The 211539-nt window shown below is 41.1% G+C and overlaps 6 protein-coding genes and 1 long non-coding RNA gene across 9 annotated transcripts; 3 read left to right on the top strand and 4 right to left on the bottom strand.

Annotated features, from left to right (window-relative positions):
- Positions 1-19509: 19509 nt before the first annotated feature.
- LOC124258766 (beta-1,4-galactosyltransferase 4-like) lies at positions 19510-34650 on the bottom strand. Its single transcript, XM_046692862.1, has 5 exons — positions 34471-34650; positions 33629-33754; positions 30067-30171; positions 21642-21776; positions 19510-21357 (listed from the first exon to the last, which is right to left on the bottom strand). The coding sequence occupies exons 1-5, from the start codon at positions 34620-34622 to the stop codon at positions 21333-21335; spliced, it is 543 nt and encodes a 180-aa protein (XP_046548818.1). The 5' UTR covers positions 34623-34650; the 3' UTR covers positions 19510-21332.
- Positions 34651-77465: 42815 nt separating this feature from the next.
- On the bottom strand, positions 77466-104895 carry LOC124258726 (clathrin heavy chain 2-like). Its single transcript, XM_046692810.1, is given in 10 exon segments — positions 77466-77903; positions 80423-80596; positions 80983-81099; positions 82133-82297; positions 83256-83374; positions 84235-84387; positions 85863-85965; positions 88016-88087; positions 88089-88133; positions 104757-104895. Coding segments are annotated over 10 exon segments (1113 nt in total). The 5' UTR covers positions 104814-104895; the 3' UTR covers positions 77466-77795.
- A 2144-nt stretch (positions 104896-107039) lies between these two features.
- Positions 107040-121565, top strand: LOC124258712 (ribosome maturation protein SBDS-like). The gene is made up of 6 exons (XM_046692791.1): positions 107040-107303; positions 108358-108487; positions 109066-109266; positions 110746-110830; positions 120605-120690; positions 121267-121565. The coding sequence occupies exons 1-6, from the start codon at positions 107173-107175 to the stop codon at positions 121393-121395; spliced, it is 762 nt and encodes a 253-aa protein (XP_046548747.1). The 5' UTR covers positions 107040-107172; the 3' UTR covers positions 121396-121565.
- Positions 121566-122748: 1183 nt separating this feature from the next.
- On the bottom strand, positions 122749-124115 carry LOC124258722. Its single transcript, XR_006893662.1, has 2 exons — positions 123687-124115; positions 122749-123136 (listed from the first exon to the last, which is right to left on the bottom strand). It is a non-coding gene; the product is annotated as an uncharacterized LOC124258722 (long non-coding RNA).
- Positions 124116-127739: 3624 nt separating this feature from the next.
- LOC124258703 (mevalonate kinase-like) lies at positions 127740-133638 on the bottom strand. The gene is made up of 8 exons (XM_046692781.1): positions 133433-133638; positions 132716-133011; positions 131578-131825; positions 130948-130993; positions 130244-130334; positions 129799-129915; positions 128537-128690; positions 127740-128098 (listed from the first exon to the last, which is right to left on the bottom strand). The coding sequence occupies exons 1-8, from the start codon at positions 133502-133504 to the stop codon at positions 127959-127961; spliced, it is 1164 nt and encodes a 387-aa protein (XP_046548737.1). The 5' UTR covers positions 133505-133638; the 3' UTR covers positions 127740-127958.
- A 443-nt stretch (positions 133639-134081) lies between these two features.
- Positions 134082-142424, top strand: LOC124258682 (corrinoid adenosyltransferase-like). 3 transcript variants are annotated; one of them, XM_046692765.1, is made up of 9 exons: positions 134082-134231; positions 135253-135308; positions 135584-135677; positions 136393-136450; positions 139013-139085; positions 139937-140034; positions 140329-140393; positions 141097-141156; positions 141370-142424. In XM_046692765.1, the coding sequence occupies exons 1-9, from the start codon at positions 134161-134163 to the stop codon at positions 141476-141478; spliced, it is 684 nt and encodes a 227-aa protein (XP_046548721.1). In that variant the 5' UTR covers positions 134082-134160; the 3' UTR covers positions 141479-142424. The 3 variants fall into 3 exon arrangements, with proteins under 3 accessions (XP_046548721.1, XP_046548725.1, XP_046548713.1); XM_046692769.1 differs by lacking the exon at positions 134082-134231 and adding an exon at positions 134336-134668; XM_046692757.1 differs by lacking the exon at positions 134082-134231 and adding an exon at positions 134711-134896.
- Positions 142425-148914: 6490 nt separating this feature from the next.
- On the top strand, positions 148915-168552 carry LOC124258755 (liprin-alpha-like). Its single transcript, XM_046692840.1, has 6 exons — positions 148915-150006; positions 160782-160923; positions 161950-161970; positions 162317-162426; positions 165969-166100; positions 167144-168552. The coding sequence occupies exons 1-6, from the start codon at positions 149872-149874 to the stop codon at positions 168101-168103; spliced, it is 1500 nt and encodes a 499-aa protein (XP_046548796.1). The 5' UTR covers positions 148915-149871; the 3' UTR covers positions 168104-168552.
- The last annotated feature ends 42987 nt before the right edge of the window (positions 168553-211539 follow it).

The raw sequence follows: 211539 nt of genomic DNA, 5'->3' as shown, positions 1-211539 counted from the left end.
TTTATTACCGAAGTCTTTTAATTGCGGAAATTACGCGATAATCTACTTTCCAACAAAGGCAGGCTCCCCTAGTCATCGTTGTATTAAGAACGCGGTTTTCTAGATAACGTGACGTCATAACATTAAAACCATGATGTCATGTCACCATGACAAAGTGATATTTCACCCGGTGCATATCGCATGAAAGTCAAATTATCCCCGATATAGTTTGCCCTCGTATGTTATAAGCATTGTTATGACTATCTCTTTGAGGTTAATGCCAATTCGTTGAATTCCTTTGTTGCATTTTTGAGCGGTGAAACTAAATAAAATGATTTCTTTGGTCTAACGGCAATAATTAAGGTGTCAACTTCTACTGTATACCTTTACAGAAAAGAAGTTTTGACTTTACTTTGATAACGAGCATCTCTGATCGATTCTCAGCTAAATGTGATGCAATTCAATATCATTTCTACATTTTATTTTATACGCATCAATCAAATACAAATGAGTAGACAAATTGACTGCTATGTGACAAGGAATAACCAGGCGCCAGCGATTTATGATATCCTGCAGCAAATGTAACTTAAAATCCCTCTCATAAAAATACAATAATATGTAGTAATATGATGAAGAAAATAACACGAACGCTGATCGAGAAGTGGTTGTAACTGGTGGCCTCCCGCTTCTGGGTCTGTCTCTAGTTGTGCCAGTATTCTGGAATCGCTGACGCAGCCTTAGAATGGTGAGGCGATGACGCCCGAATGCAGCAGCCACTTTCCCGATCAGTCGACCCAGTTCCGCAGCATTCCAATGGCCCTCTCCCGCTCTTCTGCTGTTAATCTCGGCATTGTAGTGAATGTATGGTGTGAAATGATAAATCTAGGGGCCTTATATACCTGCGTTTCCAACAGTTTTCACGTGCATTTCATGCAAGGTGAAGTTACAATGGGTACGTTTTGGCGTTATGCTTCCTTATACAAGGACAGAAATAGGCAAAAATTTACAGTATCTAAGGGAAAAAATTAGTCTTTTCTCGCTTGACGACTCTTCCTAAAACAGTCGAAAGTCATGATGATCCAAAAAATTAAACCTCAAGTGGTTGGAATGTGTTTTTAAGGAGTCAAAAATGCAATTTCAGCATTGGGTCCCTATTTACGGTAAACAACCATTCTTTCATATCCAAACCCCAACTTTATCACTCTTTGTGAATGTGTATGCATTATCATCATAAACAATATCATTTGGACCCATTTTTAACTGTTTTTTACACTTTTGATTTGAATTTTTACATGATTGAAAATAGGACAGCGGACCCCACCTCAACAAACATGTCGATATCCTAATTATCAATGACTTCCTCAGTCTGATGTTTTGACTCAATAGAGTTACATGATTGGTTGTTAAAACATACCAAACCAAAGTCTTCTATCTATATAACATTTTAGGATATTCTAATGTTCAGATGTGTAACATTTCTTTTGGCGTTCAGTTTATGTTAAAGAATTGTCAAAATTTATTAAATGTATCAATAGAAGTTTAGATATAAATACATGTGTTGTACACAGGTTGGAATAGCCCTAAATCCGCCATTTTGATTTTATGACGTCATCATCGAACACCTGGCTGACCTCATTTCACAGGGGTGTCAATGACCACGCGCCCCGTGGGAAACACATCATAGCATCACACCATGACATCACGCCATTATGTTGGACCAATCAGCATTCAGCCAACTCACTCCGGTGTGACTCACCCTGAGGGGTCAATGACCGCGCGCTCCCGTGGGAATCACATCGATCATAGCATCACACCATGACATCATGCCATTAATTTGCACCAATCAGCGCATAGCACCTACGGAACTCACTTGACCACTGACCACAAACTAGTTTCATCCGGTTTCAGTTTTAACTATAAAAACCCTTAATTCAACATCATTCATCGCGCCGACTGCACTTTGAGGTGACTTCGACCAACGAAACCATTTGAGCTCTTGAGTGTCTTCAACAAGTTCAACAAACGAAAGGTATGTTTATATACTTTTATATCTACACTAGATGTTTAAAACACAGTAAACCTTGGTTGAAGCGTGGAGATAAAACCATATCTTAGGTTCTCGCTCACAGTAGGATCCCTTGAGTATGCCTCGGTGTAATCATATATTACACGTATTGTGGATGCATCATATGTACATTAAAGTTTTCATGTGTCATCCAATCTAAACTTTTTTGGTGGAACAAATAATCGTGCTTACATACCTTTCATAGTCCATGAATAAAACACATAATGATATCCGATGGTAGTGAAAAATCCCATATGTTTGTGATTGTTTGAAATCAACCATCAGTTCGTATCGGGAGTTCAATGTCACAAAACATAGCTTTTCCCCACACGTGCCTGACACTACCCATGCAAATGGAATTTCAGTCTGTTTAGGCAGGGAGACTCTATAAGAGAGAGTAGAGTATCCCTGGTTTAGGGTAGACTTGCACAAGTCTCTAAGCTAATAATGAATCCTTTAAACGATAATTTCTATTAAATAAAATAGAATTATATTCCTCTAATAGACTGGGGTAGACTGTCTGCGCTTATCTTGACTAGTTTATTTAAAGGATAGAATTACTATACAGCAGCGGGTTTAACCTTTAGCATCGCCTTGGAGCAAAGCTAGTGGCGGTCTCCCGCTTACTGCTCCCAGCCGTTAAAACATTGTTGACCCACATTGCGTGTGTGGCACTATACTGTGGCGGGGGCAGGGGAAAGCGTTTGTCGACTGTTAGCCTGGCAACATTTCTCGCGCGTGATCGAGTGTGTTTTTTCGCGAGTGTCAACAACCTGATATGATGGAATTGTGAATTACTCCCTATTCTCAAATTAAAAATAGTATGATTTTGCATTGAATGAATGCATCATGATAACACAGTACTTGAAACATACAAACAAAACGTTATATGCTCGTTAGAATCAACAGTAGCTAGGGCATGTCAGCTTTGAAACGTGCGTTCTCGTCATGGGATTTGTACGTGGGCTTGATAAGTGTTTAGGCGTCTATAGTTAAATGCTGGTAATAATGACGTTAGAATATGTTTTATAACAGTTCATTTGGTTGCAACTGAGAACGATGTAAATGTCTCATGGCCACCACCGTCTCTTTTGTGAGACTTTTCATACTGTATTATCAAGTGTGTGTTTTTTCACAGAATGGAACAAGAAATCTTAAACCAGTGCCTCCCCCATATCAAAACTGTAGATGAGTTGCTCCAGTTTGCAAATTACTATAATGTAAAACACCTACCCATCGTTCAACAACGTTTGTTCACTTTGCAATTTGAAGAATTGTGTCAAAATTTAAATTTGGAAGCGGATTGTCCCAGCATGCCTGATACAGATGTCACAGATATAGTGACTGACCCCCCCTCGTAGAAAACGTTCAAATTCCCCCATTCCTGGCCCATCTAGTAAACAACCTCGACTGGACAGTCTTTTCACACAGGATTTACACATCAAATATGAGGACTATTTAGATTTTGACTTTGGTGATACCATGTTTAATCAAGTCGGACTAGGTGAAGATGAGAGTCGTCCCTATGAGTTTAGTCTAAGGAAACAGCGTACATTTGTCATTCTGAGACATGTGGAAAATGTATTAAAAAGTCACCATCATTTGGCTTTGGATGATTCCTTTGATATCGATATAGGTATGATTGATATGCCTAAAGGAGGAATGAATCATAAAATCACAAATGTTCAAGAAAGTGTTAAACTCAAACATAGTATTGTAAAAATCAACAATGCAGATCACCTATGTATGGCAAGAGCTCTCTCTGTGTGTTTTGCTAAAGCTCATCAAGTATCTAAGGCTGAATGGCAGGATCTCATCAATTCTCATCCTTTTAGATCAGTGTGAGTGCCGGTTTCTGATAATGTCTACCAATGACAAGAAGAATACGCATATGACACATCTCGCCTTAGAACATAAGAAATGTCCACCCACACTGTACAAAAACATGAAAGATTCCAAAATAAACCAACAAACCCTCTTTGCCAATCTTCTCTGTGACAAAGCAGGTGTGTCCAAGGACAGAATGGCGGGTGTGACAGATATACCCAAATTGGAAGCTGTCTTGGGTTGTCAAATATTAGTGATCAATGCATCACTGGGAAATAAATTCATCACCAAAGGGATGAAAGATGACAGAAAGCAGTTGTTTCTGTATTTAGTGGATAACCATTTTCATGCTATCCCCAACATTTCTGGCTTTTTCAGCCAAAGTTATTTTTGTCACCATTGTCGCACCCCCTTCCAAAACAAACATGAACATACATGTGACAATTACTGTAGGGTGTGTAAGAGGAAATCGTGTCAGACCAAGGACACTGCAAGAATCTGTCCTGATTGTCACATGCAGTGCCGATCGGAAGCGTGTTTTATCACTCATAAGGAGCCTAAAAAGTCCAAGAAAGGGGACCTCCCCTCAGAGTGTCAGACCTACTGGCGTTGCCCTCAGTGTTTTAAAGTGCTGAATATTTGGCAAAACAAAGATGATCAACATGATTGTGACACTTGCATGTGCCAGCCTTGTGGTAAGAGGGTGCCCATGGATCATAATTGTTATCACGAGCCATTACCTGTAGATGACAAACCCCAAGTCAAGAAATTCATCATGTTTGACTTTGAATGTTCCCAAGATGAAGTGTCTACTTGTGCAGAAGGTTATCTACCGTCCCCCTTGTTCCGCCTGTGGACCTGAAGAAGAGGATTGTACGCATCATACCATGTGTGACAACTGTCACCAATCTTGGTGTGGGCGTCAGGAACATAAACCTAACTTTGTCATAGCTCAGTCTGTCTGTGACATTTGTAGAGATCACCCATTCTCACCTAAAGCCACATGTTTTTCTTGTGGTGATCGTTGCGATGTATGCAACAAATGGCATAAGAAATTCAATTGTTTCAAGATGCCTCCATGTCCAGACACTTGTGGTCATCGAGAGGTCAAGTTCAAAGGCAAGAACACAGCTACATTATTCTGTAAATGGCTTTTCACAAAAACTTTTCGGTGTTTGCCCACAATTTCAAGGGTTATGATGGCTATTTCCTGTTGGACTATCTGATAGAGAATAGTATCCTCCCTGACAACATGGTGTACAATGGGTCTAAACTCATGTATATGCATATTCCCCGGGGTTTGAACATTCGACTGTTGGACAGTTTGTCTTTCTTCAACACTAAACTGGTCAATCTTCCCAAGATGTTTCATCTGGAAGAGTTGAAGAAAGGCTATTTCCCCCATTACTTCAACACCTCTGTCAACCAACAGTATGTAGGGCCTTATCCTGATGCTTCATTCTATGGGATCAACAACATGTCTACACAAGACAGAAGTCACTTCCTAACTTGGTATTCGAAACCAAAGGACAACATCTTTCACTTTACTCAAGAAATGGAGGAGTATTGTCGGTCAGACGTCCAAATCTTGAGGGAAGCTCTCATGACTTTCCGACAATTATCATTGTCTGTTACAACAAAGACATATCTTGTAAAGGACCCTAAAACTCAGCAAATCACTCAAAAGAAAGAACCTGGCATCGATCCAACAGATTACATTACCATTGCCAGTGTGTGTCATGGGGTATTCAAACACAAGTTCTTGACAGCATACACTCATGTCAAACTTCTTTGGCAAGGGACAGTCACTCCATGGCTCCCCATCAAAGAGCATGAAAATCAACACTGGGTGGAAGTCAAACCTGGGTCCTGGCTAACCCTTCAAGCAATACAAGAAGCAGGGGGGTGTGGTTCATGAAAAAGAGACCCTTCCCAGTCCCATTGCCAAGGTCCCTGGAGATGGATACACCAAAGACCAATACAGTCTGATTTCCATACAATGGCTGGAATGGTTGATTCACTCTCAACACAAACACATTCAACATGCGTTGAATGAAGGTGAATATCAGATCCCAGGGGACCAAGTATAAGGTGGATGGGTACTGTCGTAACAGCAACATTATCTACCAGTTTGACGGGTGCCTCTATCATGGTTGTCCTACATGCTATCCTCATGACCGGGACAAAACAGTTCTGCCTCACACCAAGCAGTCTGTCAGTGAGTTGTATGCCTTAACCATGAAGAGAAATGCAACCATCAAACAGAAGGGTTACGAGTTAGTGACCCTCTGGGAACATGAGTTCAGGCAACAACTTAAAACCAAACCTGAATTGAAAGCATTTATGTCCACCATCGATCTCCAGGAACGATTAGATCCCAGAGATTCATTTTTCGGTGGTCGGACTAATGCTTCCAAGTTGTTTTATGAAACTGAAGAGAAGGAAAACATTTTGTACATGGATTTTACATCCTTGTATCCATGGGTCAACAAGTATGGTCAGTATCCCGTTGGGCACCCTCAAATCATTACCAGAGATTTCAAATCTCTAGAGCAGTACTTTGGCATTGCCAAAGTCAAGATCTTACCCCCACGTGGACTGTATCATCCAGTCTTGCCCTTTAGATCGAATGGGAAACTCAAATTTGCATTGTGTCAAACTTGTGCTAATTCAGAGCAACAAACACCATGTCAGCACACGGATGTAGAACGTGGTTTCATTGGAACATGGTGCATTCCAGAGTTAATCAAAGCTCTGGAGAAAGGCTATGAACTTCAAAAGGTGTATGAAGTTTATCACTGGGCAGAAACCACCCAGTATGACAAAACGACCCAATCGGGTGGTTTGTTTGCCAGTTACATCAACACCTTCCTGAAAATCAAGCAAGAATCTTCAGGTGGGCCTGCATGGTGTCAGTCAGAAGCAGATAAACAACAATACATTCACAAATATTTGGAGAATGAAGGCATTCAGTTAGACTATGACAACATTGAGAAAAATCCTGGTTTGAGAGCCTTGTCAAAACTAATGTTGAATTCATTCTGGGGTAAATATGCTCAAAGACCCAATATGAGACAGACAAAATTTGTATTTGCATCTAAACTGGAGGAATTTTATCAATTTTTGACAGATCCCAAAAAGACCCTACACGATTTTCATATTCTCAATGACAATGTAGCCCAATTTCAGTGGACCCATGACACTGAATTTATCCCTCAGAGTGAGACTACTAACATCTTCATTGCCACTTTTACCACCTGTTATGCAAGACTTAAACTGTACAGTGTGTTGGACATGCTACAAGAACGTGTCTTGTATTATGACACTGACTCTGTCCTCTTTGTCTCTAGGCCTGGTGATGTCAATCCACCCTTGGGGATTATTTGGGGGAACTCACCGATGAATTGGAAGGAGACCCCATTGTGATGTTTTGTTCAGGGGGACCCAAAAATTATGCCTACAAAACACAATCTGGCAAAGAATGTTGCAAAGTCAGAGGGTTTACACTAAATTATACCAACTCACAATTAATCAACGTTGATTCTGTCAAAGCCATGGTGCTTTCTCACAACAGAAATCAATCTGTGGACATTACCAACCCTTCGAAAATTACCAGAGACAAATATTCGGCAAAGATATACAACAGAAAAGAAACCAAAACGTATAGAATGGTATACACAAAACGGGTCATTCAGCCTAATTTAGATACTGTACCTTATGGGTTTTGAGGTCAGCTGAGTAACTCATTTCCTGTTTAGTCATGGACGCATGAAGGCCATGTATATCTAGTCACACAGGGAGCCACATAGAGAGCCACAGGCAGCCACATAGGCAGCCACAGGCAGCCATAGGATCCATAGGGAGCCATTTGGGAGCCATAGGCAGCCACATAGGCAGCCACAGGGAGCCATTTGGGAGCCATAGGGAGCCATTTGGGAGCCATAGGCAGCCACAGGCAGCCATAGGCAGCCACAGGCAGCCATAGGGAGCCACACTATAAATAGGATTAGTTTCATACGTGAAATGCATTCAGTAAGATGGGTAGGTTAAGGAAAGACTGTCCCGTACCTGTTTGTTCTGCTCGACATTTACTAAGACTTCCCTTACATCTATCCAAAGTTCACAAATTAGATACTCCAGGGAAGAGGCACTGGCTAAAGAAGAAGACAGAGCACATGACTGAAGTTCAAACCACTACACCCAAGTCAGCTATTACATGGAGTCCAGAAAGTGTGGTTGATCCGACTAAACCTTGGTGGGAAACACAAAGTTTAACACCCTTCGAACCCTGCTCCAGTATTTGCGTATCTGGACCAAGAGGGGCAGGAAAGACTCATTGGGTGTATACATTTTTAAAGAACATCAAGGGTATGTATGTGAAGGACCCACCCAAGAAAATCTTGTACTGTTATGGTGTTTACCAATCCCTGTTTGACGACATGGAAAGAACAGTGCCAAACCTTGTGTTTCAACAGGGATTACCCACAGAATCAGACATTGAACAGTTTTCCTCTGATGGTCAACATGGACTCATTATCCTGGACGATCTTTTACATCAAGTGTTAAGTTCTAAAGACATGGAACTGTTATTTACACAAGGTTGTCATCATAGATGCCTTAGTGTTATATTTATTACTCAGAACTTGTATGGTCAAGGCAAGTCAGCACGAACTATTGCCCTGAACACGTGGTACTTGGTGTTGTTCAAGAATGTGCGCGATATCTCACAGATGATGACCCTTGGAAAACAGTTATTTCCTGGACGTGCAGGGGTTCTCGTGGAAGCATATACAGATGCTATGAAGCAGCCTTATGGCTATCTGGTGTTGGATATGTCTCCACGTGCAGAAGATAAACTGAGACTCAGAACCAGAATTTTGCCAGGGGAAGATCCCGTTGTGTATGTACCAAAAGTATAAATACCGCAGACTTTGTTTGCTATGTTCATTCAGCGAGTCACCAGTGATCAAGACTGTTGTACCTATAAATTGTGGTGAACATTGAAAGAAACACCATTATGTCAAAGACAGTCAGACAGAACAGATATTTCTTGCGCTTTTTGCATGAGAGTACATCCCCTGTTGAAAAGAAGTTGCTGTTGCAAAGTGTCACTGATGAACAGTTAAAAACATTGACAGAGATTATTTATAATCTGTTACATTCAGATGTTCCTCTGTCAAAGCATAATTTGAACGCACTGAGAAAACACAGAAAAGTGCTTCGTTTCCTTGGTAATAAAACCATAGCTAAGGCACAGAAAAAACAATTACTGTCAAAAAATGTAGCTGTCATTAGTTTAGTGTTGAAGTTTGTTGGGCCTTTATTGAAGACTTTGTAATGGAGCATATCCAAAAACAGGTACTCGTTCCAATGGATAAATACAAGCGACTCTTGAAAAATCATGCGAGTCCACTGAATGGTGGTGCAATGGATACTTCATCAGATGTCAATGACAGTCATTTGAATCAGCCTAACACCATTGATGATGAATCAGAACCCATGGATACAGACTTGATTCTGAGTGTGCTCCCTAAACCTTACAGACAGAGAGGTGCTGCTCTATTGAGACATATTCAGAGTGATCCTGAACAAAGACTCCTGTCATGGAATCGGAAAGGTGTACTCATCTACAAGGGTCAAGTCATTCAAGGGAGTCATATTGCAGACTTACTCAAAGACTCCCAGTATCTGTATAAGCGATTACAACCCAAGGGAATGACTGAATTCTATCAGGCCTTAAAAGAAATAAATATTCCTCAAGGACTTATAGGCAACAGACAACGTCTGGAAGTGGACATGAATTCCAAAACACCGGAAATGACACTGAAGCCTAAGCCTCCGGGAATACCAGCTCAACAGAGGAAAAAAAAGACTTTTAAATGGATTACATTGTAAATGTATGTATGTGCTTGTAAAGTACATTATGGTTTGCTCCTAACCTAAAGTTCTACTGATGTGAACGGAGCTATTAAACAAATGAAATTGTATATCTTGTTGTTTGTTTGTTTTCATAACAGAACACAGTGCCATACCTCCCAACCGTCCTTCTCCGATAGGGGACTTCTGTGGGCTAGCTAAATTTCAGTGTTTTTTTTATGTTTATTGCTAAGTACATTACCTCATCACTATGAACATGAAACATAGTTAACCATCACTAAATCTAGATAGTATGGACAGTTTTACACACATGCATTAAAATACTTAGATGTATAGTCATACATCATGGCATCATTGACCATTGTATTTGAAGTGAAACTGCTTTGAATGTCATACAACACATGTCCTCTACACTTCATCATAATGTAGTAAACACAATACAGTCCACAAGTAGAGCTGTCTCTACTTTGAAGTACTTTGTTATTGTATTGATAACACGACACGTTTTTACATAAAAAGTCTTGAAATTCTCTTCAATAGTAACTGGGTTTTTCTCCAAAGCTGTCAAAGAATTCTCCATAATTTGGTGAATGCATCCAAATAGCAATCCAATGCTGACCTCGTTGTGTTGAATCTTGTGTATTGACGATAAAACCTCGAGGGTAGGAGATGATTTTCGTTGGAAGTTGGTCTGCTGCACCTATTTTAATATTAAACTGTTTTGTGATTGCATCCGCATCAAGGGCACACATCAGTTGGTGCGTATTCATGGTGCAGAGTACAATATATTTCTCGCGTTATCCACGCTTAGCATGAGGTTATCCTCGGAATAGAGAATTAGATTCGTTGTCTCAGGTAATGCCGTGTTACACTGAAGGTGTAGTCTTACGCTTCCTCTTTTTATCAGATCCAAGTAGTCTTCTTTCAAATGATAGGGTTCTAGACAAAACTGATACAGGGCATATCCACCCTTGTAGTCCTGTCTGCTGATGTTCAACCCTCTGGATACTCTTCCTTTAAACAAAGTATTATAAGCTGCAATGTACTGATTGTCAGTTACTCGTAGGGGTTCACCCGGCAGTGATTCTCCATCGACATAAAGAACAATAGAACTGAGATTGTACATTTGAAAATTAAAGGGGATTTGGTGTAACTTCCATTGACGGCTTCTGCAGATACCAACGCTACTACGATTTTGTTGGGGACCTTGTTTTGAAACAAATTATCCACTGTGTAGTTCAGCTGTCCTTGGGTAAAGATACAGTTTTATGTCACTTTTGGTGAAGGGATACTTCGCAGTGTGATGAGCGAGAACTTTGGCATGACTGGTGGTGATGGCTGAGCTGGGTCGAATCTTACACATACTCAAATAGATATCTTCTATTTTCACCTTGTAACTGGGTGAGTCTTCTCCAGACATGAGATTAAATGCAGCTGGGGTGCGGAACATTCGTATTTGTAAATCCACGCCATTAATCAAGTAGCGTTTTGAGTCCATCAAATCTTCATAGAGAGGTCCACACATATCCACGGTTCCATGTTCAGAGTATACATATCTTTGAAACAGACCCTTGTTGGTTGAATTAGGAGTGGTTTCATCCAATTCATTGCAATAGAGTTGGGACTGTAGTAGAGATTGTTTCACTGATGTGGTGTCATTGAGAAGAACCTTGATATAACTCTTGTAAGGATATAGATTGGTCGAACTCGTAATGAGTTTTCCATTGAGAGACAAATCCACTTGAGAGAACAGACTTTGAAGCCATAGATTGACTGGTGCTGTTTTTTCATCTGTTGTAATGTCTGTTCCATCTGCTTTGAGTATCTTGGCCTGTACGTGTAATTGAGTTCTCCTCAAGTCGATGTAATCTACCCCTTGTCCTGAGATGTTAAATTCAATGGGACTGGAATCGGTAGTAATTTGAGACGAAGGTCTATAGGTCATATAATATTGTTTATCCACCGATGTATAGGTAGGAGGTACAGAGAAGAGATCAAATTCATCAGCGTTAGCTTCAACGGATACATTTGCAGTGTATGAAGCCATTATTTCTTCCTTTTGGCGGGTGTATTCAAGTTATCTCCAGAACCACCTTTTTGAGATGTGTACAGCTTGCGCTTCTGGGAGGAACTGTTTTTTCCAGTCTTAGTTACCGCTTTTATAGGTTTCTTCTGCATCTGAATAAGAGCCTTGGCCTGTTCGACCACTTGTTGAGTAGGGGTAACAAAATTAATCTTAGGTTGCTCTGAAGTTTCTTTTGGTTTATCTTTCTTCCACTCTGGGTCATACAGTTCCAAATATCGATCGACAGACATCATGGCAGATTTTTCTCCTCCACGCATTATAGAATGATAAGGATCTCCTTTCCCTTCAGCCCTGAGCATGTAAAAGCGGGTCCATTTATCGGCATCGGGTACGAAGAGTTTGTAATGTGGATTATTCATGATGAAAACCAAAACGGGAGCGGCTTGAGATGAAGTGTCACTGTCACTGGTCCACGGATAAATGAAGCTGGATTGCCCTCATGGTCTTTTATATAGATATCCACAGTCTGAATATCTCTGAGATTCATAGGGACATACTGACACTGAGAAAATGAAAAAGAACGTTCTTTTCGGTTTCCCGTGAGACATAAATGTCTGAGTAAAAGGTTGTTTAGTTTCTCCAACATATGATGAATCCCACAAATGAGGAATAGACATATAGGTCACGATGTTCCAATTTGTCCCAGGACAATATAGATATTTCTGTTAGTCCTATCCTCCACCTTTGGTCAAGATGTAATGGTTCATTCAAACCCACTCTAAAGTTAAAAGGTTTGTTGTTGGGATAGAGGTGTTCACTATCTGTACTTCTAATCGTAATGTATTTATCCATGTTTAAATTTAATCTTGGGGTTTGGGAGGAGATATCCCAAACTAGAACTGAGAAGTGCGGTCCAAAGGTTGGAGTTTCCTCGGTCTAAGGACAAATTGACAATACACGTAATCACTACGATGTAAATAATGATGATTTGAGAGAAAAAAACTGTTTCTGTTTTGGCTACTTTTCGACCTAGTAATGTCCAACTTTCACCAGACCCACTGAGTGAGAGAGGTTGTGCCTCTATGGTGTCTTCCATACCAAAATGAGTCCATCTCTGGTTTCATGTCTATTTATACCTTCTCATAATCCTTTACACTGACCTCAGGGATCCAACTATTGTACTTTTTCGGCCAATGAAGCCATTTCACTAAGACTTCTTTTTGTTTATTTCTGGTCCTCTTTTTGACAATGTCTTGAATTCTATACACCTGATCAGGGTTTTCTACCACTGCTTGGAGCTCTGATGAATAAAAGCACCTTCGATGGGATCGCCACCCCAATCTTTCAGCTTGTACATGTCATTGTCTTGTGACCAGTATCTTCTTCTTACTGTAAAGATTTCGCCAGACCATTTCTCTTGATACTCTCTGTCAAACGTTCTCTTCAGATGACTCACTCTGACATTATCACCCACCTTGAGGGTGAACTTCTTTTTACTCTGTTTCATTTTTGAGGGTTTAATCAAATACTGAGAGAGTCTCACTTCATTTTCAATTTTTCTCAGTCACACTCGCAGGAGACTGTCCTAACATTCTGTGTTTGGTATGGTTGTAACTCTTGACTACATCTGGTAAGATATCCACATATCTGTATTTAAAGTGTTTCAACATGTATCGGTACAGTCTCATTTTAATGGTTTTAATCACTCTCTCAGCATAAGGAGCCTTGGTTTCATTCAGTGTAAATAGTTGGGTTATCTTGTGTTTTTTCAAAAAGGCTTTTACCCACCGATTCTTAAATTCTGAACCCATGTCAGATTGAAAAAGTTTAGGTTTTCGGGTGTTGGTTTTCCATAAGTTGGTCAATGCTTTCACTGCTTCTTGACCCTTTGTAGACATGAGTGGAAGTACCCACAAATAACGTGAAAATAGATCTATGATGACTAAGAGGTATTTGACCCCATCATTGTATTTTGCTAGTGAAACCATGTCCATGAGATCGGACTGCCAATGACTGTCTAAACCTTCCACCACATAGTGCCCTCTTGGAAACGTTCTTCTGACTTGATGAGTCATAGTATAGTTCTCCTGACCTTTGAGCCATTTCTTGATTCGATGTAAACCAATTATAAACTGACCCTCTGCTTTCACGGCATCGTACAATTTCTTGGGTCCAACATAACTACCAGGATGTTCTGGATCATAATAGATCCTATTCCAGTAGTCTTCCCAAGGTGCCATCTTAAACACAACTGTACATGACTCACATGCATCATGCTATTTAAGCAAAACCCAAGACAAAAGTACAATGCAATATTTTATTCACAAAAGACAATATTCACAACATCAACTTTTCACGGACGTGCATTAACGTTTTTCCCAACTTGTTTTCCCCCGGCCATTTCCAGGGTTTGTCAATATCAGGATGGGATACATCAATTCCTATTCCCCATCTTTTATCAAACGGCTAGCTTCAGCTAACGGCTTAGGGTAGGATTGAATCAATACGTGTTTCAAATCATTGTTCTGGGAAAATTTAGCCATTACAGCCTTAGTCATCATATTAAGACAGACAGTGTCCCACGCTTTCTGGGTGAAGCCTTTCACACATCTCCCAAGATGCTTTTGCTTTGCTGGCGAAGTCTCTTGGAAAATACATGTTGCCCTGTCCAAATCTCCAAAGTACAATGCTTTAGAGTACATGTAACGCTGTTCCACACAATTAAATGTAACACCATCCAAAATAAACACAGCTGGATAAAAGTTGCTGAATGGTGACTTGTAACCATAGAAGAATAGTCAGTTACTCCAACATTCATAGTCATTAGGGTTGCAGAAGGAACCCATGCTTGTCGTAAGAGGCGACTAAGGGCATGTGAGTAACCTATGTGTCACATGATGTCAAATAAGTGTCATAAACATAAGATGGGTTTTTATGTTTGCAATTTGAGAGTAAAGTTTTAACATGTTGAGTAAAAGTTTTACAGGAGAACATATATTTCTTATTCAGTAATATATATATGACAAATGCTAAATCATTTCATGGCTGTACAATCAAATTTTTCTCAAATTGTCCCTCACTATTACACTATGTACTCATGATTACAGTCTGACCTTTAAACAGTGGAGAGCTGACCGTATGTGACCACGCTGAAAATTATCACCAACCATGTACACATGATTACAGTCTGACCTTTAACCTGCAATAAAACAATTTCTGGTCTACTTGAACCGGCGAGCACAGGAAGTCACACACAGGAAGCTAAACACATCAACCCTCCCAGGTCCGCACCAACTATCACCTACTTGAACATAATTTGTACACGCATAATTGATACAAATGACAGCATTAAATACTTAAAAATGGTGGTCAGTTTTAATGACTGGATGCTGCTGGTGCTTTTAACAAACATAACACCTTACACTATTTCATCCAATCACGGCTGTCACATGTCTCTTCAGTGACGGCTCAGCGAGCAAGCGATTCTGCTATGCCGAATTGCTTAGCGTTTTGTATTAATGCCTATAGACTGCGCCCAATTCACGCCTCTACGGACCCACGTGAATTTTAACAGCCACAACCGTTTACTGTTGACAGATATGGAAACATTCGGTGTTGTTCCTTGTGTGACAGCGTATTTTAAACTTTGATGCGCTGCGCTGATATTTTGACCTTATAAATCGCAGCTAAATTCCCCCTCATTGTGTGATATTAATTCTACGTTGAACGACGCGTATGCTTAGTCTGTCTCATAGTCCCTGAACCACATTATTTTCCCTACTGCCACATACCCTCTCTGCAGTGCTAAAACCCTAAATAAAACAAGTGTGGATTTCCTCAGGTTCTGAATCTCTGGTGTCCTTAGGGCTCCTTTTCAATTTTACTATCAAAAAATTATATATATATAAGCATTAACTTGTCGTGTGAACACTCGAGTCGGGCAAACTCATACCACTCATAAGATAATTGAATAATAATCACTTAGGTCAACCTGAAGGTGACACACACACCGGAAAGGGGACTCCCGAGGGAGGGTGGGTCACACAAAGGTCATACCTATGTTGCATCATAAAAAGAAAATGGAGGATCTGAGCCAGAACCCACGGTCATTGACACCCCTGTTAAATGAGGTCAGCCAGGTGTTCGATGATGACGTCATTTTAGGACTATTTCAACCCCCTTACAACATACATGTAATTAAATGTTTGTATCATTCTCTAATGACACCTTTGTATATATGAATATGTATGTACATGTATATTGTATTGTACATTATCCTGCCTCAATTATATCTCTCCGATGCCATCTTGGTGTATATGTGTATATATCGTTTTTCCACTTCACTCATGTACCACCGTTTGTGGAAGTTGAGAAAATAAAAAACCTTCGAACCTTTACCAGTCACAAGACGGGCCCAAACCATTCGTGTATAGGTACAGCGGTTTTCGTCCCAACTCACCATATATCACGTATAATGGTGTGGATTTCTTTAAAGGTAGACGTTTTCTAAGAAAGAGTAGATGTACATTTTTCTATCATATTAAGGTTTTCATGACCCAATATTTCACAACCATACAATATAACTGGTACTACCATAACATCGAAAAGATGTAATTGACGTTTTAAAGATAAGTTATTTTCTAGACCCTTTCTTCATACGAAGTACACTGCTTTGATGGATTGTTCAACAAGCGATTTGCGTGCTGTTATAAACCTATTTAATTTATGAAACATTACTCCTAGATATTTATACTTATCTACAAATTCTAGACTTGACCCACTCAAAATGAATAATTGTTGAGTGCCTCGCTTAGTTCCATCAATAACTATCAGTTTAGTTTTATCAAATTGATATTTACTTTAAGTTTCCATGTGGTACAGTAATTACTAAAGCTATCTAACATAAGCTGCATATCTTTAGGACAGTTAGATACAATGTGATCCTGAGTGGATTGTCCTAAGGATCTTGCTTATGGCGTGCCCCAGGATCGGTTCTTGGACCTCTACTTTTCACTGTTTATACTTCTCCTCTAGGTGATATCGTCAGATCCTTCAACCTTGGACTGCATTTATATGCTGACGACACTCAAATTTACATATCATTCAAACCCTTACTTTCCTCATCAGCTGTGTCTTCATTTCTCACCATTGAAGAGTGTGTCAGCTGCATCAAAAACTGGATGTCGTCACACTACCTCAAACTGAATGATGATAAAACTGAACTCATAGTTTTCCACCCTAAGCGTCTCCAACCCAGTATCTCTCTTCCTAAATTCAGCATCGGTCAGTGTGAGATTCAGCCAAACCATGAGGTGCGAAACTTGGGAGTTATTTTTGATTCCTCACTGTCCATGGAGCCACACATTAATAACATCTGTAGAAGGGCGTACTACCACATTCGCAACATCGGCATGATTCGACGATACCTGGACGTCAAGACTACAGCATCTCTTATTCAGGCATATGTAACATCTCATCTTGACTACTGTAATGCGCTTCTTGTGGGTCTCCCAAATTATCTTATACACAAGCTTCAGAAGGTGCAGAATACTGCAGCCAGAGTGGTCTCTCAGTCAAAGAAATCAGACCACATTACTCCCGTTCTTCACTCACTTCATTGGCTTCCCGTCCACTACCGCATAAAATATAAAACTCTACTCCTTGTTTTCAAAAGTATATGTGGTCTAACTCCTCAGTACCTCTGTGATCTGTTCCACCGTTATACTCCTGTACGTTCCCTCCGATCAAATGACCAGTGTCTTTTGACAATTCCTGTGACTAAAGTACTGTCGGAAATAGAAAAAAACTGTTTTTAGGCTGTTACTCTGTATCCCTAAAATATACACAACTGCAAATAGCATATGTCGAAATAACCCACTTCGGCCTAACTTGGCGTTCAGTGGGATGCGTAATAGGACATCCAGAAAAGCATGTGTACTCGTAAAATCGGGCAAAACTTAGAAAAATTACGAATAGCTGCTGAAAACAATAGATCAGACTATAGATGACAATTAGGTCGCTCAGCCAGGTATGACGACGGACCGTCGACTCACCTGGCATGAAATGCATGTGCTGCCTGCAGGCACAAGGGGGCATCTCAAAGATATTTTGTGCTTTTTCATGTGTGCTGACTATGTCTCACCTATTGCTTGCCCTAAAGGATTATCTTATCTTAGCTGATACTCTATCCCCTAGCCCGACCCCAACGATCGTCTGCGACACCCCTCTAGGTTTTGCTTTTGAGATGAACCCTCCTATCTGTTTCTTTTTATAGTGACAGTGACACTCCGTCGAAGCTACATCCTTAACAGTTTCAGCATGAAAGTTATTATTTTTTACGCCAGCTATCGTTTATAATGAAGCTACGTCTAATTTCAATTGGGCATTTAAAAAGTGTCCTTTGTAATACAATATCGTCGCACACTAATTTGCATAAAGCCATGGTCTGTTCCAAATAAATCGTTTTGGACTTAGAAAAAAATCGCATTGCTCATTTCTGCACTAATCTCTCCTCAGTAAAGTCCTTTTTCTACGTTTCCTATGTCCCTACCACTGAGACTGTGGTTAGGTCGAACTTAGTTTAACAGATATTTGACACTTGCACATATCAACTACATAAATTGTAGAGATAAATGAGAAAATACAGTTTTTTCTATTTCCGACACTACTTTAGGACAAAACATATGGTGACAGGTCACTCGAGACGACTGGCCCTCATCTCTGGAACAACCTCACCTCAGAACACAACCAGATTTAGCTGTTTTTAAATCAAATCTAAAGACGCGTCTCTTTGCTGAAGCACTTTAACTCTATGTGATATCTAGACCATCTTAGAGCCAAAGGGCCTTTGAGCGGTTTACGGATATTGGCCCTATACAAGTATTTGTATGTATGTATGTATGTATGTACACGAGACACCACGCCAACGCCCAGTGTCAATCTTGTCGCCAATTGACGCCTCAACATGCATGGACTGGTTGACATGTTATCCACCTGCCGTATAACCTTTGACCGTTTCAAATGGGTCATCACGATTGTGATAAGAGTTCCTTAATCACACACGTCCACAAATGTAAACGCATTTACTTTCCTTGCTAATATCGATCTGCTAAAAAAACAAAATAAACATTATCACTCCTGTGATCACAATTACCACTGTTTGTTTTTTTACTGCTCTTTATCTGTACTTGGATCCCTCCTGCCACGTCCTGTATTTTCAAAAGTTTCTGATAATAGTACAGCGACCTCTTATCACCCCTATTGTTGGTTTCACTTATGTCGTTTATGAAAAACATATTTCTTACGTGATGGCGGTTAACGTGATAATCCATGAAACAGGTATTCACAAACATTGCAATAATCCGGCTCCTCTCTCGTAAATGTTTACGTTTGCAATATACCCTTATATTTCTTTAAATGGTTTCACTCTTTGGATTGTAGCCCGAACACCTTATGACTTATCTATACTGAACTTCCTGTCAACTCTACCACGGGGGGCCTACAGGTACAATGGAAAGGTGAACATATTTTTCTATTTGACCGGGTTCGATTCCCAACATCTGTACAAGAAGTTAAGTTCGTTCCTGAACCAATCCGAGTCATCTTCCCGAAAGACTGTCATTCGTATACGGCCATGAGCCTCTTTTTGGTTCACCGTGCAATTGACAATATTTGAAGTGTTAACAGACATTAAATATGTTATGGAATATTCAGAGTGATGACGTGGATAAATAAATTAAGACTAAACTAAAAGTTTAATAATTTGATCATATCATGATATCGTCCATCTCATGTCTCACACTTTCAACTGTGTGGTCACATCGTCACACGTCACATATTTCAGTGTGACACTGTGTGTTCATATCGTAGCCTTCACTTCTCGACGTGACACTGTTCATATCATATCCTTCACTTCTCGACGTGACACTGTGTTCATATCGTATCCTTCACTTCTCGGTGTGACACTGTGTGTTCACATCATATCCTTCACTTCTCGGTGTGACACTGTTTGTTCATATCATATCCTTCACTTCTTGGTGTGACACTGTTCATATCGTATCCTTCACTTCTCGGTGTGACAGTGTTTGTGCATATCATATCCTTTACTTCTTGGTGTGACACTGTGTGTCCACATCATATCCTTCACTTCTCGGTGTGACACTGTTTGTTCATATCATATCCTTCACTTCTCGATGTGACACTGTTCATATCATATCCTTCACTTCTTGGTGTGACACTGTGTGTCCACATCATATCCTTCACTTCTCGGTGTGACACTGTTCATATCATATCCTTCACTTCTCGATGTGACACTGTTCATATCATATCCTTCACTTCTCGGTGTGACACTGTGTTCATATCATATCCTTCACTTCTCGGTGTGACATTGTTCATATCATATCCTTCACTTCTCGGTGTGACACTGTGTTCATATCATATCCTTCACTTCTCGGCGTGACACTGTTCATATCGTATCCTTCACTTTTCGATGTGACACAATGAGGTCACATAATATCCTTCACTTCTCGAGTGTGACAATGTTTATTCATATCGTATGCTTCACTTCGCGAGTGTGACACAATGAGGTCACACCATATCCTTCACTTCTAGGTGTGACACTGTGTTCATATCATATCCTTCACTTCTCGGTGTGACACTGTGTTCATATCATATCCTTCACTTCTCGGTGTGACATTGTTCATATCATATCCTTCACTTCTCGGTGCGACACTGTGTTCATATCATATCCTTCACTTCTCGGTGTGACACTGTTCATATCATATCCTTCACTTCTCGGTGTGACACTGTGTTCATATCATATCCTTCACTTCTCGGTGTGACATTGTTCATATCATATCCTTCACTTCTCGGTTTGACACTGTTCATATCAGGGGCGGTGGGGTAGCCTAATGGTTAAAGCGTTGGCTCGTCACGCCGCAGACCCGGGTTCGAATCCCCACATGGGCACAATGTGTTAAGCCCATTTCTGGTGTCCCCCGCCGTGATGTTGCTGGAATATTGCTAAAAGCGGCGTAAAACCAAAACTCAGTCAGTCAGTCAGTCAGTGTTCATATCATATCCTTCACTTCTCGGTGTGACATTGTTCATATCATATCCTTCACTTCTCGGTGTGACACTGTGTTCATATCATATCCTTCACTTCTCGGTGTGACATTGTTCATATCATATCCTTCACTTCTCGGTGTGACACTGTGTTCATATCATATCCTTCACTTCTCGGCGTGACACTGTTCATATCGGATCCTTCACTTCTCGATGTGACACAATGAGGTAACATAATATCCTTCACTTCTCGAGTGTGACAATGTTTATTCATATCGTATGCTTCACTTCGCGAGTGTGACACAATGAGGTCACACCATATCCTTCACTTCTCAGGGTGACACTATGGGGGTCACATAGTGCACCTCACTTCTCGGTGTGACACGATGAGATCACGTCATATGCGTCACTTCTCGGTGTGACACTATCTGGTCACATCGTATTCTTCGTGTCTGTTACTGTGCACTGTTGCTCGCGGAACGATGTTCGGCTTTTCTACGTAAAGAAAGCTATATGTTGGCTGAAAAACAACAACATCCAACATTATAAAACTTCAAAATTATATCACGCCTACCCCTGTTATCATCCCTGAACATTATAAACTGTATAGAGACTGACAGAGAGTGACATGGAGTCAGTGAGGGCCATTTTGTTCCTGTCTGACGAGATACTGACAGATATTGGACTACTCACTTACACTCAGGACAACAGGACTAGTGTTTACACGAGCCACAAAAGGCCACCATTGTTCCATTCTGATTGTGTATTAGCAGAAATATTTTGGCTTAAGATTGTGTCCTTTACCTGTAATATTTCTCATTTATGTCAGCATAAATCCATGTGTAGAACTGCCTGGTCTCTTGTTTTACATTTCTGTACGACAAAGACCGCAATCCCTCTGACTGCATCCGTTCCTCGGCCGTAAACAGCAATTGGTACCTGGAGGACAAGGGGAGATTATTAACGGGTATCACCATGACAACGCCGCCCAGTTAATGGAAAAAACACGAATAACGCGATGGAAGCATTATGGGTCAGTCACCATTGGGTTATGGTCAGCTTCACATAATAACTAACGTCAGCGTCTACAGGACTCCGGTAAGCGTCATCAGTTTAAGTTTTACGTCACCTACTATGCACAGGGCTACAATCGTAATCCACTTAGTTAACGTCAGCTACTACAGGGCTGTTGTCAGCGTCATCCGTTTAGGTAACGTCACCTACTATGTACAGGGCTGTTGTCAGCGTCATCCGTTTAGGTAACGTCACCTACTATGTACAGGGCTGTTGTCAGCGTCATCCGTTTAGTTAACGTCACCTACTATGTACAGGGCTGTTGTCAGCGTCATCCGTTTAGGTAACGTCAACTATGTACAGGGCTCACGTCATCCGTTTAGTTAATGTATGTACAGGGCTGTTGTCAGCGTCATCCGTTTAGGTAACGTCACCTACTATGTACAGGGCTGTTGTCAGCGTCATCCGTTTAGGTAACGTCACCTACTATGTACAGGGCTGTTGTCAGCGTCATCCGTTTAGGTAACGTCACCTACTATGTACAGGGCTGTTGTCAGCGTCATCCGTTTAGTTAACGTCACCTACTATGTACAGGGCTGTTGTCAGCGTCATCCGTTTAGGTAACGTTTTTAATGCACCTACTATGTACAGGGCTGAACATATGGCTGTTTAGTTAACGTCATCCCCTACAGTATATCAGCGTCACCTGGTATTGCTGACACTGTTTCCCTTGTCAGCGTATCCGTACCTGGTAACGTCACCTACTGTTTCCACAGTATATAGTACCTGGTATTGCTGACACTGTTTCCCTACAGTATATAGTACCTGGTATTGCCAACACTGTTTCCCTACAGTCTATAGTACCTGGTATTGCTGGCACTGTTTCCCTACAGTCTATAGTCCCTGGTATTGCTGACACTGTTTCCCTACAGGTATATCAGCGTCACCTGGTATTGCTGACACTGTTTCCTACAGTCTATAGTACCTGGTATTGCTGACACTGTTTCCCTACAGTATATAGCACCCGGTATTGCTGACACTGTTTCCCTACACTCTATAGTACCTAGTATTGCTGACACTGTTTCCCTACAGTATATGGTACCTGGTATTGCTGACACTGTTTCCCCTGCAGTCTATAGTACCTGGTTTTGCTGACACTGTTTCCCTACAGTCTATAGTACCTGGTGTTGCTGATACTGTTTCCCTACAGTATATAGTACCTGGTATTGCCAACACTGTTTCCCTACAATCTATGGCACCTGGTATTGCTGACACTGTTTCCCTGCAGTCTTTAGTGTCTGGTATTGCTGACACTGTTTCCCTACAATATATAGTACCTGGTATTGCTGACACTGTTTCCCTACAGTATATATAACCTGGTATTGTAGACACTGTTTCCCTGCAGTCTATAGTACCTGGTATTGCTGACACTGTTTCCTTACTGTATATAGTACCTGGTATTCCTGACACTGTTTCCCTACAGTATATAGTACCTGGTATTGCTGGCACTGATTCCCTACAGTCTAGAGTACCTGGTATTGCTGACACTGTTTCCCTACAATCTATGGCACCTGGTATTGCTGACACTGTTTCCCTGCAGTCTTTAGTGTCTGGTATTGCTGACACTGTTTCCCTACAATATATAGTACCTGGTATTGCTGACACTGTTTCCCTACAGTATATATAACCTGGTATTGTAGACACTGTTTCCCTGCAGTCTATAGTACCTGGTATTGCTGACACTGTTTCCTTACTTTATATAATACCTGGTATTCCCGACACTGTTTCCCTACAGTATATAGTACCTGGTATTGCTGGCACTGATTCCCTACAGTCTAGAGTACCTGGTATTGCTGACACTGTTTCCCTACAGTATATAGTACCTGGTATTGCTGACACTGTTTCCCTACAGTGTATAGTACCTGGTATTGCTGACACAGTTTCCCTACAGTATATAGAACCTGGTATTGCCGACACTGATTCCCTGCAGTCTATAGTACCTGGTACTGCTGACACTGTTTCCATACAATATATAGTACCTGGTATTGCTGACACTGTTTCCCTACAGTATATAGTACCTGGTATTGCCAACACTGTTTCCCTACAGTCTATAGTACCTGGTATTGCTGACACTGTTTCCCTACAGTCTATGGCACCTGGTATTGCTGACACTTGTTCCCTGCAGTCTATAGTACCTGGTATTGCTGACACTGTTTCCCTACAGTCTATAGTACCTGGTATTGCTGACACTGTTTCCCTACAGTATATAGAACCTGGTATTGCTGACACTGTTTCCCTGCAGTCTATAGTAGCTGGTATTGCTGACACTGTTTCCCTACAGTATATAATACCTGGTATTGCTGACACTGTTTCCCTACAGTATATAGTACCTGGTATTGCTGACACTGTTTCCATACAATATATAGTACCTGGTATTGCTGACACTGTTTCCCTACAGTATATAGAACCTGGTATTGCCGACACTGTTTCCCTACAGTCTATAGTACCTGGTATTGCTGACACTGTTTCCCTACAATATATAGTACCTGGTATTGCTGACACTGTTTCCCTACAGTATATAGAACCTGGTATTGCCGACACTGTTTCCCTACAGTCTATAGTACCTGGTATTGCTGACACTGTTTCCCTACAGTATATAGTACCTGGTATTGCTGACACTGTTTCCCTACAGTATATAGTACCTGGTATTGCCGACACTGATTCCCTGCAGTCTATAGTACCTGGTATTGCTGACACTGTTTCCCTACAGTATATAGTACCTGGTATTGCTGACACTGTTTCCCTACAGTATATAGTACCTGGTATTGCCAACACTGTTTCCCTACAGTCTATAGTACCTGGTATTGCTGACACTGTTTCCCTACAGTCTATGGCACCTGGTATTGCTGACACTGTTTCCTGCAGTCTATAGTAGCTGGTTTGACACTGTTGCCATACAATATATAGTACCTGGTATTGCTGACACTGTTTCCCTACAGTATATAGAACCTGGTATTGCTGACACTGTTTCCCTACAGTCTATAGTACCTGGTATTGCTGACACTGTTTCCCTACAGTCTATAGTACCTGGTATTGCTGACACTGTTTCCCTACAGTATATAATACCTGGTATTGCTGACACTGTTTCCCTACAGTATATAGTACCTGGTATTGCTGACACTGTTTCCCTACAGTATATAGTACCTGGTATTGCTGACACTGTTTCCCTACAGTCTATAGTACCTGGTATTGCTGACACTGTTTCCCTACAGTCTATAGTACCTGGTATTGCTGACACTGTTTCCCTACAGTCTATAGTACCTGGTATTGCTGACACTGTTTCCCTACAGTCTATAGTACCTGGTATTGCTGACACTGTTTCCCTACAGTATATAGTACCTGGTATTGCTGACACTGTTTCCCTACAGTATATAGTACCTGGTATTGCTGACACTGTTTCCCTACAGTCTATAGTACCTGGTATTGCTGACACTGTTTCCCTACAGTATATAGTACCTGGTATTCATGGCACTGTTTCCCTACAGTCTATAATACCTGGTATTGCCGACACTGTTTCCCTACAGTCTATAGTACCTGGTATTGCTGACACTGTTTCCCTACAGTATATAGTACCTGGTATTGCTGACACTGTTTCCCTACAGTCTATAGTACCTGGTATTGCCTACACTGTTTCCCTACAGTCTATAGTACCTGGTATTGCTGACACTGTTTCCCTACAGTATATAGTACCTGGTATTGCTGACACTGTTTCCCTACAGTCTATGGCACCTGGTATTGTTGACACTGTTTCCCTGCAGTCTATAGTACCTGGTATTGCTGACACTGTTTCCCTGCAATATATAGTACCTGGTATTGCTGACACTGTTTCCCTACAGTATATAGTACCTGGTATTGCTGACACTGTTTCCCTTCAGTCTATATAGTACCTGGTATTGCTGACACTGTTTCCTACAGTCTATAATTACCTGGTATTGCTGACACTGTTTCCCTACAGTCTATAGTACCTGGTATTGCTGACACTGTTTCCCTACAGTATATAGTACCTGGTATTGCTGACACTGTTTCCCTACAGTATATAGTACCTGGTATTGCCGACACTGTTTCCCTACAGTCTATAGTACCTGGTATTGCCAACACTGTTTCCCTACTGTCTATAGTACCTGGTATTGCTGACACTGTTTCCCTACAGTATTTGGTACCTGGTATTGCTGACACTGTTTCCCCTGCAGTCTATAGTACCTGGTATTGCCTACACTGTTTCCCTACAGTCTATAGTACCTGGTATTGCTGACACTGTTTCCCTACAGTCTATGGCACCTGGTATTGTTGACACTGTTTCCCTGCAGTCTATAGTACCTGGTATTGCTGACACTGTTTCCCTGCAATATATAGTACCTGGTATTGCTGACACTGTTTCCCTACAGTATATAGAACCTGGTATTGCTGACACTGTTTCCCTTCAGTCTATAGTACCTGGTATTGCTGACACTGTTTCCCTACAGTATATAGTACCTGGTATTGCTGACACTGTTTCCCTACAGTATATAATACCTGGTATTGCTGACACTGTTTCCCTACAGTCTATAGTACCTGGTATTGCTTACACTGTTTCCCTGCAGTAAATAGTACCTGGTATTGCTGACACTGTTTCCTACAGTATATATACCTGGTATTGCCAACACTGTTTCCCTACTGTCTATAGTACCTGGTATTGCTGACACTGTTTCCCTACAGTATATGGTACCTGGTATTGCTGACACTGTTTCCCCTGCAGTCTATAGTACCTGGTATTGCTGACACTGTTTCCCTACAGTCTATAGTACCTGGTATTGCTGACACTGTTTCCCTACAGTCTATGGCACCTGGTATTGTTGACACTGTTTCCCTGCAGTCTATAGTACCTGGTATTGCTGACACTGTTTCCCTGCAATATATAGTACCTGGTATTGCTGACACTGTTTCCCTACAGTATATAGTACCTGGTATTGCTGACACTGTTTCCTTCAGTCTATAGTACCTGGTTTTGCTGACACCGTTTCCTACAGTATATAGTGGTATTTGCTGGCCTGGTATTCATGGTGCACTGTTTCCCTACAGTCTATAATACCTGGTATTGCTGACACTGTTTCCCTACAGTATATAGTACCTGGTATTGCTGACACTGTTTCCTACAGTCTATAGTACCTGGTATTGCTGACACTGTTTCCTCACAGTATTTGTATTGCTGACACTGTTTCCCTGCATTCTATGGTACTTGGTATTGCTGACACTGTTTCCTACAGTCTATAGTACCTGGTATTGCTGACACTGTTTCCCTACAGTATATAGTACCTGGTATTGCTTGACACTGTTTCCCTACAGTCTATAGTACCTGGTATTGCTGACACTGTTTCCTGCAGTATATAGTACCTGGTATTGCTGACACTGTTTCCCTGTCAATATATATTGTTGTACCTGGTATTTCTGACACTGTTTCCTACAGTCTATAATACCTGGTATTGCTGACACTGTTTCCTTACAGTATATAGTAACTGGTATTGCTGACACTGTTTCCTATAGTGTATAGTACCTGGTATTGCTGACACTGTTTCCCTACAGTCTATAATACCTGGTATTGCTGACACTGTTTCCCTACAGTATATAGTACCTGGTATTGCTGACACTGTTTCCCTACAGTCTATAATACCTGGTATTGCTGACACTGTTTCCCTACAGTATATAGTACCTGGTATTGCTGACACTGTTTCCCTACAGTCTATAGTACCTGGTATTGCCTACACTGTTTCCTGCAGTACATCTATAGGTACCTGGTATTGCTGACACTGTTTCCCTACAGTATATAGTACCTGGTATTGCTGACACTGTTTCCCTACAGTCTATAATACCTGGTATTGCTGACACTGTTTCCCTACAGTCTATAATACCTGGTATTGCTGACACTGTTTCCCTACAGTATATAGTACCTGGTATTGCTGACACTGTTTCCCTTACTGTCTATATATACCTGGTATTGCTGACACTGTTTCCTACAGTCTATAGTACCTGGTATTGCTGACACTGTTTCCCTACAGTCTATAACCTGGTACCTGGTACTGCTGACCTGTTTCCTACAGTCTATAGTACCTGGTATTGCTGACACTGTTTCCCTACAGTCTATAGTACCTGGTATTGCTGACACTGTTTCCCTACAGTATATAGTACCTGGTATTGCTGACACTGTTTCCCTACAGTATATAGAACCTGGTATTGCTGACACTGTTTCCCTTCAGTCTATAGTACCTGGTATTGCTGACACTGTTTCCCTACAGTATATAGTACCTGGTATTGCCGACACTGTTTCCCTACAGTATATAATACCTGGTATTGCTGACACTGTTTCCCTACAGTCTATAGTACCTGGTATTGGTTACACTGTTTCCCTGCAGTAAATAGTACCTGGTATTGCTGACACTGTTTCCCTACAGTATATAGTACCTGGTATTGCCAACACTGTTTCCCTACTGTCTATAGTACCTGGTATTGCTGACACTGTTTCCCTACAGTATTTGGTACCTGGTATTGCTGACACTGTTTCCCCTGCAGTCTATAGTACCTGGTATTGCCTACACTGTTTCCCTACAGTCTATAGTACCTGGTATTGCTGACACTGTTTCCCTACAGTCTATGGCACCTGGTATTGTTGACACTGTTTCCCTGCAGTCTATAGTACCTGGGATTGCTGACACTGTTTCCCTGCAATATATAGTACCTGGTATTGCTGACACTGTTTCCCTACAGTATATTGTACCTGGTATTGCCGACACTGTTTCCCTTCAGTCTATAGCACCTGGTTTTGCTGACACCGTTTCCCTACAGTATATAGTACCTGGTAGTCATGGCACTGTTTCCCTACAGTCTATAATACCTGGTATTGCCGACATTGTTTCCCTACAGTATATAGTACCTGGTATTGCCAACACTGTTTCCCTACAGTCTATAGTACCTGGTATTGCTGACACTGTTTCCCTACAGTATATGGTACCTGGTATTGCTGACACTGTTTCCCCTGCATTCTATAGTACCTGGTATTGCTGACACTGTTTCCCTACAGTCTATAGTACCTGGTATTGCTGACACTGTTTCCCTACAGTATATAGTACCTGGTATTGCTGACACTGTTTCCCTACAGTCTATAATACCTGGTATTGCTGACACTGTTTCCCTGCAGTATATAGTACCTGGTATTGCTGACACTGTTTCCCTACAGTATATAGTACCTGGTATTGCTGACACTGTTTCCCTACAGTCTATAATACCTGGTACTGCTGCCACTGTTTCCTTACAGTCTATAGTACCTGGTATTGCTGACACTGTTTCCCTACAGTCTATAGTACCTGGTATTGCTGACACTGTTTCCCTACAGTCTATAATACCTGGTACTGCTGACACTGTTTCCCTACAGTATATAGTACCTGGTATTGCTGACACTGTTTCCTTACAGTCTATAATACCTGGTATTGCTGACACTGTTTCCCTACAGTATATAGTACCTGGTATTGCTGACACTGTTTCCCTACAGTCTATAATACCTGGTATTGCTGACACTGTTTCCCTACAGTCTATAGTACCTGGTATTGCTGACACTGTTTCCCTACAGTATATAGTACCTGGTATTGCTGACACTGTTTCCCTACTGTCTATAATGCCTGGTACTGCTGCTGACACTGTTTCCCTACAGTCTATAATACCTGATATTGCTGACACTGTTTCCCTACAGTATATAGTACCTGGTATTGCTGACACTGTTTCCCTACTGTCTATAATACCTGGTACTGCTGACACCGTTTCCCTACAGTCTATAGTACCTGGTATTGCTGACACTGTTTCCCTACAGTCTATAATACCTGGTACTGCTGACACTGTTTACTTACAGTCTATAGTACCTGGTATTGCTGACACTGTTTCCCTACAGTCTATAGTACCTGGTATTGCTGACACTGTTTCCCTACAGTATATAGTACTTGGTATTGCTGACACTGTTTCCCTACAGTCTATAATACCTGGTATTGCTGACACTGTTTCCCTACAGTATATAATACCTGGTATTTCGCACACTTTTTCCTTTAGTCTATAATACCTGGTATTGCTGACACTGTTTCCCTACAGTCTATAGTACCTGGTATTGCTGACACTGTTTCCCTACAGTCGATAGTACCTGGTATTGCTGATACTGTTTCCCCTGTCTTCGGTGTGGTACACAGCCTTGTATCTCCCTATCTTGGGGGAGTAACGGGATATCCTGTATCCCTTATAAGCCAGTCTAGAACAGAAAGGAGTGGAAGCATAAGGTTGACAATTGCATGGGTGGATCATTTGGGTGACTCTGGTATGGGCTGATTTTAAGATGATTGTAAATTCAAATTAATTTTGAAAGCATCACCCATCGCATTGCTTTCTAAACAACTTCAGAAAAAAGAGGAAAATATATGGATGTTCTATATGGTCGACTAGAGTTTGTGTGTACCACATGCTCGAATGTGGTTTGTGTGTACTATATGGTCGACTAGTGTCTGTCTGTGTACTATATGGTCGACTAGTGTGTGTGTGTACTATATGGTCGACTAGTGTCTGTGTGTACTATATGGTCGACTAGTGTGTGTGTGTACTATATGGTCGACTAGTGTCTGTGTGTACTATATGGTCGACTAGTGTGTGTGTGTACTATATGGTCGACTAGTGTGTGTGTGTACTATATGGTCGACTAGTGTGTCTGTGTGTACTATATGGTCGACTAGTGTCTGTGTGTACTATATGGTCGACTAGTGTGTGTGTGTACTATATGGTCGACTAGTGTGTGTGTGTACTATATGGTCGACTAGTGTGTGTGTGTACTATATGGTCGACTAGTGTGTGTGTGTACTATATGGTCGACTAGTGTTTGTGTGTACTATATGGTCGACTAGTGTTTGTGTGTGTACTATATGGTCGACTAGTGTTTGTGTGTACTATATGGTCGACTAGTGTGTGTGTGTACTATATGGTCGACTAGTGTTTGTGTGTACTATATGGTCGACTATGGTCGACTAGTTTGTGTGCACTATATTCGACTAGTGTGTGTGTGTACTATATGGTCGACTAGTGTAGTGTTTGTGTGTACTATATGGTCGACTAGTGTCTGTGTGTACTATATGGTCGACTAGTGTTTGTGTGTACTATATGGTCGACTAGTGTTTGTGTGTACTATATGGTCGACTAGTGTGTGTGTGTGTATTAGTGTGTACTATATGGTCGACTAGTGTTTGTGTGTACGGTCGACTAGTGTGTGTGTGTACTATATGGTCGACTAGTGTGTGTACTATATGGTCGACTAGTGTTTGTTATGTACTATATGGTCGACTAGTGTTTGTGTGTACTATATGGTCGACTAGTGTTTGTGTGTACTATATGGTCGACTAGTGTTTGTGTGTACTATATGGTCGACTAGTGTGTGTGTGTACTATATGGTCGACTAGTGTTTGTGTGTACTATATGGTCGACTAGTGTTTGTGTGTACTATATGGTCGACTAGTGTTTGTGTGTACTATATGGTCGACTAGTGTGTGTGTACCATATGGTCGACTGTGTACTATATGGTCGACTAGTGTGTGTGTGTGTACTATATGGTCGACTAGTGTTTGTGTGTACTATATGGTCGACTAGTGTTTGTGTGTACTATATGGTCGACTAGTGTGTGTGTGTGTACTATATGGTCGACTAGTGTTTGTGTGTACTATATGGTCGACTAGTGTGTGTGTGTACTATATGGTCGACTAGTGTGTGTGTGTGTACTATATGGTCGACTAGTGTGTGTGTGTACTATATGGTCGACTAGTGTTTGTGTGTACCTATATGGTCGACTAGTGTTTGTGTGTGTACTATATATGGTCGACTAGTGTCGTGTGTGTGTACTATATGGTCGACTAGTGTTGTGTGTGTACTATATGGTCGACTAGTGTGTGTGTGTGTACTATATGGTCGACTAGTGTTTGTGTGTACTATATGGTCGACTAGTGTGTGTGTGTACTATATGGTCGACTAGTGTTTGTGTGTGTACTATATGGTCGACTAGTGTTTGTGTGTACTATATGGTCGACTAGTGTGTGTGTGTACTATATGGTCGACTAGTGTGTGTGTGTGTACTATATGGTCGACTAGTGTGTCTGTGTGTACTATATGGTCGACTAGTGTGTGTGTGTACTATATGGTCGACTAGTGTGTTTGTGTGTACTATATGGTCGACTAGTGTTTGTGTGTACTATATGGTCGGCTAGTGTGTGTGTGTGTACTATATGGTCGACTAGTGTTTGTGTGTACTATATGGTCGACTAGTGTGTGTGTGTACTATATGGTCGACTAGTGTCTGTGTGCACTATATGGTCGACTAGTGTTTGTGTGTACTATATGGTCGACTAGTGTTTGTGTGTACTATATGGTCGACTAGTGTGTGTGTGTGTACTATATGGTCGACTAGTTTGTGTGTGTACTATATGGTCGACTAGTGTGTGTGTGTACTATATGGTCGACTAGTGTTTGTGTGTACTATATGGTCGACTAGTGTTTGTGTGTACTATATTGTCGACTAGTGTTTGTGTGTACTATATAGTCGACTAGTGTCTGTGTGTACTATATGGTCGACTAGTGTTTGTGTGTACTATATGGTCGACTAGTGTTTGTGTGTACTATATGGTCGACTAGTGTGTGTGTGTGTACTATATGGTCGACTAGAGTTTGTGTGTACTATTTGGTCTACTAGAATTTGTGTGTACTATATGGTCGACTAGTGTCTGTGTGTACTATATGGTCCACTAGTGTGTGTGTGTACCAAATGGTCGACTAGTGTGTGTGTGTACTATATGGTCGACTAGTGTGTCTGTGTGTACTATATGGCGACTAGTGTGTGTGTGTGTACTATATGGTCGACTAGTGTGTGTGTGTACTATATTGTCGACTAGTGTTTGTGTGTACTATATGGTCGGCTAGTGTGTGTGTGTGTACTATATGGTCGACTAGTGTTTGTGTGTACTATATGGTCGACTAGTGTTTGTGTGTACTATATGGTCGACTAGTGTTTGTGTGTACTATATGGTCGACTAGTGTGTGTGTGTACTATATGGTCGACTAGTGTGTGTGTGTACTATATGGTCGACTAGTGTTTGTGTGTACTATATGGTCGACTAGTGCTTGTGTGTACTATATTGTCGACTAGTGTTTGTGTGTACTATATAGTCGACTAGTGTTTGTGTGTACTATATGGTCGACTAGTGTTTGTGTGTACTATATGGTCGACTAGTGTTTGTGTGTACTATATGGTCGACTAGTGTGTGTGTGTGTACTATATGGTCGACTAGAGTTTGTGTGTACTATTTGGTCGACTAGAATTTGTGTGTACTATATGGTCGACTAGTGTCTGTGTGTACTATATGGTCCACTAGTGTGTGTGTGTACCAAATGGTCGACTAGTGTGTGTGTGTACTATATGGTCGACTAGTGTTTGTGTGTATTATATGCTCGAATGGTGTTTTTGTATACTGTATGCTCGATTGTGTTTTTTGTGTACTTTATGCTCGTATGTGGTTTGTGTGTACTATATATATTCGTCAGGTGTTTGTGTGTACTATTTGTTCGACTGGGGTTTGCGTGTACTATTTGTGTGAATACTATTCATGTATTTGACGATCATGGGTAATTACAAACTACTCTATTCCGACATCATTGATGGGTGGGATGCCATACCATACCTGCACAACAAGTCGTCGTCTTCTCCGCCCCAGCCGAAGTACAGGTTTGAGTGTCCGTTGATGTCCAAGTAAATATCCTTCGACAGCGCCATGACACCACCAGCATAAGCATGAAATCCGCCACCACTGAAAGACAGAGTATGACAGCACCCTTATAGTCTTCAACGTTTACGGGAAAGACAGTTAGGCACAGAGAAGATGGCCAATAACTGTGCCGCCGATCTAGGTAGTCCGTTTCTGGATGGACTTCAGTCGGAATTCAGCCCCGACTGGAAAGATCGACACAAGAGAATTTGGTCAGACATTTAACTAAAGATTCGGGTTTATGGTTGATCTGATGTTGTTCAATAACCGTCTAACAGACAATTCACTTCCACTGATTTACCAGTCTCAGGAAGAAATAAAGGACGCCATTGCAACCTTCTTGTATGCTTCATATTGAGATCTAGTAATGGAGATTGAAAGTGACACTAAAACTCTCAAGGACAGCATGAGAAGAGGGAAGATTTGATCTTTCCGAAAGATAACCTTCTCTTTAGGTCAAGCAGCATATTCCAACAGTTTTAGTTTTTGGTGTATACCTTTCACAATTTTTGAAGTACTGTAGACCCTGCTCTTTCTACGCTGATTTCAAATAACGTCATACGGTTCTTGCGTCTGGCGTGACACACATCTAGGGATCGTTACAGTGGTGACCTACTTGTCATACTTGCTGTTAGACACAGCCATGTGTCTGGGCGTGGCGCCACACATGGGAACCTTACATTGGTGACCTACTTGTTATGTTTGCTGTTAGACACAGCCATGTGTCTGGGCGTGGGAACGTTACCATGGTGACCTACTTGTCATATTTGCTGTTAGACACAGCCATGTGTCTTGGCGTGGAACCACATCGGTAGAGATTGTGATCCGTCACCGGCAAGAGATCCACATCGTGGAAGATAAAGCATGTGAAGTTGTTCGTCTTGAGAGCTTCCAAAAAGCCAATGTTCATTAGGAGGGCTCTGTTAAACGTAACGTTGGGCACCTACAACAGAATGGTACAACAGACATGTGAACTGATATATATCTTTGGAGTGTGATAGTCATGTACGGCTACAGCTGAATACCATAAATGATATTTATATATCAGAGTGAGTGAGTGAGTTTTAGTTTTACGCCGCTTTTAGCGATATTCCAGCGATATCACGGTAGGGGACACCAGAAATAGGCTTCACACATTGTACCCATGTTGGGAATCGAACCCGGGCCTTTGGCGTGACAAGCTAACGCTTTAACCACTAGGCTACCCCACCGCCCCTTTTATATAAACTGGCGTTCAAATGAAAGTACACAGGCAAAGATTTAGTCAAATAGCACAAAATTAACAATTTTTAAAAGATAATTTCATGTGTTTATTGAGGCACATGGTCAAACAGAACTCCTCACAATAAAATGAAACTTTAAGCGTGAACATTATTGACTTAAGGTACTGTCAAACATGCACGGGGTCCAAATGACACATTTCATTATTGCAGATGAAAAGTTCAATGTTGATTACCAGACACCCAAATGTCACAAAAACAGGTATCACATTCAGTATCTTGTATGACCTCCACGGGCATCAATGCAAGCCTGTACTCGCCTGATGACGTCATTTGGAATTCTTGCCCATTCCTCATGGAGAGCATTTTCAAGCTGTCGTACATTAACGGGCTGCTGTTGCCGAAGTCGGAGTTGTCTTCCGAGATGGTCCCATAGAAGTTCAATCGGGTTGAGATCAGGTGAGATCAGGTGAACGAGCGGGCCATGGCAATACATCAATATTATGGTGCTGGAGAAAGTCCTGGCTGTGTGGGGTCTGGCGTTATCATGCTGGAAAGGCAGTACATGATGAAAGGCAGTACAACAGGTCGCAACACCTCATCACAGTATCGCTGGGCATTCAGATTGCCATGAATTATCACTAAACGTGTCTTCTGATCACCACAAATTGCTCCCCAGACCATAACACCACCACCACCAAAGGGGTGAACATCTTGTATACAGTTTGGTGCCAACCGTTCTCCCCGACGCCGATACACCCTAATTCTACCGTCAGCATGAAACAGATTGAATCTGCTCTCATCACTGAAGAGGACACCTACCCAGTTACGACGTTGCAACCGATGCACAGTCCTTGTCCACTGTAAACGGTTCCTACGATGTAGAGGTGTCAAGGACATGCCACGGAAAGGTCGATAGGCCCGGATACCAGCAGCACGGAGTCGCCTCATCACTGTGTACCTGCTGATGCGGTGACCTAATGCTGTCGCTGCTGACGACGTTGCAGTCAACGTTCGATTGCGTAAATGGATTATCCGCCGGTGCTGGTCATCTTGTGGTGTCGTGACTCTCGGACGTCCAGTTCGGGGTCGGTCAGCTGTCTGGCCTGTCTGTTGAACACGTCTGAACAGTCTTATTATGGTTTGTCTTGTTCACTGGAAGGACCTTGCAATATGACTGTTGGACGCCCCCATCTGTGACATACCAATGGCTCTCTCTCTTTGCGCTGGTGTAAGTCTAGGCATTTTCTTCATGTTTGTATTGTCATCTGCCATATCAGCATTGGGATGAATGTCTTTTATACCCGTTTACAAGTTGATTGCATGTGCAAGAGGGAATAATCACAATTTCCACAAATCTACACATATGGCTGCATTTTGAACATTTTACCCCTATAGTTGCGTTTGTGAGATCTATTTTCAGTGCAAATCTTGATGAATTGAAACGAGCTTCATGTATGGTGAACGAAAGTTTAGGTGTGTACTTTCTTTTGAACGTCAGTTTATAACAACTATACGACATCAGAATTGTATTTGAATGTTAATGAGCAAGAACATAACTGCCCTGCATGTGAGTGAATGAGTGAGTGCGTGAGCATGGTTATACGCCGCTTTTAGCAATATTCTAACGAAGGGGTCACCAGAAATGGGCTCGACACTCTAACTATGTGAGGAATCGAACCTGCATAAATGCTTTAACCACTAGACAAGGCAACCGCCCCCTGGCGTGGGATTATACAACAGAAGATCATCCATGAGGCAACTACGTCTGAATATTGGCTACCATGACACTGTAGAATATGATATGGTAGATATTTTGACAGCTACAGTGTTGGATAGTTCGCATGGCATTGCCAGGTTGTGAAGAGACTTGTTTATTTGTGGTGGTATGCTATGAGCATAAAAAGGGTTATCTCCCTTGGACCGCCATTCATTGGTTTCACATTAATTTTCGACTCGCTGTGCGCATGCGTAGAGCGTGTAAAAATATCCACTGGTCAACTTCCGGTTTGGTCGTATTAACGATAGTGTAAACACACTCTAAATAAAAGCTCTATGAAGATTAATTACGTGTGACAACTGTTCATAGTTGAGTACATACATCAATTTGCCTATGCTTTTCAATAATTGATGTCCTATTTTGGTGGCAACTGCATCAGAGATGTGTTTTTTTAGTTGTGAGAAGGGGATGTGCAAGAAGGACGGTGGACGGGTGGTGGTGAGATGTGTTTATACAAGAGCTTGTTAACAAACGTAAAGCTATTTATTTAACTAAGCCCGGTCCCTTGCATTCATAAATGAATTGAGATCAGTTAAATTCGACATAAAACCATATATCTGTTTTGATTTTTGCTTTCTTTAGAGTGTGTTTACACTATCGGTAAAGCATACGACCAAACCGGAAGTTGTTCAGTGGATAGTTTTTACACGCTCTGCGCATGCGCACAGCGTCGAAAAATAATGTGAAACCAACGAATGCGCTTTAGAAAATCACAAAAACAGCTGCTGGCTGACGACGAAAAAACACACCGTGACTTTGACTGTGACTGTGAGTGAAATTAACGTAAATAAGCGCATCACCGTGTCAATATGTCCGTATTATATTTCTTGTGTATCAGCCACCAAAAATAAACTATTTTTAAAAATAAGGTTTTTCTTTGTGATTAACACACAGGGGCTTGTATTGCTGAAAATAATGCGTCCTGGGTCCTACAAGCGTACACTGATATCCATATACATATAAAGAAACAGAGTGCAAGTTGGTTTAATGAGAGAATACAAACTGCTAATAAGATGTTAGAGGAATTAGGAGCTCTTCTGAATTCTTTGTCAGTTATAAGCGAACAACAACATGAACCAAGCTGTGAGGGTGAGAGGTCTATTCCAAGTAGGTCAAACAAATCAAGCCTGCAGTTTAAGGCTGAGCAAGCAAAGATGAAAGCATTTTATATTCAAGAAACTACAAGGTTAACTACTCAAATTACTGAGCTTGTAGCAAATCATCTCAAACTAATGGCTGATGTGCAAGCAAAACATGTAAAACAGGAGACATTACATGCTCAAGAAATGGCTAATCTTGAGGCAAAAATGAGACAGGATTTCATGGCAGAAAATGATGATTTTTAAGTAAAGGCAGAAGTTCCCAGACAGGTTAAGCAGGAATTAGTTCAAAATTGGTTGGATAATAAGTTTGGACCTGAAGTGAGAGACAATACACATGCACCAAATATTAGGGATCATGCACAGGAACAAGTGAGAGGTTGTGAGCTAAGATCACAGGTAAAACACAACACACAAAAATCACAAACAAGACAGCTTAACCCAAATGCCCAGTGTTTTGTGTATGAGCAATCTCAACATATGAACCGACAGTACAGGGTGGAGGGAGGCTAATGACCCATGGGTCGATAGGCTAACCCCAGGATTGGAAACTATCTTAGACAATGGATGTGTGAATACAGATAGTGCTTTAGCTCAGGCACTAGTGAAAATTGAAAGTGAACATGATCTCCCTAAAATCAACTTTCAGTGGTAAAGCAGTGGAATGGCTGCTCTTCATTGAGCAATTTTATGCACCGGTGCATTTACGTCCAGGCATAAATTATGTTCGTCGTATGGATCTTTTGCAATCACATTTGGAAGGTGATGCGAAGCACTTGGTATCAGGACTAAGTTACTCAGGTCGCAATTATGCACTAGCATTGCAAGAACTGAAGAACGCATTTGGTCACCGCATCAAGGTCAAAAGGGCCTTGTGGAGCGAATCACCTGTGATCGGTTGTGTATAGCAATGATCTGTCAGCACTCCGAAAGTTCTCTGTGTCATTACGTGACTGTATCACTGATCTCGAGCAGTTCAACTATTCGTCAGACTTGAACAGTTCAGACCTTTTGATTAAAGTTGCAAGGCGTCTTCCTATTGATAAAGTGTCGCGTTGGAACGAATTTGTGAAAAATGTAACCAGAAATCGAGAACCAAATTTGTATGACCTATTGCAATGGCTCAGGGACAGAGTGGACACCGACTTTAACCCCTTTGCTTTTTCGGTCTCCAGTGAGAAAACGCGTGGAAGATGGGCAGGACATACCCCTTCTAAAGAACCGTCAAGGGAAACTATGGTTTACAATACGAAGATTGATGTCGTACCAGGAAAGCAACCACCCAATTGGCAATCATCTCTATTTGAAAGTAGGCAGTACCACAGCAGCTTATTACCGTGTGACAACACGGTTGGAACCTGCAAGATCACATCAAACGAGCAAAGCTCCAAGCAGAAAATGCCATGTCCCATGTGTAAGGAACCACACTACTTTTATCATTGCCCGACCTTTCTAAACAAGTCTGTGAGTGATAGACGCTTGATTATTGCAGGTATCAAGCTTTGTTCTAACTGTCTGAAACCTTTGCATCAGGCTGAGAAATGCTTCTCTACCATGACTTGTCATGAAGACGGATGTGGCAGAAAACATCATTCGATACTACATGAAACAAGATTTACACCAGCTCAAACCATCACAAAGAGGATGCAGACATCTAGAGATGCGGTGTATTTCCAGATAGTGCCTATTCAAGCTCAGGGGCCAAACGGAAGAGTGATGAAGACGTATGCGTTGCTAGACTCTGCAAGTGATACCACATTGATTCATGAACAACTTGTTCATGACCTTGGTCTTCAAGGGGACCGACGAGCACTAAAGGTAACAACGATCAATTGTACCACAACAGAGCCATCTATGAAGGTTTCTTTGGATATCAAATCAGCTCTTGATCCAGAGGCTCCGATCATACATGTTAAAGAAGCATGGTCGGTCGGATCCGATGCTTTTGATTGCCAGCCACAATTTCCGGATAAGAGAAACTGCACATTTTGCCAGTCAAACCTGAACAGATTCAAATGTTGATCGCCATGGACATACTGAAGGCACAGTTACAGTTGGAAGTTATCGAAGGTGAGAAAACTCAACCTATCGCAGATCGCACTGTACTAGGGTGGTCCTTAATGGGAGTATCAGCAAGTGACTTCAGTCATAATGAGCGGGTCCAGGTAAGAATCAAGTTTACAGTTGCACGCGGTGAACAAATGCATCAAGAAATTGAACAGTTCTGGAAGACAGAGTCTTTTGGCGTTGTCTATGACAAAGGGCACCCATCATCAATTGAGGACCGGAGAGCCGAAGAGATATTGAAGTCAAGTACTAGTTTTGTTGATGGACATTATCAAGTCGGCATGTTGAGGAAGGATGGGAATGTCGTCCTACCTGATAACAAGATTGCTGCAGGAAAGCGCGTCAAGTCTTTAGCTAAAAAACTTGTGAACAACAAAGACTTTGAAACTCTTTACAATTCCACATTCTCAAAGGCCAGGCGAGAAAACTTACCCAAGAAGAAGTGTCCAGTGTGTCACCGCGCACATGGTACTTACAGCATCATGGAGTGACAAACCCAAATAAGCAGCGAAAACTCATGTGTCTCCTATCAAGCCATCATTAACAATTCAAAGATTGGAACTCCAAGGAGCAGTTCTTGCGGTGCGGCTATGGTCAACGCTCAATAAGGAGCTGCACATGAAGGTTGACAGAAGTGTATTCTGGACAGACTCCAATACGGTGTTGCAATATCTCCATAACGAATCAAAACGCTTTAAACCCTTTGTAGCAAACAGAGTTGCAGAGATTCTTGACACAAGCAGCTGTGACCAATGGTACCACGTACCGGGTAAGGATAATCCGGCGGACTTTTGTACACGTGGGCTTGCAGCTAGCTGTCTATAACAGGAACACTCATGGTTCGGCGGCCCAGAATTTCTTTGGGGATTTCAGAGTACTTGGCCGACAGTCAAGGTACACAACACAAATCTTGATGACGATCCAGAAGTCAAAAGCAAACATTGAGTCAGAGATTGAAGTCGTGACTGTCTTCCATATTGAACCCAACCAACTTTTCTAAATGGAAAACTCTTGTGAAGCGAACCGCATGGATCCTTCGAGCAGTTCTGAACTTTCTTTCCAATTTGAAACACAGGAACATTGTTGCAAATCACAAGGAAACACTTACTGCTAGTGAGTATCATGAAGCAGAACTTAACTGGATGGGAGAAGCACAAAGAGACTCTTTTTGATCTGAACTAGCTTGCCTCGAATCAGGCCAAGAGGTTCCTATCAAAAGCAAGTTATTACCCCTCTCTCCAGTGTTTGATGACAGAGACATCAGGGTGGGTGGACGACTTAGCAAAGCGGACATTCCAGTAGAAGCGAAGTACCAGATCTTGCTGCCTGATGATCATCCAGTGACTTATCTACTCATGGAGGAGCAGCACATTAAGACTGCTCATGGTGGACAGGAACACATGATAGCATGTATAAGACAGCTATACTGGCCTTTGAAGGTGAGGAAATTGGCCAAGCGTGCCATCAATACTTGTCTTCAATGTCGTAGGGAACGTGTGAAACCAACAGTCACAAAGATGGTGGACCTACCAGCCTGTCGAGTCAGTGCATGCGAGGGAGTCCTCTGCCATACAGGGATTGATTACTTTGGACCCTTGAATGTGAAAGTACGCAGAAGTACAATCAAACGATGGGGATGTCAATTTACCTGCCTCTGTACTCGGGCAGTACACATCGAACTTGCTGATTCACTTTCTACTGATGATTTCATATTGGCACTTAAGAAGCTTCATAGCACGACGGGGCAATCCTAAGCATTTCTACAGCGATAATGGCACCAACTTCCATGGTGCTAAGAATGAACTCACCCAGTGCCTTCAAAACCTAAGACAAACTAACATTGCTAACTACCTTGTTCCTCGGAAAATTGAGTGGCATTTCAACCCGCCTTTGAGCCCCCACTTCGGTGGTGCGTGCGGGAAAGGTTAAACGTAAAACACAACTTTGCAGATTCTGATACCTTTCGATATGGACTTACCGAAACAAATCATCAAAAATGCAAATTCAACTTATAAAGTTGGAAAATAACGCGATGAAAAAAACCGCGCGAAATCGTAGTTCAAACGAGTCACTAACTTTCCCCAGCGCTTGGGGGAATTGAAGTGGTTTCAACAGCTGGGCTGCGCTCATAGCACATGCGCAGTGAAATAGGTTCGCGGAAGCTTGGAAGCGGGGTGTCCGGTGAATACTCGGTGAAGGCTTTGGTGTGAGCTATTTTTCTAATGTTTTGTTGATATTTGTGAAGAGACCCATTCTCCCTTTGACCGCCATGCGCTTTGAAAATCACAAAGAAAACAGCTGCTGGCTGATGACGAAGAAACACACCGTGACTTTGACTTTGACCTATTTACCACGATTGCAGAACACTATGATAGACCTACTTGATTTCTGACATAGCTAATTTACCACGATCGCAGAACACTATGATAGACCTACTTGATTTCTGACATAGCTAATTACCACGATCGCAGAACACTATGATAGACCTACTTGATTTCTGACATAGCTATTTACCACGATCGCAGAACACTATGATAGACCTACATGATTTCTGACATAGCTAATTTACCACGATCGCAGAACACTATGATAGACCTACTTGATTTCTGACATAGCTAATTACCACGATCGCAGAACACTATGATAGACCTACTTGATTTCTGACATATCTATTTACCACGATCGCAGAACACTATGATAGACCTACTTGATTTTTGACATAGCTATTAACCGGGGTCTTTGGAGTCTTGGCCAAACCTACTTAATTACTGACACATATAGTGACCACTCCTGACTCTAAGACATAACACTTTCTTTTACTGGTGGCATAATGGGAAACCGATGAGATGGCGGCTTTATTGCAGTTAATTAGCACTTGCTGTTAATTATAAGCTTGACACACTGTTTAAACACAATCCATCTATGGCATATATGGACACACGCTATCATATTGCAATATGTTAGTCATATATCAACTTGCAATGAAATAATTTTCGTATGCCAAATGAGAAATATTAAGGAACAAACGAATGACCTTTCCTAGCTGTGGTAAAGATGTTTATGTTTATGCCAAATAAATGAAGTAAAAGTTTTTCATGAGCATAAAGGTCTGTTTAATGTTACATATGCAATATCCATTGCCTGGTATAGGTTACGATGGTTTAATATTCTGATATATTTATGAAATCGACAAAATTAAATACGTCCTATGGTGTAAATCCAGTGCATGACCTACTGCAGAACTTGTAAGACTATTTACTAATGTCCAGGACCCGTGAAGGTCCGGGTTAGAATTGGTCTTCAGTAACCCATGCTTGTCGTAAAAGGCGACTAACGGGATCGGATGGTCAGGTTCACTGACTTGGTTGACACATGTCATCGTATTCAAATTGCGTAGATCAATGAACATGCTGTTGATTACTGGATTGTCTGTTCCAGACTTGATTATTTACAGACTGCCACCATATAGCTGGAATATTGCTGAGTGCGGCGTTAAACAACAACCAAACCAATATACTATTATTCACTGCTTATGTGTAAAGACTATTGTTCATTGTATTTGTCTGCTTCCTACACCCTTCCAAAACACCCACGTACTTTCAAACCATACCTTTACAATACTGCTTATGTGTAAAGACTATTGTTCATTGTATTTGTCTGCTTCCTACACCCTTCCAAAACACCCACGTACTTTCAAACCATACCTTTAAACCCATTTTTCATTGTATTTGTCACCCACGTACTTTCAAACCATTTTTGTAAAGACTTTGTTCCTTTACAATACTGCTTTCCAAAACACCCAGACTTTACAATACTGCTTTATGTGTAAAGACTATTGTTCATTTTTTCATTGTTTCAAAACCATGTCTGTGCTTCCTACACCCTTCCAAAAACACCCACGTACTTTCAAACCATACCTTTACAATACTGCTTATGTGTAAAGATCTTATGTGTAAAGACTATTGTTCATTGTATTTGTCTGCTTCCTACTTCCTACCCCTTCCAAAACACCCACGTACTTTCAAACCATACCTTTACAATACTGCTTATGTGTAAGAGACTATTGTTCATTGTATTTGTCTGCTTCCTACACCCTTCCAAAACACCCACGTATTGTATTTTCAAACCATACCTTTACAATACTGCTTATGTGTAAAGACTATTGTTCATTGTATTTGTCTGCTTCCTACACCCTTCCAAAACACCCACGTACTTTCAAACCATACCTTTACAATACTGCTTATGTGTAAAGACTATTGTTCATTGTATTTGTCTGCTTCCTACACCCTTCCAAAACACACCACGTACTTTCAAACCATACCTTTACAATACTGCTTATGTGTAAAGACTATTGTTCATTGTATTTGTCTGCTTCCTACACCCTTCCAAAACACCCACGTACTTTCAAACCATACCTTTACAATACTGCTTATGTGTAAAGACTATTGTTCATTGTATTTGTCTGCTTCCTTATCTTCACCATACCTTTACTCCATACCTTTATGTGTGTAAAGACTATTGTTCATTGTATTTGTCTGCTTCCTACACCCTACTTCCAAAACACCCATGCTGTATGTGTGTTCATTGTGTTGTCTTCCTTCTTTCCTCTGTGTCCACTGCTTGTGTAAGACTGTGTTCGTGTGTTTGTCTGTTTCCGTGCTGTGTGTGTGTGTTCATTATGTTGTCTGTGCTGTGCTGTGTGTGTGTTCATTGTGTTGTCTGTGTGTGTCATTGTGTTGTCTGTGTCTCCATTCGTTGTGTTGTCTGTGTGATTGTGTGCTGTCTGTGTGTTTGTCTGTGTCCATGTGTTTGTCATTGTGTTGTCTGTGTCTGTGTGTGTGTGTGTTCATTGTGTTGTCTCCATGTGTGATTCGTGTGTTGTCTGCCTCCATGTCTGTGTGTGATTGTGTTGTCTGTGCTGTCTGTGTCATTGTGTTTGTCTGTGCTGTCTGTGATTCGTGTGTTGTCTGTGTGTGTGATTGTGTTGTCTGTCCATGTGCTTGTGTGGGTGTGTGTTGTCTGTGTCCTCTGTGTGTGTGTTCGTGTGTTGTCTGTGTGTGTGTTCATTGTGTCTGCTTCTTTGTGTGTGTGTGATTCATTGTGATTTGTCTGCTATTCTGTGTTCATTGTGTTTGTCTCTATTCCGTGCCTCCATGTGTGTGTGTGTTCGTGTGTTGTCTGTCTCTGTGTGTGTGTGTGTTTGTCCTTCACCTTCGTGCTGATTCGTTGTCAGTGCTTGTGGGACTGATTCGATTGTGTTGTCTGTTCCTGCCTTCAAAACCATACCTTGCTTACAATCACTGCTTATGTGTAAAGCATCCATTGTTCGTTGTGTTTGTCTGCTTCCTACACCCTTCCAAAGACACCCAATGTGCTTTTCAAGACCATGCCTTTTACAATGCTGTGTGTTATGTAAGGACTATTGTTCGTTGTGTTTGTCTGCTTCCCTGCACCTCTTCCAGACACCCACGAACTTTCAAAACGATACCTTTACAATGCTGTGTGTGTAAAGACTATTGTTCGTTGTGTTTGTCTGCTTCCTACACCCTTCAAAACACCCACGTGCTTTCAAGACCATGCCTTTACAATGCTGCTTGTGTGTAAAGGACTGATTGTTCATTGTGTTTGTCTGTTTCCTACACCCTTCCAAAGACACCCACGTGCTTTCAAATACATGTTACAATCACTGTATGTGTAAGGACTGATTGTTCGTTGTGTTGTCTGCTTCCTACACCTTCAAAACACCCACGTGCTTTCAAACCATGCCTTTACAATGCTGTTATGTTAAAGACTATTGTTCATTGTGTTTGTCTGGCTTCCTACACCCTTCCAAAAACACCCACGTGCTTTCAAGACCATTGCAGCTGCAATCACTGCTGTGTGTGGGACTATTGTTCGTTGTTTGTCTGCTTCCTGCACCATTCCAAGACACCCACGTCTTTCAAGACCATGCGGCTACAATACTGCTTGTTATGTAAGGACTATTGTTCATTGTATTTGTCTGTCCTAGCACCATATCCAAGACCCACGTGCTTTTCAGACCATGCCCAGCTACAATGCTGTGTGTGGGACTGATTGTTCGATTGTGTTTGATCTGCTTCCTGCCCTATTCCAAATTAGCCTATCGCATTGCTCAAGACCATATCCTGTTATTCCATGCTTTGTGTACTTCCTTCCATAGTTCAAGGTGTATTTGTTCTACGTTTCCACACCATTCCAAGAGACACCAACGTACTTTCCAGATTCCATACCTTTGTCTTAATATTCCATTATGTTGTCCTTCCCCTTCCATTCCACCATTTTATTTGTCTCTTTCCCATTCCTTTCCATTACTTTATCATACTACCTTACTACTATCCTTATTCATTATTCTCTATACCTTGTCCACCTTCCACTCCTTTATCCTTTCTAATACTTATATTTTCACTGTGTTCATTATTTGTCTACTTCCTTTCACATTACTAAACCATACCATTTCCAATACTACTTATGTTATGTGTGTTCCATTATTTGTCACTTCTACACCCCTTCCTTCTTACCATTCCCTACCTTTAATACTCTTTATGTGTGTAAAAGACCATTATTCATTGTCCTTTACTACCTTCCTTCCCATTCCATTCCTTCTTCTTATGTGTGTTCCATTATATTTCACTTCTACCCCTTCCACGTACTTTTACCTTTCTATTCTTATGTGTAAGACTATTGTTCATTGTATTTGTCTGTCCTTCCTACCATTTTCCTTCTTTACAATTTATGTATGTGTGACTGTGTGTTCATTATGTTTACCATACCTTCTGTCCATACCTTTAATACTGCTTTATGTGTTCATTGTTTGTCTGCTTTCCTTTCACATATTTCCTTTCCATGTGTGTTCCATACTGCTTTGTCTGGTCCTTCAATACCTGCTTCATGTGTGTCCATTATGTTGTCCATACCTTGTGTACAATGTGTATGTGTAAGACTACCTTGTGTCCTTTGTCTACATGTGTGTGTGTTCGTGTGTCCTTGTACTCCATGTGTATGTGTAAGACTGTTGTGTGTTGTCTGTGTGTGTGTTCGTGTGTCATGTGTCTTGTGTGTGTGTGTGTTGTCTGTCTTCCTTCCATTGTGTTGTCCATATGTTTTGTGCTGTGTGTGTGTGTTCATTGTGTTGTCTGCCACCCTGTGCTGTGCTGTGCATACCTGTGTTCATTGTATTGTGTGTAAGTTTCCTACATTGTGTTTGTCTGTTCCTTCGTGCTTCCATGTGTGTCTGTGCTGTGTGTCTGTGTCAGTGTGTTTGTCTGTGTCCACCTTCGTGTGTTGTCTGTGTCTTTCTGTGTGTGTGTGTTGTGTCTGTGCTTTCTGTGTGTGTGTTCATTGTGTTGTCTGTGTGCATGTGTGTGTGTGTGTTCCTTCGTTCGTGTTTTGTCTGTGCTGTGCTGTGTGCTATGTGTGTTCATTGTGTTTGTGTGTGCTGTCTGTGTGTGTGTCATTGTTGTCTGTCTCCATGTTCTTGTGTGTGTGTGTGGTTTTGTGTTGTCTGTGTGTCTGTGTGTGTGTTGTCTGTCTGTGCTTATGTGTAAAGATCTATTGTTCATTGTATTTGTCTGCTTCCTACACCCTTCCAAAACACCCACGTACTTTCAAACCATACCTTTACAATACTGCTTATGTGTAAAGACTATTGTTCATTGTATTTGTCTGCTTCCTACACCCTTCCAAAACACCCACGTACTTTCAAACCATACCTTTACAATACTGCTTATGTGTAAAGACTATTGTTCATTGTATTTGTCTGCTTCCTACACCTCTTCCAAAACACCCACGTACTTTCAAACCATACCTTTACAATACTGCTTATGTGTAAAGACTATTGTTCATTGTATTTGTCTGCTTCCTACACCCTTCCAAAACACCCACGTACTTTCAAACCATACCTTTTTACAATACTGCTTATGTGTAAAGACTATTGTTCATTGTATTTGTCTGCTTCCTACACCCTTCCAAAACACCCACGTACTTTCAAAACCATACCTTTACAATACTGCTTATGTGTAAAGACTATTGTTCATTGTATTTGTCTGCTTCCTACACCCTTCCAAAACACCCACGTACTTTCAAACCATACCTTTACAATACTGCTTATGTGTAAAGACTATTGTTCATTGTATTTGTCTGCTTCCTACACCCTTTCCAAAACACCCACGTACTTTCAAACCATACCTTTACAATACTGCTTATGTGTAAAGACTATTGTTCATTGTATTTGTCTGCTTCCTACACCCTTCCAAAACACCCACGTACTTTCAAACCATACCTTTACAATACTGCTTATGTGTAAAGACTATTGTTCATTGTATTTGTCTGCTTCCTACACCCTTCCAAAACACCCACGTACTTTCAAACCATACCTTTACAATACTGCTTATGTGTAAAGACTATTGTTCATTGTATTTGTCTGCTTCCTACACCCTTCCAAAACACCCACGTACTTTCAAACCATACCTTTTACAATACTGCTTATGTGTAAAGACTATTGTTCATTGTATTTGTCTGCTTCCTACACCCTTCCAAAACACCCACGTACTTTCAAACCATACCTTTACAATACTGCTTATGTGTAAAGACTATTGTTCATTGTATTTGTCTGCTTCCTACACCCTTCCAAAACACCCACGTACTTTCAAACCATACCTTTACAATACTGCTTATGTGTAAAGACTATTGTTCATTGTATTTGTCTGCTTCCTACACCCTTCCAAAACACCCACGTACTTTCAAACCATACCTTTACAATACTGCTTATGTGTAAAGACTATTGTTCATTGTATTTGTCTGCTTCCTACACCCTTCCAAAACACCCACGTACTTTCAAACCATACCTTTACAATACTGCTTATGTGTAAAGACTATTGTTCATTGTATTTGTCTGCTTCCTACACCCTTCCAAAACACCCACGTACTTTCAAACCATACCTTTACAATACTGCTTATGTGTAAAGACTATTGTTCATTGTATTTGTCTGCTTCCTACACCCTTCCAAAACACCCACGTACTTTCAAACCATACCTTTACAATACTGCTTATGTGTAAAGACTATTGTTCATTGTATTTGTCTGCTTCCTACACCCTTCCAAAACACCCACGTACTTTCAAACCATACCTTTACAATACTGCTTATGTGTAAAGACTATTGTTCATTGTATTTGTCTGCTTCCTACACCCTTCCAAAACACCCACGTACTTTCAAACCATACCTTTACAATACTGCTTATGTGTAAAGACTATTGTTCATTGTATTTGTCTGCTTCCTACACCCTTCCAAAACATCCACGTACTTTCAAACCATACCTTTACAATACTGCTTATGTGTAAAGACTATTGTTCATTGTATTTGTCTGCTTCCAACACCCTTTCAAAACACCCACGTACTTTCAAACCATACCTTTACAATACTGCTTATGTGTAAAGACCATTTACCATATGAAGAAAAAGGTCAGTGCCGAATGTTTATAAAGAGCCGTTTGTATAATTTCTATGTTATGAATATTTCTTCCTTTACACCAAACAGAATTTGTTTCTGACGATAGTCAATGCTGGGTATTTTATGCACTGGCTTTCTTAACTTACATACCCCGTTTTGTGCTTTATGTATTAAATTTCGCATTATGAATCTGATTATGGTCTTTATCATCATTATCATCACAATCATTGGGCTCTCAGGGGCTCTCAGTTTTCTGCACACAATGGCGCTTGACCTGACCCGAAAACGTGCAGAGTTCGATTTATGACTATTTGAAAGGTTAGTCAAACACAGAGGTGTTTACTTAGCAACGATATCACCCTGCATGAAGGGTGTGCATATTGAGATACTGGAGATATCGGGTATCTTACGTTGACTACCCGTAACTAACAAATAGAAATCAAGTGAAGCCCAACCCTATACTGTACGTGGTGTTTAGAAGGAAACGTCTTGCCCTTAGCAAACATCGGTCAAATTGTTTTATTATCAGGTAGATTTGCCAAATGGCCACGACAAACACCTTGATCCGGATGGTGTCGGTATTTTCAAATCCCAAAGTAATATGCAATCCACATGCTGGTTCTTTCATGTTAACAACTATCCCCCCAGTGGTGCATTCATGTACTATCCACGTTGTGGTATCGCCATAGCAACAACTATCCCCCAGTGGTGCATTCATGTACTATCCACGTTGTGGTATCGCGATAGCAACAACTTTCCCCCTGTGGTGCATTCATGTACTATCCACGTTGTGGTATCGCCATAGCAACAACTTTCCCCCTGTGGTGCATTCATGTACTATCCACGTTGTGGTATCGTCATAGCAACAACTATCCCCCCGTTGTGGTGCATTCATGTACTATCCACGTTGTGGTATCGCCATAGCAGCAACTTTCCCCCTGTGGTGCATTCATGTACTATCCACGTTGTGGTATCGCCATAGCAACAACTTTCCCCCTGTGGTGCATTCATGTACTATCCACGTTGTGGTATCGCCATAGCAACAACTTTCCCCCTGTGGTGCATTCATGTACTATCCACGTTGTGGTATCGCCATAGCAACAACTTTCCCCCTGTGGTGCATTCATGTACTATCCACGTTGTGGTATCGCCATAGCAACAACTATCCCCCAGTGGTGCATTCATGTACTATCCACGTGGTGGACGAGTCTCGTGAATTAAGTTGTTCTGATGTAACTAATATTTTCTAGTGTCTTTACGAACATTGAAAAGTACACGAATACTCTGTAAACACTGGAACTAAGTATTTCGACAATTATTATGAATAAAAAATGATTGAAACATCTGTTAATTAACGTCACCGTGTCACATTTGCGTGAATCGATGCCAAAGATATCAGTCACAGGATGTGTCTGGTTCAAACTTGATTCAGCTGGTTACATGCATCTCCCTGCAAGACTGACTGACTGACTGACTGAGTTTGGTTTTACGCCGCTTTTAGCAATATTCCAGCAACATCACGGCGGGGGACACCAGAAATGGGCTTCACGCATTGTGCCTGCAAGACTGATGTATTGTAACATATGAACTGTAGTAGGACACAGCAAACGGTTACTTGTGGTGTTAGGTTGTAATGGTCGTTATTATGAAATGGGAATATATATGAGTATGTAGTTTCCCCGCACTGCCACCATTCCCTCAGCTCTCACGAGATAAAGCCACACAAAGACAAAGTTACACAGAGTTGACGGGGACACAGGGACACAGGCAGAGGGATGGCGCCGACACAGAGATGGCGTAGACACAGGGACTCGAAGACATAGAGATGAAGTTGACATTAAGATGACGTAGACACTGAGATGACGTAGACACAGTTTTGACGTAGACACAGAGATGACGTAGACACAAAGATGACGTAGACACAGGGATGATGTAGCTATAGACACAGAGATGACGAAGACGCAGAGTTGACGTAGACACAGGGATGACGTAGACACAGAGTTGACGTAGACACAGAGATGACGTAGACACAAAGATGACGTAGACACAGAGATGACGTAGACATAGAGATCACGAGGACACAGAGATGACGAAGACATAGAGATGACGTAGACACAGAGATGACGTAGACATAGAGATGACGAGGACACAAAGATGGCGTAGACACAGGGATGACGAAGACATAGAGATGACGTAGACACATAGACTCGAAGACATAGAGATGACGAAGACACAGATATGACGTAGACACATAGATGACGAAGACATTGAGATGACGTAGACACAGAGATGACGTAGACATAGAGATCACGAGGACACAGAGATGACGAAGACATAGAGATGACGTAGACACAGAGATGACGTAGACATAGAGATGACGAGGACACAAAGATGGCGTAGACACAGGGATGACGAAGACATAGAGATGACGTAGACACATAGACTCGAAGACATAGAGATGACGAAGACACAGATATGACGTAGACACATAGATGACGAAGACATTGAGATGACGTAGACACAGAGATGACGTAGACATAGAGATGACGAGGACACAGGGATGACGAAGACATAGAGATGACGTAGACACAGAGATGACGTAGACATAGAGATGACGAGGACACAGAGATTATGAAGACACAGAGTTGACGTAGACACAGAGTTGACGTAGACACAGAGATGACGTAGACACAGGGATGACGTAGCTATAGACACAGAGATGACGAAGACACAGATATGACGTAGACATAGAGATGACGTAGACATTGAGATGACGAAGACACAGAGATGACGAAGACACAGAGACTCGAAGACACAGAGATGACGTAGACACATATATGACGTAGACACAGAGATGACGTAGACACAGAGTTGACGTAGACACAGAGATGACGTAGACACAAAGATGGCGTAGACACAAGGATGACGAAGACATAGAGATGACGTAGACACAGAGACTCGAAGACACAGAGATGACGAAGACACATATATGACGTAGACACAGAGATGACGTAGACATAGAGATGACGAAGACACAGAGATAACGAAGACATAGAGATGACGTAGACACAGAGACTCGAAGACACAGAGATGACGAAGACACAGAGATGACGTAGACACAGAGAAGACGTAGACAGAGAGTTGCAGAGACACAGACAGAAGAGAGAAAACAAAACAAAATATGCATAGAAACATTCAGACAGGGACATGGAGGCAAAGAGAAACAGACAGGAACACAGAGATAGAGAGACACACCGACATACAGACACAGATGAACAGATACAGAAAAACACACCGACATACAGACACAGATGTACAGAGACATAAAATCATACAGGGGTGTACAGACACGTTGATATACCAGCTAGTATTTCTTAGGGCCATTGTGCTTATTCAAGAAATCAACAACAAGCTCGGCCGAGGGCTGAGAGATATAGTGAGTACGATCTCATCGTGTCGACCTAGATACTGGTTTCATATCAAGACTATTTTGGGTATGACTCACGTATGGTGTTAACTAAGGTTTCTCAACAAGTGATAATAAATAAACTTTACATAATCACCGTTTATGACCTACCTGCATAGTTTCAGTCAGTCTGACACCGAGCCGAGCGCGTGATCTAGTGACGTAGAAGTGGACCAAGCCCACAGCTTGTTCATTCAGAAACACCCCACACAAAGGCACGGCTCTCTCTAGGAGTAGCTAGGGAGTCATTACATTTCTCACAGGTTTGGTCAACTTAAAATAAAGCATATGAATGAAAAATAACGATACATACTAATATCATATATGCTAATTAGTAATGATTAGATGCAAACTCGGTTTTATGCCCGGGAAGAGACTGTGTAAGTCTATGCCGCCTGACCTCCGTTTTTGTCTGATAAGGAGAGTCGCGTGCAATTTCTCGTTGCTAACCTCAGATACAGAGATAAACATACCCATTGGGTATAACGTAACTATTGTGCACCAACACATGTACAAGCTAAGTTATATGAAGCTTTTACATATGATAACGCTAAGCACAACGTATAACACATATGACCATTTTAACGTTTCACGCATATGGCTCATACCAGCGTTTCGTGTACAACGCTCATTCCGCATATCAAACATCACTCACTATAGCATTCTTTAGACGATACACGATATGGCTGCAATATTGCCGATGTGACGTTAAATATTAACTCACTCACTCACTCCTTAGACGATAGAGGCTATCCTGAGCGTTATCTAAAAAGCGAATCGTTGGGTTACAGGTCGTTACACACAGAGCTCTCAGTACAGTGTTGCACATATAACGTCTCACACATAATGCTCAATGCAGCGTTTCAGTCGTACAAAAGCCCGTTGGTACAAAAGCCCCTCGAGCAAAAACCCTCGCTAGTTTGAGCACCCCCTGTCAAAAACCCCTCGATTCATGTATTTTATAACAGAATGAATTTTTCTCAGGAACAAAGCATATGCTTTCAGTCATACCACTCACTCACTCACTCTGACACTTAACCCTCAGAACCGCCTCCGTGGTGTAGTGGTTAGAGCGTCCGCCCGGAGAGCGGAAGGTCGCGGGTTCGATCCCCGACCACGTCATACAAAAAGATGTTAAAATATGGTACTTGTTGGTCCCTGCCTGGCGCTCGACATTAATGGGTACAACAAGGACTGGTCGGCTCGGAGTCAGTATAATGTGTCTGAGTGGGGTATTCATGCTTCACTGCGGCATGGTATCTAAGTGGGCTAGCACTATAAAACCAGCTTCAGTCTGGGCTATTACAAGCAGCCGCACATACACATACACACGCACGCACGTCGTCATATGAGCGAAATATTCTCAAGCACGACGTTAAACCCAATTTCACCACACCTCACCTCACCTCACCTTACCTCACCCCTCAGTACAATTGCCGGACCAGCTTGTCTCTATAACCTGAATCGCATCGACTGTTGTACTACAACCGTTCCTGTTGTTTATGGGCCAAAATGTATCGTAAACGAAGTGTGTTGTTTATATATGGGTGTTCTTTCCACAAGGGGTAACGGGTGGCCTATTCGTATACCCTTTAACCTATAACTGGGGCGGTGGGGTAGCCTGGTGGTTAAAGCGTTGGCTCGTCACGCCGAGGACCCGGGTTCGATTCCCCACATGGGCACAATGTGTTAAGCCCATTTCTGGTGTCCACCGCCGTGATATTGCTGGACTATTGCTAAAAGCGGCGTAAAACTAAACTCAGTCAGTCAGTTAACCTATGACTGCTTCAGCCGATGCGACTTATCCACAGCGTAGCAGACCAAGTGATAGAAGACATGTCATTAGATGTATATTGATGAGCTTTAGCGAAAAGGTGTTGGTCACATGGAAGAAATATATTAGTGGAATAAAGTAACTGTGCATTATTTCATCTTATGGCATTTTGAAATGCAAAAAGATAATAACACGATTTGTGGTGTTTTCCTTAATTAATCATTGTTTGACTGTTGACAGGATAATATCGAAATCTGTGTGATTTGGAACTAGGCATCGTGACACGCCATTGAAGAGATGTGGTTTCAAAAGACAGTTCACAAATTCAGTAGCGTGTGTGTCCACCATTGGCGTTGATGCAGGCTTGACAACGACGACGCATAGACGACACTAAGCGATTGAATAAAGCTTTGGGAATGTTGTTCCATGTCTGAACCAAAGCTTGGGCCAATTCAGCTAACGTCAATGGCTGATTCTGGGCTTGACGTAAACGTCGCTCCATTTCATCCCACGCGCGCTCGATAGTTGACAGGTCCGGAAAAAACAGTTGGCCAGGGAATATCAGAATGTTCTGCTATTTCTGGAAGTCTATCACAACACGAGCGACATACAGACGGGCATTATCTTGCTGAAGCGTGAAGTTACGTCTCTGTCCTTTAATGAACGGTTGCACATGATCTCATCCCTGTTTCGCAGAGTGCCATTGTCAGTGACAAGCCGTGTGTCCGACCATGAGATATGATGGCTTCCCATGCCATAACGCTGTTGCCACCAAACGTCAGCATACCGTTCACCTCGCCGTCTGTACATCCTTGCCCTGCCATCAGAGCTGCCCAGATGAAATCGCGACTCGTCAGTGGACAAAACACCATCCCAATCATGTCTACTAGAAGATGCTGTCAGCACCTGTCGATGACGTTGGAGCAAAATTGGACGTATTGCAGGCCGGCGTGGCCGGATGCTGTGCTCCCTCAGTAGGTTCCCTACAGTCCTGAAACTGATTGGACGTAAGTCAGGAATTGTCCAAGCAGTCAAACTGGCAGTCTGGAATCGATTAATTAGATGGGTCACTCGAATGTGGTTGTCTTGCTGACGTGACGTCACGCGTGGACGGCCTGTTCGAGGCAAATCTTTCCCATTATGGTGAAACCATCTCCATAGAGATGAGAACGTGTTTCGACACCAAAATGTCTGGCCACTTCATTTTGGGCCATTCCAGTCTCCAGGAGATGCTGATTTTCTGTAAACCGTTTGCGCGATTTATTGAATGGCTTATACTTGAATAGATGCATTAAACGAGAGTTGTTTGTAGGTGTGTTTTTGCTGAATATGGACGACATCTTGAAACTATGGTTTGGTGAGACAGTACCAACCTTGGTACACTTGTACCAGTTGACAGTTTCATATAACCACCAAAGCTGACTTTTAGCATTGCAAATTGGCTGCCACACTGTGTAACACGATCCGATGTTGTTAGGCACAGAGTGTGTGTGAGTGAGTTTAGTTTTACGCCGCACTCACCATTATTACAGCTATATGTCGGTGGTATGTAAATAATCTAGTCTAGACCAGACAATCCAGTGATCAACAGCATGAACATCAATCTACGCAACTAGGATACAAAGTCAGCGAGACTGACCACCCGATCCCGTTAGTCGCCTCTTAGGACAAGCATGGGTTACTGTAGATCACTGAAGATCTAACACGATGCTGGGGGTGTTAGGCGCAGACTTAATGATTCCCATCTGCAGAAGGTTAGAGACAAACATGGTTTTCCCAGAGTCACGGGTCCCACTAAAACAACATTAAAAGGCATGACAAACTCAAAAGTTTTTGTAGTTGTTGTTGTTGTTGTTGTTTTATTGCCTCCAAAAAGTTTAATGCAAGCGTATTGAAGAGATATGGGATCCCCTTGCCATGGTAAGAGACATCTTATTTCTTCGTGAAACATCTTTCATAAATCTAAAAATCCAAACCTTAAGTTCTTTCCAGAAGCGTTTATAGAAATCATTTGGAAATCCATCGATTTCAGGGTTTTATTCTTCATGCTTTTTACTGCCAATGATATTTCATTCATGTCTATTTGCCTTTCCAATTTGTCTCATGAGAGTATCATTCTCATAATTCTTAGCAGAATGATAAAGGTTTTTTTTTATAAAACCCTTTTATTTCGTTTAATGTTGAATCACTGTCGGTAATTTCTTCATTCTTATCTGTAATAATCTTATTTATTACCTACGAGGGCGAAAATATCGGGGTTCATATGTTTCATACGATGCCCTAGGGCAAAATATCACTTTGTCTTGGTAACGTGACGTCATGAACAATGCTATGAAGTCACGTTTCTTCTACGAAGTCGCAGTCTACATGCGGCGACGGCGGATAGCCAGCCTCTGTTTGAAAGTAGATTTGGGTTTATTTTCCTGAATTCGGTAATAAATAGAGTATTTTATACGTGCCCATATCATACTATGTTTACGACACTCGTGCCTAAATGTCGGCATATCCCTCGCTCTCGCTCGGGAAATACCAACATTTAGGCACTCGTGTCGTAAACATAGTATGACATGGGCACTCATATAATATCCTCTATTTACTGATTTGCTGACATAATATCTATTTTCTAAATGGCAGAAATATTGTGTTGGTTTTCCCGTTCTTCATACCATAAAAGTCTGTTTCTGAGCTGAATTCCTCTGATCTCTTCTTCCTGAATGTGTTATAGTTTTGATGTCAACTTGGAAAGTTTAGATAGTAAGACTTCATCTATATTTTGAAAATATTTTCCAATTGTATCTTCACAATTTCTGATTTTAGTTTCTCATTCATTAGTTTTATCCTTTGTTCAGATTCAGATCCTTTGTATCTGAGTATTCTTCAAGTGTCTCCCTTAAGATTGACCTGACTAAATCAACATATTCAGGATGTAAGAGTAAAGAAGCATTGAATTTCCAATAACCCCACCCTCATTTTTGATAATTAGTTTTTGAGAAAGTAAATCTAATAGAGCGGTCTGTTTTATAGCCAGGTATGATGTCAGAATCCAGGGAAAGATTAAACAAGTCCTCCGAAATTAAAAAAAAGCCCAGCCTTGCTTGCTGTCTATGGTATTTTTTACACCAGGTGTATTTTCTTGAATCAGGATTTAGTTCACGCCAAATATCAATAAGATCTAAGGATTCAATTTTATGTGAAACTGTATCTCTGGCCTTTGGGTTGTTAATACTTTTGTAATTTTCTAAATCATTTGGAGGATCAAAAAACAAATTCCAATCCCCAACAATAGTTATGGATTCATTGTTCGATTCCCCATATGGGCACAATGTGTGAAGCCCATTTCTGGTGTCCCCCGCCGTGATATTGCTGGAATATTGCTAAAAGCGGCGAGAAACTAACCTCACCCATTATAAACATATGTGCCTGAAACCATACAGTTCAACCCAAAGCGGCGTTAAAACTAACCAACATCAAGATCAGGCAAGATCTTTTTGTGTACAATGGTGCTTGACCTCAAACAAAAGGGGCAGAAGTGTTTTGCAAGGTCCCTGGACGTAGAAAAGGACAGAGCGCAAGTGAGTTTAAACGCGGCCATGAATCGTCTTTGAGTGACAGCTAGATGTATGAGGAGAGCACGGTGTCATCACCCCCAAAAATTGACCTAGTGTTAAGCATAACGGAGTTATGCCCCCTTATCATTATACGTGTATGACCTCTCTGTCGTCGTTTGACGTCGTAGAAGAAAATCCATTTTTGACATTTATTGCGAGTCATTTTTAATGTTGAGCGTATAATGTTATGCACAAGCACATAAACCCATTTCATATACACTTATGTCGTTCAGATATCAGGCTGTAATTTCTTCACTCACACTTTCCGTAAAGATGCCAAATTAAAAATTCGTAGCACAGTGCTTTTATCGGTGCGCGATAAAAAGCGGAGAAATGTACTGTTTTTTAACGCATAACAAAAATTTTGACAACATTTAGCAAGGTCTATTTCTCAAACCGAGGAGGTAATTGCACTTATATTTATACTAACGGATAGGGAATTTAATATTCTACATTTCTGTGTAATTGTATAGCCGTACGTAGATCCAGGACCACGCGAGCGCAATTCTCGCACAACGTTCACTTTTCAAACCGTATGAAAATGTGCGCCTGAAAAAACCTCGGCATCAAGGGGGTTAATATTCGAGGTCACGAACAGTTTACCTAATCAGTCATGTGCCATGTGTTTATCACTTTACTACTACAGCAATACGCCTGGCAACGGCCAATAGTTGCCCACAACAGCCTTCATGTAAACACGGACACTGTACATCACGGGTGTCTGAGGGTAGGGTGTTTGAGAAGGGGGAGTGTGGAGGAGAGGGTTAGTTTAAGAGTCCCAGTTATCGACGGACCAAACATGACGCAGCAAGCCAATACTCACACATGTTAAGCATGTTGCTTTAACGCGACATGCTTAGCAATATTCCAGCCAGATAGCAAAGGTTTGTTGGCTCAATATTGGTATATGGTTGGTCGGTTGGCCTACGGTTTGACAATGTTATCCCAACGTTATCTTTATGACATAACGGTGGCTTTGGACACGTTGGACCAACATTTGAAAAACTCCATTTCACAAAGTTGGCCCAACATTGAGAATAAAAGAGAGCACGTGGCCATTTTAGCCATGTTTTCGTATTAAGAAATAATTACACAGAAAAAATGAAACAATCTTTATCCCTGTCTTTCAACTATGATGCGGTAAATTTTACGTTGTTTTTTCTCTCGAAATCGAATACCAAACTTGTCATCATTGATAGCTTCACCTGATATTCAAAGAGCAGACGACACTTCATTTCTGGAGGGCTTCAACTGGTAAATATGCATTGTTGGTTCTGTGATACTGAACTGTGAATATATCGTGAAATAATTGGTTTAAATCATCATTTAAGTTACAGAAACTGACTCATACTGTATTGAAAGTCAGTTGTTTGAGTTGTTTACTTTATTAACATTATGGGGGCGGTGGGGTAGTCGAGTGGTTAAAGCGTTGGCTCGTCACGCCGAAGACCCGGGTTCGAATCCCCACATGGGTACAATGAGTGAAGCCCATTTCTGGTGTCCCCCGCCGTGATATTGCTGGAATATTGCTAAAAGCGGCGTAAAACCAAACTCAGTCAGTCAGTCAGTATTAACATTATGGCATGGGGATGAAGTTTCCCTGGAGACTCCCTCGAACCTGGCAGCACTAGTGGAGAAACTGGCAGACCAATCGGTAAAGGAGAAAGTGGTAAGTATTTATTCAACATTAAATGAACTAGCATTTGATCATTTTGTCGTGTTTGCAGAGAACTGTTCGACATGCAATCTGGTTTGGATGCAATGCTGCGTTGATATTCAGTGTAGTACCACCCATGGTTTACTAGTTCCAGCCGATACTTGTAGGTTTCTTCGCAATGCATAGCCACGGTGGTATTGCGGGTATTTTCCCTGCAATAACACCAGCTGCCGTGATGTAAGTGAAATATTCCTGATAGCGGCGTTTAACCTCAAATTACCCCACCTCCACATCATGTTGGCAACATAACCAAATTTCAAAAATTTCTAATTCTACCATGACAGTGCTGGATTTTCAATTTTGATTAACTGATTTATCTAGTTAAGAGGTGCTATTTACAATTTATCACCTCAATTTACCAGATTTTTTACATGCATATACGCTGAAGCCTAAACTGTCCTTGTAATTCAACTTGTGTCCGCACCTGCACACTTTTAAAACAAATGGGTTTAATTGGACATTATCCTCACTTTAGTGTCCTACTGATCCCTATTCACGTCACATTTGCATTGATAAACTTATCAGTCCTTTACAAACTATCATCTATATTACAAAAGTTTATACAATCGGTTTTATAAGAAATCACCAAGAAAAAATTAGATTGATACCGACAAAATGCTAATAAAATCTATAATGAATACACACTGTCAGTGTAACGGTTAATCGTTATTGCAGCTAAATTAGATTATGATGATGAGATGCGAAATCCTTGCAAAATATACATTCGCCTCCAAATATATTTTAGTCACTATATATTCAGAATAACATGTCTCTGATTTCCACACTCGGTTGAACTTGTTATTATGGAATCTTAATAATGCTATAATGTTATCCCTTGGGAAGGTAATGAGTTAACTTTACTTAACTACCTCCTATTAATAATGTTAGCCTATGGGCAGAGCTATTCACGATGTATATTCAAAGGTATATGGATAAAACAATTTAAAAATATGTAAATGGTATGGTTCAGGTTACAGGAACCTTTCTAACAAGCGCTCGCACAAATACCCTATTCGCACTGAGTAAATAGACTTAGGGTGTCATGTGAACGCACTTAGTACTTACATGAATAAATACACTCCCGGAGTAAACTGACTTAAGTAAAAGTACATTTACTAGACCTCAGATATCGTTAGATTGTTGTCATGTATTTGAGTTGAAGCTATAAAGCGCCAGGTGTAAAAATAGGGCCTGGACCTGGAGGCCTGTTGAATAATAAGCACCCGGTCCAACCCGGGCTCTAATTAGAGGATATATGATTTTGCTGCATTGGTTCGGACATCAAAACTATTTGAAGAAGCTTAAAAAGAAATACATTAGTATAAAGTGTTTCAGTTTTAATTTGCAAACTACACAGCCAGGACATCTTTATTTAGCAGGTGCCTTATAAATCATAGCAGTTAACCAGCATGAAACAACGTGGCATAATCATAGTAGCCTTAGCACTGACCAATTCCTGGGTGTTACTGAGTTTAAATTGAGTCATTTTTATGTTTGAAAGCTCCAGCTGAAGGCGTCAGTTGTAAATGAAATATGCCTGCTTCAAATACTCAATAATACCCAGAATGTTTCCAACACATGAGACCCGTGAAGGTCCGGGTCTATTAGAATAGCCCTTCAGCAACCCATGCTTGCTATAAAAGGCGACTATGCTTGTCGTAAAAGGCGACTAACGGGATCGGGTGGTCAGGCTCGCTGACTTGGTTGACACATGTCATCGGTTCCCCATTGCGCATATCGATGCTCATGCTGTTGATCACTGGATTGTCTGGTCCAGACTCGATTATTTACAGACCGCCGCCATATAGCTGGAATATTGCTGAGTGCGGCGTAAAACTCAACTCACTCACTCACTCCAACACATGACGTTTCAGACACTAAATCTTACCTGAAACAGTTTTATAATTGTTTTCCATTATTGTTTCCGTGTGGTCATCTCAGTTCAGTTTGCAGAACAAGCATCCCAGATGGCGTCAGGCGAATGATGAAACTTGTGCCGGGCCACGCTCTCTCCACAAAGTATGATTGGGTGGGAAAGGGGGAAGAAGGCGGCCTTTAGCTGATTGCTCATCAAGGGTGTCATTATCAGTAAGTACTAGTAACATGTAGCACTGTCTGGTTCAATAACACTATGTGCCTGTCATTTACACTCAAGGCGTATACAGCTGTCTCTATTATTCACCTTTCCAGCCAGTATATTGCTAAGCATCATCATACCAGACATATGTGTCACAGTTATACGTCAGTTATACGTCATATCCAAATACAACATAGCGTCAAATACTATATCCTTTAATGATATATTTCATGTCTAAAGACCGCCTCCGTGGTGTAGTGGTTAGAGCGTCCGCCCGGAGAGCGGAAGGTCGCGGGTTCGATCCCCGACCGCGTCATACCAAAAGACGTTAAAATATGGTACTTGTTGGTCCCTGCCTGGCGCTCGGCATTAATGGGTACAACAAGGACTGGTCGGCTCGGAGTCAGTATAATGTGTCTGAGTGGGGTATTCATGCTTCACTGCGGCATGGTATCTCAGTGGGCTAGCATTATAAAACCAGCTTAAGTCTGGGCTAGTACAAGCAGCTGCACATACACATACACACGCTTGCACGTCGTCATATGAGCGAAATATTCTCAAGCACGACGTTAAACCCAATTTCACCTCACCTCATGTCTAAAATTATGACATCTGACAGTTTGATGACGGAAGTTAATTGATATTGATTACTGTTAAGGGTGAATCTTGATTGATTTCATGATATTTGTTTCAGGAACAGTTCGAAAAAACCTGCCTGCTGCCACAATTGCTGAAATAGGGAATGCCAAAGATCAGCAAGGGGGCGGAATGACAGACAAAAGACCTAAGAGACGCATTAATATTGTTTAGAGAATTACAATACTGTTCAGATAACAAAAATGAAAGGAGGATTAAATGGTTCACGAGATTTACATGTTTTGTTGTTTACATATGTTTCTGATTGCAGAGTTCAGGATAGAGCTAAATGTTGAAATACAGTGGTGCCAACATAAGGCCAACTAAATCACATCGTTGGGCCAAGTATGGGCCGTGGTTTAGTACAAAGGTCAAGAAAGAGCTATATGTTGAAAAATGGTGATGTCAACAAATGGCCAACAAAATCACAACGTTGGGCCAAGTATGGGCCATGGTTTAGTGTGAATTTCCATTCGTTTGCCCAACAATGAGCCAGCAAGATGGGCCACTGTGGAGCCGATGAGCATATCCAAATGGCCCCATCGTCATTTTGACAACCATGGGCCAACCAAACCGGTGATTATGGGCCAACTATGGGCCAACATATCAGTGCTGTCTGGAATGGAGGCGGTCTGTAAATAATCGAGTCTGGACCAGACAATCCAGTGATCAACATCATGAGTATCGATCTATGCAATTGGGATACGATAACGTGTATCAACCAAGTCAGCGGGCCTGACCGCCAGATCCCATTAGTCGCCTCTTACGAGAAGCATGGAATACTGAAGACCAATTCTCACCCGGATCTTCACTGGTAAATATTTCGGAACGTATACCCTGGAGATTATCGAGGATGAGCATGGTGTGAAAGGGCAGGGTATGAGTATTAAAATTACACAGCAACTTTATGTTCAGAAAATGTATTTCATGTAGATACACCTACCCCGTCGACGACAGCAGCTTCAGTCTGAAGCCGACGTAAAACATTAAATGATGATGATGATGATGATGATGATGATGATGATGATGATGATCAATCTGAATACAGTCTAGAGTTAATAACCAATCGGGGCAGTATGTAGCCTAGTGCTTAAAGCAATCGCTCGTCACACCGAAACCCCGGGTTCGATTCCCCAAATGGGCATAATCTGTGAAGACCATTTCTGGTGTCCCCCCTCCGTGATATTGCTGATGTATTGCTAAAAGCGGCGTAAAGCAAAACTCACTCACTCACTAATAACCGTTCAACTGGAGGTTACAAAAGCAGAACGTGATACAAACGGTTTGGTTTTAAACACTGCACTCTCCCACAATTCACCTATACACATATACAGTTCCGCGACTTACAAAGGACGTGAATGGCATAGCCCTGTCGCTGCGATAAGCAGATAGTATTCATGTGGGCACTTCATTTGGTTTTATATCAGTGGAACAGTATCCTCGTACTATATTTACTCCGAGATCGCATACAAGTAGGCAGAAGCCATTGACCTATTGCTTTGTGAGCTGTTTTGAGTTACGATGAATACCATTGTCACGCGTGGATGTCTAAACTGAAACAGGTTCACTTAGAAATCGGTATTGACAGAATCAAATTGTGACGCGAGTTATTTCCCGCAGAATGTTAATAAATATTCATAAGGGTTTATAATCACGAAGGTCAAATGGCGGCGGCAGCAAGTATCATGACAGTTGTGATCACTTTGTGATATGACGCCATGTGTAGTTATATTATACGGAGTAGTGTTGGGAATTGGTTAAAATCTCATAATTGATGATTGGTTCATTACCACCGATCAATCATCGAAAATAATTGGTTAGCGTCATTTATGAAATTTGTTAATGCACAAAAAAATGAGGAAAAAAACCATGTAGTTATTTTTTGGGTGTTTTTGGCAAAATTTCACATCTTTAAAGGATGACTAGTATGTTAGGAACATAAATTTCTTGGTGTCTTTAAGATGAATTCAATCATGACTTGGAACAAGCTTGTAGTGCTTATGAAATGTGACAGACAAAACCAACCTAGTGAAAAATATTGTTGATGAAAACAAGTGTTCCAGAATTGTTTGTGTTCGATTATGAGAAAACATGATCGATTGCTTGGTCATTTAGTCACTGCGACCAATCTTCGATTATTTCAATTAATCGGACCACCACTAATACGGAGATCAAGAATTGGCTGTCGTGTGCGAGTTCACTAGAGTATGAACAATAATTGAGAGAGGGCCAACCTGTATGGGCGCCATTTAACGTGGAACATTCCCAATGGCCACAGTGTCATCAAAAGGATAATAGCGGAATATACTATCCAACTTCTTCCAAATACAGTGCCGATTAGAAGGAAGAACACGCTCATTTTTAATGGTTGATACAATGGAAAAACCGGGAAATGGTAAATCCACGATCATGTAACTGATCTGGATGACAGACGTGTTTTGGACATTTTTGCTGGGTTTCAGCCTATTGTAACATCTTCATAACTCTTGTAATTTTCTGGTCCAGTCCGGGTTTAAAATGTACTTTAAATTTGTTCTGCCCGGCTGTTTGTATTTGAAAGAATGAACGAATGGCTGTGTTTCATCTGCCATATTTAAGCCATACGACTGAGTGAGTGAGTATGGTTCTGCGCCGCTTTCAGAAATATTCACACATTGACCCATGTTGGATATGAAACCCGGGACAGCACGACGAGCGGACGCTTTAACCACTTGGCTACCGCACCACCCCACAGCCATACCACGTGAACATGTTAAACATTTAGGGGCGGTGGGGTAGCCTAGTGGTTAAAGCGTTGGCTCGTCACGCCGAAGACCCGGGTTCGATTCCCCACATGGGCATAATGTGTGAAGCCCATTCCTGGTGTCCCCTGCCGTGAAAATGCTGGAATATTGCTAAAAGCGGCGTAAAAACTCACTCACTCACTTTGGACCTTACAGAAACTCTCTGGGGGACAATGTTTTCGCTACTCTAATCTCTCCATGGATATATTTGCTACCTTGAATACCAGTTGTAACTGTCAATTATCATGATAAGAACCCTTGAAGAAAACACCAGCAGTTTCCAAATAATTCGATTTTATCCCCCAAAAAAAAAAAAAAATAAATAAATAAATAAAAAAATTGAAAGAACGATGATTTGCCAAGATATACAACTCACAAGAAGTTAGAGTGAGTGAGTGAGCAGGCAGTTTAGTTTTACGCCGCTTTCAGCAATATTCCAGCAATATCGCGTCACACTGGATACCCCGCTCGTCACACTGGATACCACGCTCGTCACACTGGATACCCCGCTCGTCACACTGGATACCCCACTCGTCACACTGGATACCCGCTCGTTCCCCACATGGTCCAACAGTGTTAAGCCTATTTCTAGTGTCCTCCGCCGTGTTGTTGCTGGAATATTGCTAAAAGAGGCTAATACCACACTCACTCTTTACTTGAAGTTCATACGTGGAGTGGTCCCAGTCATATAAATATGTACCTGATCATATATTTTGTGATTGAGCTTTAAAAGAGCTTCATGCACTTTCGAGAAATCTTAACGAATGAATAGGGGCGATACACCATGTATAAAACAACTTTAAATGTTGGATTTCTTTGTTTGATGATGAATAGCTTAAATCTTTATATACTAGGCACATAAAGAAACAGTGCATACAAAACTTTAAAATCTAAATTTATCAAACCTGTGTAGACACATAAGGATTCAAACTCAGAGATTAGTGACATGTATCCAACATGCATGCACGTGCCACGTTCCGTGACGTCTGTGGGTTCGTCCTTGAGACGTCCAATACGTTGTTGCACGTGCATTACATGCACAATACTGTCACTTTGGAAAGTTCAACCCCTGCCCTTGCGATCGTTCAAAAACTTAAACGGCTATTGAAACGCATAGCATGCCAAGGCTCACGTCTGCACAACGCCATGAGGCCATTGGGATGGTCCGTGGGGGGAATGTCTCAACGACAAGTGGCTGCACATTTCCACTGCCACCGGAACACCATTTCTGCACTGGTTAGACTCTACCAGAACACAAATGACATCATCGATCGGCCACGTTCTGGACGTCCACGTGTAACAACGCCAAGACAGGACAGATGGATAAGGGTGACCCATCTTCGCCACAGGTTTCAGACTGCAGCGATGACTGCCCGAACCAACCCAGGACGTCGTCGTATCCACCCCAACACAGTTCGACAACGTTTACGTCATCCCGGGATCAGAACACGACGTCCCGCCATACGGCCTATCCTGACACAACGTCATCGACAAACTCGCCGAATGTGGTGCCGAAATCATGTCCGCAGACCCTTGTTTTGGTGGAGAAATGTTGTTTTTACAGATGAGTCCAGGTTTAACATTTCCCATAGTGATGGACGTCAACGTGCCTATAGACGCGTGGGAGAACGTTATGCACAGGCCTGTGTCTTGGAGAGGAATCGCTTTGGTGGTGGTTCCGTGATGATTTGGGGTGGAATAACAGCACGCCTAACTCCTTTGGTGATTGTTCAGGGCAAGTTAACTGGTGTGGGCTACAGGGATCAGATTCTTCGACCTGTGGCAATTCCTTTTCTGCAACGTCATGGCCCTGGGTTAACATTCCAACAGGACAATGCCCGCCCTCATACGGCAAGGGTTGCTATGGATTTCTTGCAACACCACAACGTTGACTAACTGCCTTGGCCTGCAAAGTCACCGGATCTCTCCCCGATAGAGCATGTTTGGGACGAGATGGATCGACGTCTACGCCGTCTTCCTCGTCCGCCAGATAACGTCCTTGACCTTGCAACAGAACTTGAGAGAATCTGGCGTGACATCCCACAAGCCTACCTTGCACGTTTGATAGGCTCTATGCGTCGTCGATGCACTGCTGTTCTCAATGGCGATGGTGGACATACCCGTCATTGAGCTTGTGACATGGTCGTTTGACCCCTGTCCCGCTTGTGGACTCGTGACGTCATTGTGATTGACTTTTTAATTGAAATTCTCCCGACTTGTTATGGTCTCATGATCCCTCCATTAAAGTTTATATGTACCTTTGATATTGTTATCGTACTTATCAACTGGGATAATATTTTGACAATGCGCAGTTTCTTTATGTGGTTAGTATGTGTCAAAGCAAACATTACTTGACATTTTCCCAATTGCGCGCAGATCGATGCTCATGCTGTTGATCACTGGATTGTCTGGTCCAGACTCGATTATTTACAGACCCGCCATATAGCTGGAATATTGCTGAGTCGCGGGGTAAAACTAAACCCACTCACTCACTTGGCATTCAAATGTCCAAGGAACTCTGATCAAGTCAGATATTTTATGGGCGCTTTAAACCTCCTCCTCTGTAGCCTATTTCCAGGAGTTAACACATTCAAAAGATATGTCAGTGGAGTTTTGTTATTGTCATTGCTGTCATTTACTTTTCAGCTACACTGGCTGTAAATAGTGTGGATCAGAGGAACCAGTGTGTTTCACCAAGAAAATTCCAAAGACCATGTTAATTGACCACCAAATATTATCATTTCAGTCATATCACACAACCAGTCCTTCTTCTCCTCATCTTCATCAGCATCTTTCTCCTTCTCCTCATTGTGTGATATCATCCTCTGTCTCATCCTCCTCTTCATCCTCATCCTCTTCATCATCAGGTAGTATTCTCAGTAGCAAAAGTATAATCACATTCAACCACAGGAGTCACAATCATCATCATCATCATCATCATCATCATCATCAACAGCAGCAGCAGCAAGTGACATCACCAGCCTCCTCATCCCTGCAACTACATCTACACCCACTGCATCACAGAAAACAAACAAAGTGTGTGTGTCTGCAAACAAGAGTTTATTTATGCTCTTAGCTGGACAGCCATGCACACTACAACACCAAAACCAGTTGGCTGAGTGGCAAGGTACATTCTAAAAGGACTATAAAAATAAATTAAGTAAATATGTATATAATATTCACACCTATCTTCATAGAACTTTACAACACTAAAGCAAGCAATAGTGTAGAGACGTTCTGCTGATTCTGCAAAAACTGGCAATACAGAAATATTCGAAATCACAATACTTTGTGAATACCTACCTATTCCAAGAAAATCTTTTGTAAATTGTACTCACATACAAGATGAGGTATAAAATAGTATTTGAAAATTGATTTCAAAGTCAAAATGCTCAAAATTTTGATTGATTCTATTCCCTCAAGCAAGGATTTTAACATACAATATTGCCCTTAACACAATCATGAAGTGAACAAATCAGCAATTTCTGATATTAGTAATGACTTATGCCAAAATTTAACATGGAAGCCATGGGAATTTGAGCAAAAGCTAGAAACAAAACCATTGGCACAATATCATCCAAACTTCAAAGGACTAGTTTCAATTACCCAATCAGCATAAGGCTTGTACTAATAGTAAGACTGTCTAGTCTTTTGATTGGATAATTTATCAAAACAAAAACTTTTGACTTATTAATATGCTCTGGTCAAGATGAGATATATAATGGTATGGATTAAACCAAATATAGATTTTCTACCCTGTTTGGGACCTCAGTTAAAACTCGAGATGAGAATCAACATATAATTGACTCTCTGAAACATAAACAACGTTGAATACAGATGATTATAGTTTGTAAATATTAGCATGCATAATAATACAGAAATAATATTGGTTATTACACAGTGTGCATATATAATAGACAGCTGTCAGAAAATATAGTTGCAGTTTCAACTAAAATCGGATAAAAACATACCCATGGGAGTGAAAAGATGTTTTCGGACGGTTACTTCATAATTCTCCTCCCTACTTCAGCAACAACAACAACAACGACAGGTTCACATAACTATCAATATAGGTAGTGTGAGGCTCAAAGAAAATTTCCAACGCAAACAATGAGTATTTTTCTAGAAAGTACATGTGTTCAAATATTTAACACAAGCCACATTTTGCAGCATATTCACCAGGGAATTATCTAGACCGACTCAGAGACCGATATTGGGTTCCTTATTGGCATTAACTGTTAGTAAACATTCCCAAATGGGAATTGAACAAATATATTTTACCTGTACTTATTGTTATATTAAATCTGATGATTTGATTGAGGTGACTTGCAGGCCTGTTAACAGAATTTTGACTGACTGAGTTTGGTTTTACGCCGCTTTTAGCAATATTCCAGCAACATCACGGCGGGGGACACCAGAAATGGGCTTCACACATTGTACCCATGTGGGGATTCGAACCCGGGTCTTCGGCGTGACGAGCGAACGCTTTAACCACTAGGCTACCCCACCGCCCACAGGATTTTGAAGAGGAAGAGACTTGATTTTGTATTATTGGATTCAATTCAAAGTCAAAACAATGTCAAAATACCTACAAAAATAAGAAGTTTAAAATATATATACAATTTAATAACAATATTTTCCCAATTTGTGTGCCAAGGATTTTTTGTTTGGATTTGCAAATAAATACCTGTTTCAACTTTTCACCGAACATACAGTCACCTAGAAATTGACTTTCTTTGGACTTTGATGACCACTGTTGTAAAAAACATCAAACCTGGTTCTCTGATTACAATATCTGTGTGGCTGCAACATGGGTGTTCTAAATCTAATATGTATCAGACTTTACACTAGCATGGATTGATTAATTGGACCCCTGATCAGCAGATCCTTGCATGAATAAGAACTGTAACTCATGGTAAACTGCAGTACCTTTCTTCACAGGGCACCTGACCCTCGGTAGAGAGAGATGACTAGGCTGACTGACTGAGTTTGGTTTTACGCCGCTTTTAGCAATATTCCAGCAATATCACAGCGGGGGACACCAGAAATGGGCTTCAAACATTGTACCCATGTGGGGATTCGAACCCAGGTCTTCGGCGTGACGAGCGAACGCTTTAACCATTAGGCTACCCCACCGCCCCGAGAGATGACTAGAAAGTAAGAAAGAAGTAAAGAAAGACTGACTGACTGAGTTTGGTTTTACGCCGCTTTTAGCAATATTCCAGCAACATCACAGCGGGGGACACCAGAAATGGGCTTCACACATTGTACCCATGTGGGGATTCGAACCCAGGTCTTCGTGGGAATCGTAAGAAAGAAGTAAAGAAAGACCGGAGTTTGGTTTTAGCGCTTTTAAATATTCTATCGGCGGGGACACCAGAAATGGGCCTAACACATTGTGCCCATGTGGGGAATCGAACCCGGGTCTTCGGCGTGACGAGCCAACGCTTTAACCACTAAGCTACCCCACTGCCTCGAGAGATGACTAGAAAGTAAGAAAGAAGTAAAGAAAGAAAGAAAGAAAGAGAGAGAGAGCATGGTGTGAAGAATATGGTATCCTGCAATTCTGTTAGATCAGTGCCTTGTCCCATAAAGCAATGCTGGCACTAGCATATGGTAAAGTGTGATGAACTTGGCCCTAACATTGCTGTGTGGAATAGGTCCCTTTCACTTCAAGGTCATACCTTCCTCTCAAGGTCACATCCACTGAACGGGATTTAAATAAACGTGCACTGCATTTTAAACAGATTAAAAACTAGATTTCTATAACAATTCAGCTTCACCATATTCTAAATTGTGTCAACATGATCTGTTGTTAACTGCAGTTTCTGTTACCATGGTTACCAATTCCAACATTTCTTTCTGATCAAGAGAAAACCATAAAACACATTTTTTGATACGTGTAGATGATGGTGCTCATTTTACTTTCATATTCCACTCATATCTGCCCATTCACAATCGTCTTCGAGGTAAAGACACCCGACATATTCCTGTCAGTGCTTAAAGCACATACAAATGCTTTAGACTGGCAGATAAGAAAGTTCACCAGGTGTGACCTCCTACGGAGGTGTGTCAGACCTCCATGCATGCAGACACTACGCAAATGGCCTCTCAATAAAATCGCGTTTTCCTGCTAACTATTCCACAAGCAAATCTATTACATGTAAATAACAGAGTGCTGTAACATGGGTTATCTCAAGCTACCCATCTAAATCAATGATATAACATAATTGATATTTTGCCATTTCCACCAAAAAGACAAAATTAACAAGAAAGTACACAACAATTACTGTGTGCCATTACACACAAACAATCCAGATAACAGAATGTTTTGCTAGCCTCCTGCTAATGAGTATATTGACAGTAACATAATTCATGCATAATACATAACTAATACAATGCTTTCTATATTTAATGGTTTACACATTTTCAAAAAGAACCCTTAATGGTAGCTCAGAGAATATATAAAATAGAATTCTGATTTGAACAGATGGCTATGTGTGCAGTAACTGAAGCTTGAATCATCAGTTGACTTGTTTTATATGTCATATTTGTTTAGAGATAAAAAATTTGATTGAAAAAATGAGTTAACCAATATCTAAAAATAGCATCGCATACTGAATAGGCTATGTACATATGTACACAAAAAATGTCTATGCACAGCGCCATCTTCACACTGGTTTAAAGACTATCGCTAGTCTACATGAGGATATTCAGATTTAAATGGAAACACTGTCAATTTACAAACAATTTATTTTTTCAATTAACAATTTTAAACAGTGTGATGCTTTTTATGATTCTAAACTGACAGTATTCCATCAAAATGGACAATTTCTGATAGGACGTTATACACAAGATAGGGGACCATGTCAAAATCTATTGATCATCTCAGATTGAATGTTATCTAAAGAATGATGAAGATGAATGGTCTACAGAATCTCATGTGGTGTCAGTACCGAATAAGCCTTAAAATGTTGAAACTAATCAACCCACATATTGAGTGAGTGAGTTTGGTTTAACTCCACTTTTAGCAATATGCCAGCAATATCACGGCGGGGGACACCAGAAATGGGCTTCACACATTGTACCCATGTGGGGAATTGAACCCGGGTCTTCGGCATGACGAGCCAACGCTTTAACCACTAGGCTACCCCATCGCCCCCAACCCACACAGGGATGAGAATTAGCTAAGACCCCAAACAAACCAATAGGGCTAGTGTATGTTTTCCATGCTAGCCTTGTAGAATGTTATTAGTTCTTTTAAAAAAAAGACTTTTGCCATTCCATTTTCATGTTCTATCAAACATATTCAAATATTTAGACTTTGTCAGAATAAGTCATTCCACTGGCTTGTGATGCAGTATTCATAGTAAAAAAAAACACCTAAAGCAAGTGTCAAAAAACATACTGTCCAAACAGGAAAGTACAATCATAATTCAATTAGCCCAAGGTAAGTTTTGGTAGCCTCATGCTTATGGAGAAGCGTTAACTTCATCCCTGCAACGGACCACAAATTAGCAACATTTGACTCAATAATACAAATCTTTTAGTGTGATCAAAAACTGGATGCATCTCAAAATATCCCAACATCTGATATTAAATAGTGATCTTGAAAAAACATATAAAATTTTGTTTTCCTCGTGTTAAATCAAAAATATTTCGTTCATGCAATTTTACCATAGTAAATGTGATACGTATCATGAATAAAATATTGCAATATATATAATAATAATGATACAAGTAATTCTATACACTAACAAGCAGCCTGCTGTGGAGGTGATTTGGCACATTGAAGAGACAATCTATGCAAGCAAGGTAACAAGCCACCTCTGGGCTCATAAACAATGTACATCCAATGACATCATCAACTGAACTACAGCTCTGAAATACTCAAACACAAATGTACCTCTTTTTCAAGATTCTTGTGCAATGGTGTTAAATAAGATAAAACATGGGTCAATTTTTTAGTTCTTAACAAGTTTGAAATCTTTACAAGGTAAAAATCATTTCAGTTATCAAAAGTTAAAGTACTCAAAAGAAGGTAACACAGGTTATAGTTATATACAGAATTACTGGGTGTTCTTTAAATTCTTTGAGTAGTATATCTTGACATTTACTTTTGTGTTTGACAAGATTTCAAATGCTGTACTCTGAAAAATACCCTGTGTCAATCAAACTTACTACTATACTACTCAACATTAGTTAGGGATTCTGGCACAATTCCAACTGTTCAGAAACCCAACAGGGATTCGTTCCTCAAAGTGATCGTAGTGCTACAACTGTCACAAGTCTATGCTAAAGTATGGGAGTTACGATGATCGTAGTGCTACAACTGTCACAAGTCTATGCTAAAGTATGGGAGTTACGATGATCGTAGTGCTACAACTGTCGTAAGTCTATGCTGAAGTAAGGGAGTTACGATCGTCTTAGGGTTACGATCGCTTTGAGGAACAAGGCCTAGGTAAACAAATGACAGACATACAGTTAACTACGTTTATAAGAAGCTGATAGATACAAGAAACTGACGGATATAAGAAACTGATGGATATAAGAAACCAAGTTTCTTGATCTTGACCACTTGCTGTTTATATTAGTTGAAATGCATATAACAAACTTCAACATAACAAACTAACATTAGTGGGCCCTTTAAATTGGTTATCACTGTATGTCTCCTTACATATGCTCAAGTTAAGAGAAGATCATATCAAATGTACGAGACAGTTTCAAGCAATAGTGAATACTATTTGTTGGACAACATTTTCTAAGAAATGAGCCATAATAGGAACCAGCTGACAAACTATCCCAACAAAGGTTGAGTAGAACATAGCCATTGTTGATTATCAAATTCAACATGTACATTACACTTGCTTGAAACAAACGAATTAAAATGTTATACGACTTTCCATGAGTTAAAGTATAGTTTCTGATCTTAACCTGGCAATACGTCCACGATTCACACAGACAGAGGTCAACCCATTGGGAAGGAAATACAAGACAGTTGAAAAGAGAAATACTAAGAAATATGTAAAAAGTCTCATAAAACTGTAAAAACAAATGTACCGGTAGTCTTCCTGAAGAATTGGATTTCATGAAATATATAGAATAATATGTAAATTTGTTAAAATGGCCAGTATATAGTTGTTCAATTTGCTTACAAAGACATAACTGTGTATATTCAACACAGGGTTAGCTACTGGTGACCAAAACCTTTCCTTGAAAACCTTCCAAGCCCCCTTTAGCTGCGCCCTGCATGCTATGATTATTATTATTATTGTTGCACGATCAATGCCAGCATTTATCATCTAGTTTATCAATGATAAGTGGCACTGAGGACTGAAACAGCCTGATGCTATCACATCAGTTTGTGAAACACCCTTAACAAAATGGTATTTCTCTACAAGTATGGACAACTAATGGATCAAGTAACAATTCACCCACTATCAATCATACACATCCCTGTCGATGACATGTCATACACATCCCTGTCGATGACATGTCATACATATCCTTGTTGATGACATGACATACATATCCTTGTTGATGACATGTCATACACATCCCTGTCGATGACATGTCATACACATCCCTGTCGATGACATGTCATACACATCCTTGTCGATGACATGTCATACACATCCTTGTCGATGACATGTCATACACATCCTTGTCGATGACATGTCATACACATCCTTGTCGATGACATGTCATACATATCCTTGTCGATGATATGTCATACATATCCTTGTCGATGACATGTCATACATATCCTTGTCGATGACATGTCATACACATCCTTGTCGATGACATGTCATACACATCCCTGTCGATGACATGTCATACATATCCTTGTCGATGACATGTCATACATATCCTCATACATATACATATCCTTGTCGATGACATGTCATACACATCCCTGTCGATGACATGTCATACACATCCTTGTCGATGACATGTCATACATATCCTTGTCGATGACATGTCATACATATCCTTGTTGATGACATGTCATACATATCCTTGTCAATGATATGTCATACATATCCTTGTCGATGACATAGACACATCCTAGTCGATGACATGTTATACATATCCTTGTTGATAACATCATACACATCCTTTTCGATGACATGTCATATATTTATACTACTGAAAACAAGTAAAGGAACACCTGATTCTTTGATATTAAAGTAGCTAATCTGTTACGGCGTGACACATTAGGTATAGTAATATAGAAGTAGTAGTCCTTTCCTTATCTTCAGTACTATACATACCGTCGAGTCTATATCCCCATAGCTTTCATGTAGCTTCTGTCTCAACGTTTATGTCATCATAGATGGCTTTCCCCATAAAACGAAATCTAAAGCAACACATGTGTCAATATGTGTTAAAAAGTGAGATCCTTTTTTACATGATTTATGCGTTACTAAGTCTTGCATGATAACAATAACAAAAACAATAGTTCACCCAGGTATTTGATTAATTACAATACACATATCAGCTCACTCTCGTTACTGGAAGATTTGCTTATCTTAACATGCTCAAAAAAACCTTTGTTTTTGCAGTATGGATGAATATAGTATTAACTGGACAACTATTAATATTAACTCCATTAGGTTGATGGAACAGATTTCAACAAAGATGCACTGTGTGTATATTAAAGTAATTCTTTTGGCGTAGTTTTTCTTACACTGTAAATCATGAACTTAATGCCAGAATGAAATTAATGACAAACATGTCAGTGTCACCTGCTTACATCAAGAAAGTGACAAATATTTTGGGAATTTCCTGCTTTTGATTTTATGGAAGATAAATCAAATGCCAAGCAGTTGAAGTAAAGTTTGTGAAAGTTTGTCCTGGAATTGTGTGTACTTTCTTTGTGTTATTTAGCTGATTAGCTAACATGTTCAAAAGCAGGACTGGCAACAATTTCACGACACATTTTAGGCCAGAGGGTGATACTCGCATAAGTTTTGTTATATATTATTTCATGATTTACAGTATACCTCTACATCTGCATATTACCTGTCAAGACAACGTTCACAAAGTCATTCCAATTTTCAGCTTGCTTCAACATAAAAACCTCTCAATACCTTTCACTAACATATTGACTATGTTGTGTTTGATCTTGATATTGACGTTGTCAGGATAGAGGGGACGAAACCATTCTTCAGATACGGTTGCATCATACTTTCTGCCATCATGCATCATGCGATGCATCAATAAATGATGCAATGATAAAAAGGATTAAATACTCCACACAGGCGTCATAAAAATTCAGTTGTAAATAATTGTTACTGACAACAGCTCAGAAATAATTCAGCGTAACCTACAAAATATTTGACTAGTGTTTGATGAGTTTCAAATCTGACCATGAGAAGTATCAATTTATCAACTGTATCTTAAATCTTGTACCATGTATGATACAGTGCAGTCATCTTGTACCACCAGCACAATCTGTACAAGTGTACAGCCCTATTCGTGGTAATACTGTGTACAGTGTACATGCATTCCTCCAAACCAACTTGGAATATAAAAATACTATTAATTTTCTTGTTTTCCCGTTTTTGCAACGGTCATATATTTCAACAGATTTCTTTTCCCTTTTTTCAAATCTGTGGGACCATTGCATCAACATGATAACTGACTAGTAGGGCTGTGCAATATAACCGGTTTACTGGTATTTACCGGTTTAAACATGCAAACGATACGTATTGCGATACACTGATCGAAAACCGGTATTTTGACATGCATTCGGAAAACTTCATAACACCCGGACATCTTCGGATATTTCCATTTTTTAGATTGTTCCTTTCCTTGTTTCATTTGTGCCAAACATTGTTTACATTTTTATTTTGTCATGATTAAAAGTTATTATTAAAGCCTAATCAAGCATTGTGATTTTGCTTTATAAATCAAGCATTAACTCGATTGTAAGTAATTTTTTGTCAAAAACAATTTCTTGCAATATATTGCAATTCATATCGCAATACAAGCTTTCGCATCGCAATATATCGCAATATGAAAATTCCCTGCAATACCCACCCCTAGAGACTAGCCTTCCACTGACCAGAACCAAGGCAATAACCTTGATGGACATTTTGTGATATCTCCTCGAATCACATTCGGACTAGAGTTGATTTGTACCAAGCAGCTGTAACCATGGCGATTTGTAGATCTAGTTACTATAGAGATTCACAGGGTATATTTGTTCCATATTAACCTTCTTTACAAACTGTACCCAGCATGCAGCACCAGGACCGAAACGTTTCGTCCTTGCTGACAACATGAACGTGCAGGGATGCAGTAGACGACATTGCAGCTGCTTGGGTGAGGTTGATGTTGTTGCTTTCAGCTGTGATCACATGACCTCAGGTCGGCTAATCAGCTACAGTGTTGAGATTGCCTTCTCGAGACGTTTTGCGGAACAGGATTTCTTGGCTGTGTTTCTGAGATAGGAGATGAAACCATCTTTCTTCAGATCAATTGTAACGACCTGCAAGAGTGAGTGAGTGAATGAATGAGTGAGATAACCAATCCCATTACTTTCAATACTGTTCAAAGGGACATAACCAATCTCATTACTTTCAATACTGTGCAAAGGGACATAACCAATCCCATTACTTTCAATACTGTGCAAAGGGACATAACCAATCTCTTTACTTTCAATACTGTTCAAAGGGACATAACCAATCCCATTACTTTCAATACTGTTCAAAGGGACATAACCAATCTCATTACTTTCAATACTGTGCAAAGGGACATAACCAATCTCTTTACTTTCAATACTGTGCAAAGGGACATAACCAATCTCTTTACTTTCAATACTGTTCAAAGGGACATAACCAATCCCATTACTTTCAATACTGTGCAAAGGGACATAACCAATCTCTTTACTTTCAATACTGTGCAAAGGGACATAACCAATCTCATTACTTTCAATACTGTTCAAAGGGACATAACCAATCTCATTACTTTCAATACTGTGCAAAGGGACATAACCAATCTCATTACTTTCAATACTGTTCAAATTGACATAACCAATCTCTTTACTTTCAATACTGTTCAAATTGACATAACCAATCTCATTACTTTCAATACTGTTCAAAGGGACATAACCAATCTCATTACTTTCAATACTGTGCAAAGGGACATAACCAATCTCATTACTTTCAATACTGTGCAAAGGGACATAACCAATCTCATTACTTTCAATACTGTGCAAAGGGACATAACCAATCTCATTACTTTCAATACTGTTCAAATTGACATAACCAATCTCATTACTTTCAATACTGTTCAAATTGACATAACCAATCTCATTACTTTCAATACTGTGCAAAGGGACATAACCAATCTCATTACTTTCAATACTGTTCAAAGGGACATAACCAATCTCTTTACTTTCAATACTGTTCAAATTGACATAACCAATCTCATTACTTTCAATACTGTTCAAAGGGACATAACCAATCCCATTACTTTCAATACTGTTCAAAGGGACATAACCAATCTCTTTACTTTCAATACTGTGCAAACTGACATAACCAATCTCATTACTTTCAATACTGTTCAAAGGGACATAACCAATCTCATTACTTTCAATACTGTTCAAAAGGACATAACCAATCTCTTTACTTTCAATACTGTTCAAAGGGACATAACCAATCTCTTTACTTTCAATACTGTTCAAAGGGACATAACCAATCTCATTACTTTCAATACTGTGCAAAGGGACATAATCAATCTCTTTACTTTCAATACTATGCAAAGGGACATAACCAATCTCATTACTTTCAATACTGTTCAAAGGGACATAACCAATCTCTTTACTTTCAATACTGTTCAAATTGACATAACCAATCTCTTTACTTTCAATACTGTTCAAATTGACATAACCAATCTCATTACTTTCAATACTGTGCAAAGGGACATAACCAATCTCATTACTTTCAATACTGTTCAAAGGGACATAACCAATCTCTTTACTTTCAATACTGTTCAAATTGACATAACCAATCTCATTACTTTCAATACTGTTCAAAGGGACATAACCAATCTCATTACTTTCAATACTGTGCAAAGGGACATAACCAATCTCTTTACTTTCAATACTGTTCAAATTGACATAACCAATCTCATTACTTTCAATACTGTTCAAAGGGACATAACCAATCTCATTACTTTCAATACTGTTCAAAGGGACATAACCAATCTCTTTACTTTCAATACTGTGCAAAGGGACATAACCAATCTCTTTACTTTCAATACTGTTCAAAGGGACATAACCAATCTCTTTACTTTCAATACTGTGCAAAGGGACATAATCAATCTCTTCACTTTCAATACTGTGAAAATGGAAATATCAGATCTCTTATATTTTCACTCCATCTTCAATACATGAGACTCCTGTTCTAACTTATGTCTCCACAGATTTGATATTGGGTATTTCACTTTCCAGGGGGTTGATGATATAAAGGGATATTTCCCATTGAATACATGAGCTCTGGGTCCTGATCCACAGAGCAATCTTAAAGTTACTACCTGTCGTAACTCTATAATTTTCCAAAAGGTTGTGAATGTCCTAGGGCTACGGTTTGTGGGTCAGGACCCTGAACAGTCCTTCAGTTCTTGAGTGAGTTGCTGACAGACAAGGTGTCATAAACAGCACCATGATTCCTGACGATGACCTTTTCTGGCAGTGAAGGGACACCAAACACCACTGGCCATCTTTGTCGCTACCCAACATTTTACTTACATTATTCCATAACTTCTTTGAGAGGCTCTCACAGCAATAAAGAAGTTGCTCATCCATATATTGTTGCCCTTCATCACATCATTCCAGTGTGTTTCAACGAAATGTTTTTGAATTATACCACACATGTAAAGGGCAAATCAAAGTAGCAAGTCAATAAATACTGGCTTGAATCTCTTACCCAGAAAGTTTAGCCCACACAGCACGAATGTTGTTAATAAGATTTGTAAAGCAAGTGGGAGGGATCTACTGTTACCTACCTGTCCTCCCCGGGTCACTCCCAGAATGCCTTGTGTCTCATTGTTGAGAGCAGACGCGAAGATGATGTCAGTGGAGACTCGGGTGCAGCACAGACAGCTAGCTGTCTCCATATCACACAGATACAGGTAGCCATACTTGGTGATCATAAACAGCAGGCCGTACTTACTGGACACCTGCCACAGAAACACACAGGTAGGATTGGGTCAAGGACACCTGCCACAGAAACACACAGGTAGGATGGGGTCAAGGACACCTGCCACAGAAACACACAGGTAGGATGGGGTCAAGGACACCTGCCACAGAAACACACAGGTAGGATGGGTTCAAGGACACCTGCCACAGAAACACACAGGTAGGATTGGGTCAAGGACACCTGCCACAGAAACACACAGGTAGGATGGGGCGAAGGACACCTGCCACAGGAACACACAGGTAGGATGGGGTCAAGGACACCTGCCACAGGAACACACATGGAGGTTTGGGTTAAATGATCTTTCAGTTACATCCCTGTACAGCTTGACATATTTACCTGTAGCAAGATGAGGATGAAATAGTTTACCTGTAATGAGATGGGGAAGTCGTATCGGTCGTAATCGTCCAGGTACTGGACATGGTGGTACACATTCCTCGGCGCGAAATTCCCTGTCTTGTATGGACCCAGCTCGATCACATATACCTGTTTGGAAAGCAAGAATGAATACTGTCAGAATGTGAATGACAGCGTATTGTCCAATAGCATTAATATTTTCATCACCATAATAAACCTCACCTTCATTATCATCTTCATCATTATCATCATCATTATTATCAACTCCATCCTCATAACCCTCATCCTCATCCTCATTATAGTCCTCATACTCATTATCATCACCATAATCACCCTCATACCCATTATCATTCTCATCACCACCAAGACCACCATCGTCATCATCTTTATCATCGTCTTTATCATCCTCATCCATACCTTGCCATTATCATCACAATAATAATCCTCTTCATTATCATCCTCATCCATACCTTGCCATTATCATCACAATAATAATCCTCTTCATTATCATCCTCATCCATACCTTGCCATTATCATCACAATAATAATCCTCTTCATTAGCATCCTCATCCATACCTTGCCATTATCATCACAATAGTGAGTGAGTGAGTTTAGTTTTACGCCGCTTTTAGCAATATCATCATCACAATAATAATCCTCTTCATTAGCATCCTCATTATCATCCTCATCATCACCACAACCATCATCAACCTCATTATCATCATCCATACCTTGCCATTATCATCACAATAATAATCCTCTTCATTATCATCCTCATCCATACCTTGACATTATCATCACAATAATAATCCTCTTCATTATCATCCTCATCCATACCTTGCCATTATCATCACAATAATAATCCTCCTCATTATCATCTACATCCATACCTTGCCATTATCATCACAATAATAATCCTCATTATCATCTACATCCATACCTTGCCATTATCACAATAATAATCCTCATTATCATCTACATCCATACCTTGCCATTATCATCACAATAATAATCCTCCTCATAATTATCTACATCCATACCTTGCCATTATCATCACAATAATAATCCTCCTCTTCATGTTCATGCTCATCCTTATCATCCTCACCACCACCACCACCATCCTCCTTATCATAATCATCATCATCATCATCATCATCCGTACCTTGCCATTATCCTGAACATCCCGTGACCCAACACACAGAGCTGTGGATGATGACGGGTTCTCATCGAACTTGTATCTTGTGAAGCAGACGGTGTGTGCGTTGATACACTGCGTGATGTCCTCGTCCACGTTGTACAGCTGTGTCACGCCTGTGATCTTCTCATCCTGTGATAGAACAAATAGAGTAAGTCACTTGACCACATACATTGATGACAAGTCAGTTCGTACCTCCGCATAACACTCAGTAACACCTGAAATGTCCCACAATAACATGATAGCCTTGAAAAATAGTCTTGGTTCTAAGGCACCGTTGCATCATCACAAAGACTGAGGCATGTTTCAATGACATTTTCATTGCTGCAATACTATGAATAACAAGATCCAATGTATGCGCACTGCATCACTGCACATCTTGTGTTATGGTAATGGAACACAAATTGGTAATGATTTACAAATTCAATAGCAGTTTGTGTACTGAATGACAGACCTGTTTCACATGCAGAAATTAATATAACGTATGTATTTGCCTTGTAAAACTAAAGCTTGATCCTCCTGCCTGAAGAGTTACCATGGTGACCACAACAATCTGCTTCAAACTTATCAATATTCCAAGGGCAAAAGAGGTGAGGTGAGGTGAGGTGAGGTGAAATTGGGTATTACGTCGTGCTTGAGAATATTTCGCTCATATGACGACGTGCATGCGTGTGTATTTGTATGTGCGGCTGCTTGTACTAGCCCAGACTGAAGCTGGTTTTATAGTGCTAGCCCACTGAGATACCATGCCTCAGTGAAGCATGAATACCCCACTCAGACACATTATACTGACTCCGAGCCGACCAGTCCTTGTTGTACCCATTAATGCCGAGCACCAGACAGGGACCAACAAGTACTATATTTTAACGTCTTTTGGTATGACGGGGTCGGGAATCGAACCCACGACCTTCCGCTCTTCGGAAGGACGCTCTAACCACTACACCACGGAGGCGGTCCAAGGGCAAAAGATCACCCATTTTCAAATGTCATTGCCTGAGAACTAATTCTGTGTAGGGAAAACACGCCAGAAGACTGCCACCCTATGACTCCACCAAGACCAGGCAGGCCTGAAATGTCATGATTACTTTACCTCTGGAATAAGTCCTGTAAGAGCAAGCCATTTGAGACCAGGGTCGGCCTTGTAGCTGACGATCTCACTGAACATCAGACGAGTGTGTCGGAGAAACATCTTCTCCGGGGGACTGTCAGCTAGAACATAACACACACTGTCAGGTATACAGTCACAGGGTTCTACAGATTATCAGCCAGCACATTTAAGGGGCTTTTCATAAACCAATCACCCATTTTAAGAACTATAGAAACATATATAACACAAAAGTAGTTGAAAACACTCTAGGTCAGGGAGTGTGAGTTTAGTCTTATGCCACTTTTAGCAATATTCCAGCAAAATCACAGTGGGAAACACCAGAAATGGGCTTCACATTGTACCAATGTGGGGAACTGAACCCGCTTTAACCACTTGACCAAACCGCCCCACACTAGTTCAGGGAAATGTGGGACCGACCATCTAAGGGAAATAACTCTTAGCTACATTGCTACACTGGGAAAGTTTTGCTTCACGATGGACATTACTTACCCACTGTAAGGTATTTTTATTACGTATTTGTTTGCTATAAAATATGACTGACAAGTTTTGCTATATATAGAACCTTTTATGGGCAAATCAATTGCAATTAGGGTTCAAGGCTAAATTCAAGGCTAAAATGAATTTAGGGCCTTCTAACACCAAAATGTGCAAATTTCAAGCCTGTGTGAACCCTGAGTCAGATATATATTTGGTATATAGGAAGCAGGAATCGGACAAACAGCTTGTGTCAGATATATGGCCTACTAGGCTTCTGGCCAACAACCTAGCTCACGTCTGAAATATTGTTATCCTAATAAAAGTGTCTGTTCTCATACTATAAAGTAAAATCCAAAAGCAGTCCAACTTAATATGTAATTTAACAGCGGGGAGGCATAAAGACTTGCCAAATCTTTCAAGGCTTGAGTTGGATACATTTTTATAATTCACTGTCCAGGTTTCTGGGCAACAGACGAGTAGTTACCTTGCCAGAGGTCCCAGTGGTAGACAGCGGAGTCGGTCACCATGCCGATGACGTCCGAGTTGAGCCACGTCCAGTACATGATGGGTTCGTGCAACCGCGTCTTGCTCATCATCACCTTGGTGTCAAGGTTGAACACTTCAAACCTCAGTCCCGCTAAAACAGACAAACAACAATATTGGACCATTTCTTATCTCATCCGTGACTGAGTAAATGAGTTTAGTTTATGCTGCTCTCAATACATTCACTCATTCAGAAGCTGATAAGATAACCCTTGAAGATCCAGGTTAGATTTGGTCTTTAGGGACCGTTCATAATTTATGGCGTGTGTGTGTGTGTGTGTGTGTGTGTGTGTGTGACGATGATTTTTAAGGAGAAGCATGTACAATGTGAATGACCCCCCCTAAAATGTATGTACAAAGTTAGTGACCCCCTGCATGTCATGTACAAAGTCGATGACCCCCCATCCCCCTTTCCATATTTTTAAAGCATAATTTTAAAATACTTTTATGTACAAAATTGCTGACAAACACACACACACACACACAAAAAAACAACAACAACAACATGTGTACAAAATTGATGACCCCCCTACCTCCCCAGAACAAAATGGGTGACCCCCCTTAGAATCATCATCACCCTCCCTAGCCATGAATTATGAACGGTCCCTTAGTAACCCATGATTGTCATTTCAGGCGACTAACGGGATCGGGCGGTGAGGCTCGCTGACTTTGGTGACATGTCATCGTATCCCAATTGCATAGATCGATGTTCATGCTGTTGATCACTGGATTGTCTGGTCCAGACACAATATTTACAGACCTAAGCCACTGGAGCATAGCTGAGTGTGGCGTTAAACAACACACAAACAAACCCAACAGTCTCGTTTGGTTGACAGCAGACAGCTTGTGTTGGATTGTTGCGTGAACAAAGTTGCTAATTTCTTAGTGATGTCTACAGTCTCGTGTGTTGTAACCATTAAATAAACTGTTTGGCAAGTTACTATTGTTCATGTAATTATTTTCAATAATTGCCTTCAATGTGTCGTTGAAAAACATGAGGTGAGGTGAGGTGAGGTGAAATTGGGTTTAACGTCGTGCTTGAGAATATTTTGCTCATATGATGACGTGCATGCGTATGTGTATGTGTATGTGCGGCTGCTTGTACTAGCCCAGACTGAAGCTGGTTTTATAGTGCTAGCCCACTGAGATACCATGCTGCAGTGAAGCATGAATATCCCACTCAGACACATTATACTGACTCCGAGCCGACCAGTCCCTGTTGTACCCATTAATGCCGAGCGCCAGGCAGGGACCAACAAGTACCACATTTTAACGTCTTTTGGTATGACGCGGTCGGGGATTGAACCCGCGACCTTCCGCCTCCCGGGCGGACGCTCTAACCACTACACCACGGAGGCGGTTGAAAAACATGAGCGCACACCTTACATATGCAATGCTTAAAATCAATACTGAAAGTCCCTTACCAAGCTTATAGAGAGTCAGGAGTGACAAGGTTTATATACTCTAGACAGATACTACTTTGTAGGTTTTACGTGTCTTGGGTTGTTTACAACATATGTACTCAGTTTGCTGGTATCAGACTGACGAGCTAGTGAGCTCCCATCATACCTTTCAATGCTATGATGGGCTGGCTCGGGTTCATGAGGACTGAATCAGCACTCGTCTGTCCAGCGTACGAAATGGTACCATCTTTAGGGTTCAGGACTGTTACCTGGTGGAGAGAAAACAACCAATCAAAGACAAAAACCCTTTAACGTAAGATTAATTATACTGTTTCACAAAGGCAGTCCTGCCTCAAGGTGGTTACATACTGTGCCACTATCGCCAGTCAGCATTTATGTCAGGGACTAGTGATGTAACGATATGGAAATAGAAATACATTTTTTTCTCATGTGCCTTAGGGCACCTGACAAATATTTGAGATGTGCCTTTCAGAAATCAAGTGTGCCCACATGTTTTTAGAATAAATGACTGTAGCAATGTTGATGATCACTTGAAATTTATTGTTAGTAAACAACAAATGTAACCTGTCTTCTGTTTAAGATGGCTTTCTTAGCTTCATTTGTTCTGCTTTCCCAACACCTTTAATAGCTAAGAATTTTGTGACAGGTTCACTTGTTCAATATATCTAACTTACACAATTTTCTCTTCAATAACAGAACTATCAGTACTTCCACCACTCAAATGGAAAAACAACCACATTTCTCTGGATCATCCATCATAATTCCAGTGATGTCCTGGGCTATAAAGTCAATAGATGTTTCTGCTTGTTTGTCAGTTGCGCAAGTGTTTTGTTTGGGGGATCAAATGACTAGAGGTGTGTTATGTCTCTAACACTTTAGGCGTGCCATAAGGGCACCGAGAACATTTTTTATCCGTGCTATTTCAATATTTACGGTGCCATGGCACGCTAATATATGGGGTATTTTGAACCCTGACAACATTATATTGTGATAAGGGGCTCATGCAAAAAATACATTGATATTTACTTCTGGATAGCAATACATACAATCAATTACTGTATATTACCATAGAAAAGCCGAATTTTGAGGGGAAAAAGCAGTCTGCAGAAAGGGGTCGGCTTATGTACGGGTTACAGTTTCATCATTACAAGTTATATTGTTGTAAAAACATGTAAATGATAAAGGAAACCGTTTAATTTCATGACTAACAATAAACAGCAGAATTACACAGCACCTCCAAGCTCACGTTTCTCCCTTACAACAGTGTTCACGAATGGTGTTTCAAAGTCACAGGACATTGGGTCCTGTAAGTTTCAGATGTCTGTCTGACCCATTGAAAATGCACAGGACCCATGGAATAAAATTAAACACACATTTCAGATTTAATATTTCTTATAATTGACATTGAAATTATTAACAAGCATAAGATTTATAAACAGCAAACAAGTGTCACATGTCACATAAAACAACTTCAGTCAAAGTCATTGTGAAATATACAGTCAGACACTGGGGCCGGCGGGTTGTAGACTTCTGTCTGACCGTTGGCGAATCTGCCGTATTTGTCAGAGGGTCAGACGCTATTCGTGATCACTGCTTACAATATCCAACCTTTGCTAATTGAAATTTGAAAACAAAATGGGAGATGATATGGACTTATAGAACTAAAGGTGCTGTATAAGCATACAAATCATGTCACACCCATATTACTTTGTAGCATATCGTATTGCGGCCTGTGTGTATCATTACACTTCTATCAGGTTCTATTTGTGTGTCTGGGACTTTCAGGAAAACATCAGGGGTACATTGATGCTCTTGACATGAGGGGCGGTGGGGTAGTTCAGTGGTTAAAGTGATGGCTCGTCACGCCAAAGACCCGGGTTTGAATCTCCACATGGGTACAATGTGTGAAGCCCATTTCAGGTGTCCCCCGCCGTGATGTTGCTGGAATATTGCTAATAGCGGCGTAAAAACAAACTCAGTCAGTCAGTCTTGACATGAACATGGGTGTTGGTGGGTGACCACCGTACAACTGAGTACAAGATCATGGACAATGATTGGTCATCAGCTCAAGATAATCAATCACTGACTGTTTAAATATCTGTACAAGGCAACCAATGAATCAGTTATGGACTATGTAGGTTTTCTCCTGTACCACTGTGGGTGGTTCTTTTTGAGAATAAATGAATTGGAATTGGTAATAAATCAATCATATCCAATGCTTGATCTTTGTACAGAGTGATGATGATAATCAGCATATAAAAATGGTTGAGACGACAAAGTGTTCCTCATGTGACCTACCATGGCTGGTTTGCTGATCTCCTCTCGGCTCCCATGTCGTATGGAGATCCAGCGGTCCGAGGTCATGGTGACCCCGGTTCCATGTTACCTGCTCCGGGGGGATCCCTATGTGGGCCAGCTGAAATCACAACACAACCACATTAGGGAAAATTTACTGTTGCTGGATTTAAAAAGGCTCCCAGAGTTTGATGAACTGCACAATTTCCACGATGGGCTGACATCAATCTGCCTGCATCTGATTTAGAATTTTTAATCACATCAATGCCCTTTTCGATCAGTATATCCATTGTTCCGTGACTATACGAGTTAGTAGTGAGTGTCTGAGTTTAGTTTTACGCCGCACTCAGCAATATTCCAGCTATATGGCGGAGAATCAACAGTATGGACATCGATCTACGCATTTGGGATTCAATGAGTCAACCCATTCAGTGGACCTGACCACCAGGTTCCCGTTAGTCACCTGTTTTATGACATTGAAGACACCACCAGTTATCTACTCATGGCATTATTCCTTCAACCATTTATTGTGCAGACAGGGCTGAAGACACCAGGTGGTATATTCTCTCCAGCCATTTATTGTGCAGACAGGGCTGAGGACACCAGGTGGTATATTCTACCCAAACAGGAATGTCTGACTGACTGACTGAGTATGGTTTTTACGCCGCTTTTAGCAATATTCCAGCAACATCACAGCGGGGGACACCAGAAATGGGCTTCACACATTGTGCCCATGTGGGGATTGGAACCCGGGTCATCGGTGTGACGAGCCAACGCTTTAACCATTAGGCTACCCCACCGCCCCCAAACAGGAATGTAGTAGTGGAATGCTAATCACAGACTGTTAATGATGTTAAATGTTATTTTACTTATTCACAATGTCAGAGATCAAAGCCCGTTCCATTCATTCAATGATGTATGCCATGTGATAAGTGTAACTGGAATGGCAGGAACATGTATTGTGTCGAAGATATAGACTAACAACTAGTCTCTGAAATGAACATATTATATTGAAAAAAAATGTTCATAGTAAAAAAAAAATATAATGAAAAGGAGCCCTGACACTTTCTTCATTTTCAGAAGCTGTGGAAATCTAGACTTGCCACATTTTCTAGACTTGCGGGCGCTTTCTTGGATATATATGCTTCAGGGTCTGTACGAGAGACTATCTAAGATGTACAAGTTAGAAAACGGGCAAAGAAGTCTACACATTTGCCACTGACTGACTGACTGACTGATCTGTATTGCACAGAGTTTGGTTTATCAGAAAATTAACTGACTGACTGACAGAGTTTGGTTTTACGCCGCTTTTAGCAATATTCCAGCAGCATCACGGCAGGGGACACCAGAAATGGGCTTCACACATTGTACCCATGTGGGGATTCAAACCCGGTCTTTGGCATGACGAGCCAACGCTTTAACCACTAGGCTACCCCAACGCCCCTACCATTGGCCAATGAAAACCTTTGTCATGCATCTCTGTCCTTCTGCCCCAGGGGCTTTACACCATGCCCCTCAATTGTTTCGTTTTGGAATCAGATTACTGATGAAAAGTCTTCATCACTTTCCCTTGACCATATATTATATGCAACTTTCTATGAATATTATATCAATATCATCTCAACAAATGATTAAAAGCATCTAAGAAAACAGATATTGGCAATAATTGTTTTCACTTTACTTGTCCCTGAATGATCAAGGATTAAATACTGGTACTTTGTGAAACAAAACAATGTAAAAGATCAAAGTCTGAGTGGGTCCAAATCCAAAATTTGCAAAACAGGGAAACATCATGTCATTTTACTGATCACATGAACAGGAACAGGAGTGAGTTTGGTTTTATGCTGCTTTTAGCAATATCATGGCAGGGGACTCAAGAAAAAGGAAAGAAACCTTTCATAATTAACCACTAGACCACAGGACCAGTGAGTGGACAATAATCAGTGTTCCTGTCTGTACTTCACTAGTCCAAAATAACATTCGTAGATTTACAATCAAGACAAAATTCACTGGCCACCTGGACCACTGCAAAGTTGTCATTTAGTGGTCTTGATGAAGGTTTACTAGCCTGGGATCACAGGACCAGCGTAAACTTCGCACACTGAGAAACAGGCTTCAAACACTATGGGGAATTGAACCCTGGTCTTTGGCATGACAAGCAAACGCTTTAACCATTAGGCTACTCCCACCCAAAAAAACCCAACAAAGCAAAACAAAAAAAAAACAACAAAAACCAAGAAACAAAAACAAGTTTCAAAAACATGACTAATCAACCTCTCTTGATATCTGGCTCTTTAGTTGTTCAAACACACACATATTTTCACGACTGACTTTGACCTTGACATGAATGTCATAGTGTACGAAATATGCAAAACTAGTACTAAAGAAATTGCTTATTGAAAAACATTCAAGAGAAGTCTTAAAAGTCTATGAAGAAAATCCAGTGAACCGTTCTTAAAATATCTTGCTGACAATTCAGGTTAACATGCTGAAATCTTCAAAGTGTCGCTGTGAACTTGAAAATTAAGTGAAGGTCACCAAAATCGACTGGGCCCTGCGCCTCCCCTAGATAAAGCTTGGTACTGAATATGAAGTTAAATGAAGTAAAATGTGAAATGAAGGTCAAGGTCACCAAACCTGAGTTGGACCTTTCTTATACTGTGATGAAACTAGGTACCAAATATGAAAAGAATCTAATGAACAGTTCTTGATATTCCAATTCCAATGGACGGACGGACAGACGGAGCCTAAACTATATCCCCTGCTTCGCGCTAAACGCGCGGCGGGGGATAAAAAACAACAAAAAACAAACAAACTGCTGTTTCTGAGAACTAATTACTTTTTTCACAAGCACTGACCAGCACTAACTATTTTAACTACTAGATCAGCTGGAAATTGGAATAATATATTGGCCACCTACAACACACATGGTAATGGAGGACATTTATTTTCTTCTGAGTATAGTGTGATCACCAATGTTTCAAGAGAACACTATAAGACTGACCTGTGCTAACTATGATATTGTGGGGAGGTCAGCATGACCCAGTTACCATTGTGAGAACATGAAACAAGTCACAATGAAAACCAGGTGAAAATACAACTTGGGTCGTGCTGACATCAAACAAGTTGGAAGTAATGTGGCATGCTTGTTAAATTTACCGACTGAGAACAAGAATAGGCGGACTGGTGCCAAACTGGTGGGGTGAGGGAATGGTGTTATATTTGTATAAATATACAATGGTTATCTGTAGAACTGCTGTTAATGTAGTCTACTAGCAGTCTTACACTTAGAACACATGACCAACAGAGGTGTGATTGGGAACAAGAAATGGCAGGACTGATGCCAAAATTGGTGGGGTGAGGGAATGGACCATCATTTTCATAAATATACAACGGTTAGAACTGTTAAAGCAGACAGTCTGCTAGATTGACTGACTGACTGAGTTTGGTTTTACGCCGCTTTTAGCAATATTCCAGCAATATCACGGCGGGGGACACCAGAAATGGGCTTCACTCATTGTACCCATGTGGGGATTCGAACCCGGGTCTTCGGCATGATGAGCCAACGCTTTAACCACTAGACTACCCCACCGCCCCAGTCTACTAGACGTCTTAGACCAAACAAACGAGGTGTGACAGTATACCTGGTTTTAAAAGCCATGCGGTACATTCCACGGTTTTAGGAGGCGAACCAGTATTTCTGTTGATTTATTAGTACTCACTGTTTGCCATAAAATGTATAAGTAGTTTTCGAATGAATAAATAAATTTCACCATACGTATAACAAGATCCAAACACATTCCTCTGATTCACACAAAGGGTATATGATTTAGTGACTGCTTACACGCCACTAAAAGTCTGTTATCAAGACCGCAATATAAAACCAAGGTATGGATAAGCGAGTGATGTTTGAAGAAAACAAAATGGTGGAAAACTTTGAAAATCATCAAAAACTCAAAAGCAAAGGTTGCTTTCATTAACTACAACCTGCACTTTGATTAGACACATGTTCCAGCTATTCGTAAATAAACAATGATCAGTGGGCGATGCCAACATGACTCAGAATGAAAGGCAGACAACATTTGCAGTGTTTGCCCTAGGCATAAAAAATTTAGGAGCCATCATGACTCCCTGGTGTCATGGATATGTTTTTGGGGGTCAACTTCAGTTTGGAACTTTCATCAAGACATCATGATTGTTTTATAACGACAAAAAACAAGATAAGGCAGGACAAGTATTTAATCAGCACTGAGCAGTTAACTGGCAAACATTTAGTTTTAGAATGATGCAAGCTTTTAAATTCACTGTGTATTTGAGATGATTTGTGAATCAAATATGCAGGTTTTCTGCGTCATGGCAAACACTGCATTTGAAGTAGACAATCTATATTAATTGCTAAATTTGAAAAAAGTGCTGATTCTTTTACTCGATAGTCTGAAGTGTAGGGACACATCTAAGATATCCTCCCTCCCTCCCTCCTTCCTGCATGCACACATCATAAATTCAATAACTGAAACACGTCACAAGTCAATCTTAAAGCGCTCAATAAAAAGTTTGGTAATTTTGGCATGAATACAAAATGAAGACAACATTTTACCATGCTTATTTCTCTTACAGTGTGGCTGAACAATGATACAGAAATGTAACAGCAAGTAGCTGTCGATGGAAGTATTCTGCAGAGCTCCAGATAAGATTTAGCTCATGTGGGTACTGTACCCACTGTATTTTTTTGGAGTGGGTATTATGAATGTTGAGTGGGTATTTCATTTTCCGTTACCCACTGCTTTCAAATATGTGCGTATTTCAATCATTTTACTCACCTAAGTATATGTCATTGAGTAAGTTTACTAAGCAGGAAATGATTTCATAAAAAATCACTCATCCTATACTGACAGTACAACACTTGTCCTATACTAACAGTACAACTTGATAGCAACCGATGTCTTTTTCATTACGCAAGCGATTTTTATTAATATATTCCGTACGCATTTGTTTTAAACCTTTTGCGTATCTAACATTTTAAATGCGTAATTGGTACTCAACAATTATTTTTTCAATGCATAATTGGAAATTTTCTATGCGTATTTTACCCGGAAACGCAGCTTATCTCGGCCTCTGATTCTGTACTTGTTAAACAACTGTTTCTAATCAATGAACACTGATAACATCTGATCAGACAAAAATATCAATATTTTATATGAACAAATCGTTAAAAAACACTACACAATTCATTTGTGTTGCAGTCAGTGAATCAAACCTAGCAACTAATTATCCGTACTCCAGCTGATGCAGATATTGAGCTGTGTGCCCGACAGTTACGGTGCATAACGATGCAATAATGTCAACTTGTTAAACCAACCATGTAATGGTATTTGGTGCATATTCTCCGGGAACATGCAGAAGCATAATGGATTTCAAGTTATTGATTATTGCTGCAGCTCTTGAAGCGCATAATGCAGATGACGGTCACGGGCCACTATACCAGACTTTGAACAAGGTTTTATTTCAGTACTATGTTACATACACTGGGAGACATGTTTGGCTATATCAAGCTTGTGGTTTATGTAAAATAACAATGTTGTTTGGGAAAACTAGTCCCTCAAGACTTGCAATAGTCTTGGAGTATAGGACTAGTACTAGTGGACATGATTTCCAGGGAGGAGTGTTGCCATAGCAACTATACAAACTAAACTGCTGACCTTGTACAAATCATGGCTTTCTTCTAACATATTGATTGTAGTGAGTTGAGCAGTTTGTTGTGACGGCAACAATCTTTACTTTTAATGAAAAATATTGACATTCCTCTTAGGGCTGCACGGTATTACCACTATACTGGTATATTGCAATACACTTTTCAAACGATATGCACTGCAATATTTTTTTCTGAGAGCCAATATATTGGGTAAATAACATATATGAAGTTTTTGTGATTATCTTTATGGTTAAACTCTGGGTTAGAATTGGTCTTTAGTAACCCATGCTTGTCGTAAGAGACGACTAACAGGATCGGGAGGTCAGACTCGCTGACTTGGTTGACACATGTCATCATAACGCAGTTGTGTACATCAATGCTCATACTGTTGATCACTGGATTGTCTGGTCCAGATTTGATTATTTACAGACCACCACCATATAGCTGGAATATTACTGAGTGTGGCGTAAAAAAACCCAGACTCACCCACTCTGTGAATACATGGAAGATCTTGAAAAACAGAAAATAGCATGTCAAAGAAATGCAAACAAAACTTCTTTGGTGTTTGGCTTTTATACAAGTATACCAACCCTACTTGGGAATGCTGACCCATGAAGATCCAGGTTAGAAATAGTAACCCATGCTTGTCGTTAAGAGTCGACTAATGGGATCGTGTGGTCAGACTCGCTGACTTGGTTGACACATGTCATAGTATCCCATTTGCGTAGATCGATGCTCATGTTGTTGATCACTGGATTGTCTGGCACAGACTCGATTATTTACAGATCGCTGAGTGTGGTGTAAATCGAAAATGAGAAGGAATTGTGAATAAGATACTATATAAAATCTGTTGATTCTGCTTCTGAAACCAACAGATTGGGGGTTATTTCTCCAACTCTAATCATGCTAGAGACGGTATAAAGCCTCGATGTGATATCGCATAGTTACCTATTGTTCTATTTCACTCGCTCAAATGGGAATGTTGACAGGACATCAACATAGGTTGTGTTTGGGGGGCTGCTTCTGTTGCTAAATACCAATTGTACTGCTCATTCCTTGCAACAATGCACAAGCTTTGTATAATCTAAATCACACATGCAGAGTCATATTACTTCCATGTTCAACATGTTTAATAATTACTATCAGAAAATTAACTGAAATTAAATAGCTGACCATCTATGGAAACATAACACAGTTTACAGCTACTAAAACAAATTAAACATGTGTAAAATGATAATAAATTAAAGCATACTGTTTGTAGGGCTGCGCAATAGAACCGGTTTACCGGTATTTACCGGTTCAGACATGAAAACGATACGTATTGCGATACGCTGATTGAAAACCGGTATTTTGACATGCATTCGGAAAACTTTGTAACAGTCGAAAATCTTCGGATATTTCAGTTTTTTTAATTGTTCTTTTCCCCTGTTTCATTAAGCCAAATGTTACTTACATTTTTATTTTGTCATGATTAAAAGTTTTTACAAAAGGTTAACCAATCATAGTGATTTTGTTGTGTTTTTGCTTTATAATCAAGCATTAACTCGATTATAAGTAGTTTTTGTTAAAAAAATAATCCTTGCAATATATTGCAATACATATCGCAATATATGCTTCTGCATCGCAATATATCGCAATATGAAAATTCTCTGCAATACCCACCCCTAACTGTTTGTCATGACCTGTAAATGCAACATGTGTCCTTCACAAAAGCAATCACATGTATGATTCCTGTTAACAACTGACATGGAAAGCATGATGTATTTAAACAGGATTGACATTTCACCCCTATTAAATAGTAGTGGTGGTCCGATTAATTGAAATAATCGAAGATTGGTCGCAGTGACTAAACAACCAAGCAATCGATCATGTTTTCTCATAATCCAACACAAACAATTCTGGAACACTTGTTTTCATAAACAATATTTTTCACAAGGTTGGTTTTGTCTGTTACATTACATAAGCACTACAAGCTTGTTACAAGTCATGATTGAATTTGTCTTAAAGACTCCAAGAAATTGATGTTCCTAACATGCTAGTCATCCTTTAAACATGTGAAATTTTGTTAAAGATGTGACTTTTTGCCAAAAAAACCCCCAAGAACTACATGTTTTTTCCTTATTTTTATGTGAATTAACAAATTTCATTAATGACGCTAACCAATTTTTTTCAATGATTGATCGGTTGTAATAAACCAATCATCAATTATGAGATTTTAACCGATTCCCAACACTATTAAATAGACAACCCATACATCTATCAGCTCCAAACATTAAAGGAAAACAAAAGACACAAATATATTTACAATCCAATATATTCAACGTACTGAAAACAATTATCAATCAAAAAACCACAATAAACATTACAATAAATACCAATCTCAAAATGCTATCTACGCTCGACACAGATAGTTCTCAGGCCAAGGAGTTGACTCCTGAATGCCTCAAATAAAATAGAAACTCCATCTATTAGCAGTTGCCATGGCAACAACCATTACCACTAACCTCATCAGCTTAAGTATAAAAGTTGTGAGTATGTTCTGATGCTGAAGATAACAGTGCCTCTGCCGACTGCCAAACTCACCTCCACTCATTCCAGTGTTACCCATTACCAGACACCAGTGTGAGGATGTGTGCCTGCCATCTCTTTGATTACCACGATCAGCGTGATCAGTTTAAACAGGATTTGGTTATTAAATTAGGCCTCTCTATGTTCAGCAAGGCAGGCAAACTGGGTTGCAACAGGGCTGTGCATGGCCATGCATAACACAACACTTAATTCAGCTTTAGTTTATAACCAGGATCATGAATTTGCTACACACACCCAAAAGGAACAATTAATTCTTAATTTCCAAGATATGTCATCACATCTAAATTTTGAATAGATTCCTTCAATGAATCCTTGTATCACCATAGTCTCCTCACACTTCATACTGCATCCCAGTGCATGTCATCATACTACAAGTTTTCAAAATGGAATTGTTACAATTTGCCTCATTAACATGTGGAATGTACCTGTGTATTTCTGCATCTTTGTACATACTGTGTTTATATTTGTAGTTTATAGCATATTGCCACTGTTCCTTCCTGGGATGCTATGCACTGAATAACTTATCATACTGATTCACAAAGAAATATGTAAAACCTTTATCTTATGTTTTTATGTGTACATAATACCACTGGGCGGTGGGCGAGCTGGCTAAGGCCCAGGCTAGTGATCCAGCGAGGTTGAGGTGTCGGGATCGAGCCCACCTGTGACCGGGTGTAAAACCTTGGAGTCAACTTTGTGTGCAGACTCTTTCAGTGTTGTCACAACCCCTAGTGTACAGTACACAACCCTGTGCACTTAAAAGAACCCACGAATCCGTTGGTATTTGACCAGATGGTGGCCACATGAGTACATGCAAACACCTAGTTGCGGGTACAGCAACGTGCAGTGAACTTGGACAAAGTACTGTGACTATGTGTCCCAGTCCACCCAGCTGTGAATGGGTACCTCATTAGGATGAGAAAGCCACAATAACTCGGTGCACCTAGTGGCTGCAAGAGTTGGATACTCCCCAGGGAGTTGAGATTGATAATGCGATGTGCTGTTGAGATTGACATCCAATGATCGAGGGAAAAAATACCAGCGCCTTGAGCATGTACTAGTGCGTGGATATGTGCGCTATATAAATATCCTATAATAAAATATAATAATAATTTTTAAAAATTCTATGGCTAGACAACACAAACATGTTCTTAGTTACAAATGTTCAATATCTAATAAAATAATAATAATAACAATATCTTGAAAACAACATTAACACAATTTCACAGTTATCATGGTATGGTTTATTAACAAGTGAGTGATTTGTTTGACAAACTCAATGCATGATATAACCTCAGAAGGCTATGTTTTGTTCGTTGTTTCATGCTGCACTTAGCAATATTCCAGCTATATGACGATGGTCTGTAAATAATTGAGTCTGGACCAGACAATCCAGTGATAAAGTGACACCAAGAACATCAATCTAATCAAATTAGATAATTACATGCATTAACCCAGTCAAGAGGCTGACCACCTGATCCAGTTAGTTGCCTCTTACAACAGTCATGGTTGCTGAAGACAAATTCTAACCAAGACCTTCAAGGGGCTTGTTTGTTGTTTAAACTTGTTGTTTCACATGTGTTTATGATATTGGTTTGCAATATTTTGTTTTCATTTGTTTGAACCCAGTAACCGTGGTTGTCATGTTGTTACTTACAAAACAATCAATATGGTGCACTCAGTACCAGTAAAACACTACAGACAAGTACACTGATCGATGATGTGTGAGAGATTCAAGAGGTGCATGTCCGTACATAACTACAGATGTGCTAGTTACATCCTCAATAGACTGGTACACCATGAAGATGCAGGCTAAAATTGGTCTTCAGTGCCCCTGTCTGTCTTTAGACTTTTAGATTATAAAAAGATTATCACTGTATATCCATCATGCTATTATGTTAAGAAAACAATTGTTATCCTCCTAAATGAGAACCTTGTTTGTCACCGCTGTATATGGGCCGGTGGCCTTAATAATAAATAATAATAAATGCATATTCATAATGCGCCCCTTCCACACCCTAAGGCATGCTCAAAGCGCTACAGAATATTTACACTGGAGTATTTACAGATGAAGTTATACATAATATACTGAGAAAAGGTGGGTTTAAATCTGGACTTAAAAATGTCAATTGTGGCAGAGCTTTTAAGGGCACATGGGAGAGAGTTCCAAAGCAAAGGCGCGGAGTAAGAGAATGATCGGTGTCCGAAGGATTTCAGTTTGTAGGATGGGATGACCAGTCGGTTTTGTGTGTTTGAGCGCAAGTTGCGTGCGGGGACATACGGATGTAGGAGTTCAGACAAGTAGGAGGGAGCCAAACCATGGAGGCACTTGTATGTCAGACAGAGGATCTTAAAGTCAATTCTGGCCCTAACTGGTAGCCAATGCAGTTCTTTCAACACTGGTGTTATATGGGAACGTTTAGAAGTCTTGCTGATGATGCGGGCGGAAGTATTTTGGATCTTCTGAAGCTTATCAAGGAGTTTAGAACTGAGGCCTTACATACAAATAAACATATTTTGACCCTTTTGACTAAGAGCAGTGTCATTAAAATCAGACCTCAGTTCTTGCTACTGCTAAACAAAGATCTGAAGACATCCACATATATTTTCTATTTCTAATTCCGTAACCTCGAATAAATTAACTCATAGTGCATTTGATAGGATCTTCAAAGAGAGACAAATAATCAATGTACTTGATGAAGGTCATTGTATTTTGATAAACATGTTTGTCCATGGCCCCTGGCTCAAGGCATAAGCTCTGTTTGTAAATGATTTTTAAAGCTGCAGTTGGAGATACTAAGTTTCTTGAGAAATACTAATGACCGCAACGCAGAGACAAGATAAAATGATAATTTGTTCATTATCTACTCAAGCAACTTTTCGTACTGGCTGTAAATTTCGCGAATCACCTGCGTGCCTGATTTGTTCAAAGCCAAAATGATTTCAGACACTACAACTCCGGCGCAAGTAAACAACGAAGTACTGGCAACCTACACATGCTAGGTGTATAATCATCATGAATGGGGGTAGGTGTACAAACCTATAAGCTTCAACCTTATGACTGACTGACTGAGTTTGGTTTTACGCTGCTTTTAGCAATATTCCAGCAACATCACGGCGGGGACACCAGAAATGGGCTTCACACATTGTACCCAGGTTGGGATTCGAACCCGGGTCTTCGGCGTGACGAGCCAACGCTTTAACCACTAGGCTACCCCACCGCCCCCTTCAACCTTATGACTCTCAACATGAGTTTATCATATGTTCATATGACAGATTTTAGCCAACTGAACAAGCTGAATTTGAAGAAATAATGTGAAGAAAACTCTTAAGATATATTCTTTTGAAACAAGAAAAGAAAATCTTTGTCTCGTCTGAGATAACCTCTACAAGTCAGGATGATTTCATTGATCTTGGAGTTCTTCCAAACAGACATTGATTAAAATTGAAATAAATAATTGAGAACAGGCTCTAGTGAGGAAACTGAATATGCACAAAAATATGGCAAAACTCCAAACACAAATGGATCTTGAAGAAGTTAGCCTAATGAAATGAAGGTCACTGCTAACGATATGTAGTCCAAGGATCAAGCAAAAGAGCACTTCCACATTCTAGGTTGTAATTTATATGCTGTCTTCAGCGACTGCCTCTAGTTTGTGCCCACGTCAGCCATGGTTGTATTTGTGTCAATGATTTACCATTATCTTTACTGTCTCATTTGTTTCAATAAATGAAAAAAGAAAGTTTCAAACACGCATCCTAGTGGCAAAAGCTTTGGTCTCCATGAACTGGGGACTGCTACTTCTAAAACTAGTATTACTTTGTAATCATGGTCGTAATGAAGAAGAATTAACTTGAGGATTTTGATTTCATATGGAATTTAGATTCTAAAATATTTGGTGATGATGATTTAAGCATTTAGAACTTGCACCGGTGCAACCTGAAACTGCTAAATGCAACTTCTTACATATATCAACTTCCACCCAGTGCATGATAATATTTTAAGTTCAAAGAACACAGACTTCAGCTGGAAGACAGATTGATGAGGAACTGACGTGGAACAGTGACTCTGATTATTGTAGGAACAGTGAATGAAGGACTTACTGCTCATGAAAGTTTAGGAAGTAAGATAGCTACAGATTTCTTTTGTCATAATACTGTTCCAAACCATCTTTACCAAAGCTCAAGCATTATGCAAAATTTTATATCAAGCAGCAGGTGCAACATGTTTTTATTTGGTGCAACAAGTTAATTGTCTTAGGTTGCACTCGGTGCAAGTAGGTTCCATTTCCTTAAAAGACCACTGCAAGTTTTTTCTCAGAACCGGTATATTGGGTGATAAAAATATATAAAGTTTTGTGATAATCTCTATGGCTTAAGTTAAAATCTACACAGACTAAATTTCATAGTGCTGTTTTTACAGCCATAACATTTATATTTAAGGCTTTATATGTAGACAATAGGCTCTGCATGTACAATCAATAACACTCATTGTCAAACACTGAAGCTCACAATACAATTTATTTGCCAATACGATGCTCTAAATTAAATTCAAATGGCTACCAGGAAGGAAATTTGAGGCTTGAGTGAGTCAGAGAGTTACTGATTGTCTGAAAACCCTTGACAAGTGAAAATCATAAACTTTCAGACATGGCCATACATATACTACTCACACTTTGCTAAGGATAACAAAAAATCCCAACTGTACTTAAACATAGATTTATAATTTGAAATTGTATCCACTTAAAATTTGATAAATAATATTATGGAAACACCTCTTTAGACAAACAGCCACTTTGATCTAACCTTATGCACTTGACACATGAGTAACCATAAAAATGGTTTTCATGGCACCAATCAACCATTTTGCAAATCATGGAATGAGTCATTGACAAGTACACAACACCTGTCAATAGCAGGCATGGGGTCCACAAGATGCAATGACATACTGAAACCTAGGATCCATGCTTACAATAAGCTTAGATATTTAAACCAAATTAGATCCCACATCATATTTTTGTGTGGAATCAATGATTTGATCCTCAGCAAAGTGTGAATAGTATATTTCATAATACTCAGAATTCAGTGTAAACATTGCTGCACAAATATAGTCATGGACTTAATTTACCATATCATTTTTTTGTATCTTTTAAAATCAGATATAAAGTTCAAAGTGTAAGTTAGTTACTTTGTGCAATTATGATATTTTGACATAAACCAGGGATACTCCACAACAGGGATAGGTCACTCGCTTGCTTTCTTTACCATTTGTACTAATTAACGTGTGCCTCGTCATGCTCCAACGCACACAGTGACTTGGTTCGGTCCCTGGCTGCATTTAACAGTACTTCAGCCAGTGTATTGTATAGGTCGGAATTTTACAATGAATGAATGAATGAATTAAGAGCAAGAATTTTATGTGAATGAATGAAAGAAATTAAGAAAAAGAACAAAAGAAAAAGAACATATGTGAATGAATGAAAGAATAAATGATACACCACGGCCATCCCTCCCCAAACATGTTAAAGAACGCAAAACTATCGGTAGAACACATGTTAACATCAGCTGTCCTTTTTCAAAAAAATTACTTTGAGACATTTTTTTACATTAGTAACTAATTCAGATATCTTATTGCATGTGTGGAATGACATGGGCATTGACAGAATGTTAACTGACACTGTCACAGACCCCTCAAGAACAGAAAGTTTAGAACTATCACAAAGCCTTGCAAACACCTTTCCAGTTTTGTCAAACACTAAGATCAACAAGAAAGAAAGAAGTTTTAGAACTATAACACTCAAGCATCCACAAGCACCAATGGTATCAGAACAGATCGGTGATATGTCATATTTTCACACACCTCAAATACACACTAACAAAAAAATAATTAAAACTATCACTATTACTTGCAAAACACTTTCACCTGATGGTATATTCCCCTCATAAAAATTAAAGGTGTATTTGAAAGATGTTTTGAACACTAACTAGAAACACTCAAACAACTGTAGTATTTCAATGGCAGATCGTGATATGTCATATTTTTCACACACCTCAAATACACACTAACAATTTTTTTAAATTATAAAACTATCACTATTACTTGCAAACACCTTTCACCTGATGGTATATTCCCCTCATAAAAATTGAAGGTGTATGTGAAAGATGTTTTGAACACTAACTAGAAACACTCAAACAACGCCCTGTAGTATTTCAATGGCAGATCGTGATATGTCATATTTTCACACACCTCAAATACACCCTAACAAATTTTTTTTAGTTATAAAAATATCACTATTACTTGCAAACACCTTTTAACTAAAGGTATATTTCCCTTCTAAAAATTAAACGAATATGTGAAAGAAGTTTTTAGCGATATAATTTAGTCTTTCTTAAGCTGTGTACTGAGAATTGAAGCCAGTGAGCTACAACATGCCCACTTGAAACTTTACTACAAAGCTACTGTACTTATACTGACACTAATAACAAGTATTTGACTTAAAATGAAGTGACAGAATAGGTAACTTATCTTCTACATGTAGGTTTTCAGTTGTCACAACACTCAGCGTATGTAATCAGCTGTTGAAAATAAACCGGGCTCAATCTTAAAAACTACGCTGCCGCCATATTGGCTGCACTGGTCACGTGACGAGCCGAGGCATAGCTTAGGAGCTTTCCGAGGAGTGACCACTCCCTCTTATAGAGTCTCCCTGCATAAACACATAAATGCCAAATGACAGCTATGATGTTCACAAAATGAAAAACGTTTACATTATTATTAAAGGCACAATGCCACACATTTTCAACAATATTTTGACCTATATTTTATATATATTGGGGCATATGCACTCACTTTAGCTTCCTATTGATGCACTAAAAATTCTTATTTATAATATTATCCCTTATGAAATCTGTAATTGTAACTTTGAGGCAAATAGCTTCCAAACAGAGAACACTTGCCATATATGGAATGTAAGCAATTACTCCGTACATCGAAGTTTGCCGAACTGGTTTCAATCACAAATTGTGCGTAGGATATTCGTAAAGAGAATTCCAAGGGACATATCTCTATGGGGTTCACTTGAAATAATGTTTGGTGGATAGAGGGCGTGAAAGACGAAATAATGCAATTTAATATTGTAATCTAAATACGTTATTTTTTGGGAAATAAATCATATGGTAGCTCCTCTGAGGGACGATAGTTAGTATCATTGAGAGAAATGCATTATTTATTTTTTGAGAAGTGTGGTGTGATATAGTGCCTTTAAGACAATACAGTAGTATAGCAAGATCTAACAACACAGATTTCAAAGTTTACTATTTTCTAAAGGATCCTTGGTATGAAAAGAGAGGTCTCTGGGTGACCAGTGTCCAAACGACAATATGTCATCGTGGATCTGGGTAGTTAAGAATACAATTCAGTCATTTATTAACCTCGTTCAATAAATCGATCTCAACGGTACTGAGCATACTTCTTCAGAAAGCTAATCCATGACCTAACTCATAAGGATCATAAAGTAGTACCTCTAAATCTAAGGATCAGAGCATCCCTCTACATATTTAAGTAAGAACCACAGTTGGCAGCCTCAGCCAAATAGCCCTGCAGTAAGCTGCGTCTGGTAAACAACCTAGGTGTGCTTCCAATGTTCCATCAACTGAGTGATTATTAAAAGACTAATTTTCGAATTTTCAATTATTCACACAAGTATAGTCAGACTCTGGAGTTCCATGAGTACCAACTGCTGTGGCCCAAATCGATTTGTTGATGAGACCATTAGGGTGTGGAATTGCTTGCGAAATGACTTTAAAAAGTTTATCTATACTGATTTTTCTGCAGGCTTCTTTGGAACTGCATGGTCTCGAATGCAAATGTTCTTCTTGAATACATGAATCTCCTCTGTAATTTCCTTTTATTTCTTTTTAATATTTTAATGTAAATATATTTCTCTTTTTCTCATGCAATTTTGTCATTTCAGTTGCTAAATACTGTTATGCCTAAAACAGTTTGGCAAAATAATAGCTCTAAAGAGCTGAAGGTATTTTGTTATGTGTAATTAAAAAGTTCCTTAACATTTCTGGAATCTTGTACCCTATCTTGTATCCATAGTCATCTTCCATGCATATTTCCCCAAGGCGAAATATTACTTATTAGCCTCCTGTACAACCATGTTTGCAAGGCTGACATAAGCCTGCTGAGAATTCAACTGGTACTGAATGTTATTGTCAGAATGGTTTGAATAATAAACAAAATACAAATAACAAATATAACCAGATTTAAACAAAAAACACTTTGGCGGTGATATACTTTCCAAATAACATCGAAATAACAAACTGACAAAAGTGTCTGTACATTGACTCCACTGTGGAAGACGCACCCTTTAAAAACTGCGAAATCAAAACACCTCCTTCGGCGTCAGCGCCTTCATCACCCATCGCAGCTACGAACAATTGCACTTGTCTACCTACCTGCACCAGTTCATTGATGGTGATGGGAGGACCTCGCTCCTGTGAATCAATGCTCATTTTAGCTACTGTCGTCTACAACATCCATGATAATCCTGCTGCTTTTGCCTTTCCCTATATCAACAAAATGTCAATTTCAACCTCAGCGGAAGTACAATTTGCAATGTCAACAAAGATGCTAGTATCCTGAAAACTATTTACGTTTGTGTTCAACGGATGTATTCACGTCAGGCAAGGAAAATAGACAGACTGGTGTTCCGTTAAATGGTGAGGCTTGATTCACCAAAATTATATTACAGTCTACTGGGTTACACAGAGCAGTCCTGAGTATCGGGTCGACTGACACACATACATTTATCGGCCAGTCTCACCCAGGGACGGTCTTTTAGCCAGTCTTAGTGACTAAAAATATTACGTCTCATGGTCAGTCTGAATCAGTGATTCCACCTGATGTTCGCGAAAGGGGGGAAGCATGTCCTGCCCCACCGATAACCCGCCAATCCAAGCAAATTACATCTCTGAATATATGGTCTAATTTTGATAGTAATCAATTACAAGCCCATTTATATTGAAAAGGAGCCTAGCACCTGAACTGAGGAAATCTAGACTTGCTCTTATTTAGGGCTTTAGCCTGTGAGATGTGTAATCAGTGGACTGTGATGACATATGTTGATATTTATCATTGTCTCTATGATGTAATCAGTGTGTCTGTGATGTGATCAGGATGTCTCTATGGTGTAAGCAATGATTTTGTGATGTAATCAATATGTATCTGTGATGTAATCATTGTCTCTGTGATGCAATCAGTGTCTCTGTGATGTAATCATTGCCTCTGTGATGTAATCAATATGTTTCTGTGATGTAATCATTGTCTCTGTGATGTAATCAGTATGTCTCTGTGATGTAATCAGTGTCTCTGCGATGTATTCAATATATATCTGTGATGTAATCATTCTCTGTGATGTAATCAATATGTTTCTGTGATGTAATCATTGTCTCTGTGATGTAATCAGTATGTCTCTGTGATGTAATCAATATGTCTCTGTGATGTAAATCAGTATGTCTCTGTGATGTAATCAATATGTCTCTGTGATGTAATCAATATGTCTCTGTGCTGTTATCAGTATGTCTCTGTGATGTAATCATTGTCAATGTGATGTAATCATTATCTATGTGATGAAAACAGTATGTCTCTGTGATGTAATCAGTATGTCTCTGTGATGTAATCAATATATATCTGTGATTTAATCTTTGTCTCTGTGATGATATGCTATTTCAGTGTAGCTCAAATAATTTTCATGAGGTGAGTTTAGGATAGATCTTTGTAAAATTTGACAGGCAAATTTGAAATCATCTCTGCTCTGCGCACATAATTTCAGTTCAATTTTCCGACCACTATTTAACTAATGACATCACATTTATCAACTTACGTATAGTCCCACAATGCGCAATCCCATAGGCCGCCAGTTAAAGGAGTTCACGGCACTGTACATATGTTGATTAAATTGTTGCCATTTGATAAATAAGCAACGGAAAATTAAACAGAAATTATGTGATTGTAGGTAAGATGACTCCTCACAAACGTACAAAATTTGACTTGAAACATACGAAAATTAAATTCATGAAAATTATTTATGCTACATTAAATTAACATATAAGTCTAAGGAAGTTACGTCAAGTGTCCGAATATAACTGGCACGGGTCTGTACATGTATCTACTTGAATGTGCATGTTAGAATCGGAACAATGCACACAGTTGTATTGCTGCATGTAGCTAGATAACCATTTGTACGATCACCTGATACAGGAATGAATAGCCAGGTCTTCGAATGGCATTTAGAAGTGATACATATAAAGAAGAGAGGGCTTTCTTTACGTATGTTAACTTCTTTATTAGGAGGACAGCGTTTCGGAGTATATCCTTACTCCTTCATTGAGTGGAGAATGAAGAAGTAAGGATAAACTCCGAAACGTTGTGTTCCTCATAATGAAGAAGTTGACGTCCATAAAAAATCTCTTCCTAATGAATAACAAGATGACCAGACAGATCACATTGACCTGGGTCAGTTCTTGCTTATCATGGAGTGAGTTAGTTTTCATGTCATTCTGACAATATTCCAGTAATATCACTGCATGGGAAACCAGTAATGGGCGTTTACATTGTACCGATGTGAAGAATTGAGGCTTCGAATGTACACTACGAGGTTATGGATTCAGCAGATGCAACGTCGTCCTGTTGTTATACAAAATTAGTTGCTTCGTAAATAGTACACAGCTCTTCTGCACTGAAAACCATTAATTGGTCCCCACTTCCGGTTATTGCAAAAGTTCCCGAAATCATAGATCTTTTTGCAAACTTTTCGAGTTTTTCGCGTATCCATTAGTTTGCTCATAACCTCCACCCATAACTGCGCCCATTATGTCTCGAGTAAAGCAGCCTGCAAACCAGAAACGCCTGACAAACGTTGCAACTGTTCGACTAAAGAAGGGTGGTAAGCGATTCGAGATAGCCTGCTACCCAAATAAGGTGACGTCCTGGAGAAATAAAGTGTACGTATTTGTTTTAATTTGTTCGATAGTCGTACTGACAAGACGTTCCCCAAGATTCGTTTTACCACCTTTGGCTAGAATGCACTTTACCGGGCGCAGCCCTGCTGCTCCTTTACGATCCTTAGGGTTAGGTTTAGGGTAAGGGTATGCCACCTTTACTATCCTTAGGGTTAGGGTAAGGGTATGCCACCCTTTACGATCCTTAGGGTTTAGGGTGAGGGTACCCTTTACGATCCATAGGGTTAGTAAAGGTTAGTGCACCCTTTACGATCTTTTATTAGGGAACCCCAGCAGTAATTTTCCTCTAAAAAGTTAAGGCATTTTCCGTTCAGTTAATGAGTTATAGGGCATGTATTTTTTTTACTTTTGGCATTTTCCGTTCAGTTAAGGAGAACCTGGCAGTAATTTTTTTTTTAAAGAAAAAGAAAGAGTAATAACGAACCGGGTAAGACTGCCGCCCGTATCCCCTAGATTTTAACGATAAGGAAAAAATTCTCTGAGTGGCATTTTCAGAAGTTGGATATGTCTTTCAGGATGTTAAACTACAATTAAAGAAACATGTTAAAACTCACCCTTATCAGATGAAGTATATATATTCAGGTGATATGATTTGACTAGAATGAAATTTAAGGGGGGATATGGGCAGAAGTCTTTCCACCCATGATTGTCGTAAGAGGCGACTAACGGGATCAGGTGGTCAGACTCACTGACTTGGTTGACACATGTCATCGGTTCCCAATTGCGCAGATCGATGCTCATGTTGTTGATCACTGGATTGTCTGGTTCAATTATTTACAGACCGTCGCTATGTAGCTGGAATATTGCTGAGTAAAACTAAACTCACTCACTCACAATGGCATTTTGCATATATACCTGATAATATATATGATGATGTATGTCAGTCTGTGAAATATTATTTAAGCTTCTTCTAATGCAGACTTGATCTCATCACTATATGGCTGAAATAATGCCGATGTGACGTAAAGCCCTACTCAGCTTAACTCAGTAAACGTGACCCTTAGTAACACATCAATTGTATCTGTTTTATTTATAGGGAAACTGATATTGATGAAGTTCTTCAGACTCACACTGTCTTCACCAATGTATCTAAAGGAGAAGTTGCTAAGACTGATGACTTGAAGAAGATCTTTGGAATAGATAACCATTCAGAGATATGTCTACAGGTAATGAAGTAACAAATAAATGTACTCATATATGCATGTGTCACTGCTCTGAATTAACAGTCATTGAACATGCTGAAAGAATCAAAGTCAAAATACTGTAAACTGTGGGTTGACATCTGTATAAGACGAAGGTGACATCATGAATCATGGTTCAAATTTTCATGAAAAGTGCTTTTCACAGACCCATAAAGATCCGGGTTAGAATTGGTCTTCAGCCATGATTGCTTGTTGATGAGGAGAGTTATGGGATCGGATGGTTAGGTTCACTGTTTGGTTGACACATGTCATCGAATCCCAATTATGTTGATTGATGCTCATGATGTTGATCACTGGATTGTCTGGTCCAGACTCTCCATAATGAATTCTATACCTGTCATTTGTCATGGATGTGTCAGGTGTCGTTTTGAAGGTCATTTGCTCTTGAAGTTTCATTCAGTTCCCATTGAGAATAATGTATTGGCAGTTTGATATGGAGACTTTTTATTTTTAATACCTCAGAGTTTGTAACAAGTAATGTTCTGGCATGTATCTGGTTGAAGGTGAGGATATCGATAACTGTAGCGTTAATGCTGTTTCAGATTCTTGCCAAGGGAGAAATGCAGGTGACAGAGAAAGAGAGACAGGCACAACTAGAATCAATGTTTCGTGACATTGCTACGATCGTGTCTGACAAGTGTGTAAATCCAGAGACTAAACGCCCTTACACTGTGACAATGATTGAGAAAGGCATGAGGGACTTGCATGTGTCTGTGAAACCTTCTAAAGGAACAAAACAACAGGCAAGTGCTCTGTCAGAGTGATAAAGTGTTGCTCATTATCATTACTTGGTGAAAGCTATGCTTTGCGGAGTTGCTTCCCTTAGTTGTTCAAGGATCCAGTGATTGTGGGTTTAAGTGCCTGGTTCACCCTGAATAGGATCCGAATTCCGCACCATACCTGATCATGTGGGTTTTACAAAAGTATTAAGACCTGCATCCCTTTGGGTTTTCCTCTTACATCAGACATGCTTTGACATGACTGAAATACTGTTCAAAGTGGCATTAAGCCATCACTTCCAAACTCCCCCTAAAACAATGTTCATTCCAGGATTTTGTTGGGAAAGTATCATACTTTAATGTTGGGAGAACCCGTGAAAGTCTGGGTTAGAATTGATCTTCAGTAACCCATGCTTGTCGCAAGAAGCGACTAACAGGATTGGGTGGTCAGGCTCGCTGGCTTGGTTGACATGTCATCGGTTCCACATTTCGCAGATCGATGCTCATGCTGTTGTTCACTGGATTGTCTGGTCCAGACACGATTATTTACAGCTGGATTATTGCTGAGTGCTTCGTAATACTAAACTCACTCACTCACTAAAAACAGTGAAAAAACAAATATGAGCCTTTCAGTATGCTGAACAGCGAACGCCTTAACCACTAGGCTACCCCACCGCCCCCTTTACAGTCTGAAGTGCGGAAACAACACATGCATATCCTTTGACTAAACTGTTTTGGAATGCTTTATTATATTTTTACGATAAATATATTTTCTACCAAGAAGAGCCAAAAAGGAATCACAACCACATAATTTTTAGGTGGAGGAATTTGTTGTTGATCTGCGTCACTCTGGTGGTAAGCTTTAAGCATCTCTGTGGCAAGCCCTGTTCGATGAGGTGAGGTGAGGTGAGGTGAGGTGAGGTGAGGTGAAATTGGGTTTAATGTCGTACTTGAGAATATTTCGCTCATATTACGACGTGCATGCATGTGTATGTGTGTGCGGCTGCTTGTACTAGCCCAGACTGGAGATGGTTTTATAGTACTAGCCCACTGAGATACCATGCTGCAGTGAAGCATGAATATCCCACTCCGACACATGATACTGACTCCGAGCCGACCAGTCCGTGTTGTACCTATTAATGCCGAGCGCCAGGCAGGGACAAACAAGTACCATATTTTAACGCCTTTTGGTATGACGTGGTCGGGGATCGAACCCGCGACCTTCCGCTCTCGGGCAGGTGCTCTAACCACTACACCACAGAGGCGGTCAGTTCGATGAAGTAGTCTTAGGACAAAATTGTTCGTAACTTCCATACTTAAACTTGGATTTACAATAGTTAGGTTGCTTTGACTACTTTCTGACACAGGGCTCAGCAGTGTATTATTGTGCTTTGTTCTCTGTTTTGCCAAAAAAAACATCATGTTGCTCACTATGTAAACATATTTTACTCAGATTGAACTAAATAACTCTCATCATGCTAATATATCTTTGTAAATTTTCAGGCTTTGGAAGTGATAAAACAACTGACTGAGTCTGACACGATGAAGATCCAGCGAGCATTCATGCGTATTCGGCTGACAATACCTGGTAGATACTTAGGCTTGTTTCTCACTTCCCACTGGTAATAATGACCCAAACCCTTCTATTGTTTCATTTTTTAATTTATTAAACAGTTATGACCTTGACACATCATGAATTCAGATAATGTAACTATTTCAGGTGTTAAATATTTAAAATATTGGACTTACAGATAAAAATCATCAAAAATGCAAATTCAGCTTGAAAAATAACACAATGCAACCACACACAAACACACACACACACACACACACACACACACACACACACACACACACACACACACACACACACACACACACACACACACACACACACACACACACACACACACACGAAATCAGAGTTCAAACGATTCACTAAATTCACCCCAGCGCTTGGGGTGAAAAGTGGTTTCAACAGCTGGGCTGGGCTGCGCTCATACCGCATGCGCAGTGAAATAGGTTCACGCAGCTTGGAAGCGGGATGTCAGGATTTAATATAAGGTCGTGAGCAGGAGTAGTCTAATCAAAACAAATAGTAAATAATCTACTCATTACATAAAAGAACCTTGTTAGGATCTAGATCTACTCAGCTATGTGTCAACAAGTGAGGCGTTCGTCATTTCAAGACGGAAAACCTTCGCTGGCGGTGAATACTCGGTGAAGGCTTTGATGTGAGCTTTTTCTAATGTTTTGTTGATATTTCACAGGCGCGAGCTTTTCATATGTTATGACAGTAGATTACAGATTTAACTGTTTATATAATTTCATTTGTCTATTACACCACACGTTCTTCTTACCGAGTCACTTTCTCAGTTCGATACTTAAAAGCAATGTCATTATTTAGAGTTGACAGAATTTCTAACTGTGATATAGATAATTTTTAAACTTATCCTATCTCACGACTTGCACCTCTCTCTCTTGCTTCGACTTTTAGTGGAACGACTGTAAATTTTTTCCCATAGGCCTCCTTGTCCATTTGCCCGTGCACTCCATGCTGCTCTCCTTACTTAGCTTCCTAGTTCCTAATAAAGCTTGCAGCATGCTCCACTAATTGCCCACGTGACTACCTTGAATGATCATTCTCTTTCTTCGTGCTGTATATTAGGGACATTATTTCACCCTAACATCATGGGGAAAACTGATAATCAGTCAAGGAAAAGGAAAGTTTGTGCTCAATGCAATACGAATTATTCGTCCCTCGACCCTCACTCATCTTGCAGTGACTGTATTGGACAATGTAACTGGAACAAACGATGTGGCAAGTGTAATTCACTAAAAGATGAGGATTTTAAGGCCTACCTTCGTGTTTGCTCCTGGAGAATCGCCGATAGGGACAGGAAGTCAACAGAATCTGATCCCACTCCCGCCAAGCGTATCAAGTTACAGCGACAGAAAATCGTACCTTCACGCAAGAGAGCAATGTCTGTGGTTCAAGAGGATTTTATGGACGCTTCATCAGATTCTTACTTATCTGAGGACGTTCGGCACCTATTACGTATGCATCAATCACCTCCTTCCATAGCGTCAGATCACACGCGGGTGGTTGTGATCGGTAATTCTTCATTGCCTGTCCCATCTACACTACCAGGGGACCTTAGATCGACACTATCATCATCCAGATCATCGGTACATATCCCCTCGACTGTCTCAGTTTGTTTGGAGCCTGGCCAACCGCTGTTCAACCAGCCAACTGTCTCCCCACAGTTCATTGAACCGGACGGAGCTGGCTATAACAGCGTCGCCGGGGGACGTTCATCATGAATCAACACTTCACGTTTCGTCACCTAATCGCCGATCCGGGTCGCCACATCATTCTAGATCACCACAACGATCTAGATCACCTTCACAATCCAGATCACCATCAGAAGCCCGATCAAGATCACTGGATCGATCCAGATCACAGTCACGATCCAGAGCACAACTACGATCCACATCACCTGATCAATCCAGATCACCTTACCGATCTAGATCACCAAACGGGTCCAGATCACAACTTCGAATAAGATCACCGGACAGATCCAGATCACCTAGCCAGTCCAGATCACCGAACCATCCCAGATCACAACATCGAAGTAGATCATCGGACCGATCCAGATCACAGAATGGATCCAGATCACAACTTCGAATCAGATCACCGGACCGATCCAGATCACTGAATGGATCCAGATCACAACCTCGAATCTGATCACCGGACGGATCTAGGTCACCTAGCCGATCCAGATCACAACATCGAAGTAGATCTCCAGACCGATCCAAATCACCAAATCAAGCCAGATCACAACTGCAATCAAGATCACCTTATAGATCCAGATCACGATCACAGTTTCCAGTTAGTGCATCGAATCGATCCAGAATACTTTACAAATCCAGATCATCTTACCAACCCAGGTCACCTATACGATCTAGATCACCTTACAGAGCCAATTAACAATCGGGATCACAGTACAGATCCACATCTCATGGCCGATCCTATTCAGATGGTCGAACCAGAGCTCCAATCAGAACCAGATCACCAGCTAGAACTACAGCAACCCGGACTAGTTCTTCATATCATACCGGATCACCTAGCCATACTAGGAAATCCAGATCACCGGCTTACCAACCTACTTCGGTACTTACCACGTCGAGATCTCGATACAGTTCCTCTGACCGACGTTCGGGTGATCATTGCTCTGATACCACTAATAGGCCTTCAGTCTCTTATGAATCCTTTGACTCACTCTAGGATCATCGCTGAGTCATTGGAACCTGATAACAATCCCACTCCTACAGTGACTCTGGATCTAAATATGATGATCAGGGCCATAACCTCAGCCTGGAACCAAATACAGCCTTCTACTCCAGCCCATCCGGCTTCGGTAGCTCCTGGCTCTACATCTGATCCACCTCCTGAGATTGATCCAGTCCAAATAGCCATGCCTGCATCTTCTGCTCACTCTGAGTTATCTACCCCTGGAGGTAGCTTTGCAGCAGTTGAGACACCTCAGGTACTCCTTTGTATTGTTGAGAAGCTCCAACTTCCCTTGAGTACTTCAGCAGATGACCTGGATCACTCTTATACACTTAGGAACCGGGATTGGTCTACCATTACCCTACCACCTCGACCTTGTATTCTGAAATTATCCAGGACACTAAATGATGGTTTCAAGAGCCTGAAACGAATTAGGACGGATTCTCTGCTCCCAGATATAATCCTTCTACCTCTCATGTCCACGGCCTAACAAAAATCTCTATGGCTCCAACAGTTGATGAGGATATTGGAACCCTGTGTGGCAAACGAGCTGCTTCGCCCTATTCAGCCGTGAGAAAGACATTGCCATCTATTAGTTGCGTGATTGCAGCAGTCGACGCTGTTAACACTGCTCTGGAGCATACTTACTCTGATCAAGACGCTTACATCCGAGGATGCATGACTTTAGCTCTGGACCAGTTCTAAATTATCCTGGTTCAGTTGTCTCATTTTTTGGGCTACACTCTTGCTGTTCGCCGACGTGGACCCCTTAACATCTCTTCATGGGAGGAGCGATTTAAAACAGAACTGTTTCGCCAGCCTTGGTTTACTGACGCCCTCTTCAATGGTAGCATCCAAGAAGTATCTAATAAAGTTGATAAAGAAACCCACTTTCAAGTCTCGATTGAACTGTTAAAGATACAGAAGTCACAGCTCCAGGACTCATTAAAACAGCGTCGAACTGCACAGTTCACCCCTACCAATCCAGATTTATGCAATCTTTTTCGTGGCGCATCCACTCAAGGTCGTGGCAGAGGAAACAGATCTGGCCGTGGTGGTTCCTCCCGGCTCGGGCTCATTGCTCATATCCTGTGGACCAGCTTCAGACTCTGCAATCCACAATAGGGACGCTATTAGACAAACTCGCAATAGAGCTCCTAAGTCCATTGCCCGTCACTCCAGGATTCTACTCCCCAATCTTCTTTGTTCCAAAGAAAAATTCCAACAAACTCCGGCTCATCTTCAATATGAAGTTGTTCAATGCCCGATTCCTGCTTCCACCGCCTCACTTCAGGATGGTGTCGATCAACCTTTTACGCACCATCCTGAAGAAGGGAGACTTCCTCATCAGCCTAGTTCTTCAGGATGCTTATCTTCACGATCCGATACATCCAGAACATCGGAAGTACCTCGCTTCGTGTTCAACGGGAATCGCTACCAATGGAAAGTCCTACCATTTGGAATTTCCACAGCCCTGTGGCTTTTTACCCGAATTACCAAGCCCATAACGAGCTTCCTCCAGTTTCAAGGGATCACCTTCGAAAGCTACATAGACGATTGCATCCAGGCTCAACAGGATCCGATCGTATTGCTTCGCCAGCTACAGTTCACCACCACGCTGCTCAGACGGTTAGGGGGCTGTTGAACATCGCGAAATCAGAACTAATACCGACTCAGACACTCGTCAGGGGATGATGTTTGTACCCCACGACAGGTGGATAAAGATTCAGCAATGCATTCCTCCAGCACTGTCTCAGGCGAGAACCTTACGACAGTGGCAGGAACCACTGGGCCTTCTGACGTCAGCTCAAGCCTTAACGTACAGAGGCTGATACAGCGATTTCTACGCCTGTACCTTCAGGCCGACAATCCCCAGGAAACTAATTTGCCTTCCAGAACCACTTTATCCAGTCCTTCAATGGTGGCTCGACGAATGGAATGTTTGCGCCGGAGTCTCCATGATGCCCTTTGCACCGACTCATCACCTATTCGTTGATTCATCACCTCATGGGTTGGGGAGCTCACTTCCTCGACCACCAGCAACATACTACTGCTTTTGGTCGCATCCTTCTGGCCAGCGCGAAGTTGGTTCGTCAACCTAAGAAGCCTGGCAGAGCCAAACCCAGTACCGCTTCCCAACCGGGACGACCTACTTCTTCACCCTCACTCGGAACTGCTCAACGGGTCACCTCAGACCCTCAATCTTCACGTCTGGCGCATCTTCAGAGGTCTCTCATAGCTAAGGGCTACTCTCTCCGAGTAGCCACAGCTATCACTTCAGCGCATTGTACTTCGACCCATTCCTTGTACGACAACAAGTGGAAGAAGTTTGAAGACTATTGCAAGCTTAGGGGAATTGCATCTCCCACTTCCACCTCGGCTCAGGTCGTTGCTGAGTTTCTCCAGCATCTCCGCACTACTAAGAAACTCAAGGGTACTACCTTAGCTACCTACTTAGCCGCCATTAACTCGGTTTTGGCTACCACCACGCTCACTAAGATTTCCTCTGTTTCCGAGTTGCAGAGTCTACTACGCTCCTATAGACTCTCTGACCAGTCCAGGAAGTTCAGACCTCTGGCCTGGGATCTGTCCGTCGTCCTTCGTCATATGATTTCTACAGATTATGAACCTTTAGAAGACAAGGACTTCGAACAAGTGACATTCAAGACATTCTTCTTGGTAGCTTTGGCTTCCGCTGCTCGTATATCTCAACTGCATGCACTTGATGTCAATCGGATGCAGTTCGAGCGGAAGAAGCATGGCAAGGCTTTCCTTGGTCTCCGCTGGGACTTCATTGCGAAAAACCAACTGCCAGGCAACCGGACCGGATGTTTACCATTGCCCCATTGTCCACCATTCTTGGGCCTGATGATAATTTACCTTGCTGCCTCCAAGGATCGTCGACGGCTACGGAAGCGCCTCTTCATACCCTTGTCGAAAACTTCAAGAACTGAGGTTTCCCGGACCACATTGGCCTTCTGGATGCGTGCCACGATCCTGCAAGCCTACAGCTTTGCAGGGTTGCCTCCTCCAGCCACTTCCAATCCTCATGAGACTCGTGTACTAGCCTTGACGATGGCCCTCCATAGCAACTGCTCCTTGACCGGTTGCTTCTGGCGTTCTGATACAGTCTTCTCTTCACATTACCTGCCTAACCTGTCTGTCACGGATGTCCAAGGACTACACCAGTTTGGACCCTCTTGCACTGGCTCAGCAGCTTACATCGGCCCAACAACGCAGATGAGATACGGTTCCGCATTCGAGTTACTGTTGAACTGGATCTCAACCTTTTGTTCTCATTATATGAGTGTAAGAACTACTTCACTTGGCCTCCATACCAAGGCATCGGAATACGGCCACCTAGCGTGGCCCTACGGGCCTGAGGCACAATCAGTATGACGATGCAGAGGTGTTCGACATTCACGCTTACTGACCTCTACTCCATGGAGCAATTACGTCAGTGAAGTGTGACACTCCCGAATTCCAGTGGATTTCGTTGCGTTCTGCCTCCAAAGTTGCCGGGCACATCCTTTGACTAAGCTTCCCGGAACTGAACGTTAAACCTTGGAGATGCCGAGTTGTGTTTGTCTTTCACCCGCCTCGGTTGGTGTCTGGGGGGGCCTTATTGAAGCAGGGGCTGGCCCGATTCTAGTCGCAAGACTTTAATTATGGGGGTACCTTGTAAATCGTGGCGAGGCGAGGCTTACATGCCGAGTTGCTTCCCTTGTCTTGTACAAGGTTGCGGCCGAACACAACATCGCTCGGGAGCACCCATCTCCCTGGGAGTCATTGTGCTTAGTAAGCCAAGGCGTTCCGGAGAACCTACTACAAGCATAGGAGTTGCGTTCATGCGTAACAGGCCTCCCTTGTACATCGCTATCTACGGTTGTCATCAGTCCACACAGCTCCAAGACCAGCTGTTCGCACTGTCCAGACAGAAGGGTAATCTGCAGCCCGCCGTCCAACCGTGGGATAAGTGCAAGTCGTGAGATAGGATAAGTTTAAAAATTTGGAAATTATAATATAAATTGTATATTTATATACTTATCCTATCTCACGTGATGGATGCCCACCCGGCCTCCCCACTACTCAGATTACAACGTTGGCTCCAAGATGAGAATGATCATTCAAGGTAGTCACGTGGGCAATTAGTGGAGCATGCTGTAAGCTTTATTAGGAACTAGGAAGCTAATTAAGGAGAGCAGCATGGAGTGCACGGGTGAATGGACAAGGAGGCCTATGGAAAAAAGTTTACAGTCGTTCCACTAAAAGTCGAAGCAAGAGAGAGAGGTGCAAGTCATGAGATAGGATAAGTATATAAATATACAATTTATATTAAAATTTCCAATATCGTTGTCAGAGACAACACTCAATGTCTGTTTTATTGACACCTAAGTGTCTGCCTGCCTGTCTGTCTGCTAATGACAATATTCAATGCACAACTTCGATCACTGACCACATGCAATTTGAACTTAACACCTATCAGGCTATACACCATAAACAAAACGCATTGATTTATGGCCCGAGTTCGGTCTCTGTCACATTATGTAATTACACAGACAGGCAGGTGTGATACTTGTACACATGACATGCTATGATGTCAGTTGATTGCTAAATGTTATACACAAAAAATGAGCATGTACTTACAAAACCCAACATCTCTATATGTACACACACACAATGAGCTGCGAGGGCATCGGCAAAATGAACCAGCCAATGAGAGACCTCGTTACACTTGAGCGCACACCCACCTGCTCTGACTGGGTTTGGTATCCCGGGTGCTTCGTTTCGAGGGAAGTAAACACAAGTACAAAATATTGCACTTTTGATTTACGATTGTATGCTTATAATTTTGTTTAAATGTTTTTTTAATAATCAGCAATGTATATTATATGTCATGAATAAGTGATAATTGTGTTTTACAGTACAACCAGAAATTATTGAAAATTTAAAGATTGTAAATTTTTATATTTTTTCACTCATTACTCACGTATTAAATGTGAATATTAGCAGAACATAACTCCAGATTCAAAGACAGGTGAACAGTTAGTATTTTGTCAAGTCACCATGGGCAGCAATGCAGGCTTCAATGCGTCGGGGCATACTACTGATCAAAGAAGTTAGAAAGTCGTGGTCCTTGCTGTCCCACTATCGGACCACCTCTTCTTTCATTTCAGCAATATTTGTCAGATTTTTCTTATTGACACTTTCCTTCATAAGCCCCCAAACATTTTCTATTGGACTTAGGTCAGGTCCTAGCTTGGCCAATCTAATAATGTGATATTTTGGGTCTGAAACCAGGCCTGTGAATGCTCTGAACGATGTTTTGGGTCGTTGTCCTGCTGGACAATCCAAACATTTCCATAGCACATGTGAGCAGATGGAAGTAAATGTCCCTCAAGAATATCTGTGTACCGCTCACTGTTCATATTCCCTTCAAATACACAGATGGGCGTTGCCCCTAACACAGATATGCCACCCCACACGTTAAATTTCGGACTGTACTTTGAGCTGATACAAAGGAATTTCAGTTTGTTTGGTCCAGAATTTCAGTGTATTAGGAAACAGCCACACAGAACTTTCATCTGAGAAAATCACATTGTCCCAGTTAAAATTTCTTTGCTGTAAGCACCAGTTCAACCTTCGCTCCTTTTGTTCAGGTTTCATGATCGGTGATGGAATTCCCTCGACTTTTCAGCCAACCCATTGCATGCAGCTCAGTTCTAATTGTCTCCTTACAGACAGCCACAGTTCCTCTATCAATCATATCCAGCCTTAAGTTTTCTAAACTCCTTTGTTTGTTTTTAGAAACAAGAATATCAAGCTGCCTCCTGTCACCGACAGTCAATTTTCTGGGCCTACCTGTGCCTCCCTGGTGCTCAATGCCATATCCATTTGCAATATTTTTCAAAACACGATAAACAGTGGACAAAGGGATGCCTGTTCTACTTGAAATCACTTTAGCTGATCTGATGTCCTTGTTATAATACTCTAAAATCAACTTCCTCTTCTCTAAATCATCCATACTGAGGATCACTGAAAATGTCGTCTGCTAGCAAGTAAACAAAGGGGGATAACTCTTCACAAACTAATGAAAAAGGATTAACGGAGTTGTCTCTCTTGAATGAAACCAAGCACTTGATAGCTGGTCAAGGTTGTTTATACTAGAAATCCAATTAAACATATTCCTAAAATTTTCAATAATTTCTGGTCATGCTATAATTATGTTTGATTTTTTGGTTGCATGTGACCTTTAAACTATTTGAGCAGTATATCAATTGTATCCCTCTGTATTAGGGCTGTATATTGGTAAATCTATTGTTTTGCAATATATTGTGATTCAGGTACCCGCATTGCGATACGTATTGCAATATATTGGGAGCTTAAGTGTTTGACAGTGAGTGACACTAATTGTGCATGTCAATCCTATTTTCTACATTATAAGTCCCTAACATATGCCGTTTTGTCATTACATAATGAAGGAAAACATTGTTGTGAATGAAAGTCTGTGTAGATTTAATTTAAACCATAAAGATAATCACAAAAACTTCATATATGTTTTTTTCCCAATACCGGTTCTCAGAAAAAATATTGCAATACGTATCGTTTGTAAAACATATTGAGATATACCGGTATATTGGTATTACCGTGCAGCCCTACTCTGTATCAATTTGTGAGAAAACCTGTGTGACATTCTCCAATCTGGCAGTCTTTGTCTAAAACCACTGAGACTGCTAGCTTGAAAATGGCTTTCACTTTTTTATATCCTGGCATGCCCAATTAATGTAACTCTGAGCTATAAGTTACACTGCCATTGGCCTCTGTCCTTCTCATATCTCTCTCCATTTCTGGTATCCCCTTGGTGATATTGCTGGAATATTTCTAAAAGCGGCATAGAACTATAACCACTCACTCACACATGTCTTTTGAAAACCTTGATTCTGATTAGGTTGGTTGGTTGTTAAACACAGCTCTCATAGATTTTCCAGTTTTGGGCAGCAGTCTGTAAATAATTGTATTAGCTTGTGCCAGGATATTACTTGTTTTGTTCTTATATTTGTTATCCAGCACGAGAGGGAAAGAAGCTGAGAACCAAAATACTAAAGCTTGCTGTTAAAGTGGAAGAAGATGAGTTCGGGGAGGAGCTGGAAATGGTAGGTAGTAGAAGGGAACCAGTATTACAGGGCCAGGCTCCTGGCAGGGTCATATTGCCTGGAGGAGTGTGAAGGGATTACGGAGATACATGAAGGACTGGCGGGTATGAGTCAGTACAATGTATCTGAGTGGGGTATCTCGGCTCTACTGCAGTGTGGTATCTCAGTCGGGTAGCAGTATAAAACCACATTAGTCTGGATGAGACAAGCAGACTTGCCCACACCTACAGTGCAATAATTTTCACCTCAGCACACCATATTTTGCAGCTTCTCAAGACTCGGTCACCTTGGGTTATTACACATGGTATCAGCACAGGATATAAAGGGCAAAGTATCTTCTTTCAAAACCTGATGATACATAGTAATAATGATTGATCACTTTGAAGATTTTCATCATTTAGTGGGGAGGTGGGGTAGCCTAGTGGTTAAAGTGTTTGATCATCACACCAAAGAAGCGGGTTCGATTCCTCACATGGGTACAATGTGTGAAGCCCATTTTGGTGTCCCCACCCGTGATATTGCTGGAATACTGCTAAAAGTGGCGTAAAACTAAAGTCAATCATCAATCATTTTCAGGTCATTCAGATTGACCCTGGATGTTATCGTGAGATCGATGAGCTGATCCGCACAGAGACGAAAGGTCGAGGTCAGCTGGAGGTCATCAACTTGAAGGAGGTTGAGGAGGGTGATGAAAAGCTGGAGTAGCTACAAAATTGTTCTGTTCTCCATGTTCCCGACCCACTGCCTTACTTCATGATATGGCGGATCTTCATCCAGAGGCAAAACGTCTTTTAATCAAAGTTATAGTTTTGAGTGAAGGATTCACTTACCATGAAGTGCTATTGAATGATCATGTGTAAAAGTGTTGCAGTCTAGATCTTGTTTTCATGCCGAGGAAATTGACTTATTGGATTCTTTCTGTAAGACTAACAGAGATCAGCTTTCATTGTCCAGTCTTCAGATTAGGAAACACAATAATATATTCTAGCAATCTACAGATGAGTAAATTGTAGTTTGCTTACTCATATAGAAGTGGAAATCATTTCTCAAGTCTGCCATGCACAAGATCATGATCAAGTCTGCCATGCACAAAATCATGATAAAGATGAAAGTTTCAAAGTACAGAAACATAGGATTTCTGAGGTCAAATCCAGAATTCAGATTATTACAGCATGTTGTTACAGAGTGGTGTAGCTTAATCCTAAAAGGGTCACTATCACACTGAAGGTACAATATTTAAAGCCCATTTTTGGTGTTCCCTGCTGTGGAACAATTCCCCACATGGGTACAATGTGTGAGACCCATTTCTGGTGTGACATTGCTGAAATGTTGCCAAAAGGGTGTAAAACCCAACTCACTCTTTGTATCTAGTAAGTGATGAAAACTGCCCTCTACACCATACACACGTTTCAATCTCTGAATATATATGGAGCATATTAAGCTGATTTTAGAAATAAGGATGAAATTGTACTCCAGGGGCCTGTTTCACGAAGCTCTCGTAGGCCTAAGATCTCGTAACTTTTCTCGTAGCATTCGTACCTCCTATACTATAACATAGGAGGTACGACGCTACGAGAAAAGTTACGAGAACTTAGGCTTACGATCGTTTCGTGAAATGAGGCCCAGGGCCCTATTTCACAAAGCTCTCGTAGCGCTACGACTATCGTAAGTCAACAGTTACAGTATAGGACGTACGAATGATACGAGAGAAAAGTTACAAGATCTTAGGCTTACGAGAGCTTTGTGAAACGGGGCCCTGCAATGTTGAATGTGTTTTGTTAAAGTTCTAGTTTCCTGCAATGAAATCAAATGGTTGTTGATGATTAGTTGTATTTTGACTGTATGTGATGCTGCCATTGTTGCACAAGGTGTTTAACAACCTTACGTAAATAACCTGAAACATGCTGCGTGTTGTTGACATCAGTTGTTGTTCCGAGCCTGTCCTTATCGTTGTGATAATGGAGAACCATTTGTTGGAACGGACGGATGCTGTTACGTTTACATTTCAAAAATGATACTGAAATGCAAGTTCCGTTTCATATTTAATGGATTTTTTTATTTGTTAAAATCTGAAACTTCAGCATCTGTTGAAAATTTTATTGGGCATTGGGGTAGGTACATGGGTAAATGTATGCTTGTAACCACTAAGGTGTGGGTTCGAGTCCTGACATGGGTACATTGTGCGAAACCAATATCCATCGACATGACATACCTGAAATATGTCTTGATGTGGCTTCAGATCCACCTCACTCTCTCCAGGGGTTGTACTCAGGATTTCAAACATCACAAGGTGAAGGTCAGCTTAAGCTTCAGCTTCACTATTCTGTAGTTACAGGACTTTCATCACAAATACCAATACATAGAGGCCTTCTGCCAGCAAGATGTGTTCTCGTTGTTTTAATACCAGTTGAAGGCTGACTCAGAGATTACAGGCAATATGCCTGAACTTACAGTCAAATCCCGATGATTCGAATGCCGGTGTCTCGAATATTATGCTATATATATAACTCGAAGTACCTGTCGGTCCCTACCATTCCCTGTTATAGTTGTTATCATTTGATTTCCGGTTACACGAATTCGTCTCATGAATACACACGATGACTCGAGAAGGAAATTTGGTCCCAGGAGATTCAAACAACAGCAATCTTGTATACATAAGCCGAAGTCAGTCAATGAGAAGTTGATTGGTGTAGCAAACCGATCCAATTAACAAACCAGCGCGGCTCACACCTTTCCGCCATTGACGGGTGAGTTCAAAAGGCAGATTAGTGATTTTACGGAAATCCCTGTCTGTGCTAATCAGACTGGAACTGATAAGGTGCCCCTATTAGTGATAGGGAAATCATTAGGTAAACAAATGCTTAGGTGGAGGAATTAGGACTGGATCATCTTTTTGTCTACTCTCATAGACATACCAATGTCTCGAATACCCCCGGTACATCGATAAGTCGAATTTATTACTTGGTCCCCAGCGATTCGACTCATTGGAATTTGACTGTACATAGAAAATACCTAATAATGTCTAAAATGAAGACATCCTTTTGATTCTGGGTTAAAGTTGGTCTGCACCGACATGTGACTACATGGATTGGATGATCAGGCTTGGTGCCATCTTATCCAGAAGGCATGGCAGCTCAGAATGTCAATCACTGGATTGTCTGGTCCAGAATCAATTACTGAGAGGCCACCATCATACAGTGGGAATATTTCAGATTAACATCAAGCAGAAAGCATGGGAATCAAAATTTGATTGCAAACTTTTAAATGATGCGTCTTGCTTCTGATAAAATTTTGCAGAGTTTGAAATTCAGGTGCCCTTTTCGTCCCTGTGGTGACACATACTGGTCCTAATGTTCCAATAATGCTGCAACAATTCTCAAAAACCCAGGGAACATTCAAACATTGATTCTGACTTGCAAAGCCTTCGAGCCCCTGTTTGTATGCTGAAGAATGTGCTACTTTTATATGACTGTACATTTGTGTAATATATATTCTAACTGTACGTTATATTTTGCAATCATTTGATTAAAACATTGAAACAGTCATTAGATGTTTGTTTCATGAGATAGTTAAGATTCTAGTCCCTCAGGGGTGGAAATAACTATAAAATTGCTAGTGTACTCCGGTACAGTGGCACATGTAAAATCACTTGCCCTGATAATTTTTCCACTATACCGGCCATTTTCTTGTTGATTTTTTAAATAAACAACATAATTAACATTGGAATATCAACTGGACACCGGTACAGTGTGATATACAAATTTGCTTGCCCGACAGAAAAAAACACTGGACTCGGGCGTCGGGCAATGGGTTATTTCCACCCCTGGTCCCTTATGGACAGCTTGGGATCCATGGAGATCTGGGTTAGAATTGGTCTTCAGCAACCCATGCCTGTAGTAAGAGGCGAGTAACGGGATTGGGTGGTCGTCTCGCTGACTTGTGTTACACGTCATCGTATCCCAGTTGTCTTGATCGATGCTCATGCTGTCTGTTCAGACCCGATTAACTACAGACCGCCACCATATAGTTGGAATATTGCTGAGTGCAGTGTTTAACAAACCAACTACAGACAGCTTGGGTTGTATACACCAAGGTGAGGTGAGGTGAAATGGGGTTTAACGTAGGGGACTGGCAGTGTATATCAGACAGTCCATCGCTACACGCTTCTCACGTATACACCAGGACTGGACGGGCTGCATCTTCTTCACAAGTGACATCATGTACTCACAAACCGATTATATTTGGATTTATGTATGTGGTGGTGGTGGAATTGGGTTTAACGTCGTGCTTGAGAATATTTTGCTCATATGACAGCGTGCATGCGTGTGTATGTGTGGCTCCTTGTACTAGCCCAGACATAAGCTGGTTTGATAGTGCTAGCTCACTAGTTTTATAGTGCCAGCTCACTGAGATACCATGCCGCAGTTAACATACATACATACAAATACTTGTATAGCGCCAATATCCGTAAACCGCTCAAAGGTGCTTTGGCTCTAAGATCGTATTGATATCACATAGAGTTCAAGTGCTTCAGCAAAGCGACATGTCTTTAGATTTGATTTAAAAACAGCTAAATCTGGTTGTGTTCTGAGGTGAGATGGAAGATTGTTCCAGAGATGAGGGCCAGTCGTCTCAAGTGACCTGTCACCATATGTTTTTGTCCTAGTCACAGGAATTGTCAAAAGACACTGGTCATTTGATCGGAGGGAACGTACAGGAGTATAACGATGGAACAGATCACAGAGGTACTGAGGAGCTAGACCATGTATACTTTTGAAAACAAGGAGTAGAGTTTTATATTTTATGCGGTAGTGGACGGGAAGCCAATGAAGTGAGTGAAGAACGGGAGTAATGTGGTCTGATTTCTTTGACTGAGAGACCACTCTGGCTGCAGTATTCTGCACCTTCTGAAGCTTGTGTATAAGATAGTTTGGGAGACCCACAAGAAGCGCATTACAGTAGTCAAGACGAGATGTTACATATGCCTGAATAAGAGATGCTGTAGTCCAGGTATCGTCGAATCATGCCGATGTTGCGAATGTGGTAGTACGCCCTTCTACAGATGTTATTAATGTGTGGCTCCATGGACAGTGAGGAATCAAAAATAACTCCCAAGTTTCGCACCTCGTGGTTTGGCTGAATCTCACACTGACCGATGCTGAATTTAGGAAGAGAGATACTGGGTTGGAGACGCTTAGGGTGGAAAACTATGAGTTCAGTTTTATCATCATTCAGTTTGAGGTAGTGTGACGACATCCAGATTTTGATGCAGCTGACACACTCTTCAATGGTGAGAAATGAAGACACAGCTGATGAGGAAAGTAAGTTAAGCATGAATACCCCACTCAGACACATTATACTGACTCCGAGCCGACCCATTAATGCTGAATGCCAGGCAGGGAACAACAAGATACTCCCCAAAGAGCCGAGCCATAGAAATGGAGCTCACACTGACAGTCACTAAAGATGGTGTTAGTGCCTTGATCATGCTTTAACGGATGGATTTTCGAGCAGTACAAGTATACAATGTTTTTCATCGTAATTTTATTCATTTTTCACACCATTTCCCATATTTACACAAAGGTACTGTACAATTGAATGGAACTAAAAACAATATGAAATTATGTGAACACAAACTCCAGGGACATTTGGTCCCAAAATGTGATTTGGCCATGATTTAGTCATCAGCAACTACAGCTTGTTCAGCTTGACCTGAGCTACTATACATATGCATGACCCGGGAGGTCAAATGGCACAAACGGTAAGCCGAGTTACCTTCATTAAATAGGGGAGCAGAGAATGTTATGAATGCTGCGTTCGTGCGAAGCATGCATACATGGATTCATTACAGAACTTGTCCTGGAAAACAACACTTCTGAAAAAGCAATTATTTCATGTGTTAACTGAATTGTTAATACAGTCATATTTTGGTTTACTAACTTTACAAAGTACAGACGTCAGTTACTTTCACAATCCAATTCACTCTCGCTGTCACTCTCTACATCCAGTTCAATTATCACTTTTTCTATTTCATGTTCAACAGCAATATTTCTGTCCCAGTAGTTAGGACATTGCTGACGATTTCTCAACACTGAGATGTCAAACGGTGACAAAGGTACACCCCTTCACAATAATAGACCCAACCAGTTGTGACACGTCACACAATACATTAGTATTCACTTGATCAGGTCAAGCTGAACAAGCTGTAAGTGCCTTCTAACTGGGTCTCACCACATCAGAATCCATCAAACCATAGCCTACAATGGGCATGTATATGAAACTACTACACCAAAGATCATAATCTGGTCAAAGTTGGATGTGAACGCAAGACCAGCGGATCCTGCAAGGCCAAGGGACACAATTCTGCACTACTACTCTCCATAACTTTCAAACATAACTACTTTCCATTTTCACATCTGACAAGAGCTACTGGCAAACAAGGATAAGTTGAGCACCGACCTGACAATTGACCCATATTAGCATGTATGAGTGCCGCCCACTGGTGCTTGCCATTGTTAGCGAAGGGGACCCAGGTTGTCCGCGATCAAGTGTAGTGTGATGGGTGGCTCAAGGCGTGTGCCGCTACGCGCGGAATCAATTTCATCGTCATGCAATGCACGTGCACTAGCCTACATCTGCTCTACCTTTCACAAACCAAATGGGTTTGCCATGCACCGCCTACTTCTCGTAAACGTGTTCTCTGCGCTGGTCCAACTTATCCTTGTTTGCCAGTAGGAGTGAGCGAGTTGAATTTTACGCAGCTTTCAGCAATATTCCAGCAATATTATGGTGGGGAACACCAGAAATGGGGTTCACACATAGTACCCATGTGGACAAGAGTTAGGTGGATTAAATGGGTGAAATAATAACCGCCAAGCGAGTGGTTTGTTGTGATAACCACCTCGAGGGAACCGAGAGGAAGTTATCGAAGCGAATCACGAGCTTAAGGTGGTTATTTCGCATATACCACAAGGTCAAAAACATTCTTATTCCAGTTGAAATATTATTAACTGCAATGTGCATATATTATAATAAAATAAAAAAATGAATGGTTTTGCATTTATTTATTGAAGATGTTTCCAATAAAAGCATTGAGGTAGAGGCATCGGGTTGTCAACCCCGATCTGCCAAGGGAAAAGTTCTTCTCGAGGTGCGATACCGGGAATAAGGTGAGGCGAAAATCAAATACTTTTCATACAATTATTTAATAAAAAATAAATAGTTGGGAATTTGTCAGTTTTGTGATGCAGGCCCACTTGCATCCCCGGTCATGAGAAAAGCCGATTCAGTTCATCGTCGTTCCCACAATGTGCAGTCACCCCAGGGGAACCAACGCTCGTCTCCCAACACTGAAACTTCATGGTTGCAAATTCTGATTTAATGTCTGTGACTGTTTTTAGTGGAATATCTGGAAAAAAATAACAAAAAATGCATTGATACTTTATTGGCACCTTTGCTTATCCAGCTAATTATTTTTCATTCTGGTACAATGAATACCCCATACTAAGTAGTTTTGTTGTCAAATAACCGTCAAATAAATTTATTCATGAGAATGATACATTGTGAAGTTTTGATAGTGAATGAGTCCACATCCATCCAAATTAATTAGTGTAGAGCTAAAATTATATATCCAATCAAATTACATTTATGAGTGATGGGAATTCCAAGTGAAGTTATTTGACAAACTTACTTAAAAAAGTTTGTGAAGTTGTTCTTGAATTGATAGACAGTTTGGACAAGAAAAATAAGAATCAGAATGGACTGACTGAAGCAAACATCACGTGGCTCCAGAAATGTATAACACCCTGTACAAAGACTCCCTCCCTCACGTATGACGTGTACAAACCTGGTTTGATGAGGATGAAGGCACATCCACCCCCTCCAGCGCCAGTCAACTTGGCATGAAGGTTGTACTTGGCTGCAGTCCTCACTATCTCCTCCAAGGCTGGGTGGTTTACTTGCAATGCCCCTAGGTGGCACTGGTTGATGTCAATCAAATCCTGCAGCCAATCAAAAACCAAATCATACAAAATCTGTGAATTATCTCCCTTGTTACCAGTGAGTTCAGTTGACTCCCAATATAGCTAACATGTTAACACTTTGATTGTCATAATGTGCACCTAGAATACCCTTAATACCCAGGAAGAGACAAGCATGACTTTCTGGATACCTTGTCCTCCCTGAATACCCCAGGTTGAGACAAGCATATCACAAACTATCAACCTTTTCTGCTCCCAGAATCCCAAGGGGTACACGACCCTGGCGGTGTAAAGACAGGACAATACAGTATTGTGTCTCACTATGTGACTTGCATACATTTATAACGCCTGTGTCGTATTACATATGCTACATTACATTACAAGTTACACCAGTGAAGTTCCAGGTTAGAATTGGCCTTCAGTAACCCATGCTGGTCGTAAGAGGTGAGGTGAGGTGAAATTGGGTTTAACGTCGTGCTTGAGAATATTTCACTCATATGACGACGTGCATGCTTTTGTATGTGGATGTGCGCCTGCTTGTACTAGCCCAGACTTAAGCTGGTTTTATAGTGCTAGCCCACTGAGTTACCATGCCGCAGTGAAGCATGATTACCCCACTCAGACACATTATACTGACTCCGAGCCGACCAGTCCTTGTTGTACCCATAAATGCTGAGCGCCAGGCAGGGACCAACAAGTACCACATTTTAACGTCTTTTGGTATGAAGCAGCCGGGGATCGAACCCGCGACCTTCAGCACTCGGTTGCGGACGCTCTAACCACTACACCACGAGGCGGTCTGCTGGTGCGTAAGAGGCTTCCTAACAGGATTGGGTGGTCAGGCTCGCTGGCTTGGTTGACACATGTCATCATATCCAAATCAATGCTCATGCTGTTGATCACTGGATTGTCTGGTCCAGACTTGATTATTTACAGACCGTTGCAATATAGTTGGAATATTGCTGAGTGAGGCGTTAAACAACAAACAAACAAACAAATGAAACATTACTCATATTAGTGGAAACTGTGAATAACAACACAAATTGTTCAACAGCCAGTTTATGCAGATTCTATAGAATTTCTAGTATTTCACTATGGCTCTTTAAGACTGGTTGCAGAATTGACTTACCTCCAGTATTTCATACTGATCGTTTGAGGGGGAGTCTGCCATCTTAGCCAGCACTTCCTCACATCGGTGGGATATGGCCTCTATGGAGTTCAGCACCGGCTCGATAATATCTGGGTGCTATGTCAGAAAATACCATAATTATCACACAATGAAGAGTTCAGAGATAGACTAGGCACTATTGCACTCCTCATGTAGGAAAGGAGTATCAATATCAGGTCACACTAGGAACGAATGAGAGCAAGAGCTGAGCTACTACATGGCCAGCAAACACTTGACCATTCTACTTCTGACAACTTGGTCATTTGTCTTCTCGACCTAGGAAAGTCGTAATTGAACTGTTATTTTACATGTCTGTTAATTAGAGATGAATGAGATAAATATGAAAAAAACTACAATAATCTGTGTATGGGATATGCTATACAACCAGGGGGCAAGGTGGGTATACCTTCTCGTATCTCGCCCTGCATCTGGCTACCAGGACCTTTGTGCTTCTAGGAATTCCAGTATTGACCAGCAATATGTGTAGCTTTGGGACTCTGTAAAACGCCATTGCACAAAAGAATATGAGAGAAGGAGGGGAGAGAGAGAGAGAGAGAGAGAGAGAGAGAGAGAGAGAGAGAGAGAGAGAGAGAGAGAGAGAGAGAGAGAGAGAGAGAGAGAGAGAGAGAGAGAGAGAGAGAGAGAGAGAGAGAGAGAGTTTTATGTGGCTTTTACCATTATTCCATTAATATCATGGCAGAAGACATCAGACATAGGCTTCAGGCTAATGTCAATCTAATGCAGGAGTTGGTTCCCTTATCTGTACAAGGATGTAGTGGTAGTCGGTTCAGGTCACAGGTTTGCCTTGGTCCTGATAACACCTGGTGGAGATGTTTTTGGATGCTCCTCCACCTCAATAATGACGCCGCACTCAGCTGTCCAGCGATCATAATCTGTCACTAAATGTGAGCATGTGCGGGAACCATTTTGTCAATGTTCCTCCCTGACCACCCGATCATGCTGACAAACCAAGACCTACTACTCTTCATGGGTCTCCACCTCATGCTGACAAACCAAGACACTACTGCAGTAATCAGTGTGGTGTCAAACCAAACCCACTCACAAACCTGACCAGAGCTTACAACAACAAAGACCAGACATTGTGCTTACCTTCTCAGAGGTGTAATCTTCCCTGACTTAAACTTGATTGCACCACCTGTAGAGAAAATGCCAATTTCAATGTGATTGTATACCCTACAGCATCTAGATTATCAAGGGTATCTGTAATGTGGCCACCCTAGACTCCTACTCTACCATAGCTTCCGTCTGAGCCCAGTTTGAATCTCACCAGGATATAAATAGCCGTCCAATCAAATTACAGTATTCACTATTGAAACAGCCAAAGATGCTATAATGGCACTTGTTTTGTTGCTGGCTGACATAGATAGGTTATGAAACAGCTGATAGCTCATCTACATCCCAGCCCATTGTAGTAATTCTTTCATAGATTTTTGTGAAAATGCGTAATATCTTCTCCAGTCATTCTCTCACACGCCCATGTATTTACTCGCGATAGGTGAAACAGCTGATAGCTCATTACTCCCAGCCCTTAACTCGCCATAGGTGTTGACAGAGTTATCTGCCCTGAAAGGTTCCTTGTAATATCTCCTCCACTCATTCTCACACACCCATCCACCCACTCACCATAGGAGCTAACAGAGTTATGTGCCCTGAAAGATTTTCATGATATATCTTCTCATTCACCCACTGACTGACTGACTCTCTCACCTACTCACTCACCAAAGGTGCTGACAGAGTTGTCTATCCCTGAAGGGTTTCCATGCAATATTTTCTCCCCAAAGAAAGCCCAAGAGTTGATGAGAACCCGCTCCTCCTCTGACCACTGCCCGTCTCCCGAAGGGGTGGAGATGATCCCCGACAGCTGCAGTAAACTGGCCGCCAGACACACAGAGTAGGAAGCTGATGACCCCAGGCCAGCACTGACCGGCTGGATGGACACCACCTTGAGATCTATAGCCGGCACAGTGCTGGAGACAATGACGTCCACAAGTTTATACACCATCACTCAATACACTAGATGCTGCATCACAATCACAGCAATCTTCTTTTAGAGTTCTGCTTCAGAAAGGAGCACAACCACCAATTTCAGTCTATGTGAAACTTGTTGCCATGGAAATGCCAAAAATATTTTATTCAGAAATCAAAACTACCAAAAGGCACCAGTACACCACCGGACCAATCTATGTGCCAAGTTTGGTGATGAAATAGTGAACAGTTTTAGAGTTCTGCTCCGGAAAAGAGCACTAACACCAATTTCAGTCAAAGTCGAACTTGTTGCCATGGAAACGCCAAAAATATTTAATTCAGAATTCCAAAACTACCAAAAGGCACCAGTACACCACCAGATCCATGTATGTGCCAAGTTTGGTGAAGAAATATTGAACGGTGTTAGAGTTCTGCTCCGGAGAAAACAAATGTGCACGGACGGACGGACGCACGCACGGACGGAGTCCATTTTAATACCCCCCGCAAAACGCGCTGCGGGGGATAATTATTAACAAATATCAGAGACGTAACTTTGAGCTAAAATGCCAAAAACGACTAAAAGCAATCAGCATATTTCACGTCACTCATGAATGGTAACATATTTATGCATGGATGACTAACAAAACAGTGTCTTGAACATATATTTTAGAGGCAGCCCATGAATAAAGACCTGCTTTTGTGTATTGTGCGAATAAACAAACTCTCTTTCGTCACAAACGTTTATGCATGATAATATCGATAGAACAAATTTCATATCAATAATCTTTGATAATTCTTCCCATAGATGATATTTCTGATTATTGATCTTTTTAGCCAGAACTGCATAGATATGAGAATGCTATCACAGATAGCTGTATGCACCTCCACTCACCCGTTGTGTGCAGCTAATGCACAGTATAGATACAAGAATGTTATCACAGCCAGCTGTTTGGTGTCGGATTCATTTTGGTGCACACCAGCAACATCTTTCAACAATGTCAGAAGTTCTTCGGAAACACCCACTGGCTTGTTTGGATCACACAGAGGCAGCGAAACTTGTGACTTGATTCTGTCAGTTGTCCAGGATCTCTTGATGGTGATGTTTGGGAGATCGAGACTGATATTGTTGTCTGCACTTCTCCTCAACAGCAAGTATGTCCTCAGATTAAGACTTGCTGCAATCGCTACCTGAAACATACACATACTTATCAACATTATTATTATTAACATGAATATAATGCACCAATGGTTATAGATCTTTCTCAATCTATGTTTATAAAAATATTGTTTCACAATTAAAGCGACTCGATTTACATATATATAGTTTTTGGTTATGAAATGTTTGAATGTACTTTTACTTACGTTGGTAATATAAATACTAAGCCAAATACCGTATGAGAATATTTGTTCACACTTTACTTGTCTTTCGACTGTTTCCCCATGACATTATAACAAAAACAGTTTTTTCCCATGTCATGGAAAAATAAGCGCATATGCCATCACAGTGCCCGCACCCCAAAAACAAACAGACATGATATTGCATGATATATATGGCGTGCTCCAGTCGTAAAAATCTAACAATGTCAGTAACTATATCCCATATTCTCACCTTTCCATAAACAACCGCATGTTCACCGTGCAAAATTACTTTTCCAGGAGCAGAAACTGTTATGTCCTCCATGACTGAATAAAAACCAACTGACACCCGTCCGAGTTAATTAGTCTCACTGATCACAACACGTGTGGTACCGACAACAGCTGATGAACACGTGGTTATCACCTCATGTTTGTTTACGCGGAAGTCGAAATGCAAGAGAACGACATACTACCTAGAGCAAAACAACCAACACATGGTAGACTTATCTGAACGACCTCTACTGATACTGCCCATCGAAAGCCCAACATTTGCATATTTAGTCTGAAATATGGGGGCACATTCAATAGTTGAACAAAGCATTATCTTGTACTTAATCCTAAGCAAACATACAAGAATAATGCGCGAAACTATAGAGACCGAATGATTAGCAAACTCAGAGACTATATTATATAGTCTCTGGTAAATTATCTTGGCTATCTTGGTTCGTTGTGATGTCTGATTGTTAACTGTGCGTGTCTGACTTGAAACATAACTATATCGAACATTTTACAATGATTACACGATCATGATTTACATCTTCTCGAAAAATGAAACGAATATACACACATTAAAATTTGCCCTGCACATTTCATTGTAGTTAGTTGTATGGAAAGTAGTTGAATAACAAACAACATGGCAGCGCCCTTGTGAAGTTCGTAAATTCGTCTGCTTTTCTCATACCTGATCATACAACTCGGACAATGAGACTTCTGCTGAGATATTCATCACTTCTCCTTTCTGCGGCAAGAAAAGCACCATGTCAAACTACTGTGTAAGCCTCACTTATCAATTAGCGATGATCATCTCAGACATCTGTCATCATTTGATAATATAGCCTACTCCTGTGCTTCATAGCCTATGATTAGGGCCATTGCATCCCTCCAGTGTTAGGCAAGAGCGCAGTTTATTTGGGGTGCTGAAGGGGTCGGTGTCGGCACGGGTACTTCAGCTATGTACCCAAGAAAGGCAACCTTGCCTCAGAATACAGAACGTACCCGTCGACGACTCGACGAGTTCTTTCTGCGCTGTTTTGATCGGAACTGCCACTGTATGAGATGCACACGACTGCGTTATATAAGAAACGAGTGACAAATATTTCTCTACAGTATGCACGATATCGCTCGTAATCAGGCAAACGGGATCTCTCAGATGAACCGGTTTCGGTTTGGGTTTGAGCAATATGGATTCATCTGTCGTTCTTGGTACCGGGTACGTTTATGAATGTATTTTGACTTTGGGTCGGGTGCATTACTGTATACAGAACGTACTTGGTGTGCATATCTGTTGTACCCGTGCTGACAACATGTCAATTGGTGTTACAGCGACTGGCTGTAGTCGCTTTCACACCAACTGACTAATGTTCACTGATCTTCTATTTTCACATGCATTTACTATCCTAAGTTCATTGTGTTTCGTGGTCAGGTTTCTGTTCAATAAGTAAGTTATTCTAAAGTTAAAAACTAATTGTGAAAATGTCAACACAATTTATTATTTACTCATGACAATGACATAATCAATATATGTTTCTTGGGATGTCATCAAGGTAATATTCAACAGACATGATCAGTGAGTTAATTGTATGCACAGCATGCCAGCTGTCACTCAGTATATTTTATTATTGTGATTGATTTTATTCAATATTTACAGATAGCAGAGTCTGGTCATATGATTAAAAAACAATCCTAGTATTAATTAGATTATTATTACAAATGATAAATGTTATGAATACTTGTGAAATAAAGAATTTAGTATGAGTTCTGTGTATATTTTATACTTAGGTAATTTTGCTTCAGATGTATCAAACCACATAGAAGCTATACAAAGATCTACACCAGAACTGGGGATAAAGGTAACACATTATTCATGAAGAGTTGATTAGCATCTACACTCTGCCTCTGTGGCAATAAAGAAGTTGTCAATCCATAAAATTTGTTCCTATTCATCATACCAGCTTCTAGATGCCACTTAAAGAAATTATTCATTATGTTGAATATGTATATGTGCCTGATTTGTGAAAAGCTTAAAGAATTCCATGTTTTCAACTCAGATGGCATGTTAGAACTAACTAAAGAAAAAGTTAAGGCAGTGTATTTTGTTATTACTTAATGTTGTTTCGTCATACAGGAACCTCTGCCACATTTACTGGTGAACGACGGGCAAAGGATAGTGACATATTCATTGCTCTGGGAACGACAGATGAACTGTCTTCATCCATAGGGTAAGTTATGTTCGGCCATTGTGAAGACATCTTCAGCCATTGCTACTTCATGTTTAGCCATTTTGTAGGGCTGTTCCCATTTTTATTTGTAATCATAAATAAAAGTTGTTATTAAAGCTTAATGAAGCATAGTGATTTTGATGTGTATTTGCTCTATAAATCAAGCATTACCTCGATTATAAGTATTTTTTTGTTTAAAAATACTTCATGCAATATATTGCAATACATATCGCAATACATGCTTTGCATCGCAATATATCGCAATATGAAAATTCTTTGCAATACCCACCCCTACCATTTTGTAAGGCATGTTAGAATTTGTTAGTACTACATGTTCAGTCATGGAGGAAGATATGTTCAACCACATGGCAAGTGAAGTTCAATCTTGTGTAAGTTATGGAGTTGGGTAAGTGATGTTCCACAGTTAAAACCATACAGCAGGTAAACAATATATCATTATGCTTTTCTCTTTTAAGCCGGACAAATGACAAAGTACAGCATCTAAGGTCAAAGTACAATCTTTGATATTAACACAGTCTCCGTAATGACCTTCTTTGTGAATCATGTTAGAGATAAGCTCATACTTTGAAGTTGTTGACCTTGTTTTGAACAAAGCTCAACTAGCGACTTGCCTTGTCATCAGATTGCAACAATTGCTGAAATGTTTGAATTGGTTCAAAGGTGTTTTAATTGCTATAGTGTAAATTTGTTGCAGATTAGCAAGTGAATACTGTGAAGAGGCTGGTCACAGTGTCATTGATAAGCTTCAAGAGGTGAGTTTTTGTTAAGATAATTCAGATATGGTGTAGATAACCAAGTTCACAGAGGACAGTTATTGTGCCTAGGTCAACGGCAAATGACAGTAGGAATTCTGAGTAGAAAGATTCAAGTTTCAAATGAACACTTTTAATGTTATTGTGATAATAACGTATGTTTTAGTTTTGCAAAGGTGATGTGTATGTCACTCATGAGAAGGGCTGTGATGTAACATGGTGGTTAAAGTGCTCTGCCAAATGCCTGGTACACTTTTACTTAAACGAAATACCTGTAAAATTTCAAACAATAAGGAGAAAATAGTGTTATCATTTCCCAGCTTTTTTCCACAAAAAATAAGTTGAAATTGTCCCGTTTCGGCTAACAGCATTAATCCTGTTAGATTCAGTGTATGTTGTCCTGTTTCAGCTAACAACATTAAACACTGTTCTTTGTTCATCCTGTTAGATCCAGTGTATGTTGTCCTGTGTGGCTAACAGCATTAAACACTGTTCTTTGTTCATCCTGTTAGATCCAGTGTATGTTGTCCTGTGTGGCTAACAGCATTAAACACTGTTCTTTGTTCATCCTGTTAGATTCAGTGTATGTTGTCCCGTTTCAGGCTACGACATTAAACACTGTTCTTTGTTCATCCTGTTAGATTCAGTGTATGTTGTCCTGTTTGGCTAACGACATTAAACACTGTTCTTTGTTCATCCTGTTAGATCCAGTGTATGTTGTCCTGTTTGGCTAACAGACATTAAACACTGTTCTTTGTTCATCCTGTTATCTCCAGTGTATGTTGTCCTGACAGCATTAAACACTGTTCTTTGTTCATCCTGTTAGATTCAGTGTATGTTGTCCTGTAATGGCTAACGGCATTAAACACTGTTCTTTGTTCATCCTGTTAGATTCAGTGTATGTTGTCCGTTTATTCAGATTAAACACTGTTCTTTGTTCATCTCTGTTAGATTCAGAAGTGTATGTTGTCCTGTTCAATATGGAGCATTAAACACTGTTCTTTGTTCATCCTGTTATCTCCAGTGTATGTTGTCCTGTGGGCTAACAGCATTAAACACTGTTCTTTGTTCATCCTGTTATCTCCAGGTAGTTGTCCTGAATGGCTAACAGCATGAATAAAACTGTTCTTTGTTCATCTTTTCAGTGTATGTTTGTCCATGTGCAGCATTAAATTAAACTGTTCTTTGTTCATCCTGTTAGATTCAGTGTATGTTGTCCCGTTTGACTAACAGCATTAAACTGTTCTTTGTTCATCCCTATTTGAATTCAGTGTATGTTGTCACGTTTTTCTGGAGCTGAACTCTGTTCTTTGTTCATCCTTCACCAAATTCAGTGTATGTTGGTCCTGTGTGGTAACAGCTGGTGTTCTTTGTTAGTCCTGTTAGATTCTGTGTATGTTGTCCTTTTTGGCTAACAGCATTAAACACTGTTCTTTGACATTCAGCCTGTTAGATTCAGTGTATGTTGTCCCGTTTCGACAGCATTAAACTCTAAAACCGTTCATCCTGTTAGATTCAGTGGTGTATTTTGTCACGTTTGTGGCTAACAGCATTAAACACTGTTCTTTGTTCATCCTGTTAGATTCAGGTGTATGTTGTTTTGTGCAATTCTGAATTAAACACTTTTGTTCTTTGTTCATCCTGTTATCTCCAACAAATGTTGTCCTGTGTGGCTAAAACAGAATTAAACACTGTTCTTTGTTCATCCTGTTAGAGCCAGTGTATGTTGTCCTGTGTGGCTAATGGCTTTAAACACTGTTCTTTGTTCATCCTGTTAGATTCAGTGTATGTTGTCCCGTTTCGGCTAACAGCATTAAACACTGTTCTTTGTTCATCCTGTTAGATTCAGTGTATGTTGTCCCGTTTCGGCTAACAGCATTAAACACTGTTCTTTGTTCATCCTGTTAGATTCAGTGTATGTTGTCCTGTGCAGCTATCGACATTAAACACTGTTCTTTGTTCATCCTGTTATCTCCAGTGTATGTTGTCCTGTGTGGCTAACAGCATTAAACACTGTTCTTTGTTCATCCTGTTAGATTCAGTGAATGTTGTCCCGTTTCGGCTTACGACATTAAACACTGCTCTTTGTTCATCCTGTTAGATCAAGTGAATGTTGTCCCGTTTCGCCTAACAGCATTAAACACTGTTCTTTGTTCATCCTGTTAGATCCAGTGTATGTTGTCCTGTGTGGCTAATGGCTTTAAACACCGTTCTTTGTTCATCCTGTTAGATTCAGTGTATGTTGTCCCGTTTCGGCTAACAGCATTAAACACTGTTCTTTGTTCATCCTGTTATCTCCAGTGTTTGTTGTCCGTTTCGGCTATCGACATTAAACACTGTTCTTTGTTCATCCTGTTAGATCCAGTACATGTTGTCCCGTTTGGCCTAACAGCATTAAACACCGTTCTTTGTTCATCCTGTTAGCATGGTTAGATCCAGTGTATGTTGTCCTGTGCAGCTATCGACATTAAACACTGTTCTTTGTTCATCCTGTTAGATCCAGTGAATGTTGTCCCGTTTCTGCTAACGACATTAAACACTGTTCTTTGTTCATCCTGTTAGATCCAGTGTATGCTGCAAGATGTGGGATCCTGCATCGCTACGCCGACTGGTTCCGCCAGGGAAGCTCACAGAAGTAGGTGAAACAGCCTGTACACATAGAGATAAGTGAACAAACACACACTGGCATAGAGACACTCAGAGATTCTTAGGACACATGCCTATACCTACACCCTCACACACACACCCTCACTCGCATGCACAGTCACACAGACAGATGCACACACAAAGACACTGACATGGATCTAGACTCAGCCATGCCTACACCCTCCTTTACAGACATACACACATTCACACACACAAAGGCACACAGAGACATAGACACAGACACACAGGAGGGGTGCATTAGGCGGGTACTACAGATATATACCAACAGAAATGTACCTTAGCCATAATGAGGAATACAAGACGTGTACGATTCCATTCCCATTGTGTCATTATTCTTGACGGAACTGTCATACCCTTAGATACATTTGATTGCGTATGTAAGTAATGAGAATACACAGTAGCGGATATTTCGCGATGCACATGAATACCATTCGCAATCATTTGAAACGGGAACACCTACATACAGTTTAGCTTTTTGGGATTATGGAATATGGACTCGATCACACCCTCCTTTTTGACTTTGTTTAGGGTACAAATCTGTATATAGACACACAGAAACACATACTCACTTTCTAGAAGAGAATATTGGGCTATATGCATCTGTTTTCTAACCAATATAAATATATACAACACAAGTTTATAGACATCATGGAAATGAAAGAATATCATTTACAGCCAGCCAGGTGAAAACACTGATTACCACTTATAATGAATGTAGATTGTTTGCAGATATTCTTTTTATTTCTTCTTACTAGCCTTTCCCATGTAATTTTTAGCATGCACCTAGTCTTCTATCATATGTGTAATTTATCTTCACAGAGAGGACAGAGTTCAGCAAGGAGTACGTGCAGCAGCTGGAGGCCTGGATTGATGCCCTGTCAGCAGAGTTACCTCCCCTTCAGAACTTCATCTTGCCTGTATGTAAATCTGTGTTGTTGTAGCTTGTTGAGTATGCAGATTTGGTCATGACATTTATAGCAACCGTATCACCAAGCGTTTGCTTGAAACAACCTTATGAACTGTCAAATTTAAAACTATTGATAGAGAGTATTTCTCGGCACCAAATGTAAAAAGTAAATGAGGAAGATTGGGTATTAGGTGTTCTAAGTTCTAATTAGAGATGCTGTTATTCCATATGGAGATACTGTTATTCTATGTAGAGTTACTGTTATTCCATGTAGAGATATTGTTACTGTTATGTATAATTTTAGTCTGGTGGGAAGACATCTGCCTCACTGCATGTTGCACGTTCAATCTGCCGGAGAGCTGAACGAAGGTAAATATTTACTAAACTCTTATTACGAGCGCGAGCCTTGACTGACTAATTTGTAATCTCACCATATCTGTGTCAGTTTAGGGATGACAGAGTAGACACAATTATGACTTCTGTGCTGATGTAATAGTACATTAAAACACTTGTTTCCATAAGTACCATCATATACTGAAGTTATCAACTGAAGTTCACATCATCGACCACTAGTTTGATGGGCCAGCTCTAGATTACTTGAGGGCCTTGATGACATGTCTGTGACATTGCTATTGAAAGGTCTGACTGACTTCCTCATGTTTTGACCCGTGAAGATCCGGGTTAGTATTGATCTTCAGTAACCCATGCTTGTCGTAAGAGGCGACTAACGGGGATCTGGTGGTCAGGCTCACTGACTTGGTTGACACATTGTATCCCAATTGCGTAGATCGATGCTCATGCTGTTGATCACTGGATTGTCTGGTCCAGACTCGATTATTTACAGACTGCCGCCATATAGCTGGAATATTGCTGAGTGCGGTGTAAAACTAAACTCACTCACTCCTCATGTACTGTATATATATATCCTACACACAAAAGGTTAAGGCAACCTGATTCTTTTGTATTAATCAGTTGATCTGTTGTGGCAGGTGGTCTTTTTGTGAACAGTACAAATCTGCATTTCCAACTTTAACATGAGATTCCTGCTACACAGTGTGAGTCTGTATTTCAGTGTGACCCCTATGGCGAGAGACGGGGAAATTGACGAAGAAGCACTGAAGTTCCTTAACAGGTTTGTACAATATTAAGTCAGATCTGACAAATGATGTTTTTTGAAAATACATGTGAAACATAACTGTTAATAGACAATGGTAAGAGAGACCTGAATGACTATATTTCATGTTTTAATGCTAAATATATTTTCATCAAGTACTTTATACATGGATACGGAAAAAATGATGCAGACACACTGATGTTTGACATTGACCTTTGTGTATGTGTCAAGGCTGAGTGACTTCCTGTTTACCGCGGCACGGTACACCTGCATGAAGGAGGGGAAGACCGAGAAAATCTACAGGAGGCCGGACTTCAACAGGAAAGAGGAAGGCCCTTGACGGAGGAGAAGATTGAATAGATCTGTAGGGATGTGGTGAAGACCAAAGTCGTTGGCTGAATGTCAGTGCGACCTCACAACAGATTGGTACTGGTCACTGTGACCTCTCAACTGATGGGTACAGATGGGTACTGTGATCTCTCTCAGTCAGTGTGTGTGGTTTGTAAGAAACTGCTTGACAAAGAAGTGATGCATTGAAACTTATTTACAGGAGTATGATCTTTCAATGCCTGAAGTGATTTGTGAAGTGCCTCCAGTTATGTCTGCAAGTGTTTTGTGTCGAAATATTTAAACTTACTATGATCTAGGGCCAGTTACTTTCATAAGAATGTTATAAGTTATACAACAATGGTACAAATGATATAATATTGTTCTGACACGAAGGTCAATATTACTTTTGAGTGTATAACAGTGGTAAGAAATATGAAGACAAATCTATTTCAGGGCTCTTCTTTCCTGGTATCTCTACAATGTCAAAGTTGTTGTCATGTGGATAGTTTCTGTGGTAGCTATATATGGTAGTATAGAAAAATTGAAAGATTATACAGGATTATGTTAAAAGACAGATTTAATGCTTCTCAAAATAGAAATATTTATAACATTTTAGATGTTAATAGTTTCACACTTGACATACTGTGTCGCATTATGTGTTATGTATGGATATGTACTTAGCACCACCTATACCTACACACAGATTCATGGAGAAGATGTTGGCCTTCACGACTCATTGACTTAATGTATGTTAAAGATTGGTGGAATTTGTACAAATTAATATAACATATTTTGTAATCTGATCAGTCTGAATATAATAGATCTGTCATGTCTATTAAACCTTTTATAAAATATTCTGAATTCTGTAATAATTGCATTCATGAATATTTTACTGTTTACACAATCAACTATGTGACAGATAAAGGGGTTTTCAAGATTAATTGGTTTTCATAATCTTCCTGTATGATGCTGTCCATTTAGATACTGTGTGGTAGTTAAAACATACATAATAACACCAGTGAAGATTCGGGTTAGAATTGGTCATCAGCCATCCATGCTTGTCACATGTCATCGTATCTGAGCTGCGTCACCCGACGCTCACTCTGTTAATCACTGGATTGTCTGATCTGGTCTATTAGTTACAGACATCTGCCATAATGCTGAAATATTGCTGACCCGTGAAGATTTGGGGTAGAATAGGTCTTCAGCAACCCATGTGCTTGCCATAAAAGGCGACTATGCTTGTCGTAAGTGGCGACTAACGGGATCGGGTGGTCAGTTTCGCTGACTTGGTTGACACATGTCATCGGTTCCCAATTGCGCAGATCGATGCTCATGCTGTTGATCACTGGATTGTCTGGTCCAGACTCGATTATTTACAGACCGACACCATATATAGCTGGGATATTGCTGAGTGCGGCGTAAAACTAAACTCACTCACTCACTCACTCACTCACTGAAATATTGCTGAGTGTGGCATAAAACAAGAAACAAATACATAATATAGTTGGGGAAATGAGTGTGAGAGAGTGTTATCTCATCAACTATATTCTGGCTGTATCAAGGTTGTCTGTTAGTATTGAAGTACCGGTAATTGCCCAGGGTGGTAACTAGAACTCCGATCAGTGTAGGGTATGATGCCAAATATTATACGGTTTATAATGAATAAAAGTCTGCTTGTCTCAGGCATAATAAAAGCAAAATACCTATGGATGAAAACTTTTATTATGTTATGATGGGGACATTTCGGTATAGAGTCCTATACCATTGCCAAACAAGAGTGAAATATTACAGCATAGAACAGACTTATAAACATCTAATGGAGATTACCAAATACAGGATGGTAATATTCATGAAAGGATTAACAACAACAGTGGATATTTGTGATTAAAACAGTGGTGAGTGAGTTTAGTTCTACGCTGATTTTAGAATATTCCACCAATATCATGGCGGGGGACACCAGAAATGGGCTTCACACATTGTACCCATGTGTGGAATCGAACCCAGGTCTTTGGCATGACGAGTGAATGCTTTAACCTCTAGGCTACCCCACCGCCCTTATTAAAACAGTAACAACTGGAGGAAGCCAACTGTTTGTGAGGTGGTACAATATATACAGTGCTGACATGATCAGTTAGGGATGAGAGCTGGAGGGGGCTGTTGTATTATCAATTTATTATATGCTGACGGGATGAGGTATCATTGATCTTTGTTGATTGAAGGCTTGTGTCATTGGACATTGCCAGTTTCCTGTTGGTGAAGTCACAGTGGGTGTTAAGTAAGATGATTACATAGTTCCATTTGATCTTGTGGTTATATGGTGAGAGATGGCTGAATTGTGCACATTGTGGCCTAATTTGGTAAAAGAAATTAAATATTAATTTATTCTGATGTTGTTTCTGATTGAATGGGACAATGTAAAAACTCATCAAACACCATCCATGACTTCACTGAAAGCATGTACAGGAATGTTGGTCTTTAGATCAGCTTGTTCTTGTAATCCTGGTCTTGTTGGCCTCACAATGGTTCTGTACGACAATTGCCAGTAATCAGAGTTTGGTAAACTGAAACATGCCCTTAAATCCTCAAAATTCAAAACTACCCAACATCAACCACAAGACTCTACAGCTCTAAGTGAACTTAACCATACCTCCACTTGAATCTACCCAATCTCAATCAATGTCAATTCATTGCCACTTGATGTCTACCCATCCCCACTGGATGTCTACCCAACCTTGCTTGCTATCTAACTAACCCCACTTGGTAGCTACCCAACCTCATTTGATATCTACCCAACCTTGCTTGGTGTCTACCCATCCTCACCTGGTATCTACCCAAACTCACTTGGTATCTACCCAATCCCACTTGGTATCTACCAAACCCCATTTGGTATCTACCCAACCCCACTTGGTATCTACCCAACCCCACTTGGTATCTACCCAATCCCACTTGGTATCTACCCAACCTCACTTGGTATCTACCAAACCCCACTTGGTATCTACCCAACCCCACTTGGTATCTACCCAAACTCACTTGGTATCTACCCAACCCCACTTGGTATCTACCCAACCCCACTTGGTATCTACCCAATCCCACTTGGTATCTACCCAACCCCACTTGGTATCTACCCAATCCCACTTGGTATCTACCCAACCTCACTTGGTGTCTACCCAAACTCACTTGGTATCTACCCAATCCCACTTGGTATCTACCCAACCCCACTTGGTATCTACCCAATCCCACTTGGTATCTACCCAACCTCAATCCCACTTGGTATCTACCCAACCTCACTTGGTATCTACCCAACCTCACTTGGTATCTACCCAACCCCACTTGGTATCTACCCAAACTCACCTGGTATCTACCCAACCCCACTGGATGTCTATCCAGCCTCACTTTGCATCTACCTAATCCCACTGTCATGCCGACAATATCTTATTCCCATCTATTTTTGTGATCTGTTGCTTAGTTTCTTCATTCAAATGTCGGGATAGTAAATTATCTTATTTTTTATCTTTGGGCTAGTAACTTTCTGGCATAGGCATAGCTAGCCCGACTGGCTAGCAAAATTTGGTAACTATTTCGCACATTGCTTAGATGACACTGTCATTGTATCCTGATAGCGAATGATGTTGATCACTGGATTGTCTGGTCTAGACTCGATCATTTACAGACCGCCGCTATATAGCTGGAATATTGCTGAGTCCGGTGTTAAGCAACAAGCAAAGAAACAATACAACTGAATAATGATTAATGACAAATAGAGGCGTTTTCAGCCCACGCCCATCACGTGACTACCATTGTAACATCGAGAACACCTTAAGACAAACCTACTTAGCTGGTAATAAACAACAGTGATATTTCTGTCCACCCAGCAGCGAGTAGACTGTCACTGTAGTCATAAGCGAAGTCGCCTCAATACTGACAACAGGGCCCACTTTCACAAAGCAACCTTAGCTGTAGTCACAGTCCCTGAACCACATTATTTTCCACACTGCCAAGCCCTCTCTGCAGTGCTAAAGCCCTAAATAAAGCAAGTCTAGATTTCTTCAGGTGAATCTCTGGTCTCCCTAGGGCTCCTTTTCAATTTAAATGGGCTTGTTTGTTACTATCAAAATTATATATATTCAGAGACTAAGCATTAGTCTACCTTAGCTGTACAACTTAGCTCTAAGCATTTCCCCACGCATAATGCATGCTCGAAGCGCCCAATATTCAAAGTCGCAAAGCACAGGATAAAAATAAGTTCATTTGATACACTTCAACGTGTAGGATAGGCTTTTTGGAACAGATAAGTTTTCAGGTATAATCTGAATGCTGAGTATGATGGTGCAGTTCTAAGAGTGTGTGGAAGGCTGTTCCATTCCGTGGCTGCATAGAACACCAAGGATCTTTGGCCAAACCTGATTGTTCTGAATCTGGGTACACATAAGAGGTTGTGCGACGCGGATCTGGGAGATCTTGCTGGTGTGTACAGCTGCAGTATGTCACAGAGATAGTCAGGAGCAGCACCAGTTACACACTTATAGGTGATGCAGAGAACTTTAAAAGCAATTTTCTGACGTGCAGGTAGCCAGTGCAAGTCCTTAAGCACAGGTGTGGTATGGCTAGACTGTGCATAGTATGGGAGTTACGACCACCTTAGCGTTATGATCGCTTTATAAACAACACCCTGGAGTGTTGTGTGAAGTGTTTACAGGGCACGTCTATCTCATACACAAACATCACTAAAACAATATCAATGTAGACTGTCAAGAACACTACACTCTCGAGAGCCGCTAAGTGTTTATGGAACCAGTGAGGACAGATTCACCGAGGGCAGATCTTAACAGAGACCTCTAATCTGGCTGACTGCTCTATTCTTCGCGGAGTGATAAGTAAATAACAATGAATGAGTGTGATTTGGGTTTACCGCCGCTTTTAAGTTTTACTGTTTTATCACACAGTGTCCGCTTAATCTTGGACGGAACGGTAGGGTAGCCTAGTGGTTAAAGCGTTCGTTCGTCACGCCGAAGGCCCGGGTTCGATTCTCCACCAGTACAATGTGTGAAGTCCATTTCTCGTGCTCGCGCCGTGATATTCCTGGAATATTGGTAAAAGTGGCGTAAAACCGCACTCACTCACTTATTTTTGGATAAAAAGTTGGAAGCAATGCGGGTCTCAAGCGTTTATCACTTTGGTGAAACCCACCAGTTATGGTGCTGACAAATAGGCAGTTCAAATGATGGGTTACTAGCGTGCCCAAGGTGCGTAACTCTGCAAGGAATTGCTACCACTCAGCCGTCTGGGCCACACTTGCTCAGAGAAGTGTGTGAGTGAGTTGAATTTTGCTCAGGTTTGAACAGTATATCCATTATATGGTTGTGTGTGGTCCTGTTAGCAGTTTGAAATTTTACTTTCCAATCTGGTGCATCTCGTGTGAATTCTTCATGCACAGATAGAAACACGCTTTCTGATGAAAGGTAACATGTTGCTGGAATATTGCTAAAAGCGGCGTAAAACCAAACTCAGTCAGTCAGTCTTGGGAAATAACAAAGCTGTCATCATATGTGTCATCATCATATGCTAGGGCCAAGGGTTGTCCAAAGGTCTACATCCTTATTTCTCTATGCAGAGTAGCATCCCTTACACGTACCAGGATTCCATGAGGTCGAAACCCAGACTTAACCTGATTCACATCCTTGGTATATTCAACACTGTCCTCGTGGTTTTCACCGGACCCATAAGCATCGGAATGTCTCACATCAAACTGAAACCTTGTTTAATGATCGAAATGTTCGAAGCGCCGGTAAACCAACTTTGTCTGTCTATATATTTATTTAGACAAACACATGCACGCACAAATATACGTATGTATATGTGTGTAAATATGTGTGTGTGTATATATGTGTGTGTCCATGTCTAAATTTTCTGTTTTACAAACTAAATAAAAATGAATGAATGAATGAATGCTGGACTCTACAGGGTTGAAGTAGCTGCCCGCAATTTGGCCTATCTTCGAAAACTAATCGATTGCTTGACAGGTGAGTAATGTGCCTACACAATTAGTGGCGGTTGGTTTGTTTCTAACAGGTAAGATTAGGAGACTTCTGCAAGGAAGGAACATAAACAGATTGGTTGAAACAATACTTGTGGGAAACCATTGCCGTCTTACTGACAGGTCTGTATATAGTTACAATGAGTTATACACTCTGTCGGAAAGGTTGAATAATTTATATACATCATACACGAGCAATGCAACCTGATACCACATACTTCTGTATACAGCATTGTAATGCCCGACATAGAAATGCACCCTGAGCAAGTCCTACATTCAATAACACATTTCAAGAGGCGTTCACTCCATATTTGATTAATTCTAACGTACTGTTTACTGCCGACTTTGTAATACAAAATGAGTTTCAATTTGAAAGGTGCATGATCGAAACGCCGAGGTAAAATGAATAATTATTATCTGACCCTTTTTAAAGACGCGTTAAATGAGTGATATAAAGGGTTGGTTTAGATATTCAGTATATATAATCGTTGCGATTCCACGATTCTCTTGGTACAGCGTGTCATATAGACAGCTAACATAACAGCTATGTCAAGTCCTACTGTCAACACTGCAATATACAAGGGGGAGTGGCTTTGTAATATACACGTGCTGGTGCGTATGTCATAATTAGGAGACGGCGAGGCGGTACCTCGCTGTATTGAATGCTGAACTTCAGGACCGTGTGAAACTATTTGTTCGGGGTTGGGGGTCGACAGTGGTTGTCGGGATAACGGTGTAGGTGTGACGACGTCCGTGAGGGTGTACAACAACGTCAACGGTTGTGAAGAACGTGTAAACGGGCGATATGAATCCACTCATTTAGCTGATTTGTAATTGAAGAGAAAACTTCGTGGTTGTTTGTGAAGATACTTGTGGCAGTCCCTGTATTGACAGCGTGGTCAGAATGTTGGATTGGACTGGTCAGTCGGTCACCGGGAGCTGAGTGTGTGTTGTACATGGTTAACTGTTGTGTCTTCAAGGGAACAACACTGGCTGATACTTCGTATTGTCATGTGTATTATTGGACTGAACAATGCGATCTGAACACTTAAACCGAGCTGATTAATACCGATATCTGACACGGACAATCTGAACCGATCGTAGGAATCTGAACCGACTGTTGGGAAGTGAACCAGTTGATGGGATCTATAACGATTGTTGGAATCTACGCTGAGCGGAGTCAACTGTTGGGAACTGAATCGATTGTTGGAAGGAGGCCTGATGACTGGAATCTGAACCGATGTGAATTTGAACCGATCATAGGAAACTGAGCAGATTGTGGGAAAGTGAACCATTTGTTAAGATCTACAATTGTTGGAATCTGAACAGATCATTGCAGTCTGAAGCGATTATGGGGAACTGAGCCAATAGTTGGGAACTGAACCGATTTTGGGAAGGAGAACCGATGAATGGAATCTGAACCTGAGGTTAGAATTCGAACTGAACATTTTATTGAAACGTGAACCTTTTTTTTAATTTTCACCTGTTGTTGGAGTATGAACGTCTTCTGGAATCTGAGTGCTTTGACACGAGCACACCGTTGTCGTAAGACCTAATTTTGACGCAGACGAGAATATTACTTATGTCAGAAATAATTGTGAACTATAGCCATCATTAATGTAAACTTCTTACCACACGAGAAGACAAGAAAGGTTTTGTTCACTTAGAACTTCAGTCCATTTGATGTAGTTCTGACCAAGATGGATCCCAAGGTGCGTTAACTCCGAACCAGTTTGTTATCTCAGCAGGCCCGACCGACCAAACGTACTATAGGCAATACCGACACCTGACACCTACCAGATTGAACACATGGTACGGAAGCACATCTGAATGGTTCGCTGATAATCTAAATGTTTCGGAACAAGATCCTTTGCGGGAGAGGGAGATGCTACAAATTGAGATTAATCACAAATCAATTAAGACGTATCATATCATTGTGGAGGAGGCATCTCCGTCAGTGACAACACACACGTGAGTGATTGTCTCCGACTGCGTTCAGCCCACGAATCGATTGATGCGATCTAACGTGATCAGCTATCCCCGAACATATCTGGGAGGAAGCGCTATCATACCGGTCATGTGCTGAGCGAACATACACTGGCTTATTCAATTGAAACCTATTTTCCTTCACTGGCAATGCTTTACGTATACCTGTACATATTCATTTACTGACAGGAGGCAGGTAAATTGTTTATGTGTTTGGCGATGTTACTTTGAATCAAACATTTACAATTGTTTGTAAACAGGTTGTGATTCAGAGTCTGTAACTCAAATCACTGAGGTTTATATGACAACAGTGAAGGAGGCGAGAAGCGCCATAAGTTATACCTGCAGTCGAATCATATAATTATTTGGACTATAGCAAAATGGATGAGAGGTATCGGAACATCATGGAGAGGAACAGGATGCTCCTGACGAAGAACCTCATCCTCACTGACGACTTCTACGACTTGTTGCTGAAGGAGAAGGTGCTGCCACAGTCAATGATTGCTGATGTTAAGGTGAGTTAGTAAGATCTTTAGGACATTTGACTTTACGTTTGTTTGTTTCTAAACAAAATCATTCCACGGCCTTTTGAAACTCGAGTCTGGACCAAAGAAACCCACTCGTGAAGATCCGAGTTAGAATAGGTCTTCAGCAACCCATGCTTGTCGTAAGAGGCGACTAACGGGATCAGGTGGTCAGGCTCGTTGACTTGGTTGACACATGTCATCGCATCCCAATTGCTTAGATCGATGCTCATGCTTCTGATCACTGGATTGTCTGGTCCAGACTCGATTATTTACATACCGCCGCCATATAGCTGGAATACTGCTGAGTGCGGCGTAAAACAACAAATCAACCAACCAACCAAAGAAACCAGTGGTTGATATTATGACGAACGAACCACGTCCTCGGGGTACGATGCCACACAATAAGCTAAGTCATCGAGCCTGACCACCGATCTATTAAGTCGGCTCTTGCAATAAGCATATTATTTGCTGTGGAACCGCCATTCAAAAGACGTTGGTCATGACATTTATCTGTTATTATTTCTAATGTCCAATGTCCAAACGTGATTCTGTGATTATGAACCCGTCTGTGACGTTGTGTCTGTGACAGATATATGACGTTAAGGTGAGAGTCGTTTCTCGGATCATACCTGACGTCATTTCTGTGATCAGACATTTGCAATCTAAGTGAAATTCATTTCTTTCATCATATATATGTTCGCACCCCTAATTACATAGGTCGCCAGTGTAGAGTCTAGTGAGTGAGTGAGTATGGTTTTAGGCCGTATGGTATGGACGCTGTAGCCATTAGCCTATACCACCGCCCCTTCAGTGTGTTGACCGCCTCCGTGGTGTAGTGGTTAGAGCGTCCGCCCGGAGAGCGGAAGGTGGCGGGTTCGATCCCCGATCGCGTCATACCAATAAGACGTCAAAATATGGTACTTGTTGGTCCCTGACTGGCGCTCGGTATTAATAGGTACAATAAGGACTGGTCGGCTCGGAGTCAGTATAATGTGTCTGAGTGAGGTATTCATGCTTCACTGTGGCATGGTTTCTAAGTGGGCTAGCACTATAAAACCAGCTTAAGTGTGGGCTAGTACAAGCAGCCTCACATACACATACACATGCATGCACGTCGTCATATGAGCGAAATATCCTCAAGTACGACGTAAAACCCAATTTCACCTCACCTCACCTTCAGTGTGTTAACCCGCTGAACTACCATCGTGCACTTTACCTGGATATCCAACTCAGATGGAGTATACTGACTCTTTGCCTTGTCCCCTTAACGCGAGGCAGAGCAACAACAAGCACCACCTTTAATGTCCTTTGTATGACGTAGCCCCTCATCGAACCCCAAGTGTGCGCTCTACCGAGATCATATGATACGAGCTCAAATCTGTTGTCTATGTTGTTCCTACAGCATTATTTCTATCAGCTATCCATTGTGGATCAAAGTAATCCCATTTCGTAGAAAACTAACTGTACCAAATGTGGCATGGATATTTGCCTTCAGTGAGAACACAACGGGAACAAGAGAAGGTTATCATAAAATGTGATCAAGTGTTTATTTAACTACCTATAGTAAATCTAGAACAACAAAGGGTCCGAGTGGTCACACAATCGCCTGTGTTTGCCATACAATTGCTGTGTAAGCAATGGGGTCATTGCTATGTCAAGGGAGTCATATATTCCGGCTGCGGCTATACGCGCATTCAATATAGAAACAGATTGTTGAGCCAACTGCTGACCTTCATTTTCACAACCTACTCACACGCGCACGCGCGCACACACACACACACACACGCCACATAAAACACACACACACACGCACGCACGCAGCCTCACGCACCTGTTACGCAGACACGCAGACGCACACACACACGCGCGCCACATAAAACACACGCTCTCTCTCTCACAGAGAGAGAGAGAGAGAGAGAGAGAGAGAGAGAGAGAGAGACAGAGACACAATATAGAGAGATACACACGCATACGTACACACATACAGAGACTGACTGACTGACAGTTTGGTTTTACGCCGCTTTTAGCAATATTCCAGCAATATCACGGCGGGGACACCAGAAATGGGCTTCACTCATTGTATGTAGGATTCGAACCCGGGTCTTCGGCGTGTCGAGCCAACGCTTTATGCAGTCAACCCGACCCACCGCAAGGAGAAATCTGTTACCATTTGAGTTACCGATGTTCAGACAATGTATCAGAACGTAACACAGTTCTCGACCATTCTTACCGAGTCATAGGGACATACACTGACTTTTAAACGACCGACATACACTATGTAGATGTCAGTTATACACATGCAGTCAACCCGACAACGTCAAGGAAGAAATCTGTTACCATTTGCTGTTACCGATGTTCAGACAATGTATCAGAACGTAGGGTTCGACGCCGTTTAAAGGACTTTCTTAGTCAGTAATCTCCCTTGCCTCTGGAATCTGCCTCGGCCTGAGCAGGGTTCGACGCCGTTAAGGGTTAGCTTTCTGGTAAAACCCTTTCTAGCCACAACTGATTCTATCACATAGTTATGTCGTGGGTGAGTCAGTATATCGGAAAACCCGTCCACCTTGAACTACTCAGCGGCGCAATGACTTCTCCAAAAAGAGGTCCCCGTTAACATGTCATGTAGTTAGGTGATCGTATGGTGGCTTAGTTGATAGCGTGCCATCACACTCCAACAGCAGAGGTCGTTGGTCGTAATACCAATCAATGGTTTGACTGGTCCAGACTCAACTATTTACAGACATCGCGATATGGTTTAGGTATACTGTGGCTTCAGGCAAACAAACAAACAAACAAACAAACAAATAAACAAACAAAGCCACTGACAAGTTTCTCTGTAGTTTGGCTCAAGACTCTAGTTGGGCCACATCCCCAGATAGCATTCGGAATAGCCCAACGTTGGCAATGTTGGCAAAATCATTGCCAACGTTTAAACTGAGGGTATCTGTGTCTCCGTAAAAAGACGTCGTCTTCACAAAGTGCTAGACATGATTTAGACATGCTGGGTCTGAAGAGCAACGAACAGGCGTAATGTCTAACATTGAAGGTGCAGGTAATCCATGGCTACGGTTCCATAATGAAGAGCAAGGAACAGGCGGAATGTCTAACATTTCATCAGGGATTTCCTACCGGAACCTACGGCCAGTAAAGATCGCCGTGGCAGCATTGCCTTGCCGGACCAAATCCTCACTGATTATTCACCAGACATGTCCTTTTCAACAAAAGTCTTCAATTCTCTGGAGTATTCGATGAAGAGATGTTATCCATAGTTGATATATGAACTTGACTTTGCTGATGGGATGACTGGATCTGTTCCGATGCCCAAGTGGAATGTATGGATGTCACTCCAACTAGGACTGGGTATCGATGTAGATGATAGAGAGCGATAATCGTTAACTAAATACAGACCGATTATCGATAATTATAGGAGAAGTACCTTCGCAAAAATGCCAAAAAATCTCTGAAAGACATACATTTTTAGTAAATTTTTCCTTTAGACGATATTTCCGATTATCGATCTTATAGCAGCCCTCAAGTCAACTAGCAGTAACAGTTTGCATGACAGTTTGCAAGTTGAAGCAGAAGCTGAAAATAACATTCAAACCGTACATCGCTTTACTTATATTAGCTTATAGACAAATTACATATGTCTATTAAATGTATCGAGTCACGTCCAACCCTCCCCAACACCCACAGAAACACATACTTGAACACGAAACGCTCAGACACTTACACCAAGACATACGTGAACACATGCACCAAGACTCATACACAAAGACACATGAGAACACATACACCAAGACACATACACCAAGACACATGAGAACACATACACCAAGACACACGAGAACACATACACCAAGACACAAAAGAACACATACACCAAGACACATGAGAACACATACACCAAGACATGAGAACACATACACCAAGACACATACACCAAGACCCATGAGAACACATACACCAAGACACATGAGAACACATACATCAAGACACATGAGAACAAACACACCAAGACACATACACGAAGACACATGAGAACACATACACCAAGACACATGAGAACACATGCACCAAGACACATACACAAAGACACATGAGAACACATACACCAAGACACATACACCAAGACACATGAGAACACATACACCAAGACACATACACCAAGACACAAGCGAACACATACACCAAGACACACGAGAACACATACACCAAGACACAAAAGAACACATACACCAAGACACAAGAGAACACATACACCAAGACACAAGAGAACACATACACCAAGACACAAGAGAACACATACACCAAGACACATACACCAAGACACATGAGAACAAATACATCAAGACACATACACCAAGACACATGAGAACACATACACCAAGACACATGAGAACACATACACCAAGACACATACACCAAGACACATGAGAACACATACATCAAGACACATGAGAACAAATACACCAAGACACATGAGAACACATACACCAAGACACATACACCAAGACACATGAGAACACATACACCAAGACACATGAGAACACATACACCAAGACACATGAGAACACATACACCAAGACACATGAGAACACATACATCAAGACACATGAGAACAAATACACCAAGACACATACACCAAGACACATGAGAACACATACACCAAGACACATGAGAACACATACATCAAGACACATGCGATCAAATACACCAAGACACATACACCAAGACACATGAGAACACATACACCAAGACACATACACCAAGACAGATATATTTGACATCAGAAGACATGAGGATGAGATTCTATTTATCATAAAAAATCACTCTTCAATAGTTTTCAATGAAAAATGTACATCTCTGAACACGGTTCTGCCATTTTATACTTGAAGCGATGCAATGGTATTGTGACGTCATTAAGTTCATGACGTCATCACCTTGTCAGGGCATTGTACAAAATCTCATCCTCCTAGAAACACATTAGGACACATACACCAAGACACATACACCAGATACATGAGAACACATACACCAAATTACAAAAGAACACATACACCAAGGCACACGAGAACACATACACCAAGACACATGAGAACACATACACCAAGACACATGCACAAATACAGACAGATACACATTCGACACAACCATACACAGACGCACACATCAACAGGCACCGACATACATACAGAGAGAGAGAGAGAGAGAGAGAGAGAGAGAGAGAGAGAGAGAGAGAGAGAGAGAGAGAGAGAGAGAGAGAGAGAGAGAGAGAGAGAGAGAGACACACACACATACAGACGTACACACATACATAGAGAATCTCACCTGAGTGTCTTTTGATATCAAATATATCACCACGAGTTACAAATATCCGAGGCTTGTCGAGGATATTTTTACTTTTATCAACGTTTGTTGATATATTTGACATCAGAAGACATGAGGATGAGATTCTATTTATCATAAAAAATCACTCTTCAATAGTTTTCAATGGAAAATGTACATCTCTGAACACGGTTCTGCCATTATACTTGCAGTGCAGCGATGCAATGGTATTGTGACGTCATTAAGTTCATGACGTCATCACCTTGTCAGGGCATTGTACAAAATCTCATCCTCCTAGAAGATATCGTTTGATCCCACACAAGCAATATCTCCTGTGAAACACAGTTTTGGATGATAAATACGGGTACACAGAAAGACAGACACGCACACGCACACATGAGATTCGTTAATCAGGTTGTGTTTATACACCTTCGTTTCTCTAAGTCACATGCCACTGTAAGCAGCTTGTTCATTACTGAAACTATATACAAGTCAATGCCGGTACGTGGTACTGATCGCGAGCACGAACACCTGGGCTTCAGATAGTTTAACAAACTATCATTACTGCTCTGTCCTAAATCAAACAAAATCAATACAACACGAAAACATCCATTACCATGGCAACAGATCAAAGTTACCTGAAACGGTTCTGATCTTATTGGTGTCTTGTGGGGATGTTTATTAATGTGGTTGCCAAGCAACGAATGTTTCATCCCTGTCGGGGAAACAGATTTACATCGAACGGTGCCAGAGCTACATAAGTGAACATAAAGAATTAGGTCGTGGATTGTGTTTTCTGTCAGCAGCATTCCGTGGATATGTTTCAAAGGTATACATATGTCCTCCCTGGGGTAATCACTGGAAGTATGGCGTCTTTTTAGCTTTAAAGTGTGAATATGTTTTTGATCCAAGTTCCAGTTTTGTCAAATAACTGTCACTGTAAAGGTCGTATTTCTTAGTTTAAAATAAGAGATTGCTAAAAATTGCTCAAAACGAGATCATGAAATGGTGTAGAGAGTTTCCTGACACTAATAAATACAGCTCTCCTTCCACCAGGACACACGACCCCCATAACCCACCCCCTACCACCACCACACCCTAAGGAACTAAATTAGAAAAACAAACCCAAACAACAACTTAAACAAATTAAATCCGTTCACGTTGAGCCCGCCATCATCGCAATGCAATATTTCAAAAGGAACTCATTCATTTAGGAATTAATTTCCTGAATGGGGATATTGTAATGGTAATATGTCAGGCTTTCAGATAACTCATTTACTGGTGCATCCTGGCTACACACGCTGGGGCAGGTTTACTCTGAATATATAGGCCGGGCACCTCGTCGGTCAGTGTACAATCAGCGTGGTTAATGCAGGATTAATCCACTGGTTATCTCTTTGAACATTAGTTTCCTGAGGGCAAGCATCTGTCAATAGCGTCAACGTGTGTGATCATCTGGAGTAGCCCTTGGCGGACATGCACACTGGAATTGATGGATATATACATCACTGTGTGTCAGTCGTCACCCATAGACACTGGTAGATATATACATCACAGTGTGGCAGTCGTCACTCGTCACTCACAGACACTGGTGGATATATACATCAATATGTGGCAGTCGTCACTCACAGACACTGGTTGATATATACATCACAGTGTGTCAGTCGTCACTCACAGACACTGGTGGATATATACATCAATATGTGGCAGTCGTCACTCACAGACACTGGTTGATATATACATCACTGTGTGGCAGTCGTCACTCACAGAGACTGGTGGATATATACATCACTGTGTGGCAGTCGTCACTCACAGAGACTGGTTGATATATACATCACTATGTAGCAGTCGTCACCCACAGACACTGGTGGATATATACATCACTGTGTGGCAGTCGTCACTCACAAACACTGGTGGGTATATACACCACAGTGTGGTAGTCGTCACCCACAGACACTGGTAGATATATACATCACTATGTAGCAGTCGTCACTCACAAACACTGGTGGGTATATACACCACAGTGTGGCAGTCGTCACCCACAGACACTGGTAGATATATACATCAATATGTGGCAGTCGTCACTCACCGACACTGGTGGATATATACATCAATATGTGGCAGTCGTCACTCACAGACACTGGTGGATATATACATCACTGTGTGTCAGTCGTCACCAACATACACTGGTGGATATATACATCACAGTGTGTCAGTCGTCACTCACAGACACTGGTGGATATATACATCACTGTGTGGCAGTCGTCACTCACAGACACTTGTTGATATATACATCACAGTGTGTGAGTCGTCACTCACAGACACTGGAGGATATATACATCAATATGTGGCAGTCGTCACTCACAGACACTGGTTGATATATACATCACAGTGTGTCAGTCGTCACTCACAGACACTGGTGGATATATACATCAATATGTGGCAGTCGTCACTCACAGACACTGGTGGATATATACATCAATATGTGGCAGTCGTCACTCACAGACACTGGTGGATATATACATCAATATGTGGCAGTCGTCACCCACAGACACTGGTAGTCGTCACTCCACAGATATATACATCAATATGTGGCAGTCGTCACTCACAGACACTGGTGGATATATACATCAATATGTGGCAGTCGTCACTCACAGACACTGGTGGATATATACATCACAGTGTGTCAGTCGTCACCACAGACACTGGTGGATATATACATCACTCGACAGTCGTCACTCACAGACACTTGTTGATATATACATCACAGTGTGTGAGTCGTCACTCACAGACACTGGAGGATATATACATCAATATGTGGCAGTCGTCACTCACAGACACTGGTTGATATATACATCACAGTGTGTCAGTCGTCACTCACAGACACTGGTGGATATATACATCACAGTGTGGCAGTCGTCACTCACAGACACTGGTGGATATATACATCAATATGTGGCAGTCGTCACTCACAGACACTGGTGGATATATACATCAATATGTGGCAGTCGTCACTCACAGACACTGGTGGATATATACATCACAGTGTGGCAGTCGTCACTCACAGACACTGGTGGATATATACATCACAGTGTGGCAGTCGTCACTCACAGACACTGGTGGATATATACATCACAGTGTGGCAGTCGTCACTCACAGACACTGGTGGATATATACATCACAGTGTGGATATATACAGTCGTCACTCACAGACACTGGTGGATATATACATCACAGTGTACATCACGGTGGCAGTCGTCACTCACAGACACTGGTGGATATATACATCACTATGTGGCAGTCGTCACTCACAGACACTGGTGGATATATACATCACTGTGTGGCAGTCGTCACTCATAGACACTGGCGGATATATACATCACTGTGTGGCAGTCGTCACTCACAGACACTGGTGGATATATACATCACTGTGTGGCAGTCGTCACTCACAGACACTGGTGGATATATACATCACAGTGTGGCAGTCGTCACTCACATACACTGGTGGATATATACATCACAGTGTGTCAGTCGTCACTCACATACACTGGTGGATATATACATCACAGTGTGGCAGTCGTCACTCACATGCACTGGTGGATATATACATCACAGTGTGGCAGTCGTCACTCACATACACTGGTGGATATATACATCACAGTGTGGCAGTCGTCACTCACATACACTGGTGGATATATTAATCAATATGTGGCAGTCGTCACTCACAGAGCCTGGTGGATATATACTTATATCACTTTATTTGTACACAGGTCTCTCAGAAATGGAGCCACCGCAACACCTCTACACACCTAAACAACACCCTGATCCTACAATGAGCATTTGTATTCTTTGCGTGTCATACATACTGTTGTCTTGTTTTTTCCCTCAGGATTAAGTAGCGCTATTAAAATGAAACGGATATTGTATATATATCGTCAGTGACAGCTGTACAAATTGGTACCTTTCACGACTCGAGTTAACGTTAGCTCAGTCCATGTATCAACAAACAGTACAGCCACATACAATGAACGTTCCGTGAATTTATGGCCTCGTCAAAGCATGCTGAACATATTAACGTAAGTAAATAGTCATTTCAATTTTCACGAGCCATGCCGAACTTCCTCAAACCTTGTTTAACAGGGGGCACCGACCATTTATCACACATATCAGCTCTTCAGCCAGCTACTTTAAACGCTCAGTACAAACATCAGTGTACAGCCAGACATACTAGAACACATTATAGGCCATACTGAACACTTGTCTCAAGTTTTGCTGAAACACGATCGCCACAGATAACCGGACTGGGTATTAAGCTTCAATACGGGTACGGTAAATCACTCTGTACCTATTGTACAGGTATGTTCAAAAGTCACCTATGTACGGTTATAACCTGACAGGTAGGTGTGTGTATTAGAAAGCGATTGGCAAACAGGTGTATTGTACGGGAATCACCTCACCGGCCGAAGGGATTTTAACATAATGCAACAGACTTCATTAGGCCTTGCGCGTTACATTCAGACACGATCGTGATCCATGCTATTGTCGAGGTATAATCATCATGGCCCCTACAGTGCTGAATGAGACGAGTGTGAAATGCCAGCTTGAAAAATCAATTCTGGCGTCTGAACATAAGAAAGAGGACGAACAGTTTTATATTATACGGCATGCGTATATAGGACGATTGGATGTTTCTAATGCAAAAAAACCCTCACAACAATCTCTGAAATATGTCCGGGTACTGAAGCTCACCTTGCATGCAAAATGAGTGCGAGATGGTTTTGAACAGCATTTAATGTTTGAGGAAAGATTAAAATATTAAACCAGCTAAGGTTCTAGAGGAATAAACAGGTTTTGCTGGTCACGTGCCACCATGCTGATAGTCGTAACATCATTTGCATTCAAGTGAGTGAGTGAGTTCAGTTTCACGCTGCTTTCACCACTATTCCGGAACTATCACGACGGGGACACAAGAACGACGGGGACACAAGAAATGGGCTTCACATATTGAACCCATGTGGGGAATCGAAACCGAGTTTCGGCGTGACGAGCGAACGCATTAAACACTTGGCGAATCCACCGCCGCCTTTTGCATTCGATTCCACGGACACTAGATCCTGAGCAACTGATTGTAAAGTTGTTTTTCCCACCATTAGTTTTCGTGTACCTATTTTTCTAAATTCTGTTTTCACCGTCTTCAACATTTTACGTCTACAAGAATGAACCGACGTTATAGATATTTATCAGTACTCTGATGCATAAACAAGACTGTCACGTGACACCCGCCGTCCTGAATAACGAAGTTCGACTGTTTACCTTTCTCTGCACAAACCTTTCCCATCGTCATGCTGGGTTGTATTGGCCATACTTTCTGATGTCAACTCATGTCCTAAAGTCACAAATATGATTCTTGACAAACATTTTCCTTTATTCCACAGGAAGATGGACTGAGTCGCGAAGAGAGAGCGGAGAGGTTGATGAGTGCTCTGCAACTGAGGACCAGTGCTGCTTTCAGGCGCTTCCGGCGAGTGTTGCTAGGCACCGGCCACTGTTTCCTGGCCGATGTGATGTGGGATGAAGGTTAGTGTTGCTAGGCACCGGCCAATGTTTCCTGGCCGATGTGATGTGGGATGAAGGTTAGTGTTGCTAGGCACCAGCCACTACTTCCTGGCCGATGTGATGTGGGGTGAAGGTTAGTGTTGCTAGGCACCGGCCACTGTTTCCTGGCCGATGTGATGTGGGATGAAGGTTAGTGTTGCTAGGCACCGGCCACTGTTTCCTAGCCGATGTGATGTGGGATGAAGGTTAGTGTTGCTAGGCACCGAACACTGTTTCCTAGCCGATGTGATGTGGGATGAAGGTTAGTGTTGCTAGGCACCATCCACTGTTTCCTGGCCGATGTGATGTGGGATGAAGGTTAGTGTTGCTAGGCACCGGCCACTGTTTCCTGGCCGATGTGATGTGGGGTAAAGGTTAGTGTTGCTAGGCACCGGCCACTGTTTCCTAGCCGATGTGATGTGGGATGAAGGTTAGTGTTGCTAGGCACCATCCACTGTTTCCTGGCACCGGCCACCGTTTCCTGGCCGATGTGATGTGGGATGAAGGTTAGTGTTGCTAGGCACCGAACACTGTTTCCTGGCCGATGTGATGTGGGATGAAGGTTAGTGTTGCTAGGCACCGAACACTGTTTCCTAGCCGATGTGATGTCGGATGAAGGTTAGTGTTGCTAGGCACCGAACACCTGGCCGATGTTGTCCTAGCCGATGTGATGTGGGATGAAGGCCGATGTGATGCTGTAAACCGGCCACTGTTTCCCGGCCGATGTGATGTGGGATGAAGGTTAGTGTTGCTAGGCACCGAAAGGTTAGTTTCTAGCCGATGTGATGTGGGATGAAGGTTAGTGTTGCTAGGCACCGAACACTGTTTCCTAGCCGATGTGATGTGGGATGAAGGTTAGTGTTGCTAGGCACCGAACACTGTTTCCTGGCCGATGTGATGTGGGATGAAGGTTAGTGTTGCTAGGCACCGAACACTGTTTCCTAGCCGATGTGATGTGGGATGAAGGTTAGTGTTGCTAGGCACCTGCCACTGTTTCCTGTTTCCTAGCCGATGTGATGTGGGATGAAGGTTAGTGTTGCTAGGCACCAGCCACTGTTTCCTGGCCATTGTGAAGGGGTATGTATAGAAGTGAGTGTTGCTAGGCACCAGCCACTGTTTCCTGGCCATTGTGAAGTGGTATAGAAGTGAGTGTTGCTTGGCATCGGCTACTTATTCCTATCCGATATCATTTACGGAGGTTGATATTGAGAAGGTCAGTAGGACGATATGAGGAACGCCACATACCACATATCATCTATCTAAACACTGCCACGACCCGACCACAACTTATATCAGTGGTAAGGCGCGTTAATGTCTAGAACCGTTGTGGAAACAATATCGACGTAAATCAATACGATACTGTGATTGATTTCAGAGTCCAGTTACTCGGATATGGAGGAAACGATCGCGAATCGGTTTCCCGCCATCTTGGAGAGAATACCAGACGATATCCGGAAGAAGTTGATCACGTGCCTGGACAGCATGGTAACAACGCTGGGTTTGAAATAGCATGTTGTTTCGACTGTGAATAGATTTAGTTGCACAATAGAGTTTTGTTTCACACAGAAACGCATCACCCAAATCTTTTCATCAAAGCTGCTCATGACGGGAAAAATGAATTGTAGGGTCGTATAACGTCGCGAAAGGGTGTCAAGGGAAACACAAGTTGTTTTGAGTGCACCAGAACGCGATAATGCAGAAGATCTTTAACGTTGACGTTAATTACACGAAATGCATGTGCTTTGTGACTCGGTGGTTATCCCAATCACATGGGATCCTGTGCGAGCTGTAATTCAATTAACTGATCCAACGTCAAGTGACGCTACTGCGATGCTACGCCTATCGGTTCAGGAGCGAAAGAGAGCGGCGCCTTGCCTTAATGCAGGAATATCTCCCCGCCTGGCGGCTCAGAGATTCAGTGGCCACAATTCAAATATTGTTAGACTGCGCCAACGTCTGCAGCAGGCTTACGCACCATCGAACGTCCACGTCCTTGACAGCCACGTGTGACAACCCCCGACAGGATCGCCATATTGTTCTGTCCGTCATCCATTTCTGCCTGCCACACGTAAAGCTTCAGACATTCGAGGGAGACGAGGTGTTATCAGTCTGGCAACTGTACGAAGTCGTCAACGGTAACATGGACTCAACGCTCGGCGTCCCCTCAACGGCCCTTTTCTGACACACGGACAGCGTCGATTGGAGTGGGTTCGGAGACATCGCCGATGGACGACAGTGGCACGGTGTACCCTTCACAGATGAGTCCCGTTTCCATAGCAGTCACGGTGACGGCCGAGTTCGTGTGTCTCAACGTTACGGACTTACGTCATTTCCAATATGGCCGCCCATCTCCGACTACACACGTCACAACAAGACAATGCCCGAGCACACACAGCGGGGCACACGATGGACTTTGTGACTCGACAGAATATCGCTGTGCCTGATTTTCCTCCACTTTCCCTAGATTTAGCACCCATTGAACACCCATCGTTAATAGAATTGCAATGGGACGCCCGCCAGTCAACGTCCGTCAACTCGAAACGTCATTATAACATGTATAGCAACAGATACCCAAGATCTAACGAGACAGGTCGTCTTCTCTCTTAGACGTCGATGTGAAACAGTCATTACTGCCAACGGTGGGCATACCCGTTACTGACAATTTGCACGTTCCAATCTTCTGGTTAATTTCCATTTGACCCCCATGTCCTTTCGAACGTAACCTGCGCTGTCATTGAATGAATCTTCGTGAACTGGATCTTGCTGATTGTTACAGTTTAATAAAAATTGCTAGCAATCCTTTATTTGCATAGTTACCCTCCACGATTAGCATGACATACTGATGATGCGTTTTTAAAGTAATTCGGTATATTTGAGGTCACTTCACTAAGAAATGCAGTTATTATGTGTGATAGAAGGTCCTGAGGGCTTTTTGCTGTTGCGAACAAATTATTTCTATCAAACATTTTTTATTCGCCTCAACCCCTAAACAAAAGGTCCGTGACGAGCTTACAAACAAGAACCCAAGAATGGCTTACTCTGTGAAAGGATACAATCTGAAGGTCATAGAACACGTGCCAGTCAGTCACCAAGTTGAAAGAATAATACAACACTTTTTCATTTTACCTCTAAAGTGGCAGTCGAAACCAAAAATAACAACGTATTTTCTGGTGTCCGTTACCAATTACGCGCTGTAGGCGTGCGGGTCACCATCTCCTGGCTCAACGCGCCTCCTCTGTTAGGTTGTTGCAGTCATAATTGACGCCCTCTGTATGTAGGTTTGTCGTATTTCAGTAAACGTACACCGGCGTGCGTTGCCCACGTTAAACAATGTCGACATTGTCGCACATTTGTCTTCGTAGTATCAGAAAGTATGGTACTTTCACAGCACTGGAACCCGTGAAGATACGGGTTAGAACTGGTCTTCAGGAGCCCATACTTTTCGCAAAAGGCGACTAACGGGATCGGGTGGTTGGGCTTGCTGACTCGATTATTTACAGACCGCCGCCATATAGCTTTAATATTGCTGAGTGCGGCGTAAAACAACATACAATCACAGCTGCGGACATGTGACCGGCACCGCCCACTGTAGTAATCTGAAGCCTCAGCAGTGATTTTACGACCGCGTGTCACCCTCACAAAAATAGCTGTAACACTTTATCATGAGTGTCCTCGTCGCGAGTAGCTGCAAAATGGCTGATGAAGCGTTAAGTGAGTGAGTGTGTTTAGTTTTACGCCGCACTCAGCAATATTCCAGCTATATGGCGGCTGTCTGTAAATAATCCAGTCTGGACCAGACAATCCAGTGATCGTTATCATGAGCATCGATCTGCGCAATTGGGAACCGATCACATATGTCAACCAAGTCTGCGAGCCTGACCACCCGATCCCGTTAGTCGCCTCTTACGACAAGCATGGGTTACTGAAGGCACATTCTAATCCGGACCTTCACGGGTGAGGCGTTAAGCAATACTCACTCATTCGATCATGTGTGTCACCATACAGAATCAAACCTGGTCTTTCCGCATTACGTGTCGACCCACTCAACATTTAGCCATCTCGCAGCCCCCTTTAGCTGAACATGTTTTCTGTGTCCCTGCCGTGATATTGCGGGCATAGTGCTAAGAGCGGAGTAAAACTAAACTAGCTGACTCGCTATAAGTGTGTTCGTGAAGAGCGGCACGGCAGATCTATGTTCAATTCTAAACAAGGTTACCCTGTATTAGTATCCTTCACGGAGTCTATTGTCTTGATGATTCTTAAAAGCTGTCTGTTGAGGTAAAGCAAAGCAGTATTCAATTCCATTCAATGAAATATCCAGAAATAGACTTCCCGGTTCATGATGATAATAAGCCATATGATAGTAGAAAGAAGTTCACGGGGGTTAAGCCCCGTCTATGCTCAATCGGAAGTTGGTCGTCATCAACTACCATTTCTTCGATAGACAGTCGATCCCGGTAGAGAGTGAGTCCCAAACTTTGTAAGATTTTGATATTTCCAAGTAGTTAATATTTCTGAAATCGAATTGTCTTAAAAACTGAATATTCATGGATTATTACCCCTATATCATTTGGCAATGACAGATTATATTTTGTGTACATTTGAAGCATTTCTTGGTACGTCTTTCGGCGCGAATCAGAAAAGCCGAGAAATCGACCACTTTCGACGTCTTTACAACATAATCAATTAAATACATTTCGCGTATTGTGCATTTTTAGGCTAAATGAGGTTATGTAGCCGTTGTGTCAAGATGTTAGCTTCTGTCAGAACATACAAACTAATATTACAAAGTTTGGGACTCACTCTCTACCGGGATCGACTGTCTATCGAGGAAATGCTAGTTGATGACGACCAACTTCCGGTTAAAATATAGACGGGGCTTACCCCATGTGAATCCTGTCACTCATGGGCAGATAACATCTACACTGCTGAGAAGTAGCCAGTGGGAGACTAATTGGAAACCCATGTTTTTTAACATTTAGACTCTGGCCTTTAAACATTGACGCTTGAAAACGTTGTATCTGCAGGTTCGAGAGAAGACGTTGGTGACGTCGTGGCAGGCGGCGACCGGTGATCGTCTCGAAGTCATCAAAACCAGAGCAGCCGACTTCAAGCATGAGAGACACCTCCGTGAAACCATCCAAACAATGCATTCTCAGGTACTCATCTTGGTGTCAACCTTTAGTGAAGGTCATTTGGTACTCATCATGGCGTCAACCTTTAGGTCAAGGTCATTTGGTACTCATCATGCTGTCAACCTTTAGGTCAAGGTCATTTGATTGTCTGCTTTTATCATGGGCAGTTTACTAAGTACTATTGGCTATCCGACCTCAAGATTGCTGTCTGATTGTTTGTTTAGCTTGTTGCTTGAGGCCACACTGTATTCCAACTGTGTGGCGGCGGCCTGGTGTCTGGACCGGACAGCCCAGTCATTTACATTATGAGCATTGATCTTTGGGGTACGATGGCTTGCATTAGTTGCGCGAACTTCACCATCAGATCGTGTAAGTCGCCTCTTACGACAAGCATGGGTTGCTGATTACACAATGAAATATAGAAAGTGGACACATGTAACATGTCATGTCTGGAATTACACTTTGTGTAGCCCTTTGACAAGAGTAAATTGGCATGACTTCTTCGGAGGAAGGCCACGAGTGAGTGCGTGAGTGAGTGAGTGAGTGTATATTTAACGTCACATCGGCAATATTTCAGCCATATCGTGACGAGAACAATTTAAGTTATATCAACATTAAAATCAATAAATTTAGAACATAAAAACTGTCATCAAAGGACAGTAAAACAACTAGAGTATCACAGCTCTTAATTTAAAACTAGTACGCTATCATTAAAAGATATCATTATAAACAACAATACAATATGAAAATGGGCTATAGATCACCAGCAACTGAAGGCTGATCACCATATTTGGGACGGAGGAAGGCCACGAACACACACTATCTAGTAATTGGTCAAAACGTAACGCGTTATATTTGGGATTACACTTTCTGGAGACATACCAATTGTAACATTTGAGATTATGCTAGCATTATCGACGGTTATGAGATGACAGCCAATTTCATGATTTTAAAACACACCAAATGGACATTCAGCTTAGGATTTAAACCTATTCCTGAACATATCTGGATCGTAATACATTTTAACAGTGTAACTGCTCTATTGACGGCCATAGTTTCTCTTCCAGGTTGCACAGCTCCAAGCACAGTTAAAGGATAAGGACGAACAACTTCGAAGTTTAACGATTGAAGTGCAGAGTCTCAATAAGGAGCTAGAGCGCCTCAGGTTTGAGCATCTAACGGACATCGAAAAGCAAGCCAACTTTAACACCGCCAATAGTAAAACCATCATTCGCCTCAAGGAGAGATTTGATATGCTCAATTCCAACATTGCAGGAATCAATCATCAATTGAGGTCATTTCTTGGAGAGGAATCAGAGAGTTGCGAGGGTGATCCTGACAATGTCAAGGTCACTCTTCTAGAACGGAACTTAAAGAAGGTTCTTCAGCTCGCTAACTTCGGGCGTGAGAATGCTTCGTCTGCTTCCAACGAGAAGGAGGCAGTGTCTGCTCTGCTTGGAGTAAAGAAATCAAAATACTGTGACAAGACACTTACCGACATTGTCAAGGGCTATCTTCAGAAGGAGGACAAGGCGAAGACCAACCTTTTGTCGGAAATACAGAAACTCAGTGAAGTGTTGACGCGAGACACTCCAACTCTATCTGATCACAAGACGAACCAACAGTCAGTGAGAACCGATCTCCGTTTCCTGACAATGCAGGTCGCGATGGTCCATGCCCAAATTGAACATCTCTACAAGAAAATGGTTTGGAAAGATGCAGAGATCGACTCTCTCCGACAAGAAATTCAGGCTCTCAGGAAGAACCTCTCCAACGTGAAGACAAGGACCAGATCCAGAGTGTCAAGCCCTGACATGACGAGGGAGATGAAGATAGCTTATGCTCATGTTAACGACTACCTCCGAGAAGACAGGATGGAGCTGGTGAGCCCGCCTGAAGCCATTCCTTCACGGAGAGTTATCAGGATGAAGCCGGGAGGGAGCAAGCCTAGCTCTCAGGGCGGGCCTCGGCGGCAGATCAGCATGCCGCTAGTCAGGGATTATGACGTTCCGCCCACAGAAGTCTAGCTAGTCGAGAAGCGTTGACGAACCACCGACAGAAGTCTAGCTAGTCAATGAATGTAGTGTTCCATCTACAGAAGTCTATCTTGTCAGACATTATGACACACGGCGCACAGAAGTCCAGCTAGTCGGGTAACCCGACGAAAAAGGTTTACATGATTCCAGGAATATGAGTCGGGGAGGATAATGTAACCCCGACAGACTTCTTGCTTGACAGAAAATTTGATAAACCTCTTACCTAAGTCTAGCTAGTCAAGGATTCTGATGTACGTTCTACAGAAATATGGCTAGTCAGAAGACGTTAAGATGAGACCAAAGAAACATGCCAAAGTTAAAAGCCATAACTCCATTGCACATAGTTCATATCACAGTGGCTCTGCTGATATTCACACTATGTTGTGTGACCCACCAGTTCTTCGTGTAGATCACTGAATGTTAATGAATCAATATTTCCATTTTGTTTTCTTGATTAAAAGGTATGATTCTTATAAATATTACAATCGTTATCAAATTACTAAAATAATCAAATGGTGTCTGTTTATCACATCACATCATTGACAAGATCAACAGCAATATTCGCCGCACACCAGATATATGGCGGCGGTCTGTAAATATTCGAGTCTGGACCAGACAATCCAGTGATCAACAGCATGAGCATCGATCTGCGCAATTGGGAACCGATGACATGTGTCAACCAAGTCAGCGAGCCCGACCACCCGATCCCGTTAGTCGCCTCTTACGACAAGCATAGTCGCCTTTTGTGGCAAGCATGGGTTGCTGAAGACCTATTCTAGGTCATGGCGCTACAAACAAAGTGAAGTCACTGCAAAATGTCATAGGCGGGTTATACTGGGTGCTCAGAAGTCATAGAAAGTCCTACATAGATAGTGTTGAGGTCCCTCTTAAAAATGTCAAGGGATTCTGCCTCCTTGATTTGATGAGGTAACGAGTTCCATGAAGTGACAGCCAAGCAGGAAAAGGATCTATATCCAAACCTTTTCAGATTGTACTTTGGTACTTCAAGTAGATGATGGTCGGCAGATCGAAGTGATATAATTGATACATATTTGTGAATGAGATCATTCAAATATGGAGAAGCTGACTGATGATAGCATTTGTAGACAAACCTGCCTTTGACTTTGACTTTGACAAACCTACCTTCTTCCATATTGGGCTATATCCAAGGTCTTGGGATGAGCTTATCAGCAACAAATTAAGGATAATTTCTCAATTATGACAATGTTTAACTTCAGCATTACCAATGTTCTCTACTTACTTTCAATTAGTTTTTACTCTTTGCAGCACCAGGTATGTTACATAAGTGCAGTATTTATTACACGTGATCCATGTTATTACATTGTTGATAGATCTGAAAAATGCGACATATTGAACGAAGTCTGTGGAACTGAACATACAAATCGATCATTGTGCTGTCGACTGATATTGCATAAACATCTGTTTCAAGGTCTTCATTGGAAACCATCATATTTGATATTGTCTTGAAATAGTTTGATTGAAAATACCATGACACATTTTCAACATGAGGATGGATTTAATATGCTTGAATTCCATTGCCATCAGCCATGCAATTCTTCAGATACACGTCTCATATTGGAATCATTTTATATACTGCTACTATCGGTGTTCTACAGGAGACTGTAGTCCACGTTGAAAGTTTTGAAGAAATATTACGACATTTTCTTCGTTAAAACAGCGTTTAAACCCACCACCACACCTTCTTACCAGACATTCTACGAATGTTCTGTTTGAGCAAAGTTAGACAAATTAGTCGTAACTTGTATTACAATAAAGACACTAATAACAAATGTAGGTCCGAAAAGTATTTCCTAGAAAGAAAGTATTCCTGACGTGATGCTAGTCCAAATCTGCGTCCTCTCACTATAAATGTGATACTCCTCTTGGCGTGAAGTACTTGTCTAGTCACCTACCTTAATGAGTCCCCCACCTCTTGAACAATGTATTCTTACATTACCAATTGTATCACATATATGCATAGGGTCTTAGATTTTCATCAAATTTTGTGTGCCAGTTACTTTTGGCAAGCCATGAAAGGAATGGGTGCCGTTTTAGCAGTCAATATATTTTCCGTACTTTCTTTAAACTATAAAAGTGCGTCCCAAAATGAGACGATATGCACAGACGGGTCCAGGGTTATTTTGCAGGTTAAGGTAGGTGCATTCTCGCTCGCTCGCTCGCTCGCTCGCACGCACGCACGCACGCACGCACGCACGCACGCACGCACGCACGCACGCACGCACGCAGGCACGCAGAGAGCAGAGAGAGAGAGAGAGAGAGAGAGAGAGAGAGACAGAGAGAGAGAGAGAGAGACACACACACACACACACACACACACACACACACACACACACACACACACACACACACACACACTCACTCACTCACTGTATGTTTTTGCTAATTATCGCATTTTTAACAAACGATTCCAAACGCACTAAATGATCATTTGTACTTCTGTCTCTTACAGAAACCACATTGCATGCCAGTAAGTAGACTTTGGTTTCTCAGTGCTAAACTAATCAATTATTGATCATGCGTTCCATGGTTTTGCAAACTCAGCTAGTTAGTGAAATTGGTCGACAACTTGAAGAATCAGTATGGTTACGTCCAGGTTAGAAATTGGAACAATTACAGCATCACGCCATGAAGAAGGAAATTCTCCTGACAACCAAATACTATCAAAAGTATTTAAAAGAGTATCTAAACATGATTCTGGTAAATGCTTCCGGAGTTGATAATAAAATGTTATCAGTTCCTGCAGCAATATCGTGAGCTTGTTCCAGAACCTTTTGAAGCTCATGGATAGAAAATATTTCATGTTAATCTTCCCAATTATCAGAATTAAAAGTGCTTTAGATAATTTTGAAATTTAGTTATGTAGGATGTTAGTCAAAGTTTCGCCTAGTTTATTTGCAATATCTGAAGTATCTGATAATATTTCATTTTTAAAGTGGTGGAGGCTAGTTTTAAACCCTTATCTTTCATTTTTTGTATCATATTCCATACTTTGGACATTGGCTTACGTAAATGTATTCCTGACTCATAATTTTGCCAAGACTTTATTCAAACGTACGCCTCGTTTTTGCATTCAAGCTTTCGTATCTATTTAGATTATGGACCATAGAATGGCGACGGAAATACTGTTCAGCCTTTTTAGGTGCTTTCCTCGATTGTTGGCAGTTGTCGTTAAACCATGGTTTTCGTATGTAAGGAACATCAGCTATGATATATAGTTCGTCAGAAAAATCATCTTCTGGGACCAGGAATGGCCACGAAAGTTCAGGTTTCAATTTGGTAACACAAATTATTCCGTGAAAGCTTTCAAATGAAAACAGTCATTTTTAGGTTTAAGAGGTTGGTCTCCCACACCTAATCCTAACCAATTACCTAAATTAAGTACACTCAGCTGCATATTGTCCCATTTTTGGAACGGTATTCAATTTTCAATGGAAAATTGAGTATGGAAAAAATGCAAACCATTTTCATTTTATTTTTCTATTTGAATAACAAAAGGTTTAAACACATTCTAATGAGCTTACATAGTTACCAAGAAAAGAATCGTCTTACCTCACACTTCACCGAATTGTCAAAACGTTTAAACGTCTTAACGTTGCGCAAACCATGGTTTGATATAAACTGTAAACAAGCTAGGAAAAATAGGAAGATGCGGAAAAATACTTCCGACAACATCCTACTGTGCATAACCTGAATGCCGTTAAAATGACAAATGCCAGGGCAAGACGTACATTTAAACAAACTAAACGCCGGTCATGGAGGAAATATGTGTCCAAAATCAACTCCCGCAAACCCATGTCCAAGGTGTGGAACATGATTCAAAAGATTAAGGGCAAAGGATCCAAATCTGGTGTTCGCCATCTCAAAGACTCTCTTTTAACAAATAAATTTGAAATTGCAAATAAACTTGACGAAACTTTGGCAAACCACTCCTCTTCCACAAATTATAACCCCAGTTCCAGAAATACCAAACGCAACAAGAAAAGAAATCAGTCAATTGTAACTCTGATAATGGTGAGGGGCAGACTCACGACACTGAGGCAGGAGCTGATGATATTCATTATCAGCTTCTCAAACACCTCCTTGATTCAAGTCTGGAAACACTACTCAATATATTTGATGACATTTGGACAACCGGCAACTTTCCTCCTTCGTGGCACAATGCCATTATCATCCCTATACCAAAACCTGGCCGGGATCATACTGATCCCTCAAACTACCGTCCTATATCACTAACTAGCTGTGTTTGTAAAACCATGGAGCGCATGGTCAACAACGATTAATCTGGTACTTGGAGACCAATAACCTCCTTAGTGACCTCCAGTGTGGTTTCCGATAGAACCGAAGTACCATTGACCATCTGGTGCGTCTGGAATCTTTTATAAAAAAATCCATTGTCAACAAACAGCATACATTATTTATCTTTTTCGATTTAGAAAAAGCATACGATACAACGTGGAAATATGGTATCTTAAAAGATTTACATGAATTTGGATTGAGAGGCAGATTACCTCAGTTCATATCTCCGTTTTTAAACAACAGACAATTTCAAGTACGGTTAGGTTCCACATTGTCTGATTATTTCCACCAAGATCAGGGCTTCCCTCAAGGCAGCATCCTGTCTGTCACCCTTTTTAGCATCAAAATTAACAGCCTCACTAACGTCTTGAACAGTTGTGTTGATGGGTCCCTTTTCGTGGACGATTTCAATATTTCATGTCGTGGTAAGAACATGCACGCAATAGTAAGGCAGCTACAACTCTGACTTAACAAAATCCAAAAATGGGCCAATGAAAATGGCTTTAAGTTTTAAAAATCCAAAACAAATTGTATTCACTTTTGTCGTAAATACAAACCACACACGGATCCAGACCTATCTTTAGATGGTACTCCCATCAAAGACTCATATTCGACCGTCACCTGCCATTCTTACCACACATAACATATTTGAAAACCAAGTGCTTGAAGGCTCTGGACTTACTAAAAGTCGTTTTAAATACAGAGTGGGGAGGGGGATCCGACTACCCTCCTTCATTTGTACAGATCTTCGGTTCGCTCTAAACTAGACTACGGCTCCATTGTTTATGGTGGAGCCTGCAATTTAGAAAAATTGGATTCTATCCACCACCAAGGCCTGAGGCTCTGCCTGGGAGCTTTTAGGACCTCCCCGGTAGGCAGTCTATTTGCAGAGGCTAACGAACCTTCCCTTGAACAACGCCGCATTCAATTTCACTGCAGTATATCACTAAATTACGTTAAAATCAGTCAAATCCAACATACAATTGTGTTTTCAACCCTCTCCATGAAAACCTGTTTCCTAACCTGCCAAGCCTGGTTCCACCACTCGGAATCAGGATTCAACCACACATATCTGCAGCTAAAATTAATCTCAATATCATAGCACCTTACCGACTCCTGTCTTCACCACCCTGGCAGATGGTGAAACCACAGGTGGATCTTACCCTCATTAAGGTCAACAAGTCCGAAACAAATCCTTTGGTGTTCCAGCAGGAATACAACCAGTTACGTTCCAGGTATGACACCCATAGATCCATTTTCACAGACGGATCCAAGGATGAGGGCCAAGTTGCTACAGTCATTGGATCCAAGACTGTCTCCTCTAGGATTCCCGACAACAGTTCCATTTTCACTGCCGAGACGAAAGCTATCTTCTCAGCTTTGACCTGCATTAAACAGCAAAAGCACTACAGATTCATTATCTTGCCTTCAAGCACTTCAAAATGTTACTTCAAGACACCCAATCATTCTGGACATTTTAGAACTTTACAACGACCTTTCTACTGGCCAATGTGACATCGTCCTCTGCTGGTTGCCGGGTCACGTCGGCATAGCAGGTAACAGAAAAGCCGATGCTGCAGCTAAAGCAGCTCTTGACAAGCCCTTATCTCCACTGCTGATCCCGTACAGTGATTTCAAACCCACTATCAAAAGCTATACTCGGGACCTCATGCAAAAAAGGTAGGACACTCAAGTAGGAAGAAATAAACTGTATGAATTGAAGCCAACAATTGGTTATACCTACTTGGGTTGTCAGTCAAGACGTGACGAGGTAATTTTACGACGATGTCGTATTGGCCAAAGTCGGTTTACACTGACTATCTGCTGAAGACGGATGGGGATGGACCCCCATGTGTGTCTCTTGCGTTGAGGTTTTCACCATCAAGCATATTCTGCTTGACTGCGTGGACTTGTCGTCTGCAAGGTACTCACATTATAATGCAACAAATCTCAAAGATCTGTTCTCCCGCGTGAGCGCTCATCTGGTAATGAACTACCTGAGGGAAGTTGATCTGTATCATAAATTGTAACTGTGTAATGTGACTAACGAACTGCCTGCTTTTAAATTTGGCGCAATGACTTTTTTCTGTTTTTAAATGACAATGTAATGAATATATGTTTTTGAAATAAAACTCATTCTGACTGAATGTTTATTAATGCAAAACTTGTTCTCGTCACTATATGGCAGGAATAATGCCGATGTGACGTATAGCCCAACTCAACTCAACTCAACTCAACTCATTATGTTCAACTTAGTATTCTTCTTGCTTGCCTCATGGGAAGACAGGCTGCTCTGTATTTTGGTAATAAAACACCTTTAACTGACTGACTGAGTTTGGTTTTACGCCGCTTTTAGCAATATTCCAGCAACATCAAGGCGGGGGACACCAGAAATGGGCTTCACACATTGTACCCATGTGGGGATTCGAACACGGGTCTTCGGCGTGACGAGCCAACGCTTTAACCACTAGGCTACCCCGACGCCCCAAACACCTTTAAAAAACTGATTTCTTTTTTGTCATTTTATGGGAAAATGTGACAATGGTCCGCTTTTACCTAGTCAGCTGATGCTCTACAACATTTCTGAATACACAAACAACTCAACACCTGGATTTTACGGATGCCTATACTTGGACTTCACAGAAAATGTCCACAGTGACATGTTCACCTTGAACATGCTTGTCCGTGTTCAGCTGCACATACTTTATCCATGGATTAAGTTAACTTTTCACCATGTTATTTCACAAACTAAAAGCTAATGTGAACTTTTTATTATTTCAAATTACATAAACAAATATAAATATTTGTTAGAAGATACTTATGTTATGCATTCCTCAGATTTGCACACACACACACACACACACAGTCACACATTCATACTCTGTTCTGATTATATAAATGCAGGGCACTGGTTAGCTGAGTGGTACAAGGATTAGCTTGTGATGCCACAGATATTGGTTTCACTCCCTATCCAATGTAAATGTGTACAGTTGATGTCCTAGATTGTGATGTGACTGGCATGATACTGGTAGAGGCATCATAACCAACTACCTCTCATTTCAGACTCTATTTATATTTTAAAAATATGTACCAAACATTTACTTAAACTTCTAATATCTTAAGAATCACATAAACACATTTGTATATTTTACCTTTAGTACAGTGGTAAACTAAATGTATCCTGTATACATATGTTCTCACTCAAACTGTATACGCACACCTATATTTCAAGTTTATTGATAAAGAACATGACGCATCACCCAAGCATTGATTACCAAACACCAAATTCAGTTGAGGGGGAGACCTGCAGACAACTCTCCACAGTGCTAAAAGAGTAGAATTCAAACTCTCTCAAATTAACCCCTGATAATGCGTCGGAATACATTGACACACTGTCAACCGAGGCATATATTTCAACATACAATTCTCTTTTTGTTCCTCAAACTCTACTATCCCAGTGAAATACAAAGTTATCACACTTTGATTATGATTTGAAATTGTTTGTTAAGAGAAATTAAGAGATAATTCAACAAACTGGAAACACATGGAAGTCAACAAAATACTTTTTATCTGCAGTAAGTGATGCAACTGTGTTCGAATAATGCAGTTTGTTCTTTTCCCCTGTGTAGCGTAATAAACCTTACTTTTGCCCAGAACTGTTATATATAGTTAAGACACGAGGACGTGAGCAAGAGACAAGACTTGATAGCTTTGCGGCCTGAAATTCTAAGAGTATTATATTGGATAATAATCTACAAATCATACAATTTCACCGATAGGTAATTTATATGTATACACCATATATAATACATCATGAAATAATTGTATCACAGTGTTGTCAGGATACGTTCGGTCCCCTTTATGTTTCATTACTAATACAGCTCTATGTTAGATTCATATTCAAGGACGGGTTGTCAATATGAAATCATGTGGTGTTTAGGGACTCTATTTCCAGGGACAAGATACATTAAAAGACCAAATAATCCACGTATGATCTCTGGACAGTCATCAGAAAGAAAATAGCCAGACATATTGCATAAAAATCGATTTGACGTTATGTATGGACATTTAACGCCATTTACACCTTACATTAATATACCATCATTATTGCGTGTGCATTAGGGCGAGACGGTGCTAGGCTTTCAATGACTTGACACAACACGGCGTGATTTGAATGAATAATGAGAACATCAATCGCTGTTTTGAGATTTGAATCCCAGCTGTTTGACCTCGCAATAGGCCGATTTATATAGGGATGAAGAAATATTGTCATAAGTCTCCACAGACACACTACAGCGATGACTACAGACCAGCCCAGTGGCGAACTTCCCATGTAAGTTTTTAAGTCAGTTAATCCAATATTACAATATTACGGAAGAGGAAGATAGACTTGGAGGTTTTAAAGCATGAATATGGAGTTGACCATATCTTTACGTTACAGGCATAATGTTAAAAATATCTCTGTAAGCCACTATACAAATATTATTGTACATGTATTGTTTTTTAGATAACCGTTTAAGGCACAATGTTAAAAATATCTCTGTAAGGCAATATACAAATATTATTGTGCATTTATTGGTTTAAAAAAACCGTTTGCTCATGTTGAGAGGATAATAATCAGCTATATTTACTGTTTCAAAAAGGATGTCCTTGTGAAATTACAGCCTGTTAAGAAGTACGTGAAATGCTGGTGTAAAGGTTGGTCACCTCTCCGGGCGTAAGACAAGGGCGCATTTTGAGCCATGTCCTCTTCATATTCTTTATTAGTGAGCTTGTTACCATGGTATATTTGTTACCCAATATATTGACGATCTGATGTTCCTCTTATTTTCCGATGACGTGCTTGCGGGGACAGCTAGTCGTTTTAATTGTTCGAAATGGGGATGTGTGCAAATCGTGATAAAACAAATATTATTGTATTTAGAAATGGAGAAATGATGTCTCAGTATGAATCATGGACATTGGATAATGTAAAGATAAAAACCGTTACTTACTATAAATATCTTGGAATTACGTTTTCCTTAGGGGTTAATATGGTCCAAAACATGTGAAACTCTGGCATGTAAGCACGTAAGGCGATAGGATCAGTTTTTCATTTGTTCTGTAGTAACAGTTTTCAAACATATTTGGCAGTAAAGTCGCTCTAATTGTGATGTATGGCTCGGAAGTATGGGGTACTAAATATCATGACATAATTGAAAAGATACAAGGATGCTATTGTAAACCTTTTTCTTGGTGTGGATGAATTGCAGCTAAAGCTATTCTGGGTGAAACTGGACGTCATTGTATGTTTATAAATATGCAAATAAGGGTAATTAAGTACTGGGTTATGCATTTGCGAATGAACGCAGTTCGGTACCCATTCCAAAGTTATGTTATGCTTAAAGTATTAGATGAGAATGATAATGCCAGTTGGGCATCGACTCGGAGAGAAATATTCTTTACGGCGGTTTTGCGTATACCAAAATTTTGGGGATGAGAAAATGTTTTTTGAAATTTAGAAGACGCCTAAGAGATATTTATTTAAAAACACAGTATCACAGTTTAGCGTCGTCTACTTTTTCAGTGCATTATGCTAATATAAAATCTCTTTTGCATCCATAATTTATATAACTGTACTCCAAGACAAAGGATTAGTTTGTCAATGTGTAAATTTCGAAATATCACTTCGCACCTTCGATGTTCATTTTTTATATATGCCTTATACAAAATATGTATGTAAAAACTGTGCCCTTCATTTGGTAGAAGATGAAAACCATGTCTTTTTCATATGTGAAAAATATACACACTTGAGAAACAGTTTTCTTACCTCGTTACAGTCCCAAATCATTCGAAGTAAATTAAAACGTTCCACTTTTTTTAGTGGTAGAATACCTGTTCTTTTAATGTATGGCTAGATTTGCTAAATTGCTAACGGCAGAAAGGATGGTGTAAATCCAGCTAGGGTCCATGCAGGAAGCAAATGTACTGTAAGTCCCCATGGTCCCTAGTATGGTGATCTACCTTCAGCTGTTGGCAATCTATAGCCCATTTTTATATTGTATTGTCATGTATAGTTAAAATATCTTAGTTTTGATTACTAGTTTTATATTTATATCTGTGCTAATATAGTTGTTTTACTGTCCTTCGTTGACAGAATTTTATAATTTACTTTTAATTGTTAATATATTTATAACTTGATTTAGTCACGGTATGGCTCTTATATTGCCGATGTGACTTAAAATCTTAACTCACTCACTCTTATCACGTTTCAGAAATACTATAATGTACTAGAATTATGATCGAAAAATCATTTCTATATTAAATAGCTGTATATTTATGTAACTTATTTAAAATCAGATCGACAGATATGTAACACTCTGGATATCTATATATAACTGTAATGGGCCATGTGAACTGAATTACGAAACTAAACTTGATTGAATGACAACGTTTTCATAGGAATTTTAATACTTTTCTCAACACCTTGTGTCCTGTTTAATGTCTCTAAGGATGAAATACATTCTGTAGCCATATGTTTCATTACACTGAGTGAGTGAGTATGGTTTGACGCCGCTTTTAGCAATATTCCAGCAATATCACAGCTGGGGACACCAGAAATGGGCTTTACACATTGTACCCATGTAGTGGTTTCATCACACTGAATTGTCGTGCCCTTTAAGTAATATATGCAGTTCATTGTGCATCGCCGTATTTTATTGAACATCTTTGTATCTGTAATTCTAACATGACTACGTTAAATAATCGAATTGGATTTGACAATCAATACAATTGGACAGAATCAATTTGGCTTGAAAGTGCGTCTGGTATTTTTGACCACTTCACTGCGCACGTATACAACACTGTCGCACTACTTCCGCTTGACCACCAACATGGCTGATAGCAACACAGCAGATGTGATGAAAATATTAATAACAAATCATTATTAAATTCTTTTTTCGAAACTACAATTACATTCTGGTTTCCTCCACATTTTTTATAGAACCGCCCTATCATATATGCTGCTATTATTAGAGTATTCAAACTCAATGACAATGTTTTGGCCCAAGCATCAACAAACAATATTTAACCGATCAGAAAGCCAAGTAAAACTCATCCCTATTTGTACAAAATAAACAGCAATGTCAGTAAAATATGTACTTACTTGGTAAACAGTGTGTGCGTTTCCATTTAGAGTTCTTGTAAATTTGAAGCGCTTTCTAAAGAAGAACTGGCGTCACATCTTCGACGATTTTAGCCGGGTCTTTGCAAGAAAAGGGTCAGGCGAAAACCTGACGGTGTGCCACTCATACTCACTCATACCAAGTTGTATAACTTAAAAAGTACATGTCAAAATCGATCCACCAGAATCCTACGTTCGATCCATCAGGAACTATTTTGTACTCTGCAGGGGGCTGATTTGACTGTCGGTCCGGTATCGTCCTCCACTGTCACTTCAAATTTCGACCTTGCGCAACATGTAAAAACTGGCTCGTTCCCCTTTTTCCAATTTTTTAAACTGTTGTGTAACCGTTATAACTACTTTCACGGAAATACGTAGGTCAGACCATTCCATGATAGTAATAACAGGGGGTACAGTACCACGGCACACCAAACAATAGGCTGGTTTCTGTTGTGTTTGGGTCAGTTTGGGATTGATAGAACCGGGCCCATTCTACCACCCATCTAAGTGAAGTCAGGATCGAAGTGGTGTGTTGGGCAAACGGGACACTGTACTTGGCTCCTTTGCCCCCTGCCGGCGACTTGTAAATAGTCAGTTAGCAACCAGACAGATACAAAACACGTAACATTAATTATATAGGAAATCTTATACTATTCAGAAAGCAATTTCGGGTTTGCATCATATATCTGGAACACCATTTGTCAAACAAATCTATTTCTAAAACGTTGTTCTTTACTTGTAAGAGGTAGAATCTCTGAAATTCAAATTCACAACTGGATATTATGTGCTACCGCTCCCTGGATAATCTGTTTGTTTACAGCTCGCCGTCGCATGGCAACTGCTGTGCGTCATCGGTCTGTAAACAATTAGTATTAGTAGTAAAATGTTTATTAAAATATGTGTAATATTATCCCATTTCGTTTTAAGGTTATCAGTGGTTATGTTTCGTTTTATCTTAAATTATGATTTTGGAATGTTTTTGTTCTCTCGCTCATGTGGTATCGCCATGTTGTCAATGTGACGAAGCTGGAATTAAAAATATGGACCAAGCTCTATCTGTTTTATATGGAGACAGGCGTACGCATCATCGACTAAATTCCGCTCATGATTGTGTGAAATGTCTCGGACTGAATCAATTTACCAGTCGGCGTGCTGTTTCGACTACGCGCCGTGTTGACTGACAACGTACTTACTGTGTACACATTCGTTTTGTGCAGTGTAATATTGAAGCGCACATAAAATCACTATGGCGGAGTCAGTGCCATCTCCTTGCATGGACTGGTCACACCCGGACAAGGGTCAGGCATTTAAAGAATTTAAACAAACGAGCGAACTTTGGTTCAAAATTAAAGGTATCAAGCCAGAAGATCAGCATAGGTACATTATCTTATGGTCTGGCAAGGAAGGTCTTCGGATGTTTAACACTTGGGACCTCTCTGAAGACAGCTTAAACAAGTCATCAGAAGATGACATATCCCCCTGCCCCCACCTATTTGAAAGAACAAATCATCTGACAGTTACTTAAAGTCCAGCTTGACTTCTTTTCAAACTAAGTCCAAATCATTTCAATGGAAATCATGAGAAATATAAATGCCAAAAATCAGTAAACAGCAAAAGGCCCCATTTCAACATTTGCCTAATATATCTGCCAAGTTCTGCTGAAAGATACTGAACGATTTTCGAGTTGTGCACAGGAAATCCCACCCTCCCTTTGGGACTAAGTCCGAATCGTTTCCATGTTAAATCTCTGTTAATAGCAAAGGCACCACTTGAAATATCTGCCATTTAGCTGAACCGGTATTTTTTTCCAGTTGTGCTCCGGAGTTGGGACTAAGTCCGAATTGTTTCCATAGAAACCGGAAAATAATGAAACACAAAAATCTGCAAATAGCAAAAGGCACCACTTTGGCATCTGCCTCGCATATCTGCCAAGTTTGGCTGAAAAATATTAAGAAGTTTTCCAGTTGTGCCCCGGAAACGGAACCCACCCCTCCCTTTTGAGACTAAGTCCGAATCGTTTCCATGGAAGCCAGAAAAAATTAAAATGCCAAAAATCTGCAAATAGCAAAAGGCACCACTTAAGGTTCTGTTTGCTATATCTACCAAGTTTTGTTGAAATATATTGAACGGTTCTTGAGTTATGCTCCGGAAACGAAGCCAACCCCACTTTAAGAAGTCCAAAACGTTTCCATGGAAACCGAGAAAAATAAAAATGACAAAAAATCTGTAAATAGCAAAAGGCGCCACCTTAGGTTCTGTTTGATATTTCTACCAATTTTTGTTGAAAAATATTGAAAGGTTTTGGAGTTATGCTCTGGAAACAAAAAGAATGCGGACAGACGGACGGATGGACGAGGCGACGACTATATCCCCCCACATTACATGCAGGGGGATAAAAATCCTAAGAATTTGTGGGATAAATTCTATTCCCAAATTGAGCCTTCTGGAAATTTCAGATTTCACAGACTGGAATTTCTTCGTTACAAACAAAAAAGAAAGTGAAACTATTGATGACTTTATCACTAGGTGTAAGGCTAAAGCTATGAAGTGTCTGTTTAAAGACAATGATGCAGTGGATGAGAGAATGATTGAGGTTCTCATTGCTGGTGTGCCGTACCCAGAGGTGCAGAAAACACTATTAGGACGGGATGACAAGTTAACCCTCCAAGAGGCCATTGATATTGGAAGGCGACATAAGGCAAGCGTTAATCACATGTCACAGATTAAACATCTAGATGGCAAGATTTTTGCAAACAGACGAGATTCAACGTATTTGCAGGTTTTGTGGAACAAAACACTCTTTTGTATCTAGAAACAAGTGCCCAACAAGTAACAGTGGATGCAAGTTGTGTGGTAAATTGGGCATTGGAAGGAATGTGTCAGCAGGGTAGAGGCAGACAGCAGCATAGACGTAGTAAGTCAAGGCGCAGACAACAATCAAGGTCGAAGAGTAGTGGACGACAGTCACAAAGGGGTGACGAACACATGTCACGACAATATAATTACAGGAAGCAGCCACATCAACATACACAAAACCAGCATGATGTAGACTGTGTGGGAGAAGATTTTGAACACTTCCATTTTGAAACTGTAACTTTTATTGATGGGGTCGCTAAGCACGATGTAGATGAGCTGAAAGTAAACGTGAATGTGAAGCTGGATAACCGTCAAGGTAATCACACCATGAAGATCAAAGTAGACACAGGCGCACAAGGAAATCTACTTCACTTCGGGTATACAGAAGGATGTTTCCAGAGTACCTTGATGCAGTAGGTTTTCCCAAATATGGTACCACAAAGGCTCAACATGTCAAACTGAGTGCGTATAATGGTACCGACATACCCCAGTATGGTAGCGTCACTTTAGCATGTGGATTTAACGGTAACTGGTTGGACACTGAATTCTTTGTTGCTGATGCGCCAGGTCCTATTCTACTTGGTCTCCCTTCAACCCTTGCTCTGAATATAATTACACCAAATTGCCCCACCACTTTAGTGCACAGTGTGGATAAATCAGTACCTATCCCTAACAGGGAAATCCTGCAGAAATTATACCCTGACAGATTTGAAGGCAAGTCAGTTCCCTGGTAAGTGTCATATAGCCCTTAAAGAAGACGCTGAACCAGTGAAACATCCGGCAAGATAGTTGAGTTGAAGGCTGAGTTGGACAGAATGGAGTCTTTGGGTGTGACTGTCAAGGTAATTGAGTCTACAGACTGGGTTTCATCACTTGCGTTCAGTAGGAAGGACAATGGAAAACTCAGAGTGTGTCTTGACCCTAGTGACTTAAACCGCTGTTGATAGCAGAAGTGTTAATCATTGTGCTTGAGGTTAAGTTCATTTGTGGAGTATTGCTATTGTGAAAGAGTTAGTGTGTGGGTAATGCAAGAATTTCCAGTTTAGTTACAAAAGCTTTATTTATTGTGAATTCTATGTCAGAATAATTAGTATTGTGATACAATGGTGAAATTAGAAAGTGATTTTGTTGTTGTGGATATTAGCTGATTCAAGGCCAGTCAGTTACATTATATGTTGATAATTTAACACCAGAATGTATAAGATGTATTATTTAGTAAAGGTCACTTTCACAAGTTCCTCTTCTTCAAGAGAAGGGGGATGTAATATGATCCCATTTCGTTTTAAGGTTATCAGTGATTATGTTTCGTTTTATCTTAAATTATGATTTTGGAATGTTTTTGTTCTCTCGCTCATGTGGTATCGCCATGTTGTCAATGTGACGAAGCTGGAATTAAAAGTATGGACCAAGCACTATCTGTTTTGTATGGAGACTATTACAATATGGGCTTACGAGACACTCCAGATACATTATAACTAGACTGATGGTATGAATACACAATGCCATTGAAGAGAGTGGTCAAATGTAACATATGTTATATTTGGGATTACATTTTTTAATACAGTACAGATTCTAGTACTTTTGCTTGGTTGAGTCCCATGCAGGATTCGAACCCACACCCTCAGAGTCAGGCACCTAATCGCCAGCACACAAAGTCAGCGCAACACAAGTACTAGAATCTGTACTTTACTGAGAAAGTGAAATCCCAAATATTATGTATGTTAGATAAATGGTATACCCATCAAAAGTTTAGACTCACTTAAAACATTATGTTATGTATATGTATATGGTTACATCGGAGATTGATTTATCCACTAACTTGGGGGAACCAACTGCAAAACGTATGAATTGCACGAGGATCGTGCATCAAATTCATGTCGTCGTCATGTAACTAGATTATTGCTGAGTGCGGCATAAAACAACAAACATAACATTAATTACATACAGGAAGTCTGATATCTATTGAGAAAGCAATTTCGAGTTTGAATCATATATCTGGAACACCATTTGTCAAACAAATCTATTTCTAAAATGTTCTTTATTTGTAAGTGGTAGAATCTCTGAAATTCAGATTGACAACTGGATTTTCAGTGTTACCGCTCCCTGGATAATCTGTTTGTTTACAGGTCGCCGTCGCATGGCAACTGCTGTGCGTCATCGGTCTGTAAACAATTAGTTTTTTAGGTTAGACAACTGGCAGGGCATGCTGACCCTTTTCGGGTCAGTTGTCAGGGGGGGCAGTTAGCCTGATACCCCTTTTCGCAAACACATGTTGTCATTCACATGATTTTCACAGCTATTTTGTCCTTTACACAAAAGTGATTCTGTTTCTGGGAAACTACGAATCTCAGTTACATATTTCAACTCTTCCAATTATAAAAATACATCCATCTACAAAACATATTTCTCAGGGTTTGTCAATTAATTCAATTTCGTTTAAAAATTCAATGATTAAACAATAATTGACATCTTAAAAAAGATCCTTCAATAGTTTGACATTTAAAGGTCACATAAACCCTAGGGGGTAAAAATACATAAATCACTAACTGGCATCGTTATAAATGAAACCCCGTCATTAAAACTACTCATTTCGACCTTTAATTGACTTAAATCGACCTTTTTTGACAACAGTGCACAATTCTCACCCGCGAACGAAATTTCAACCAATCAGAGCGGCGCGACTCTCTGACGTCATATGAGGAATAGCTTTGAGGGCCGATGCAGAATTCATCTACATTTTAGGGGGTAAATTATCTTGTTTACAGGCTTGTATAAACCTGAAATCGTGACAATTGTTGTGGAAAATGAAAGCTATATGTTCTCACAATCTACTGGCATTTAATTGTGTCTCCTGCTTTGCCTAGTTTCCGAGTTACAACTTGTTTTCATAGACGCTTCTGTCACAATTGATTGGTGTCGTTAGGCCCTATTTGTATAATGACTGATCCAAATTGATCCCATTTCTGTGTTTTTTTACCTCGATATTTAATCATGTCATGTAAAAATCTGTTTGTATTCTCAAAACAGGGTCAGCCCATAAGTTTTCACATGCCATACAGCAATTAATACTCCCTTGTTGTAACCCGTGTTAGGTGGTATAAACCTACACATGTTATTTGTCATCATTCACTTGATGGTCAGTTAATGAATTTATAACAGGTATAATTAGTGGTAACACACTTAGATTACCCGACAAAGGTTCCCATTTGGCATTTCTTGTGTCTGGAGTAAATATTCAACATTATAAACATCGATCAAAGGATTAACCGATAACACGCTGATTGATTAATTACTTTTATCTTACTCAGCGGATTTGTCAAAAAGGTAGTGTTTATGTATGTAGATTTACTAATCTATACTGAATACACTCTGCCGTGTCGGTGTCTGCGTAAAAACAACGTCCTTCTTTCAAAGGATTAACCGGCAATACATTGATTGATTGCCCATTATTGGCTAACTAAATTACTGTTTTTAATGAAAGGCGGACATTATGCAATTAGTTGCCAGGTGTGCTATCTTGGGTGACCAATGAGACTATACACCAATATCTGAAAAGATTTATCACTTTTTTCGTATATGAAACTGTTAAAAGACACATCATTTGGAACAGTTTTGTGGATATTGATGGATACATTCCTCAAACAAGGTAATGGCCTGATATTGTTCCTATAACTTTAATCTGTTTTAATTTTAATATTTGCATTTTGTTTTATTCATTTGTCGTAGCATTCAACAGAATCATTGTTTTCGCCGTGAAGTGTAATGAGACAGACAACATACACTAGGGTGTGTGTGCGAATTATGATTCACATTGGCAAACTATAAAATGTCTAGATATTACAGTTCTGTTATAAATTCACTGTAAGTATCAGCAGATCGTCAGCTTTTTATTTAGTTTCAAAATGCATAAAAGTATGATAATAAACAAATTAGGATTATAAGACCAAATATAAAGACGCACATTGACTAGTATCTACATACTGGTGAGTGGACATTAACCATGTGAATGTAGCAAGAAATTTATCGGCGCAGTATTAGATTCTTCGACCCCCACCTCGCCTTCGTGGAAGAAATTGTTATGTTATAAGTTGTGTCATGCAAAATCCTTTTGGTTATGATTCCAATACATATTTAACTACGAGTAGAAAGTAGTTTTGATTTTCTAACTTGATGAAAACAAACTATAATCTCATTAATTCTAACAGACTTATCGATTTTCAAAAATGGCGGCGCCCTGTCGGGAACATCCGCCAGTCTGTGGATAAATGCTATTTAGGTTTGTTTTCACCGAGTTACAAAATCAAAACTACTTTCTACCGGTAGTAAAATATGTATTTTATTGATGGCCAATAGGACTTTGCATGACATAGCGTATAACATAACAATTTCTCTCCTGGCAGCGAGGTGGGTGTCAACATAATACTACTTACAATATTATTTTTACTTCGACCACAACCTCACTTCCGAGGAAGAAATCGTTATGTTACAAGTTGTGTTATGGAAAATCTTTATAGTCATCAATCATATACATATTTTTACTATAACTAGTAAGTAGTTTTGATTCTTTAACTTCCGTGAAGCGATCTGAACACAAGTAAGATATCGTTTCAGGCTTCCACAACGCTTCGCCGACTCACATATAACCCATTTAGCACGAACTGCGGGGTCCTGTGGAAATCTGTGCATGGTGACACCATCGCCCGACCCCTAGGAGCAATTGATGACAAAGCAACGATTCGGCATGTCGTCGTTCATGTCGATAGAAATCATCAAAATGATGAGCGTGCTACACACTTTCTATACAACTAACTGAAAATCGTTCCTCATATGACGTCACTGCAGTGCTCTGGCGGACAGAGTTACGTAACCTGTCTGTGGTTTCGTTGGCGGGCGAGAGGAAGCAGAGCGACATTTTGGGCACTTTTAATTGCTCGGTATTAATTAATGCGCCACAAGTTTTAAAGACAGACAGACAACCACAAATCTTTCATATTTTAATGGTAACAAATATATGGCAGAGGACAGACAACAGTACAATGTAAATATATTGTAATGTACACAATGACAGCGCTACCATGCAATACGACGTAAATAGCATACCATAGAAAGGCAATGTTAAGTGAAACATACAGTTATTGCCGATTTGATCTATTGCGATTTATATGGTATAGTAATAAGGCTAACTTGTACAGAAGTTGCACGTCATTCGTTGTTAAAACAGCGATAAACTTTTCTTTTGATGGTTGTCTACATAGATATAAAGGTAAGTATTTATATCTTAAACATGAATATTGAGGACATTCTAAAAGTATATGGTATTCATCCTCTGTGAGGTTACAATGATCACAAGTGGTAATTTGGTCATACGGGTGTTTAGAAAAACGGTTTTATCATAAAATCATGGCCATTACACCTGAACATAGTTACAATTCTGCGTAGATGGATATATGTTAGAGACGTTAGATATAATTCAGGTTTTATAAAGGATTTAAACTCAGCATAATAACTAATACTACTTGAAGAAAGGACGTCATGGAACCATTCCTGCTGGTATTTATAGGATATCAAACGAGCATCCCCTTTCATATCAAGTTTATGTCCCGAGCAAAACTATTTCACGAATTTCCCCTTTCATATCAAGTTTATGTCCCGAGTGAAATAATTTTGCTTTGTCACGAGCTTGAGCGAGTGAAATAATTTTGCTTTGTCACGAGCTTTAGCCAGTGACAAAGCAAAATTATTTCACGTGCTTTATTTTCTCACAAGCTCACAAGCTCTTGAGAAAATATTTTTACAAGAGAACACAATTCCTAGATACTTATGGTATGGTACAACTATCACCAATATGCCATTTGTCACATTTAGCATTTTTATCCCCGCTTGTGAATACTATTGTTTTCGTTTTGTTAATGTTTATTGACAGACCCCACTTCAAACAGTATTCCTTTACAGCATCAATCTTTCGCTGTAAGTTAATAACTGAGTCCGCTACGTCATCCGCGAACAGTAATATTGATATATCGTGGATTGTTTCATTAATGAATATACCCCGTGTCATTAGCTAATATTTCTTTTGCAAGTTCTTCTGTATATAGCAAGAATATTATTGGTGACAAAACGCAACCTTGTCGAACACCAGAATACGTACCAAATATATCTGTCATCTCATATTTACTAGTTCTGACAGAAGCTGTTACGTTATTGTACATATTTCTTAATAAACGTTCAAGTTTCCCTTGTATACCAGATTGCATCATGACATAAATAAGTTTGGATCTATTCACAGAATCGAATGCCTTGCGGAAATCCACAAATAGGCAATAAAATTCTCCTCCCTTCTTACGCAAATATTTGTGTACAAGACTGTTCAAGATAGAAATATGATCAAGAGTAGAGTGTTCTTCTCTGAAACCTGCCTGATGCTCTGATAATAATTGTTGACTCGAGATCCAGAATTTGATGCGGTTACCTGTAACAGTGGTGAATATCTTTTTAAAGTATTTAGCAGGGCTATACCCCTGTAGTTATTGGGATCTTTCTTATCACCTGATTTGTGCAATGGTACGATTAAGCCAATATTCCAAGAATCGGGGAACAGACCTGTCTCCAAAGCATGGTCAAACAAACAGCTTATATAAGGCAAAAGTAATGTATTAACTTCTTTGAATATTTCTACGGGAACACCATCTTCACCTGGAGATTTCCCATTATTCAGACTATTAATTGCACAAAGAATCTCATTATCAGTGATACTACTACCAAGTAATTCATCGGCACTAGTACAGTCATCACATTCATGGGCATTATGAGAGCTAAAATAATCTGCAACATGTTTGCCAAAATAGTCATCTACATTTACGGTTTCATTATCAATAAGTTCCCTAAAATAGTTTTACCATTCATCAGCTGTTATGTTTTGGTCACCGTTTTCGGTACAAAAACAATATCTTTTAATGGATTTCCCAAAATATCGACAATCTTTCTTTTTGGCAGCATCAACTATTTCATTCACAATACTTTCTTCATATTCCTTTTCCTTTTTACGACACAAGTTCCGAAATTCTTCTTTGGCGTGTAAGGTATTGTTTACAATGGTTTTTAATATTCGTTTTCCTGAATTTATTTAGTAGGTTATATTTAAGCCGTTTTTCTTGTTCACATTGCTGGTCGAACCAGGGTGGCTGAGTGCGTGCACGGTGTGGAGTTGACCTACATGTTCGTGTAGCATGTCTGTGCGTGTTTCCTCTCAGTGCATGCAGTCCCTTCTTTTCAAAATCATTCAGAGCTTTAATAGCATCATCGACATTATGGTGTATACAGTCATAGAATTCATGGCTAAAATGTTCGACATTGTCTTTAATAAATCGGACAAACTCACCCTTTCTCGCGTCGTCCCACCGCTCTGACCCGATGTTATGAGTATTCGCACGAGCATGCTCGTGCGCTCTGTTGTCACGTGGTGTGTCATGTGAAGTTGTTATATTAACTGTGATGGGGGGCAAATGATCCGAGTCAGATCTACATAAAATGTCGATGTTTTCAAAATAGTTATAGAGACAGGTTGATACTATACAATAGTCAACAGCACTGTTGCCTTGATGACCAATAAATGTAAATTCCCCACTAGCATCGTTACCAGGTCGACCATTTAGGAGATGCAGGTTGAAATTGCGACACACTTCTAACAATTTAGCTCCCTCTGGGTTTACTATCTTATCTTAAGAACATCTTGGGATGTTAAAAGTATCATTTGCATTGTCAATATCATCAATGGGTATATAATCTGTAGAGTCGTGCTCAATAAAACATTGTTTGTCACCAACTCGTGCATTAAAGTCACCCAAAAGTACAATAGCTGCGTCAGGGAGTTCTCGTGTTGGCACATACAGTTTGTTCTCCAGGAGACCTATTCCAGTAAGGCCTGACTGTACAGAGATATCATTATCTGTCACATACTCAAATCCAAATATAATCGGTTTGTGAGTACATGATGTCACTTGTGAAGAAGATGCAGTCCGTCCAGCCCTCGTGTATACGAGAGAAGCGTGTAGCGATGGACTGTCTGATGTACACTGCCAGCCCCACTGTATCGCCCCACCCTCTGTCTGCGCTCCATCACACACTGGAATGAGGTGTAGCCTGGAAACAGATCCATTAAATCTTTTTATCCCTTGTGATGGAAAAATCTACACAGTCGATTCTTTTATCACGAGGGACGCATGGTTTTCATATTCAGTGGGAATGTTGGGCATGGTTTCGTAGGTTCAGTGGAAGTGTTAGGCATGGTTTCTATATTCAGTGGGAATGTTGGGCATGGTTTTCATATTCAGTGGGAATGTTGGGCATGGTTTCTATATTCAGTGGGAGTGTTGGGCATGGTTTCTATATTCAGTGGGAGGGTTGGGCATGGTTTCTATATTCAGTGGGAGTGTTGGGCATGGTTTCTATATTCAGTGGGACTGTTGGGCATGGTTTCTATATTCAGTGGGAGTGTTGGGCATGGTTTCTATATTCAGTGGGAGTGTTGGGCATGGTTTCTATATTCAGTGGGAGTGTTGGGCATGGTTTCTATATTCAGTGGGACTGTTGGGCATGGGACTGTTGGGCATGGTTTCTATATTCAGTGGAAGTGTTGGGCATGGTTGTTATCTTCAGTTTGGGTTGGGCATGGTTTCTATATTCAGTGGAAGTGTTGGGCATGGATTCTATATTCAGTGGGAGTGTTGGGCATGGTTTTTATATTCAGTGGGAGTGTTGGGCATGGTTTTGTAGGTTCAGTGGGACTGTTGGGCATGGTTTCTATATTCAGTGGGAGTGTTGGGCATAGTTTCTATATTCAGTGGGACTGTTGGGCATGGTTTCTATATTCAGTGGGACTGTTGGGCATGGTTTCTATATTCAGTGGGACTGTTGGGCATGGTTTTATATTCAGTGGGAATGTTGGGCATGGTTTCTATATTCAGTGGGACTGTTGGGCATGGTTTCTATATTCAGTGGGAGTGTTGGGCATGGTTTCTATATTCAGTGGGAGCGTTGGGCATAGTTTCTATATTCAGTGGGAATGTTGGGCATGGTTTCTATATTCAGTGGGAATGTTGGGCATGGTTTCTATATTCAGTGGGAGTGTTGGGCATGGATTCTATATTCAGTGGGAGTGTTGGGCATGGTTTCTATATTCAGTGGGAGTGTTGGGCATAGTTTCTATATTCAGTGGGACTGTTGGGCATGGTTTCTATATTCAGTGGGACTGTTGGGCATGGTTTCTATATTCAGTGGGACGGTTGGGCATGGTTTTCAGGTTCAGTGGCAATGTTGGGCATGGTTTCTGGATTCGGTAGTCCAGGAAATACTGAGTATGCCCAATGGGCAAGTGAGCAAAGATTGCAGCCTTTTCCTTCAGAAAAAATAGGATAGAGCTGATCACACAGATCACACAGATCACTAAGACGCCACAAGGATAGTGTCTGACCTTTTCAATTTTAATTCCTAATTGATGTCTGACTGTAGTGACTGTTATGGTGGAACTTCAGGCAGACTCTCGTGACCGAAAACTATGAAGAAGAGTGCACTTGAGAAAGAGTTCAAATGCAACAAATGTTATGAATGCAATTACACTTTCTCAATACAAATTCTAGAGCAAATTCCAGAGCTGTTTGGGGTTGGGTCCCACCATTGATTCGAACCCACATGTCCATAGTGAGGCACCAAATTGCTAACACACAAAGTAAGCGATCCTTGTTGGCGATTACTGGCCCATTTTTACATTGTATTGTCAAAAAATAGTTTTCTACTTTTAAAGATATATGCTAGCTAGTTTTAATTCATTTGGTGATAATCTAGTGGTTTTACTGTCCGTCGTGGACAGGGTTTTATATATTATCTGTATGTATTATACATTTAGAACTAGTTTTGGTTACGATATGGCTGAAATATTGCCGATGTGACTTTAAATTTTAGAGAAAAAAAAGAAAAAAAAAGAAAAGTAAGCGATCCTACCTCCTCAGCCACATTTGGTGGAAGCCTCTGTGGTTGAATGGGTTGGATCGTTGCCTCAGAGACAAATCCCGTTACTATCTCAGAATAGGTCAATTAAACAACCCACCTTTGTTTACCACTATCCCTCATGGCAAGGCTCGAGTTGTGCTCCCCTCTCGTGGCTTATCTTCGAGAGCATTCATCACGATTGTGGAGCTGCCTGTGATGTTTTAGTACATATTTGAATAGGGGCAGTGGGATAAAGCGGTTTAAGCTTCCGCTTGTACCGAAACTGAAACCAAATAGTTAACCGGGAATTAATCCGTAAAAGAACCAGGTGTGAAACCAAAACACAACCCAAAAATATGATGTAATTAACAATTGCATTCTACAATTAAGTTCACAAATCACTTCAAAGGTATCACTATGTCATTACACAATAAAGTGGCAGTACACTTGCGGAGGTAATATTATACCAGAGCGGCGATTACAGCAATAAAGACAGTGTAGGTAATATTGTCCTCTTAGCAACAGTAATCCAACTCGCCAAGGCAGGGTATAATCATCATCACACACACCTGGTCTTCCAATAATCTAGCCGTCTCCGTGGTGTAGTAATCGCGGGTTCGATCCCCGACCGCGTCAAACCAAAAGACGTTAAGATATAATTGTTGGTCCCTCCTGGCGCTCGGCATTAATGAGTACAACAAGGACTGGTCGGCTAGGAGTCATTATACTGTGTCTGAGTGGGGTATTCATGCTTCACTGCGGCATGGTATCCCAGTGAGCTGGCACTATAAAACCAGCTTTTGTCTGGGCTAGTACAAGCAGCCGCACATACACATACACATGCATGCACGTCGTCATATGAGCGAAATATTCTCAAGCACGACTTTAAACCCAATTTCACCTCACCTCACCTCCAATAACCTAGAGAGGCCAGCTTCCCTTATATTTTCAAGAAATATATGTAGTCTAGACATTTCTTCAGTACTTACTGGGGCGGTGGGGTAGCCTAGTGGTTAAAGCGTTGGCTCGTCACGTCGAAGACCCGGGTTCGAATCCCCACATGGGTACAATGTGTGAAGCCCATTTCTGGTGTCCCCCGCCGTGATGTTGCTGGGATATTGCTAAAAGCGGCGTAAAACCAAACTCAGTCAGTCAGTACTTTCTGAGGCCGCAGACCCAGGACCAGCACTCTGCAGTACCTTCCAGACGTTTCAGTCTAGATCTAGTACAAGAGTTATCATTGCACACCATTGTCCCTCACTGAATCAACATGTACAATGTACAAATTACACTTGAAAATTGTTACATAATTAACAACACCGTCGCTGTAAACTCTGATTATACGAGCAACAAGTTGTAGCAGTGCTATGAGTGTTGGCAGCTACATAAAGTGGAGTCCACGGTCTGCAACATGTTTCTATAGTCAAACAACCTGAATAAAATGATGTTTAGAGGAAAAGGGAAATTAATGTAGTGTCAGAATACTTGAATGTTTGTTTGTTGATCAGCTCCAAATTAAAAAAGACCAAACAAACAAAACTTGCTGCATTTGTTTGATTTACTGGCTTAGTTTGGCAAATGTTTGGGGGCGTGGTGGGCGAGCTGGCTAAGGTGCCAGGCAAGTGATCCAGCGGGCATGAGGTGCCGGTATCGAGGCCACCTGTGACCGGGTGTAAAAACCTTGGATTCAATTTTGTGTGCAGATCTTTCAGTGTTGTCACAACCCCAAGTGTACAGTACACAAACCCTGTGCACTTAAAAGAACCCACGAATCCGTTGGTATATGACCAGATGGTGGCCACATGAATACGTGCAAACACTTAGTTGCGGGTACAGCAACGTGTAGTAAACTTGGACAAAGTACTGTGACTATGTGTCCCAGTGAATGAGTACCTCGTAAGGATGGGTAAGCCGCAATAACTAGGTGCGCCTTGTGGCAGCAAGAGTTGTATGACCCCCAGGGAGTTGAGATAATAAGAGGCGCCGCTGAGATTGACATCCAAAGATCCAAATCCAAATAATCTCAGACTAAAAATCTAATCATCAAAAGTGGGGCGTTATATGCCATACAAAAGTGAATTAAAACGAATTGTCCCTTTGATTAACCTATCAAACAATCTATGGTTTATAAGAGAAAAGCTATGTGCTGCTGTGGTCTGTTACATAACTAGTTTGCACGATATGATCCCATTCAGCAAATGTGGCAACATGAAACCAAGTTAACTTTGAGTCCATGGACTTGTGTGTGATACGACTTCAAAAGGAGTTGCATAGAAGGCCCTATGTGGGAGTGTTTGAATATAAAACTCAGTATGTGAAAGTTGTTTTAAACCGCAGTTCAACTAAATCAATAAATAACGGCACGAAACGTGATCTCTTTTAAAACTTTACGTACATTAGAAAGAAATAAGAAACAACTTCACACATGATGCAAATTATTTATGTCGTTTCTCAACATCAAGGGTTATATAACATTGATCATGAGTTTAGCATTCTGGACTGACTGCTTTCATAAGTGAACGAAGTGCCCCGTCAGTCTTCATGGTTCTTGTGCTTATTGGCTGGAGGGGATGCCACTTCATCGATGGTTGCCTTGTCCGTGTCAGACGTCACCATCACCACATACACCTCAGCCTTCGCGTGCAAGTCAGCAATATTGTTTGAAACATCTTCTCCTTTACTGGTTTTGCCGTCGGTGAAGATCACTACAAAGTTCTTAGCATCACTCCGATCACCGTTGGTCTCAGTAAAGATTTCTGAAGTAGCCAGTTTGATGGCATCACCTAGAAATGTGCCACCACCTGTTGCTCTCTGGGAACTGATGGCCGTTTGAACGCTTGTTTTGTTTTCATATGTATTCAAATAGAACCCAACCTTTGCCGATGACGAAAACGTCATGAAAGCAACATGGTGGCGCTCTTTACTTATATCAGTGCCATTTACGAAATTCTGGACGAAAGTTTTCATCTCCTCGTAATCCTTCTCCACTACTGACGTAGAAACATCCTCGACGATTAGGAGGTCCATAGCAATAGGGCCACATTCTGCAACAAACAGTTTACCTATGATTAATTTACATATACTCACTCTTGGCGAGGTCATTACATGCCATCAAGTACCTTCGTTCAAATTCCTGGACGCTCTGGTCACCTTATTCATTGAACGTTCCATTATAACAGTAATAATACAACATAAGACTTTAGAATAAATATGCATCAGCTTTAAACTGGGTGACATGTTATTTGTTTCTGCCTCAGTGCACGTTCAAATGCAATACTCTTTATCTTAAATCTCTTTCCGTCTGAACGCATAATTTCAGCAATTCTAGTTATTGATATTGGCATGGATATTACCAAAGCAATAGGTTCCAGCGAAGAATGAAGTGGATATTCCGTACGCCACTGTGTTCCCGCAGTTCCAAGTCATTGACATTTGAGGTGTTTCACAAGTCGTGTAGTCAAATTCGCGACGAGCTTCGCACACGACTTGCATTTTCCCCACCTTCCCTGCAAGGTCAATGAGCAATGGTGTATGAATCCTTATTTTGTTATATAACAGTTTGTGATGAAATGACGTGAAGATACTGTTCTCAACATCAGACACTGTGCCATTGAACCCGTGAAGGTCCGGGTTAGAATGAATCTTCAGTAACCCATGCTTGTCGCAAGAGGCGACTAATGAATGGGATCGGGCGGTCAGGCTCGCTGGCATGGTTGACAAATGTCATCGGTTCCCAATTGCACAGATCGATGCTCATGCAGTTGATCACTGGATTGTCTGGTCCAGACTCGATTATTTACAGACCGCCGCCATATCGCTTGAATATTGCTGAGTGCGGCATAAAACTAAACTCAATCACTCACTGTGTCATTGACAGGTTTTTACAGAAATATTACTACCGATAAAATATTCCTTCATTGCAACAAGCTCTTTTTTAAAGTAGTTGAAGCCTTTGAAGTGACAGTCAACCCTCGTGTGGCAGTGGAAGGAACCTAAGCGAACACGTATAGCTGTCTGAAGTTCGACACCACAAAATGGTGACTAAAGAAGATATAACAGGGACCAACCTTCAAAATACAACTCATTTTGACTTTGTACTTACAATGTTTCTGAATGCAGACTTGTTCTCGTCACTATATGGCTGGAATAATGCCGATGTGACGTAAAGCCCAACTCAACTCAACTCTACTTCCAGACAGCTGGAAGTCAAACTTCGACGGTGTTTGACTTTCCATGTGCTTTATTTGGTGGCGCCGGTAAGTTTCATGATGTGACAGATGGAGATGACTGAACGATAGAGGTAACTCTAACCTACCTTAACTTAACGCTTAGTTTATTTACTCTAATCATACGTAGTTCAAGTAAAATATACACAAAGTGGTTCAGTGCTAAGAGAACAGGTTGTTACATCCGTCAGTTCGTTACAAGCATATTCGTTACAACCGCAGTTTACTGTGTGCCATAACGTAGTGGTATACACCAGATTTGGTTATGAGTTATGTCCCTTGGTTATGAGTAATGTTCCTTGTGCATATCGAATGTGTTTGTCGAGGGGCTCTGGTTGTACAGACCTGGGCTCCAAATGGGCCATTGGGAACCACACTGATTGTAATCAGGAGGACGATTGGGCATGGTCATTCCTATGGGTACCGTATACCATCCCTTCGGCAGATAGTTGTCAGTATACTGTGCGTTATTCGTCTTGTTAGGTTGTCGACTTTCCATAAGTGGTAAAGCCATGTTGCTGCAAGGATCTTAAATGAGAATATATGCATCACATTAATTTTGCTGGTTGTTCTAATAAAAACGTTTATAAGCAGATATGTTAACCTTGAGGTTTTCTTTCTGAGATTCAACCCTGTGACTCCCTATGAGCTGACATCCATGTAGAGACTCGTACCTGTGTACCAAATCAATTACGGTGCTGGCTGTTCCTTGAAACGCATCACCGATTTTGCTTGTCCAAATTCGATTACTTATGGATTCTCTAATATCTATCAGGAATAACGCTTAATACGACGTGAAACAACAGCCAATAAATAAGAGATAGCAACTTGTCAATAATGTTAGAAACAACAGCCAGTAAATAAGACATAGCAACTTGTCAATAATGTTAGAAAAAACAGCCAGTAAATAAGAGATAGGAACTTGTCAATTATGTTAGAAACAACAGCCAGTAAATAAGACATAGCAACTTGTCAATAATGTTAGAAACAACAGCCAGTAAATAAGTAGATAGGAACTTGTCAATAATGTTAGAAAGAACAGCCAATAAATAAGAGATAGGAACTTGTCAATATCGTTAGAAAATTTGAAGGGCATTTAGAAGTGATACACATAAAGACAAGAGTTTGTTTATGGATGACAACTTCTTTATTGTGAAGGGTCATGACGTTGCGAAGTATGTTCTTACTCCTTCATCGGGTGAATGACCATTCACAATAGAGAAGTTGTCATCCATAAAACTCTTGTCTTTATCGTTAGAAAAACAGCCAATAAATAAGAGATAGGAACTTGTCAATATCGTTATGATTCTCCGCCAAACGTAGATTCCATTGTTAGATTTCGACTACATCATGAACATGCATATCTATGACACATGATATCAGATTGCATCAAGTATAGGCAAAAGGCACTGTCTGTTAGTTAACATCACGCACCCCCTTGACACGTAGGTCCAGAATGTCCGCTGGTGCAATTACAAGTGAAGCTGAATCCATCATTAGTACAGGTACCTCCATTTTCACAGGGCTTCATGTTACAAGGATTGGGTGCTGAAACAATCATAACATCCAATACATTGACCTTGACGAGAAACCTGGCATGAAATAACAAGCGCCAAGACATTTGTCAACTGCCACTCATTCGTGGGTATTTGCATCAACATTTGAGCAAGATAAGCGCCTAATCCAGATAAAAGAGAACATCCCTGATAAATGAACGAGGATTTTACAAAAACAGTTAAACCCGCCTCCTGAAGTCAACACATTATTCCTGTTCACTGAACTGTTTTGTGGGAAATATTAAAAATACTCCAAAATGCCTTTTTATTCCATTATGGGAAGTGGATGGCAGTTAGCTCTTTATATGTTAATAGTCAACTCACTGTATAGGATCTGACCATGTATATTAGTTGAAGTGAAAATATAGATATATTTGTCTTTTACTTTCTTACACAGATCTTGAAAAGTGGTTTTATTTCAGAACTAAATGACTCAGTCCGCACCATTCCTAAACGATTTACCGCGACGCTCGGCTGTCAGTCACCCAGGGTCAGTTGTGTGAGATTGAAAGTAGAAATGTATTTCATACTGATTATACGATTTCAATGAATTAACGTTTACATGGAATTTTTTATATGAAAAGAATACGTTCTAAGTTTGAACGTCAAGTAGATACCAACGAATTAACCTCAGCTCAGCATGGAGAACAAACGATTTAGTTCACATGTGAAGTCGACAAACCCGAAAGTACTCATAAGCAATACAAAGAGAGTGAGTTAAGATTTTAAGTCACAGCGGCTATATTTCAGCCATATCGTGACTAAATCAAGGTATAAAGATATTAACAATTATTGGTAAATTATAAAATTCTGTCAACGAAAGACAGTAAAACAACTAGATTATCACAGATATAAATATAAAACTAGTAATTGAATCTTAAATATTGTAACTATACATGACAATACAATATAAAAACAGGCTATAGATTACCAACGACGGAAGGTAGGTCACCATACTAGGGACCATGGGGACTTACAGTACATTTGCTTCCTGCATGGACCCTAGCTGGATTTACACCATCCCTTCAGCCGTTAGCAATTTAGCAAATCTAGCCCTACATTAAAAGAACAGGTATTCTACGTCTGTCTGACTCTGAGAGTGTGGGTTCGAATCACAGATGGGAATGCTTGGCGACTCCAAGGTGACGACCTAAGGTAAGATTATGACGGACAGCTGTCATGTTCGTAATTTGTTGATATGTTAGAACTCCTTTATATCTGTTTAACTATATGTTTTGTGAGTGTCAATACACTGGGCGTAGATATTTAATCATCAACTTCGCCTTGATAATCCGCAAGTGTGACGTTTGTTTTGGAGGGTCAAACTTGGATTGAATAGGAGGCAGTTGACGGGACGATGTCACCAATGACCGCTGCGTAATGAACTAACCCGCTACTCATGAGAATAGACAGAATACGCACGTCAAATACGTTTTGAAACAGCTCATATAGTAATCTAGTAGTATACACAATAGCGGAACGGGACCAGGTCCTTACCAAGGCCCTTATTTCCCAACTTAAGGCCTTGGTAAGTCCCTAATGCCGTTCCGCTATTGTGTATACTCCCGGTTGAGGTCCATGCCAAATTTCACGAAAATCGGTGTAACGGTTTGGGAAATATTGACTTTTAAGTGAGCATGGGGCCCGTCTGGCAAAAGGCTAAAAATATTTTATAGCAAAATGTCCGCTGCGGTCACAACCCCACAAGGGAGACAGAAATAGATAGATGCGATGCGCAAGGCTTCCTCCCTCGTGGGATTGCATCAAGCTTCGGGCTCTCAACGAGAGCTGCCCCCTTCTAGATAACCTTACCGAAAGTTTCGAAAGTTGCAAGGAAATCATAGAGGCCAGACGGGATACGAACTCATAATCGCACAGTTGCGGGGCTGCACGAAAGCAAGCTGACCCTAGCAGCTTAGCAGACTGAGCCACCACGGCTCCCGTTGGTCTCGGCATTCGATTTTCCTAGTCTATGTTGAGCGAGCGAGCGCTGTGTCACAGTTGACAGGTCACAGTTCACAGGTCAAAGTTCACAATTGTTTTCCTAGTCTGGAGTTGCATTGTGTGTGTGTGTGTGTGTGTGTGTCTGTCTGTCTTTCTGCTCTGGTTGGCTGGCTGGCAACGTTATTTAAAGATAGTTTTGGACCACGTCCCTCATATCCATTGCTCCTGCGGGAGTAAAAATATGGTTGAATGATGGTGGACCGTCTCTCTCTCTCTCTCTATCGCCAGCTCGGATCGATAAGTAGCTCTCATTCGCTGAGCAATATCAGTGGCCTACTTGGTGTGATGGTAACAAAGCTGGGTTCTAAGTATTGAGGTCCAGCGTTCGAATCGCAGTAGCTGCCGAAACATTTGTGATCTGAATACCCTAGCCATGTGACAGTGACAGGAGGTTATTTAGGCCAGATAAGAACCACAGCTCTGATCTTAGATTAACAGTGGGTGTTTGTGAGAGAACATGATGAATTTAGGCTGATATCACGAGAAATACAACTCTGGGCTTGATTCATGCACTCGCAGTCACATAGCATATCATTACTAATAGTTTCTTCACAAACTGACAAAATCATGAGAACTATCCAATAGTGGGCGATTGATACACTGTGTCGTGAGGTACGATCAGTAACTCCTCTCTGACGAATGCTCTCGGCGGACCGTCTTTCAAGTAGTACAAGTTTGGTTCACAGTCTTTGAATTCGACCAGGTGGACGTTGTACGTTTTCATGGACCATATCGCATTGGTGGCACGTTTTCTGCTGTCTCCCTCGTATTCACCCGGCTGGTACAAGTACCGAATGCTGACCCGGTCCGGTAATTTATTCTCTGTTTTATCGCGACGTTCTGCTGCCGATTCAGCGGTGACGGATTTCATTTTGATGGCTTCGATGGGTCTCTTGCCCCCGAGTCCTGTGACTTCGTTGTTGATGGCAGCCACCACTCGTGGCAAGCGTACGACCCATTCCGTATTTCTGCATTCGGAATCCATTAAATCCTGTGAGTACTGGTGTCAGAACAGACGTTTGGCTAAGGTGCGATTGAATCTCTCTACAATGGCTTGGCTGCGGTGAGCTCCGGCCACACCTCATCTCACTGGACTTTGTGCTTGGCCAGCAGCTGAGACACAGCTCCCATGAACTCACGTCCAGGATCGATTTGCAATACGGCAGGCGAGGTCAAGTGACTGCGTTTGTATATGCGTTCTAAGGCTTTGGTGACTTCATTTGAATCTTTCTTCATCAATGGTCCGGCTTCCTTGTAGCGAATGGCGACATAGACGATTGTCAGGGTGTACTTGTAGGTTTTACACCTCACCCTGTCGTGAGGTAGAAACAGGAGGTCGGCTTGATGCATGCGATTCGGCGTTGAAATGTCGAATTTTCTTCTCGTGATGTACCAAGGCGCCGGAAGGTAAACTTGCCAGATAGCTTGTTTTTTAAGCCAAGCTTTGGCGACGTCTTCCGAGACCCTAGCGGCTTTGCCGTGTTTTGGGATGGCGTCCGCGCCTTTCCAGTATCCTAATGGGCTGTAATAAATTTTCTCCATTATGTATGTATTGTGTGCGTTTTAATTATTTAATATGTGCGTGTGTCCGTACAGGTAGGTGGTGACTGCGTCGATGGCGATCCATCGTTTCGTGTCCATGGGAGACAGTGACGTCTTGATTGTCAGTCCGTATATCCTGTGTCCGTCGCTTCTCAACATGTTCATTTGGGGTTTGAACGTTTTATTCTTGAACAGGGCTTCCCTGAATCTGGCGTGCTTGATGTGTTTTTTCACCAGGTGTTTTTTCACGCCTTTCGCCTTTCTGATCTTGTCGTCATCTGCTTTTTTGATGGAATACATCTTGGGTCTCAAGCCGATGTATTCTGCGATCAGCGTGCCCGCGCATTCGTCCTTCATCTTGCCAAGCACTTTTTTGTTGACTTGGCTGTGTAAAGGATGGTCTTTCGGGTAGTCGCTGGTGTCGTACAAATAGCTATCATCAGCCATGTCCTCGTACACGTCCTCGGTTCGAATTTCCATCAGCAGCGAATCCGTGTCTGTGTACAGCACTTCGCACTTGTCACCGTACTGCTTCTTCAACTCGTTGTAGTACAAGTCGTACATCAAGTGTTTGGATAAGTCGAGGATGCTCATCCCCAGGTAAACGGGCCAATTGAATTTGATATGCGACTTTTGTTAATGTGTAGCACTGCCAAGTCATCATCGAATGGCTTGCTTCGGTTGAATGCCGGGCTGGCTATCAGTTTCCTGAGTTTTTCTTCCTCGCTGGATCTGACCAGTTTCACATTAACGAGTTTTCTCAAATTCTCCATCCTCTTGCTGAACACGGAATTGTTCATGAGTTTTTTTTCGAAATCGCTGGTGGCCAGCTTTCGTAAATCCATGTTCATTCTGATGTGGGGCTCCTTCCACGGACTTTGATCGAACTCGAGCACCCTGTGAATTTTCGTGAGTTTCATTCCCAGCGACAAGTACAGCTGCAGGTTACGATAGTGAACGATGTATTTTTTCTTGTTCATCAAGTTTGGTACGAGTTTTTCGACGTTAGCTGGCTTATTTTTTCCCAGCAAGTTTCGTTGATATTCAGACATCCAGTCCGGGTTCACTGTCAATCGTTCGGGAGCTAGCGGATAGCTGTTGTGTGATTCCTGTAGTTCTGCAGGATAGTCCACCTCCACTTCGAGTACGTAGCCCTTGTTCAAATCAGGAGCGATACTATCGACGTCTATATCAGATGAGACCGATTCGATTCCCCCCAGTGGGTAGATACTGACTCATCGCCAAGCCGTACAGGTTGTTGGCCTCGAGATAGAGGATGTGTTTGGTCGGTTTGCTCGGGTCGTGACCTGGAACGTACTTGTTGTTGGCCTTAGGAGTAGCGTTTGGAGGTCATGGAAATCCCACCTCGCAGACCTTTCTCTACAAACAGGTGCATGTCGTAATCCGTCAACAAGGCGTCCCAAGAGAGACTGGGGGGGAATGAAATACCACGCGGGGTCTAAGACGTACTGATTCGAGCCCGTTTTTCTGAATATCTTGAACAGGTCGGCCAGCAGCAGCAGGTTTTGGTTTCAGGTACAGGTCGTGGTAGTTGCTCAAGTTCTTGCAGCCCAATTTGTCCAACACGTTGAGGGCGTGCCCGTAATCGTCCTGGGTGATGGTCGAGTCGGTCAAGTTGCTGTTAAAGCGGTCGATGGGAGGTAATCGCGTCTCGTCGAACTTAGACCAATCGTCCATGGATTCGTAGGGGTAGACGCCCTTCCTCAGCAGCAGAGGTCGAGTCTCGGCGTCGGTGTATCGATTGGTGATGTCGAAGTCGTCAGGGTCGTTGGCGTTCACAAGACTGTCTAGGAACTGACGCTGTCAATAAATTTCAGACCGTCTAATGAGAATGAGATGTATTTTTCCATGTTGTTGGGGATGCACGTCAGGTTGCCATCGACCTTCGCAATGGCCTGCATGATCATGTGAGCATCGTAACTGTGAAGATTTTGAAACACGACGGGGATTTTGATGGTTTTGTGATTGATTTTGAGCTTCAACTTGCACGCGTGGTGAGTGGCACCTCTGTACTTACCAGTGACATGGCATGACATCGCCGCACAGGGGTTCGTCGCACACGTGGCAATTCTTAGGCTTCTTATGAGTTCACAGGTCATCCTCAGTCATGTGCATGGGGACGATGGTGTACAACTGTTTCCTGATGATTTTCTCTTCATTTTGTAAACACATGAGAAATCATTCGGCCTCGTCGGGACCTCGGACGGCCATCTCTCCCACGCCTTGGCAATCCTCCCTGTGCGCTTCCAGCAGTTTGGCTCATGTGAAGCCATGCAGGCACCGTTCACAGAAGTGTTTTTTCCCGTCATATTTCGATTGATCGTACAACAGTCTGCTGAAACTTTTTATCCACGCGAAGTGATACTTGTCGCATCGCTGGATCATGAATAAATTGATCGTCTTGCATCCGTTCGGTAAGGGGCTGATATTGTGCACTATCGTTGTGTTCCCTTCGTGTCCGAAGACGTTGATGGCGATGTGGTCGTTCTGTTTTTCGATTTTGGTGATCTAGGAGATGGGAGTGTGTTCGTCTATTCCGAGTTGAGCCCGTCGTCTTCGGGATAGTTCGAAGGTCTGTCCGAATGTGCGTTGACCGGAAACAAAGCAGATCTGATTGCAACTCTCATGCAATCGCCGCCTTTGTTTTTGACGTTGACCATGGCTTATTTTTTCTTGTAGTATGGTGGCAAGTCCAGGTACGATCCACCTTTGAATGGCATGTAGTTTGCTACTTCCAGATAGACCGTGTCGATCCTGTCCACGACCCAACCCGAACCCATGTGCGTGTAGTGTTCGGTGCTACCGTCCGTCTGCTGTTTGTCCAGAGACATTTTCACCGTGATTTGAAATTTGAGGCTTCCCCAGATCGTTCAGTTCCTCGTCGACTAGTCAGTGACCAGCAGTTTGATGTCGTCGACGTCCATGGTTTTGTTGACGTCCAGCCTCCAGCCTCTCAGATACTTACCTATGGCGTGCTTTGTCCGCGCGAAACGTAGTTCGGCGGGTTTGTGTTCCTCCAGCAGTTCGACGAGCTCGGCTTTCCTCATGCGTGAATAACCTCATGTTCCTTCGCTTGGAGTTTCAGTTGTTTCACCATGGGAGTGGGAGGTTGTTCGTCGAAGGGTTTCGTGCTGAGTAATCTCAGCAGCTGAGTTTTCCTCAAACGGGAGTAACCGATCACTCCACGTTCTTTAGCAATCCTTTTCAGTTCTCGAACGGTAATCATCGTTGCTATATCAATGTTCTAAATGAAAAATAATTATATCCAGATGCGAAGTCAAATCTCTGATAGGTTTTTCGCTATAGTCAGGTCGGAAGTCAAATCTCTTATAGGTTTTTTCGCTATGATCAGATGCGAAGTCAAATCTCTAATAGGTTTGATTTTTGCTGTATTCAGATGCGAAATCTCACTATTAAATGTTAGCAAACCGGTCAATACGTTGGATAGTTAGCCTTTCACTGGACTTTCCTAAAATATTACACAGGATGTTCACGAAAATTTTGCATGTACCCTCCGTTGTAGTTTTTCCCCCCCACAGTTCCTGAGCAGTCGGTTGCATTTGTTGAGATAGTCTCTTTTCTTCAAGTAGATGAGATGACCTTGCCGGTGAGCAGGTAGTATTCTCGCATGGCGTCATCGACGTTCTTGAACGTTTGAACGGCGTGGTTTTCGTTGATGAACTGTATTCTCTGCACGCGTTTTTTGGTGTACTCGGCTTGAGCGGCTTGCAGTTTCTCCAAGGCTAAATCGTGGCATTTACGTTCCGCTTTCACTTCGTCCGCGTTCGACGTTCGTAATTTGAAGAAGAGATAATTCCTGCCGGAAAATGCCAGGGCGTTGACTAATGCACCACCGACCATCATGGTGATCGTAGCCATTCTTATATATTATGTTTTTTTAAATGTTACTTCAAAATATTTTCCGGTATAATTCCTTGTTTCACGAGAATGTCCTTGGTGGCCATCGCCATCCCTAAGACGATCATGCCCATGTCCTGCACGTTGAAATAGAGTTTTGATCGAGAACCATTTTCGTTAAGCGAGCGTAACCTATGGTTAATCTGGTGACCGCGACGGCGTGATATGCATCGTTGACGAATGTTTTTCCTTCGGACGATATCGTGTGTATATACAATATATATATATATATTTTTTAAACAAAAATTATAACATAATATGCGGATTTATTTCTAATTGTGATTGCGTCGTCTGCTGTTGCATTGGTGGTGGTGGTTGTTGCTTGTTATTATATAGCAGCATACGACGACAACGCTTGATCCCGTTGCCATGGCGGCAACAATCCACGGAGCGTAATGGTCATTGTTATTTTTGTGGTGCTTGGCTAAACCAGCTTTTCTACCGGCGGTGACTTTTTTAGGATTCTTGGTGGTGTCGTCGTCGTTGCTTCCTCCGTCGGTGTTGGCGTTTCCTCCTCCTGTTGCGCATCCATGTTGTATATTATTATCATTATTTAAATTGACAATGCTTTGCCGTGATGATCGCCGCGGTCACTGGAGCCAAAAACATGCTGTATCTGTGGAACAGCACGCAGCTGATGGCGCTCAAGGCGTGGTCGGATCTTTCTCGAGATCTTCCCACAGGTAAAGTCGACGTTCCGGCAGAATGGGAAGGAAGTATGACTCTACGTCGGCGTATACCTGCACTATGGCAGACCCTATGGTTTTCGTCATTTCGGCGCCGAGTCTGGCTTCGTATCTCGTGTACAGCTTGTCGTTTTCTTTGGCTGGCATTTTGTGAATTTTATCGGGAGTTAGGTCGCCCCCATCCAAGTATTGTTTGGCTTTGCCGCCGACCACCGACCTGCCAGAACTGCCAGAACTGCATCGGGTTATTAAAACAAGCGTGTACAGTTTTCACATTCGTGACCGCAAACCCGTAATTTTTAAACACGTCGATGAACCGAACTATGAAGTGTAAACCATCCTTTCCATCGACCACAATACTTGGTTGCGTGAGATCGGTAGCACTTATATTATCACTTTTTAGAATAAGACACTCCCGGTTCGTACATATTGATGTTATATTTATTTTAGTATACATATTTAGTATACATATGTACGTAACGCTTCCGGGAATAACGAACGGCGAGTTCATTCAACTGCTTCACGCCATCGATAATACGTCAGGGCAGCTCGAAGTCGCGCTCTGCGATATCACCTACTACCTGCGATGGATCAACATCAGCAGCAGCAACAACAGGCTGTTTGTCAACAAGAAACGCAACCAAATAAAGGACGGCTACTACAGTGAGAGCTCGCTCAACGAAGAAATCTTCAAACAGGTGGGAGCCGAACTCAAAATGAACGACTCAAACGGCACAGTCGTGTTAACCAACAACGGAAAAAACGACTTGAGACTCAGTCGGCCGTTGGCTAGAGCGCTCGGCTTGATGTCAAAGGACATACCACCGAAAACCATCTTGACCGGCACAAAACTACCCGATCTCGTTACGTATCGCAAACTATGCATCTATCTTGATCAGCTGAGCATGACCGACAACATTCAAGGCGAACAACCTTCCACGCTGCTTAGAGCCGTGCTGTGAAAACGGAAAAGTACAACGACAACAGAACCGAATCGTTTTCGTCGCGTCAGTACAAGAAATTAATCTGAGGCAACATCGAGGAATTGAAAATATCAGTTTTAGACATTAAACACGATCCCGTAAGTATGGGATATCTCAGCACGACACTGCACATAAGACAATGACGGAGTCTCAAGGTCCAGGAACACACATTCTAAAATGCGCCAACTTAGTGATTCAACGAACCCGGAGTCGACGGCAAACTGTACGCCTAGCAACTGAAAAACAACATGTACAAACGCGTTGAACTGCCACCCTCTACTGCCGCCGGTAGTGGCAAGAACAACAACCTAGGCAATTTCGTCGATACCGAAGGAGCGGTCAACAACACTCGGTACGACCTGATATGCAACGATGAGGATGAATGGACGATAACCCCAGCCTTCCTTGGCATGCTGTTCAACCTGGACGATGTCGAGACCACCGCCATCTCCAGAAACACGCACTACACTCTCATCTTCAATGATGACAACAAATGGGTGATAGTGCCATCCCAAATCGACTGGAATCTCAACATCACGCTCGATGCTCTCCACGTTTTCAAAGACAACAAAAATCACTACCTGACGAAAGTCATGAACAACGGAACACTGCTCGTGGTTTACGTCCCTACGCAAAGATGCAGCGTGATCTTCAGCACGTTTAGGCAAAGAGTAGCCCACATGCTGTCGAGCAAACGAGGGACGCAAAACGTGGGATTGCAGATGGTGTCAGAAATGACAGCGTGGTAGACGTCCTTGAAAATCTGCCGGCGAAATCCACGCTGTACTTCCAAGTCTACCTCACCGTGCCGTCAGCGCATGATGCCATCAAAATTGTGAAAGGAATCAAACTCCGCTGAGCCAAACAACAACAATACCAAGTTTGCTCCGTTTACGTGCTGGTGAACGTTAACGCCTACACCAGTCTGCAGGGAGTCACCGTGACCATGGAAGACACAATATCTCTCACCCAAAATTTTCCTCCTCGACAACATACATCTCATGGGTTTGAAGTGCACGTCCAAGGAATTATCCGATAACCAATTGAAAACCATTTCGTAATTTTGTATTAAAAGCAACAACGATGAACCATCATCCCAACGTAACGCTAGCTGATCTCGGGGAGACGCGGAGATTCGATCTGCCCATCAAGGAAAACACCTTGTACGTCCTGCACTTAAAAGACAACGTATACGAGCGGGTGTCACTAGCAGACTTCAAACAGCCCGACTGGTTGATCGACATGACCGTCACCTCACCCCACATGTCTCAAGAATTACGAACAACGGGATCCTTCTCACGTCTTTCCCTCCAGAGTTTGATGTACAACTTTTACGAATACCAAGTCACACGGGCAACATGTTAGCTTTAAATGACGTGGCTTCATCTTTACGGTTCAACCTAACCGATTACCAACGGGATTTTTTCGATTCAAATTTGACTATCAAATCACACACCCGCTCGTAACAGATGTCTATCTCACAGACGCTCGTGGGTCAGAATGAACACTTTTGACTGGGTTGACAATACGCTGGTTCAACAGACACAATCAACAACGGTGTTGTATCGTCATAAGACCGGGATCGACACCCTTAGTAAGCCTTGAAAAAAATTCGATTCATGTCTCGAATATTTACTTGTACGATAATCTAAACCTTATCAGCCTCAAATACATTGATCAGATATTAACGGAAAACCAATTAAATATTATGTTAGAAAATATATATATATATACACACAGGATGGAACTGTACCCAGTCGTGGATGAAGTAGCAAAAACACTGGAAACCGTAGACGGTTTTCGTTTGCGACAGATATGCACGATCAAACAACAACTAGTACCTGAACGTGAAACACGGTCGCCATTATAGAAAAAATATCACAGGGCTGTCAATTCCGTGGACGGTGTTGACACCACTCTGATTTCAGTCAGCATGGGATTAGGCGTAGCAGGTGTCGGGTTGTTATCCACCATCGTGGCCGCACCCGTGGTGCTAGGCATAGAAATAAGATCTGGAGTGGTAGGCTTGATGGGATTGACCCTTAAGTTCGTATCTCGCAGACTGCAACGTAAACCATTAAAACACGACGAAATTAGAATCTAGCTGAAGCGAAGTTAAACACGATAGACAATCATATTTCCACCGCGCTCACCGACTCTAAAATCTCTGAGGAAGAGTTTCGTTTGGTGCTATCAGAAATCGCAAAATATCACAGAATGAAGCAAGAGATTCGGACCAAGTCTCGTAAAAACGCTGTCATCAGCGAAGACGAGAAAAAAAAGTTCATAGGACAAGGGAAGGAACAGGCCCGACAAGATTTCATTACAAAAACCAAACAAATCATAGGAGATTCACAATAAATTGTTTCGCGGAAATCAACACAATGTAGCCAGCCAGCCAGCCAGCTCAGCGAGCTGTAGGTGAATAGCCGAGCCGAGAGACCGACACACACACTGCGACTCGCCCACAGTGCTTGCTCAGTGCTACCGAGACGGCAGTAAGGCGACCCAGGGGGCCTGCCGAGAGCTGCGGTATGTTTTAGCTGCAGGCAGCTCTCGCCTCGCTACTTTATAACAAGTACGTAAATACGTTGGATAGTTAGCCTTTCGGTGGACAGACCCCATGCCCACTTAAAAGTCAATAATTCCCAAACCGTTACACCGATTTTCGTGAAATTTGGCATGTACCTCCACCAGTAGTATATTCAATAGCGGAACAGGATTAGGGACTAACCAAGGCCTTAATTTGGAAAATAAGGGCCTTGGTAAGGACCTGGTCCCGTTCCGCTATTGTATATACTTCTAATCTTTATATCAGTCCTACTTCTTATTGATGCCATGCAGTACAACAATGATGATAAAGTATTTACCGAAGCAGAAAACACTCCCAACAACATCTGTTTTCAGCTTGTATACTTCTACAGTTCCGAAACACTTGTATGATTCTATCACGATTTCCTTGAAACAAGTGCTTGTCTCGTTTTGAATGCATAATACAGAAGTGTCGCCTTGCGTTTCTGAAAACAAAAATACCTACATTGTAGTGTTGTAATCTGAATATCAGTGACTATGAAATATCGGATTTCTAAATCAGCATTTGATGTTTTCACTGATCATTCAAAAAACATAAACCTTGATAAAGATTACAATTTGATTGAGTTACAAGAATAGGAGAAATGATCATTAAATTTGATTCAAACATGTTACGTCAATAAATATGTATACCACAATGAATAATGTGCGTGTGACTGTGTCTTTGGTTACCTTTTCTCCAGATCGGATATTGCCCACCACAATTGCCAACTCCGGGTGGGTAGCTCAAAAGAGTCCCTTCGTCAGATGCACGGTATTCGTTTGTGTGGTCAAGTGCTGTGTCATCTAAATCCATGCCAGTCATCAAATTGGGCCAGCGTCTGTGGAGGTCCGGAATTATTTGTTCACGTCTACAGCGTTCTGGAATGAATCGTGGGGTGCTGTTGAGGGTCACATTTTCGAGTTGAAACATTTTCTTTCAATTTTTGCTTAACAGAAATATTTTCCCATACACAGATATGATACGTTACGCAAGAGAATATGCAGTCTCGGTTATCTGACAAAGGAGGTGTAGTAAGAGTTTAAAAGACAAAGGAAACTGTATGAAACTGACTCGGAGGTTACACCTGTTATTTCTGAAATGGGTCAGTATTTCCTGCTCTGCCCGTAGCACCAGCCACTTATCCCCAAGGCATCCCCTTGCGATTGAGGCAGGAAGGTATCATGCAGGCCGTTTTAAAAAGCGCGACGTATAATCACGATTAGTCAAGTTACTGTTAGAGAAAAGCTTATAGTGACACGGATCCAATACGCATACTAATTTCTTGGACCCCACGGTCTAGCCCAGAATAGTAACAAGGCACCAAGTCACCTGCCCATAAATAACGTAATCGACAGGGACATCCTATTCTAAGGAAAACATACCATTTCCGCCAAAAGCGAGCAACGGCACTACAGCTAGAAGGAAAACTTCGATCATGTCCTGCAACAGACAAAAAACATTCATTAGGATTCAAAACACACTATTGCATTATTAAACCGGATTTTCGCGGGTCACATGGATTGGTGAGGACAATCACAGGATGTCGTCAGAAGATATGTTTGATTATATTGTTACA

Source organism: Haliotis rubra, unplaced genomic scaffold, assembly GCF_003918875.1.
Source record: "Haliotis rubra isolate DU_JTF1 unplaced genomic scaffold, ASM391887v1 Scf1176, whole genome shotgun sequence".
Classification (NCBI taxonomy): Eukaryota; Metazoa; Mollusca; class Gastropoda; order Lepetellida; family Haliotidae; genus Haliotis; species Haliotis rubra.
The sequence above is the reverse complement of the archived record's forward strand: the minus strand, read 5'-3'. Positions and strand labels throughout refer to the sequence as shown.

Bases quoted from the DNA above. Each gene is read 5' to 3' on its own strand.
- LOC124258766 (XM_046692862.1), bottom strand. From the start codon at position 34,622: ATGAACATTGGCTTTTTGGAAGCTCTCAAGACGAACAACTTCACATGC. The intron at 33,755-34,470 runs GTAGGTCACCAT...TCTGTCTTTCAG, and splicing joins TCTAACAGCAAATATGACAA to TGGTGGCGGATTTCATGCTT. The intron at 30,172-33,628 runs GTATGGTATGGC...TTTCTGTTCTAG, and splicing joins GACGACGACTTGTTGTGCAG to ACTGGCTTATAAGGGATACA.
- LOC124258682 (XM_046692757.1), top strand. From the start codon at position 134,817: ATGTTCACTGATCTTCTATTTTCACATGCATTTACTATCCTAAGTTCA. The intron at 136,451-139,012 runs GTGAGTTTTTGT...TCATCCTGTTAG, and splicing joins TCATTGATAAGCTTCAAGAG to ATCCAGTGTATGCTGCAAGA. The intron at 141,157-141,369 runs GTTTGTACAATA...GTATGTGTCAAG, and splicing joins GCACTGAAGTTCCTTAACAG to GCTGAGTGACTTCCTGTTTA.
- LOC124258712 (XM_046692791.1), top strand. From the start codon at position 107,173: ATGTCTCGAGTAAAGCAGCCTGCAAACCAGAAACGCCTGACAAACGTT. The intron at 108,488-109,065 runs GTAATGAAGTAA...ATGCTGTTTCAG, and splicing joins ATTCAGAGATATGTCTACAG to ATTCTTGCCAAGGGAGAAAT. The intron at 110,831-120,604 runs GTAGATACTTAG...TTTGTTATCCAG, and splicing joins TATTCGGCTGACAATACCTG to CACGAGAGGGAAAGAAGCTG.
- LOC124258703 (XM_046692781.1), bottom strand. From the start codon at position 133,504: ATGGAGGACATAACAGTTTCTGCTCCTGGAAAAGTAATTTTGCACGGT. The intron at 130,994-131,577 runs GTGAGTGAGTAG...TTTTCTCTACAG, and splicing joins CAACTCTGTCAGCACCTTTG to GTGGTGCAATCAAGTTTAAG. The intron at 128,691-129,798 runs GTAAGTCAATTC...GATTGGCTGCAG, and splicing joins ATCAGTATGAAATACTGGAG to GATTTGATTGACATCAACCA.
- LOC124258755 (XM_046692840.1), top strand. From the start codon at position 149,872: ATGGATGAGAGGTATCGGAACATCATGGAGAGGAACAGGATGCTCCTG. The intron at 150,007-160,781 runs GTGAGTTAGTAA...TTTATTCCACAG, and splicing joins CAATGATTGCTGATGTTAAG to GAAGATGGACTGAGTCGCGA. The intron at 162,427-165,968 runs GTAACAACGCTG...TTGTATCTGCAG, and splicing joins TCACGTGCCTGGACAGCATG to GTTCGAGAGAAGACGTTGGT.